Below are 288,358 nucleotides of genomic sequence, written 5' to 3'. Positions count from 1 at the left end.
AGGATAGGATAATCAAATGATTTATACAAATGATGAAAGAGGAAAGAAGAAAATGTGAAAAGAGGATATGAATAAACATCATAATAAAGACCAAATCAATATCCATTGTATTGTAGTTTAATATGGAGTTAGTTTCAAACTGATATAAATTTCTTATACCTCATAATGTCTTATTATTTATTGTCTTTTTTTCCGGAGTGCTTGGTATTATGAGAATTATAATTGAAAACTGTAAGCCAGTGATTATCTTTGAAAAATTATTACAACTAATCTCATTGATAGTCCAACTATGCCAATATCTTTACATTTTCTTATAATCTTCATAGAAGATGTAAGTGCTTAGTTAACCATATTGCATAGGCAGTTAAATTAATTTACAAATCTAACTCCTGATTTTTAGCAGTAAAACCAATGCACAATATATTCAGTCAAGTTGACTGTACAGCACTAGTTTAACAAAAAATGCTATTATTTATCCAGTAGCCAAAATGAGAGCTAACAAAAAGGTTGCTCGCTTTCTCTAGTAATATAAATTATCTGTAGTACAAATATAGCAATAAAAAGAAGAATCTTGAGGTCTGTTACAACAAACCACTATTTCTTTATTACTATAACAAGATGTTAAACAGTTACAACTCCAGGTTATACTTTGGCTGAAGGAAGATGAGAACCAACCAACACAAGTGACTTTCTGCCTTATGCTGAGTAAAGCTTTTAGAAGTTTCTTCAGAGTAGTTTCAAATGCTGAGTAGAAAAAAAGTTTCACTTATTGAATCTCTCTCCATGTCTATTTTCTTGACAAGGTAGCAAGGCCAAGGTGTGTTTTGAGGAACTGCACAATCTCCCCATAACCTCCATAAACTACCTATGACTAAGTTGCTTGAAATGAAGTATCTGGATAGACTTCACCTAAGCATCTTCAGAAAAGAAATTCTTGCCACCCTTTCTCTCGATTATTAGATATCTTCCACTAATTCACATCCTAATGTCCAAAATTACTTTGCATTTATTGAGTAACATATGTACAACTTGTTTCTTGCCTTTCATAATATACGACCTGAATGTGCAGTGTCATATCTTCCGGCACCACTGATGTATGTAACATTCATTGGATTCCAGTCTTCATCTAAGTTATGATTTCTTTTATTCTTTTACTATGCAAAATACCTTGAGATCAAATATATCCCATATCTCTGGACACATTCCTGTAACAATTGATGTTTTAAATGAAAAAAAATTAAAAATAAATTCCTTTACTTGGAAATAATATTGGGCAGATGATTATCAACTCATATGTCTTAACCACTTACCAAAATGGTTTTTACAGGGTTCGAGACCTTTAAGAAAATGAATGCTATTGAAAAGAAATTGGCATGTTAAAAGGCCTAATGTTAAAAGTTATTAATATAAACCATGATACTTTATTAATATCCTACAAGGAGGATAAATAATCATTAATTTCCGGCTGTTATTTCAATATAATAGTGTACAGATTCAAATTTTTATTTATAAACGCAGTTATCTAAAACTCACCAGTTAGATGATAGAAAATAAAAATATTTTATACTAATCAACATTACTACTACAAAAATTATTTTTGAAAAACTTATTCATCACTGACATATTCTAATTGAATCCAACTTTTTATTTAAATTTAATTATGAAAATTTCTCTCTAAATTTATTTTCTATACAATTAAGAAAAAAATAGAAAAAAAGATCCATAATTTGGAAAAATAAGAATGATTAACTATTTAAGATGTCATTTTCAGTAATAATTGTGGATAAAAACATAATAAAATGTCCCTCCCTCTGGAAAATAAATTAAAATATACATGATAAAATTTTAAAAGAAAAAGAATGAATTTAAAAAGAAAAAGAATCTGGAGAGTGACAGAGTTGCCAGAAAGAGAGAGGCATTCCACTGAAAGATGATAACATGTAGTCCAGGAGAGAACTCTGCAACAGCCCTGGTCAATTACCATAGTGTTTTGATTACAATATCTTCGTAATAGAGTTTGAAATCAGGCAATGTGATGCCTCCTGCTTTGTTTTTTCTCAAGATTGCTTTGGCTATTTGAGGTCTTTTGTTGTTCCATATAGATTTTAGAATTGTTTTTTTCTATTTCTATGAAGAATGTCATTGGAATTTTGGTAGGAAATGCATTACATCCGTAGATGGCTTGGGTAGTTTGGACATTTTGACAATATTATATTAATTATTTTGTTGCTCAAGAAGTCTGGCCCTCAGGCTTTTAAAGGTAAAGCCTTTTCAGGGAAAGACTTGGAGATGATGTTTTTGCCTGTTCCTTCTGCGTTGAGTCCTAGTTGGACAGCTGCTTAAATACTGCTTTTTTGTTTGGTATAGTCCTGTGGAATTCAACTCACAAACTGAAGCCCTGTTGGCTGTCAGAGCCAGATGATCTGGGGATCAGCCCCTCATGTAGCAACCATAAAATCTGGGTTACAGAGCATGTAAAGTTCCTTCAAGGGCGATACTCACAATTTAGAGTGGGTTGGAGGGAGAAGTCAGTGGAGTTTTCTGCAGGCTTCCATAATCTCTCGGGAGCCTAAGAGCCAGCCCCGGACTGTGCATTAAGCTAGAAACTCTGCCCTTACGCAGTGGCTTTGAAAGTATGTGCTCAGCCATTTCAAGAAAACGCTGGGGGATGGGTATTTTTGTCTGTTACCTCTGCGCTGAGTTCTCAGGGAAATAGCTGCATCCAGTGTGTGCCTACTAGGAACCACCTTTCTTTCTTCTACAGTTTTCTGGGTCTCCTGGATATAAGCAGCGTTGGCCTTCAGAGGCTAGTGTTTTGAGGGTCCATCCCTCAGATGAGAATCTTAAAAGCTTAGTCATAAGATTTAAAACAGAGAGCCCAAAAGTAAACACATATAAACGGTCAATTTTGTGGAAAAGTAGCTAAGAATATATACTAGAAAGAAAGAATAATCTTTAAAAAATAACGTTGGGAGGAATAAGTTAAGAGTTTGGGATTAACAGATACACACTGCTATATATAAAAATAGGTAAACAACAGGGATCTACTGAATAGTACAGGGAACTATATTCAACATCTTGTAATAGCCTACAATGGAGAAGAATCTGAAAAAGAATAAATATATATATATATAACTGAATCACTTTGCTGTACACTTGAAACTAACACAACCCTAGAAATCAACTATACTCAATAAAAAATAAATAAGTAAAAATAATGTTGGGAAGACTGGATAGTCACATACACAAGAATGAAACTGAGCCTTTATCTTACACCATACACAAAAATCAATTCAGACTGGATTAAGACTTGAACATAATATCTGAAACTGTAGAACTTCTAGAAAAAAACATAGGAGGTTAAGTTCCTTGACATCAGTCTCTGCAATAATAATTTTTAGATTTGACACCAAAAGTAAAGGCCACAAAAGCAGAAATTAAACAGTGGGAATACATCAAACTAAGAAGTTTCTGCACTGCAAAGGAAACTTCAAAAAATGAAAAAGCAGTTTATAAAATAGGAGAAAATATTTGCAAACCACATATTCAATAAGGGGTTAATAGCCAAAATATACAAGAACATGTACAAGTCAATACCAAAAAAGCAAACAGTCCAATTAAAAAATAGGCAAAGAACCTGAATAGACATCTCTCAAAAGACATACAAATTAACATCACTTATCATCAGGGAAATACAAATGAAAACCACAATGAGATATCACCTTACACCTGCTAGGATGGTTATTATCAAAAACACAGGAGATAATGTATGCTGATGTTGATATGGAAAAAAAAAACTCTTGTATACTGTTGGTAGGAATGTAAATTGATGCATCCACTATGGAAAACAGTTCGGATTTTCCTCAGAAAATTAAAGATTAGTCTACCATAATGATCCCGCAATCCCAGTTCTGGTTACATAACCAAGGGCAATGATATTATATCCTCAAGGAAATACCTTTACCTTCATGTTCATAGCAGCATTATTCACAATAGCCAAAGTTGGAAAAACAAAACCTGTGTCCATCAGTGATGAATGGATAAAGAAACTGTTATATTAGTAGACTAGAAATGTTATCAAGAATTTGGAAAGGAGAAAGCAGATGGTAGTAATGGAGTAAAGGAAATAAAAATCTAAGATAGCAGCCACAGTCCATGGCTTCCCAAGGAGTCACCAGAGAAACTCTAAATATGGCAATAAGTATACAAAGATCAAGGATGAACATATGTAAATTGTTGCAGACACAATCCTCTCCCTTTTCTCCACAGAAGCAGCAGCTGCCAGTTGTGACCTCTGTACTTAGGTGAAGTCTGAGTAACTCCTTAGATGATATTGCACTCGACTTGAAAAGTTTAAAGTAGAATACTAATTCCTGTGAAAGGAAACAGAGAAAAACCTAAGAGACCAAGGGACTTAAGGAGGTGTTGAAAGGGAGAAAGGAGGGAGAATAAATCTCTGCCTTAAAGTGAGATAAGTTAAAGTGTTCCTCCAAGACTTTCTATCAGAGGAGATTGGGGGATTTTACCTGCCTGCTTATGTCACATCCACATTGGATATGCTGGACCAAAGGGATAAATCAGGTCTCAGGAAGGATGGAGCCAGTGGCCATGAGATTTCATCATGCTACTCAGAGGGGCATGCAATTTAAAACTTTAAATTATTTCTTTCTAGAATTTTCCATTTAACATTTTCTAACTGGGAGTAACCTTGGGTAACTGAAGACATGGAAAGTAGTACTGCAAATACAGGGGGACTACTGTACTCTTTAATAGAAAGTAAGAAACCATGTGACAAATAGAGCAACCTAGAGACTCAGCTTTATAAAATTACAGAACCAAAATATAAAAATAAAATACTAAAAATTTTTGGTAGATTTTTTTCTGATGTTTATATTTCAAGTTATAGATGTATAAACACAACAAATACAAAGTTTAAATTGTTGTTACCATTTGACAAATATAATGAAAATCATATCTGGGCATAAAATTTCTGTTGTTTTAAAATCCTAATATTCAAATCAAATGCATGTGATAGTCCGGTTTTCATCACTGTGATTTTTTTTTGTGTTTTTGTGAATTTGAATCACCTGTAAAAGCTGTGTATAGGTGAAATTTACATTTTTAAACTGAAATCATATGGGGAAATATTTATAGCAGACCCTGTGCACAGCCCCTGTTCTGACCGTTTTGATCTGCTCCTGAGGGCATCTAGCGCCAGTCTCTCTGGACCAGGGGGGCTTTTTCCAGAACTGTGGTGCACTAGTAAATGTCAGTCTGTTATCACGGTGAATTGACACCCCCTGGTAGCAGCCCTGAGTGAATGATTCCTAAGAATTGGTGCTTTCCTTTGATATGATAATTCTGTGATGTGTGTTTAATAACATTTTTCAAAGTTTTCAAACGGAATAAACTTCAGTTGCCTGTGGTGATGGTGAGCTTGGTATTCATCCTTACTGGCTGCTTTTTCTTGCAGGTACCACTTCCCTCCCCTGTACAGGCGCCTCCTATATAAACTAGGACTATTCAGATCTCTACCTCGGGGTCTTTTGTAAGAATTCAAATTTAAACAGTCTATTTTCAGAAGACTTGAAAAAGATACAGTAATGCACACATTGTGTGTTTTAATGAACATCTATTGTAAACGATCACTTATAATAGTGAAATAACTTTATAAATAGCATTAAATTCCCTTACTAGGATTTTAATGCAAGACCAAATAGATGTATATATAATTTCAAAGCTTTAGAGATGACACTTAGAAGCAGATGATAATGTTTTAAGAATTAGACAGTATGTTGTGAATGTATTTCTATAAATCCATCCAGAAAAAGGCCTTTGAATTTTAATTTGGACTCTTTCAAAATTTTTAAAATTTATTTTTGATGGCAATGAGTTAGTAATTGATTTTTAAATAGTTCATTCAAATAGATTCCAAATTTTTGCTTAAGAAATATCTTGTTAGTTTGAATCTTTTTGTTTTTACTAGCAAGCTATTAATTATAATCAACTTTTCCTTACAGATAGAACATAAATAATACATTTTTAAAAATGGGTTGTATCTTAGTCACTTTTATCTAAACTGTAATATGCAATTGAGTTCAAAACCTTAAGTTTTCATAACAGAACTAATAAAATGCCCTGGTGAATAATTTTCTGTCTGAATAATGATATATTTAGTTATGATTCTGATCAGATAAATGTATACTAAGTCATGAATGACTTGGTTTGTGTTTGTTTTGGTTATAAACAGAACACAACACAATTAAATATAAGTTTCCTAAAGTATTTAACAGTAAATTTTTGACATGTATAACATGTTCCTAATATTATAACTCTTAAAAGTCATCAATATTTAAAGTATTACAATTTCTGTCATTAAGACTGATTGCACACCTGTAAACTGCCTTTCCTTATAATTAAAGGATTCAGTTTATTCATTAGCATGTTAAACCATATAGCATGTTTAAATTTGAAGGGAAAAAAAGACTCATTTATCAGAAAAAATAAAACAAAACATGAACATCTTAAACCCAAACATCTAAAGTTGCTAGTATAGGACTGTCTTTTCTTCAAGATTGTCATATGGCTGTGTTTAGATATTTGTCTCTTTATTATTTTTTTCTGATACTTAGGGAGCTATTTTAATGACAAAATTCAGGTTTTTTTTAATTTAAGAAAGAATCTGTATTTTTACTTTTGTATGTTGTTACCTATTTAATTTTTTCTAGTTTTCATGGAAATATATATAAAACTTTAAAGACAAATTTAAAAGATTATTTTACATGGGAAAAAGGTAGTCTTGAAATGTGAATTTCCTGTTTGTGTAGGTCTATCAGCCTATAAACCAGTGAACTATCAGCCATGTTTATATGGTTCTAAAATATTTATCTTTTTATTTTTGCAAAAGAAAGAGCACAACCACAAAATTAATTCAAGAAGAAAAATGTTTTAGTTATCCAAAAATTCACTTAAGAATTGAATATCAAATTTGTATACTATTTAGCAGTGTTTGTGTAGTTTCTTATTTATATCACTTTGCTTACTGAGAAGATAAGGGGTTGAAATAATAATATACTTTTTCTAATCATATTTATCTTAACAATAGTTATACATCATCATAGAAATATACATTCAAATTCAACGGAAGGGTATTTTAGAATTAAAAATAGTCCTACTTGGCTTAATTTCCAAAATATACAAACAGCTCATATAGCTAAATATTAAAAAAAATCAAAAAATGAAAAGAAGACCCATATAGACATTCCCCACAGAAATACAGATGGCCAGTAGGCACATGAAAAGATGATCAGCATTGCTAATTATTACAAAAATGCAAATCAAAACTACAATGACATATCACCTCATACCAGTCAGAATGGCCATCATCAAAATGTCTGCAAATGATAAAAGCTGGAGAGAATGCGGAGAAAAGGGAACCCTCCTACACTGTTGGAAGGAATGTAAATTGGTGCAACCACTATGGAGGACAGTATGGAGTTTCCTTAAAATACTTTAAAATAAAGTTACCATATAATCCAGCAGTTCCACTTCAGGGCATATATCCATAAAAGACAAAAACTCTAATATGGAAAGGTGCATGCACCCCAATATTCATAGCAGCACTATTTACAGTAGCCAAGACATGGACGCAACATAAATATCCATGAATAAATGAACTGATAAAGAAGATGTGGTGTATATATACAATGGAATACTACTCTGCCATAAAAATAAACTAATGCCAATTGCAGCAAAAACATGGATAGACTTAGAGATTATCATACTAAGTGAAATAAGTCAGACAGAGAAAGACATATAATATGACTTATATGTGGAATTTAAAAAAAAAATCAATACAAATGAACTTATTTACAACTCCAAAGCAGACTCACAGACAGAAAACAAACTTACTGTTACTGAAGGGGATAGGGTTGGGGAGAAGTGAATCTGGAATTTGGGGTTAACAGATACAAACTACTGTATATAGAATAAACAACAAGGTCCTACTATATAGCACAGGGAACTATATTCAATATCTTGTAGTAACTTTTAATGGAAAAAAAATCTGGAAAAGAATATACATATATGTATAACTGAATCACTTTGCTGTACACCAGAAACTAACACAACATTGTAAATCAACTATACTTCAATTATAAAAAAAGCTTTACTTACTCCTTCTCCTACACCACACTAAAAGTTCAATTTTTAGTTTCTTTTTATTTTTGTCTATTAAAACATAAATATGTATTTTCAAATGTTTTTTAATATATATACACACATATATATACATATATATATATAATATACATACACATACATATATATGTGTGTGTATATATATATGCTCAACTTTAGGTAATGCTTTAAATGTATATTTCCCCATCTCATTTGATAAATAATTTGACCTGAATTAAAAATTCTAAATTCAAAATAATCCTCCCTCAGAATTTCAAAGGCTGTGCTTGGTTATCTTTTAGCTTTTAATGTCGCTACTGAGATGTCTGATTCAAATTTTGTTATTCATTGATCTTAGATAATCAAGAAAGCGGGACAGTGTTTACTTCTAGGGAGATGTAACATTTTACTGAATGCAGACATCCCATTGTCTTCAGTACCTGATTTCCTTTAGAATAGAATTGTAGATGTGTTTGGGAAAGAGTATACAGATCTTTCATTGTATCTGCAGTGACTTATTTCACAAAGAAAAATATTTGGAACAAAAGTAGGAACCAGTTAAGATCTGTTAAGTATAGTTTGTGTTATTCTCTGGACTCATGTGTGTGCAACAAACACATACATATATGTTTGTGCATGTATATGTCACATCCTTGATGACACGAAAATGCATTTGTAGATTTATTTTTTGAAACACAATGATATCACTTTGCAGATTTTTCTTTTAGTCTACATACAATTAGGGACAGACATAAAATAAATATTTTCAGAAGATGATGCGAATCAATGCACGAATGTGTCGATGAGATAAGGGAAGTTAAATAAAGTGGAGGAAACGATAGGAATGGCACAAGTCTAACATGCAGAAGAGTTTTTATACCATCAATTTTACTAGAATTAATTTAATGAGTAATGAATTTTATACTTAAATTCAAAGTCTTAACACTAACATTCACTTGTTATATGTTAAAAAAAAAAAACCAGTCCATACTGTGAATACATTAGGTAGAATAAAGTTTCACAAATTTTGTGTCTCCTGGAATTTTTTCTTTTAACACCATAGATAAGTGGCAGAGAAATTGTTTTTAAAAGCGTAATTATGAATAGACTGAAAAAGCTTCTTGATGCACTTAAGACATTCTAATTTATTCTTCTTGAACACATTATGCAAAGATTCATCTATTCTTCACATAAAACACCACAACAAGGAGATGTGCCACCGTACTCATTTGATGTTTGGGGAAAATGTTCAGTTTAGCAAATGGTCAAGTTTCTTAGTGATTATTTTTCCATTGAAAAAATACATTTTTGTGTGCTGTTTTGCAATTATAATGATCTACTTGGGTTCTGCGTATGCTCTACTTCTTGATGAACCCACACAGTCTTCTTGCTGCTTTTTTGTCATTCAGAGTTTATTGTTTTAGATTTCTGAGGTTTTCTATTTTGGGAGTGTAAGAGTTCTGAAGCTGAAATGGTGTCTCTGTCATCTGTTTTCACTTTTTAACATGCTTTTACATAAGATATTGAAAAAATGCAGAAAATAAAAAAATAGATAAGTCTTAAATATTACTAGCACTTACAAGTTATCAGCCTTAATATTTTGAAATGTATGTTTCCAGTTTTATCAGTGTATTTCATTTATCAGTGTAATTAATTTTTAAGATAAACAAGACCTATATGATCCCATATGTCTTTTGAAAATAAATTGCAAAAGTAGAGATGAAGCCAAAGTTCCCTAGATATCACAACTCATATGGATTTCTCCAAGTACAGGGAGGACTATCAGAAGATAAGCAGCAAAAGAAGATTAAGTGCCCCCGTAGATCATTTCCAGACATGGAGGCTCTCTATTTTCTGTTGGATTTGTTTATTTGTGATGCTATACACCAGTGAATCATTATTTAAATTACAGCTTTCTTATACATTTGATGATTTTAAAAACTATCTGCCTTTGTTCTTTTATTCAGACTTTTATTTTGTCTCTTATTACATGTAAACTTTAGAATTAGTTCTTCAGCATCAGAAAGTTACCTTTTAGGATTTTGATTGCAATCATGCTGAAGATATAAAGGAACTTGGGAAGAACTGACATTTTTTTCTAATACAAAGTCTTATATCCATTGACAACACGGGATATACTGTCATTTATGTAAGATTCCTTTCATCAATCAACAGATGTATGGCTGTTTTTCTTTTTTCTGTTTAAAAAAGATTTCTGTTCCCCTGATACTTATTCTGTATCACCACTTGCCAGTATTGATGTAGTAGCAGCTGTCACTTCAAGAAGCCTAAGTCTGGTGTTTCCTGTGTGTGAGATTAATAAGTGTTAAGCTTATATGCAAAATGTTGGTCCTGAATGAACATGGTGACATTTTAAAAATAATTAAGTGTGTAGCTATTACATCATCACTTATCTCCTTCAATATTTAGTTTTGACAGATGTCATAAGTTGTGTATTTCAACTCTCCAGAATTGTTACAGAGGTAAACATATTATCATAGATTTGTACAGCCCTAAAGGAGTATTCTAATAGTAATTTAATAATAATATTGGTGGAAAATACTGTGTTTGCCATTATGATGTTTGTTTTTTGTGGGAATTGTTGCATTTAATACTAACAAAGATCCTATAATTTATAGAGTTTGGAACATGGATATAGAGTGAAATTTAGTAATTTGCAATAGATTCTATTACTAAAGTTGTACCCAAAGCCTACGACATAAGCTCCTTAGAAATGCAGGATCCCAGGCCCCATCCCAAGCTTGAATTTACATTGTAGCAAGATTTAACAATGTAATTCATTTACATATTGAATTTTGAGAGGTGTCCAACGTGTCACAGAGTTAGTATGTTCTGTGGTTGGAGTTTGTGTCTGGACATTCTGAGTCTTGTTCCTACCCTCTTCACCACTTTCCTATCCTACTTAACCAATTTCTGTTGTAGACAATCCCAACAAATTATCATGTATTTTTTGTATAACCTTCTAAAATTAGAGAAGTGCATGAGAAAATACATCTCATTTTGACCAGCTACAATTATTGTTATTTTATAGAAAGGAAATCAACCTTTCTCTGACTTCCAACTCAATATTTTGTATTGCTTTATGCTACGGAGAAAATAAATCTAACCTCTTCTCTTAGGAAGGGAAAAATTTTCCCTCTTTCCTTTCTCAGCTTAACTGATTGAGTAATTAAAATGATACAAGACTGATTAACAGGAGAAAAAAATTAATTATATACATGGTAAACATACCATGTTTAAACATGAGAGATTTCGAAGATAGTCAGGCAAAATTGAGGTGTATATGTCCTTCTGGATTAAGGAGAAGGGGGAGAGGGTTTGAGACTTCAAGAGGAAGGAAGGCAATTCACAGGACAATAAAAAAAAAGAGCAAATATTTTGTAAACAAGTATTTACTGAGCTATGCAGAAACAACAGAGCACAGAGAGGAATTTTAACAAATAGACTTTGCTAGATTCCTCTGTGTCTACCACACCACTTTCATATCTATACTATAGGTATCTCTGGTGATGATTCTCTTCCCTGGAATAAGCCTTCTCTCTGAATTCTTTTGGGCAGTTAAGGGAGAGGAGAAAGGAACAGCTTCCTGAGTCTTCTGTTTCTTCCTCATGCCAAAGAGACACATTTTGGGGTGGCAAATTTTCCTTCCTGACCTCTTGATGTGCCTGCCCTGTAAATAGTTCAAGACAAGTTTCACGTTACCGGTTTTTTTCCTAAAATGCATAGCCAATTGATTTAATCTATTCCTAATGTTTTTTTATGTATTTTTTTGTCATCACATCCTCCCTTATGGTGTATTCTACTTTTCATTGAGTAACCTTGAAATGCCTATCATTCATTAATTCATTCATGAAAATTTATTGAGAATCTATTATGTGTCTCTGCTACATGCCAGAGAAAGAATTAGGAGCAGCAAGATATGCTTGTCCCTGTCTTTATGGATTTTGGGGATTGAACTAATAAATGATATTGAAACCTTAGCAACACACAAACTATTATTTCCCTTGTTCTGGCCGTTATAGTTCTATTATTGAAGACAGACTATATAATTTTTTTTGGTTGTTATATGACAGCAGGCCAGATATTATCACTTAGTTTTGAAAGTGCTTTTTGAAAGTATTTTCAGGATTTATTAGTCTAGAAAAATGAATACACATAATCTGCATATGCAATAATAATAGTGTATTTTAAATAAAATTTTACTTTTTTCAAAACAATACTATATATACATAATTTCATTTAAGCTCGCAGAACACCCTGAAGAATGACATAAAGAGGACATGGACTCCATTTGAAGATCAAGAAATTCAAGTTCAGAAAATATAAATGATCTGAACAAGCTCAGAGTGGGTTATTACTGGTACATCTTCAGAGTTCCAGTTTGAGGCTGTTTCTCACTCATGTATGCTGCCATGACTTTGAGAGAATATGACCAATTGTCATAATTTATTTTCTTTTTAGTCCCCTTTTTTCTAAAATTCTTTTTTTTGCTTTTAATCATTTTTATAATAACATTTATATTAGTAAACATCACTCTATCATTGCATTAGTAGACACACATATGTGAATACAGCTAAATGACATTATTATTGTGTGAAAATAAAATCACAACTCATTTATCCTACTGAGAAAGATATGACAATGATGTGCTTTGTCAGTCTTATTAACAGGAACTTAGATTCCTTGATATGACATTAGAAATTCTATAAATCTCCACAGGTCCAATTTTGGCTATTTTCATTAAAATGCTATTGTGACTTTTACAAGACTTTACTAGGTACATTTTCATGAGTAGGCTTTCATATAATCTTTTCACAATTCTTAACACTTAGCTATCATTTTAGCAAACAACCAAATGATTTATTCAATGACAAGGTGAAAAGTGGTTTAATGCCATTGAATCCAACATAGAACTGATGAATAGACAACTGTACTTAAGAAAATGATGTGGAGTTTTTTACTATAAGGTGTTTACTATTCGTTAGTTTTCTTGTTTTTAATCATTAAGGCTGATTCATTTGCAACACATACATTTTGTCATAGTATTATTGGTAGCATCATTAAGGACACAATAAATGCATGCTTTTGATGAAACCGAAAAACAAATTTTGTGAAATGTATTTGATTCGAAGAAATTAAAACAGCAACTACAAGCACATTAATCAACTACACAAGAACTTAAAATGAAAGTATAAAGAGAATGAATAACAGCTAGAGTATTTACTATTTTCTGCTTCTAACATGTAATTAATAAGCAGTGACATAAAGGTATAATTTGCTTAAAGAATTTTACAAAGAAACCTATCATGATTTTTTTTTACACAAGAACCAAAGCATATATGTTAAAATATCTCTCTAATTTGGTTTCTTTTTCATGGTTGTAAGTTTATTTTAGAATTAATATATGCCATTATTTATAATAGCCAAAAGATGGAAAGAAACCAAATGTCCATCAGCAGATGGATAAAAAAATAGTCTATACATACAGTCAATATTATTGAGCCTTAAAAAGGATTGAAATTCTGATACATACCACAACATATTTATATAAACCATAAAAATATTCTATTATGTGAAACAATCCAGACACAAAAGGACAAACATTGCATGATTCCACTTATACAGGGAACATAGAAAAGGCAAATTCAAGAGACAGAAAATACCATAGAGATTACCAGGGGCTGGGAGGATGGGACAATTGGGAGTTACGATTTAATGAGTGCAGAGTTTCTATTAGGGATGATGAAAAAGGTCTGGAAATGGATAGTGGTGATGGTTACACAACATTGTGAATGTATTTTATACCACTGAAGTTTACACTTAAAAATAGTTAAAATGATAAATTTTGTTATATATATTTTACCAAAATAAAAAGTATACTGATAAGAAACAGTATACTGCTAAGTGTAAATCTAATAGAGATGTTCAAGACCTTTATGAAGAAAATTATAAGACCACCTGAAGATCATGAAAGAATAGCTAAATACATGGGAAAATGTACCATATTCATGTGATTAGGGATCTCAGTGGTAGAGATGTCATTTTTTTCCTTATATTAATCTATACATTTTATGTGAATCCAATAAAAATTCAAGCAACATTAAAAAAAGAATTAATACATACTAGATGATTAAAAATTCATGTTTTGAGCATAGGTAATCTTTGGAAAATGTTGACAAATATTTTTATCAGTGATTGAATTAGCATTTTTTTGCATTCTCTTTCTATTGTATTTTATATATATATACTTTAGTACACATGTATGGATTATTGAAAGCGTTCAACTCAATGGAATTACAATATGAAAATGGCTTTATTTTATCAATAATCACTGCCTTTTAACCAGAATAGTGCTAAGTAATGTAGAATGTTTATCTCAAGTGGATAATCTAGAAGAAAATAAATTGAAGGAGAGGGGAAAGCTCAGAACATCAATAAAAGAAAAAAATTCTGTCTGCAAAGTTGCCAATACATAGTAAGTACTAAGTAAATTTGAGTTTCTCTTCTCATAAATTTGATTAAAACAGTTATCAGGCTGATAAACTGTTTCTTAGTATTGATAAACGTTATACAAAATAGTGATTATTATAATTACAGGCTTTGGAATCCCAATTAAACTACTTCCTAGGTATGTGACATTATTTTGTGTAAGGCTATCTTTGTTACACCTCAGTTTTCTTATCTTAAATGGTTATAATTAGAATACCTGTCAAAACGTGTTGTGAAGATTAAACACAATCATTAATATTTTCCACTATGACATCATCATTACGGCAGGGGAGGAAGGTGCCTAGGTATGATGACCTCCTGTCAGGAAAGCTCCAGGAGAGTCCCCATTTCAAACACATTCCCCTAGCCTGTCCTATCTTCCCTCCCAACTCTATACATTCAGCAATACACGTCCATCTTCTTGGCCAAGTGCTGGGCTAGAGACCTGTAATATGCTCAAGTCCAAGGTGTAGACTCTGCTCCCAGGTGGCTGAGCGTTCCTTATAATACAACCCAGGGAAAGCCATTGTAGGTAGAGGAGTAGGTAATTAAAATCAAAACCTGTCCCTCTCCCACAGTTCTTATCATCACTGTTCTTCCTTCTGACACTTTAGGATACACGGGATTGTAGCAAAGCTCCCCAGGGGAAAGCAGATTCAGTGCTCTGGGGATAGAAGTTGATGAGGACCCACCTTGGCTGTGCTGAGCAGAACTTCCCTGGTGAGTGAGGTCTCCCACTGAGACCTACTGCCCCGCTTCAACTGTCTCCTAGGGATTCAGGGACAACCCCACTGTCCTGTGAGCAGACCGCTTTCTACCCAAGTCTACATCACACGCACACAAGGCAACATGAATTACAATATCTCTTGTACATTGCACTGATTGTCAAAGTCTTTTATTTAAATAGATATTTACAAACGCAGACGGTTGGAGGGAGAGAGGAAGGGACAGAGGTGGACACAGATGGGGGCTGGACACAGAAGAACACACGTCTGTGTATCCCAAGTGACGACTTCCACTCAGTGGCTCAATTTCTGTTTGTGAATTAAAGTGTATTGAGATTAGGGCTGAAACGAGATTGAAGAAAGAAAACAAACCTCTATAGCTTAAAGAAATCCTCACTTTCTAAAACATGTTCTGAGGAGGGCTAAATTGGGAAGGAGCACTTTGGAATGGAACAGTGTTTCTCAGAAGCAGTGACATCCCTCCCTCTGGTGGCCGTACGGGGAATGGCATGTGAGCCGCTGGCTCCATGGATGTCGGACAAACAGGCAACATTCACACAAACACAAAATCAGTCTCACTGCTGGAAGAAAACAAATCCTCTAAGGTCAAAATTTGGGGTTGCCTTCTAAGTCCTTGTCTTGATCATGCCATGAGCGGCCACTTACCAAGGGTGGGGTCTCAGGGAGTGTTGATGGAGGCCCTGAGCTGGGCCCTGGGTCCACAGCAGACAAGAGGGAGGAGGCCGCTGCCTCACAGGACCTGCAGGGAGAGGGTGGGAACGTGCTGGGGCCACTTGTCCACATCCCCGCCCTGTGTGTCTGGTGCAGAGAAGTCAGTCTATCCAAACAGAGACATGTAGGGCACGTTGATGTTTCTATTAACCATAAAACACAGACACGACAGGCCGCAAGGAATATGTTATCACCTCTAAGAATAATCCGGAATTGTAAATCACAGACACCTCAGGAACAGTGGGCGTCCCGGCCCTGAAGGCGACGGGAGGCAGCAGAGCCGGACTGATACTTACAGTGCGTCCCTCTGCTCTGGCTCTGGCTCTGGCTCTGGCTCTGGCTCTGGCTCTGGCTCTGGCGCTGTCGCAGGCAGGAGAGCTGGAGCTGGCTCTCCACCCAGAGGGGTTTCCCCAGCGGGTTCTGGGGCTGGTGCTGTAGCTCCAAGAAGGGAAACTCTCATCAATAGGACTGCTTTCCCACGTGTCTCCCAAAGCCAGGGGAGCCCTCACTGCTACTCAATCAAATCTCACTCCAGGATTCCACCCCCAGGGAGTCTTCCCAGGCTCTGCTCTGTGGGGTCCAGTGCCGTCCCCTCCCCACCCACCAGATCCCCCACCCTGCATCCTCCTCACCATCACTGTCTGCCTCTGGGAGTTCCAGTTGCTCCAGCTGTGCCAGGAGGAGGTGGGCCTGCTGCTCCAGGTCTGAGCCAGGCATGCTGAGCTCTACATAAGCGACAACCATCTTCAGGCATGGGAATTCTGGAGGCTGGTGGAAATCGCCTGGGTACTGGAACATCCAGGTGCCCAGGATGGAGGCCATGGCCCTGGGGGTAGTCAGGGGGACACCAGAGTCAGAGGCTTGGCCTTTCCTACCACGTTGGGCTCCCAGGGCAGCCCTGCAGGGACCTGGGCCTTTTTGCCTTTGGCTCCTGCCCATCCAGAGGCCGGCTCTGCTCCATGTGCCATCTCAGCTGGCAGTGTGGGCAGAGGCGGGCTTGGACACAGAGGAGGGGCTGCTACAAGCCTTCTGAAGGGACAGCCCTGGCTCAGTGGCGTGACCACCTGTCCACCGCTTCAGGGACACCTGTCACCCTGCTATGTCCCTCTGCCTGCCCCTCCCCACTGGATGGCACGTCTGTGAGGACAGGCAGGCTGTGTGCTCTGGCCACTGCCCTCTAAGGGACACGGGAGCTGCTCTATGAGTGCCTGAGCCCGGAGGGAACAGACAGGCTGTGTCGGCCATCCAGGCTGCCCACGGGCCTCCTCACTCCTCAGACTTTAGCTCCTGCACCTGCTGGCTGCAGAATCCTCCAGGGACCCTGCCTGGGTCTCCTTCTGCCCCTGCCACTCAGCATCATCAGGATGGGCTCAGCTGTCCCCTGAGGCCCCCTGGGTCCCCTGAGCACCAGCTGAGTCCCCACCATTGAGGCTCCACTAGATGGTGGGCAGGATGCTCTCCACCCCTCGTGTTCTGTGTCTCCCAAAGGGCGTGTGGGCAGGGATGGGATGGATAGGGGATGCTTGTGGGTTTTCTTCACTTTTGACTCTGTCCTCTGACCTCCCAGATGCCCCTCACAGCGCCACAGTCCCATCCACAGCTCTCTGGGTCTCGTCTCTTCTTTGCCAGGGGAAGTCCTAGGACTTCTGCTCTCAAGCCAGACTCGCAGGATATGCAGGATCCAGGATTCCGCCCACCTCTGCCCAACCAGAGAGCCCAGAGCTTCACACACTATTTGGGGAAGGAGTCCTTCCCGCTTCAATCCAAGAGACTCACTGTTTCAGCTGGTGCAGGGGTCCCCCGTCCTCTTCCATAACAGGGAGGACGCATCCGTATCTAGAGGAGAGCAGGAAGGCGTCACATGGACTGTCCCGAGCACACTAGCTGGATGTGCTGTCTAGTGTGACAGTGTGACACCCGAGAGAATGGAAGCCCTGGAGGGCAGGGCTGATGTGTGCTCGATGCATTAAATGATGGTTGTTCCTAGAAAAGCCTCTGTCCCTGGGGGCCCTTCCTATACATTTGAGGAATGAGTGAGTGAGCCCACCTGGCCCCAAGGCGCACATCTGAGTGGGCCTGGGACCCCACTTGTCCCTCCCGGGGATCCCTGTTCTCACTCTCCCAGGACAGGGACAGCTAATGGCGTCACCGGTCCCCTTTGAAATGGGAAAACAGTTCCACCCGAGGCCAAAGTCCCAGTGACACAGGAGGCAGACGCTAGCTCTTGGGCAGGAGGACAATGACAAATTCGCACAACCACAGCCCCGCCAGCTGCCCTTTCCATGAGCCAGGTCCCCGGAGAGCACCTTCCATGAAGGTCTCCCTCTGTTCCTACCCTCCTAGGGCCTGATCCTCTCTTGACCCCAGCGTGCAGGGGGGACCCTGAGGCTCAGAGAGGTAGAGGAACAATACCTCATGGCTCTGATGGTAGGTGGCCAGGTCCCCAATGTCCCATGAAGACACAGTGCTCACCTTCGGAACAGATGGTCCAGCACCTGCTGGGCGGTGGCAAAAGTTCGATAATTGCCCAGAAATGTATTCAAATAGGAGGGGTGCCCACCCAGAACGGCAGGCACCAGCTTTGCCACCAGCTTCTCCAGCCTGTGTCGCTGGAGGCTCCAAGCCCTGTAGGCCTCATCCCCGCTCCCTGATGGTCCAGCTCCCCCCTGGGGTGGAAAGAGGAGAGACATGAATCAGAGGCAGCACCGGGGACCCCCAGGCCCTTGGGGCTGGAGATTAGACCGAATCCTCAAGCCTCAAGCACTTGTGCCTGAGGTGGAACGGGGGAGCCCTGAGCAGATCCAAGGTTCTCGGCATCACCAGTACCGGGGGCGAAGGGCAGTGATGAAATGCATCAGTGTCTCAGATCCCTGTGTTGGCACCGCAGTGCCGGCCCCTCCCTGCACGTACCACATTATCCCCGTGACTGCTGTCACGGCATCCCATTCTAGGGATGAGAACACAGCGGCTGAGCCTGGGGTGGGAGGGCTCAGGATCTTCAGGTTAATGTGGACACGTGGGGGTGGAGAAGAAACAGGACAACGTGTAGAAAAATGCAGAAGTACCCTTGACTTCACATAGACTGAAGTTCTGTCTGAGTCTCTTTCTGAGAGTCGGACTCATATGTGGGCACTGACTTTGCGTCTGGCCAAGGCAGGGCCTGGGTTGTGACGGCAGATGGGGTAGACGGGGGATCAGATCCCTTTGCCAGCAGCTCTCTTAAGAGGCAGCCCAGGGGAGAAGCGGGGCAGCAGCGGGGCCCGGGGCTTCCTGGGTGTGGAGTCTCCTAGCTCACACTCACCCTGAGCGCGTCCTGGGTTCTGCTGCTCTCGTGGGGCACCTGCGCCTCCTGCAGGGAGGTGGAGCGGGGATCTCCGTGGACCAGGCCCTGTCCCGTCCCGTGTGTGGAGTCCTGTAAATACAGTGCCCAGAGGCCAGGCAGGAGCCTCAGAGCCCTGTCTGGTTCTCCGACCCACTAGACATCTCCAGTCCTGACACACATCCACCACTGTCTGCACAGACCTCCTTCAGGGGCAGAAAAGCTGACAAAGTGGCAGCCTTTTATTCCCATTGACACAGAGATGATGCCCCTCAGGAGTCCTCTTTCCCCCTTATCAGCCCTGTCCTTGGGTGCGGCCATGACAGGACCCCCAGGTCACCAAGTGTTCAACAAGCCATTCCTGCCCAGAGGGGACACCTCCTCTCAAGTCCCCCTTCAGCGACATGGAGATGAGGGGAAGCGGGCCTGCCCAGGGGGGGCCCCCCATGGAGGCCGGTCCCAGACTGGCCTTCTCCAGGCCACCCAGCGTTACCTTAGGTGACCTCCTCAAAATAGGCCACAGGCGCCTGGGTGGAGGGTTCCACAGACGCCTACAGCCACCGAAGAACCTCGCAGTCCAGGGTTTCCTGGCGGAGAAGCCCCGGGAGACCGGGAAACAAGAGGAGAACATCCTGCGTCTTCAACTGTCTCCAGCCAAGTGCACTGGCTCTGGAGCTGTTGTCTGAATGTGGGTGCCTGGTAACCAGGTTCCATTTCGGTTGGGGTCTGTTAAGGATGTGATGTCACTTCCTGGGGTCCACTTCCTGGAACCCCCTCCTCAGAAGACACCTCCACATGCGCCCTCTGGGCTGCTTGCCTGCTCACGCCCTTCTCCATGCAAACCCGCACCTTGCACACTTAGAGCAGCCCCGCCGTCTCTATAGCTGCCGGGGGTGGTTCTGCAGGCAGCTTTGAGGAGACGCCCTGGCTTCCAGAATCCACTCCTCATCCTTACCTGTTTTCCATCCTGGGGAAGTCCTGGTGTGTGTCCAGGCCGGTGTGTCTCCCCAGCTGCCCAGTGGGAATGATTCTAGAAAGTACTTCTAGGGATGTCCTCAGGTGCAAGTGGAATAAGGCCTAAAAAATTGGAGAGTCATGTCACCTGTAGGTGTTGCCTGCGACCCAAGTTATCTTCCTCTGACTTCCTCCTCCATGTCTGTTCCTCTTATGATGGGACACGATAATTCTTATTCAATGTCATTGTACACGGGTGTCTATGTGTGTGTCTTTGTATATGTGTGTGTGTGTGTGTGTGTGTGTGTGTGTGTGTGTGTTTGTAAACCAGTGCTCACACTCTGTGTCGCCAGCAGGAAACTGTCCCCACACAGGAGAAATGGGCAATAGCATCCTGAGGTCTGAGGGTTTCGGTTTTCTAAAGCAAACCGAGTGAGAAAGTCTGAGGCCCTTGCTGGAAGGTTAGAGCTCATGAGTCAAGGCCACGCAGGTAGCAGGGCTGGAACTGGGATTAGAGGCAGCCTGTGTCCACTGGGCACACTCAGTAGCTCAGTCCTGGGAGCAGGAAAACTGTCCACTTCTCTGATTACTCAGTGTGGCAGGCTGAACTTCTCCAGCTGGATATGCAGTGACCCAGGGACAGATGGGCAGATGGTGGCTGACATCGGTAGAGTGACGTGACCATCTCATTGGCTGCTTCCATGCCTTCAGGGAGCTTCCGACCAGGTAGGAGGAAGGCCAGCGAGTAAACGGAATGACAAGGAAGGATGGAATCAGGAAGTAATCATTGTTCTGACGGACTACAATGGGGACGTGAGAGAGAGCAAGGCCACGGGCAGCATGGCATGGAGGAAATGACAGTAGGGGCCTCATGACCGGGGGGCCCAAGATTCTCAACTCGGCACCAGAGATAGCAAGGTGAGGGCGAGAGAGGGTGCCCACCCACAGGGAGCTGGCCTCTACCTCTAGCTCCGTGTGGCGGTCTGGCCTAGCTGCTTACCAAGGTCACGTCCTCCTGTTCGTGGGCACAGATGCGGCTGGACTCCATTTCCCGGCCTCCCTCGCAGTCGGGCACGCTCAGCTGTTGAGGTCTGATGGTGGCATGCGAACTTCAGCACAGCCCATAAAAACCTCCCACACGTTCTCCTTCACGTCCTTGAGACCTGAGAAGCCATACGTCGAAATGATAGATTCAGCGGATAAAAAGAACCTGGATCCCTGAACTCTGGCTAGGAGAAGAGCTAGCTGCCCACCAAGGAAGATAAACCCCTTTTGGATGTTACGCAAGTGAAGAAACGCCCGGGATTGTATCAAGCCACTGAGATATTGGGGGTTGCATGTTCAGGCAGCTCACACGAGACCGATTCACTGAAGTCACTGTGTCATTGCCACGGCTGCTCATTTGGCCCTTTCTCAGCCTTATCATATTACCACTTACCTTTTGACTTGCAGGTCACTTTTCCTTCCTATAGGTCCCACTCCCTCAAGTGGGATGGCAACAGGGCAGTCAGAGGTCTGCCCTTGTAAGGTGAGTGCTTTCTCTGTTCTCTGCTCCTTAAAGTGGATTCTGCCTTCAGTGCTGTAGCATGTCAATGGCTGCTCTTAGGGCCCTTGAAGCCATTTGTACTCTTAGGTGCTTTCTCTTTCAGTTCGCTTAGACGACATGCTTTCTGGACTAGCACGAATACAGTCCTTATCTCAGGCCTTCCCCAAATTGTGATCATGTCTGAACTAGCGGGGCCCGGCTGAGTAGGACAGAACTGCTCAGACGCTGCTGTAGCTGCTTATTTCCATGTGCGACTGTACGCTTTTTCAGGACAAGGAGTATTTCTTGGGCACCAGGCACAGTATCAGGCACATAGGAGGCGTTCAACGAATGATGCCCGCTGAAGGAACGAATCGGGTCACTCCATGTCGTCAAACACACCGGGATGCTATGGAAAGAATCGGCAGCTTTTGTTATCCCCCTCCACTTTTTGGTATTTTAGTTACAAAGGTTGATTTATATAGACAGGTATTTGGGCAATTAATTAATCTTCCTTTATCATTTTGTCAATTTCCCGTGGAGAGCACAATTTTTCAGTGATGCGTGAACATACATATATTCTTTGGAACAATGTCTTTGGCTGTGAGCTACCACAAGATCTCGTATGTATTTCCCTGTGCTATGCAGTATAATGTTGTTCATCTATTCTGCATCTGCCTGTCAGTATCTGCACATTTCCAACTCCCAGTCTGTCCAGTCCCACGCCCCTGTCCCTTGGCAACCACAAGTTTGTTTTCTATTTCTATGAGTGTGTCTGTTTTGTATTTATGTTCTTTTCTGTTTTTCCTTTTTTTCTTTCTTCCAAACCATCTTTAAAGCAACAGCCTAGGGAAGGCTGCTTCCAAGATGTGGAAGGCGTGGCCTGGGCCTTGCTCGGAATTGGGGCAGAGGGGGGTGCGGGGTGGTGTGGGGAGGGGCGTGGAGGGGCGGTATGGGCTGTGCGGGGAGGGCCAGAACAGGAGGGGAGAAGACTGCGGAGCAGGGGCAGGGGAAGGGCTGGGCCAGGAGCAGAGAGCCCGGTTGGGGCTGTCTAGGCTGGGCAGAGTGAGCTGGGGCGTGGGGCGGCGTCTGCTGCGCGGGGAGAGCTGGGGCTGGGGTCTTTCTCGGCCGCACCGGGCGAACCGGGGCATGGGGCGGGGGGCGATCTCGGCTGCGGCAGACAGCTGGAGTGTGGGGCGGCCTCGGCCTGGCGGGGAGAGCCGTGGCGGGGGTCGTTCTCGGCCGCGCCGGGAAAGCCGGGGTTGGGGCAGGGCGCGATCTCGGCTGCGGCTGGACAGTCTCCTCCCGAGGCGGGGTCTGCCGCGCCGGGCGAGCAGGGGCATGGGGCGAGGGGCGATCTCGGCTGCGGTCCGACAGTCTGGTCCGGAGGTGGCCTCTGCCGCGCGGGGAGAGCCGGGGCGGGGGTCGGTCTCCGCTGCGCAGATCATGGCGGGTGGGGCCTGCGGGCGGGATCCTGTGGGCAGAGCTGAGCTGCCTGCCGAGACTGTTGAGAGGCGCGGGACTCCCGGATGCTTGGCCTGAGGTGGCGGCTGGGGGCTCGGTGCCTGCCTGGAGGCCGCAGGGTGAAGGCGGGCCTGGGGCTGGGGCTGGGGCTGGCGTCCCTCCAGCTCTGAGAAGGGACCCGCGCCCGCGCACTACCAGCTAGTCATCACCTGCAATGTCTCTGGGACTAGGTCCTCCAAGCATATCTCCAAGCTTGCCTATCACCAGGGTGTGGTCATTGTGACCTGTCCTGGCTGCCAGACACACCACACCATCCCCGACAACCTAGGGTGGTTCTCGGACCTGGATGGGAAGAGGAATATTAAAGAAATGCTGGCAGCCAGAAGGGAGAAGGTATGCCAAGTGGCTGGCAAGGGGGTCCAGGAGCTTGTTTTAGAGGCTGCGGGGTCCCCCAAACCCACCAGTGCTGTGGCAGGGGCTGAGGACCAGGATCCCACCCTACCTGGCAGGAAGGAAGCCAGCTGACCCACCTTCTGCCTTCAAGGATACTCTGGCCCTGGGCCGCTCTGGACGTGACTGTTGTTGTTGTTGTTGTTGTTGTTGTTGTTGTTATCAATAGCTATCAGTTGCAGACGTGGGGCCTGGGAGTCTCCTGCTCTCCCTGGCTCTGGAGTCAAAATGACTCCCGAGAACCCTCTGTGGGCTGCAGCTGGGGCCTTCTGCAGCTGCAGGCCATGTCCCAGTGGGAAGGGGCTGGACATGGAGTCTGAGCCCCTCCTGGCTGCGGCTGTGTGGCCTTGGGCAGGTCACTTTGCCCCTGTGAGCCTCTGTCTTCCTGTCTCCAGATGAAAATGCTCAGAGCGCCACCTTGTCAGGAGGACAGGCAGAAAGACAAGACTCAGAAGAGACATGGGGTGGCTCAGTCCTGTCCCAAATGTCAAGGCGCCCTCTTGCTGGCTCTCAGGGATTCCAGGAAAGGACGGCCAGTTAGCCAGTGAACTTCCTGGGTGCAGGACCAGCACCCCCACACCCCTCTGCAGATCTTGTCCTTCTGGCCAGACACAAGGAGGCCCCACAGATCCTTCTGTGGCACCTGCTGTCCCCTGGACAGCACTGGTGAACAAGTGCCAACCTCAGCCCTGACTTTTGGCCACTGGCCAAGCGGTCAGGAAACCAGGCCACTCGCTGTCTCCACTGACAGGCCAGGCAGCCGTGGTGACAAAGGGAGTGGGTGCGAGGGGTGCTGTCTGATGGGCGGTGGGCCGCGTGCCCTGCATTTGCCTCCCAGCCTTGTTTGGCTGTCTTCTCAGGATGTTCCTGTGTTTATGAGGGCATGTTTATTTGCAGAAGCCTTCTGGGCAGTGTGAGCTTCAGCATTAAACAGCAGCCACCATCTTACAGGGTCCCGGCAGGATGCGCGCTCCCAGTTGCCGACCCCGTCGGCCCTGGGCCTCAGCATGGTTCTCCAGGCACTGGCAGTCTGTGCTCTGACTCGGTTACCCCCGTCCTTCCCGTGGCGAACAAGCCTGCATTATTCCAGCCCAGAGCCCCCCGTTCCATTTGTGAAGTCCAACCTGGAGGCTGAGCCAGCAGCCCCACCATGGCCTGCTCTTCCTCAGAGGCCCCAGGCGACCGACTGGCCTTGAAATGCCTGAGCTGCAGGGCTGGGTAGTGGCGTGGCTGCCTAGTTGACCCCAGACGCTAAGGACCAGGATTTGGGGAGGTCCTGGGAGCTGGCTGGACTCTGAGAGTGCAGGGCTGGGCCTTGGGGGGCCACTGAGACCAATCCCGCCCTCCACGGATGCGAAAACGGAGGCCTGTGGTTTGGACATGTATGCTAGCCGATTTTTATTGTCTGTTTTCTGACACTTTGACATCTGGGTCCCACTGAGCCTGGAGGGGCTGCCCCTCCCAGGGCTAGTCAGTTCCTAGAGACAGTAGAAGATGCCAGTGAGCACACCCAGGGTGGGGACAGACAAGTAGGGGCAGCCCCTCCACCCAGAGATGCTTGAGTCCTCCCACCTGCTAGTCCTGCCTCCCTGTTGCTCCCCATGGAAACCACAGGAGAGGCTCACGCCCACTTTTCCCCTCCCCTGCCACCTGACCCGCGAGGGCCCTGCTGATGCCCCTCCAAGGGCAGTGCCCCATCTGCACGGATGCTTCTCAGCCCAGCCAGGGCCCAGTGGTCCAAGTGAGCCTACTTTGTGCGAGGCCAGGCTGCCACTGATTTCAAGACTTCAGAAGGACATCTCGGATGCGAAGGGACACATCACAGGCATGTCCATATATTTTTCCTTCTAAGCCATGACTCAGGAGTAAAAGCAAAATAACATTGTGTTCAGATCCAAGAGACTCAGAGAGTTTGCCGCTGTCAGGCTGTCACTGAGAGTGAGGACGGGTGGGTTGAAGGAAGAAGTGAATGAATCCCAGAAGGAACGAGTGGAGAGTGAGACACGAGGGTGGGAAATGGGTGAGTGCAGGTCTGTCTGACAGTCATGACTGTGTAAATGAAGCATCAGGGGTTAGTAAGAACAATTATCATGACTAATGAGAAGGCAAAAACCTCTGTGGTTCAGTGTTGTGTCCTGGCCATCACCGGCCACCCTGCCAGGGCTCAGGAAGCCTGAGCTGAGGTAGAAAGGGCAGAAAAAGTCTATACACTAGTCATTCCTATCCATCTGTGTAAGAAGAATTGCACACCATGAGCAAGTGGGAATGATTCCTGGAATGCAGGATGGCTTCACCCTAGCAAAATGCATGACAGTGTGAGGAGAAAAAACAGGATCATCTCAATGAATGCTGAGAAAGGAATGGATGAATTCACCAGCATCTTCTGAATTTCATGGAAACATGAGAAATTTAAAGGGTCATATTCACACAATGTTTTTTTTTGTTCAGTAACTCTAGCCCAACTGGATGATAACAATTTTTAGAAGTATCACAGCATTCTATACCGCGTTACAGCACCATATCACTTCGCTCTGTTCCTCATGCTATGGGTCAGGTCTTTTAGAGCCTCATCAGAGAAATGGCTCAATTTAGTAGGGATGCTCATTGCAAGAAAAACATGCTTCTTTTATGCCATCGATTTAACATGGATTGTTCAAGAGAACCCCCCCCCCCCATTATGACAGTCATGCAGAGCGGTATTTCTCCATGTGGTGACTGATTCATAAATTCAGTCCCATCGTGAACCTTCAGGTCCGTAGGATCTAATATTCTGACTTTGGATCCCTGAGGGAGTCCGAAGTGTCCCCTGAGACCTAGGGAGCAGAGCCACACAGTAGGAGAGTCAATGGGACCAAAATGAGAACAGAAGTGAGAGCAGATGCTGAGATGTGACGTGGGAGAGCCCTGGGATCATGTGGGTCCTGGCTGAGGGGCTCTGTGGGAAGGTCTTCAGGAGTAAAGGGCCTGGCAGGGGAGGAAGGTGCCTAGGTATGATGACCTCCTGTCAGGAAAGCTCCAGGAGAGTCCCCATTTCAAACACATTCCCCTAGCCTGTCCTATCTTCCCTCCCAACTCTATACATTCAGCAATACACGTCCATCTTCTTGGCCAAGTGCTGGGCAAGAGACCTGTAATATGCTCAAGTCCAAGGTGTAGACTCTGCTCCCAGGTGGCTGAGCGTTCCTTATAATACAATCTAGGGAAAGCCATTGTAGGTAGAGGAGTAGGTAATTAAAATCAAAACCTGTCCCTCTCCCACAGTTCTTATCATCACTGTTCTTCCTTCTGACACTTTAGGATACACGGGATTGTAGCAAAGCTCCCCAGGGGAAAGCAGATTCAGTGCTCTGGGGATAGAAGTCGATGAGGACCCACCTTGGCTGTGCTGAGCAGGAGAACTTCCCTGGTGAGTGACTCCCACTGAGTCCTACTGCCCCGCTTCAACTGTCTCCTAGGGATTCAGGGACAACCCCACTGTCCTGTGAGCAGACCGCTTTCTACCCAAGTCTACATCACACGCACACAAGGCAACATGAATTACAATATCTCTTGTACATTGCACTGATTGTCAAAGTCTTTTATTTAAATAGATATTTACAAACGCAGACGGTTGGAGGGAGAGAGGAAGGGACAGAGGTGGACACAGATGGGGGCTGGACACAGAAGAACACACGTCTGTGTATCCCAAGTGACGACTTCCACTCAGTGGCTCAATTTCTGTTTGTGAATTAAAGTGTATTGAGATTAGGGCTGAAACGAGATTGAAGAAAGAAAACAAACCTCTATAGCTTAAAGAAATCCTCACTTTCTAAAACATGTTCTGAGGAGGGCTAAATTGGGAAGGAGCACTTTGGAATGGAACAGTGTTTCTCAGAAGCAGTGACATCCCTCCCTCTGGTGGCCGTACGGGGAATGGCATGTGAGCCGCTGGCTCCATGGATGTCGGACAAACAGGCAACATTCACACAAACACAAAATCAGTCTCACTGCTGGAAGAAAACAAATCCTCTAAGGTCAAAATTTGGGGTTGCCTTCTAAGTCCTTGTCTTGATCATGCCATGAGCGGCCACTTACCAAGGGTGGGGTCTCAGGGAGTGCTGATGGAGGCCCTGAGCTGGGCCCTGGGTCCACAGCAGACAAGAGGGAGGAGGCCGCTGCCTCACAGGACCTGCAGGGAGAGGGTGGGAACGTGCTGGGGCCACTTGTCCACATCCCCGCCCTGTGTGTCTGGTGCAGAGAAGTCAGTCTATCCAAACAGAGACATGTAGGGCACGTTGATGTTTCTATTAACCATAAAACACAGACACGACAGGCCGCAAGGAATATGTTATCACCTCTAAGAATAATCCGGAATTGTAAATCACAGACACCTCAGGAACAGTGGGCGTCCCGGCCCTGAAGGCGACGGGAGGCAGCAGAGCCGGACTGATACTTACAGTGCGTCCCTCTGCTCTGGCTCTGGCTCTGGCTCTGGCTCTGGCTCTGGCTCTGGCTCTGGCGCTGTCGCAGGCAGGAGAGCTGGAGCTGGCTCTCCACCCAGAGGGGTTTCCCCAGCGGGTTCTGGGGCTGGTGCTGTAGCTCCAAGAAGGGAAACTCTCATCAATAGGACTGCTTTCCCACGTGTCTCCCAAAGCCAGGGGAGCCCTCACTGCTACTCAATCAAATCTCACTCCAGGATTCCACCCCCAGGGAGTCTTCCCAGGCTCTGCTCTGTGGGGTCCAGTGCCGTCCCCTCCCCACCCACCAGATCCCCCACCCTGCATCCTCCTCACCATCACTGTCTGCCTCTGGGAGTTCCAGTTGCTCCAGCTGTGCCAGGAGGAGGTGGGCCTGCTGCTCCAGGTCTGAGCCAGGCATGCTGAGCTCTACATAAGCGACAACCATCTTCAGGCATGGGAATTCTGGAGGCTGGTGGAAATCGCCTGGGTACTGGAACATCCAGGTGCCCAGGATGGAGGCCATGGCCCTGGGGGTAGTCAGGGGGACACCAGAGTCAGAGGCTTGGCCTTTCCTACCACGTTGGGCTCCCAGGGCAGCCCTGCAGGGACCTGGGCCTTTTTGCCTTTGGCTCCTGCCCATCCAGAGGCCGGCTCTGCTCCATGTGCCATCTCAGCTGGCAGTGTGGGCAGAGGCGGGCTTGGACACAGAGGAGGGGCTGCTACAAGCCTTCTGAAGGGACAGCCCTGGCTCAGTGGCGTGACCACCTGTCCACCGCTTCAGGGACACCTGTCACCCTGCTATGTCCCTCTGCCTGCCCCTCCCCACTGGATGGCACGTCTGTGAGGACAGGCAGGCTGTGTGCTCTGGCCACTGCCCTCTAAGGGACACGGGAGCTGCTCTATGAGTGCCTGAGCCCGGAGGGAACAGACAGGCTGTGTCGGCCATCCAGGCTGCCCACGGGCCTCCTCACTCCTCAGACTTTAGCTCCTGCACCTGCTGGCTGCAGAATCCTCCAGGGACCCTGCCTGGGTCTCCTTCTGCCCCTGCCACTCAGCATCATCAGGATGGGCTCAGCTGTCCCCTGAGGCCCCCTGGGTCCCCTGAGCACCAGCTGAGTCCCCACCATTGAGGCTCCACTAGATGGTGGGCAGGATGCTCTCCACCCCTCGTGTTCTGTGTCTCCCAAAGGGCGTGTGGGCAGGGATGGGATGGATAGGGGATGCTTGTGGGTTTTCTTCACTTTTGACTCTGTCCTCTGACCTCCCAGATGCCCCTCACAGCGCCACAGTCCCATCCACAGCTCTCTGGGTCTCGTCTCTTCTTTGCCAGGGGAAGTCCTAGGACTTCTGCTCTCAAGCCAGACTCGCAGGATATGCAGGATCCAGGATTCCGCCCACCTCTGCCCAACCAGAGAGCCCAGAGCTTCACACACTATTTGGGGAAGGAGTCCTTCCCGCTTCAATCCAAGAGACTCACTGTTTCAGCTGGTGCAGGGGTCCCCCGTCCTCTTCCATAACAGGGAGGACGCATCCGTATCTAGAGGAGAGCAGGAAGGCGTCACATGGACTGTCCCGAGCACACTAGCTGGATGTGCTGTCTAGTGTGACAGTGTGACACCCGAGAGAATGGAAGCCCTGGAGGGCAGGGCTGATGTGTGCTCGATGCATTAAATGATGGTTGTTCCTAGAAAAGCCTCTGTCCCTGGGGGCCCTTCCTATACATTTGAGGAATGAGTGAGTGAGCCCACCTGGCCCCAAGGCGCACATCTGAGTGGGCCTGGGACCCCACTTGTCCCTCCCGGGGATCCCTGTTCTCACTCTCCCAGGACAGGGACAGCTAATGGCGTCACCGGTCCCCTTTGAAATGGGAAAACAGTTCCACCCGAGGCCAAAGTCCCAGTGACACAGGAGGCAGACGCTAGCTCTTGGGCAGGAGGACAATGACAAATTCGCACAACCACAGCCCCGCCAGCTGCCCTTTCCATGAGCCAGGTCCCCGGAGAGCACCTTCCATGAAGGTCTCCCTCTGTTCCTACCCTCCTAGGGCCCGATCCTCTCTTGACCCCAGCGTGCAGGGGGGACCCTGAGGCTCAGAGAGGTAGAGGAACAATGCCTCATGGCTCTGATGGTAGGTGGCCAGGTCCCCAATGTCCCATGAAGACACAGTGCTCACCTTCGGAACAGATGGTCCAGCACCTGCTGGGCGGTGGCAAAAGTTCGATAATTGCCCAGAAATGTATTCAAATAGGAGGGGTGCCCGCCCAGAACGGCAGGCACCAGCTTTGCCACCAGCTTCTCCAGCCTGTGTCGCTGGAGGCTCCAAGCCCTGTAGGCCTCATCCCCGCTCCCTGATGGTCCAGCTCCCCCCTGGGGTGGAAAGAGGAGAGACATGAATCAGAGGCAGCACCGGGGACCCCCAGGCCCTTGGGGCTGGAGATTAGACCGAATCCTCAAGCCTCAAGCACTTGTGCCTGAGGTGGAACGGGGGAGCCCTGAGCAGATCCAAGGTTCTCGGCATCACCAGTACCGGGGGCGAAGGGCAGTGATGAAATGCATCAGTGTCTCAGATCCCTGTGTTGGCACCGCAGTGCCGGCCCCTCCCTGCACGTACCACATTATCCCCGTGACTGCTGTCACGGCATCCCATTCTAGGGATGAGAACACAGCGGCTGAGCCTGGGGTGGGAGGGCTCAGGATCTTCAGGTTAATGTGGACACGTGGGGGTGGAGAAGAAACAGGACAACATGTAGAAAAATGCAGAAGTACCCTTGACTTCACATAGACTGAAGTTCTGTCTGAGTCTCTTTCTGAGAGTCGGACTCATATGTGGGCACTGACTTTGCGTCTGGCCAAGGCAGGGCCTGGGTTGTGACGGCAGATGGGGTAGACGGGGGATCAGATCCCTTTGCCAGCAGCTCTCTTAAGAGGCAGCCCAGGGGAGAAGCGGGGCAGCAGCGGGGCCCGGGGCTTCCTGGGTGTGGAGTCTCCTAGCTCACACTCACCCTGAGCGCGTCCTGGGTTCTGCTGCTCTCGTGGGGCACCTGCGCCTCCTGCAGGGAGGTGGAGCGGGGATCTCCGTGGACCAGGCCCTGTCCCGTCCCGTGTGTGGAGTCCTGTAAATACAGTGCCCAGAGGCCAGGCAGGAGCCTCAGAGCCCTGTCTGGTTCTCCGACCCACTAGACATCTCCAGTCCTGACACACATCCACCACTGTCTGCACAGACCTCCTTCAGGGGCAGAAAAGCTGACAAAGTGGCAGCCTTTTATTCCCATTGACACAGAGATGATGCCCCTCAGGAGTCCTCTTTCCCCCTTATCAGCCCTGTCCTTGGGTGCGGCCATGACAGGACCCCCAGGTCACCAAGTGTTCAACAAGCCATTCCTGCCCAGAGGGGACACCTCCTCTCAAGTCCCCCTTCAGCGACATGGAGATGAGGGGAAGCGGGCCTGCCCAGGGGGGGCCCCCCATGGAGGCCGGTCCCAGACTGGCCTTCTCCAGGCCACCCAGCGTTACCTTAGGTGACCTCCTCAAAATAGGCCACAGGCGCCTGGGTGGAGGGTTCCACAGACGCCTACAGCCACCGAAGAACCTCGCAGTCCAGGGTTTCCTGGCGGAGAAGCCCCGGGAGACCGGGAAACAAGAGGAGAACATCCTGCGTCTTCAACTGTCTCCAGCCAAGTGCGCTGGCTCTGGAGCTGTTGTCTGAATGTGGGTGCCTGGTAACCAGGTTCCATTTCGGTTGGGGTCTGTTAAGGATGTGATGTCACTTCCTGGGGTCCACTTCCTGGAACCCCCTCCTCAGAAGACACCTCCACATGCGCCCTCTGGGCTGCTTGCCTGCTCACGCCCTTCTCCATGCAAACCCGCACCTTGCACACTTAGAGCAGCCCCGCCGTCTCTATAGCTGCCGGGGGAGGTTCTGCAGGCAGCTTTGAGGAGACGCCCTGGCTTCCAGAATCCACTCCTCATCCTTACCTGTTTTCCATCCTGGGGAAGTCCTGGTGTGTGTCCAGGCCGGTGTGTCTCCCCAGCTGCCCAGTGGGAATGATTCTAGAAAGTACTTCTAGGGATGTCCTCAGGTGCAAGTGGAATAAGGCCTAAAAAATTGGAGAGTCATGTCACCTGTAGGTGTTGCCTGCGACCCAAGTTATCTTCCTCTGACTTCCTCCTCCATGTCTGTTCCTCTTATGATGGGACACGATAATTCTTATTCAATGTCATTGTACACGGGTGTCTATGTGTGTGTCTTTGTATATGTGTGTGTGTGTGTGTGTGTGTGTGTGTGTGTGTGTTTGTAAACCAGTGCTCACACTCTGTGTCGCCAGCAGGAAACTGTCCCCACACAGGAGAAATGGGCAATAGCATCCTGAGGTCTGAGGGTTTCGGTTTTCTAAAGCAAACCGAGTGAGAAAGTCTGAGGCCCTTGCTGGAAGGTTAGAGCTCATGAGTCAAGGCCACGCAGGTAGCAGGGCTGGAACTGGGATTAGAGGCAGCCTGTGTCCACTGGGCACACTCAGTAGCTCAGTCCTGGGAGCAGGAAAACTGTCCACTTCTCTGATTACTCAGTGTGGCAGGCTGAACTTCTCCAGCTGGATATGCAGTGACCCAGGGACAGATGGGCAGATGGTGGCTGACATCGGTAGAGTGACGTGACCATCTCATTGGCTGCTTCCATGCCTTCAGGGAGCTTCCGACCAGGTAGGAGGAAGGCCAGCGAGTAAACGGAATGACAAGGAAGGATGGAATCAGGAAGTAATCATTGTTCTGACGGACTACAATGGGGACGTGAGAGAGAGCAAGGCCACGGGCAGCATGGCATGGAGGAAATGACAGTAGGGGCCTCATGACCGGGGGGCCCAAGATTCTCAACTCGGCACCAGAGATAGCAAGGTGAGGGCGAGAGAGGGTGCCCACCCACAGGGAGCTGGCCTCTACCTCTAGCTCCGTGTGGCGGTCTGGCCTAGCTGCTTACCAAGGTCACGTCCTCCTGTTCGTGGGCACAGATGCGGCTGGACTCCATTTCCCGGCCTCCCTCGCAGTCGGGCACGCTCAGCTGTTGAGGTCTGATGGTGGCATGCGAACTTCAGCACAGCCCATAAAAACCTCCCACACGTTCTCCTTCACGTCCTTGAGACCTGAGAAGCCATACGTCGAAATGATAGATTCAGCGGATAAAAAGAACCTGGATCCCTGAACTCTGGCTAGGAGAAGAGCTAGCTGCCCACCAAGGAAGATAAACCCCTTTTGGATGTTACGCAAGTGAAGAAACGCCCGGGATTGTATCAAGCCACTGAGATATTGGGGGTTGCATGTTCAGGCAGCTCACACGAGACCGATTCACTGAAGTCACTGTGTCATTGCCACGGCTGCTCATTTGGCCCTTTCTCAGCCTTATCATATTACCACTTACCTTTTGACTTGCAGGTCACTTTTCCTTCCTATAGGTCCCACTCCCTCAAGTGGGATGGCAACAGGGCAGTCAGAGGTCTGCCCTTGTAAGGTGAGTGCTTTCTCTGTTCTCTGCTCCTTAAAGTGGATTCTGCCTTCAGTGCTGTAGCATGTCAATGGCTGCTCTTAGGGCCCTTGAAGCCATTTGTACTCTTAGGTGCTTTCTCTTTCAGTTCGCTTAGACGACATGCTTTCTGGACTAGCACGAATACAGTCCTTATCTCAGGCCTTCCCCAAATTGTGATCATGTCTGAACTAGCGGGGCCCGGCTGAGTAGGACAGAACTGCTCAGACGCTGCTGTAGCTGCTTATTTCCATGTGCGACTGTACGCTTTTTCAGGACAAGGAGTATTTCTTGGGCACCAGGCACAGTATCAGGCACATAGGAGGCGTTCAACGAATGATGCCCGCTGAAGGAACGAATCGGGTCACTCCATGTCGTCAAACACACCGGGATGCTATGGAAAGAATCGGCAGCTTTTGTTATCCCCCTCCACTTTTTGGTATTTTAGTTACAAAGGTTGATTTATATAGACAGGTATTTGGGCAATTAATTAATCTTCCTTTATCATTTTGTCAATTTCCCGTGGAGAGCACAATTTTTCAGTGATGCGTGAACATACATATATTCTTTGGAACAATGTCTTTGGCTGTGAGCTACCACAAGATCTCGTATGTATTTCCCTGTGCTATGCAGTATAATGTTGTTCATCTATTCTGCATCTGCCTGTCAGTATCTGCACATTTCCAACTCCCAGTCTGTCCAGTCCCACGCCCCTGTCCCTTGGCAACCACAAGTTTGTTTTCTATTTCTATGAGTGTGTCTGTTTTGTATTTATGTTCTTTTCTGTTTTTCCTTTTTTTCTTTCTTCCAAACCATCTTTAAAGCAACAGCCTAGGGAAGGCTGCTTCCAAGATGTGGAAGGCGTGGCCTGGGCCTTGCTCGGAATTGGGGCAGAGGGGGGTGCGGGGTGGTGTGGGGAGGGGCGTGGAGGGGCGGTATGGGCTGTGCGGGGAGGGCCAGAACAGGAGGGGAGAAGACTGCGGAGCAGGGGCAGGGGAAGGGCTGGGCCAGGAGCAGAGAGCCCGGTTGGGGCTGTCTAGGCTGGGCAGAGTGAGCTGGGGCGTGGGGCGGCGTCTGCTGCGCGGGGAGAGCTGGGGCTGGGGTCTTTCTCGGCCGCACCGGGCGAACCGGGGCATGGGGCGGGGGGCGATCTCGGCTGCGGCAGACAGCTGGAGTGTGGGGCGGCCTCGGCCTGGCGGGGAGAGATGGGGCGGGGAGAGCCGTGGCGGGGAGAGCCGTGGCGGGGGTCGTTCTCGGCCGCGCCGGGAAAGCCGGGGTTGGGGCAGGGCGCGATCTCGGCTGCGGCTGGACAGTCTCCTCCCGAGGCGGGGTCTGCCGCGCCGGGCGAGCAGGGGCATGGGGCGAGGGGCGATCTCGGCTGCGGTCCGACAGTCTGGTCCGGAGGTGGCCTCTGCCGCGCGGGGAGAGCCGGGGCGGGGGTCGGTCTCCGCTGCGCAGATCATGGCGGGTGGGGCCTGCGGGCGGGATCCTGTGGGCAGAGCTGAGCTGCCTGCCGAGACTGTTGAGAGGCGCGGGACTCCCGGATGCTTGGCCTGAGGTGGCGGCTGGGGGCTCGGTGCCTGCCTGGAGGCCGCAGGGTGAAGGCGGGCCTGGGGCTGGGGCTGGGGCTGGCGTCCCTCCAGCTCTGAGAAGGGACCCGCGCCCGCGCACTACCAGCTAGTCATCACCTGCAATGTCTCTGGGACTAGGTCCTCCAAGCATATCTCCAAGCTTGCCTATCACCAGGGTGTGGTCATTGTGACCTGTCCTGGCTGCCAGACACACCACACCATCCCCGACAACCTAGGGTGGTTCTCGGACCTGGATGGGAAGAGGAATATTAAAGAAATGCTGGCAGCCAGAAGGGAGAAGGTATGCCAAGTGGCTGGCAAGGGGGTCCAGGAGCTTGTTTTAGAGGCTGCGGGGTCCCCCAAACCCACCAGTGCTGTGGCAGGGGCTGAGGACCAGGATCCCACCCTACCTGGCAGGAAGGAAGCCAGCTGACCCACCTTCTGCCTTCAAGGATACTCTGGCCCTGGGCCGCTCTGGACGTGACTGTTGTTGTTGTTGTTGTTGTTGTTGTTGTTGTTATCAATAGCTATCAGTTGCAGACGTGGGGCCTGGGAGTCTCCTGCTCTCCCTGGCTCTGGAGTCAAAATGACTCCCGAGAACCCTCTGTGGGCTGCAGCTGGGGCCTTCTGCAGCTGCAGGCCATGTCCCAGTGGGAAGGGGCTGGACATGGAGTCTGAGCCCCTCCTGGCTGCGGCTGTGTGGCCTTGGGCAGGTCACTTTGCCCCTGTGAGCCTCTGTCTTCCTGTCTCCAGATGAAAATGCTCAGAGCGCCACCTTGTCAGGAGGACAGGCAGAAAGACAAGACTCAGAAGAGACATGGGGTGGCTCAGTCCTGTCCCAAATGTCAAGGCGCCCTCTTGCTGGCTCTCAGGGATTCCAGGAAAGGACGGCCAGTTAGCCAGTGAACTTCCTGGGTGCAGGACCAGCACCCCCACACCCCTCTGCAGATCTTGTCCTTCTGGCCAGACACAAGGAGGCCCCACAGATCCTTCTGTGGCACCTGCTGTCCCCTGGACAGCACTGGTGAACAAGTGCCAACCTCAGCCCTGACTTTTGGCCACTGGCCAAGCGGTCAGGAAACCAGGCCACTCGCTGTCTCCACTGACAGGCCAGGCAGCCGTGGTGACAAAGGGAGTGGGTGCGAGGGGTGCTGTCTGATGGGCGGTGGGCCGCGTGCCCTGCATTTGCCTCCCAGCCTTGTTTGGCTGTCTTCTCAGGATGTTCCTGTGTTTATGAGGGCATGTTTATTTGCAGAAGCCTTCTGGGCAGTGTGAGCTTCAGCATTAAACAGCAGCCACCATCTTACAGGGTCCCGGCAGGATGCGCGCTCCCAGTTGCCGACCCCGTCGGCCCTGGGCCTCAGCATGGTTCTCCAGGCACTGGCAGTCTGTGCTCTGACTCGGTTACCCCCGTCCTTCCCGTGGCGAACAAGCCTGCATTATTCCAGCCCAGAGCCCCCCGTTCCATTTGTGAAGTCCAACCTGGAGGCTGAGCCAGCAGCCCCACCATGGCCTGCTCTTCCTCAGAGGCCCCAGGCGACCGACTGGCCTTGAAATGCCTGAGCTGCAGGGCTGGGTAGTGGCGTGGCTGCCTAGTTGACCCCAGACGCTAAGGACCAGGATTTGGGGAGGTCCTGGGAGCTGGCTGGACTCTGAGAGTGCAGGGCTGGGCCTTGGGGGGCCACTGAGACCAATCCCGCCCTCCACGGATGCGAAAACGGAGGCCTGTGGTTTGGACATGTATGCTAGCCGATTTTTATTGTCTGTTTTCTGACACTTTGACATCTGGGTCCCACTGAGCCTGGAGGGGCTGCCCCTCCCAGGGCTAGTCAGTTCCTAGAGACAGTAGAAGATGCCAGTGAGCACACCCAGGGTGGGGACAGACAAGTAGGGGCAGCCCCTCCACCCAGAGATGCTTGAGTCCTCCCACCTGCTAGTCCTGCCTCCCTGTTGCTCCCCATGGAAACCACAGGAGAGGCTCACGCCCACTTTTCCCCTCCCCTGCCACCTGACCCGCGAGGGCCCTGCTGATGCCCCTCCAAGGGCAGTGCCCCATCTGCACGGATGCTTCTCAGCCCAGCCAGGGCCCAGTGGTCCAAGTGAGCCTACTTTGTGCGAGGCCAGGCTGCCACTGATTTCAAGACTTCAGAAGGACATCTCGGATGCGAAGGGACACATCACAGGCATGTCCATATATTTTTCCTTCTAAGCCATGACTCAGGAGTAAAAGCAAAATAACATTGTGTTCAGATCCAAGAGACTCAGAGAGTTTGCCGCTGTCAGGCTGTCACTGAGAGTGAGGACGGGTGGGTTGAAGGAAGAAGTGAATGAATCCCAGAAGGAACGAGTGGAGAGTGAGACACGAGGGTGGGAAATGGGTGAGTGCAGGTCTGTCTGACAGTCATGACTGTGTAAATGAAGCATCAGGGGTTAGTAAGAACAATTATCATGACTAATGAGAAGGCAAAAACCTCTGTGGTTCAGTGTTGTGTCCTGGCCATCACCGGCCACCCTGCCAGGGCTCAGGAAGCCTGAGCTGAGGTAGAAAGGGCAGAAAAAGTCTATACACTAGTCATTCCTATCCATCTGTGTAAGAAGAATTGCACACCATGAGCAAGTGGGAATGATTCCTGGAATGCAGGATGGCTTCACCCTAGCAAAATGCATGACAGTGTGAGGAGAAAAAACAGGATCATCTCAATGAATGCTGAGAAAGGAATGGATGAATTCACCAGCATCTTCTGAATTTCATGGAAACATGAGAAATTTAAAGGGTCATATTCACACAATGTTTTTTTTTGTTCAGTAACTCTAGCCCAACTGGATGATAACAATTTTTAGAAGTATCACAGCATTCTATACCGCGTTACAGCACCATATCACTTCGCTCTGTTCCTCATGCTATGGGTCAGGTCTTTTAGAGCCTCATCAGAGAAATGGCTCAATTTAGTAGGGATGCTCATTGCAAGAAAAACATGCTTCTTTTATGCCATCGATTTAACATGGATTGTTCAAGAGAACCCCCCCCCCCATTATGACAGTCATGCAGAGCGGTATTTCTCCATGTGGTGACTGATTCATAAATTCAGTCCCATCGTGAACCTTCAGGTCCGTAGGATCTAATATTCTGACTTTGGATCCCTGAGGGGTCAGAGACCTAGGGAGCAGAGCCACACAGTAGGAGAGTCAAGGGGACCAAAATGAGAACAGAAGTGAGAGCAGATGCTGAGATGTGACGTGGGAGAGCCCTGGGATCATGTGGGTCCTGGCTGAGGGGCTCTGTGGGAAGGTCTTCAGGAGTAAAGGGCCTGGCAGGGGAGGAAGGTGCCTAGGTATGATGACCTCCTGTCAGGAAAGCTCCAGGAGAGTCCCCATTTCAAACACATTCCCCTAGCCTGTCCTATCTTCCCTCCCAACTCTATACATTCAGCAATACACGTCCATCTTCTTGGCCAAGTGCTGGGCAAGAGACCTGTAATATGCTCAAGTCCAAGGTGTAGACTCTGCTCCCAGGTGGCTGAGCGTTCCTTATAATACAATCTAGGGAAAGCCATTGTAGGTAGAGGAGTAGGTAATTAAAATCAAAACCTGTCCCTCTCCCACAGTTCTTATCATCACTGTTCTTCCTTCTGACACTTTAGGATACACGGGATTGTAGCAAAGCTCCCCAGGGGAAAGCAGATTCAGTGCTCTGGGGATAGAAGTCGATGAGGACCCACCTTGGCTGTGCTGAGCAGGAGAACTTCCCTGGTGAGTGACTCCCACTGAGTCCTACTGCCCCGCTTCAACTGTCTCCTAGGGATTCAGGGACAACCCCACTGTCCTGTGAGCAGACCGCTTTCTACCCAAGTCTACATCACACGCACACAAGGCAACATGAATTACAATATCTCTTGTACATTGCACTGATTGTCAAAGTCTTTTATTTAAATAGATATTTACAAACGCAGACGGTTGGAGGGAGAGAGGAAGGGACAGAGGTGGACACAGATGGGGGCTGGACACAGAAGAACACACGTCTGTGTATCCCAAGTGACGACTTCCACTCAGTGGCTCAATTTCTGTTTGTGAATTAAAGTGTATTGAGATTAGGGCTGAAACGAGATTGAAGAAAGAAAACAAACCTCTATAGCTTAAAGAAATCCTCACTTTCTAAAACATGTTCTGAGGAGGGCTAAATTGGGAAGGAGCACTTTGGAATGGAACAGTGTTTCTCAGAAGCAGTGACATCCCTCCCTCTGGTGGCCGTACGGGGAATGGCATGTGAGCCGCTGGCTCCATGGATGTCGGACAAACAGGCAACATTCACACAAACACAAAATCAGTCTCACTGCTGGAAGAAAACAAATCCTCTAAGGTCAAAATTTGGGGTTGCCTTCTAAGTCCTTGTCTTGATCATGCCATGAGCGGCCACTTACCAAGGGTGGGGTCTCAGGGAGTGCTGATGGAGGCCCTGAGCTGGGCCCTGGGTCCACAGCAGACAAGAGGGAGGAGGCCGCTGCCTCACAGGACCTGCAGGGAGAGGGTGGGAACGTGCTGGGGCCACTTGTCCACATCCCCGCCCTGTGTGTCTGGTGCAGAGAAGTCAGTCTATCCAAACAGAGACATGTAGGGCACGTTGATGTTTCTATTAACCATAAAACACAGACACGACAGGCCGCAAGGAATATGTTATCACCTCTAAGAATAATCCGGAATTGTAAATCACAGACACCTCAGGAACAGTGGGCGTCCCGGCCCTGAAGGCGACGGGAGGCAGCAGAGCCGGACTGATACTTACAGTGCGTCCCTCTGCTCTGGCTCTGGCTCTGGCTCTGGCTCTGGCTCTGGCTCTGGCTCTGGCGCTGTCGCAGGCAGGAGAGCTGGAGCTGGCTCTCCACCCAGAGGGGTTTCCCCAGCGGGTTCTGGGGCTGGTGCTGTAGCTCCAAGAAGGGAAACTCTCATCAATAGGACTGCTTTCCCACGTGTCTCCCAAAGCCAGGGGAGCCCTCACTGCTACTCAATCAAATCTCACTCCAGGATTCCACCCCCAGGGAGTCTTCCCAGGCTCTGCTCTGTGGGGTCCAGTGCCGTCCCCTCCCCACCCACCAGATCCCCCACCCTGCATCCTCCTCACCATCACTGTCTGCCTCTGGGAGTTCCAGTTGCTCCAGCTGTGCCAGGAGGAGGTGGGCCTGCTGCTCCAGGTCTGAGCCAGGCATGCTGAGCTCTACATAAGCGACAACCATCTTCAGGCATGGGAATTCTGGAGGCTGGTGGAAATCGCCTGGGTACTGGAACATCCAGGTGCCCAGGATGGAGGCCATGGCCCTGGGGGTAGTCAGGGGGACACCAGAGTCAGAGGCTTGGCCTTTCCTACCACGTTGGGCTCCCAGGGCAGCCCTGCAGGGACCTGGGCCTTTTTGCCTTTGGCTCCTGCCCATCCAGAGGCCGGCTCTGCTCCATGTGCCATCTCAGCTGGCAGTGTGGGCAGAGGCGGGCTTGGACACAGAGGAGGGGCTGCTACAAGCCTTCTGAAGGGACAGCCCTGGCTCAGTGGCGTGACCACCTGTCCACCGCTTCAGGGACACCTGTCACCCTGCTATGTCCCTCTGCCTGCCCCTCCCCACTGGATGGCACGTCTGTGAGGACAGGCAGGCTGTGTGCTCTGGCCACTGCCCTCTAAGGGACACGGGAGCTGCTCTATGAGTGCCTGAGCCCGGAGGGAACAGACAGGCTGTGTCGGCCATCCAGGCTGCCCACGGGCCTCCTCACTCCTCAGACTTTAGCTCCTGCACCTGCTGGCTGCAGAATCCTCCAGGGACCCTGCCTGGGTCTCCTTCTGCCCCTGCCACTCAGCATCATCAGGATGGGCTCAGCTGTCCCCTGAGGCCCCCTGGGTCCCCTGAGCACCAGCTGAGTCCCCACCATTGAGGCTCCACTAGATGGTGGGCAGGATGCTCTCCACCCCTCGTGTTCTGTGTCTCCCAAAGGGCGTGTGGGCAGGGATGGGATGGATAGGGGATGCTTGTGGGTTTTCTTCACTTTTGACTCTGTCCTCTGACCTCCCAGATGCCCCTCACAGCGCCACAGTCCCATCCACAGCTCTCTGGGTCTCGTCTCTTCTTTGCCAGGGGAAGTCCTAGGACTTCTGCTCTCAAGCCAGACTCGCAGGATATGCAGGATCCAGGATTCCACCCACCTCTGCCCAACCAGAGAGCCCAGAGCTTCACACACTATTTGGGGAAGGAGTCCTTCCCGCTTCAATCCAAGAGACTCACTGTTTCAGCTGGTGCAGGGGTCCCCCGTCCTCTTCCATAACAGGGAGGACGCATCCGTATCTAGAGGAGAGCAGGAAGGCGTCACATGGACTGTCCCGAGCACACTAGCTGGATGTGCTGTCTAGTGTGACAGTGTGACACCCGAGAGAATGGAAGCCCTGGAGGGCAGGGCTGATGTGTGCTCGATGCATTAAATGATGGTTGTTCCTAGAAAAGCCTCTGTCCCTGGGGGCCCTTCCTATACATTTGAGGAATGAGTGAGTGAGCCCACCTGGCCCCAAGGCGCACATCTGAGTGGGCCTGGGACCCCACTTGTCCCTCCCGGGGATCCCTGTTCTCACTCTCCCAGGACAGGGACAGCTAATGGCGTCACCGGTCCCCTTTGAAATGGGAAAACAGTTCCACCCGAGGCCAAAGTCCCAGTGACACAGGAGGCAGACGCTAGCTCTTGGGCAGGAGGACAATGACAAATTCGCACAACCACAGCCCCGCCAGCTGCCCTTTCCATGAGCCAGGTCCCCGGAGAGCACCTTCCATGAAGGTCTCCCTCTGTTCCTACCCTCCTAGGGCCCGATCCTCTCTTGACCCCAGCGTGCAGGGGGGACCCTGAGGCTCAGAGAGGTAGAGGAACAATGCCTCATGGCTCTGATGGTAGGTGGCCAGGTCCCCAATGTCCCATGAAGACACAGTGCTCACCTTCGGAACAGATGGTCCAGCACCTGCTGGGCGGTGGCAAAAGTTCGATAATTGCCCAGAAATGTATTCAAATAGGAGGGGTGCCCGCCCAGAACGGCAGGCACCAGCTTTGCCACCAGCTTCTCCAGCCTGTGTCGCTGGAGGCTCCAAGCCCTGTAGGCCTCATCCCCGCTCCCTGATGGTCCAGCTCCCCCCTGGGGTGGAAAGAGGAGAGACATGAATCAGAGGCAGCACCGGGGACCCCCAGGCCCTTGGGGCTGGAGATTAGACCGAATCCTCAAGCCTCAAGCACTTGTGCCTGAGGTGGAACGGGGGAGCCCTGAGCAGATCCAAGGTTCTCGGCATCACCAGTACCGGGGGCGAAGGGCAGTGATGAAATGCATCAGTGTCTCAGATCCCTGTGTTGGCACCGCAGTGCCGGCCCCTCCCTGCACGTACCACATTATCCCCGTGACTGCTGTCACGGCATCCCATTCTAGGGATGAGAACACAGCGGCTGAGCCTGGGGTGGGAGGGCTCAGGATCTTCAGGTTAATGTGGACACGTGGGGGTGGAGAAGAAACAGGACAACGTGTAGAAAAATGCAGAAGTACCCTTGACTTCACATAGACTGAAGTTCTGTCTGAGTCTCTTTCTGAGAGTCGGACTCATATGTGGGCACTGACTTTGCGTCTGGCCAAGGCAGGGCCTGGGTTGTGACGGCAGATGGGGTAGACGGGGGATCAGATCCCTTTGCCAGCAGCTCTCTTAAGAGGCAGCCCAGGGGAGAAGCGGGGCAGCAGCGGGGCCCGGGGCTTCCTGGGTGTGGAGTCTCCTAGCTCACACTCACCCTGAGCGCGTCCTGGGTTCTGCTGCTCTCGTGGGGCACCTGCGCCTCCTGCAGGGAGGTGGAGCGGGGATCTCCGTGGACCAGGCCCTGTCCCGTCCCGTGTGTGGAGTCCTGTAAATACAGTGCCCAGAGGCCAGGCAGGAGCCTCAGAGCCCTGTCTGGTTCTCCGACCCACTAGACATCTCCAGTCCTGACACACATCCACCACTGTCTGCACAGACCTCCTTCAGGGGCAGAAAAGCTGACAAAGTGGCAGCCTTTTATTCCCATTGACACAGAGATGATGCCCCTCAGGAGTCCTCTTTCCCCCTTATCAGCCCTGTCCTTGGGTGCGGCCATGACAGGACCCCCAGGTCACCAAGTGTTCAACAAGCCATTCCTGCCCAGAGGGGACACCTCCTCTCAAGTCCCCCTTCAGCGACATGGAGATGAGGGGAAGCGGGCCTGCCCAGGGGGGGCCCCCCATGGAGGCCGGTCCCAGACTGGCCTTCTCCAGGCCACCCAGCGTTACCTTAGGTGACCTCCTCAAAATAGGCCACAGGCGCCTGGGTGGAGGGTTCCACAGACGCCTACAGCCACCGAAGAACCTCGCAGTCCAGGGTTTCCTGGCGGAGAAGCCCCGGGAGACCGGGAAACAAGAGGAGAACATCCTGCGTCTTCAACTGTCTCCAGCCAAGTGCGCTGGCTCTGGAGCTGTTGTCTGAATGTGGGTGCCTGGTAACCAGGTTCCATTTCGGTTGGGGTCTGTTAAGGATGTGATGTCACTTCCTGGGGTCCACTTCCTGGAACCCCCTCCTCAGAAGACACCTCCACATGCGCCCTCTGGGCTGCTTGCCTGCTCACGCCCTTCTCCATGCAAACCCGCACCTTGCACACTTAGAGCAGCCCCGCCGTCTCTATAGCTGCCGGGGGAGGTTCTGCAGGCAGCTTTGAGGAGACGCCCTGGCTTCCAGAATCCACTCCTCATCCTTACCTGTTTTCCATCCTGGGGAAGTCCTGGTGTGTGTCCAGGCCGGTGTGTCTCCCCAGCTGCCCAGTGGGAATGATTCTAGAAAGTACTTCTAGGGATGTCCTCAGGTGCAAGTGGAATAAGGCCTAAAAAATTGGAGAGTCATGTCACCTGTAGGTGTTGCCTGCGACCCAAGTTATCTTCCTCTGACTTCCTCCTCCATGTCTGTTCCTCTTATGATGGGACACGATAATTCTTATTCAATGTCATTGTACACGGGTGTCTATGTGTGTGTCTTTGTATATGTGTGTGTGTGTGTGTGTGTGTGTGTGTGTGTGTGTTTGTAAACCAGTGCTCACACTCTGTGTCGCCAGCAGGAAACTGTCCCCACACAGGAGAAATGGGCAATAGCATCCTGAGGTCTGAGGGTTTCGGTTTTCTAAAGCAAACCGAGTGAGAAAGTCTGAGGCCCTTGCTGGAAGGTTAGAGCTCATGAGTCAAGGCCACGCAGGTAGCAGGGCTGGAACTGGGATTAGAGGCAGCCTGTGTCCACTGGGCACACTCAGTAGCTCAGTCCTGGGAGCAGGAAAACTGTCCACTTCTCTGATTACTCAGTGTGGCAGGCTGAACTTCTCCAGCTGGATATGCAGTGACCCAGGGACAGATGGGCAGATGGTGGCTGACATCGGTAGAGTGACGTGACCATCTCATTGGCTGCTTCCATGCCTTCAGGGAGCTTCCGACCAGGTAGGAGGAAGGCCAGCGAGTAAACGGAATGACAAGGAAGGATGGAATCAGGAAGTAATCATTGTTCTGACGGACTACAATGGGGATGTGAGAGAGAGCAAGGCCACGGGCAGCATGGCATGGAGGAAATGACAGTAGGGGCCTCATGACCGGGGGGCCCAAGATTCTCAACTCGGCACCAGAGATAGCAAGGTGAGGGCGAGAGAGGGTGCCCACCCACAGGGAGCTGGCCTCTACCTCTAGCTCCGTGTGGCGGTCTGGCCTAGCTGCTTACCAAGGTCACGTCCTCCTGTTCGTGGGCACAGATGCGGCTGGACTCCATTTCCCGGCCTCCCTCGCAGTCGGGCACGCTCAGCTGTTGAGGTCTGATGGTGGCATGCGAACTTCAGCACAGCCCATAAAAACCTCCCACACGTTCTCCTTCACGTCCTTGAGACCTGAGAAGCCATACGTCGAAATGATAGATTCAGCGGATAAAAAGAACCTGGATCCCTGAACTCTGGCTAGGAGAAGAGCTAGCTACCCACCAAGGAAGAGAAACCCCTTTTGGACGTTACGCAAGTGAAGAAACGCCCGGGATTGTATCAAGCCACTGAGATATTGGGGGTTCCATGTTCAGGCAGCTCACACGAGACCGATTCACTGAAGTCACTGTGTCATTGCCACGGCTGCTCATTTGGCCCTTTCTCAGCCTTATCATATTACCACTTACCTTTTGACTTGCAGGTCACTTTTCCTTCCTATAGGTCCCACTCCCTCAAGTGGGATGGCAACAGGGCAGTCAGAGGTCTGCCCTTGTAAGGTGAGTGCTTTCTCTGTTCTCTGCTCCTTAAAGTGGATTCTGCCTTCAGTGCTGTAGCATGTCAATGGCTGCTCTTAGGGCCCTTGAAGCCATTTGTACTCTTAGGTGCTTTCTCTTTCAGTTCGCTTAGACGACATGCTTTCTGGACTAGCACGAATACAGTCCTTATCTCAGGCCTTCCCCAAATTGTGATCATGTCTGAACTAGCGGGGCCCGGCTGAGTAGGACAGAACTGCTCAGACGCTGCTGTAGCTGCTTATTTCCATGTGCGACTGTACGCTTTTTCAGGACAAGGAGTATTTCTTGGGCACCAGGCACAGTATCAGGCACATAGGAGGCGTTCAACGAATGATGCCCGCTGAAGGAACGAATCGGGTCACTCCATGTCGTCAAACACACCGGGATGCTATGGAAAGAATCGGCAGCTTTTGTTATCCCCCTCCACTTTTTGGTATTTTAGTTACAAAGGTTGATTTATATAGACAGGTATTTGGGCAATTAATTAATCTTCCTTTATCATTTTGTCAATTTCCCGTGGAGAGCACAATTTTTCAGTGATGCGTGAACATACATATATTCTTTGGAACAATGTCTTTGGCTGTGAGCTACCACAAGATCTCGTATGTATTTCCCTGTGCTATGCAGTATAATGTTGTTCATCTATTCTGCATCTGCCTGTCAGTATCTGCACATTTCCAACTCCCAGTCTGTCCAGTCCCACGCCCCTGTCCCTTGGCAACCACAAGTTTGTTTTCTATTTCTATGAGTGTGTCTGTTTTGTATTTATGTTCTTTTCTGTTTTTCCTTTTTTTCTTTCTTCCAAACCATCTTTAAAGCAACAGCCTAGGGAAGGCTGCTTCCAAGATGTGGAAGGCGTGGCCTGGGCCTTGCTTGGAATTGGGGCAGAGGGGGGTGCGGGGTGGTGTGGGGAGGGGCGTGGAGGGGCGGTATGGGCTGTGCGGGGAGGGCCAGAACAGGAGGGGAGAAGACTGCGGAGCAGGGGCAGGGGAAGGGCTGGGCCAGGAGCAGAGAGCCCGGTTGAGGCTGTCTAGGCTGGGCAGAGTGAGCTGGGGCGTGGGGCGGCGTCTGCTGCGCGGGGAGAGCTGGGGCTGGGGTCTTTCTCGGCCGCACCGGGCGAACCGGGGCATGGGGCGGGGGGCGATCTCGGCTGCGGCCTTACAGCTGGAGTGTGGGGCGGCCTCGGCCTGGCGGGGAGAGATGGGGCGGGGAGAGCCGTGGCGGGGAGAGCCGTGGCGGGGGTCGTTCTCGGCCGCGCCGGGAAAGCCGGGGTTGGGGCAGGGCGCGATCTCGGCTGCGGCTGGACAGTCTCCTCCCGAGGCGGGGTCTGCCGCGCCGGGCGAGCAGGGGCATGGGGCGAGGGGCGATCTCGGCTGCGGTCCGACAGTCTGGTCCGGAGGTGGCCTCTGCCGCGCGGGGAGAGCCGGGGCGGGGGTCGGTCTCCGCTGCGCAGATCATGGCGGGTGGGGCCTGCGGGCGGGATCCTGTGGGCAGAGCTGAGCTGCCTGCCGAGACTGTTGAGAGGCGCGGGACTCCCGGATGCTTGGCCTGAGGTGGCGGCTGGGGGCTCGGTGCCTGCCTGGAGGCCGCAGGGTGAAGGCGGGCCTGGGGCTGGGGCTGGGGCTGGCGTCCCTCCAGCTCTGAGAAGGGACCCGCGCCCGCGCACTACCAGCTAGTCATCACCTGCAATGTCTCTGGGACTAGGTCCTCCAAGCATATCTCCAAGCTTGCCTATCACCAGGGTGTGGTCATTGTGACCTGTCCTGGCTGCCAGACACACCACACCATCCCCGACAACCTAGGGTGGTTCTCGGACCTGGATGGGAAGAGGAATATTAAAGAAATGCTGGCAGCCAGAAGGGAGAAGGTATGCCAAGTGGCTGGCAAGGGGGTCCAGGAGCTTGTTTTAGAGGCTGCGGGGTCCCCCAAACCCACCAGTGCTGTGGCAGGGGCTGAGGACCAGGATCCCACCCTACCTGGCAGGAAGGAAGCCAGCTGACCCACCTTCTGCCTTCAAGGATACTCTGGCCCTGGGCCGCTCTGGACGTGACTGTTGTTGTTGTTGTTGTTGTTGTTGTTGTTGTTATCAATAGCTATCAGTTGCAGACGTGGGGCCTGGGAGTCTCCTGCTCTCCCTGGCTCTGGAGTCAAAATGACTCCCGAGAACCCTCTGTGGGCTGCAGCTGGGGCCTTCTGCAGCTGCAGGCCATGTCCCAGTGGGAAGGGGCTGGACATGGAGTCTGAGCCCCTCCTGGCTGCGGCTGTGTGGCCTTGGGCAGGTCACTTTGCCCCTGTGAGCCTCTGTCTTCCTGTCTCCAGATGAAAATGCTCAGAGCGCCACCTTGTCAGGAGGACAGGCAGAAAGACAAGACTCAGAAGAGACATGGGGTGGCTCAGTCCTGTCCCAAATGTCAAGGCGCCCTCTTGCTGGCTCTCAGGGATTCCAGGAAAGGACGGCCAGTTAGCCAGTGAACTTCCTGGGTGCAGGACCAGCACCCCCACACCCCTCTGCAGATCTTGTCCTTCTGGCCAGACACAAGGAGGCCCCACAGATCCTTCTGTGGCACCTGCTGTCCCCTGGACAGCACTGGTGAACAAGTGCCAACCTCAGCCCTGACTTTTGGCCACTGGCCAAGCGGTCAGGAAACCAGGCCACTCGCTGTCTCCACTGACAGGCCAGGCAGCCGTGGTGACAAAGGGAGTGGGTGCGAGGGGTGCTGTCTGATGGGCGGTGGGCCGCGTGCCCTGCATTTGCCTCCCAGCCTTGTTTGGCTGTCTTCTCAGGATGTTCCTGTGTTTATGAGGGCATGTTTATTTGCAGAAGCCTTCTGGGCAGTGTGAGCTTCAGCATTAAACAGCAGCCACCATCTTACAGGGTCCCGGCAGGATGCGCGCTCCCAGTTGCCGACCCCGTCGGCCCTGGGCCTCAGCATGGTTCTCCAGGCACTGGCAGTCTGTGCTCTGACTCGGTTACCCCCGTCCTTCCCGTGGCGAACAAGCCTGCATTATTCCAGCCCAGAGCCCCCCGTTCCATTTGTGAAGTCCAACCTGGAGGCTGAGCCAGCAGCCCCACCATGGCCTGCTCTTCCTCAGAGGCCCCAGGCGACCGACTGGCCTTGAAATGCCTGAGCTGCAGGGCTGGGTAGTGGCGTGGCTGCCTAGTTGACCCCAGACGCTAAGGACCAGGATTTGGGGAGGTCCTGGGAGCTGGCTGGACTCTGAGAGTGCAGGGCTGGGCCTTGGGGGGCCACTGAGACCAATCCCGCCCTCCACGGATGCGAAAACGGAGGCCTGTGGTTTGGACATGTATGCTAGCCGATTTTTATTGTCTGTTTTCTGACACTTTGACATCTGGGTCCCACTGAGCCTGGAGGGGCTGCCCCTCCCAGGGCTAGTCAGTTCCTAGAGACAGTAGAAGATGCCAGTGAGCACACCCAGGGTGGGGACAGACAAGTAGGGGCAGCCCCTCCACCCAGAGATGCTTGAGTCCTCCCACCTGCTAGTCCTGCCTCCCTGTTGCTCCCCATGGAAACCACAGGAGAGGCTCACGCCCACTTTTCCCCTCCCCTGCCACCTGACCCGCGAGGGCCCTGCTGATGCCCCTCCAAGGGCAGTGCCCCATCTGCACGGATGCTTCTCAGCCCAGCCAGGGCCCAGTGGTCCAAGTGAGCCTACTTTGTGCGAGGCCAGGCTGCCACTGATTTCAAGACTTCAGAAGGACATCTCGGATGCGAAGGGACACATCACAGGCATGTCCATATATTTTTCCTTCTAAGCCATGACTCAGGAGTAAAAGCAAAATAACATTGTGTTCAGATCCAAGAGACTCAGAGAGTTTGCCGCTGTCAGGCTGTCACTGAGAGTGAGGACGGGTGGGTTGAAGGAAGAAGTGAATGAATCCCAGAAGGAACGAGTGGAGAGTGAGACACGAGGGTGGGAAATGGGTGAGTGCAGGTCTGTCTGACAGTCATGACTGTGTAAATGAAGCATCAGGGGTTAGTAAGAACAATTATCATGACTAATGAGAAGGCAAAAACCTCTGTGGTTCAGTGTTGTGTCCTGGCCATCACCGGCCACCCTGCCAGGGCTCAGGAAGCCTGAGCTGAGGTAGAAAGGGCAGAAAAAGTCTATACACTAGTCATTCCTATCCATCTGTGTAAGAAGAATTGCACACCATGAGCAAGTGGGAATGATTCCTGGAATGCAGGATGGCTTCACCCTAGCAAAATGCATGACAGTGTGAGGAGAAAAAACAGGATCATCTCAATGAATGCTGAGAAAGGAATGGATGAATTCACCAGCATCTTCTGAATTTCATGGAAACATGAGAAATTTAAAGGGTCATATTCACACAATGTTTTTTTTTGTTCAGTAACTCTAGCCCAACTGGATGATAACAATTTTTAGAAGTATCACAGCATTCTATACCGCGTTACAGCACCATATCACTTCGCTCTGTTCCTCATGCTATGGGTCAGGTCTTTTAGAGCCTCATCAGAGAAATGGCTCAATTTAGTAGGGATGCTCATTGCAAGAAAAACATGCTTCTTTTATGCCATCGATTTAACATGGATTGTTCAAGAGAACCCCCCCCCCCATTATGACAGTCATGCAGAGCGGTATTTCTCCATGTGGTGACTGATTCATAAATTCAGTCCCATCGTGAACCTTCAGGTCCGTAGGATCTAATATTCTGACTTTGGATCCCTGAGGGAGTCCGAAGTGTCCCCTGAGACCTAGGGAGCAGAGCCACACAGTAGGAGAGTCAATGGGACCAAAATGAGAACAGAAGTGAGAGCAGATGCTGAGATGTGACGTGGGAGAGCCCTGGGATCATGTGGGTCCTGGCTGAGGGGCTCTGTGGGAAGGTCTTCAGGAGTAAAGGGCCTGGCAGGGGAGGAAGGTGCCTAGGTATGATGACCTCCTGTCAGGAAAGCTCCAGGAGAGTCCCCATTTCAAACACATTCCCCTAGCCTGTCCTATCTTCCCTCCCAACTCTATACATTCAGCAATACACGTCCATCTTCTTGGCCAAGTGCTGGGCAAGAGACCTGTAATATGCTCAAGTCCAAGGTGTAGACTCTGCTCCCAGGTGGCTGAGCGTTCCTTATAATACAATCTAGGGAAAGCCATTGTAGGTAGAGGAGTAGGTAATTAAAATCAAAACCTGTCCCTCTCCCACAGTTCTTATCATCACTGTTCTTCCTTCTGACACTTTAGGATACACGGGATTGTAGCAAAGCTCCCCAGGGGAAAGCAGATTCAGTGCTCTGGGGATAGAAGTCGATGAGGACCCACCTTGGCTGTGCTGAGCAGGAGAACTTCCCTGGTGAGTGACTCCCACTGAGTCCTACTGCCCCGCTTCAACTGTCTCCTAGGGATTCAGGGACAACCCCACTGTCCTGTGAGCAGACCGCTTTCTACCCAAGTCTACATCACACGCACACAAGGCAACATGAATTACAATATCTCTTGTACATTGCACTGATTGTCAAAGTCTTTTATTTAAATAGATATTTACAAACGCAGACGGTTGGAGGGAGAGAGGAAGGGACAGAGGTGGACACAGATGGGGGCTGGACACAGAAGAACACACGTCTGTGTATCCCAAGTGACGACTTCCACTCAGTGGCTCAATTTCTGTTTGTGAATTAAAGTGTATTGAGATTAGGGCTGAAACGAGATTGAAGAAAGAAAACAAACCTCTATAGCTTAAAGAAATCCTCACTTTCTAAAACATGTTCTGAGGAGGGCTAAATTGGGAAGGAGCACTTTGGAATGGAACAGTGTTTCTCAGAAGCAGTGACATCCCTCCCTCTGGTGGCCGTACGGGGAATGGCATGTGAGCCGCTGGCTCCATGGATGTCGGACAAACAGGCAACATTCACACAAACACAAAATCAGTCTCACTGCTGGAAGAAAACAAATCCTCTAAGGTCAAAATTTGGGGTTGCCTTCTAAGTCCTTGTCTTGATCATGCCATGAGCGGCCACTTACCAAGGGTGGGGTCTCAGGGAGTGCTGATGGAGGCCCTGAGCTGGGCCCTGGGTCCACAGCAGACAAGAGGGAGGAGGCCGCTGCCTCACAGGACCTGCAGGGAGAGGGTGGGAACGTGCTGGGGCCACTTGTCCACATCCCCGCCCTGTGTGTCTGGTGCAGAGAAGTCAGTCTATCCAAACAGAGACATGTAGGGCACGTTGATGTTTCTATTAACCATAAAACACAGACACGACAGGCCGCAAGGAATATGTTATCACCTCTAAGAATAATCCGGAATTGTAAATCACAGACACCTCAGGAACAGTGGGCGTCCCGGCCCTGAAGGCGACGGGAGGCAGCAGAGCCGGACTGATACTTACAGTGCGTCCCTCTGCTCTGGCTCTGGCTCTGGCTCTGGCTCTGGCTCTGGCTCTGGCTCTGGCGCTGTCGCAGGCAGGAGAGCTGGAGCTGGCTCTCCACCCAGAGGGGTTTCCCCAGCGGGTTCTGGGGCTGGTGCTGTAGCTCCAAGAAGGGAAACTCTCATCAATAGGACTGCTTTCCCACGTGTCTCCCAAAGCCAGGGGAGCCCTCACTGCTACTCAATCAAATCTCACTCCAGGATTCCACCCCCAGGGAGTCTTCCCAGGCTCTGCTCTGTGGGGTCCAGTGCCGTCCCCTCCCCACCCACCAGATCCCCCACCCTGCATCCTCCTCACCATCACTGTCTGCCTCTGGGAGTTCCAGTTGCTCCAGCTGTGCCAGGAGGAGGTGGGCCTGCTGCTCCAGGTCTGAGCCAGGCATGCTGAGCTCTACATAAGCGACAACCATCTTCAGGCATGGGAATTCTGGAGGCTGGTGGAAATCGCCTGGGTACTGGAACATCCAGGTGCCCAGGATGGAGGCCATGGCCCTGGGGGTAGTCAGGGGGACACCAGAGTCAGAGGCTTGGCCTTTCCTACCACGTTGGGCTCCCAGGGCAGCCCTGCAGGGACCTGGGCCTTTTTGCCTTTGGCTCCTGCCCATCCAGAGGCCGGCTCTGCTCCATGTGCCATCTCAGCTGGCAGTGTGGGCAGAGGCGGGCTTGGACACAGAGGAGGGGCTGCTACAAGCCTTCTGAAGGGACAGCCCTGGCTCAGTGGCGTGACCACCTGTCCACCGCTTCAGGGACACCTGTCACCCTGCTATGTCCCTCTGCCTGCCCCTCCCCACTGGATGGCACGTCTGTGAGGACAGGCAGGCTGTGTGCTCTGGCCACTGCCCTCTAAGGGACACGGGAGCTGCTCTATGAGTGCCTGAGCCCGGAGGGAACAGACAGGCTGTGTCGGCCATCCAGGCTGCCCACGGGCCTCCTCACTCCTCAGACTTTAGCTCCTGCACCTGCTGGCTGCAGAATCCTCCAGGGACCCTGCCTGGGTCTCCTTCTGCCCCTGCCACTCAGCATCATCAGGATGGGCTCAGCTGTCCCCTGAGGCCCCCTGGGTCCCCTGAGCACCAGCTGAGTCCCCACCATTGAGGCTCCACTAGATGGTGGGCAGGATGCTCTCCACCCCTCGTGTTCTGTGTCTCCCAAAGGGCGTGTGGGCAGGGATGGGATGGATAGGGGATGCTTGTGGGTTTTCTTCACTTTTGACTCTGTCCTCTGACCTCCCAGATGCCCCTCACAGCGCCACAGTCCCATCCACAGCTCTCTGGGTCTCGTCTCTTCTTTGCCAGGGGAAGTCCTAGGACTTCTGCTCTCAAGCCAGACTCGCAGGATATGCGGGATCCAGGATTCCGCCCACCTCTGCCCAACCAGAGAGCCCAGAGCTTCACACACTATTTGGGGAAGGAGTCCTTCCCGCTTCAATCCAAGAGACTCACTGTTTCAGCTGGTGCAGGGGTCCCCCGTCCTCTTCCATAACAGGGAGGACGCATCCGTATCTAGAGGAGAGCAGGAAGGCGTCACATGGACTGTCCCGAGCACACTAGCTGGATGTGCTGTCTAGTGTGACAGTGTGACACCCGAGAGAATGGAAGCCCTGGAGGGCAGGGCTGATGTGTGCTCGATGCATTAAATGATGGTTGTTCCTAGAAAAGCCTCTGTCCCTGGGGGCCCTTCCTATACATTTGAGGAATGAGTGAGTGAGCCCACCTGGCCCCAAGGCGCACATCTGAGTGGGCCTGGGACCCCACTTGTCCCTCCCGGGGATCCCTGTTCTCACTCTCCCAGGACAGGGACAGCTAATGGCGTCACCGGTCCCCTTTGAAATGGGAAAACAGTTCCACCCGAGGCCAAAGTCCCAGTGACACAGGAGGCAGACGCTAGCTCTTGGGCAGGAGGACAATGACAAATTCGCACAACCACAGCCCCGCCAGCTGCCCTTTCCATGAGCCAGGTCCCCGGAGAGCACCTTCCATGAAGGTCTCCCTCTGTTCCTACCCTCCTAGGGCCCGATCCTCTCTTGACCCCAGCGTGCAGGGGGGACCCTGAGGCTCAGAGAGGTAGAGGAACAATGCCTCATGGCTCTGATGGTAGGTGGCCAGGTCCCCAATGTCCCATGAAGACACAGTGCTCACCTTCGGAACAGATGGTCCAGCACCTGCTGGGCGGTGGCAAAAGTTCGATAATTGCCCAGAAATGTATTCAAATAGGAGGGGTGCCCGCCCAGAACGGCAGGCACCAGCTTTGCCACCAGCTTCTCCAGCCTGTGTCGCTGGAGGCTCCAAGCCCTGTAGGCCTCATCCCCGCTCCCTGATGGTCCAGCTCCCCCCTGGGGTGGAAAGAGGAGAGACATGAATCAGAGGCAGCACCGGGGACCCCCAGGCCCTTGGGGCTGGAGATTAGACCGAATCCTCAAGCCTCAAGCACTTGTGCCTGAGGTGGAACGGGGGAGCCCTGAGCAGATCCAAGGTTCTCGGCATCACCAGTACCGGGGGCGAAGGGCAGTGATGAAATGCATCAGTGTCTCAGATCCCTGTGTTGGCACCGCAGTGCCGGCCCCTCCCTGCACGTACCACATTATCCCCGTGACTGCTGTCACGGCATCCCATTCTAGGGATGAGAACACAGCGGCTGAGCCTGGGGTGGGAGGGCTCAGGATCTTCAGGTTAATGTGGACACGTGGGGGTGGAGAAGAAACAGGACAACGTGTAGAAAAATGCAGAAGTACCCTTGACTTCACATAGACTGAAGTTCTGTCTGAGTCTCTTTCTGAGAGTCGGACTCATATGTGGGCACTGACTTTGCGTCTGGCCAAGGCAGGGCCTGGGTTGTGACGGCAGATGGGGTAGACGGGGGATCAGATCCCTTTGCCAGCAGCTCTCTTAAGAGGCAGCCCAGGGGAGAAGCGGGGCAGCAGCGGGGCCCGGGGCTTCCTGGGTGTGGAGTCTCCTAGCTCACACTCACCCTGAGCGCGTCCTGGGTTCTGCTGCTCTCGTGGGGCACCTGCGCCTCCTGCAGGGAGGTGGAGCGGGGATCTCCGTGGACCAGGCCCTGTCCCGTCCCGTGTGTGGAGTCCTGTAAATACAGTGCCCAGAGGCCAGGCAGGAGCCTCAGAGCCCTGTCTGGTTCTCCGACCCACTAGACATCTCCAGTCCTGACACACATCCACCACTGTCTGCACAGACCTCCTTCAGGGGCAGAAAAGCTGACAAAGTGGCAGCCTTTTATTCCCATTGACACAGAGATGATGCCCCTCAGGAGTCCTCTTTCCCCCTTATCAGCCCTGTCCTTGGGTGCGGCCATGACAGGACCCCCAGGTCACCAAGTGTTCAACAAGCCATTCCTGCCCAGAGGGGACACCTCCTCTCAAGTCCCCCTTCAGCGACATGGAGATGAGGGGAAGCGGGCCTGCCCAGGGGGGGCCCCCCATGGAGGCCGGTCCCAGACTGGCCTTCTCCAGGCCACCCAGCGTTACCTTAGGTGACCTCCTCAAAATAGGCCACAGGCGCCTGGGTGGAGGGTTCCACAGACGCCTACAGCCACCGAAGAACCTCGCAGTCCAGGGTTTCCTGGCGGAGAAGCCCCGGGAGACCGGGAAACAAGAGGAGAACATCCTGCGTCTTCAACTGTCTCCAGCCAAGTGCGCTGGCTCTGGAGCTGTTGTCTGAATGTGGGTGCCTGGTAACCAGGTTCCATTTCGGTTGGGGTCTGTTAAGGATGTGATGTCACTTCCTGGGGTCCACTTCCTGGAACCCCCTCCTCAGAAGACACCTCCACATGCGCCCTCTGGGCTGCTTGCCTGCTCACGCCCTTCTCCATGCAAACCCGCACCTTGCACACTTAGAGCAGCCCCGCCGTCTCTATAGCTGCCGGGGGAGGTTCTGCAGGCAGCTTTGAGGAGACGCCCTGGCTTCCAGAATCCACTCCTCATCCTTACCTGTTTTCCATCCTGGGGAAGTCCTGGTGTGTGTCCAGGCCGGTGTGTCTCCCCAGCTGCCCAGTGGGAATGATTCTAGAAAGTACTTCTAGGGATGTCCTCAGGTGCAAGTGGAATAAGGCCTAAAAAATTGGAGAGTCATGTCACCTGTAGGTGTTGCCTGCGACCCAAGTTATCTTCCTCTGACTTCCTCCTCCATGTCTGTTCCTCTTATGATGGGACACGATAATTCTTATTCAATGTCATTGTACACAGGTGTCTATGTGTGTGTCTTTGTATATGTGTGTGTGTGTGTGTGTGTGTGTGTGTGTGTGTTTGTAAACCAGTGCTCACACTCTGTGTCGCCAGCAGGAAACTGTCCCCACACAGGAGAAATGGGCAATAGCATCCTGAGGTCTGAGGGTTTCGGTTTTCTAAAGCAAACCGAGTGAGAAAGTCTGAGGCCCTTGCTGGAAGGTTAGAGCTCATGAGTCAAGGCCACGCAGGTAGCAGGGCTGGAACTGGGATTAGAGGCAGCCTGTGTCCACTGGGCACACTCAGTAGCTCAGTCCTGGGAGCAGGAAAACTGTCCACTTCTCTGATTACTCAGTGTGGCAGGCTGAACTTCTCCAGCTGGATATGCAGTGACCCAGGGACAGATGGGCAGATGGTGGCTGACATCGGTAGAGTGACGTGACCATCTCATTGGCTGCTTCCATGCCTTCAGGGAGCTTCCGACCAGGTAGGAGGAAGGCCAGCGAGTAAACGGAATGACAAGGAAGGATGGAATCAGGAAGTAATCATTGTTCTGACGGACTACAATGGGGACGTGAGAGAGAGCAAGGCCACGGGCAGCATGGCATGGAGGAAATGACAGTAGGGGCCTCATGACCGGGGGGCCCAAGATTCTCAACTCGGCACCAGAGATAGCAAGGTGAGGGCGAGAGAGGGTGCCCACCCACAGGGAGCTGGCCTCTACCTCTAGCTCCGTGTGGCGGTCTGGCCTAGCTGCTTACCAAGGTCACGTCCTCCTGTTCGTGGGCACAGATGCGGCTGGACTCCATTTCCCGGCCTCCCTCGCAGTCGGGCACGCTCAGCTGTTGAGGTCTGATGGTGGCATGCGAACTTCAGCACAGCCCATAAAAACCTCCCACACGTTCTCCTTCACGTCCTTGAGACCTGAGAAGCCATACGTCGAAATGATAGATTCAGCGGATAAAAAGAACCTGGATCCCTGAACTCTGGCTAGGAGAAGAGCTAGCTGCCCACCAAGGAAGATAAACCCCTTTTGGATGTTACGCAAGTGAAGAAACGCCCGGGATTGTATCAAGCCACTGAGATATTGGGGGTTGCATGTTCAGGCAGCTCACACGAGACCGATTCACTGAAGTCACTGTGTCATTGCCACGGCTGCTCATTTGGCCCTTTCTCAGCCTTATCATATTACCACTTACCTTTTGACTTGCAGGTCACTTTTCCTTCCTATAGGTCCCACTCCCTCAAGTGGGATGGCAACAGGGCAGTCAGAGGTCTGCCCTTGTAAGGTGAGTGCTTTCTCTGTTCTCTGCTCCTTAAAGTGGATTCTGCCTTCAGTGCTGTAGCATGTCAATGGCTGCTCTTAGGGCCCTTGAAGCCATTTGTACTCTTAGGTGCTTTCTCTTTCAGTTCGCTTAGACGACATGCTTTCTGGACTAGCACGAATACAGTCCTTATCGCAGGCCTTCCCCAAATTGTGATCATGTCTGAACTAGCGGGGCCCGGCTGAGTAGGACAGAACTGCTCAGACGCTGCTGTAGCTGCTTATTTCCATGTGCGACTGTACGCTTTTTCAGGACAAGGAGTATTTCTTGGGCACCAGGCACAGTATCAGGCACATAGGAGGCGTTCAACGAATGATGCCCGCTGAAGGAACGAATCGGGTCACTCCATGTCGTCAAACACACCGGGATGCTATGGAAAGAATCGGCAGCTTTTGTTATCCCCCTCCACTTTTTGGTATTTTAGTTACAAAGGTTGATTTATATAGACAGGTATTTGGGCAATTAATTAATCTTCCTTTATCATTTTGTCAATTTCCCGTGGAGAGCACAATTTTTCAGTGATGCGTGAACATACATATATTCTTTGGAACAATGTCTTTGGCTGTGAGCTACCACAAGATCTCGTATGTATTTCCCTGTGCTATGCAGTATAATGTTGTTCATCTATTCTGCATCTGCCTGTCAGTATCTGCACATTTCCAACTCCCAGTCTGTCCAGTCCCACGCCCCTGTCCCTTGGCAACCACAAGTTTGTTTTCTATTTCTATGAGTGTGTCTGTTTTGTATTTATGTTCTTTTCTGTTTTTCCTTTTTTTCTTTCTTCCAAACCATCTTTAAAGCAACAGCCTAGGGAAGGCTGCTTCCAAGATGTGGAAGGCGTGGCCTGGGCCTTGCTCGGAATTGGGGCAGAGGGGGGTGCGGGGTGGTGTGGGGAGGGGCGTGGAGGGGCGGTATGGGCTGTGCGGGGAGGGCCAGAACAGGAGGGGAGAAGACTGCGGAGCAGGGGCAGGGGAAGGGCTGGGCCAGGAGCAGAGAGCCCGGTTGGGGCTGTCTAGGCTGGGCAGAGTGAGCTGGGGCGTGGGGCGGCGTCTGCTGCGCGGGGAGAGCTGGGGCTGGGGTCTTTCTCGGCCGCACCGGGCGAACCGGGGCATGGGGCGGGGGGCGATCTCGGCTGCGGCAGACAGCTGGAGTGTGGGGCGGCCTCGGCCTGGCGGGGAGAGATGGGGCGGGGAGAGCCGTGGCGGGGAGAGCCGTGGCGGGGGTCGTTCTCGGCCGCGCCGGGAAAGCCGGGGTTGGGGCAGGGCGCGATCTCGGCTGCGGCTGGACAGTCTCCTCCCGAGGCGGGGTCTGCCGCGCCGGGCGAGCAGGGGCATGGGGCGAGGGGCGATCTCGGCTGCGGTCCGACAGTCTGGTCCGGAGGTGGCCTCTGCCGCGCGGGGAGAGCCGGGGCGGGGGTCGGTCTCCGCTGCGCAGATCATGGCGGGTGGGGCCTGCGGGCGGGATCCTGTGGGCAGAGCTGAGCTGCCTGCCGAGACTGTTGAGAGGCGCGGGACTCCCGGATGCTTGGCCTGAGGTGGCGGCTGGGGGCTCGGTGCCTGCCTGGAGGCCGCAGGGTGAAGGCGGGCCTGGGGCTGGGGCTGGGGCTGGCGTCCCTCCAGCTCTGAGAAGGGACCCGCGCCCGCGCACTACCAGCTAGTCATCACCTGCAATGTCTCTGGGACTAGGTCCTCCAAGCATATCTCCAAGCTTGCCTATCACCAGGGTGTGGTCATTGTGACCTGTCCTGGCTGCCAGACACACCACACCATCCCCGACAACCTAGGGTGGTTCTCGGACCTGGATGGGAAGAGGAATATTAAAGAAATGCTGGCAGCCAGAAGGGAGAAGGTATGCCAAGTGGCTGGCAAGGGGGTCCAGGAGCTTGTTTTAGAGGCTGCGGGGTCCCCCAAACCCACCAGTGCTGTGGCAGGGGCTGAGGACCAGGATCCCACCCTACCTGGCAGGAAGGAAGCCAGCTGACCCACCTTCTGCCTTCAAGGATACTCTGGCCCTGGGCCGCTCTGGACGTGACTGTTGTTGTTGTTGTTGTTGTTGTTGTTGTTGTTATCAATAGCTATCAGTTGCAGACGTGGGGCCTGGGAGTCTCCTGCTCTCCCTGGCTCTGGAGTCAAAATGACTCCCGAGAACCCTCTGTGGGCTGCAGCTGGGGCCTTCTGCAGCTGCAGGCCATGTCCCAGTGGGAAGGGGCTGGACATGGAGTCTGAGCCCCTCCTGGCTGCGGCTGTGTGGCCTTGGGCAGGTCACTTTGCCCCTGTGAGCCTCTGTCTTCCTGTCTCCAGATGAAAATGCTCAGAGCGCCACCTTGTCAGGAGGACAGGCAGAAAGACAAGACTCAGAAGAGACATGGGGTGGCTCAGTCCTGTCCCAAATGTCAAGGCGCCCTCTTGCTGGCTCTCAGGGATTCCAGGAAAGGACGGCCAGTTAGCCAGTGAACTTCCTGGGTGCAGGACCAGCACCCCCACACCCCTCTGCAGATCTTGTCCTTCTGGCCAGACACAAGGAGGCCCCACAGATCCTTCTGTGGCACCTGCTGTCCCCTGGACAGCACTGGTGAACAAGTGCCAACCTCAGCCCTGACTTTTGGCCACTGGCCAAGCGGTCAGGAAACCAGGCCACTCGCTGTCTCCACTGACAGGCCAGGCAGCCGTGGTGACAAAGGGAGTGGGTGCGAGGGGTGCTGTCTGATGGGCGGTGGGCCGCGTGCCCTGCATTTGCCTCCCAGCCTTGTTTGGCTGTCTTCTCAGGATGTTCCTGTGTTTATGAGGGCATGTTTATTTGCAGAAGCCTTCTGGGCAGTGTGAGCTTCAGCATTAAACAGCAGCCACCATCTTACAGGGTCCCGGCAGGATGCGCGCTCCCAGTTGCCGACCCCGTCGGCCCTGGGCCTCAGCATGGTTCTCCAGGCACTGGCAGTCTGTGCTCTGACTCGGTTACCCCCGTCCTTCCCGTGGCGAACAAGCCTGCATTATTCCAGCCCAGAGCCCCCCGTTCCATTTGTGAAGTCCAACCTGGAGGCTGAGCCAGCAGCCCCACCATGGCCTGCTCTTCCTCAGAGGCCCCAGGCGACCGACTGGCCTTGAAATGCCTGAGCTGCAGGGCTGGGTAGTGGCGTGGCTGCCTAGTTGACCCCAGACGCTAAGGACCAGGATTTGGGGAGGTCCTGGGAGCTGGCTGGACTCTGAGAGTGCAGGGCTGGGCCTTGGGGGGCCACTGAGACCAATCCCGCCCTCCACGGATGCGAAAACGGAGGCCTGTGGTTTGGACATGTATGCTAGCCGATTTTTATTGTCTGTTTTCTGACACTTTGACATCTGGGTCCCACTGAGCCTGGAGGGGCTGCCCCTCCCAGGGCTAGTCAGTTCCTAGAGACAGTAGAAGATGCCAGTGAGCACACCCAGGGTGGGGACAGACAAGTAGGGGCAGCCCCTCCACCCAGAGATGCTTGAGTCCTCCCACCTGCTAGTCCTGCCTCCCTGTTGCTCCCCATGGAAACCACAGGAGAGGCTCACGCCCACTTTTCCCCTCCCCTGCCACCTGACCCGCGAGGGCCCTGCTGATGCCCCTCCAAGGGCAGTGCCCCATCTGCACGGATGCTTCTCAGCCCAGCCAGGGCCCAGTGGTCCAAGTGAGCCTACTTTGTGCGAGGCCAGGCTGCCACTGATTTCAAGACTTCAGAAGGACATCTCGGATGCGAAGGGACACATCACAGGCATGTCCATATATTTTTCCTTCTAAGCCATGACTCAGGAGTAAAAGCAAAATAACATTGTGTTCAGATCCAAGAGACTCAGAGAGTTTGCCGCTGTCAGGCTGTCACTGAGAGTGAGGACGGGTGGGTTGAAGGAAGAAGTGAATGAATCCCAGAAGGAACGAGTGGAGAGTGAGACACGAGGGTGGGAAATGGGTGAGTGCAGGTCTGTCTGACAGTCATGACTGTGTAAATGAAGCATCAGGGGTTAGTAAGAACAATTATCATGACTAATGAGAAGGCAAAAACCTCTGTGGTTCAGTGTTGTGTCCTGGCCATCACCGGCCACCCTGCCAGGGCTCAGGAAGCCTGAGCTGAGGTAGAAAGGGCAGAAAAAGTCTATACACTAGTCATTCCTATCCATCTGTGTAAGAAGAATTGCACACCATGAGCAAGTGGGAATGATTCCTGGAATGCAGGATGGCTTCACCCTAGCAAAATGCATGACAGTGTGAGGAGAAAAAACAGGATCATCTCAATGAATGCTGAGAAAGGAATGGATGAATTCACCAGCATCTTCTGAATTTCATGGAAACATGAGAAATTTAAAGGGTCATATTCACACAATGTTTTTTTTTGTTCAGTAACTCTAGCCCAACTGGATGATAACAATTTTTAGAAGTATCACAGCATTCTATACCGCGTTACAGCACCATATCACTTCGCTCTGTTCCTCATGCTATGGGTCAGGTCTTTTAGAGCCTCATCAGAGAAATGGCTCAATTTAGTAGGGATGCTCATTGCAAGAAAAACATGCTTCTTTTATGCCATCGATTTAACATGGATTGTTCAAGAGAACCCCCCCCCCCATTATGACAGTCATGCAGAGCGGTATTTCTCCATGTGGTGACTGATTCATAAATTCAGTCCCATCGTGAACCTTCAGGTCCGTAGGATCTAATATTCTGACTTTGGATCCCTGAGGGAGTCCGAAGTGTCCCCTGAGACCTAGGGAGCAGAGCCACACAGTAGGAGAGTCAATGGGACCAAAATGAGAACAGAAGTGAGAGCAGATGCTGAGATGTGACGTGGGAGAGCCCTGGGATCATGTGGGTCCTGGCTGAGGGGCTCTGTGGGAAGGTCTTCAGGAGTAAAGGGCCTGGCAGGGGAGGAAGGTGCCTAGGTATGATGACCTCCTGTCAGGAAAGCTCCAGGAGAGTCCCCATTTCAAACACATTCCCCTAGCCTGTCCTATCTTCCCTCCCAACTCTATACATTCAGCAATACACGTCCATCTTCTTGGCCAAGTGCTGGGCAAGAGACCTGTAATATGCTCAAGTCCAAGGTGTAGACTCTGCTCCCAGGTGGCTGAGCGTTCCTTATAATACAATCTAGGGAAAGCCATTGTAGGTAGAGGAGTAGGTAATTAAAATCAAAACCTGTCCCTCTCCCACAGTTCTTATCATCACTGTTCTTCCTTCTGACACTTTAGGATACACGGGATTGTAGCAAAGCTCCCCAGGGGAAAGCAGATTCAGTGCTCTGGGGATAGAAGTCGATGAGGACCCACCTTGGCTGTGCTGAGCAGGAGAACTTCCCTGGTGAGTGACTCCCACTGAGTCCTACTGCCCCGCTTCAACTGTCTCCTAGGGATTCAGGGACAACCCCACTGTCCTGTGAGCAGACCGCTTTCTACCCAAGTCTACATCACACGCACACAAGGCAACATGAATTACAATATCTCTTGTACATTGCACTGATTGTCAAAGTCTTTTATTTAAATAGATATTTACAAACGCAGACGGTTGGAGGGAGAGAGGAAGGGACAGAGGTGGACACAGATGGGGGCTGGACACAGAAGAACACACGTCTGTGTATCCCAAGTGACGACTTCCACTCAGTGGCTCAATTTCTGTTTGTGAATTAAAGTGTATTGAGATTAGGGCTGAAACGAGATTGAAGAAAGAAAACAAACCTCTATAGCTTAAAGAAATCCTCACTTTCTAAAACATGTTCTGAGGAGGGCTAAATTGGGAAGGAGCACTTTGGAATGGAACAGTGTTTCTCAGAAGCAGTGACATCCCTCCCTCTGGTGGCCGTACGGGGAATGGCATGTGAGCCGCTGGCTCCATGGATGTCGGACAAACAGGCAACATTCACACAAACACAAAATCAGTCTCACTGCTGGAAGAAAACAAATCCTCTAAGGTCAAAATTTGGGGTTGCCTTCTAAGTCCTTGTCTTGATCATGCCATGAGCGGCCACTTACCAAGGGTGGGGTCTCAGGGAGTGCTGATGGAGGCCCTGAGCTGGGCCCTGGGTCCACAGCAGACAAGAGGGAGGAGGCCGCTGCCTCACAGGACCTGCAGGGAGAGGGTGGGAACGTGCTGGGGCCACTTGTCCACATCCCCGCCCTGTGTGTCTGGTGCAGAGAAGTCAGTCTATCCAAACAGAGACATGTAGGGCACGTTGATGTTTCTATTAACCATAAAACACAGACACGACAGGCCGCAAGGAATATGTTATCACCTCTAAGAATAATCCGGAATTGTAAATCACAGACACCTCAGGAACAGTGGGCGTCCCGGCCCTGAAGGCGACGGGAGGCAGCAGAGCCGGACTGATACTTACAGTGCGTCCCTCTGCTCTGGCTCTGGCTCTGGCTCTGGCTCTGGCTCTGGCTCTGGCTCTGGCTCTGGCGCTGTCGCAGGCAGGAGAGCTGGAGCTGGCTCTCCACCCAGAGGGGTTTCCCCAGCGGGTTCTGGGGCTGGTGCTGTAGCTCCAAGAAGGGAAACTCTCATCAATAGGACTGCTTTCCCACGTGTCTCCCAAAGCCAGGGGAGCCCTCACTGCTACTCAATCAAATCTCACTCCAGGATTCCACCCCCAGGGAGTCTTCCCAGGCTCTGCTCTGTGGGGTCCAGTGCCGTCCCCTCCCCACCCACCAGATCCCCCACCCTGCATCCTCCTCACCATCACTGTCTGCCTCTGGGAGTTCCAGTTGCTCCAGCTGTGCCAGGAGGAGGTGGGCCTGCTGCTCCAGGTCTGAGCCAGGCATGCTGAGCTCTACATAAGCGACAACCATCTTCAGGCATGGGAATTCTGGAGGCTGGTGGAAATCGCCTGGGTACTGGAACATCCAGGTGCCCAGGATGGAGGCCATGGCCCTGGGGGTAGTCAGGGGGACACCAGAGTCAGAGGCTTGGCCTTTCCTACCACGTTGGGCTCCCAGGGCAGCCCTGCAGGGACCTGGGCCTTTTTGCCTTTGGCTCCTGCCCATCCAGAGGCCGGCTCTGCTCCATGTGCCATCTCAGCTGGCAGTGTGGGCAGAGGCGGGCTTGGACACAGAGGAGGGGCTGCTACAAGCCTTCTGAAGGGACAGCCCTGGCTCAGTGGCGTGACCACCTGTCCACCGCTTCAGGGACACCTGTCACCCTGCTATGTCCCTCTGCCTGCCCCTCCCCACTGGATGGCACGTCTGTGAGGACAGGCAGGCTGTGTGCTCTGGCCACTGCCCTCTAAGGGACACGGGAGCTGCTCTATGAGTGCCTGAGCCCGGAGGGAACAGACAGGCTGTGTCGGCCATCCAGGCTGCCCACGGGCCTCCTCACTCCTCAGACTTTAGCTCCTGCACCTGCTGGCTGCAGAATCCTCCAGGGACCCTGCCTGGGTCTCCTTCTGCCCCTGCCACTCAGCATCATCAGGATGGGCTCAGCTGTCCCCTGAGGCCCCCTGGGTCCCCTGAGCACCAGCTGAGTCCCCACCATTGAGGCTCCACTAGATGGTGGGCAGGATGCTCTCCACCCCTCGTGTTCTGTGTCTCCCAAAGGGCGTGTGGGCAGGGATGGGATGGATAGGGGATGCTTGTGGGTTTTCTTCACTTTTGACTCTGTCCTCTGACCTCCCAGATGCCCCTCACAGCGCCACAGTCCCATCCACAGCTCTCTGGGTCTCGTCTCTTCTTTGCCAGGGGAAGTCCTAGGACTTCTGCTCTCAAGCCAGACTCGCAGGATATGCGGGATCCAGGATTCCGCCCACCTCTGCCCAACCAGAGAGCCCAGAGCTTCACACACTATTTGGGGAAGGAGTCCTTCCCGCTTCAATCCAAGAGACTCACTGTTTCAGCTGGTGCAGGGGTCCCCCGTCCTCTTCCATAACAGGGAGGACGCATCCGTATCTAGAGGAGAGCAGGAAGGCGTCACATGGACTGTCCCGAGCACACTAGCTGGATGTGCTGTCTAGTGTGACAGTGTGACACCCGAGAGAATGGAAGCCCTGGAGGGCAGGGCTGATGTGTGCTCGATGCATTAAATGATGGTTGTTCCTAGAAAAGCCTCTGTCCCTGGGGGCCCTTCCTATACATTTGAGGAATGAGTGAGTGAGCCCACCTGGCCCCAAGGCGCACATCTGAGTGGGCCTGGGACCCCACTTGTCCCTCCCGGGGATCCCTGTTCTCACTCTCCCAGGACAGGGACAGCTAATGGCGTCACCGGTCCCCTTTGAAATGGGAAAACAGTTCCACCCGAGGCCAAAGTCCCAGTGACACAGGAGGCAGACGCTAGCTCTTGGGCAGGAGGACAATGACAAATTCGCACAACCACAGCCCCGCCAGCTGCCCTTTCCATGAGCCAGGTCCCCGGAGAGCACCTTCCATGAAGGTCTCCCTCTGTTCCTACCCTCCTAGGGCCCGATCCTCTCTTGACCCCAGCGTGCAGGGGGGACCCTGAGGCTCAGAGAGGTAGAGGAACAATGCCTCATGGCTCTGATGGTAGGTGGCCAGGTCCCCAATGTCCCATGAAGACACAGTGCTCACCTTCGGAACAGATGGTCCAGCACCTGCTGGGCGGTGGCAAAAGTTCGATAATTGCCCAGAAATGTATTCAAATAGGAGGGGTGCCCGCCCAGAACGGCAGGCACCAGCTTTGCCACCAGCTTCTCCAGCCTGTGTCGCTGGAGGCTCCAAGCCCTGTAGGCCTCATCCCCGCTCCCTGATGGTCCAGCTCCCCCCTGGGGTGGAAAGAGGAGAGACATGAATCAGAGGCAGCAACGGGGACCCCCAGGCCCTTGGGGCTGGAGATTAGACCGAATCCTCAAGCCTCAAGCACTTGTGCCTGAGGTGGAACGGGGGAGCCCTGAGCAGATCCAAGGTTCTCGGCATCACCAGTACCGGGGGCGAAGGGCAGTGATGAAATGCATCAGTGTCTCAGATCCCTGTGTTGGCACCGCAGTGCCGGCCCCTCCCTGCACGTACCACATTATCCCCGTGACTGCTGTCACGGCATCCCATTCTAGGGATGAGAACACAGCGGCTGAGCCTGGGGTGGGAGGGCTCAGGATCTTCAGGTTAATGTGGACACGTGGGGGTGGAGAAGAAACAGGACAACGTGTAGAAAAATGCAGAAGTACCCTTGACTTCACATAGACTGAAGTTCTGTCTGAGTCTCTTTCTGAGAGTCGGACTCATATGTGGGCACTGACTTTGCGTCTGGCCAAGGCAGGGCCTGGGTTGTGACGGCAGATGGGGTAGACGGGGGATCAGATCCCTTTGCCAGCAGCTCTCTTAAGAGGCAGCCCAGGGGAGAAGCGGGGCAGCAGCGGGGCCCGGGGCTTCCTGGGTGTGGAGTCTCCTAGCTCACACTCACCCTGAGCGCGTCCTGGGTTCTGCTGCTCTCGTGGGGCACCTGCGCCTCCTGCAGGGAGGTGGAGCGGGGATCTCCGTGGACCAGGCCCTGTCCCGTCCCGTGTGTGGAGTCCTGTAAATACAGTGCCCAGAGGCCAGGCAGGAGCCTCAGAGCCCTGTCTGGTTCTCCGACCCACTAGACATCTCCAGTCCTGACACACATCCACCACTGTCTGCACAGACCTCCTTCAGGGGCAGAAAAGCTGACAAAGTGGCAGCCTTTTATTCCCATTGACACAGAGATGATGCCCCTCAGGAGTCCTCTTTCCCCCTTATCAGCCCTGTCCTTGGGTGCGGCCATGACAGGACCCCCAGGTCACCAAGTGTTCAACAAGCCATTCCTGCCCAGAGGGGACACCTCCTCTCAAGTCCCCCTTCAGCGACATGGAGATGAGGGGAAGCGGGCCTGCCCAGGGGGGCCCCCCATGGAGGCCGGTCCCAGACTGGCCTTCTCCAGGCCACCCAGCGTTACCTTAGGTGACCTCCTCAAAATAGGCCACAGGCGCCTGGGTGGAGGGTTCCACAGACGCCTACAGCCACCGAAGAACCTCGCAGTCCAGGGTTTCCTGGCGGAGAAGCCCCGGGAGACCGGGAAACAAGAGGAGAACATCCTGCGTCTTCAACTGTCTCCAGCCAAGTGCGCTGGCTCTGGAGCTGTTGTCTGAATGTGGGTGCCTGGTAACCAGGTTCCATTTCGGTTGGGGTCTGTTAAGGATGTGATGTCACTTCCTGGGGTCCACTTCCTGGAACCCCCTCCTCAGAAGACACCTCCACATGCGCCCTCTGGGCTGCTTGCCTGCTCACGCCCTTCTCCATGCAAACCCGCACCTTGCACACTTAGAGCAGCCCCGCCGTCTCTATAGCTGCCGGGGGAGGTTCTGCAGGCAGCTTTGAGGAGACGCCCTGGCTTCCAGAATCCACTCCTCATCCTTACCTGTTTTCCATCCTGGGGAAGTCCTGGTGTGTGTCCAGGCCGGTGTGTCTCCCCAGCTGCCCAGTGGGAATGATTCTAGAAAGTACTTCTAGGGATGTCCTCAGGTGCAAGTGGAATAAGGCCTAAAAAATTGGAGAGTCATGTCACCTGTAGGTGTTGCCTGCGACCCAAGTTATCTTCCTCTGACTTCCTCCTCCATGTCTGTTCCTCTTATGATGGGACACGATAATTCTTATTCAATGTCATTGTACACGGGTGTCTATGTGTGTGTCTTTGTATATGTGTGTGTGTGTGTGTGTGTGTGTGTGTGTGTGTGTTTGTAAACCAGTGCTCACACTCTGTGTCGCCAGCAGGAAACTGTCCCCACACAGGAGAAATGGGCAATAGCATCCTGAGGTCTGAGGGTTTCGGTTTTCTAAAGCAAACCGAGTGAGAAAGTCTGAGGCCCTTGCTGGAAGGTTAGAGCTCATGAGTCAAGGCCACGCAGGTAGCAGGGCTGGAACTGGGATTAGAGGCAGCCTGTGTCCACTGGGCACACTCAGTAGCTCAGTCCTGGGAGCAGGAAAACTGTCCACTTCTCTGATTACTCAGTGTGGCAGGCTGAACTTCTCCAGCTGGATATGCAGTGACCCAGGGACAGATGGGCAGATGGTGGCTGACATCGGTAGAGTGACGTGACCATCTCATTGGCTGCTTCCATGCCTTCAGGGAGCTTCCGACCAGGTAGGAGGAAGGCCAGCGAGTAAACGGAATGACAAGGAAGGATGGAATCAGGAAGTAATCATTGTTCTGACGGACTACAATGGGGATGTGAGAGAGAGCAAGGCCACGGGCAGCATGGCATGGAGGAAATGACAGTAGGGGCCTCATGACCGGGGGGCCCAAGATTCTCAACTCGGCACCAGAGATAGCAAGGTGAGGGCGAGAGAGGGTGCCCACCCACAGGGAGCTGGCCTCTACCTCTAGCTCCGTGTGGCGGTCTGGCCTAGCTGCTTACCAAGGTCACGTCCTCCTGTTCGTGGGCACAGATGCGGCTGGACTCCATTTCCCGGCCTCCCTCGCAGTCGGGCACGCTCAGCTGTTGAGGTCTGATGGTGGCATGCGAACTTCAGCACAGCCCATAAAAACCTCCCACACGTTCTCCTTCACGTCCTTGAGACCTGAGAAGCCATACGTCGAAATGATAGATTCAGCGGATAAAAAGAACCTGGATCCCTGAACTCTGGCTAGGAGAAGAGCTAGCTACCCACCAAGGAAGAGAAACCCCTTTTGGACGTTACGCAAGTGAAGAAACGCCCGGGATTGTATCAAGCCACTGAGATATTGGGGGTTCCATGTTCAGGCAGCTCACACGAGACCGATTCACTGAAGTCACTGTGTCATTGCCACGGCTGCTCATTTGGCCCTTTCTCAGCCTTATCATATTACCACTTACCTTTTGACTTGCAGGTCACTTTTCCTTCCTATAGGTCCCACTCCCTCAAGTGGGATGGCAACAGGGCAGTCAGAGGTCTGCCCTTGTAAGGTGAGTGCTTTCTCTGTTCTCTGCTCCTTAAAGTGGATTCTGCCTTCAGTGCTGTAGCATGTCAATGGCTGCTCTTAGGGCCCTTGAAGCCATTTGTACTCTTAGGTGCTTTCTCTTTCAGTTCGCTTAGACGACATGCTTTCTGGACTAGCACGAATACAGTCCTTATCTCAGGCCTTCCCCAAATTGTGATCATGTCTGAACTAGCGGGGCCCGGCTGAGTAGGACAGAACTGCTCAGACGCTGCTGTAGCTGCTTATTTCCATGTGCGACTGTACGCTTTTTCAGGACAAGGAGTATTTCTTGGGCACCAGGCACAGTATCAGGCACATAGGAGGCGTTCAACGAATGATGCCCGCTGAAGGAACGAATCGGGTCACTCCATGTCGTCAAACACACCGGGATGCTATGGAAAGAATCGGCAGCTTTTGTTATCCCCCTCCACTTTTTGGTATTTTAGTTACAAAGGTTGATTTATATAGACAGGTATTTGGGCAATTAATTAATCTTCCTTTATCATTTTGTCAATTTCCCGTGGAGAGCACAATTTTTCAGTGATGCGTGAACATACATATATTCTTTGGAACAATGTCTTTGGCTGTGAGCTACCACAAGATCTCGTATGTATTTCCCTGTGCTATGCAGTATAATGTTGTTCATCTATTCTGCATCTGCCTGTCAGTATCTGCACATTTCCAACTCCCAGTCTGTCCAGTCCCACGCCCCTGTCCCTTGGCAACCACAAGTTTGTTTTCTATTTCTATGAGTGTGTCTGTTTTGTATTTATGTTCTTTTCTGTTTTTCCTTTTTTTCTTTCTTCCAAACCATCTTTAAAGCAACAGCCTAGGGAAGGCTGCTTCCAAGATGTGGAAGGCGTGGCCTGGGCCTTGCTTGGAATTGGGGCAGAGGGGGGTGCGGGGTGGTGTGGGGAGGGGCGTGGAGGGGCGGTATGGGCTGTGCGGGGAGGGCCAGAACAGGAGGGGAGAAGACTGCGGAGCAGGGGCAGGGGAAGGGCTGGGCCAGGAGCAGAGAGCCCGGTTGAGGCTGTCTAGGCTGGGCAGAGTGAGCTGGGGCGTGGGGCGGCGTCTGCTGCGCGGGGAGAGCTGGGGCTGGGGTCTTTCTCGGCCGCACCGGGCGAACCGGGGCATGGGGCGGGGGGCGATCTCGGCTGCGGCCTTACAGCTGGAGTGTGGGGCGGCCTCGGCCTGGCGGGGAGAGATGGGGCGGGGAGAGCCGTGGCGGGGAGAGCCGTGGCGGGGGTCGTTCTCGGCCGCGCCGGGAAAGCCGGGGTTGGGGCAGGGCGCGATCTCGGCTGCGGCTGGACAGTCTCCTCCCGAGGCGGGGTCTGCCGCGCCGGGCGAGCAGGGGCATGGGGCGAGGGGCGATCTCGGCTGCGGTCCGACAGTCTGGTCCGGAGGTGGCCTCTGCCGCGCGGGGAGAGCCGGGGCGGGGGTCGGTCTCCGCTGCGCAGATCATGGCGGGTGGGGCCTGCGGGCGGGATCCTGTGGGCAGAGCTGAGCTGCCTGCCGAGACTGTTGAGAGGCGCGGGACTCCCGGATGCTTGGCCTGAGGTGGCGGCTGGGGGCTCGGTGCCTGCCTGGAGGCCGCAGGGTGAAGGCGGGCCTGGGGCTGGGGCTGGGGCTGGCGTCCCTCCAGCTCTGAGAAGGGACCCGCGCCCGCGCACTACCAGCTAGTCATCACCTGCAATGTCTCTGGGACTAGGTCCTCCAAGCATATCTCCAAGCTTGCCTATCACCAGGGTGTGGTCATTGTGACCTGTCCTGGCTGCCAGACACACCACACCATCCCCGACAACCTAGGGTGGTTCTCGGACCTGGATGGGAAGAGGAATATTAAAGAAATGCTGGCAGCCAGAAGGGAGAAGGTATGCCAAGTGGCTGGCAAGGGGGTCCAGGAGCTTGTTTTAGAGGCTGCGGGGTCCCCCAAACCCACCAGTGCTGTGGCAGGGGCTGAGGACCAGGATCCCACCCTACCTGGCAGGAAGGAAGCCAGCTGACCCACCTTCTGCCTTCAAGGATACTCTGGCCCTGGGCCGCTCTGGACGTGACTGTTGTTGTTGTTGTTGTTGTTGTTGTTGTTGTTATCAATAGCTATCAGTTGCAGATGTGGGGCCTGGGAGTCTCCTGCTTTCCCTGGCTCTGGAGTCAAAATGACTCCCGAGAACACTCTGAGGGCTGCAGCTGGGGCCTTCTGCAGCTGCAGGCCATGTCCCAGTGGGAAGGGGCTGGACATGGAGTCTGAGCCCCTCCTGGCTGCGGCTGTGTGGCCTTGGGCAGGTCACTTTGCCCCTGTGAGCCTCTGTCTTCCTGTCTCCAGATGAAAATGCTCAGAGCGCCACCTTGTCAGGAGGACAGGCAGAAAGACAAGACTCAGAAGAGACATGGGGTGGCTCAGTCCTGTCCCAAATGTCAAGGCGCCCTCTTGCTGGCTCTCAGGGATTCCAGGAAAGGACGGCCAGTTAGCCAGTGAACTTCCTGGGTGCAGGACCAGCACCCCCACACCCCTCTGCAGATCTTGTCCTTCTGGCCAGACACAAGGAGGCCCCACAGATCCTTCTGTGGCACCTGCTGTCCCCTGGACAGCACTGGTGAACAAGTGCCAACCTCAGCCCTGACTTTTGGCCACTGGCCAAGCGGTCAGGAAACCAGGCCACTCGCTGTCTCCACTGACAGGCCAGGCAGCCGTGGTGACAAAGGGAGTGGGTGCGAGGGGTGCTGTCTGATGGGCGGTGGGCCGCGTGCCCTGCATTTGCCTCCCAGCCTTGTTTGGCTGTCTTCTCAGGATGTTCCTGTGTTTATGAGGGCATGTTTATTTGCAGAAGCCTTCTGGGCAGTGTGAGCTTCAGCATTAAACAGCAGCCACCATCTTACAGGGTCCCGGCAGGATGCGCGCTCCCAGTTGCCGACCCCGTCGGCCCTGGGCCTCAGCATGGTTCTCCAGGCACTGGCAGTCTGTGCTCTGACTCGGTTACCCCCGTCCTTCCCGTGGCGAACAAGCCTGCATTATTCCAGCCCAGAGCCCCCCGTTCCATTTGTGAAGTCCAACCTGGAGGCTGAGCCAGCAGCCCCACCATGGCCTGCTCTTCCTCAGAGGCCCCAGGCGACCGACTGGCCTTGAAATGCCTGAGCTGCAGGGCTGGGTAGTGGCGTGGCTGCCTAGTTGACCCCAGACGCTAAGGACCAGGATTTGGGGAGGTCCTGGGAGCTGGCTGGACTCTGAGAGTGCAGGGCTGGGCCTTGGGGGGCCACTGAGACCAATCCCGCCCTCCACGGATGCGAAAACGGAGGCCTGTGGTTTGGACATGTATGCTAGCCGATTTTTATTGTCTGTTTTCTGACACTTTGACATCTGGGTCCCACTGAGCCTGGAGGGGCTGCCCCTCCCAGGGCTAGTCAGTTCCTAGAGACAGTAGAAGATGCCAGTGAGCACACCCAGGGTGGGGACAGACAAGTAGGGGCAGCCCCTCCACCCAGAGATGCTTGAGTCCTCCCACCTGCTAGTCCTGCCTCCCTGTTGCTCCCCATGGAAACCACAGGAGAGGCTCACGCCCACTTTTCCCCTCCCCTGCCACCTGACCCGCGAGGGCCCTGCTGATGCCCCTCCAAGGGCAGTGCCCCATCTGCACGGATGCTTCTCAGCCCAGCCAGGGCCCAGTGGTCCAAGTGAGCCTACTTTGTGCGAGGCCAGGCTGCCACTGATTTCAAGACTTCAGAAGGACATCTCGGATGCGAAGGGACACATCACAGGCATGTCCATATATTTTTCCTTCTAAGCCATGACTCAGGAGTAAAAGCAAAATAACATTGTGTTCAGATCCAAGAGACTCAGAGAGTTTGCCGCTGTCAGGCTGTCACTGAGAGTGAGGACGGGTGGGTTGAAGGAAGAAGTGAATGAATCCCAGAAGGAACGAGTGGAGAGTGAGACACGAGGGTGGGAAATGGGTGAGTGCAGGTCTGTCTGACAGTCATGACTGTGTAAATGAAGCATCAGGGGTTAGTAAGAACAATTATCATGACTAATGAGAAGGCAAAAACCTCTGTGGTTCAGTGTTGTGTCCTGGCCATCACCGGCCACCCTGCCAGGGCTCAGGAAGCCTGAGCTGAGGTAGAAAGGGCAGAAAAAGTCTATACACTAGTCATTCCTATCCATCTGTGTAAGAAGAATTGCACACCATGAGCAAGTGGGAATGATTCCTGGAATGCAGGATGGCTTCACCCTAGCAAAATGCATGACAGTGTGAGGAGAAAAAACAGGATCATCTCAATGAATGCTGAGAAAGGAATGGATGAATTCACCAGCATCTTCTGAATTTCATGGAAACATGAGAAATTTAAAGGGTCATATTCACACAATGTTTTTTTTTGTTCAGTAACTCTAGCCCAACTGGATGATAACAATTTTTAGAAGTATCACAGCATTCTATACCGCGTTACAGCACCATATCACTTCGCTCTGTTCCTCATGCTATGGGTCAGGTCTTTTAGAGCCTCATCAGAGAAATGGCTCAATTTAGTAGGGATGCTCATTGCAAGAAAAACATGCTTCTTTTATGCCATCGATTTAACATGGATTGTTCAAGAGAACCCCCCCCCCCATTATGACAGTCATGCAGAGCGGTATTTCTCCATGTGGTGACTGATTCATAAATTCAGTCCCATCGTGAACCTTCAGGTCCGTAGGATCTAATATTCTGACTTTGGATCCCTGAGGGAGTCCGAAGTGTCCCCTGAGACCTAGGGAGCAGAGCCACACAGTAGGAGAGTCAATGGGACCAAAATGAGAACAGAAGTGAGAGCAGATGCTGAGATGTGACGTGGGAGAGCCCTGGGATCATGTGGGTCCTGGCTGAGGGGCTCTGTGGGAAGGTCTTCAGGAGTAAAGGGCCTGGCAGGGGAGGAAGGTGCCTAGGTATGATGACCTCCTGTCAGGAAAGCTCCAGGAGAGTCCCCATTTCAAACACATTCCCCTAGCCTGTCCTATCTTCCCTCCCAACTCTATACATTCAGCAATACACGTCCATCTTCTTGGCCAAGTGCTGGGCAAGAGACCTGTAATATGCTCAAGTCCAAGGTGTAGACTCTGCTCCCAGGTGGCTGAGCGTTCCTTATAATACAATCTAGGGAAAGCCATTGTAGGTAGAGGAGTAGGTAATTAAAATCAAAACCTGTCCCTCTCCCACAGTTCTTATCATCACTGTTCTTCCTTCTGACACTTTAGGATACACGGGATTGTAGCAAAGCTCCCCAGGGGAAAGCAGATTCAGTGCTCTGGGGATAGAAGTCGATGAGGACCCACCTTGGCTGTGCTGAGCAGGAGAACTTCCCTGGTGAGTGACTCCCACTGAGTCCTACTGCCCCGCTTCAACTGTCTCCTAGGGATTCAGGGACAACCCCACTGTCCTGTGAGCAGACCGCTTTCTACCCAAGTCTACATCACACGCACACAAGGCAACATGAATTACAATATCTCTTGTACATTGCACTGATTGTCAAAGTCTTTTATTTAAATAGATATTTACAAACGCAGACGGTTGGAGGGAGAGAGGAAGGGACAGAGGTGGACACAGATGGGGGCTGGACACAGAAGAACACACGTCTGTGTATCCCAAGTGACGACTTCCACTCAGTGGCTCAATTTCTGTTTGTGAATTAAAGTGTATTGAGATTAGGGCTGAAACGAGATTGAAGAAAGAAAACAAACCTCTATAGCTTAAAGAAATCCTCACTTTCTAAAACATGTTCTGAGGAGGGCTAAATTGGGAAGGAGCACTTTGGAATGGAACAGTGTTTCTCAGAAGCAGTGACATCCCTCCCTCTGGTGGCCGTACGGGGAATGGCATGTGAGCCGCTGGCTCCATGGATGTCGGACAAACAGGCAACATTCACACAAACACAAAATCAGTCTCACTGCTGGAAGAAAACAAATCCTCTAAGGTCAAAATTTGGGGTTGCCTTCTAAGTCCTTGTCTTGATCATGCCATGAGCGGCCACTTACCAAGGGTGGGGTCTCAGGGAGTGCTGATGGAGGCCCTGAGCTGGGCCCTGGGTCCACAGCAGACAAGAGGGAGGAGGCCGCTGCCTCACAGGACCTGCAGGGAGAGGGTGGGAACGTGCTGGGGCCACTTGTCCACATCCCCGCCCTGTGTGTCTGGTGCAGAGAAGTCAGTCTATCCAAACAGAGACATGTAGGGCACGTTGATGTTTCTATTAACCATAAAACACAGACACGACAGGCCGCAAGGAATATGTTATCACCTCTAAGAATAATCCGGAATTGTAAATCACAGACACCTCAGGAACAGTGGGCGTCCCGGCCCTGAAGGCGACGGGAGGCAGCAGAGCCGGACTGATACTTACAGTGCGTCCCTCTGCTCTGGCTCTGGCTCTGGCTCTGGCTCTGGCTCTGGCTCTGGCTCTGGCTCTGGCGCTGTCGCAGGCAGGAGAGCTGGAGCTGGCTCTCCACCCAGAGGGGTTTCCCCAGCGGGTTCTGGGGCTGGTGCTGTAGCTCCAAGAAGGGAAACTCTCATCAATAGGACTGCTTTCCCACGTGTCTCCCAAAGCCAGGGGAGCCCTCACTGCTACTCAATCAAATCTCACTCCAGGATTCCACCCCCAGGGAGTCTTCCCAGGCTCTGCTCTGTGGGGTCCAGTGCCGTCCCCTCCCCACCCACCAGATCCCCCACCCTGCATCCTCCTCACCATCACTGTCTGCCTCTGGGAGTTCCAGTTGCTCCAGCTGTGCCAGGAGGAGGTGGGCCTGCTGCTCCAGGTCTGAGCCAGGCATGCTGAGCTCTACATAAGCGACAACCATCTTCAGGCATGGGAATTCTGGAGGCTGGTGGAAATCGCCTGGGTACTGGAACATCCAGGTGCCCAGGATGGAGGCCATGGCCCTGGGGGTAGTCAGGGGGACACCAGAGTCAGAGGCTTGGCCTTTCCTACCACGTTGGGCTCCCAGGGCAGCCCTGCAGGGACCTGGGCCTTTTTGCCTTTGGCTCCTGCCCATCCAGAGGCCGGCTCTGCTCCATGTGCCATCTCAGCTGGCAGTGTGGGCAGAGGCGGGCTTGGACACAGAGGAGGGGCTGCTACAAGCCTTCTGAAGGGACAGCCCTGGCTCAGTGGCGTGACCACCTGTCCACCGCTTCAGGGACACCTGTCACCCTGCTATGTCCCTCTGCCTGCCCCTCCCCACTGGATGGCACGTCTGTGAGGACAGGCAGGCTGTGTGCTCTGGCCACTGCCCTCTAAGGGACACGGGAGCTGCTCTATGAGTGCCTGAGCCCGGAGGGAACAGACAGGCTGTGTCGGCCATCCAGGCTGCCCACGGGCCTCCTCACTCCTCAGACTTTAGCTCCTGCACCTGCTGGCTGCAGAATCCTCCAGGGACCCTGCCTGGGTCTCCTTCTGCCCCTGCCACTCAGCATCATCAGGATGGGCTCAGCTGTCCCCTGAGGCCCCCTGGGTCCCCTGAGCACCAGCTGAGTCCCCACCATTGAGGCTCCACTAGATGGTGGGCAGGATGCTCTCCACCCCTCGTGTTCTGTGTCTCCCAAAGGGCGTGTGGGCAGGGATGGGATGGATAGGGGATGCTTGTGGGTTTTCTTCACTTTTGACTCTGTCCTCTGACCTCCCAGATGCCCCTCACAGCGCCACAGTCCCATCCACAGCTCTCTGGGTCTCGTCTCTTCTTTGCCAGGGGAAGTCCTAGGACTTCTGCTCTCAAGCCAGACTCGCAGGATATGCGGGATCCAGGATTCCGCCCACCTCTGCCCAACCAGAGAGCCCAGAGCTTCACACACTATTTGGGGAAGGAGTCCTTCCCGCTTCAATCCAAGAGACTCACTGTTTCAGCTGGTGCAGGGGTCCCCCGTCCTCTTCCATAACAGGGAGGACGCATCCGTATCTAGAGGAGAGCAGGAAGGCGTCACATGGACTGTCCCGAGCACACTAGCTGGATGTGCTGTCTAGTGTGACAGTGTGACACCCGAGAGAATGGAAGCCCTGGAGGGCAGGGCTGATGTGTGCTCGATGCATTAAATGATGGTTGTTCCTAGAAAAGCCTCTGTCCCTGGGGGCCCTTCCTATACATTTGAGGAATGAGTGAGTGAGCCCACCTGGCCCCAAGGCGCACATCTGAGTGGGCCTGGGACCCCACTTGTCCCTCCCGGGGATCCCTGTTCTCACTCTCCCAGGACAGGGACAGCTAATGGCGTCACCGGTCCCCTTTGAAATGGGAAAACAGTTCCACCCGAGGCCAAAGTCCCAGTGACACAGGAGGCAGACGCTAGCTCTTGGGCAGGAGGACAATGACAAATTCGCACAACCACAGCCCCGCCAGCTGCCCTTTCCATGAGCCAGGTCCCCGGAGAGCACCTTCCATGAAGGTCTCCCTCTGTTCCTACCCTCCTAGGGCCCGATCCTCTCTTGACCCCAGCGTGCAGGGGGGACCCTGAGGCTCAGAGAGGTAGAGGAACAATGCCTCATGGCTCTGATGGTAGGTGGCCAGGTCCCCAATGTCCCATGAAGACACAGTGCTCACCTTCGGAACAGATGGTCCAGCACCTGCTGGGCGGTGGCAAAAGTTCGATAATTGCCCAGAAATGTATTCAAATAGGAGGGGTGCCCGCCCAGAACGGCAGGCACCAGCTTTGCCACCAGCTTCTCCAGCCTGTGTCGCTGGAGGCTCCAAGCCCTGTAGGCCTCATCCCCGCTCCCTGATGGTCCAGCTCCCCCCTGGGGTGGAAAGAGGAGAGACATGAATCAGAGGCAGCAACGGGGACCCCCAGGCCCTTGGGGCTGGAGATTAGACCGAATCCTCAAGCCTCAAGCACTTGTGCCTGAGGTGGAACGGGGGAGCCCTGAGCAGATCCAAGGTTCTCGGCATCACCAGTACCGGGGGCGAAGGGCAGTGATGAAATGCATCAGTGTCTCAGATCCCTGTGTTGGCACCGCAGTGCCGGCCCCTCCCTGCACGTACCACATTATCCCCGTGACTGCTGTCACGGCATCCCATTCTAGGGATGAGAACACAGCGGCTGAGCCTGGGGTGGGAGGGCTCAGGATCTTCAGGTTAATGTGGACACGTGGGGGTGGAGAAGAAACAGGACAACGTGTAGAAAAATGCAGAAGTACCCTTGACTTCACATAGACTGAAGTTCTGTCTGAGTCTCTTTCTGAGAGTCGGACTCATATGTGGGCACTGACTTTGCGTCTGGCCAAGGCAGGGCCTGGGTTGTGACGGCAGATGGGGTAGACGGGGGATCAGATCCCTTTGCCAGCAGCTCTCTTAAGAGGCAGCCCAGGGGAGAAGCGGGGCAGCAGCGGGGCCCGGGGCTTCCTGGGTGTGGAGTCTCCTAGCTCACACTCACCCTGAGCGCGTCCTGGGTTCTGCTGCTCTCGTGGGGCACCTGCGCCTCCTGCAGGGAGGTGGAGCGGGGATCTCCGTGGACCAGGCCCTGTCCCGTCCCGTGTGTGGAGTCCTGTAAATACAGTGCCCAGAGGCCAGGCAGGAGCCTCAGAGCCCTGTCTGGTTCTCCGACCCACTAGACATCTCCAGTCCTGACACACATCCACCACTGTCTGCACAGACCTCCTTCAGGGGCAGAAAAGCTGACAAAGTGGCAGCCTTTTATTCCCATTGACACAGAGATGATGCCCCTCAGGAGTCCTCTTTCCCCCTTATCAGCCCTGTCCTTGGGTGCGGCCATGACAGGACCCCCAGGTCACCAAGTGTTCAACAAGCCATTCCTGCCCAGAGGGGACACCTCCTCTCAAGTCCCCCTTCAGCGACATGGAGATGAGGGGAAGCGGGCCTGCCCAGGGGGGGCCCCCCATGGAGGCCGGTCCCAGACTGGCCTTCTCCAGGCCACCCAGCGTTACCTTAGGTGACCTCCTCAAAATAGGCCACAGGCGCCTGGGTGGAGGGTTCCACAGACGCCTACAGCCACCGAAGAACCTCGCAGTCCAGGGTTTCCTGGCGGAGAAGCCCCGGGAGACCGGGAAACAAGAGGAGAACATCCTGCGTCTTCAACTGTCTCCAGCCAAGTGCGCTGGCTCTGGAGCTGTTGTCTGAATGTGGGTGCCTGGTAACCAGGTTCCATTTCGGTTGGGGTCTGTTAAGGATGTGATGTCACTTCCTGGGGTCCACTTCCTGGAACCCCCTCCTCAGAAGACACCTCCACATGCGCCCTCTGGGCTGCTTGCCTGCTCACGCCCTTCTCCATGCAAACCCGCACCTTGCACACTTAGAGCAGCCCCGCCGTCTCTATAGCTGCCGGGGGAGGTTCTGCAGGCAGCTTTGAGGAGACGCCCTGGCTTCCAGAATCCACTCCTCATCCTTACCTGTTTTCCATCCTGGGGAAGTCCTGGTGTGTGTCCAGGCCGGTGTGTCTCCCCAGCTGCCCAGTGGGAATGATTCTAGAAAGTACTTCTAGGGATGTCCTCAGGTGCAAGTGGAATAAGGCCTAAAAAATTGGAGAGTCATGTCACCTGTAGGTGTTGCCTGCGACCCAAGTTATCTTCCTCTGACTTCCTCCTCCATGTCTGTTCCTCTTATGATGGGACACGATAATTCTTATTCAATGTCATTGTACACGGGTGTCTATGTGTGTGTCTTTGTATATGTGTGTGTGTGTGTGTGTGTGTGTGTGTGTGTGTGTTTGTAAACCAGTGCTCACACTCTGTGTCGCCAGCAGGAAACTGTCCCCACACAGGAGAAATGGGCAATAGCATCCTGAGGTCTGAGGGTTTCGGTTTTCTAAAGCAAACCGAGTGAGAAAGTCTGAGGCCCTTGCTGGAAGGTTAGAGCTCATGAGTCAAGGCCACGCAGGTAGCAGGGCTGGAACTGGGATTAGAGGCAGCCTGTGTCCACTGGGCACACTCAGTAGCTCAGTCCTGGGAGCAGGAAAACTGTCCACTTCTCTGATTACTCAGTGTGGCAGGCTGAACTTCTCCAGCTGGATATGCAGTGACCCAGGGACAGATGGGCAGATGGTGGCTGACATCGGTAGAGTGACGTGACCATCTCATTGGCTGCTTCCATGCCTTCAGGGAGCTTCCGACCAGGTAGGAGGAAGGCCAGCGAGTAAACGGAATGACAAGGAAGGATGGAATCAGGAAGTAATCATTGTTCTGACGGACTACAATGGGGATGTGAGAGAGAGCAAGGCCACGGGCAGCATGGCATGGAGGAAATGACAGTAGGGGCCTCATGACCGGGGGGCCCAAGATTCTCAACTCGGCACCAGAGATAGCAAGGTGAGGGCGAGAGAGGGTGCCCACCCACAGGGAGCTGGCCTCTACCTCTAGCTCCGTGTGGCGGTCTGGCCTAGCTGCTTACCAAGGTCACGTCCTCCTGTTCGTGGGCACAGATGCGGCTGGACTCCATTTCCCGGCCTCCCTCGCAGTCGGGCACGCTCAGCTGTTGAGGTCTGATGGTGGCATGCGAACTTCAGCACAGCCCATAAAAACCTCCCACACGTTCTCCTTCACGTCCTTGAGACCTGAGAAGCCATACGTCGAAATGATAGATTCAGCGGATAAAAAGAACCTGGATCCCTGAACTCTGGCTAGGAGAAGAGCTAGCTACCCACCAAGGAAGAGAAACCCCTTTTGGACGTTACGCAAGTGAAGAAACGCCCGGGATTGTATCAAGCCACTGAGATATTGGGGGTTCCATGTTCAGGCAGCTCACACGAGACCGATTCACTGAAGTCACTGTGTCATTGCCACGGCTGCTCATTTGGCCCTTTCTCAGCCTTATCATATTACCACTTACCTTTTGACTTGCAGGTCACTTTTCCTTCCTATAGGTCCCACTCCCTCAAGTGGGATGGCAACAGGGCAGTCAGAGGTCTGCCCTTGTAAGGTGAGTGCTTTCTCTGTTCTCTGCTCCTTAAAGTGGATTCTGCCTTCAGTGCTGTAGCATGTCAATGGCTGCTCTTAGGGCCCTTGAAGCCATTTGTACTCTTAGGTGCTTTCTCTTTCAGTTCGCTTAGACGACATGCTTTCTGGACTAGCACGAATACAGTCCTTATCTCAGGCCTTCCCCAAATTGTGATCATGTCTGAACTAGCGGGGCCCGGCTGAGTAGGACAGAACTGCTCAGACGCTGCTGTAGCTGCTTATTTCCATGTGCGACTATACGCTTTTTCAGGACAAGGAGTATTTCTTGGGCACCAGGCACAGTATCAGGCACATAGGAGGCGTTCAACGAATGATGCCCGCTGAAGGAACGAATCGGGTCACTCCATGTCGTCAAACACACCGGGATGCTATGGAAAGAATCGGCAGCTTTTGTTATCCCCCTCCACTTTTTGGTATTTTAGTTACAAAGGTTGATTTATATAGACAGGTATTTGGGCAATTAATTAATCTTCCTTTATCATTTTGTCAATTTCCCGTGGAGAGCACAATTTTTCAGTGATGCGTGAACATACATATATTCTTTGGAACAATGTCTTTGGCTGTGAGCTACCACAAGATCTCGTATGTATTTCCCTGTGCTATGCAGTATAATGTTGTTCATCTATTCTGCATCTGCCTGTCAGTATCTGCACATTTCCAACTCCCAGTCTGTCCAGTCCCACGCCCCTGTCCCTTGGCAACCACAAGTTTGTTTTCTATTTCTATGAGTGTGTCTGTTTTGTATTTATGTTCTTTTCTGTTTTTCCTTTTTTTCTTTCTTCCAAACCATCTTTAAAGCAACAGCCTAGGGAAGGCTGCTTCCAAGATGTGGAAGGCGTGGCCTGGGCCTTGCTCGGAATTGGGGCAGAGGGGGGTGCGGGGTGGTGTGGGGAGGGGCGTGGAGGGGCGGTATGGGCTGTGCGGGGAGGGCCAGAACAGGAGGGGAGAAGACTGCGGAGCAGGGGCAGGGGAAGGGCTGGGCCAGGAGCAGAGAGCCCGGTTGAGGCTGTCTAGGCTGGGCAGAGTGAGCTGGGGCGTGGGGCGGCGTCTGCTGCGCGGGGAGAGCTGGGGCTGGGGTCTTTCTCGGCCGCACCGGGCGAACCGGGGCATGGGGCGGGGGGCGATCTCGGCTGCGGCCTTACAGCTGGAGTGTGGGGCGGCCTCGGCCTGGCGGGGAGAGATGGGGCGGGGAGAGCCGTGGCGGGGAGAGCCGTGGCGGGGGTCGTTCTCGGCCGCGCCGGGAAAGCCGGGGTTGGGGCAGGGCGCGATCTCGGCTGCGGCTGGACAGTCTCCTCCCGAGGCGGGGTCTGCCGCGCCGGGCGAGCAGGGGCATGGGGCGAGGGGCGATCTCGGCTGCGGTCCGACAGTCTGGTCCGGAGGTGGCCTCTGCCGCGCGGGGAGAGCCGGGGCGGGGGTCGGTCTCCGCTGCGCAGATCATGGCGGGTGGGGCCTGCGGGCGGGATCCTGTGGGCAGAGCTGAGCTGCCTGCCGAGACTGTTGAGAGGCGCGGGACTCCCGGATGCTTGGCCTGAGGTGGCGGCTGGGGGCTCGGTGCCTGCCTGGAGGCCGCAGGGTGAAGGCGGGCCTGGGGCTGGGGCTGGGGCTGGCGTCCCTCCAGCTCTGAGAAGGGACCCGCGCCCGCGCACTACCAGCTAGTCATCACCTGCAATGTCTCTGGGACTAGGTCCTCCAAGCATATCTCCAAGCTTGCCTATCACCAGGGTGTGGTCATTGTGACCTGTCCTGGCTGCCAGACACACCACACCATCCCCGACAACCTAGGGTGGTTCTCGGACCTGGATGGGAAGAGGAATATTAAAGAAATGCTGGCAGCCAGAAGGGAGAAGGTATGCCAAGTGGCTGGCAAGGGGGTCCAGGAGCTTGTTTTAGAGGCTGCGGGGTCCCCCAAACCCACCAGTGCTGTGGCAGGGGCTGAGGACCAGGATCCCACCCTACCTGGCAGGAAGGAGGCCAGCTGACCCACCTTCTGCCTTCAAGGAGGATACTCTGGCCCTGGGACGCTCTGGACATGACTTGTTGTTGTTGTTGTTGTTGTTGTTGTTGTTGTTGTTGTTGTTGTTGTTGTTGTTATCAATAGCTATCAGTTGCAGACGTGGGGCCTGGGAGTCTCCTGCTCTCCCTGGCTCTGGAGTCAAAATGACTCCCGAGAACCCTCTGTGGGCTGCAGCTGGGGCCTTCTGCAGCTGCAGGCCATGTCCCAGTGGGAAGGGGCTGGACATGGAGTCTGAGCCCCTCCTGGCTGCGGCTGTGTGGCCTTGGGCAGGTCACTTTGCCCCTGTGAGCCTCTGTCTTCCTGTCTCCAGATGAAAATGCTCAGAGCGCCACCTTGTCAGGAGGACAGGCAGAAAGACAAGACTCAGAAGAGACATGGGGTGGCTCAGTCCTGTCCCAAATGTCAAGGCGCCCTCTTGCTGGCTCTCAGGGATTCCAGGAAAGGACGGCCAGTTAGCCAGTGAACTTCCTGGGTGCAGGACCAGCACCCCCACACCCCTCTGCAGATCTTGTCCTTCTGGCCAGACACAAGGAGGCCCCACAGATCCTTCTGTGGCACCTGCTGTCCCCTGGACAGCACTGGTGAACAAGTGCCAACCTCAGCCCTGACTTTTGGCCACTGGCCAAGCGGTCAGGAAACCAGGCCACTCGCTGTCTCCACTGACAGGCCAGGCAGCCGTGGTGACAAAGGGAGTGGGTGCGAGGGGTGCTGTCTGATGGGCGGTGGGCCGCGTGCCCTGCATTTGCCTCCCAGCCTTGTTTGGCTGTCTTCTCAGGATGTTCCTGTGTTTATGAGGGCATGTTTATTTGCAGAAGCCTTCTGGGCAGTGTGAGCTTCAGCATTAAACAGCAGCCACCATCTTACAGGGTCCCGGCAGGATGCGCGCTCCCAGTTGCCGACCCCGTCGGCCCTGGGCCTCAGCATGGTTCTCCAGGCACTGGCAGTCTGTGCTCTGACTCGGTTACCCCCGTCCTTCCCGTGGCGAACAAGCCTGCATTATTCCAGCCCAGAGCCCCCCGTTCCATTTGTGAAGTCCAACCTGGAGGCTGAGCCAGCAGCCCCACCATGGCCTGCTCTTCCTCAGAGGCCCCAGGCGACCGACTGGCCTTGAAATGCCTGAGCTGCAGGGCTGGGTAGTGGCGTGGCTGCCTAGTTGACCCCAGACGCTAAGGACCAGGATTTGGGGAGGTCCTGGGAGCTGGCTGGACTCTGAGAGTGCAGGGCTGGGCCTTGGGGGGCCACTGAGACCAATCCCGCCCTCCACGGATGCGAAAACGGAGGCCTGTGGTTTGGACATGTATGCTAGCCGATTTTTATTGTCTGTTTTCTGACACTTTGACATCTGGGTCCCACTGAGCCTGGAGGGGCTGCCCCTCCCAGGGCTAGTCAGTTCCTAGAGACAGTAGAAGATGCCAGTGAGCACACCCAGGGTGGGGACAGACAAGTAGGGGCAGCCCCTCCACCCAGAGATGCTTGAGTCCTCCCACCTGCTAGTCCTGCCTCCCTGTTGCTCCCCATGGAAACCACAGGAGAGGCTCACGCCCACTTTTCCCCTCCCCTGCCACCTGACCCGCGAGGGCCCTGCTGATGCCCCTCCAAGGGCAGTGCCCCATCTGCACGGATGCTTCTCAGCCCAGCCAGGGCCCAGTGGTCCAAGTGAGCCTACTTTGTGCGAGGCCAGGCTGCCACTGATTTCAAGACTTCAGAAGGACATCTCGGATGCGAAGGGACACATCACAGGCATGTCCATATATTTTTCCTTCTAAGCCATGACTCAGGAGTAAAAGCAAAATAACATTGTGTTCAGATCCAAGAGACTCAGAGAGTTTGCCGCTGTCAGGCTGTCACTGAGAGTGAGGACGGGTGGGTTGAAGGAAGAAGTGAATGAATCCCAGAAGGAACGAGTGGAGAGTGAGACACGAGGGTGGGAAATGGGTGAGTGCAGGTCTGTCTGACAGTCATGACTGTGTAAATGAAGCATCAGGGGTTAGTAAGAACAATTATCATGACTAATGAGAAGGCAAAAACCTCTGTGGTTCAGTGTTGTGTCCTGGCCATCACCGGCCACCCTGCCAGGGCTCAGGAAGCCTGAGCTGAGGTAGAAAGGGCAGAAAAAGTCTATACACTAGTCATTCCTATCCATCTGTGTAAGAAGAATTGCACACCATGAGCAAGTGGGAATGATTCCTGGAATGCAGGATGGCTTCACCCTAGCAAAATGCATGACAGTGTGAGGAGAAAAAACAGGATCATCTCAATGAATGCTGAGAAAGGAATGGATGAATTCACCAGCATCTTCTGAATTTCATGGAAACATGAGAAATTTAAAGGGTCATATTCACACAATGTTTTTTTTTGTTCAGTAACTCTAGCCCAACTGGATGATAACAATTTTTAGAAGTATCACAGCATTCTATACCGCGTTACAGCACCATATCACTTCGCTCTGTTCCTCATGCTATGGGTCAGGTCTTTTAGAGCCTCATCAGAGAAATGGCTCAATTTAGTAGGGATGCTCATTGCAAGAAAAACATGCTTCTTTTATGCCATCGATTTAACATGGATTGTTCAAGAGAACCCCCCCCCCCATTATGACAGTCATGCAGAGCGGTATTTCTCCATGTGGTGACTGATTCATAAATTCAGTCCCATCGTGAACCTTCAGGTCCGTAGGATCTAATATTCTGACTTTGGATCCCTGAGGGGTCAGAGACCTAGGGAGCAGAGCCACACAGTAGGAGAGTCAAGGGGACCAAAATGAGAACAGAAGTGAGAGCAGATGCTGAGATGTGACGTGGGAGAGCCCTGGGATCATGTGGGTCCTGGCTGAGGGGCTCTGTGGGAAGGTCTTCAGGAGTAAAGGGCCTGGCAGGGGAGGAAGGTGCCTAGGTATGATGACCTCCTGTCAGGAAAGCTCCAGGAGAGTCCCCATTTCAAACACATTCCCCTAGCCTGTCCTATCTTCCCTCCCAACTCTATACATTCAGCAATACACGTCCATCTTCTTGGCCAAGTGCTGGGCAAGAGACCTGTAATATGCTCAAGTCCAAGGTGTAGACTCTGCTCCCAGGTGGCTGAGCGTTCCTTATAATACAATCTAGGGAAAGCCATTGTAGGTAGAGGAGTAGGTAATTAAAATCAAAACCTGTCCCTCTCCCACAGTTCTTATCATCACTGTTCTTCCTTCTGACACTTTAGGATACACGGGATTGTAGCAAAGCTCCCCAGGGGAAAGCAGATTCAGTGCTCTGGGGATAGAAGTCGATGAGGACCCACCTTGGCTGTGCTGAGCAGGAGAACTTCCCTGGTGAGTGACTCCCACTGAGTCCTACTGCCCCGCTTCAACTGTCTCCTAGGGATTCAGGGACAACCCCACTGTCCTGTGAGCAGACCGCTTTCTACCCAAGTCTACATCACACGCACACAAGGCAACATGAATTACAATATCTCTTGTACATTGCACTGATTGTCAAAGTCTTTTATTTAAATAGATATTTACAAACGCAGACGGTTGGAGGGAGAGAGGAAGGGACAGAGGTGGACACAGATGGGGGCTGGACACAGAAGAACACACGTCTGTGTATCCCAAGTGACGACTTCCACTCAGTGGCTCAATTTCTGTTTGTGAATTAAAGTGTATTGAGATTAGGGCTGAAACGAGATTGAAGAAAGAAAACAAACCTCTATAGCTTAAAGAAATCCTCACTTTCTAAAACATGTTCTGAGGAGGGCTAAATTGGGAAGGAGCACTTTGGAATGGAACAGTGTTTCTCAGAAGCAGTGACATCCCTCCCTCTGGTGGCCGTACGGGGAATGGCATGTGAGCCGCTGGCTCCATGGATGTCGGACAAACAGGCAACATTCACACAAACACAAAATCAGTCTCACTGCTGGAAGAAAACAAATCCTCTAAGGTCAAAATTTGGGGTTGCCTTCTAAGTCCTTGTCTTGATCATGCCATGAGCGGCCACTTACCAAGGGTGGGGTCTCAGGGAGTGCTGATGGAGGCCCTGAGCTGGGCCCTGGGTCCACAGCAGACAAGAGGGAGGAGGCCGCTGCCTCACAGGACCTGCAGGGAGAGGGTGGGAACGTGCTGGGGCCACTTGTCCACATCCCCGCCCTGTGTGTCTGGTGCAGAGAAGTCAGTCTATCCAAACAGAGACATGTAGGGCACGTTGATGTTTCTATTAACCATAAAACACAGACACGACAGGCCGCAAGGAATATGTTATCACCTCTAAGAATAATCCGGAATTGTAAATCACAGACACCTCAGGAACAGTGGGCGTCCCGGCCCTGAAGGCGACGGGAGGCAGCAGAGCCGGACTGATACTTACAGTGCGTCCCTCTGCTCTGGCTCTGGCTCTGGCTCTGGCTCTGGCTCTGGCTCTGGCTCTGGCGCTGTCGCAGGCAGGAGAGCTGGAGCTGGCTCTCCACCCAGAGGGGTTTCCCCAGCGGGTTCTGGGGCTGGTGCTGTAGCTCCAAGAAGGGAAACTCTCATCAATAGGACTGCTTTCCCACGTGTCTCCCAAAGCCAGGGGAGCCCTCACTGCTACTCAATCAAATCTCACTCCAGGATTCCACCCCCAGGGAGTCTTCCCAGGCTCTGCTCTGTGGGGTCCAGTGCCGTCCCCTCCCCACCCACCAGATCCCCCACCCTGCATCCTCCTCACCATCACTGTCTGCCTCTGGGAGTTCCAGTTGCTCCAGCTGTGCCAGGAGGAGGTGGGCCTGCTGCTCCAGGTCTGAGCCAGGCATGCTGAGCTCTACATAAGCGACAACCATCTTCAGGCATGGGAATTCTGGAGGCTGGTGGAAATCGCCTGGGTACTGGAACATCCAGGTGCCCAGGATGGAGGCCATGGCCCTGGGGGTAGTCAGGGGGACACCAGAGTCAGAGGCTTGGCCTTTCCTACCACGTTGGGCTCCCAGGGCAGCCCTGCAGGGACCTGGGCCTTTTTGCCTTTGGCTCCTGCCCATCCAGAGGCCGGCTCTGCTCCATGTGCCATCTCAGCTGGCAGTGTGGGCAGAGGCGGGCTTGGACACAGAGGAGGGGCTGCTACAAGCCTTCTGAAGGGACAGCCCTGGCTCAGTGGCGTGACCACCTGTCCACCGCTTCAGGGACACCTGTCACCCTGCTATGTCCCTCTGCCTGCCCCTCCCCACTGGATGGCACGTCTGTGAGGACAGGCAGGCTGTGTGCTCTGGCCACTGCCCTCTAAGGGACACGGGAGCTGCTCTATGAGTGCCTGAGCCCGGAGGGAACAGACAGGCTGTGTCGGCCATCCAGGCTGCCCACGGGCCTCCTCACTCCTCAGACTTTAGCTCCTGCACCTGCTGGCTGCAGAATCCTCCAGGGACCCTGCCTGGGTCTCCTTCTGCCCCTGCCACTCAGCATCATCAGGATGGGCTCAGCTGTCCCCTGAGGCCCCCTGGGTCCCCTGAGCACCAGCTGAGTCCCCACCATTGAGGCTCCACTAGATGGTGGGCAGGATGCTCTCCACCCCTCGTGTTCTGTGTCTCCCAAAGGGCGTGTGGGCAGGGATGGGATGGATAGGGGATGCTTGTGGGTTTTCTTCACTTTTGACTCTGTCCTCTGACCTCCCAGATGCCCCTCACAGCGCCACAGTCCCATCCACAGCTCTCTGGGTCTCGTCTCTTCTTTGCCAGGGGAAGTCCTAGGACTTCTGCTCTCAAGCCAGACTCGCAGGATATGCGGGATCCAGGATTCCGCCCACCTCTGCCCAACCAGAGAGCCCAGAGCTTCACACACTATTTGGGGAAGGAGTCCTTCCCGCTTCAATCCAAGAGACTCACTGTTTCAGCTGGTGCAGGGGTCCCCCGTCCTCTTCCATAACAGGGAGGACGCATCCGTATCTAGAGGAGAGCAGGAAGGCGTCACATGGACTGTCCCGAGCACACTAGCTGGATGTGCTGTCTAGTGTGACAGTGTGACACCCGAGAGAATGGAAGCCCTGGAGGGCAGGGCTGATGTGTGCTCGATGCATTAAATGATGGTTGTTCCTAGAAAAGCCTCTGTCCCTGGGGGCCCTTCCTATACATTTGAGGAATGAGTGAGTGAGCCCACCTGGCCCCAAGGCGCACATCTGAGTGGGCCTGGGACCCCACTTGTCCCTCCCGGGGATCCCTGTTCTCACTCTCCCAGGACAGGGACAGCTAATGGCGTCACCGGTCCCCTTTGAAATGGGAAAACAGTTCCACCCGAGGCCAAAGTCCCAGTGACACAGGAGGCAGACGCTAGCTCTTGGGCAGGAGGACAATGACAAATTCGCACAACCACAGCCCCGCCAGCTGCCCTTTCCATGAGCCAGGTCCCCGGAGAGCACCTTCCATGAAGGTCTCCCTCTGTTCCTACCCTCCTAGGGCCCGATCCTCTCTTGACCCCAGCGTGCAGGGGGGACCCTGAGGCTCAGAGAGGTAGAGGAACAATGCCTCATGGCTCTGATGGTAGGTGGCCAGGTCCCCAATGTCCCATGAAGACACAGTGCTCACCTTCGGAACAGATGGTCCAGCACCTGCTGGGCGGTGGCAAAAGTTCGATAATTGCCCAGAAATGTATTCAAATAGGAGGGGTGCCCGCCCAGAACGGCAGGCACCAGCTTTGCCACCAGCTTCTCCAGCCTGTGTCGCTGGAGGCTCCAAGCCCTGTAGGCCTCATCCCCGCTCCCTGATGGTCCAGCTCCCCCCTGGGGTGGAAAGAGGAGAGACATGAATCAGAGGCAGCAACGGGGACCCCCAGGCCCTTGGGGCTGGAGATTAGACCGAATCCTCAAGCCTCAAGCACTTGTGCCTGAGGTGGAACGGGGGAGCCCTGAGCAGATCCAAGGTTCTCGGCATCACCAGTACCGGGGGCGAAGGGCAGTGATGAAATGCATCAGTGTCTCAGATCCCTGTGTTGGCACCGCAGTGCCGGCCCCTCCCTGCACGTACCACATTATCCCCGTGACTGCTGTCACGGCATCCCATTCTAGGGATGAGAACACAGCGGCTGAGCCTGGGGTGGGAGGGCTCAGGATCTTCAGGTTAATGTGGACACGTGGGGGTGGAGAAGAAACAGGACAACGTGTAGAAAAATGCAGAAGTACCCTTGACTTCACATAGACTGAAGTTCTGTCTGAGTCTCTTTCTGAGAGTCGGACTCATATGTGGGCACTGACTTTGCGTCTGGCCAAGGCAGGGCCTGGGTTGTGACGGCAGATGGGGTAGACGGGGGATCAGATCCCTTTGCCAGCAGCTCTCTTAAGAGGCAGCCCAGGGGAGAAGCGGGGCAGCAGCGGGGCCCGGGGCTTCCTGGGTGTGGAGTCTCCTAGCTCACACTCACCCTGAGCGCGTCCTGGGTTCTGCTGCTCTCGTGGGGCACCTGCGCCTCCTGCAGGGAGGTGGAGCGGGGATCTCCGTGGACCAGGCCCTGTCCCGTCCCGTGTGTGGAGTCCTGTAAATACAGTGCCCAGAGGCCAGGCAGGAGCCTCAGAGCCCTGTCTGGTTCTCCGACCCACTAGACATCTCCAGTCCTGACACACATCCACCACTGTCTGCACAGACCTCCTTCAGGGGCAGAAAAGCTGACAAAGTGGCAGCCTTTTATTCCCATTGACACAGAGATGATGCCCCTCAGGAGTCCTCTTTCCCCCTTATCAGCCCTGTCCTTGGGTGCGGCCATGACAGGACCCCCAGGTCACCAAGTGTTCAACAAGCCATTCCTGCCCAGAGGGGACACCTCCTCTCAAGTCCCCCTTCAGCGACATGGAGATGAGGGGAAGCGGGCCTGCCCAGGGGGGGCCCCCCATGGAGGCCGGTCCCAGACTGGCCTTCTCCAGGCCACCCAGCGTTACCTTAGGTGACCTCCTCAAAATAGGCCACAGGCGCCTGGGTGGAGGGTTCCACAGACGCCTACAGCCACCGAAGAACCTCGCAGTCCAGGGTTTCCTGGCGGAGAAGCCCCGGGAGACCGGGAAACAAGAGGAGAACATCCTGCGTCTTCAACTGTCTCCAGCCAAGTGCGCTGGCTCTGGAGCTGTTGTCTGAATGTGGGTGCCTGGTAACCAGGTTCCATTTCGGTTGGGGTCTGTTAAGGATGTGATGTCACTTCCTGGGGTCCACTTCCTGGAACCCCCTCCTCAGAAGACACCTCCACATGCGCCCTCTGGGCTGCTTGCCTGCTCACGCCCTTCTCCATGCAAACCCGCACCTTGCACACTTAGAGCAGCCCCGCCGTCTCTATAGCTGCCGGGGGAGGTTCTGCAGGCAGCTTTGAGGAGACGCCCTGGCTTCCAGAATCCACTCCTCATCCTTACCTGTTTTCCATCCTGGGGAAGTCCTGGTGTGTGTCCAGGCCGGTGTGTCTCCCCAGCTGCCCAGTGGGAATGATTCTAGAAAGTACTTCTAGGGATGTCCTCAGGTGCAAGTGGAATAAGGCCTAAAAAATTGGAGAGTCATGTCACCTGTAGGTGTTGCCTGCGACCCAAGTTATCTTCCTCTGACTTCCTCCTCCATGTCTGTTCCTCTTATGATGGGACACGATAATTCTTATTCAATGTCATTGTACACGGGTGTCTATGTGTGTGTCTTTGTATATGTGTGTGTGTGTGTGTGTGTGTGTGTGTGTGTGTGTTTGTAAACCAGTGCTCACACTCTGTGTCGCCAGCAGGAAACTGTCCCCACACAGGAGAAATGGGCAATAGCATCCTGAGGTCTGAGGGTTTCGGTTTTCTAAAGCAAACCGAGTGAGAAAGTCTGAGGCCCTTGCTGGAAGGTTAGAGCTCATGAGTCAAGGCCACGCAGGTAGCAGGGCTGGAACTGGGATTAGAGGCAGCCTGTGTCCACTGGGCACACTCAGTAGCTCAGTCCTGGGAGCAGGAAAACTGTCCACTTCTCTGATTACTCAGTGTGGCAGGCTGAACTTCTCCAGCTGGATATGCAGTGACCCAGGGACAGATGGGCAGATGGTGGCTGACATCGGTAGAGTGACGTGACCATCTCATTGGCTGCTTCCATGCCTTCAGGGAGCTTCCGACCAGGTAGGAGGAAGGCCAGCGAGTAAACGGAATGACAAGGAAGGATGGAATCAGGAAGTAATCATTGTTCTGACGGACTACAATGGGGATGTGAGAGAGAGCAAGGCCACGGGCAGCATGGCATGGAGGAAATGACAGTAGGGGCCTCATGACCGGGGGGCCCAAGATTCTCAACTCGGCACCAGAGATAGCAAGGTGAGGGCGAGAGAGGGTGCCCACCCACAGGGAGCTGGCCTCTACCTCTAGCTCCGTGTGGCGGTCTGGCCTAGCTGCTTACCAAGGTCACGTCCTCCTGTTCGTGGGCACAGATGCGGCTGGACTCCATTTCCCGGCCTCCCTCGCAGTCGGGCACGCTCAGCTGTTGAGGTCTGATGGTGGCATGCGAACTTCAGCACAGCCCATAAAAACCTCCCACACGTTCTCCTTCACGTCCTTGAGACCTGAGAAGCCATACGTCGAAATGATAGATTCAGCGGATAAAAAGAACCTGGATCCCTGAACTCTGGCTAGGAGAAGAGCTAGCTACCCACCAAGGAAGAGAAACCCCTTTTGGACGTTACGCAAGTGAAGAAACGCCCGGGATTGTATCAAGCCACTGAGATATTGGGGGTTCCATGTTCAGGCAGCTCACACGAGACCGATTCACTGAAGTCACTGTGTCATTGCCACGGCTGCTCATTTGGCCCTTTCTCAGCCTTATCATATTACCACTTACCTTTTGACTTGCAGGTCACTTTTCCTTCCTATAGGTCCCACTCCCTCAAGTGGGATGGCAACAGGGCAGTCAGAGGTCTGCCCTTGTAAGGTGAGTGCTTTCTCTGTTCTCTGCTCCTTAAAGTGGATTCTGCCTTCAGTGCTGTAGCATGTCAATGGCTGCTCTTAGGGCCCTTGAAGCCATTTGTACTCTTAGGTGCTTTCTCTTTCAGTTCGCTTAGACGACATGCTTTCTGGACTAGCACGAATACAGTCCTTATCTCAGGCCTTCCCCAAATTGTGATCATGTCTGAACTAGCGGGGCCCGGCTGAGTAGGACAGAACTGCTCAGACGCTGCTGTAGCTGCTTATTTCCATGTGCGACTGTACGCTTTTTCAGGACAAGGAGTATTTCTTGGGCACCAGGCACAGTATCAGGCACATAGGAGGCGTTCAACGAATGATGCCCGCTGAAGGAACGAATCGGGTCACTCCATGTCGTCAAACACACCGGGATGCTATGGAAAGAATCGGCAGCTTTTGTTATCCCCCTCCACTTTTTGGTATTTTAGTTACAAAGGTTGATTTATATAGACAGGTATTTGGGCAATTAATTAATCTTCCTTTATCATTTTGTCAATTTCCCGTGGAGAGCACAATTTTTCAGTGATGCGTGAACATACATATATTCTTTGGAACAATGTCTTTGGCTGTGAGCTACCACAAGATCTCGTATGTATTTCCCTGTGCTATGCAGTATAATGTTGTTCATCTATTCTGCATCTGCCTGTCAGTATCTGCACATTTCCAACTCCCAGTCTGTCCAGTCCCACGCCCCTGTCCCTTGGCAACCACAAGTTTGTTTTCTATTTCTATGAGTGTGTCTGTTTTGTATTTATGTTCTTTTCTGTTTTTCCTTTTTTTCTTTCTTCCAAACCATCTTTAAAGCAACAGCCTAGGGAAGGCTGCTTCCAAGATGTGGAAGGCGTGGCCTGGGCCTTGCTCGGAATTGGGGCAGAGGGGGGTGCGGGGTGGTGTGGGGAGGGGCGTGGAGGGGCGGTATGGGCTGTGCGGGGAGGGCCAGAACAGGAGGGGAGAAGACTGCGGAGCAGGGGCAGGGGAAGGGCTGGGCCAGGAGCAGAGAGCCCGGTTGAGGCTGTCTAGGCTGGGCAGAGTGAGCTGGGGCGTGGGGCGGCGTCTGCTGCGCGGGGAGAGCTGGGGCTGGGGTCTTTCTCGGCCGCACCGGGCGAACCGGGGCATGGGGCGGGGGGCGATCTCGGCTGCGGCCTTACAGCTGGAGTGTGGGGCGGCCTCGGCCTGGCGGGGAGAGATGGGGCGGGGAGAGCCGTGGCGGGGAGAGCCGTGGCGGGGGTCGTTCTCGGCCGCGCCGGGAAAGCCGGGGTTGGGGCAGGGCGCGATCTCGGCTGCGGCTGGACAGTCTCCTCCCGAGGCGGGGTCTGCCGCGCCGGGCGAGCAGGGGCATGGGGCGAGGGGCGATCTCGGCTGCGGTCCGACAGTCTGGTCCGGAGGTGGCCTCTGCCGCGCGGGGAGAGCCGGGGCGGGGGTCGGTCTCCGCTGCGCAGATCATGGCGGGTGGGGCCTGCGGGCGGGATCCTGTGGGCAGAGCTGAGCTGCCTGCCGAGACTGTTGAGAGGCGCGGGACTCCCGGATGCTTGGCCTGAGGTGGCGGCTGGGGGCTCGGTGCCTGCCTGGAGGCCGCAGGGTGAAGGCGGGCCTGGGGCTGGGGCTGGGGCTGGCGTCCCTCCAGCTCTGAGAAGGGACCCGCGCCCGCGCACTACCAGCTAGTCATCACCTGCAATGTCTCTGGGACTAGGTCCTCCAAGCATATCTCCAAGCTTGCCTATCACCAGGGTGTGGTCATTGTGACCTGTCCTGGCTGCCAGACACACCACACCATCCCCGACAACCTAGGGTGGTTCTCGGACCTGGATGGGAAGAGGAATATTAAAGAAATGCTGGCAGCCAGAAGGGAGAAGGTATGCCAAGTGGCTGGCAAGGGGGTCCAGGAGCTTGTTTTAGAGGCTGCGGGGTCCCCCAAACCCACCAGTGCTGTGGCAGGGGCTGAGGACCAGGATCCCACCCTACCTGGCAGGAAGGAAGCCAGCTGACCCACCTTCTGCCTTCAAGGATACTCTGGCCCTGGGCCGCTCTGGACGTGACTGTTGTTGTTGTTGTTGTTGTTGTTGTTGTTGTTATCAATAGCTATCAGTTGCAGACGTGGGGCCTGGGAGTCTCCTGCTCTCCCTGGCTCTGGAGTCAAAATGACTCCCGAGAACCCTCTGTGGGCTGCAGCTGGGGCCTTCTGCAGCTGCAGGCCATGTCCCAGTGGGAAGGGGCTGGACATGGAGTCTGAGCCCCTCCTGGCTGCGGCTGTGTGGCCTTGGGCAGGTCACTTTGCCCCTGTGAGCCTCTGTCTTCCTGTCTCCAGATGAAAATGCTCAGAGCGCCACCTTGTCAGGAGGACAGGCAGAAAGACAAGACTCAGAAGAGACATGGGGTGGCTCAGTCCTGTCCCAAATGTCAAGGCGCCCTCTTGCTGGCTCTCAGGGATTCCAGGAAAGGACGGCCAGTTAGCCAGTGAACTTCCTGGGTGCAGGACCAGCACCCCCACACCCCTCTGCAGATCTTGTCCTTCTGGCCAGACACAAGGAGGCCCCACAGATCCTTCTGTGGCACCTGCTGTCCCCTGGACAGCACTGGTGAACAAGTGCCAACCTCAGCCCTGACTTTTGGCCACTGGCCAAGCGGTCAGGAAACCAGGCCACTCGCTGTCTCCACTGACAGGCCAGGCAGCCGTGGTGACAAAGGGAGTGGGTGCGAGGGGTGCTGTCTGATGGGCGGTGGGCCGCGTGCCCTGCATTTGCCTCCCAGCCTTGTTTGGCTGTCTTCTCAGGATGTTCCTGTGTTTATGAGGGCATGTTTATTTGCAGAAGCCTTCTGGGCAGTGTGAGCTTCAGCATTAAACAGCAGCCACCATCTTACAGGGTCCCGGCAGGATGCGCGCTCCCAGTTGCCGACCCCGTCGGCCCTGGGCCTCAGCATGGTTCTCCAGGCACTGGCAGTCTGTGCTCTGACTCGGTTACCCCCGTCCTTCCCGTGGCGAACAAGCCTGCATTATTCCAGCCCAGAGCCCCCCGTTCCATTTGTGAAGTCCAACCTGGAGGCTGAGCCAGCAGCCCCACCATGGCCTGCTCTTCCTCAGAGGCCCCAGGCGACCGACTGGCCTTGAAATGCCTGAGCTGCAGGGCTGGGTAGTGGCGTGGCTGCCTAGTTGACCCCAGACGCTAAGGACCAGGATTTGGGGAGGTCCTGGGAGCTGGCTGGACTCTGAGAGTGCAGGGCTGGGCCTTGGGGGGCCACTGAGACCAATCCCGCCCTCCACGGATGCGAAAACGGAGGCCTGTGGTTTGGACATGTATGCTAGCCGATTTTTATTGTCTGTTTTCTGACACTTTGACATCTGGGTCCCACTGAGCCTGGAGGGGCTGCCCCTCCCAGGGCTAGTCAGTTCCTAGAGACAGTAGAAGATGCCAGTGAGCACACCCAGGGTGGGGACAGACAAGTAGGGGCAGCCCCTCCACCCAGAGATGCTTGAGTCCTCCCACCTGCTAGTCCTGCCTCCCTGTTGCTCCCCATGGAAACCACAGGAGAGGCTCACGCCCACTTTTCCCCTCCCCTGCCACCTGACCCGCGAGGGCCCTGCTGATGCCCCTCCAAGGGCAGTGCCCCATCTGCACGGATGCTTCTCAGCCCAGCCAGGGCCCAGTGGTCCAAGTGAGCCTACTTTGTGCGAGGCCAGGCTGCCACTGATTTCAAGACTTCAGAAGGACATCTCGGATGCGAAGGGACACATCACAGGCATGTCCATATATTTTTCCTTCTAAGCCATGACTCAGGAGTAAAAGCAAAATAACATTGTGTTCAGATCCAAGAGACTCAGAGAGTTTGCCGCTGTCAGGCTGTCACTGAGAGTGAGGACGGGTGGGTTGAAGGAAGAAGTGAATGAATCCCAGAAGGAACGAGTGGAGAGTGAGACACGAGGGTGGGAAATGGGTGAGTGCAGGTCTGTCTGACAGTCATGACTGTGTAAATGAAGCATCAGGGGTTAGTAAGAACAATTATCATGACTAATGAGAAGGCAAAAACCTCTGTGGTTCAGTGTTGTGTCCTGGCCATCACCGGCCACCCTGCCAGGGCTCAGGAAGCCTGAGCTGAGGTAGAAAGGGCAGAAAAAGTCTATACACTAGTCATTCCTATCCATCTGTGTAAGAAGAATTGCACACCATGAGCAAGTGGGAATGATTCCTGGAATGCAGGATGGCTTCACCCTAGCAAAATGCATGACAGTGTGAGGAGAAAAAACAGGATCATCTCAATGAATGCTGAGAAAGGAATGGATGAATTCACCAGCATCTTCTGAATTTCATGGAAACATGAGAAATTTAAAGGGTCATATTCACACAATGTTTTTTTTTGTTCAGTAACTCTAGCCCAACTGGATGATAACAATTTTTAGAAGTATCACAGCATTCTATACCGCGTTACAGCACCATATCACTTCGCTCTGTTCCTCATGCTATGGGTCAGGTCTTTTAGAGCCTCATCAGAGAAATGGCTCAATTTAGTAGGGATGCTCATTGCAAGAAAAACATGCTTCTTTTATGCCATCGATTTAACATGGATTGTTCAAGAGAACCCCCCCCCCCATTATGACAGTCATGCAGAGCGGTATTTCTCCATGTGGTGACTGATTCATAAATTCAGTCCCATCGTGAACCTTCAGGTCCGTAGGATCTAATATTCTGACTTTGGATCCCTGAGGGAGTCCGAAGTGTCCCCTGAGACCTAGGGAGCAGAGCCACACAGTAGGAGAGTCAATGGGACCAAAATGAGAACAGAAGTGAGAGCAGATGCTGAGATGTGACGTGGGAGAGCCCTGGGATCATGTGGGTCCTGGCTGAGGGGCTCTGTGGGAAGGTCTTCAGGAGTAAAGGGCCTGGCAGGGGAGGAAGGTGCCTAGGTATGATGACCTCCTGTCAGGAAAGCTCCAGGAGAGTCCCCATTTCAAACACATTCCCCTAGCCTGTCCTATCTTCCCTCCCAACTCTATACATTCAGCAATACACGTCCATCTTCTTGGCCAAGTGCTGGGCAAGAGACCTGTAATATGCTCAAGTCCAAGGTGTAGACTCTGCTCCCAGGTGGCTGAGCGTTCCTTATAATACAATCTAGGGAAAGCCATTGTAGGTAGAGGAGTAGGTAATTAAAATCAAAACCTGTCCCTCTCCCACAGTTCTTATCATCACTGTTCTTCCTTCTGACACTTTAGGATACACGGGATTGTAGCAAAGCTCCCCAGGGGAAAGCAGATTCAGTGCTCTGGGGATAGAAGTCGATGAGGACCCACCTTGGCTGTGCTGAGCAGGAGAACTTCCCTGGTGAGTGACTCCCACTGAGTCCTACTGCCCCGCTTCAACTGTCTCCTAGGGATTCAGGGACAACCCCACTGTCCTGTGAGCAGACCGCTTTCTACCCAAGTCTACATCACACGCACACAAGGCAACATGAATTACAATATCTCTTGTACATTGCACTGATTGTCAAAGTCTTTTATTTAAATAGATATTTACAAACGCAGACGGTTGGAGGGAGAGAGGAAGGGACAGAGGTGGACACAGATGGGGGCTGGACACAGAAGAACACACGTCTGTGTATCCCAAGTGACGACTTCCACTCAGTGGCTCAATTTCTGTTTGTGAATTAAAGTGTATTGAGATTAGGGCTGAAACGAGATTGAAGAAAGAAAACAAACCTCTATAGCTTAAAGAAATCCTCACTTTCTAAAACATGTTCTGAGGAGGGCTAAATTGGGAAGGAGCACTTTGGAATGGAACAGTGTTTCTCAGAAGCAGTGACATCCCTCCCTCTGGTGGCCGTACGGGGAATGGCATGTGAGCCGCTGGCTCCATGGATGTCGGACAAACAGGCAACATTCACACAAACACAAAATCAGTCTCACTGCTGGAAGAAAACAAATCCTCTAAGGTCAAAATTTGGGGTTGCCTTCTAAGTCCTTGTCTTGATCATGCCATGAGCGGCCACTTACCAAGGGTGGGGTCTCAGGGAGTGCTGATGGAGGCCCTGAGCTGGGCCCTGGGTCCACAGCAGACAAGAGGGAGGAGGCCGCTGCCTCACAGGACCTGCAGGGAGAGGGTGGGAACGTGCTGGGGCCACTTGTCCACATCCCCGCCCTGTGTGTCTGGTGCAGAGAAGTCAGTCTATCCAAACAGAGACATGTAGGGCACGTTGATGTTTCTATTAACCATAAAACACAGACACGACAGGCCGCAAGGAATATGTTATCACCTCTAAGAATAATCCGGAATTGTAAATCACAGACACCTCAGGAACAGTGGGCGTCCCGGCCCTGAAGGCGACGGGAGGCAGCAGAGCCGGACTGATACTTACAGTGCGTCCCTCTGCTCTGGCTCTGGCTCTGGCTCTGGCTCTGGCTCTGGCTCTGGCGCTGTCGCAGGCAGGAGAGCTGGAGCTGGCTCTCCACCCAGAGGGGTTTCCCCAGCGGGTTCTGGGGCTGGTGCTGTAGCTCCAAGAAGGGAAACTCTCATCAATAGGACTGCTTTCCCACGTGTCTCCCAAAGCCAGGGGAGCCCTCACTGCTACTCAATCAAATCTCACTCCAGGATTCCACCCCCAGGGAGTCTTCCCAGGCTCTGCTCTGTGGGGTCCAGTGCCGTCCCCTCCCCACCCACCAGATCCCCCACCCTGCATCCTCCTCACCATCACTGTCTGCCTCTGGGAGTTCCAGTTGCTCCAGCTGTGCCAGGAGGAGGTGGGCCTGCTGCTCCAGGTCTGAGCCAGGCATGCTGAGCTCTACATAAGCGACAACCATCTTCAGGCATGGGAATTCTGGAGGCTGGTGGAAATCGCCTGGGTACTGGAACATCCAGGTGCCCAGGATGGAGGCCATGGCCCTGGGGGTAGTCAGGGGGACACCAGAGTCAGAGGCTTGGCCTTTCCTACCACGTTGGGCTCCCAGGGCAGCCCTGCAGGGACCTGGGCCTTTTTGCCTTTGGCTCCTGCCCATCCAGAGGCCGGCTCTGCTCCATGTGCCATCTCAGCTGGCAGTGTGGGCAGAGGCGGGCTTGGACACAGAGGAGGGGCTGCTACAAGCCTTCTGAAGGGACAGCCCTGGCTCAGTGGCGTGACCACCTGTCCACCGCTTCAGGGACACCTGTCACCCTGCTATGTCCCTCTGCCTGCCCCTCCCCACTGGATGGCACGTCTGTGAGGACAGGCAGGCTGTGTGCTCTGGCCACTGCCCTCTAAGGGACACGGGAGCTGCTCTATGAGTGCCTGAGCCCGGAGGGAACAGACAGGCTGTGTCGGCCATCCAGGCTGCCCACGGGCCTCCTCACTCCTCAGACTTTAGCTCCTGCACCTGCTGGCTGCAGAATCCTCCAGGGACCCTGCCTGGGTCTCCTTCTGCCCCTGCCACTCAGCATCATCAGGATGGGCTCAGCTGTCCCCTGAGGCCCCCTGGGTCCCCTGAGCACCAGCTGAGTCCCCACCATTGAGGCTCCACTAGATGGTGGGCAGGATGCTCTCCACCCCTCGTGTTCTGTGTCTCCCAAAGGGCGTGTGGGCAGGGATGGGATGGATAGGGGATGCTTGTGGGTTTTCTTCACTTTTGACTCTGTCCTCTGACCTCCCAGATGCCCCTCACAGCGCCACAGTCCCATCCACAGCTCTCTGGGTCTCGTCTCTTCTTTGCCAGGGGAAGTCCTAGGACTTCTGCTCTCAAGCCAGACTCGCAGGATATGCGGGATCCAGGATTCCGCCCACCTCTGCCCAACCAGAGAGCCCAGAGCTTCACACACTATTTGGGGAAGGAGTCCTTCCCGCTTCAATCCAAGAGACTCACTGTTTCAGCTGGTGCAGGGGTCCCCCGTCCTCTTCCATAACAGGGAGGACGCATCCGTATCTAGAGGAGAGCAGGAAGGCGTCACATGGACTGTCCCGAGCACACTAGCTGGATGTGCTGTCTAGTGTGACAGTGTGACACCCGAGAGAATGGAAGCCCTGGAGGGCAGGGCTGATGTGTGCTTGATGCATTAAATGATGGTTGTTCCTAGAAAAGCCTCTGTCCCTGGGGGCCCTTCCTATACATTTGAGGAATGAGTGAGTGAGCCCACCTGGCCCCAAGGCGCACATCTGAGTGGGCCTGGGACCCCACTTGTCCCTCCCGGGGATCCCTGTTCTCACTCTCCCAGGACAGGGACAGCTAATGGCGTCACCGGTCCCCTTTGAAATGGGAAAACAGTTCCACCCGAGGCCAAAGTCCCAGTGACACAGGAGGCAGACGCTAGCTCTTGGGCAGGAGGACAATGACAAATTCGCACAACCACAGCCCCGCCAGCTGCCCTTTCCATGAGCCAGGTCCCCGGAGAGCACCTTCCATGAAGGTCTCCCTCTGTTCCTACCCTCCTAGGGCCCGATCCTCTCTTGACCCCAGCGTGCAGGGGGGACCCTGAGGCTCAGAGAGGTAGAGGAACAATGCCTCATGGCTCTGATGGTAGGTGGCCAGGTCCCCAATGTCCCATGAAGACACAGTGCTCACCTTCGGAACAGATGGTCCAGCACCTGCTGGGCGGTGGCAAAAGTTCGATAATTGCCCAGAAATGTATTCAAATAGGAGGGGTGCCCGCCCAGAACGGCAGGCACCAGCTTTGCCACCAGCTTCTCCAGCCTGTGTCGCTGGAGGCTCCAAGCCCTGTAGGCCTCATCCCCGCTCCCTGATGGTCCAGCTCCCCCCTGGGGTGGAAAGAGGAGAGACATGAATCAGAGGCAGCACCGGGGACCCCCAGGCCCTTGGGGCTGGAGATTAGACCGAATCCTCAAGCCTCAAGCACTTGTGCCTGAGGTGGAACGGGGGAGCCCTGAGCAGATCCAAGGTTCTCGGCATCACCAGTACCGGGGGCGAAGGGCAGTGATGAAATGCATCAGTGTCTCAGATCCCTGTGTTGGCACCGCAGTGCCGGCCCCTCCCTGCACGTACCACATTATCCCCGTGACTGCTGTCACGGCATCCCATTCTAGGGATGAGAACACAGCGGCTGAGCCTGGGGTGGGAGGGCTCAGGATCTTCAGGTTAATGTGGACACGTGGGGGTGGAGAAGAAACAGGACAACGTGTAGAAAAATGCAGAAGTACCCTTGACTTCACATAGACTGAAGTTCTGTCTGAGTCTCTTTCTGAGAGTCGGACTCATATGTGGGCACTGACTTTGCGTCTGGCCAAGGCAGGGCCTGGGTTGTGACGGCAGATGGGGTAGACGGGGGATCAGATCCCTTTGCCAGCAGCTCTCTTAAGAGGCAGCCCAGGGGAGAAGCGGGGCAGCAGTGGGGCCCGGGGCTTCCTGGGTGTGGAGTCTCCTAGCTCACACTCACCCTGAGCGCGTCCTGGGTTCTGCTGCTCTCGTGGGGCACCTGCGCCTCCTGCAGGGAGGTGGAGCGGGGATCTCCGTGGACCAGGCCCTGTCCCGTCCCGTGTGTGGAGTCCTGTAAATACAGTGCCCAGAGGCCAGGCAGGAGCCTCAGAGCCCTGTCTGGTTCTCCGACCCACTAGACATCTCCAGTCCTGACACACATCCACCACTGTCTGCACAGACCTCCTTCAGGGGCAGAAAAGCTGACAAAGTGGCAGCCTTTTATTCCCATTGACACAGAGATGATGCCCCTCAGGAGTCCTCTTTCCCCCTTATCAGCCCTGTCCTTGGGTGCGGCCATGACAGGACCCCCAGGTCACCAAGTGTTCAACAAGCCATTCCTGCCCAGAGGGGACACCTCCTCTCAAGTCCCCCTTCAGCGACATGGAGATGAGGGGAAGCGGGCCTGCCCAGGGGGGGCCCCCCATGGAGGCCGGTCCCAGACTGGCCTTCTCCAGGCCACCCAGCGTTACCTTAGGTGACCTCCTCAAAATAGGCCACAGGCGCCTGGGTGGAGGGTTCCACAGACGCCTACAGCCACCGAAGAACCTCGCAGTCCAGGGTTTCCTGGCGGAGAAGCCCCGGGAGACCGGGAAACAAGAGGAGAACATCCTGCGTCTTCAACTGTCTCCAGCCAAGTGCGCTGGCTCTGGAGCTGTTGTCTGAATGTGGGTGCCTGGTAACCAGGTTCCATTTCGGTTGGGGTCTGTTAAGGATGTGATGTCACTTCCTGGGGTCCACTTCCTGGAACCCCCTCCTCAGAAGACACCTCCACATGCGCCCTCTGGGCTGCTTGCCTGCTCACGCCCTTCTCCATGCAAACCCGCACCTTGCACACTTAGAGCAGCCCCGCCGTCTCTATAGCTGCCGGGGGAGGTTCTGCAGGCAGCTTTGAGGAGACGCCCTGGCTTCCAGAATCCACTCCTCATCCTTACCTGTTTTCCATCCTGGGGAAGTCCTGGTGTGTGTCCAGGCCGGTGTGTCTCCCCAGCTGCCCAGTGGGAATGATTCTAGAAAGTACTTCTAGGGATGTCCTCAGGTGCAAGTGGAATAAGGCCTAAAAAATTGGAGAGTCATGTCACCTGTAGGTGTTGCCTGCGACCCAAGTTATCTTCCTCTGACTTCCTCCTCCATGTCTGTTCCTCTTATGATGGGACACGATAATTCTTATTCAATGTCATTGTACACGGGTGTCTATGTGTGTGTCTTTGTATATGTGTGTGTGTGTGTGTGTGTGTGTGTGTGTGTGTGTTTGTAAACCAGTGCTCACACTCTGTGTCGCCAGCAGGAAACTGTCCCCACACAGGAGAAATGGGCAATAGCATCCTGAGGTCTGAGGGTTTCGGTTTTCTAAAGCAAACCGAGTGAGAAAGTCTGAGGCCCTTGCTGGAAGGTTAGAGCTCATGAGCCAAGGCCACGCAGGTAGCAGGGCTGGAACTGGGATTAGAGGCAGCCTGTGTCCACTGGGCACACTCAGTAGCTCAGTCCTGGGAGCAGGAAAACTGTCCACTTCTCTGATTACTCAGTGTGGCAGGCTGAACTTCTCCAGCTGGATATGCAGTGACCCAGGGACAGATGGGCAGATGGTGGCTGACATCGGTAGAGTGACGTGACCATCTCATTGGCTGCTTCCATGCCTTCAGGGAGCTTCCGACCAGGTAGGAGGAAGGCCAGCGAGTAAACGGAATGACAAGGAAGGATGGAATCAGGAAGTAATCATTGTTCTGACGGACTACAATGGGGATGTGAGAGAGAGCAAGGCCACGGGCAGCATGGCATGGAGGAAATGACAGTAGGGGCCTCATGACCGGGGGGCCCAAGATTCTCAACTCGGCACCAGAGATAGCAAGGTGAGGGCGAGAGAGGGTGCCCACCCACAGGGAGCTGGCCTCTACCTCTAGCTCCGTGTGGCGGTCTGGCCTAGCTGCTTACCAAGGTCACGTCCTCCTGTTCGTGGGCACAGATGCGGCTGGACTCCATTTCCCGGCCTCCCTCGCAGTCGGGCACGCTCAGCTGTTGAGGTCTGATGGTGGCATGCGAACTTCAGCACAGCCCATAAAAACCTCCCACACGTTCTCCTTCACGTCCTTGAGACCTGAGAAGCCATACGTCGAAATGATAGATTCAGCGGATAAAAAGAACCTGGATCCCTGAACTCTGGCTAGGAGAAGAGCTAGCTACCCACCAAGGAAGAGAAACCCCTTTTGGACGTTACGCAAGTGAAGAAACGCCCGGGATTGTATCAAGCCACTGAGATATTGGGGGTTCCATGTTCAGGCAGCTCACACGAGACCGATTCACTGAAGTCACTGTGTCATTGCCACGGCTGCTCATTTGGCCCTTTCTCAGCCTTATCATATTACCACTTACCTTTTGACTTGCAGGTCACTTTTCCTTCCTATAGGTCCCACTCCCTCAAGTGGGATGGCAACAGGGCAGTCAGAGGTCTGCCCTTGTAAGGTGAGTGCTTTCTCTGTTCTCTGCTCCTTAAAGTGGATTCTGCCTTCAGTGCTGTAGCATGTCAATGGCTGCTCTTAGGGCCCTTGAAGCCATTTGTACTCTTAGGTGCTTTCTCTTTCAGTTCGCTTAGACGACATGCTTTCTGGACTAGCACGAATACAGTCCTTATCTCAGGCCTTCCCCAAATTGTGATCATGTCTGAACTAGCGGGGCCCGGCTGAGTAGGACAGAACTGCTCAGACGCTGCTGTAGCTGCTTATTTCCATGTGCGACTGTACGCTTTTTCAGGACAAGGAGTATTTCTTGGGCACCAGGCACAGTATCAGGCACATAGGAGGCGTTCAACGAATGATGCCCGCTGAAGGAACGAATCGGGTCACTCCATGTCGTCAAACACACCGGGATGCTATGGAAAGAATCGGCAGCTTTTGTTATCCCCCTCCACTTTTTGGTATTTTAGTTACAAAGGTTGATTTATATAGACAGGTATTTGGGCAATTAATTAATCTTCCTTTATCATTTTGTCAATTTCCCGTGGAGAGCACAATTTTTCAGTGATGCGTGAACATACATATATTCTTTGGAACAATGTCTTTGGCTGTGAGCTACCACAAGATCTCGTATGTATTTCCCTGTGCTATGCAGTATAATGTTGTTCATCTATTCTGCATCTGCCTGTCAGTATCTGCACATTTCCAACTCCCAGTCTGTCCAGTCCCACGCCCCTGTCCCTTGGCAACCACAAGTTTGTTTTCTATTTCTATGAGTGTGTCTGTTTTGTATTTATGTTCTTTTCTGTTTTTCCTTTTTTTCTTTCTTCCAAACCATCTTTAAAGCAACAGCCTAGGGAAGGCTGCTTCCAAGATGTGGAAGGCGTGGCCTGGGCCTTGCTCGGAATTGGGGCAGAGGGGGGTGCGGGGTGGTGTGGGGAGGGGCGTGGAGGGGCGGTATGGGCTGTGCGGGGAGGGCCAGAACAGGAGGGGAGAAGACTGCGGAGCAGGGGCAGGGGAAGGGCTGGGCCAGGAGCAGAGAGCCCGGTTGAGGCTGTCTAGGCTGGGCAGAGTGAGCTGGGGCGTGGGGCGGCGTCTGCTGCGCGGGGAGAGCTGGGGCTGGGGTCTTTCTCGGCCGCACCGGGCGAACCGGGGCATGGGGCGGGGGGCGATCTCGGCTGCGGCCTTACAGCTGGAGTGTGGGGCGGCCTCGGCCTGGCGGGGAGAGATGGGGCGGGGAGAGCCGTGGCGGGGAGAGCCGTGGCGGGGGTCGTTCTCGGCCGCGCCGGGAAAGCCGGGGTTGGGGCAGGGCGCGATCTCGGCTGCGGCTGGACAGTCTCCTCCCGAGGCGGGGTCTGCCGCGCCGGGCGAGCAGGGGCATGGGGCGAGGGGCGATCTCGGCTGCGGTCCGACAGTCTGGTCCGGAGGTGGCCTCTGCCGCGCGGGGAGAGCCGGGGCGGGGGTCGGTCTCCGCTGCGCAGATCATGGCGGGTGGGGCCTGCGGGCGGGATCCTGTGGGCAGAGCTGAGCTGCCTGCCGAGACTGTTGAGAGGCGCGGGACTCCCGGATGCTTGGCCTGAGGTGGCGGCTGGGGGCTCGGTGCCTGCCTGGAGGCCGCAGGGTGAAGGCGGGCCTGGGGCTGGGGCTGGGGCTGGCGTCCCTCCAGCTCTGAGAAGGGACCCGCGCCCGCGCACTACCAGCTAGTCATCACCTGCAATGTCTCTGGGACTAGGTCCTCCAAGCATATCTCCAAGCTTGCCTATCACCAGGGTGTGGTCATTGTGACCTGTCCTGGCTGCCAGACACACCACACCATCCCCGACAACCTAGGGTGGTTCTCGGACCTGGATGGGAAGAGGAATATTAAAGAAATGCTGGCAGCCAGAAGGGAGAAGGTATGCCAAGTGGCTGGCAAGGGGGTCCAGGAGCTTGTTTTAGAGGCTGCGGGGTCCCCCAAACCCACCAGTGCTGTGGCAGGGGCTGAGGACCAGGATCCCACCCTACCTGGCAGGAAGGAAGCCAGCTGACCCACCTTCTGCCTTCAAGGATACTCTGGCCCTGGGCCGCTCTGGACGTGACTGTTGTTGTTGTTGTTGTTGTTGTTGTTGTTGTTATCAATAGCTATCAGTTGCAGACGTGGGGCCTGGGAGTCTCCTGCTCTCCCTGGCTCTGGAGTCAAAATGACTCCCGAGAACCCTCTGTGGGCTGCAGCTGGGGCCTTCTGCAGCTGCAGGCCATGTCCCAGTGGGAAGGGGCTGGACATGGAGTCTGAGCCCCTCCTGGCTGCGGCTGTGTGGCCTTGGGCAGGTCACTTTGCCCCTGTGAGCCTCTGTCTTCCTGTCTCCAGATGAAAATGCTCAGAGCGCCACCTTGTCAGGAGGACAGGCAGAAAGACAAGACTCAGAAGAGACATGGGGTGGCTCAGTCCTGTCCCAAATGTCAAGGCGCCCTCTTGCTGGCTCTCAGGGATTCCAGGAAAGGACGGCCAGTTAGCCAGTGAACTTCCTGGGTGCAGGACCAGCACCCCCACACCCCTCTGCAGATCTTGTCCTTCTGGCCAGACACAAGGAGGCCCCACAGATCCTTCTGTGGCACCTGCTGTCCCCTGGACAGCACTGGTGAACAAGTGCCAACCTCAGCCCTGACTTTTGGCCACTGGCCAAGCGGTCAGGAAACCAGGCCACTCGCTGTCTCCACTGACAGGCCAGGCAGCCGTGGTGACAAAGGGAGTGGGTGCGAGGGGTGCTGTCTGATGGGCGGTGGGCCGCGTGCCCTGCATTTGCCTCCCAGCCTTGTTTGGCTGTCTTCTCAGGATGTTCCTGTGTTTATGAGGGCATGTTTATTTGCAGAAGCCTTCTGGGCAGTGTGAGCTTCAGCATTAAACAGCAGCCACCATCTTACAGGGTCCCGGCAGGATGCGCGCTCCCAGTTGCCGACCCCGTCGGCCCTGGGCCTCAGCATGGTTCTCCAGGCACTGGCAGTCTGTGCTCTGACTCGGTTACCCCCGTCCTTCCCGTGGCGAACAAGCCTGCATTATTCCAGCCCAGAGCCCCCCGTTCCATTTGTGAAGTCCAACCTGGAGGCTGAGCCAGCAGCCCCACCATGGCCTGCTCTTCCTCAGAGGCCCCAGGCGACCGACTGGCCTTGAAATGCCTGAGCTGCAGGGCTGGGTAGTGGCGTGGCTGCCTAGTTGACCCCAGACGCTAAGGACCAGGATTTGGGGAGGTCCTGGGAGCTGGCTGGACTCTGAGAGTGCAGGGCTGGGCCTTGGGGGGCCACTGAGACCAATCCCGCCCTCCACGGATGCGAAAACGGAGGCCTGTGGTTTGGACATGTATGCTAGCCGATTTTTATTGTCTGTTTTCTGACACTTTGACATCTGGGTCCCACTGAGCCTGGAGGGGCTGCCCCTCCCAGGGCTAGTCAGTTCCTAGAGACAGTAGAAGATGCCAGTGAGCACACCCAGGGTGGGGACAGACAAGTAGGGGCAGCCCCTCCACCCAGAGATGCTTGAGTCCTCCCACCTGCTAGTCCTGCCTCCCTGTTGCTCCCCATGGAAACCACAGGAGAGGCTCACGCCCACTTTTCCCCTCCCCTGCCACCTGACCCGCGAGGGCCCTGCTGATGCCCCTCCAAGGGCAGTGCCCCATCTGCACGGATGCTTCTCAGCCCAGCCAGGGCCCAGTGGTCCAAGTGAGCCTACTTTGTGCGAGGCCAGGCTGCCACTGATTTCAAGACTTCAGAAGGACATCTCGGATGCGAAGGGACACATCACAGGCATGTCCATATATTTTTCCTTCTAAGCCATGACTCAGGAGTAAAAGCAAAATAACATTGTGTTCAGATCCAAGAGACTCAGAGAGTTTGCCGCTGTCAGGCTGTCACTGAGAGTGAGGACGGGTGGGTTGAAGGAAGAAGTGAATGAATCCCAGAAGGAACGAGTGGAGAGTGAGACACGAGGGTGGGAAATGGGTGAGTGCAGGTCTGTCTGACAGTCATGACTGTGTAAATGAAGCATCAGGGGTTAGTAAGAACAATTATCATGACTAATGAGAAGGCAAAAACCTCTGTGGTTCAGTGTTGTGTCCTGGCCATCACCGGCCACCCTGCCAGGGCTCAGGAAGCCTGAGCTGAGGTAGAAAGGGCAGAAAAAGTCTATACACTAGTCATTCCTATCCATCTGTGTAAGAAGAATTGCACACCATGAGCAAGTGGGAATGATTCCTGGAATGCAGGATGGCTTCACCCTAGCAAAATGCATGACAGTGTGAGGAGAAAAAACAGGATCATCTCAATGAATGCTGAGAAAGGAATGGATGAATTCACCAGCATCTTCTGAATTTCATGGAAACATGAGAAATTTAAAGGGTCATATTCACACAATGTTTTTTTTTGTTCAGTAACTCTAGCCCAACTGGATGATAACAATTTTTAGAAGTATCACAGCATTCTATACCGCGTTACAGCACCATATCACTTCGCTCTGTTCCTCATGCTATGGGTCAGGTCTTTTAGAGCCTCATCAGAGAAATGGCTCAATTTAGTAGGGATGCTCATTGCAAGAAAAACATGCTTCTTTTATGCCATCGATTTAACATGGATTGTTCAAGAGAACCCCCCCCCCCATTATGACAGTCATGCAGAGCGGTATTTCTCCATGTGGTGACTGATTCATAAATTCAGTCCCATCGTGAACCTTCAGGTCCGTAGGATCTAATATTCTGACTTTGGATCCCTGAGGGAGTCCGAAGTGTCCCCTGAGACCTAGGGAGCAGAGCCACACAGTAGGAGAGTCAAGGGGACCAAAATGAGAACAGAAGTGAGAGCAGATGCTGAGATGTGACGTGGGAGAGCCCTGGGATCATGTGGGTCCTGGCTGAGGGGCTCTGTGGGAAGGTCTTCAGGAGTAAAGGGCCTGGCAGGGGAGGAAGGTGCCTAGGTATGATGACCTCCTGTCAGGAAAGCTCCAGGAGAGTCCCCATTTCAAACACATTCCCCTAGCCTGTCCTATCTTCCCTCCCAACTCTATACATTCAGCAATACACGTCCATCTTCTTGGCCAAGTGCTGGGCAAGAGACCTGTAATATGCTCAAGTCCAAGGTGTAGACTCTGCTCCCAGGTGGCTGAGCGTTCCTTATAATACAATCTAGGGAAAGCCATTGTAGGTAGAGGAGTAGGTAATTAAAATCAAAACCTGTCCCTCTCCCACAGTTCTTATCATCACTGTTCTTCCTTCTGACACTTTAGGATACACGGGATTGTAGCAAAGCTCCCCAGGGGAAAGCAGATTCAGTGCTCTGGGGATAGAAGTCGATGAGGACCCACCTTGGCTGTGCTGAGCAGGAGAACTTCCCTGGTGAGTGACTCCCACTGAGTCCTACTGCCCCGCTTCAACTGTCTCCTAGGGATTCAGGGACAACCCCACTGTCCTGTGAGCAGACCGCTTTCTACCCAAGTCTACATCACACGCACACAAGGCAACATGAATTACAATATCTCTTGTACATTGCACTGATTGTCAAAGTCTTTTATTTAAATAGATATTTACAAACGCAGACGGTTGGAGGGAGAGAGGAAGGGACAGAGGTGGACACAGATGGGGGCTGGACACAGAAGAACACACGTCTGTGTATCCCAAGTGACGACTTCCACTCAGTGGCTCAATTTCTGTTTGTGAATTAAAGTGTATTGAGATTAGGGCTGAAACGAGATTGAAGAAAGAAAACAAACCTCTATAGCTTAAAGAAATCCTCACTTTCTAAAACATGTTCTGAGGAGGGCTAAATTGGGAAGGAGCACTTTGGAATGGAACAGTGTTTCTCAGAAGCAGTGACATCCCTCCCTCTGGTGGCCGTACGGGGAATGGCATGTGAGCCGCTGGCTCCATGGATGTCGGACAAACAGGCAACATTCACACAAACACAAAATCAGTCTCACTGCTGGAAGAAAACAAATCCTCTAAGGTCAAAATTTGGGGTTGCCTTCTAAGTCCTTGTCTTGATCATGCCATGAGCGGCCACTTACCAAGGGTGGGGTCTCAGGGAGTGCTGATGGAGGCCCTGAGCTGGGCCCTGGGTCCACAGCAGACAAGAGGGAGGAGGCCGCTGCCTCACAGGACCTGCAGGGAGAGGGTGGGAACGTGCTGGGGCCACTTGTCCACATCCCCGCCCTGTGTGTCTGGTGCAGAGAAGTCAGTCTATCCAAACAGAGACATGTAGGGCACGTTGATGTTTCTATTAACCATAAAACACAGACACGACAGGCCGCAAGGAATATGTTATCACCTCTAAGAATAATCCGGAATTGTAAATCACAGACACCTCAGGAACAGTGGGCGTCCCGGCCCTGAAGGCGACGGGAGGCAGCAGAGCCGGACTGATACTTACAGTGCGTCCCTCTGCTCTGGCTCTGGCTCTGGCTCTGGCTCTGGCTCTGGCTCTGGCTCTGGCGCTGTCGCAGGCAGGAGAGCTGGAGCTGGCTCTCCACCCAGAGGGGTTTCCCCAGCGGGTTCTGGGGCTGGTGCTGTAGCTCCAAGAAGGGAAACTCTCATCAATAGGACTGCTTTCCCACGTGTCTCCCAAAGCCAGGGGAGCCCTCACTGCTACTCAATCAAATCTCACTCCAGGATTCCACCCCCAGGGAGTCTTCCCAGGCTCTGCTCTGTGGGGTCCAGTGCCGTCCCCTCCCCACCCACCAGATCCCCCACCCTGCATCCTCCTCACCATCACTGTCTGCCTCTGGGAGTTCCAGTTGCTCCAGCTGTGCCAGGAGGAGGTGGGCCTGCTGCTCCAGGTCTGAGCCAGGCATGCTGAGCTCTACATAAGCGACAACCATCTTCAGGCATGGGAATTCTGGAGGCTGGTGGAAATCGCCTGGGTACTGGAACATCCAGGTGCCCAGGATGGAGGCCATGGCCCTGGGGGTAGTCAGGGGGACACCAGAGTCAGAGGCTTGGCCTTTCCTACCACGTTGGGCTCCCAGGGCAGCCCTGGAGGGACCTGGGCCTTTTTGCCTTTGGCTCCTGCCCATCCAGAGGCCGGCTCTGCTCCATGTGCCATCTCAGCTGGCAGTGTGGGCAGAGGCGGGCTTGGACACAGAGGAGGGGCTGCTACAAGCCTTCTGAAGGGACAGCCCTGGCTCAGTGGCGTGACCACCTGTCCACCGCTTCAGGGACACCTGTCACCCTGCTATGTCCCTCTGCCTGCCCCTCCCCACTGGATGGCACGTCTGTGAGGACAGGCAGGCTGTGTGCTCTGGCCACTGCCCTCTAAGGGACACGGGAGCTGCTCTATGAGTGCCTGAGCCCGGAGGGAACAGACAGGCTGTGTCGGCCATCCAGGCTGCCCACGGGCCTCCTCACTCCTCAGACTTTAGCTCCTGCACCTGCTGGCTGCAGAATCCTCCAGGGACCCTGCCTGGGTCTCCTTCTGCCCCTGCCACTCAGCATCATCAGGATGGGCTCAGCTGTCCCCTGAGGCCCCCTGGGTCCCCTGAGCACCAGCTGAGTCCCCACCATTGAGGCTCCACTAGATGGTGGGCAGGATGCTCTCCACCCCTCGTGTTCTGTGTCTCCCAAAGGGCGTGTGGGCAGGGATGGGATGGATAGGGGATGCTTGTGGGTTTTCTTCACTTTTGACTCTGTCCTCTGACCTCCCAGATGCCCCTCACAGCGCCACAGTCCCATCCACAGCTCTCTGGGTCTCGTCTCTTCTTTGCCAGGGGAAGTCCTAGGACTTCTGCTCTCAAGCCAGACTCGCAGGATATGCAGGATCCAGGATTCCGCCCACCTCTGCCCAACCAGAGAGCCCAGAGCTTCACACACTATTTGGGGAAGGAGTCCTTCCCGCTTCAATCCAAGAGACTCACTGTTTCAGCTGGTGCAGGGGTCCCCCGTCCTCTTCCATAACAGGGAGGACGCATCCGTATCTAGAGGAGAGCAGGAAGGCGTCACATGGACTGTCCCGAGCACACTAGCTGGATGTGCTGTCTAGTGTGACAGTGTGACACCCGAGAGAATGGAAGCCCTGGAGGGCAGGGCTGATGTGTGCTTGATGCATTAAATGATGGTTGTTCCTAGAAAAGCCTCTGTCCCTGGGGGCCCTTCCTATACATTTGAGGAATGAGTGAGTGAGCCCACCTGGCCCCAAGGCGCACATCTGAGTGGGCCTGGGACCCCACTTGTCCCTCCCGGGGATCCCTGTTCTCACTCTCCCAGGACAGGGACAGCTAATGGCGTCACCGGTCCCCTTTGAAATGGGAAAACAGTTCCACCCGAGGCCAAAGTCCCAGTGACACAGGAGGCAGACGCTAGCTCTTGGGCAGGAGGACAATGACAAATTCGCACAACCACAGCCCCGCCAGCTGCCCTTTCCATGAGCCAGGTCCCCGGAGAGCACCTTCCATGAAGGTCTCCCTCTGTTCCTACCCTCCTAGGGCCCGATCCTCTCTTGACCCCAGCGTGCAGGGGGGACCCTGAGGCTCAGAGAGGTAGAGGAACAATGCCTCATGGCTCTGATGGTAGGTGGCCAGGTCCCCAATGTCCCATGAAGACACAGTGCTCACCTTCGGAACAGATGGTCCAGCACCTGCTGGGCGGTGGCAAAAGTTCGATAATTGCCCAGAAATGTATTCAAATAGGAGGGGTGCCCGCCCAGAACGGCAGGCACCAGCTTTGCCACCAGCTTCTCCAGCCTGTGTCGCTGGAGGCTCCAAGCCCTGTAGGCCTCATCCCCGCTCCCTGATGGTCCAGCTCCCCCCTGGGGTGGAAAGAGGAGAGACATGAATCAGAGGCAGCACCGGGGACCCCCAGGCCCTTGGGGCTGGAGATTAGACCGAATCCTCAAGCCTCAAGCACTTGTGCCTGAGGTGGAACGGGGGAGCCCTGAGCAGATCCAAGGTTCTCGGCATCACCAGTACCGGGGGCGAAGGGCAGTGATGAAATGCATCAGTGTCTCAGATCCCTGTGTTGGCACCGCAGTGCCGGCCCCTCCCTGCACGTACCACATTATCCCCGTGACTGCTGTCACGGCATCCCATTCTAGGGATGAGAACACAGCGGCTGAGCCTGGGGTGGGAGGGCTCAGGATCTTCAGGTTAATGTGGACACGTGGGGGTGGAGAAGAAACAGGACAACGTGTAGAAAAATGCAGAAGTACCCTTGACTTCACATAGACTGAAGTTCTGTCTGAGTCTCTTTCTGAGAGTCGGACTCATATGTGGGCACTGACTTTGCGTCTGGCCAAGGCAGGGCCTGGGTTGTGACGGCAGATGGGGTAGACGGGGGATCAGATCCCTTTGCCAGCAGCTCTCTTAAGAGGCAGCCCAGGGGAGAAGCGGGGCAGCAGCGGGGCCCGGGGCTTCCTGGGTGTGGAGTCTCCTAGCTCACACTCACCCTGAGCGCGTCCTGGGTTCTGCTGCTCTCGTGGGGCACCTGCGCCTCCTGCAGGGAGGTGGAGCGGGGATCTCCGTGGACCAGGCCCTGTCCCGTCCCGTGTGTGGAGTCCTGTAAATACAGTGCCCAGAGGCCAGGCAGGAGCCTCAGAGCCCTGTCTGGTTCTCCGACCCACTAGACATCTCCAGTCCTGACACACATCCACCACTGTCTGCACAGACCTCCTTCAGGGGCAGAAAAGCTGACAAAGTGGCAGCCTTTTATTCCCATTGACACAGAGATGATGCCCCTCAGGAGTCCTCTTTCCCCCTTATCAGCCCTGTCCTTGGGTGCGGCCATGACAGGACCCCCAGGTCACCAAGTGTTCAACAAGCCATTCCTGCCCAGAGGGGACACCTCCTCTCAAGTCCCCCTTCAGCGACATGGAGATGAGGGGAAGCGGGCCTGCCCAGGGGGGGCCCCCCATGGAGGCCGGTCCCAGACTGGCCTTCTCCAGGCCACCCAGCGTTACCTTAGGTGACCTCCTCAAAATAGGCCACAGGCGCCTGGGTGGAGGGTTCCACAGACGCCTACAGCCAACGAAGAACCTCGCAGTCCAGGGTTTCCTGGCGGAGAAGCCCCGGGAGACCGGGAAACAAGAGGAGAACATCCTGCGTCTTCAACTGTCTCCAGCCAAGTGCGCTGGCTCTGGAGCTGTTGTCTGAATGTGGGTGCCTGGTAACCAGGTTCCATTTCGGTTGGGGTCTGTTAAGGATGTGATGTCACTTCCTGGGGTCCACTTCCTGGAACCCCCTCCTCAGAAGACACCTCCACATGCGCCCTCTGGGCTGCTTGCCTGCTCACGCCCTTCTCCATGCAAACCCGCACCTTGCACACTTAGAGCAGCCCCGCCGTCTCTATAGCTGCCGGGGGAGGTTCTGCAGGCAGCTTTGAGGAGACGCCCTGGCTTCCAGAATCCACTCCTCATCCTTACCTGTTTTCCATCCTGGGGAAGTCCTGGTGTGTGTCCAGGCCGGTGTGTCTCCCCAGCTGCCCAGTGGGAATGATTCTAGAAAGTACTTCTAGGGATGTCCTCAGGTGCAAGTGGAATAAGGCCTAAAAAATTGGAGAGTCATGTCACCTGTAGGTGTTGCCTGCGACCCAAGTTATCTTCCTCTGACTTCCTCCTCCATGTCTGTTCCTCTTATGATGGGACACGATAATTCTTATTCAATGTCATTGTACACGGGTGTCTATGTGTGTGTCTTTGTATATGTGTGTGTGTGTGTGTGTGTGTGTGTGTGTGTGTTTGTAAACCAGTGCTCACACTCTGTGTCGCCAGCAGGAAACTGTCCCCACACAGGAGAAATGGGCAATAGCATCCTGAGGTCTGAGGGTTTCGGTTTTCTAAAGCAAACCGAGTGAGAAAGTCTGAGGCCCTTGCTGGAAGGTTAGAGCTCATGAGTCAAGGCCACGCAGGTAGCAGGGCTGGAACTGGGATTAGAGGCAGCCTGTGTCCACTGGGCACACTCAGTAGCTCAGTCCTGGGAGCAGGAAAACTGTCCACTTCTCTGATTACTCAGTGTGGCAGGCTGAACTTCTCCAGCTGGATATGCAGTGACCCAGGGACAGATGGGCAGATGGTGGCTGACATCGGTAGAGTGACGTGACCATCTCATTGGCTGCTTCCATGCCTTCAGGGAGCTTCCGACCAGGTAGGAGGAAGGCCAGCGAGTAAACGGAATGACAAGGAAGGATGGAATCAGGAAGTAATCATTGTTCTGACGGACTACAATGGGGATGTGAGAGAGAGCAAGGCCACGGGCAGCATGGCATGGAGGAAATGACAGTAGGGGCCTCATGACCGGGGGGCCCAAGATTCTCAACTCGGCACCAGAGATAGCAAGGTGAGGGCGAGAGAGGGTGCCCACCCACAGGGAGCTGGCCTCTACCTCTAGCTCCGTGTGGCGGTCTGGCCTAGCTGCTTACCAAGGTCACGTCCTCCTGTTCGTGGGCACAGATGCGGCTGGACTCCATTTCCCGGCCTCCCTCGCAGTCGGGCACGCTCAGCTGTTGAGGTCTGATGGTGGCATGCGAACTTCAGCACAGCCCATAAAAACCTCCCACACGTTCTCCTTCACGTCCTTGAGACCTGAGAAGCCATACGTCGAAATGATAGATTCAGCGGATAAAAAGAACCTGGATCCCTGAACTCTGGCTAGGAGAAGAGCTAGCTACCCACCAAGGAAGAGAAACCCCTTTTGGACGTTACGCAAGTGAAGAAACGCCCGGGATTGTATCAAGCCACTGAGATATTGGGGGTTCCATGTTCAGGCAGCTCACACGAGACCGATTCACTGAAGTCACTGTGTCATTGCCACGGCTGCTCATTTGGCCCTTTCTCAGCCTTATCATATTACCACTTACCTTTTGACTTGCAGGTCACTTTTCCTTCCTATAGGTCCCACTCCCTCAAGTGGGATGGCAACAGGGCAGTCAGAGGTCTGCCCTTGTAAGGTGAGTGCTTTCTCTGTTCTCTGCTCCTTAAAGTGGATTCTGCCTTCAGTGCTGTAGCATGTCAATGGCTGCTCTTAGGGCCCTTGAAGCCATTTGTACTCTTAGGTGCTTTCTCTTTCAGTTCGCTTAGACGACATGCTTTCTGGACTAGCACGAATACAGTCCTTATCGCAGGCCTTCCCCAAATTGTGATCATGTCTGAACTAGCGGGGCCCGGCTGAGTAGGACAGAACTGCTCAGACGCTGCTGTAGCTGCTTATTTCCATGTGCGACTGTACGCTTTTTCAGGACAAGGAGTATTTCTTGGGCACCAGGCACAGTATCAGGCACATAGGAGGCGTTCAACGAATGATGCCCGCTGAAGGAACGAATCGGGTCACTCCATGTCGTCAAACACACCGGGATGCTATGGAAAGAATCGGCAGCTTTTGTTATCCCCCTCCACTTTTTGGTATTTTAGTTACAAAGGTTGATTTATATAGACAGGTATTTGGGCAATTAATTAATCTTCCTTTATCATTTTGTCAATTTCCCGTGGAGAGCACAATTTTTCAGTGATGCGTGAACATACATATATTCTTTGGAACAATGTCTTTGGCTGTGAGCTACCACAAGATCTCGTATGTATTTCCCTGTGCTATGCAGTATAATGTTGTTCATCTATTCTGCATCTGCCTGTCAGTATCTGCACATTTCCAACTCCCAGTCTGTCCAGTCCCACGCCCCTGTCCCTTGGCAACCACAAGTTTGTTTTCTATTTCTATGAGTGTGTCTGTTTTGTATTTATGTTCTTTTCTGTTTTTCCTTTTTTTCTTTCTTCCAAACCATCTTTAAAGCAACAGCCTAGGGAAGGCTGCTTCCAAGATGTGGAAGGCGTGGCCTGGGCCTTGCTCGGAATTGGGGCAGAGGGGGGTGCGGGGTGGTGTGGGGAGGGGCGTGGAGGGGCGGTATGGGCTGTGCGGGGAGGGCCAGAACAGGAGGGGAGAAGACTGCGGAGCAGGGGCAGGGGAAGGGCTGGGCCAGGAGCAGAGAGCCCGGTTGGGGCTGTCTAGGCTGGGCAGAGTGAGCTGGGGCGTGGGGCGGCGTCTGCTGCGCGGGGAGAGCTGGGGCTGGGGTCTTTCTCGGCCGCACCGGGCGAACCGGGGCATGGGGCGGGGGGCGATCTCGGCTGCGGCAGACAGCTGGAGTGTGGGGCGGCCTCGGCCTGGCGGGGAGAGATGGGGCGGGGAGAGCCGTGGCGGGGAGAGCCGTGGCGGGGGTCGTTCTCGGCCGCGCCGGGAAAGCCGGGGTTGGGGCAGGGCGCGATCTCGGCTGCGGCTGGACAGTCTCCTCCCGAGGCGGGGTCTGCCGCGCCGGGCGAGCAGGGGCATGGGGCGAGGGGCGATCTCGGCTGCGGTCCGACAGTCTGGTCCGGAGGTGGCCTCTGCCGCGCGGGGAGAGCCGGGGCGGGGGTCGGTCTCCGCTGCGCAGATCATGGCGGGTGGGGCCTGCGGGCGGGATCCTGTGGGCAGAGCTGAGCTGCCTGCCGAGACTGTTGAGAGGCGCGGGACTCCCGGATGCTTGGCCTGAGGTGGCGGCTGGGGGCTCGGTGCCTGCCTGGAGGCCGCAGGGTGAAGGCGGGCCTGGGGCTGGGGCTGGGGCTGGCGTCCCTCCAGCTCTGAGAAGGGACCCGCGCCCGCGCACTACCAGCTAGTCATCACCTGCAATGTCTCTGGGACTAGGTCCTCCAAGCATATCTCCAAGCTTGCCTATCACCAGGGTGTGGTCATTGTGACCTGTCCTGGCTGCCAGACACACCACACCATCCCCGACAACCTAGGGTGGTTCTCGGACCTGGATGGGAAGAGGAATATTAAAGAAATGCTGGCAGCCAGAAGGGAGAAGGTATGCCAAGTGGCTGGCAAGGGGGTCCAGGAGCTTGTTTTAGAGGCTGCGGGGTCCCCCAAACCCACCAGTGCTGTGGCAGGGGCTGAGGACCAGGATCCCACCCTACCTGGCAGGAAGGAAGCCAGCTGACCCACCTTCTGCCTTCAAGGATACTCTGGCCCTGGGCCGCTCTGGACGTGACTGTTGTTGTTGTTGTTGTTGTTGTTGTTGTTGTTATCAATAGCTATCAGTTGCAGACGTGGGGCCTGGGAGTCTCCTGCTCTCCCTGGCTCTGGAGTCAAAATGACTCCCGAGAACCCTCTGTGGGCTGCAGCTGGGGCCTTCTGCAGCTGCAGGCCATGTCCCAGTGGGAAGGGGCTGGACATGGAGTCTGAGCCCCTCCTGGCTGCGGCTGTGTGGCCTTGGGCAGGTCACTTTGCCCCTGTGAGCCTCTGTCTTCCTGTCTCCAGATGAAAATGCTCAGAGCGCCACCTTGTCAGGAGGACAGGCAGAAAGACAAGACTCAGAAGAGACATGGGGTGGCTCAGTCCTGTCCCAAATGTCAAGGCGCCCTCTTGCTGGCTCTCAGGGATTCCAGGAAAGGACGGCCAGTTAGCCAGTGAACTTCCTGGGTGCAGGACCAGCACCCCCACACCCCTCTGCAGATCTTGTCCTTCTGGCCAGACACAAGGAGGCCCCACAGATCCTTCTGTGGCACCTGCTGTCCCCTGGACAGCACTGGTGAACAAGTGCCAACCTCAGCCCTGACTTTTGGCCACTGGCCAAGCGGTCAGGAAACCAGGCCACTCGCTGTCTCCACTGACAGGCCAGGCAGCCGTGGTGACAAAGGGAGTGGGTGCGAGGGGTGCTGTCTGATGGGCGGTGGGCCGCGTGCCCTGCATTTGCCTCCCAGCCTTGTTTGGCTGTCTTCTCAGGATGTTCCTGTGTTTATGAGGGCATGTTTATTTGCAGAAGCCTTCTGGGCAGTGTGAGCTTCAGCATTAAACAGCAGCCACCATCTTACAGGGTCCCGGCAGGATGCGCGCTCCCAGTTGCCGACCCCGTCGGCCCTGGGCCTCAGCATGGTTCTCCAGGCACTGGCAGTCTGTGCTCTGACTCGGTTACCCCCGTCCTTCCCGTGGCGAACAAGCCTGCATTATTCCAGCCCAGAGCCCCCCGTTCCATTTGTGAAGTCCAACCTGGAGGCTGAGCCAGCAGCCCCACCATGGCCTGCTCTTCCTCAGAGGCCCCAGGCGACCGACTGGCCTTGAAATGCCTGAGCTGCAGGGCTGGGTAGTGGCGTGGCTGCCTAGTTGACCCCAGACGCTAAGGACCAGGATTTGGGGAGGTCCTGGGAGCTGGCTGGACTCTGAGAGTGCAGGGCTGGGCCTTGGGGGGCCACTGAGACCAATCCCGCCCTCCACGGATGCGAAAACGGAGGCCTGTGGTTTGGACATGTATGCTAGCCGATTTTTATTGTCTGTTTTCTGACACTTTGACATCTGGGTCCCACTGAGCCTGGAGGGGCTGCCCCTCCCAGGGCTAGTCAGTTCCTAGAGACAGTAGAAGATGCCAGTGAGCACACCCAGGGTGGGGACAGACAAGTAGGGGCAGCCCCTCCACCCAGAGATGCTTGAGTCCTCCCACCTGCTAGTCCTGCCTCCCTGTTGCTCCCCATGGAAACCACAGGAGAGGCTCACGCCCACTTTTCCCCTCCCCTGCCACCTGACCCGCGAGGGCCCTGCTGATGCCCCTCCAAGGGCAGTGCCCCATCTGCACGGATGCTTCTCAGCCCAGCCAGGGCCCAGTGGTCCAAGTGAGCCTACTTTGTGCGAGGCCAGGCTGCCACTGATTTCAAGACTTCAGAAGGACATCTCGGATGCGAAGGGACACATCACAGGCATGTCCATATATTTTTCCTTCTAAGCCATGACTCAGGAGTAAAAGCAAAATAACATTGTGTTCAGATCCAAGAGACTCAGAGAGTTTGCCGCTGTCAGGCTGTCACTGAGAGTGAGGACGGGTGGGTTGAAGGAAGAAGTGAATGAATCCCAGAAGGAACGAGTGGAGAGTGAGACACGAGGGTGGGAAATGGGTGAGTGCAGGTCTGTCTGACAGTCATGACTGTGTAAATGAAGCATCAGGGGTTAGTAAGAACAATTATCATGACTAATGAGAAGGCAAAAACCTCTGTGGTTCAGTGTTGTGTCCTGGCCATCACCGGCCACCCTGCCAGGGCTCAGGAAGCCTGAGCTGAGGTAGAAAGGGCAGAAAAAGTCTATACACTAGTCATTCCTATCCATCTGTGTAAGAAGAATTGCACACCATGAGCAAGTGGGAATGATTCCTGGAATGCAGGATGGCTTCACCCTAGCAAAATGCATGACAGTGTGAGGAGAAAAAACAGGATCATCTCAATGAATGCTGAGAAAGGAATGGATGAATTCACCAGCATCTTCTGAATTTCATGGAAACATGAGAAATTTAAAGGGTCATATTCACACAATGTTTTTTTTTGTTCAGTAACTCTAGCCCAACTGGATGATAACAATTTTTAGAAGTATCACAGCATTCTATACCGCGTTACAGCACCATATCACTTCGCTCTGTTCCTCATGCTATGGGTCAGGTCTTTTAGAGCCTCATCAGAGAAATGGCTCAATTTAGTAGGGATGCTCATTGCAAGAAAAACATGCTTCTTTTATGCCATCGATTTAACATGGATTGTTCAAGAGAACCCCCCCCCCCCATTATGACAGTCATGCAGAGCGGTATTTCTCCATGTGGTGACTGATTCATAAATTCAGTCCCATCGTGAACCTTCAGGTCCGTAGGATCTAATATTCTGACTTTGGATCCCTGAGGGAGTCCGAAGTGTCCCCTGAGACCTAGGGAGCAGAGCCACACAGTAGGAGAGTCAATGGGACCAAAATGAGAACAGAAGTGAGAGCAGATGCTGAGATGTGACGTGGGAGAGCCCTGGGATCATGTGGGTCCTGGCTGAGGGGCTCTGTGGGAAGGTCTTCAGGAGTAAAGGGCCTGGCAGGGGAGGAAGGTGCCTAGGTATGATGACCTCCTGTCAGGAAAGCTCCAGGAGAGTCCCCATTTCAAACACATTCCCCTAGCCTGTCCTATCTTCCCTCCCAACTCTATACATTCAGCAATACACGTCCATCTTCTTGGCCAAGTGCTGGGCAAGAGACCTGTAATATGCTCAAGTCCAAGGTGTAGACTCTGCTCCCAGGTGGCTGAGCGTTCCTTATAATACAATCTAGGGAAAGCCATTGTAGGTAGAGGAGTAGGTAATTAAAATCAAAACCTGTCCCTCTCCCACAGTTCTTATCATCACTGTTCTTCCTTCTGACACTTTAGGATACACGGGATTGTAGCAAAGCTCCCCAGGGGAAAGCAGATTCAGTGCTCTGGGGATAGAAGTCGATGAGGACCCACCTTGGCTGTGCTGAGCAGGAGAACTTCCCTGGTGAGTGACTCCCACTGAGTCCTACTGCCCCGCTTCAACTGTCTCCTAGGGATTCAGGGACAACCCCACTGTCCTGTGAGCAGACCGCTTTCTACCCAAGTCTACATCACACGCACACAAGGCAACATGAATTACAATATCTCTTGTACATTGCACTGATTGTCAAAGTCTTTTATTTAAATAGATATTTACAAACGCAGACGGTTGGAGGGAGAGAGGAAGGGACAGAGGTGGACACAGATGGGGGCTGGACACAGAAGAACACACGTCTGTGTATCCCAAGTGACGACTTCCACTCAGTGGCTCAATTTCTGTTTGTGAATTAAAGTGTATTGAGATTAGGGCTGAAACGAGATTGAAGAAAGAAAACAAACCTCTATAGCTTAAAGAAATCCTCACTTTCTAAAACATGTTCTGAGGAGGGCTAAATTGGGAAGGAGCACTTTGGAATGGAACAGTGTTTCTCAGAAGCAGTGACATCCCTCCCTCTGGTGGCCGTACGGGGAATGGCATGTGAGCCGCTGGCTCCATGGATGTCGGACAAACAGGCAACATTCACACAAACACAAAATCAGTCTCACTGCTGGAAGAAAACAAATCCTCTAAGGTCAAAATTTGGGGTTGCCTTCTAAGTCCTTGTCTTGATCATGCCATGAGCGGCCACTTACCAAGGGTGGGGTCTCAGGGAGTGCTGATGGAGGCCCTGAGCTGGGCCCTGGGTCCACAGCAGACAAGAGGGAGGAGGCCGCTGCCTCACAGGACCTGCAGGGAGAGGGTGGGAACGTGCTGGGGCCACTTGTCCACATCCCCGCCCTGTGTGTCTGGTGCAGAGAAGTCAGTCTATCCAAACAGAGACATGTAGGGCACGTTGATGTTTCTATTAACCATAAAACACAGACACGACAGGCCGCAAGGAATATGTTATCACCTCTAAGAATAATCCGGAATTGTAAATCACAGACACCTCAGGAACAGTGGGCGTCCCGGCCCTGAAGGCGACGGGAGGCAGCAGAGCCGGACTGATACTTACAGTGCGTCCCTCTGCTCTGGCTCTGGCTCTGGCTCTGGCTCTGGCTCTGGCTCTGGCTCTGGCGCTGTCGCAGGCAGGAGAGCTGGAGCTGGCTCTCCACCCAGAGGGGTTTCCCCAGCGGGTTCTGGGGCTGGTGCTGTAGCTCCAAGAAGGGAAACTCTCATCAATAGGACTGCTTTCCCACGTGTCTCCCAAAGCCAGGGGAGCCCTCACTGCTACTCAATCAAATCTCACTCCAGGATTCCACCCCCAGGGAGTCTTCCCAGGCTCTGCTCTGTGGGGTCCAGTGCCGTCCCCTCCCCACCCACCAGATCCCCCACCCTGCATCCTCCTCACCATCACTGTCTGCCTCTGGGAGTTCCAGTTGCTCCAGCTGTGCCAGGAGGAGGTGGGCCTGCTGCTCCAGGTCTGAGCCAGGCATGCTGAGCTCTACATAAGCGACAACCATCTTCAGGCATGGGAATTCTGGAGGCTGGTGGAAATCGCCTGGGTACTGGAACATCCAGGTGCCCAGGATGGAGGCCATGGCCCTGGGGGTAGTCAGGGGGACACCAGAGTCAGAGGCTTGGCCTTTCCTACCACGTTGGGCTCCCAGGGCAGCCCTGCAGGGACCTGGGCCTTTTTGCCTTTGGCTCCTGCCCATCCAGAGGCCGGCTCTGCTCCATGTGCCATCTCAGCTGGCAGTGTGGGCAGAGGCGGGCTTGGACACAGAGGAGGGGCTGCTACAAGCCTTCTGAAGGGACAGCCCTGGCTCAGTGGCGTGACCACCTGTCCACCGCTTCAGGGACACCTGTCACCCTGCTATGTCCCTCTGCCTGCCCCTCCCCACTGGATGGCACGTCTGTGAGGACAGGCAGGCTGTGTGCTCTGGCCACTGCCCTCTAAGGGACACGGGAGCTGCTCTATGAGTGCCTGAGCCCGGAGGGAACAGACAGGCTGTGTCGGCCATCCAGGCTGCCCACGGGCCTCCTCACTCCTCAGACTTTAGCTCCTGCACCTGCTGGCTGCAGAATCCTCCAGGGACCCTGCCTGGGTCTCCTTCTGCCCCTGCCACTCAGCATCATCAGGATGGGCTCAGCTGTCCCCTGAGGCCCCCTGGGTCCCCTGAGCACCAGCTGAGTCCCCACCATTGAGGCTCCACTAGATGGTGGGCAGGATGCTCTCCACCCCTCGTGTTCTGTGTCTCCCAAAGGGCGTGTGGGCAGGGATGGGATGGATAGGGGATGCTTGTGGGTTTTCTTCACTTTTGACTCTGTCCTCTGACCTCCCAGATGCCCCTCACAGCGCCACAGTCCCATCCACAGCTCTCTGGGTCTCGTCTCTTCTTTGCCAGGGGAAGTCCTAGGACTTCTGCTCTCAAGCCAGACTCGCAGGATATGCGGGATCCAGGATTCCGCCCACCTCTGCCCAACCAGAGAGCCCAGAGCTTCACACACTATTTGGGGAAGGAGTCCTTCCCGCTTCAATCCAAGAGACTCACTGTTTCAGCTGGTGCAGGGGTCCCCCGTCCTCTTCCATAACAGGGAGGACGCATCCGTATCTAGAGGAGAGCAGGAAGGCGTCACATGGACTGTCCCGAGCACACTAGCTGGATGTGCTGTCTAGTGTGACAGTGTGACACCCGAGAGAATGGAAGCCCTGGAGGGCAGGGCTGATGTGTGCTCGATGCATTAAATGATGGTTGTTCCTAGAAAAGCCTCTGTCCCTGGGGGCCCTTCCTATACATTTGAGGAATGAGTGAGTGAGCCCACCTGGCCCCAAGGCGCACATCTGAGTGGGCCTGGGACCCCACTTGTCCCTCCCGGGGATCCCTGTTCTCACTCTCCCAGGACAGGGACAGCTAATGGCGTCACCGGTCCCCTTTGAAATGGGAAAACAGTTCCACCCGAGGCCAAAGTCCCAGTGACACAGGAGGCAGACGCTAGCTCTTGGGCAGGAGGACAATGACAAATTCGCACAACCACAGCCCCGCCAGCTGCCCTTTCCATGAGCCAGGTCCCCAGAGAGCACCTTCCATGAAGGTCTCCCTCTGTTCCTACCCTCCTAGGGCCCGATCCTCTCTTGACCCCAGCGTGCAGGGGGGACCCTGAGGCTCAGAGAGGTAGAGGAACAATGCCTCATGGCTCTGATGGTAGGTGGCCAGGTCCCCAATGTCCCATGAAGACACAGTGCTCACCTTCGGAACAGATGGTCCAGCACCTGCTGGGCGGTGGCAAAAGTTCGATAATTGCCCAGAAATGTATTCAAATAGGAGGGGTGCCCGCCCAGAACGGCAGGCACCAGCTTTGCCACCAGCTTCTCCAGCCTGTGTCGCTGGAGGCTCCAAGCCCTGTAGGCCTCATCCCCGCTCCCTGATGGTCCAGCTCCCCCCTGGGGTGGAAAGAGGAGAGACATGAATCAGAGGCAGCACCGGGGACCCCCAGGCCCTTGGGGCTGGAGATTAGACCGAATCCTCAAGCCTCAAGCACTTGTGCCTGAGGTGGAACGGGGGAGCCCTGAGCAGATCCAAGGTTCTCGGCATCACCAGTACCGGGGGCGAAGGGCAGTGATGAAATGCATCAGTGTCTCAGATCCCTGTGTTGGCACCGCAGTGCCGGCCCCTCCCTGCACGTACCACATTATCCCCGTGACTGCTGTCACGGCATCCCATTCTAGGGATGAGAACACAGCGGCTGAGCCTGGGGTGGGAGGGCTCAGGATCTTCAGGTTAATGTGGACACGTGGGGGTGGAGAAGAAACAGGACAACGTGTAGAAAAATGCAGAAGTACCCTTGACTTCACATAGACTGAAGTTCTGTCTGAGTCTCTTTCTGAGAGTCGGACTCATATGTGGGCACTGACTTTGCGTCTGGCCAAGGCAGGGCCTGGGTTGTGACGGCAGATGGGGTAGACGGGGGATCAGATCCCTTTGCCAGCAGCTCTCTTAAGAGGCAGCCCAGGGGAGAAGCGGGGCAGCAGCGGGGCCCGGGGCTTCCTGGGTGTGGAGTCTCCTAGCTCACACTCACCCTGAGCGCGTCCTGGGTTCTGCTGCTCTCGTGGGGCACCTGCGCCTCCTGCAGGGAGGTGGAGCGGGGATCTCCGTGGACCAGGCCCTGTCCCGTCCCGTGTGTGGAGTCCTGTAAATACAGTGCCCAGAGGCCAGGCAGGGGCCTCAGAGCCCTGGCTGGTTCTCCGACCCACTAGACATCTCCAGTCCTGACACACATCCACCACTGTCTGCACAGACCTCCTTCAGGGGCAGAAAAGCTGACAAAGTGGGAGCCTTTTATTCCCATTGGCACAGAGATGATGCCCCTCAGGAGTCCTCTTTCCCCCTTATCAGCCCTGTCCTTGGGTGCGGCCATGACAGGACCCCCAGGTCACCAAGTGTTCAACAAGCCATTCCTGCCCAGAGGGGACACCTCCTCTCAAGTCCCCCTTCAGCGACATGGAGATGAGGGGAAGCGGGCCTGCCCAGGGAGGGCCCCCAATGGAGGCCGGTCCCAGACTGGCCTTCTCCAGGCCACCCAGCGTTACCTTAGGGGTCCTCCTCAAAATAGGCCACAGGCGCCTGGGTGGAGGGTTCCACAGACGCCTACAGCCACCGAAGAACCTCGCAGTCCAGGGTTTCCTGGCGGAGAAGCCCCGGGAGACCGGGAAACAAGAGGAGAACATCCTGCGTCTTCAACTGTCTCCAGCCAAGTGCGCTGGCTCTGGAGCTGTTGTCCGAATGTGGGTGCCTGGTAACCAGGTTCCATTTCGGTTGGGGTCTGTTAAGGAGGTGATGTCACTTCCTGGGGTCCACTTCCTGGAACCCCCTCCTCAGAAGACACCTCCACATGAGCCCTCTGGGCTGCTTGCCTGCTCACGCCCTTCTCCACGCAAACCCGCACCTTGCACAGTTAGAGCAGCCCCGCCGTCTCTATAGCTGCCGGGGGAGGTTCTGCAGGCAGCTTTGAGGAGACGCCCTGGCTTCCAGAATCCACTCCTCATCCTTACCTGTTCTCCATCCTGGGGAAGTCCTGGTGTGTGTCCAGGCCGGTGTGTCTCCCCAGCTGCCCAGTGGGAATGATTCTAGAAAGTACTTCTAGGGATGTCCTCAGGTGCAAGTGGAATAAGGCCTAAAAAATTGGAGAGTCATGTCACCTGTAGGTGTTGCCTACGACCCAAGTTATCTTCCTCTGACTTCGTCCTCCATGTCTGTTCCTCTTATGATGGGACACGATAATTCTTATTCAATGTCATTGTACACGGGTGTCTATGTGTGTGTCTTTGTATATGTGTGTGTGTGTGTGTGTGTGTTTGTAAACCAGTGCTCACACTCTGTGTCGCCAGCAGGAAACTGTCCCCACACAGGAGAAATGGGCAATAGCATCCTGAGGTCTGAGGGTTTCGGTTTTCTAAAGCAAACCGAGTGAGAAAGTCTGAGGCCCTTGCTGGAAGGTTAGAGCTCATGAGCCAAGGCCACGCAGGTAGCAGGGCTGGAACTGGGATTCTAGACAGCCTGTGTCCACTGGGCACACTCAGTAGCTCAGTCCTGGGAGCAGGAAAACTGTCCACTTCTCTGATTACACAGTGTGGCAGGCTGAACTTCTCCAGCTGGATATGCAGTGACCCAGGGACAGATGGGCAGATGGTGGCTGACATCGGTAGAGTGACGTGACCATCTCATTGGCTGCTTCCATGCCTTCAGGGAGCTTCCGACCAGGTAGGAGGAAGGCCAGCGAGTAAACTGAATGACAAGGAAGGATGTGATCAGGAAGTAATCTTTGTTCTGATGGACTACAATGGGGACGTGAGAGAGAGCAAGGCCACGGGCAGCATGGCGTGGAGGAAATGACAGTAGGGGCCTCATGACCGGGGGGCCCAAGATTCTCAACTCGGCATCAGAGATAGCAAGGTCAGGGCGAGAGGGTGCCCACCCACAGGGAGCGGGACTCTACCTCTAGCTCCGTGTGGCGGTCTGGCCTAGCTGCTTACCAAGGTCACGTCCTCCTGTTCGTGGGCACAGATGCGGCTGGACTCCATTTCCCGGCCTCCCTCGCAGTCGGGCACGCTCAGCTGTTGAGGTCTGATGGTGGCATGCGAACTTCAGCACAGCCCATAAAAACCTCCCACACGTTCTCCTTCACGTCCTTGAGACCTGAGAAGCCATACGTCGAAATGATAGATTCAGCGGATAAAAAGAACCTGGATCCCTGAACTCTGGCTAGGAGAAGAGCTAGCTACCCACCAAGGAAGAGAAACCCCTTTTGGACGTTACGCAAGTGAAGAAACGCCCGGGATTGTATCAAGCCACTGAGATATTGGGGGTTCCATGTTCAGGCAGCTCACACGAGACCGATTCACTGAAGTCACTGTGTCATTGCCACGGCTGCTCATTTGGCCCTTTCTCAGCCTTATCATATTACCACTTACCTTTTGACTTGCAGGTCACTTTTCCTTCCTATAGGTCCCACTCCCTCAAGTGGGATGGCAACAGGGCAGTCAGAGGTTTGCCCTTGTAAGGTGAATGCTTTCTCTGTTCTCTGCTCCTTAAAGTGGATTCTGCCTTCAGTGCTGTAGCATGTCAATGGGTGCTCTTAGGGCCCTTGAAGCCATTTGTACTTTTAGGTGCTTTCTCTTTCAGTTCACTTAGACGACATGCTTTCTAGACTAGCACGAATACAGTCCTTATCGCAGGCCTTCCCCAAATTGTGATCATGTCTGAACTAGCGGGGCCCGGCTGAGTAGGACAGAACTGCTCAGACGCTGCTGTAGCTGCTTATTTCCATGTGCGACTGTACGCTTTTTCAGGACAAGGAGTATTTCTTGGGCACCAGGCACAGTATCAGGCACATAGGAGGCGTTCAACGAATGACGCCCGCTGAAGGAACGAATCGGGTCACTCCATGTCGTCAAACACACCGGGATGCTATGGAAAGAATCCGCAGCTTTTGTTATCCCCCTCCACTTTTTGGTATTTTAGTTAAAAAGGTTGATTTATATAGACAGGTATTTGGGCAATTAATTAATCTTCCTTTATCATTTTGTCAATTTCCCGTGGAGAGCACCATTTTTCAGTGATGCGTGAACATACATATATTCTTTGGAACAATGTCTTTGGCTGTGAGCTACCACAAGATCTCGTATGTATTTCCCTGTGCTATGCAGTATAATGTTGTTCATCTATTCTGCATCTGCCTGTCAGTATCTGCACATTTCCAACTCCCAGTCTGTCCAGTCCCACGCCCCTGTCCCTTGGCAACCACAAGTTTGTTTTCTATTTCTGTGAGTGTGTCTGTTTTGTATTTATGTTCTTTTCTGTTTTTCCTTTTTTTCTTTCTTCCAAACCATCTTTAAAGCAACAGCCTAGGGAAGGCTGCTTCCAAGATGTGGAAGGCGTGGCCTGGGCCTTGCTCGGAATTGGGGCAGAGGGGGGTGCGGGGTGGTGTGGGGAGGGGCGTGGAGGGGCGGTATGGGCTGTGCGGGGAGGGCCAGAACAGGAGGGGAGAAGACTGCGGAGCAGGGGCAGGGGAAGGGCTGGGCCAGGAGCAGAGAGCCCGGTTGGGGCTGTCTAGGCTGGGCAGAGTGAGCTGGGGCGTGGGGCGGCGTCTGCTGCGCGGGGAGAGCTGGGGCTGGGGTCTTTCTCGGCCGCACTGGGCGAACCGGGGCATGGGGCGGGGGGCGATCTCGGCTGCGGTCCGACAGTCTGGTCCGGACGTGGCCTCTGCCGCGCGGGGAGAGCCGGGGCGGGGGGCGATCTCCGCTGCGGCCTTACAGCTGGAGTGTGGGGCGGCCTCGGCCTGGCGGGGAGAGCCGTGGCGGGGGTCGTTCTCGGCCGCGCCGGGAAAGCCGGGGTTGGGGCAGGGCGCGATCTCGGCTGCGGCTGGACAGTCTCCTCCCGAGGCGGGGTCTGCCGCGCCGGGCGAGCAGGGGCATGGGGCGAGGGGCGATCTCGGCTGCGGTCCGACAGTCTGGTCCGGAGGCGGCCTCTGCCGCGCGGGGAGAGCCGGGGCGGGGGTCGGTCTCCGCTGCGCAGATCATGGCGGGTGGGGCCTGCGGGCGGGATCCTGTGGGCAGAGCTGAGCTGCCTGCCGAGACTGTTGAGAGGCGCGGGACTCCCGGATGCTTGGCCTGAGGTGGCGGCTGGGGGCTCGGTGCCTGCCTGGAGGCCGCAGGGTGAAGGCGGGCCTGGGGCTGGGGCTGGGGCTGGCGTCCCTCCAGCTCTGAGAAGGGACCCGCGCCCGCGCACTACCAGCTAGTCATCACCTGCAATGTCTCTGGGACTAGGTCCTCCAAGCATATCTCCAAGCTTGCCTATCACCAGGGTGTGGTCATTGTGACCTGTCCTGGCTGCCAGACACACCACACCATCCCCGACAACCTAGGGTGGTTCTCGGACCTGGATGGGAAGAGGAATATTAAAGAAATCCTGGCAGCCAGAAGGGAGAAGCTATGCCAAGTGGCTGGCAAGGGGGTCCAGGAGCTTGTTTTAGAGGCTGCGGGGTCCCCCAAACCCACCAGTGCTGTGGCAGGGGCTGAGGACCAGGATCCCACCCTACCTGGCAAGAAGGAAGCCAGCTGACCCACCTTCTGCCTTCAAGGATACTCTGGCCCTGGGCCGCTCTGGACGTGACTGTTTTTGTTGTTGTTGTTGTTGTTGTTGTTGTTGTTGTTGTTGTTGTTGTTGTTGTTATCAATAGCTATCAGTTGCAGATGTGGGGCCTGGGAGTCTCCTGCTTTCCCTGGCTCTGGAGTCAAAATGACTCCCGAGAACCCTCTGTGGGCTGCAGCTGGGGCCTTCTGCAGCTGCAGGCCATGTCCCAGTGGGAAGGGGCTGGACATGGAGTCTGAGCCCCTCCTGGCTGCGGCTGTGTGGCCTTGGGCAGGTCACTTTGCCCCTGTGAGCCCCTGTCTTCCTGTCTCCAGATGAAAATGCTCAGAGCGCCACCTTGTCAGGAGGACAGGCAGAAAGACAAGACTCAGAAGAGACATGGGGTGGCTCAGTCCTGTCCCAAATGTCAAGGCGCCCATCTTGCTGGCTCTCAGGGATTCCAGGAAAGGACGGCCAGTTAGCCAGTGAACTTCCTGGGTGCAGGATCAGCACCCCCACACCCCTCTGCAGATCTTGTCCTTCTGGCCAGACACAAGGAGGCCCCACAGATCCTTCTGTGGCACCTGCTGTCCCCTGGACAGCACTGGTGAACAAGTGCCAACCTCAGCCCTGACTTTTGGCCACTGGCCAAGTGGTCAGGAAACCAGGCCACTCGCTGTCTCCACTGACAGGCCAGGCAGCCGTGGTGACAAAGGGAGTGGGTGCGAGGGGTGCTGTCTGATGGGCGGTGGGCCGCGTGCCCTGCATTTGCCTCCCAGCCTTGTTTGGCTGTCTTCTCAGGATGTTCCTGTGTTTATGAGGGCATGTTTATTTGCAGAAGCCTTCTGGGCAGTGTGAGCTTCAGCATTAAACAGCAGCCACCATCTTACAGGGTCCCGGCAGGATGCGCGCTCCCAGTTGCCGACCCCGTCGGCCCTGGGCCTCAGCATGGTTCTCCAGGCACTGGCAGTCTGTGCTCTGACTCGGTTACCCCCGTCCTTCCCGTGGCGAACAAGCCTGCATTATTCCAGCCCAGAGCCCCCCGTTCCATTTGTGAAGTCCAACCTGGAGGCTGAGCCAGCAGCCCCGCAATTGGCCTGCTGTTCCTCAAAGGCCCCAGGCGACCGACTGGCCTTGAAATGCCTGAGCTGCAGGGCTGGGTAGTGGCGTGGCTGCCTAGTTGACCCCAGACGCTAAGGACCAGGATTTGGGGAGGTCCTGGGAGCTGGCTGGACTCTGAGAGTGCAGGGCTGGGCCTTGGGGGGCCACTGAGACCAATCCCGCCCTCCACGGATGCGAAAACGGAGGCCTGTTGTTTGGACATGTATGCTAGCCGTTTTTTATTGTCTGTTTTCTGACACTTTGACATCTGGGTCCCACTGAGCCTGGAGGGGCTGCCCCTCCCAGGGCTAGTCCTAGAGTTCCTAGAGACAGTAGAAGATGCCAGTGAGCACACCCAGGGTGGGGACAGACAAGTAGGGGCAGCCCCTCCACCCAGAGATGCTTGAGTCCTCCCACCTGCTAGTCCTGCCTCCCTGTTGCTCCCCATGGAAACCACAGGAGAGGCTCACGCCCACTTTTCCCCTCCCCTGCCACCTGACCCGCGAGGGCCCTGCTGATGCCCCTCCAAGGGCAGTGCCCCATCTGCACGGATGCTTCTCAGCCCAGCCAGGGCCCAGTGGTCCAAGTGAGCCTACTTTGTGCGAGGCCAGGCTGCCACTGATTTCAAGACTTCAGAAGGACATCTCGGATGCGAAGGGACACATCACAGGCATATCCATATATTTTTCCTTCTAAGCCATGACTCAGGAGTAAAAGCAAAATAACATTGTGTTCAGATCCAAGAGACTCAGAGAGTTTGCCGCTGTCAGGCTGTCACTGAGAGTGAGGACGGGTGGGTTGAAGGAAGAAGTGAATGAATCCCAGAAGGAACGAGTGGAGAGTGAGACACGAGGGTGGGAAATGGGTGAGTGCAGGTCTGTCTGACAGTCATGACTGTGTAAATGAAGCATCAGGGGTTAGTAAGAACAATTATCATGACTAATGAGAAGGCAAAAACCTCTGTGGTTCAGTGTTGTGTCCTGGCCATCACCGGCCACCCTGCCAGGGCTCAGGAAGCCTGAGCTGAGGTAGAAAGGGCAGAAAAAGGCTATACACTAGTCATTCCTATCCATCTGTGTAAGAAGAATTGCACACCATGAGCAAGTGGGAATGATTCCTGGAATGCAGGATGGCTTCACCCTAGCAAAATGCATGACAGTGTGAGGAGAAAAAACAGGATCATCTCAATGAATGCTGAGAAAGGAATGGATGAATTCACCAGCATCTTCTGAATTTCATGGAAACATGAGAAATTTAAAGGGTCATATTCACATAATGTTTTTTTTTTCAGTAACTCTAGCCCAACTGGATGATAACAATTTTTAGAAGTATCACAGCATTCTATACCACGTTACAGCACAATATCACTTCACTCTGTTCCTCATGCTATGGGTCAGGTCTTTTAGAGCCTCATCAGAGAAATGGCTCAATTTAGTAGGGATGCTCATTGCAAGAAAAACATGCTTCTTTTATGCCATCGATTTAACATGGATTGTTCAAGAGAAACCCCCGCCCCCATTATGACAGTCATGCAGAGCGGTATTTCTCCATGTGGTGACTGATTCATAAATTCAGTCCCATCGTGAACCTTCAGGTCCGTAGGATCTAATATTCTGACTTTGGATCCCTGAGGGGTCAGAGACCTAGGGAGCAGAGCCACACAGTAGGAGAGTCAAGGGGACCAAAATGAGAACAGAAGTGAGAGCAGATGCTGAGATGTGACGTGGGAGAGCCCTGGGATCATGTGGGTCCTGGCTGAGGGGCTCTGTGGGAAGGTCTTCAGGAGTAAAGGGCCTGGCAGGGGAGGAAGGTGCCTAGGTATGATGACCTCCTGTCAGGAAAGCTCCAGGAGAGTCCCCATTTCAAACACATTCCCCTAGCCTGTCCTATCTTCCCTCCCAACTCTATACATTCAGCAATACACGTCCATCTTCTTGGCCAAGTGCTGGGCAAGAGACCTGTAATATGCTCAAGTCCAAGGTGTAGACTCTGCTCCCAGGTGGCTGAGCGTTCCTTATAATACAACCCAGGGAAAGCCATTGTAGGTAGAGGAGTAGGTAATTAAAATCAAAACCTGTCCCTCTCCCACAGTTCTTATCATCACTGTTCTTCCTTCTGACACTTTAGGATACACGGGATTGTAGCAAAGCTCCCCAGGGGAAAGCAGATTCAGTGCTCTGGGGATAGAAGTCGATGAGGACCCACCTTGGCTGTGCTGAGCAGGAGAACTTCCCTGGTGAGTGACTCCCACTGAGACCTACTGCCCCGCTTCAACTGTCTCCTAGGGATTCAGGGACAACCCCACTGTCCTGTGAGCAGACCGCTTTCTACCCAAGTCTACATCACACGCACACAAGGCAACATGAATTACAATATCTCTTGTACATTGCACTGATTGTCAAAGTCTTTTATTTAAATAGATATTTACAAACGCAGACGGTTGGAGGGAGAGAGGAAGGGACAGAGGTGGACACAGATGGGGGCTGGACACAGAAGAACACACGTCTGTGTATCCCAAGTGACGACTTCCACTCAGTGGCTCAATTTCTGTTTGTGAATTAAAGTGTATTGAGATTAGGGCTGAAACGAGATTGAAGAAAGAAAACAAACCTCTATAGCTTAAAGAAATCCTCACTTTCTAAAACATGTTCTGAGGAGGGCTAAATTGGGAAGGAGCACTTTGGAATGGAACAGTGTTTCTCAGAAGCAGTGACATCCCTCCCTCTGGTGGCCGTACGGGGAATGGCATGTGAGCCGCTGGCTCCATGGATGTCGGACAAACAGGCAACATTCACACAAACACAAAATCAGTCTCACTGCTGGAAGAAAACAAATCCTCTAAGGTCAAAATTTGGGGTTGCCTTCTAAGTCCTTGTCTTGATCATGCCATGAGCGGCCACTTACCAAGGGTGGGGTCTCAGGGAGTGTTGATGGAGGCCCTGAGCTGGGCCCTGGGTCCACAGCAGACAAGAGGGAGGAGGCCGCTGCCTCACAGGACCTGCAGGGAGAGGGTGGGAACGTGCTGGGGCCACTTGTCCACATCCCCGCCCTGTGTGTCTGGTGCAGAGAAGTCAGTCTATCCAAACAGAGACATGTAGGGCACGTTGATGTTTCTATTAACCATAAAACACAGACACGACAGGCCGCAAGGAATATGTTATCACCTCTAAGAATAATCCGGAATTGTAAATCACAGACACCTCAGGAACAGTGGGCGTCCCGGCCCTGAAGGCGACGGGAGGCAGCAGAGCCGGACTGATACTTACAGTGCGTCCCTCTGCTCTGGCTCTGGCTCTGGCTCTGGCTCTGGCTCTGGCTCTGGCGCTGTCGCAGGCAGGAGAGCTGGAGCTGGCTCTCCACCCAGAGGGGTTTCCCCAGCGGGTTCTGGAGCTGGTGCTGTAGCTCCAAGAAGGGAAACTCTCATCAATAGGACTGCTTTCCCACGTGTCTCCCAAAGCCAGGGGAGCCCTCACTGCTACTCAATCAAATCTCACTCCAGGATTCCACCCCCAGGGAGTCTTCCCAGGCTCTGCTCTGTGGGGTCCAGTGCCGTCCCCTCCCCACCCACCAGATCCCCCACCCTGCATCCTCCTCACCATCACTGTCTGCCTCTGGGAGTTCCAGTTGCTCCAGCTGTGCCAGGAGGAGGTGGGCCTGCTGCTCCAGGTCTGAGCCAGGCATGCTGAGCTCTACATAAGCGACAACCATCTTCAGGCATGGGAATTCTGGAGGCTGGTGGAAATCGCCTGGGTACTGGAACATCCAGGTGCCCAGGATGGAGGCCATGGCCCTGGGGGTAGTCAGGGGGACACCAGAGTCAGAGGCTTGGCCTTTCCTACCACGTTGGGCTCCCAGGGCAGCCCTGCAGGGACCTGGGCCTTTTTGCCTTTGGCTCCTGCCCATCCAGAGGCCGGCTCTGCTCCATGTGCCATCTCAGCTGGCAGTGTGGGCAGAGGCGGGCTTGGACACAGAGGAGGGGCTGCTACAAGCCTTCTGAAGGGACAGCCCTGGCTCAATGGCGTGACCACCTGTCCACCGCTTCAGGGACACCTGTCACCCTGCTATGTCCCTCTGCCTGCCCCTCCCCACTGGATGGCACGTCTGTGAGGACAGGCAGGCTGTGTGCTCTGGCCACTGCCCTCTAAGGGACACGGGAGCTGCTCTATGAGTGCCTGAGCCCGGAGGGAACAGACAGGCTGTGTCGGCCATCCAGGCTGCCCACGGGCCTCCTCACTCCTCAGACTTTAGCTCCTGCACCTGCTGGCTGCAGAATCCTCCAGGGACCCTGCCTGGGTCTCCTTCTGCCCCTGCCACTCAGCATCATCAGGATGGGCTCAGCTGTCCCCTGAGGCCCCCTGGGTCCCCTGAGCACCAGCTGAGTCCCCACCATTGAGGCTCCACTAGATGGTGGGCAGGATGCTCTCCACCCCTCGTGTTCTGTGTCTCCCAAAGGGCGTGTGGGCAGGGATGGGATGGATAGGGGATGCTTGTGGGTTTTCTTCACTTTTGACTCTGTCCTCTGACCTCCCAGATGCCCCTCACAGCGCCACAGTCCCATCCACAGCTCTCTGGGTCTCGTCTCTTCTTTGCCAGGGGAAGTCCTAGGACTTCTGCTCTCAAGCCAGACTCGCAGGATATGCAGGATCCAGGATTCCGCCCACCTCTGCCCAACCAGAGAGCCCAGAGCTTCACACACTATTTGGGGAAGGAGTCCTTCCCGCTTCAATCCAAGAGACTCACTGTTTCAGCTGGTGCAGGGGTCCCCCGTCCTCTTCCATAACAGGGAGGACGCATCCGTATCTAGAGGAGAGCAGGAAGGCGTCACATGGACTGTCCCGAGCACACTAGCTGGATGTGCTGTCTAGTGTGACAGTGTGACACCCGAGAGAATGGAAGCCCTGGAGGGCAGGGCTGATGTGTGCTCGATGCATTAAATGATGGTTGTTCCTAGAAAAGCCTCTGTCCCTGGGGGCCCTTCCTATACATTTGAGGAATGAGTGAGTGAGCCCACCTGGCCCCAAGGCGCACATCTGAGTGGGCCTGGGACCCCACTTGTCCCTCCCGGGGATCCCTGTTCTCACTCTCCCAGGACAGGGACAGCTAATGGCGTCACCGGTCCCCTTTGAAATGGGAAAACAGTTCCACCCGAGGCCAAAGTCCCAGTGACACAGGAGGCAGACGCTAGCTCTTGGGCAGGAGGACAATGACAAATTCGCACAACCACAGCCCCGCCAGCTGCCCTTTCCATGAGCCAGGTCCCCGGAGAGCACCTTCCATGAAGGTCTCCCTCTGTTCCTACCCTCCTAGGGCCCGATCCTCTCTTGACCCCAGCGTGCAGGGGGGACCCTGAGGCTCAGAGAGGTAGAGGAACAATGCCTCATGGCTCTGATGGTAGGTGGCCAGGTCCCCAATGTCCCATGAAGACACAGTGCTCACCTTCGGAACAGATGGTCCAGCACCTGCTGGGCGGTGGCAAAAGTTCGATAATTGCCCAGAAATGTATTCAAATAGGAGGGGTGCCCGCCCAGAACGGCAGGCACCAGCTTTGCCACCAGCTTCTCCAGCCTGTGTCGCTGGAGGCTCCAAGCCCTGTAGGCCTCATCCCCGCTCCCTGATGGTCCAGCTCCCCCCTGGGGTGGAAAGAGGAGAGACATGAATCAGAGGCAGCACCGGGGACCCCCAGGCCCTTGGGGCTGGAGATTAGACCGAATCCTCAAGCCTCAAGCACTTGTGCCTGAGGTGGAACGGGGGAGCCCTGAGCAGATCCAAGGTTCTCGGCATCACCAGTACCGGGGGCGAAGGGCAGTGATGAAATGCATCAGTGTCTCAGATCCCTGTGTTGGCACCGCAGTGCCGGCCCCTCCCTGCACGTACCACATTATCCCCGTGACTGCTGTCACGGCATCCCATTCTAGGGATGAGAACACAGCGGCTGAGCCTGGGGTGGGAGGGCTCAGGATCTTCAGGTTAATGTGGACACGTGGGGGTGGAGAAGAAACAGGACAACGTGTAGAAAAATGCAGAAGTACCCTTGACTTCACATAGACTGAAGTTCTGTCTGAGTCTCTTTCTGAGAGTCGGACTCATATGTGGGCACTGACTTTGCGTCTGGCCAAGGCAGGGCCTGGGTTGTGACGGCAGATGGGGTAGACGGGGGATCAGATCCCTTTGCCAGCAGCTCTCTTAAGAGGCAGCCCAGGGGAGAAGCGGGGCAGCAGCGGGGCCCGGGGCTTCCTGGGTGTGGAGTCTCCTAGCTCACACTCACCCTGAGCGCGTCCTGGGTTCTGCTGCTCTCGTGGGGCACCTGCGCCTCCTGCAGGGAGGTGGAGCGGGGATCTCCGTGGACCAGGCCCTGTCCCATCCCGTGTGTGGAGTCCTGTAAATACAGTGCCCAGAGGCCAGGCAGGAGCCTCAGAGCCCTGGCTGGTTCTCCGACCCACTAGACATCTCCAGTCCTGACACACATCCACCACTGTCTGCACAGACCTCCTTCAGGGGCAGAAAAGCTGACAAAGTGGCAGCCTTTTATTCCCATTGACACAGAGATGATGCCCCTCAGGAGTCCTCTTTCCCCCTTATCAGCCCTGTCCTTGGGTGCGGCCATGACAGGACCCCCAGGTCACCAAGTGTTCAACAAGCCATTCCTGCCCAGAGGGGACACCTCCTCTCAAGTCCCCCTTCAGCGACATGGAGATGAGGGGAAGCGGGCCTGCCCAGGGAGGGCCCCCAATGGAGGCTGGTCCCAGACTGGCCTTCTCCAGGCCACCCAGCGTTACCTTAGGTGACCTCCTCAAAATAGGCCACAGGCGCCTGGGTGGAGGGTTCCACAGACGCCTACAGCCACCGAAGAACCTCGCAGTCCAGGGTTTCCTGGCGGAGAAGCCCCGGGAGACTGGGAAACAAGAGGAGAACATCCTGTGTCTTCAACTGTCTCCAGCCAAGTGCGCTGGCTCTGGAGCTGTTGTCCGAATGTGGGTGCCTGGTAACCAGGTTCCATTTCGGTTGGGGTCTGTTAAGGATGTGATGTCACTTCCTGGGGTCCACTTCCTGGAACCCCCTCCTCAGAAGACACCTCCACATGAGCCCTCTGGGCTGCTTGCCTGCTCACGCCCTTCTCCACGCAAACCCGCACCTTGCACACTTAGAGCAGCCCCGCCGTCTCTATAGCTGCCGGGGGAGGTTCTGCAGGCAGCTTTGAGGAGACGCCCTGGCTTCCAGAATCCACTCCTCATCCTTACCTGTTTTCCATCCTGGGGAATTCCTGGTGTGTGTCCAGGTCGGTCTGTCTCCCCACCTGCACAGTGGGAATGATTCTAGCAGGTTCTTCTAGCGATGTCCTCATGCATATGCAGAATAAGACCTGAAAAGTAGGGGAGTGTTGACATGTGTGGGTGATGTCTCCTTCCCCTTTTTTTGTTTTCTTTCTTCCTCGTCTATGTTCCTCTTCTGATTCCACCCCATCATCCTTTTTCAATGTCATTGAGCACAGGTCTCTTTGTGTCTGTCTTTGTGTGTATATGTTTGTGTGTGTGTCTAATCCAGCACTCACACTGTGTGACCATCAGAAAACTGCCCCCACAAAAGAGTGATGGGCAAGAGCATCCTGAGGTCAAAGGTTTCTAATTTCCAAAGCAAACCCAATGAGTGTGGCTGAAGCCCTGAGTATTGTGTCACAGCTCACATCTCAAGGCCATACAGGTAGCAGGGCTTGTACTAGGATCAAAGACAGTGTGTCTCCACAGTCCACACTCAGTACCACAGTGCTGGGGTCAGGGAGACTGTCCACTTCTCTGGTCACACAGTCTGGCAGGCTTAACTTCTATAGCTGGATATGCAGTGACCCTGGGATAGATGGGCCGATGGTGGCTGACATCACTAGAGTGACGTGACTATCTCGTTGGCTGCTTCCTTTATGTTCCTGTCTTTAAGTGCTTCTCCTCACAACTGAGGCTGACTGTCAGGTTTTATCCAGGCCCAATCCCAGTAGAAACAGAGGTGAGGTCACCAGGAACAAGAGGATTGTTAGTCAGCTGGAGTAACTCAGCTTGCTTGTAACCCCCTGAGAAGCACTTTTTCCCACTGACTTCATTATAAAGTGGTATCTGTTTTGCAGTTTGTTTAGATGCCTTGTATTATTTATATCACATTGTATTTATCCTTGTCTATCTGACTGACTTCCATTAGTATGACTGTCTATAGGTTTCCCAGACATACACCCCAATGTTCACAGCAGAACTATGTACAACAGCCAGGACACAGAAGCAACCTAAATGTCCACTGACAGATGAGTGGATAAGGAAGATGTCGTATATGCACACAATGAAATACTATTCAGCCATAAAAAAGAATGAAGTAATGTCATTTCCAGTAATACAGTTGGAAATGTCATTTATCATACTAAGTGAAGTAAGTCAGAGAAAGACAAATACATGACTTGCATGTGGAATCTAAAAAAAATGATACATATGAAATTATTTGTAAAACAGAAACAGACTCACAGACATAGAAAACAAGCTATGGTTACCAGGATGAAAGTGTTGGTGAGGAGGGTTAAAGTAGGAGTGTGGGATTAGCAGGTACACATGACTATACACAAAATAGATAAACAACAAGGGCCACTTTATAATGCAGGGAACTATATCCAGTAAGTATTAATAACCTATAATGACAAGCATATGAAGAATATAATGTATAACTGAATCCCTATGTTATACAGCAGGAACTAACACAACACTGTAAACCTGATACACTTCAATAAGCCATGGGGATGGAGAGGGCACAGGGATCCCAGAAGACACACAGCTGCCCAGCCCTGATGGTGGTGGGGGCTGAAGGATGATGATGGGAGACCTCCAGGCAGAAGGACTCCTGAAGGAAATGAATGGGGAATCCTATGGTGGGATTGATGGATCAGCTTGTAAGGACCACGCTGCCAGGTGACACAGAGAATGGACCAGAACAGGTGAGGTGGGTAGCTTTGTGCCTACCTGGGAGGCTGGCGCAGGAACAGACAGGAGAGAGCAAGTGTGAATGAGGCTGGGCCCAGGCTCTGTGTTTGGGGAGATGGGGAAAGGGTCAGAGGGGGCTGATGGAGAAGAGGTGACAGGATCTGGTGATAAGCAGCCCAGAAGCAGAGGGAGACGATCCCTGGGTTCCTGGCTGAGGAGCCTGGGCGGATGGTGCTGCCGTTCCCCGCACACAACACAGAGAGAGAGCAGGTTGAGGGAAGGGTGATGGCTTTCCGTAAGGACATGTTGCTAAAAGTGTCTGTAGGCCTCTGACTCTGAGTCCACCTGCCTCGCATCACTGGGAACTTAGAGAAATGCAATTTTTCAGGCCCTACCCCAGACCTCCTAGATCAGGAACCCTGTGGGTGGGTGGGGCCAGCAATCTGGGTCTTAATAAACCCTCCATCCCTCCCAGGAAGAGTGTGCTGGTCAGTGTTAACAACTCATTCCTGGGGAGGGGAGGAGTCCTGGCTTTAGTATCTGCCCATTCAGTGGTGGGAACCATCCCACCATGGCTGAGTTCTAGCCACTCATCTGACTTCACACAGAGTTGAGAAGAGACAAATCAATTGTCACCCTCTGGCAGCATGGTAGTTCCAGGTGGTTGTGATGTGAACCTGGGGCCCCAGAACCACTGCTGGAGGCCAACTGCATGAACTTGTCTACTAGGCAGGCAGATGTGTGGGCGTAAAGCTCGAGAGGGAGGACCTGGGGTGCAGAAAGTGTTTGGGAGACATCAGTGGAGATACGAACTCTGACCAGGTCAACACAGGGATGCAAACATCAGTAATGAGCCTTGCTTCCTGCCCCAAAGGAGTGTGCAGTCACTTAGAACCAACCATTGCGGAGAGAATGGCAGAGGTGCAGAGGGGGTGAGCCCCTCAACCTGGGAAGTTTTCTGGAGGAGGTGGCAGGAGCTGAGCTTTCAAACACAGGGAGGACATTAGGTAGGTAGAGAAGATGGAGGCCAGTGTCCCAGGCAGAAGGGAAGGCAGAGGGGAGAAAAGAACTAACAACGTCCAGGGGCTGCATGTGGCGGAGCACACTGATGGGAGGGGTTAGCAATGTCATGACAGTAGGGGAGGCCAGGGAAATCAGGTTCAGGTGGGAGCTGGGCTCAGAGCGAAGGAATTAAACTTTATTTTCAAACCTGTGAGGAATTGGTAAAGAATTGGAAGGAGTGGTGCCTATGATCAAAACTGAAAGGTCATGCTACCTCCTGAATCATCATGCTCTATTTGCTATGAAATTTCTTCTGCTTCTCAAACACATCAAGCTATTTGTCACTTCCAGCCTCTTTGTGTGCACTTTCTGCCTAGGACCCTCATGCTTGCTCACCTCTGGGTTGACTTCGACAAGGTACTGCCCAAGTGTCACCTCCTCTGAAGGGCCCTCTGGGGCCATGATGTGAGTTAGAACAGGCCCCCTCAGTTCTCTCCATCATAGGGCCTCCTCCAGTTCCTTGTGAGAGATGGTACAACCACTAACTACAAGGATCTTAGTGGTTTCTGTGGCTGAGTTTAAAATGTGTGCATTTCAACTACAATGTCAAAAGGAGAACTCAACTTGATTTCCCGCAAATGAAAAAAAATTTTTTAATGTATTTAATGGCATTGAACTTTGCGCTCAAGGCCCTATTCTAATGTTCTCCCAGCTCAGGATACTTGGTCCAATTTAGTAGGCATTTTTCAGAAACGTTTAAACATTCTCTGTCCAGTTTAGAGTTTGACTTCAGTTTTAACAAAAACCCTCAGTTACTCAGGGTGTCTTCATATTCCTCTTCCCTCGTCTTCCTTTCCAGTGGGCCCCTGGGCAGAGGGAAAGCTTGCACACCACAACCCTTGGAAGGGGGACTGCAGAGGGGAGAGGCCTGATGCAATGTTTCCAGATGCCAGCCTGTAACCTCTGACAGCCTCAGCTGCAGTGAGGAGGGGCAGGGCTTCCAAAATTAAACACAGAATGACCAATTGATCCAGCAATTCCACTTGTAGAACTAAATTTCCAAAAGAATCGTAACCAGGGTCCATGTTCACAAAAGCATTATTCTCAACAGCCTATAGGGGGCAAACAGCACGTGCCCATCTGCAAATGAATGGGGGATCAAGTGTGGTGAATTCATAGAGGAATATTATCCCACCTTGAAAAGGAATTCAGTTCTAAACTTAGGGTTAGCTGGGGTTAATGTGGGTGCGAAGGTATAACCTGGGTATTTGAAATTTGCTCCTCTTGGGGAGTGATGGAAATGTTAGCTACCTTGATTGTGGTGGTGGTGTCATTGCTGTATACAACTATCAAAATTCATCAAATTATACATCTGAAATAAGTGTCATTTACTGTTCAGGAGTCTACCACAATAAAGTTGTTTTAAAAAGATCAATGTAATGAAAATGCAAAAAGGAAAAATAGGAATTAAGTTCTGATACCTCCTACAACATGGATGAATCTTGAAGACGTTATGCTAAGCAAAGTATGCCAGGCTTTGGAAAGGAAAAATATTGCAAGATTCTGTTGCTGGTGGATGTAACTGGTGTTCCAGGTGCTTGTCCTGTCCCAGAAAGAATTCAGAGACAAGACACAGGGGTTAAAAAAGTCAAGTGAGAATTTATTAAAGAATGGATAGTACACTCCCGGGGGAGAGTGGGCAGCCTCAGGTGAGGGGCTGCCCTGAGTTTCTTTGGCAAGTTGTTTATATAGGGTGTAAAAATAAATGGGTTGTATATTAGGGAGGGAAGGATCTGGGGTATATTCCCTGATTTTTATCCCAACTCCACCTTCCCAAAGGGATGAGGGATTTTTGTCCTTATTTAGCCTGGGTGGGAAGTGTCATGGTGTTGGCTCATGATGGGTACTTCTAATCTGGAAGGCTAATTTTATTGAAATAAGGGCATAATGAGCAAAAGGTTACATTCAGATACTGGAAATTCCTGCCTTTCCTCACCTTTCTTTGTTGCTTATCACCCCCAAAGTTGTGACCACTTATCAGCCCAGAGGTTCCTGCTTTTCTTTGTCTGCCCAGGGACCACTGGTGCTTATATGATGTATGGTTTCCTGCATTTGGCCTGTGGCCCTCCTTTCTGCCCAAATCTGCCATTAGTTCTGTGTCTTTCTCTGCTCTTATCTAGCTATGTGCTTGCTCTAACATCACTGCAGGACTTCTCACCAGCCTGAGCATTGGTAGGGAAGGAGCAGGTGATGAGAGCCCCCAGTCTCCCAGCCAGGGCTGTGAGCCCTGTGCTAGAGAAGGTGGCACAGTCCTTGCCATATGCCCAGGGTAGGGGTTGGGAGGGGCTTCTGGTGCTTTTTACACCCAAGTATTCTCCAGAGTAGTGTTTTTCCGCACAGCCCTGTTCAGGGCATGAGTTTGGGGCCACACACGGGTTGGGATGGGAGGTGAGGGGCTGACAGCTGGTACTGGTGCTCAAGATGGGCCGGTCAACCCACCATCTACATTCTACAATGGGGCCAGGGCAGGCTCTGGGTGCATCTTAATAAACTGTAACAGGCAGCAGCTCCTAACCTGTGTCCATCATTGCCATGACCCACAGGCGAGCCACACCCAGGCAGGCCCTGTGTAGCTGGGAATCCCCCACCCCACTGATAAGGGCCTGGTGCCCAGAGCGGGGTTCCTGGATGCGGGCGGGCCTGGGTGAGCTGCCCTTGTCCGTCCAGATGGGGGATCTTGTGCCTGTAGATTTTAGCTGGAAAACCTCAATGAGATGAGCTCCAAGCAGTGGCAGAGAGAAGCCTTGAGCCTCCCTGACCCACCCCCACTTCTATGGCCTCCTCACCCAGCCTCAAGGCCTTGCCCTCCCCCAGGGTTGTCCTCACTGAAAGGAGTTCAGCTCCATCTTTCCTGTTACCTTTTTTGTTCCTGGAAACTTTGCCTATTAAGTGTGAATCTCATGGATTTTGCAAATAAAGTAGGCTGTCAGGAACGAAGCTGTTGTCACAGGGCCCAGAATTAGAGAAATGGTTAAACTGCACCAAACCACCTCAAAGAAAGGGGTGGGACTTCCTGAGGACAAGACTGATGGGGAGTGGGAGGGCTGTGGGTCTAGGGGTTCAGGTTGGGGGATGGGGTCTGGGAGAAAACGGCATGCTCCCTTCATGTCTCTGTGTCACACTCTGCTAATTCTCACAATATTTCATACTTTGCATTACTGTTTCACTTGTTATGATAATTCGTGATCAGTGATCCTTGATGTTACCATTACAAAAAGACTGCAAGTTGCTGAAGGCTCATATATGATAGTTAGCATTTTTTAGAAATAGAGTATTTTTTTTTATTAAGGCAAGTACACTTTTTTTTTTTCTGATGTAACACTATGGCACACTTTATAGACTATGGTGTAAATATAACTGTTACACGACTGGAAAACCAAAAAACTTGTGACTCACTTTACTGTGATATTTACTTTATTGCAGTGGTCCAAAACCAGGCCCACAGTGACTCTGAGGTGCTCCTGTAACAGTCTTGTTATTTAGCCCTCTAAGTCCTGTAGACTGACTTTGTCATTTTCAGATTGACATAGCTGTTGGTGGTCACTTAATCTGCATATACATTTTACATTCAGACTTGCTGATTTCAAAAAACAAAACCAGCTGTTGGATGGTGATTAGGGCAGCACTAACTCAACCAATCTTGGGAGAAATCAGTCATCAAAAGTCCTTTTTGTCTTTTCTCAATTTTGTGATGCAGTGTTTAGATTTCTAGAACTGCTTTAGGCCTGTTATAAATGTAACAGCAATGTGACACAGTATTTGAAATGCACATATTTGAATTGTACAACGTGATACAATTTAACAGATATAAATGTGTAACCATCACAATATAGTGAACCTACCCATCACCTCAAAGGATCACTGCGCTTTATTGCCCGACATCCAGTGACTTGAAAATAATTATTTTTGTTTCATTTTACCCAATTTTGTCAGGCAGGAGGGTAAGTCTGGCCCATGCTACCCGATCCAAAAAGGATACAATTGTCCTGGTATCAGTTTTTCTATTTGTTGGTTATACACAAAAATATGATTTTTATATGGTCCATTTGCTAAATTCACTTATTTCTAGTAACTCCACAGATTTTTTTTTAACTTTTTGATGAATACAATGGTATCACCAGGAAATGAGTTTTACTTCCACCTTAACAGTTTTTACACCTTTTTTCTTGATCTTTTTGGCCTTAACTGACCTGACCAAGATAGAGCTTTCAGTCCAATGTTGAATACAAATGGTGGTAACAAGCCTTCTTTTCTCATTATTAGTATCAGGAAGAAACAGTTCAGTATTTATCTGCTTAGTATGGTTTTTATTTGCTAGTTTTGTTTTTAATGAAATTTCCTTTCATTCCTAGTTTAGTTTTTTTTTTTCAATCATGAAGGTGTGTAAAGTGTTTCCAAATGTTTTCTGTGTCTATTGAGATTCTAACGTGGCTTCACTTGTCTTTTTCTACTAATGTGTTAGGCTACATCAATTAACTTAAATGTTCACACATTTACTTTGAAATGACTTCAGACTTTAAGTCACAGGCAGTGTACAAAAAACTCAGATTTCCCCAACTGTGCACTGCATTTCCTCCAGGTCCCTCACACACTTGCTTGCACTCCTACCTCTACACTCACTCACACACATTCCTCTTTCTCTAAAGTATTTGAAAACAACCTGCAGACATGAGACTCTATTTCCCCTAAATACTGGTGTATTTCCCCCAAACAAAAACACTCACCTACTAAACCAAGTCAGGAAATAGATGCTATCATTCAACCCACACACTCTGAATTATGCCAAATGTTCTATTTTTCCTTTTTGTTTTCTTGTCAAGTATCTTCAGCCTCCTTCAATCTGGAAGTCTTTTCCTTTTATGTCCTTGCCACTTTAAACTCAGGCTTTCCATTCTGTGAAAGAACCTTTCAAGTGGCTTCATCTAATGTTTCCTCATGAGCACACTGGCCACGCGTCCTCAGCAGGAACACAGCACGAGTGACGCTGGGTCTTCTCAGTGCATCTCATCAGGGGGTACAACACACTGACGTGCTCTGTTGCTGAAGTGAATTTTGATCATCTGATTATGCTGGTGTCTGCCAGGTTTATGATAAAATCACAATTTTCACCTTTGTAGTTGTTTAGTATTTTGTGGGGAAATATTTGGAGATTATGCCAACATCCTGTCCATCAAACCTCTACCCACAAACTCTAGCCTGCATTGTCAACAACGTACTGAATCAACCACCAGTATGACAGTTACATTGTGTTTTTCTATTGCCATTGTTCCTCCTACATTTATTAGCTGGCATTGTATAAAGCTTTCCTTTGTTTATGGACTCAAATATTTGTATCAGTACAAATTAATGGATTCCTATTTTGTCTCTTGCATTATGATGCTGTTCATTTGTTTTGTTCAAATTGTCTCAAACTTGGCCAGTGGAAGCTGTAAAAGATGGTTCTTTTGTTCTTTTAACATGTCTCCATAATTCTTTGACATTTTATTGTCTAATAGCTAAGATGATTCAGGATCATCTTGTATTTCTCCCCATCTCTGACTTTCAATAAGCCATCACTTCAGAGACCTGGTCTTTTATTGGTGGGAGGATAGTATTTAAAATTAACCCCCTGGCACCTGGTGTGCTCAACACTACTGGGGTGTCACTGTGTTTAGGCCCTCTCAGCACCCAGATCCAAAACACACCCACAAGCACTACTCGATTTGTGTGCTTAAAATCTGAATTACATTCCAACACTTTAGGTGGTTTTCTAGCTTTCCTCTTCTGTGTTTACAGATACCGTCTCCAACAGTGAGAAACCTGGCTCTCACCACCCTCAGTGCATTTACTTATCTTCCCAGTGTTACCAGCATCTCAGCCCTGCTGATCATGTCTTCCATCTGCCCTCAGCACTTTTGATGCAAGGAGGCAAATCACCTCAACACCTTTCTCATCCCCTATGTCAAGGCACTTCTGACTCCCACTCTAGGACAGGCAAGCAGGAGAGAAATGTACAGATTGCAAGGGAGAAGGCAGAATCTGAGAGGAAGGGGAATAGAAGGCCAAATCAAGTGATTTTAAATATTAAATTCATCTTTTGATTCCTCTAATAAATATCATTTAGTCAAGATATGTTATCCACTGATATGGCTGGAATTTTTTTTTCATTTCAGGATTTTGCATCTAAATTCATAAGATAGTGGAATGTACATTTACTTTCCTGAAATATCTTATAGGTATCAATGTTGTACTAGCCTCATAAAATGAACAGGAAAACCTCCCTCATTCTTTCTCTGGAAGAGCTTATAAAAGCTTGGTACTATTTCTTTAAATATTTGGAATAACTGGAGTGAAGTCATCTGTTCCTATGAGTTTTCTTTCTGGGAGATATTTTAAATATGAGTCAGGAATTGTTTGCAGTTTTGGTAAGGTATGGTCTACCTCTGGTATGACCCTGCACTGTCACTGAGCACATGCTGTGCTCACCAAGGGCCCATCCTGCTGGCAGTTCCTGAATTCTATTCATTTTTCCCTCAGTAATGGAAGGAAAAATAATTGTGCTTTTCAGCTTAGGTTTTCAGATTCCTGCCCTGTGTCAGTCTTCTGAAAATCCTGAGAAACTGGCCATGGGTTTGAACTCTCCCATGTTTCAAAAATTTTCACTCCAGCCTTGACTGCCAGAGTTCTGCTGGGCTCTGGTTTCTGGTCCCTGCACCCTACATCTCCCCTGCCCTGCCACCGAGTCATAACCCTCTGCCTGAGCCAAGCTCAATATTCAGGCTCCTCCCTGTAGCCAGAACTGGCAAGTGCTCCCAGGTAAAACAGCTACATTTTCCCATTTACTTTCTGTCCTTCACTCCCCTCCTGAATTTTAGCATACCAGCCCTCTCTGCTTTTGCAACAACAGGTTGCATTTAAATATACTTTTTGTGAACTGCCTTTCTAGTTGTCCTTAGTGAGAGCACTGCTCTGCTGAAAGCTACTATAGCCTATTGAGTAGTAGAATCTATTTGTGCTTTTTAAAGCTCCGTACTTGACAATGTATATGTTTGTACGTGAAAGTTTTGCTTTTAAAAATTCATTGTATCTCATGTGAGAAGTGTTAAGTATGTGGAGAAATAACGTTGGGTGCAATAAGTCACTCACAGCAGGATGACAGCTGGCCAAACTGGTAAGACACTGGCAGGGCAGAAACCACCTACGTTCTATACTCACCCACTTCCGCTACAGCTAGTAAGCTGCATTCAAGGCAACGTACCTTGCCCCTTCGATCCACCACTTCCAGACAAGCCACTCAAAATTAGTCTGCCCCAGAATTATTTTAAAAATCCTGCTGGTAGTCTCCTGTCCTATATAGGTCACCAGACCAGGATCACTCTCTCTCTGCCTGGAGATTGGAATGTCTTCTTGTTGGTGGGTCCCCTGCAAAAACCTTTCCTTATTTCGCATATGCCTGAGCAACAAATCTTTGAATTGTTTACAACCGCCAGCTCCAGGTCACATCTAATACCTTAAGTTGAATGGAACAGTACACCAGGCAATGGTCCAGATTGTATTATAACAAAGCAAAGTGCTAAAATGGAAACATTCTCCACATTTCCTAAATTGCCAGACATTGCAATTGAACATCTCTGATGTATGATAAACTTAGGTTTAACTTAAAGCTTCCACTCACTTAAAAGTATTTTTCTAGTAACTACTATCTGATATCCACTGAGATGCTACTTAAAATATTTCACACAAGTCCAATAAAATATCGCGTCTTAGTAAATGTTTTCCTATAATTTCCTATAGCTTGTGCATTTCCTCTAGCCTGTGTGTAGTCTTCTCAGCAAATCCTTATAGATGTTTCTACCCTATGTGATTTCTCTGATGTTTAGTAAGGTATGGCTTTGGGCAAAAGGTGCCCTGTATCCCTTCAACAATAGGTTTTCTCCTCTCAGTTGTCTCATATACAGTATGGTCCAAATTTCAGTAGAAAATGTTCCTATGTCCAGATGTGGTTTTCTCCCCTATATAAGCTCTCTGTTCTGTATTGTAAGAACTGATTTTAGATCCAAGGTGTTCTCAAAATTATTATATAAATAGATTTTCCTCTCCATTTTGGGTTCTATAAACACGGGACTTCACACGGAGTGATTTCCTTCATTTATTATGTCTATAGAGTTTCTCTTTAAATGTGTTCTCTGATGTGCAATGAGTTTGGACTTCACACAGAATGATTTTCCACATTCATTACATTCATAGGATTTCTATCTTATGTGAGTTCTCTCATGAACCATTAGGGCTGACTTCTGATGAAAGTTTTTCCCACATTCATTGCATCCAAAAGGTTTCTCTTCTGTGTGTCTCCTATGATGTTCTGTGAAACCTGAGATGTAGCAGAAACATTTTCCACATTATACATTTATAGGGCTTATCAGCTGTATGAGTTCTCAAATATTTAGTGACAGTTGACTTTTCAGAGAAGGATTTCCCACATTCGTTATATTCATAAGGCCTTTCCCTTGTGTGAGTTCCCTGATGTTTAATGAGGTCTGATTTTCTGAGAAAGGCTTTCCCACATTCACAGCATTCATAGGGCTTCTCCCTTGTATGTGTTTTCTGATGTACAGTAAGGACTGATTTAAATGAGAACGATTTCCCACATTCACAGCATTCATATGGGTTCTCTCCAGTGTGTGTTCTATGATTTTGAGTGAGAGTTCTTAGTCTTTCTGAGATTGCTTCCTGAACCAGGAACAACAGCCACCTTAGGGAATGTGGCAAAGAAATGAATGCTTACACAAATTCCATTGGCTCCCCTAAATTTCCGAAACCCTTTGCAGCTAGGCAGGGTCATGTGACCAGTGCTAGCCAATAAAAGAGTGAGCAGAAATGACATATAAAGCAGTGAAAAAAACATGTGTCATGATCCCACCTCTCTCTTCTCTGATCCATGGGATTGAGAAGACCACATATTTTTTTCAAATGATGGAGTTTAAAAGATGGTGAAACCTCTTTCAGCCTGAGTCTCTGAGTGACTTTGTGGGGCACAGCATTCACTTCTTCAGGTCCCCACCTCAATCCCATCATGGACCCTTAATGAATAGATAGTTTGCATGAGAAGTAATTTGGGCAATATGGTAGCATGGAGATTTTTGAGTCCTTAAGGGATTTCTTTTGAGAGATTTCCAGGTTATTTCCTTCATCCTCAGTATATCATACCCACCCTCCCTAACAGCCAAGGTCATGGTGAGGCAGTCACAGATCTCCCTGCAGGTGGCCATCTGAATCCTGCCCTGGCCTGGCCTGGCCTGGAGGGCAGACCTGCCTCAATTTCCCCGGGATCATCAGAGGCTGTCCAGGACCTGGCACATCATAGGGTTCAGTGAAGGCTACTGAATAAATGACCCATCCATCTAGCTACACTGACCAAGGGAGGGAGACCAAGCAGCTGGCACACCTGGCAGCAAGGAGACTCCGATGCAGGGAAGGATTTTGTACACCCCAAGGCATTGGATTAAACACTAACTTCTGTCATCCTGCACCGGTTTACACAGGAGCAGCCCTCTGGGCTCTGGCCATCCATCCACACATGTCCCAGCAGGGGGAGGAGCCCCAGTGGCCCCAGGATGATAATTCCTCCCTCTTACAGTCTACCATGTGTCCACACTCTCTCTCCTGGTTATCTCCAGATCTTTCTGCATCTAGATTTGTTCTTCATCCAGACCTCTCCTCTGAGCTCCAGACACCTACGTCTGCCCAGCCAACAACACACTGGGTGCCTAGCAGATCTCAAAATTAACAAGGCCCAAACTCTGGACCTGCCCCCAAAACCTGCCCCCATAGCCTCTCTGTCTCAGTGATGACAGCAGCACTCTCCTGACACTCAAGCTAGAACCTCCAGTCATTCCCAACTCCTTCTTCTCAGCCCACATCCAGGAAATCCTGCCAGCAACACCTTTGAAACTCATCCAGATTATGGACCCTTCCCAACACCTCATGGCTACCCACCTAGAGGCATCAGTATCTCTTGCCTGGAGTCCCTGCAAGAGCCTCCTCCCTGGACACCCTGCTCCCACTCTGGCTCCCAATGGTCTATACTCATCATGCTGGCAGGAACCTGCTTGAGTACAAATCAGATTGTGTCCTTCCCTTTTCCAGAGCCCCACAGTAGCCGCATCTCACTCAAGGTAAAAGCTGAGATCCTCACAACAGCCTTTGATCCAGCCCACATCACTCAAGTGACCATGTCCTGCTGCTGCCCCTTGGTCAATCTGCTGCAGCCCCACTGTCCTCTCTGCTGTTCTTCAAACATGCATGCCTCGTTCCTGCCCCAGGGCCTTTGCACCTGCCATCACTTCTGCCTGGAATGCTTTTCCCTACAATAGGCCCATGTTCATCCTTCAAATTCTTCAAGTCTGCTTGTTCAAATGTCCCTGGCCACTCAACTTAAAATAGCAAATCCTACTCCCTCCCCAGCCCCCAGCACATCTTCTTCCCTTTCCTGGCTTTATTTTTCTCCAGAGCACTTATCATGTCAGGTATTAAGTTATTTACAGGCATACCTCAGAGATACTGCAGGTTCTATTCCAGGCCACCACAATAAAGCAAATATTGAAATAAAGCAAGTCACATGAATTTTTTGATTTCCCAGTGCATATAAAAATTATGTTTACACTATACTGGAGTCTATTAGGTGTTCAATAGAATTATGTTTAAAAAACAATGGGGGGCAGTATATAGCTCAGTGGTCGTGCATGTGCTTAGCATACACAAGGCCCTGGGTTCAATCCCCAGTACCTCCACTAAAAAATAAATCAATAAATAAGCCTAATTACCTACCCCCACCAAAACACCCCAAATTCACCAAGCCACATTCTGAAGATTTATTCACCATATGTGCAACACCTCAATTTAATAGTCATTGAATGAATGAAATTTAAAAAAATGTACATACCTAAATTAAAAAATGCTGTACTGCTAAAAAAATGTTAACCATCATCTGAGCCTTCAGCAAGTCATAATCTTTTTTCAATAGTCACAGATTACCATAAAACATAATAATATCAAAAATGTTATAAATATTGTGAGAATTATCAAAATGTGACAGAAACCCAAAGTGGGCAATTGCTGCTGGAAAAATGGTGCCAACAGACTGGCTGGAGGCAGGGTTGCCACAAACCTTCTGTTTGGAAAAACATAACACCTGTGAGGCTCAATAAAGCAAAGCACAGTAAAAGTGAGGCTATGCCTGTACTAACTTTTTGTTAATTATCTGACTGCCTCAATCTACTGTATTTCCATAACCTAGAATTGGGCCGCGCATAGACAGGTTCTCAAAATACTGGTTAGATGAAAGAATTCCAAATATTTATTGAGCACCCATTTTGCATCAGGCACTGTCTTGGCCATTGCTGAATTCCCAGACAGTGCCTTATGGTGCTCATAGACTCATGGAGGAGCAAACATTGAAAGACTGGAGTGGGGACATGGACAAGTTAACACACAGGGGTGGCATCAAGGAGGCCCTGCCCTAGACTGAGGTGGAGGTCAGGGAGGGCTTCCTGGAAGAAGAGGCATGAGGATGAATTTAGCTCTCACTGGCTGAGAAGGGCATGGGGGGGCCTGCAGACTCAGGGACTGAGCAAAGAGGGGCTTCAGGAAGCTTCATTTCTGTTACCAGCACCTGCACCCCCTAAGGCTGTAAGCCCACCCACCTCTATCTCAGCTAGGGCCTGGGGCAGCACCCAGAGAGGTCAGGGGGTGCTTCCTCCTTGTGTGGGGCAGCGAGGGTAGAGCAGGGCAGCCATCCTACCATTCTTCCTCCAGGAGATCTTGGGGAAGGGGATGCCCTGGCATTATCAGGACAGCCTGGCAGGGTGCCCCTCAGTCACAGTCAGGGTGCAGGGCTCCCATGAGGGGAACACTGGAGGGACTGAGTAAAAGCAGAGAGGAGATGAGGGGGCAGGAAGCTTTCGGCTGGAATGAGAACAGGACCCCACAGGATAAGGTGAGGTGGAGGAGGGATGTATTCCGGGACCCATCCAAGACAGCATTCCACCCCCACCCAGGGCTTGAGAGCCAGCCTGACAGGGGCAGGGGAGGGACCCCTGCCCAGCCCAGGAGACCCTCACCCCTGACATTAAGGTTGTAGTGTTTCTCCGAGTGGCCTGCCTATTTCAGTGCCTTACAGGTGTAGCAGCCTGCATCCCACACCTCTGCTCTGTCCACCTGGCTAAGAGCAGAACAAGCCATCAGTGGGGGCTGCACAGAGATGGGGTTACCCCTGGACATATCACTTGACCTCACTAAGTCCCATCCTCCCACTTGGGACCTGGGGGCAATGACAGCACCTGCTGTGGCACTTATACTGGGAAGGTTCTGGAAGCCAGTGCCTTGGAGGCCTGACACAGCTTGGGCACAAATGGTGGCCCTGCCAGCCTCACCCCACTTCACATCCACAGCCAAGCCCTGTTCCAAGGAGGAGGCAGAGGGAGCCCTGTCATCAGGAGTCAAATCCTGACCTGGGGGAGATGGAGCTAGGCTGTGGCTTTGAAGAATGAAGGGAAGAAGAAACCACACAGTGGTGCTCAGAGTTGGCAATGGTCATATCACATGGTGTAGAGGGGTGGGAGAAGGAGGAACAGGGTAGAGTGGAGGGTTCTTCCCAACAGCTTGGAGAGGTACCTCCTCTTCCCCAGGTGACATGGATGAGCTGTTCTCTGGGGCAGGTGAGGACCTCACAGGCCACACACCTCCAACAAGGCCTTGCCTGTGGACAGGCGGACACCCAGCCGAGGCTCCAAGGGTGGCCGTCCTTCCGTTAGCTCAGCACAGGAGAAGGCAGTGTGCCTCTGGAATTCCATGGCCACTGACTGGTGGCCATGACGGACACGTTCAGCTATTCTCCAAGGATGCTTGGGGGCACTGCAGGAGGGGGCAGGAGAGGGGCTGTGTCAGGCACGTGAGTGGGGCTGGCAGTACATGGCCATGACCTGGGTCAGGTCCACCCCTTCCAGCAGCCAGGAGCCAATGCCAGGGGATGGGACGTCATCACTAGGATGGGGGCCACCCCCTGAGCTGCAGCCCTCTTGTCATCCCCTCAACGACCTTCAGAGGAGGCCCCCAAACCTGAATAGGATGGTGGATTATAACATCAGTGTCCCGAATATGACTGTGTACTTTAGTTGTATCTGATGTTACCACTGATGAAAGGGGACCTAGGATCTCTCTATTTCATTTCTTATAACTGTATGTGAATTTAAAATATCTTAAATTTTTTTTAATTAATATATTTTTTTAAAGTTTTTAAAAATCACATGCCAGAACCACCTTCTTCCCTGTGGCATAATCAACCAGTACAGTGTCGGAGTTAAGAAGGCAGGGTCCGGAGTCAGTGCTCCTGGGTTGAAGCCCTGCAGGCTATCCTTGGTCACACTGTGAGGCCCTGGAGACCTTACTCAACCTCTCTGGGCCTCAGTTTTCTCTTCTGTCAAATGGGGCCTAGCTTGTGGGGCCACATGAGATTAAACATAATGATGCAGCTGAGTTCCCAGCACAGAATATCTATTATCTTGACTCCAGCAAAGGGAAAGAACTAGATCCAGATACTACCTCACCCCTCCTGCCCAAGGCTCTGCATTTGCCAGAATTCTCACGTTTTCCTCCACAGATCCCCACAAAATCCCTGACAAGGAAATTTTTCAATAATAGCGACTTTAACTGGGTGTTTCATGAGCTTAGTGAATCCCATGACACCCTCTGAGGTGGGTGCTATCTTATCCCCATTTTATGGATGAGGAAATGGAGGCTCAGAGAAACAAAGCAACCTGCCCAAGGTCACGGAGCTAGAAAGTGGCAAGGCAGGATTTGAATTCAGGTCTGCGGCACTAGAGAGCCAGTGTTCCTAACCACCACCCCATACTGCCTTTCCCCAAACAGATGGTTACCCCCATTTGACCCAGGACAGTGAGATCATCCGGCCCCATGACTCTCAGCCTGGTGCTCCTCCTGCTATGTCCTGCTCCCTGATACAGAGCTTCTGGCAGAGCTGGGTGACGCACCTGCCTACCTGCCTACCTGCCCACCTGTCCATGATGAGGGGGTTCACACTCTAAGACAGGCCTCTGGGGGTCCAACTGACCCCCACATGAAGGCAGCCACAGTCTCAGGCCAGACATACCACATCCAGCTGCACCTTCCCGCTTTGGATATGGCTGGGGATGCCCTAGATCCATGTTCTTAAGCTGCCGGCCTGGACCTGGCATCCTCCAGGGCCTGACACTCACTGTGGACATTTAGGATGATGTCCCGGTGATCCTCGCCCACTGCACTCATGGCCATGCAGGAGTAGCTGCCTGAGTCTGAGGCCTGGGCACTGGCCAGCATGAGGAACCAGCCCCCAGGGAAGACCTGTGCCCCACAAGGAAGCCCACATGAGGTCATGCACCTTCACAAGCTGGCCCTGCTGGACAGCACAGCTGGGCAGCCTGCCTCAGACCCCCAGAGTCCCCCACAATGCAGGGGAGCTGGGAGCTGTACCCAGACCTCAGGACCTTTGCCACTGATGGTCAATTGCATTGGATCTCAGAATGAGTTCCCAGGAGCAGGGCTGTGGCTGGGAACCTTTTGAAACCAGGCTTGTCTCCGAGTGTAAGAGGCACAACAGATTTCAAAGACTTTGTACAAAAGAAGAATGTGTCATGTCTAGTTGATAATTTTCTTTAATGATCATGTGATGAAATCATGCTTTTTGGGTATATTGTGTTAACTAAAATGTGTGATTAAAATTGGTTTTGCCTGTTTCTTTTTATGCATCTTAGCACAACTACCAGGAAATTTACAATTCTACGTTTGGCTCATGTTTGTGGCATGCGTTGTGTTTCTGGAGACCATCTGACTCTAGGCTTTGTTTAGCAGCTCCAGCCAGCCAACCCTTCTGGGCCATCACTGCTTCCCTCACATCTCGGCGCTCCCAGACCCTGACCTCTGCTCCCAGCACCTGCTTGGGCACCAGGGAGGTGAGCCAGGACCACCCAGCCCTACTGACCTGGAGGCTGGAGATTCCTGCAGTGGACACAGGGTTTCCATCCTTCAGCCACATCAGCATGGGGCTGGGGACTCTGGTGGCATTGCAGGTCAGCTGAACCGGGGTGTGGAGCAGCATGGCATATGGTAGGCTGGGCAGCAGCGTGATGCACAGAGCCACTGCAAAGCCAGGGTGACACAGGGCACAGGCTGAGCCCCCCAGGGGTGAAGCAGGGAGGGCCCCTGGCTGGGCACCACCACAGGAGCACACAGCCACACCCAAGAGCATAGGGCACACCACTCCACAGTTCTCATTTCATCCTTCTAACTCCATAATGCTTCCACAAATGGAAAACTAAGGCTCAGAGAGTGCAATTCACCTGCCCAAGGTTGCCCAGCTAGGAAATGACAGAAGCAGCACTTGATCTTGGGCCTCTGGTCAGCATGAGATCATTACCATGGGCATGGTGCAGGGTAACAAGGGTTAGGGATCCTCGGGCAGGTTTTGCTTCCCACCTCAGAGGTATCAGCCAACAGGTGCCCAGTCTTGGGCAGAAAATGGCCAGAAGATTCAGTTGCACCTGGGAGGCCTGAGCCATGATGCTCAGGGCCCAGCCTCATGTCCAGCTACCCTCTTCTCTTAGGATACAGACCCGATCTCTCCAGCTCCATCTGGACACAAGCACACCTGGCCCCTCCTCTCAAGGTTCTGTAAGCTCCAGGCGCCTGGCTTCCTTTCAGTTTCTCAAATTCTCTACAGCCTCAGGGCTTGGCAGATGGTCTCCATTTAGCTATCCAGCTCTCACAGATGCCTCCCGGGACTCCCCAGGCCAGGTCAGTGCCCCAGTTCCAGGCACTCACCTTTCCTAGGTCTTCTCACCGCAGTCATGAAACAGCACTTGGGTAAGTGTCCAGTTACTATTTCCTTGACTAGACTGACAGCTCCCAGGTCTGTCTGGTTCAGGGCTGCAGCTCCAGGGTCTGCCCAGGACACATACGGGCACACCTCGTCTTACTGGGCTGCACTCTACTGCACTTTGCAGATGTTGAGTTTTTTTTACAAACTGAAGGTTTGTGGCAACCCCGCGCTGAGCAAGATTGTTGGTGCCATTTTTCTAACAGCATTTGCTTACTTCTGATCTCCGTGTCACATTGTGGTAATTCTCACAATATTTCAAACTTTTCCTTTATTTTTGTATTTGTTGTGGTGATCTGTGATCAGTGGTCTCTGCTCTTACTACTACAACTCACCAAAGGCTCAGATGATGGTTAGCATTTTTTAGCAATAAAATATTTTAAATTAACATATGTACATTGTTTCTTTAGACATAATGCTACAGCACACTTACTAGACAACAGTACAATGTAAGTATAACTTTTGTATGCACTGGGAAACCAAAAAATTCATGTGACTTGCTTAATTGTGCTATTTGCTTCATTGTGGTGATCTGGAACTGAACAAGCAATGTCTCCAGGGTCCACTTGTGCTCAATAAATGTGGTTGGATAGAAGATGGATAGATGGAGGAATGAATGTTTAAATAGATGAATAGTTGGGTAGATGGACAACTGGATGGTTAGACAGGTGGCTGGATGGATAGGCAGGGGATTGGATGGATGGTTGGATCAATGGATGGGCAGGTAGGTGTTTCCATGCATAGATGGAAGAATGGATGGGAGAATGGATGGATGGATATATGATGGATGGAAGGAAGGAAAGATGAATGAAAGAAGGATGGATGAATGGATGATAGATGATGGGTGGAAGAAAGAAAGGATGGATGACAGATGGATGAATAGACTAATGGAAAAATGAATGAAAGACAACTTTTCAGACAAGGCTTCTTTTAGTTATAGGGAAGGTCACCATTGACCCATAGGCCATACTGCAGTTCTGGGCTGCCTGCCACATTGGATACCACACAGCGGTAGCTCCCAGTATCAGAAAATCAGGCTTGCTCAATACAGAGAGCTCTTCCATCAGCTGACAGAGTCACTCCCTTCCAGGCAGAGACAGGCTGGTGGCCCTTGAACCAAGAGATATCTGGAGAAGAGAGGAGAGATGCTAGGGGCCCTGCCAGCCCTTTAGACCTTGCCAGTGTCATGGGCATCTGAGAGAGGCTTCCAGGGTGGCCACATGGTGTGCCACTATTTCAGGCACTGGAGGAAGTGGGGCGGAGGCAGAACAGGGCAGTGCTGTCTGAGATGGAACCCAAGGCAGAGAGGGATGCAGCCTGAGGCAGCCAGGAGCAAGGAGAGTCAAAGCCAGCCTCACCCCCTCACTTCCTCCCCCTGCCAGGAGCCCACTCTTGAGAGCCAGCTTTAGAGGAGGACACGGTGCACCCAAGACAGCAGCCTCTGAAGTATGGACCAATAGTATCTTCACCTCCTTACATCCTGCCAGGACTCGTCCCAGAATAGGGTTCCCCCACGGGAGAGGGCAAATACCTCCAGGGCTCAATGCCCCAGACAAGGCAGGGTAGACTTGGTTCACTTGGGGGACAGGAAAATGGATACTTTTCCTGGGCTCATTCTGTCTGCCGAACACTCACCCCAGCTCCCAGCCCTTTTCTCAACTGCTGGTCCAGAGCAGAGGCCCAGACAGAGGGCAACTCAGACAGAGTATTTGACTTTCAGTATTTCAGACCCTGCTTGTTCGTTTGTATGTGGTGCAGCCCCGGGATGTTGAACTAAATGAGGAGGGGGTTTGGTAAGATTTTTGGAGAGAATCTGGTGACCGGAGGGGAGAAGATCCATTTGGGGATGGATTCACTACACTTGCATCTGAGTAGTTTGATGGACACAAGGGCCATGTTTGGGGAGAGAATAAAGAACAAATTACAGAAATTAGAGCAAGGAAGTGACAGAACCCAGAGTCCAGACTAAGCAGTTTGACCCCAGAGCCTGCACTCTTAACCACCACCCCCTCGGACCTCTGAAGTGCCTGGGTTTTTGGGGAAAGGGAGATCTTAGAGGTCATTTGGTTCTACACCATCAACTTTCAGATAAGGAAGTGGAGGGGCCCACAGGGGTTGAGTGTCAGCTCCCAGCCATGAACTGATCTTCTGGTATAGCCAACGCTAAACGTTAAAACAAAAATCCAAGTACTGCTTTAAAATTTCCTGGGATTATAATTCTAATTTTATAGGAGGAGGGCCCTCAGAATAGCATTGATTCTCTCTTATGATTTCTAAAGAAGAGGCATCCTAATAGTTGAAAGGAACTGAATATTTGAAGACTTCCTTCAGGCTGCTTCTGCTTGGAGTCTTAGGATAGAAAGTAATTCTGTGAAAGCTATATTTTAATAGCAACAGCAGCAGTTCTCTGGAAGGAAGGGATACATATAAAGCAATTCTTTCCTCAGCCTTTTTCCCTTCTTCATTTCTTTACCTCTTCAGGACAAATCCAATGTGAGGCTTTCAAAAGCAACATGGGATAAGACCCAGGGAGAAGCTTAAATAAATCTAATTAAGCATTATTGTCTCCTAACTTCAAAGGGAAGCCAAGGTTGAGGGACATTTGTGAAGATTCAGCAGGCTTTCAGTTATCTCGTGACAGTTTGCTTGAATGTGTAGCAATTCTAAGTGTTAGGAGCATCTAACAAAGCCAGAAGAAGCCTTTAGGGAAAACTCGGTACTACCAGACTCTCAGAGATGTTAGTAGTCATCAAATCAGGTTGATAGATTATCTGGTAACTCTGTGTGAAGGGTTTGATATTCAAAACAGTGATCTGATTATGTCTTCATTTGTTTGAACCAATCCATTACTGTCTCATAACTGTTCATTTCCATTAGATTGACAGGTTGAGAGGTTTGGGGGCAAAGACCAGATACAGAACAGAAGACGAAAGGCTTCTGCAGAGAACATGCATTTGAATTTTAGTGCAGCTGTTTGCTATTTAATCTTCCTTTCAGTCAGAATCAGCTCCTATCTACCTCCCTATGGAGGCTCTAACCATTAACCTCAGTGGCCTCAAGTCCTTTGTGTGTGCACAAACTAAGACCTAGGAAGGTAAAACGGTTCACCTTGGCCACATGTCCAGGTGGCTGCAAAGCCAGAGCATGGGCTCCGGTATGTAATACTTGTCCATGGTGTCAAGGTTCTTAGTTCCCAATCCAGTTCATATATAATGACTTCACAAAGGGAAAAAAAGAAAAGATAAAATGAGATGATCAAATGTGCCTGAGAAGAGGAATGAAATTTACTGATATTTTATTTCCATCCAGGCACTGATCTTTAGCCTGAAAATTCTGCAACTTCTTTAAAATTTAGGAGGCTGACTGGATGCTATCAGACTTAATTACTGACTGAAATATATTTTGAAATCCTTAGATGAAAGGTGTTGCATAAATTTAAAGTATTCTTATTTCAGAGTAGCTGCATGGAGCCGGGTACATGTTTGGATGGGATGCATCTCACTTGGGTAGCCAGCAGTCAGGTTATTTGGGGAGATTATGTCTTCCTGTTGCAATAACAGGAGCAGAGAGGGGGTGGCACTGGCACTAAGTCTTCTTAGAGCAAGCCCTAGGGTGAGCCCCACCCAAACCTCTCCTCCTACTAATTGTAAGTCAGTTTTGCTTTTTTTGCCTTTTGTTAAAAGTCATTGTGTTTTAAGGTTATAACAACTGGCCACAGCACTTTATAGTTAACCAAATGTCCTTACAGGTTATCCCTTTTGAGAGTCTTAAAGTCTAGGTAGGCAGGTAGGTATAACCAGCCTCTGTGTGTGTATAAGTATAGGCCATTCTTAGAAACACTGCCAGAAAATGAAATTCCTTACCAGAACAAGGCTGCTTCCCTAACCAAGCCTCAGCCTTGAGCAGAGGTAATGATGTCGTCCCTGCTGGGGCATGCCGGGGCATCATTGCTGAGCGGGAGGTTGGCAGCTCTGGGAGGATTACTGAGAGGGATTCAGGTTATCTCGGTTCAAAGTGCCAGGAAGTTAGGTCTCTCCCTTTGGTTTTTATCATCATACGTTATGAGGTTTTATGGAAAAATTGTCTCATTCTTCTGGGCCTCAGGTCCATGTCTTACCTCATCTAGGTGACTCTGCCCTGGAGCAGTGGGAGATAGGCACCAGGGACAGCTTCCCAGGGCTGCTGTGTATGGTTGTACAAGCTATGTACTACAGAATTTTAGGGATACCATTCAACTCAAAGACTTTATAAATGTTCACATTTATTATGATATTGTTCCAACAGATTGAAGGGAAGTGTTCAGGAAGAGGGTTTTTTTTTTACTTTTAATTGACATATAGTCAATTTACAATGTTGTATCAACTTGTGGTGTACAGCATAATGTTTGGTCATACATACACATACATATAATCATTTTCATATTGTTTTTCATTATATGTTACTTCAAAATATTGAATATAGTTCCCTGTGCTATACAGTATAAACTTGTTCATTTTATATGTAAGCTCAAACTCCCAATTTATCTCTTTCCACCCCCTTTCCCCTCTGGTAACCTTAAGTTTGTTTTCTATGTCTGTGATCTGTTCCTGTTTTGTAAATAAGTTCATTTCTATCTTTTTTTATTTTTAGATTCCACATGTAAATGATATCATATGGTATTTTTCTTTCTCTTTCTGACTTACTTCACTTAGAATGACATTCTCCAGGTCCATCCATGCTGCTGCAAATGGCATTATTTTATTATTTTTTATGGCTGAGTAGTATTCTATTGTATAAATAGGCTACATTTTCTTTAGTCATCTGTCAGTGGACATTTAGTTTGTAGGAAAGTTGTTTTTCTGATTTATACAAAAGTTCGAGGCAAGTAGGGCCCTGAATCAGAACAAATTTATAGAAAAAGATGAGAATTAAGCCAAAAAGAAGGGTTATTAGAATTCTTTACTTCACAATCAATTCATTTAGGAGGCAATGAATCAGAATACAATTCAATTTATATTCAAGGACAAAAAGACAATCAGTAAATTCTGCATATAATAGGTGTCCCATCAGATAACATGACGAACACAGAAATTTCAGGTGCTATGCCTAATTTTCAAGAAAATTTAGAATTAATTAGAAAACAAGTCTATACAGCTTCAAGTATCAAGAACTTTAAGAAAAGAGGAATTTTCCCCCCACCTGTATTTCACAGGTGACTGAGAGACCTAGTTCAAAAGTTTCTAGATCATTAGAAGAAATTGCCCAAGGATATTTCCATTTTTTTCCCAGTTCTATAATCTCTTTAAGAGTGACTACTCTCTAATCAATATTTCCTCAAATTATATCAACAGTGAAAAATGAATCTAGTCATAGAAGAGTAATGATTTAAAATATTTTAGCTTGGGTGGGGTTTGATTGAACTGAAGCTTGACTAATAGAAATCTGAAGTCAAAATTGAGTGCAAAATTATAAATCAGTACACCAAGGAGGGCCCAACATTACCAAGAATGAGAGTATCAAAACAGATAAAATAAGGTAATTTGCATTTGAACACAGCAATAAATAACTGCAACAGAAGAGCAGCCATCATGCATTTTCTCCAAAATTCTATAAAATCCCTATTTTTCAGTTATATTTCCAATTGATTCCTTATATCACATGGATGAGATTGCAGGTATTTCTCAAAGAACTGCAATAGCTCTCATTTTTTAAAATCACATTAACCAAAAATTAATCTCTGGCTGCAACTGTTCAATGAAACCTCTCCATAATGTCCCTCAAGCCAAATCTACTCTTTTTTCCTTTTCAGTCTTGACATTGTTCTGACCACCTTTTCATCTTGGATGCTCTTGATTTCAAAGTTTCTGTGCTTGCTCCACCACCCTCATACTTCTTTTATTTCTCCTTTTGTTCACACTTTCCTGGACTCTTCTCATTCTCTGCCTTATATTCTATCTACATGCTTGTATTTTTTGCATGTACTTCTCAAGCATCTTTATCTGTGTTGACATTTCTCCAGGTTTCTTTTTTGAACTTTTCCCCCATCCCCACGTTGCTGGTCATGTCACTGTATTGGTTTGCTTGGCTGGCCAACAATCAACTTACTGTCCATCCTGTATTTTTTCCCTCAGGTATTTCCAAATCCACCATTGGCATCTTTTCATTCTATGGTCGCAGAGCTTCCAGCTTGCTGCCTTTAGCCACCTCCTTGCCAGTTTCCTTGTCTTTAGTCCATCTTCACCTGAAATCAGCATTCACACACAAAAAAGATCATTTTCTTCATTTTACATGACCTCTTTTGTAGTAATTTCCAGTAACACGTCACATCAAATTTAAGTATCTTCTCAAGGGATTCTGGTCTTTCCATTGCCCTCTTCCTCCTAATCTCATTGCCCTCTGCTCTCTGCAAGGAATTATATACCCTGATTCTCCCAGGAGAGTCCTGACTTATGCCTGTTGTTCCTGAGCACTTACTAATTGTGCCCTCTTACTCTCAAAAGTGTCCTGTTTGGATATTAAATTATAGGGTTATCCTGTCTATATGGGACCTTGGCCATGACTGCGCCTGCTGCACAAATCTCCTTTGCAATACTCTGTATTTGAGTTGTTCTCATGCTTGTAAGTAATGACACACCACACCTTGTGAATTTTTTTCTCATGTTCTCCTTATCATGACTCTCATGTCTAGCAAGCTATGTTCACGTTCCATGTGGTAAAACCTTCCATTCTCTCTCCTAATCACCAGATTCTCTCCAGAAACTCTAATATATTTCATCTCCATTCATCAAGGCTGCACCCCACACATCAGTGAGAGCCTGGAAGTTCTACTTTCTCTTCTTAATAATGTGGCCACGTAGAACCAGAGTCCTTTTTTTTTTTGTCACCACCTAATGGTATAAATATTCAGGAGCCATCTTTGATCCATGTCTTAATTTGTAATGTTACCTGGTATATTTCTGTGTAACATAATGTAGATCTGAGCTCTTTTATTTCATTTCCTCAGAAAAAGAGTCCTGCACCATCTCCAGTTAAAGAGTATCCCAGCTATAAAGAATTTTTTTAAAAATTGCACTTTTGCCATTTAGAATAAATAAAGGATGTTAAAGTTCTTCCTTATACAGGTGGTCCCTGACTTACTGTAGTTAAACTTTACAGTGGTGTGAATATGATTTGCATTCAGTAGAAGCCATACTTTGAATTTTGATTTTTTTCTGGACTAGTGATATGCAGTAGATACTCTCTTGTGGCACTGGATGGGGCAGTGAGCCGTGGCTCCCAGTCAGCTGCATGATCACAACAGTAAACAACCTATACACTTACAACCGCTCTGTACCCATAGAACCATTCCGTTTTTTACTTTCAGTTCAGCATTCAATAAATTACATGAGATATCTAACACTTTATTATAAAATAGACTTTGTATTAGATGATTTTGCCCAACTAGAGGCTAATTATTGTAAGTGTTCTGAGCACATTTAAGGTAGGCTAGGCTAAGCTGTGATGTTCAGTTAATTAGATGTATTAAATGCATTTTTGACTTAACAATATTTTCAGTTTAGATGATTTTATCAGAATGTAACTGCTTCATAAGTCGAGAAAGATACATACAAAACTTAGAGATTCTAACACCTTTAATTTTTGTACTTCGGTTGAAAGTCAAACATGATCTGGAATTGTTTTTGCCTCCCTCTTGGGTTCTTAACTTTAAAAAATAGTGAGGTTGCCAAGTATTCAGTTAGGATCATGCAGATTTATCATTATCTATGAAGTGTTCCAATGGAATTTGGGACAAATGTTAGTCAGCATTAGGGAGGGACAAATGACTGAAAGCTACAATTTCTGTCTCTTGTTCCTAAAGGAATTCTGTTGGGCCTTATCAGAGTAGCTGGAAGAAAACAGCTGGGGATTGAGCACAGTGAACTCTTTCCCCCACATCCTTCAATAAGCAGTAGTTGGGGAAAAGGAATGTAAACATTCTTGTGGTAAAAAGAGTTCAAAAAGAAGCCCTAAATCCTTAAAATTTATAAACCAGTAAACCAAAACATAAAACTGCACAACTATTTGCATGGCTGATAAGAAGGAAAAGAATTTCAGATATCTTTTTGAAGAAAGGAATAATAAAACAGTAGATAAAAAACTAAAACCATATTAAGTACTATACAATAGAAAAGATATAGAAGGCACCGAATGAAAGTAAACATAAGCTCCTGCTGACAGAGAGTGACTTTAAGAGCGATAATTCAAGTTGTTGACTTCCTTTACTTCCAGATCCCTTGTCTAAAACTTCTGCATTTTCCCCTGTTTTTCTTTAAATCTTATCTTGGACCGTTCACCTTTCCCTGTTCATCAGGGCATTTCAGAAAGCTTCATTTTTCTGAGTTCCTTACTCCTTACATGCTGCAGCTACAGCTACATGTTTTTCAGTTGTTAGCACTGGCACTGAACTCTCAGCATCCCACCTCTGGGTTTGTTTGATTGTTTTCTAATAAAGTTATCCTTCACTTTACTAAGGTGATACTACTGATTAACCATCAATGTTAGGTACTTCTTGCTGTTTTCTGGGAGTGATGATGGATTTATGTTGCCCGCTCATATTTTTCCAGTGTGGTTCCCTGGGCATTAGTTTAAGTGATTTTCCAGGGCTGGGGGTGCAGTCTAGGGTCATGGAATAGAATGGTTGTTCTTAAATTTTGCTGCATATAAAATCACATAAGGAACTTTTAAAAAATCTTGTTATCCTGGTCATATCACTTCCCAATTAAATTCAAATTTCTGGGTGAGGGAACCTGGGATCAGGTTTATGGTTCTTGTTTCAACTATGTTCATGAGGGGTATGAGACTATAGTTTTGTTTTCCTGTAATGTCTTTCTTTTTAAAAACCTCTTTATTAGATATGATTAATATATAATAAGTTTTGACGTATGTATATACTGGTGAAACCATCACCACAATTAAGATAAAGAAAACATCCATATGTTTTCCTCGTGCCCCTTTGTAAACTCTCCCTTCTGCCGTTCTCTGACATTCCCAGGCAACCACCAATCTGCCTTTTGTTACTGCAGATTAGTCTGCATTTTCTATAATTCTGTGGAAATGGAATCATTCAATATATACTTTGGTATATATTGGCCTGGCTTCTTTTACCAGAGAGAGGTTGAATGTATCAGTGGTTCCTTTTTTATTGCTAAGTAGTATTCCACTGTGTGGAAAAACCAAAATTTGCTTATCAGCTCATTTGTTGATGGACATCTGAGTAGGAGCTATTACAAATAAAGCTACTATGAACATTCATGTACCAGTTTTTGTATAGGTGTAGGCTTTCATTTTTCTTGTATAAATATCTATGGTTGGATCATATGATAAGTAGAAGTTTAAGTTAAGAACCTGACAAATTGTTTTCTAAAGTGGCTGTATCATTTTACAACATCAACATCACCAGAAATGAGATATATTTAACATAACGTACCTACTAATATTAGGCACTGAGAAGGACAGACCACTTCTGTAATATTCTGGCAAAAATGAAAAATCTTAATCTAATAATCATTTTAAAAATGCTCCCAATTGAGGAACATTCTACAAATCAACTGACCAGTACTCTTAAAAAATGTTAAGGTCATGAAAGACAAGGGAAGGATGGGAACCATCACAAAATGGGGAGACTGAGGAGATAGGACAGCTAAATGAAATGTGGGATCCCGGATTGTGATGCTAGAACAAAAAAAAAAAAAGGACATTCCTGCAAAACCGGTAAAATCTGAATCACCTTGTAGTCTGGTTAAGGGTTTCGTACCAACGTTCATTTCTTAGTTTTGATAAGTATACTACAGTTTTGTAAGATGCTAACATTAGGGGAGGCAGTTCTACTTTTGCAACTTCTATGTAAGTTTAAATTTATTTTAAAATAAAAAGGTGTTTTAAAAGCTATGGATGCCTGAGTCCCATTACAGACCAATTATTTTGGGATTTCTGGGGTTAGGACTTAGACTTTTTAGAGATCTTCAATGTGCCTCAGTCTTTAGATTGAGAACCACTGATTTGGGTTACCAAAACTGTACTGGAAGGTTTGAAAACTCCTGGTAATCAACATTCTTTTAACTAAGCAGTATGTACTTATACATTTTTTAAGACTTCAGAAACAGTTCCTTTACAAGATAAAGAAAGAATAAAATCATCAAATGTTTGTTAAGCATCTTCTGTGTTCTAACTGTGGGGGATGGAAGGATGACTAAAGTTCCATTTCTGTCACTGAGAAAGTTTATAGTTTAATAGGAGAGAGAGACAAGTGAACAAAGACATTTACAACCTATTAGATGTGAACCATATACAGGCAAGTGGGACAGGACGGATGGAGTATGCGATTCCTTCTGGGTGGAAAGTGAGTTTTAGAAAACCCTTAAATTAGAAGTTCCATTGGAAAGATGGTGAACTCCTCTTACTAAGAGCTTCTGGTCTGCCTGGGGAAAAGATAATGCAAAGCAAGATAACTTCACAGCATTGGAAAAACAATCACAGCCAAGTACCTTGTGCATTGCATAAGGGGTAGAGAAGCTTTTAATTGACCTTTATATTGTCAGGAGCCCAGCAGTTCATTTTTTATAGTTAATAGAATGGAGCTTTTTTTGGAAAATTTGTTTGAATGGGTGGTGTCAAATGCTAATTAAGCCATGTCTTAGAACCAAATTCATTAGTTGAGTTATTCATAGAAATGGCTCAGTCTCAGTGAAAGTGTCAAACCCATTTAAAAAAGTTTAAATTCCATTTAGATCATCCAGGTGAAAATAACCAAAATATCTGTGGACTCCCCTCACTCCCTGCCTCTCCCAAATCTAACCAAAACTGAAACTATTTGTCTTACACTAAATAATTCAATCTTGTATTTTCAAATGCCTTACATTTCAGCCAGGATTTTTCAAGGGTAATGTAATTGCAGAAGTTTTCTTTTGCAGGGTGGGCAGTTACCATACAGGGAGAGAGAGGGATTATTTCATTATAACAGATGGATTGAAATGCGGCAGTTTTAGACATGTCCTCAAATTCTTTGACATTTTTCCCATGGGGAGGTGGGATCTATGTCCTCTCCTATGGAATCTGGGCTATCTGTAGTAACTACCTTGGAAGCAACAGATTGCAACAGAAGCAATGCTGGGTTACTTTTGAAGCTTGTTTTAAAAAGAGCCATGCAGTTCCTCCAGTTTCTCTTGGGATGCTCACTCCCGGGAGGTAGCTGTCCGGAAGTCTAGCCCTGATACTGCCTTGTGGGAGGGGCTGTGTGCTGGCACTCTGGTCAGCCCCGGCTCAGTGCCCAGCAGCAGTCAGCTTCAACTGCTGGCCTGGTAAGGAAGATATCTCAGATGGCCATCCGATAGAGCCTTCAGTTGACTCGGGCCCCAGCCCACGTCTCACTGCCATCTCCTAAGAGACCTCAATTGAGAACTGCCCAGCCAAGCCCTTTCTACACCCCTGATCCACAAAATACTGCCCCAAGTAAAACAGTTATTTTAGGCACTAAGTTTTGTAATAATTTGTGATGTGGAAAGTGTAACTAAGAGTATCAGAAAATTTATATGAACTCATCTCTGATTTCTTCATTCATTTATATGTTTCTGGAATAATTTGTAGTTAGGATCACACACAGTTCACAAAAATTGATTTACTGTGTTGTCCAATTTTTGTCTAATTTTAATTGTGTACTCTAGATTTTGCATGCATTTATCAAAAGGTAGTCACTGATGAATTGTATTCTTAGTGGAGAGAATTCCTGGTTTACTCTTAGCAGGACAGCTGCTTCCAGGGAGGAGACTGGTTTCAAGGAGCAGGAGACCTAGGCCCCAATTTTTCCTGCTCCAGCCACCTGTTTCAGCTGAACTAAAATAGCCTGCATGCAGAGATTTTGGAAGTAGTCATTAGGAAAGAAAATAAACTATACTCATTTTTGAAAACTCAGTTTTATGGAAAGGAAAAAAAATTGAAGACCCAATTTAGGGTCTAGTTATGAAAGCAATTTGCAAATGATTTAGGATTTCTTAGTGGAGAATTTTATATCCGAATGGTAAAGCATTTGCTGATTGCAGCAGAAATATGAAGCTGTGTTGAGAAAGGAGCTTGGTGAGGGCTGATTTCATGAAGCTGTATTGTTGAAAGTGATATAGTCTAAGTCCCTATGTGTATGGCGTATAAACCTGTTCTCAGGGCATATGTCCTCCCAGCAAGGCACGGGATATAGTGCTGCATAGAAAATCAGCTGAATTCACTGTTGTATGAGAATGTCTCTATAACCAAGTTATTATAACTACTATCCCCTGTGAATTTAGAAATTGTACTAATTTTCTAAACTTACAAACTCCTATCTTTATTATTTGTCCTTTTTTTCTTTACCCTAATTAAACTAATTAGAAGAAGTATGTTAAAAATGGGAGAATCTGGGAAAAGAGAAGAGGGAAGCTCAACTGTTTACCTGAGAAAGAGAAAAAATAATGTGTGAGATGTAATTATCAATTAAACTTTTAGTGTATATATCTTAAATGTTTTGAGGAGAATATAGTTTCTTTTTTTGAGTATTGTGTACTTTTATTTTAATATGAATTAAGTTTATATTATTTATATAAGTAAGTTTATATAATTTAATTTTTTAATTTTCTTGAAGTATAGTTGATTTACAGTGTTTCAGGTGTGCTGCAAGGTGATTCAGTTTATATATGTATGTATGTGTATATATATATATATACATATATATATATAAAATATATATTAATTTATTCTCTTTCAGATTCTTTTCCATTATAGGTTATTAAAAGATATTGAATATAGTTCCCTGTGCTATGCAATAGGCCCTTGTTGGTCATCTATTTTATATATGTTAATCCCAAACTTCTAATATATCCCTCCCTACCTTTCCCCTTTGGTAATTATAAGTTTGTTTTCTCTGTCTTTGAGTCTGTTTCTGTTTTGTAAATAAATTCATTTGTACCATTTAAAAAATTTTTAATTATTTATTTATTGTGGAAAAGACATTTATTATAGAGCTATAAATTAGCGGTGGCAAGTGGGGTGGGCTGGGAGGAGCCAAGTGGTCACGTTTTGGGAGTCTGCTCTTTCTCTCTGTCCTCCTGGGCCTGGATCAAGGTGCTCTTCACTCAGACCACTTTTGACTGCAGGTAGAAGGAGCCACCCACAGATTTATCGTTCACCTTGAACAGGTGTTCCTAGTTCTTCTGAATCTCCTCAGGGCTCAGCTTGGAGATGCTGAGAATCTGCTGTGCCTCTTGGATAGGTTGGAGGCGGTGGAAGGCTGGTGTCCTGTGTGACCCCACGTGTCAGCTGCTGCCCAGGTAGCTGCAAAATCCTGCTGCAGGGTCCAGGGGAAGGCCCTACCTACCACTTGCATGCCCATCACAATGATCTGGGCCAGGTACTTGACCATGGAGGCCACTCTGCCTCAGGGGCCAGGCTCTGGCTTCCTGGCCTCACAGCTCTGGCTGGAGGGCTGCCGGCAGGTCAGAGGTCAAGGGAGGCTGCCCATTTGGCTTTTAGATTTTACATGTAAGTGATATAATGATATTTGTCTTTCTCTGTCTGACTTACTTTAGTATGATAATCTCTAGGTCCAACCGTGTTGCTGCAAATAGCATTATTTCATTCCTTTTTATGGCTGAGTAATATTCCATTATATAAATCTCTATATATCTCTATATATCTATATATATATACACACACACACACAACATCTTCTTTATCCAGTTATTTGTGATGGGCATTTAGGTTCTTTCCATGTTTTAGCTATTATAAATAGTGCTGCTGTGAACATTGGAGTGCATGTATCTTTTGGAATTGGAGCTTTCTCCAGGTATATGCCCAAGAGTGGAATTGCTGGATCATATAGTAACTCTATTTTAAGTTTTTCAAGGAACCTCCATACTGTCCTCCATAGTGGCTGCACCAATGTACATTCACACCAACAGTGTAGGAGGGTTCCCTTTTCTCCCACACTCTCTCTAGCATTTATTATCTGTAGACTTTTTGATTGTCATTTGGATAGATATGAGGTGATATTTCATTGTAGTTTTGATTTGCATTTCTCTAGTAATTAATGATGTTGAGCACTTTTTATGTGTTTGTTAGCCATCTGTATGTCTTCTTTGGAAAAATGTCTATTTAGATCTTCTACCCATTTTTGGATTAGGTTATTTTTTTTATATCAAGTTGCATGGACTATTTGTATATTTTGGAAATTAATCTCTTGAATAGTCAAAACAATCTTGAGAAAGAAGAATGGAGATGAAGGAATCATGCTCCCTGGCTTCAGACTATAATATAAAGCTACAGTAATCAAAACAGCATGGTACTGACATGAAAACAGACACATAGATCAATGGAATGGGATAGATAGACCAGAAATAAACCCACAAACTTATGGTCAATTATTCTATGACAAAGGAGGCAAGAACATACAATGGAGAAAAGACAATCTTCAATAAGAGGTGCTGGGAAAATCGGACAGCTACAAAAAATAAGAAAAAAATGAAATTAGAACATTCTCTGACACCATATACAAAAACTCAAAACACATTAAAGACCTAAATGTAAGACTGGGTACTATAAAACTCCTAGAGAACAGTCCAGGCAGAACATTCTTTGATATAAATCACAGCAATATTTTTCTGGATCCATCTCCTAGACTAATAGAAATAAAAACAAAAATAAACAAATGGGACCTAATTAAACTTAAAAGGTTTTGCCCAGCAAAGAAAACCATAAACTAAACAAAAAGACAATCTATGGAATGGGAGAAAATATTTGCAAACAATGTAGCTTCTTTATATTACCAGGTATAATAATCTTTTTTGGGGGGTAATGTTTCAATTGTTTTGTCTTTTGAATCAGAATTATTAAATGTATGTAAATGTATGTAAATTTATTGAAAGAACTGGACCTGAGAGGGTATAAATCAAGAAAACTTTTTTTTCCTACTATCTTATAGAGCTCCCTTCCCAAGAACTAGAGAGCTTTTGTAGTTGCTTTTAGGTGTTAGAACAGTCTTTTTTTTTTCCCGGCTATCAAAAAATTAAATTAAAAAAAATAAGCTGGCACCCAATTTAGAGGGGTATTCCTTTTCCCTAACTGAGGCCTCACCCAGGCATGGCTACTGCTTTCCCAGGTGTCAGAGGAAAGGGAGCAAAAACCTGGATGAAGCCCCACCCTGTCCCGACTGTTGTGCACTCATCCAGCTGTCAACCCTCTTTAGGGCAGACGCCCAACACTTGCTTTTTGCCAGATGCAGTGATGGGTTCTTTGGGGGGGGGCACTCTGGAATGCCCACACTGCAGTTCCCTCACAGGTGAGGCTTCCCCTGGTTCAGTTTCTGGAACCTTCCTTCTCTCCTGCTCTAGAGGTGTACCCCAGTGGTCTCCTCCAGCCTATGGGCTGCCGTCTCCACTGGGATTCTTTCAAGGCAGCTAGAGCCTGGCTGCCTTCTGCAACTTTCTTGTAACCTGAAGGAAAACTCTGAAAGTCCAGGTTACCCCTACTGCTACCTTCTCTCCTCCCTCTCTGTTCTAGTTTCCTCCAGCCAGCCTCCCATCCTCAGACTTCTTTAAGGAGAGGCAGCCACCAGTGTCTCTCTTCTTGTATAGCCCCAAATGCCTGGAGACACTTGTCTACACGTCAGGGTTCCCCAGTCTTCTCGAAAGGGCAAGAAGCCAAGATTCTGCAGCTCAGCAAATATTGAGCTGAGGGTGAGGTACAAGGCACATCTGAGAGAAGACAATTACAGTCTCTAAAAGAGTTTCCCTCAGGGCCCTTTTCTCCTGGTTTGAAGTGTGTGTATGTGCTTGTCTCTGTGTGTGTATGTGTGTATAGGAGAGGGAACATCCCAGGAGGAGGTGAGAGAGAACACTAAGCACTCTCCATTCCAACCAATGCCTTTTGAGAAAAATCTCCTCTATTGCTTCTTCAGCTCCACCGGGCTGGTGTTGGCTGATGGACTTGGTAGTTGAAGAAACCAATTTGACCATCTCTCCGTGAGTCCTTTGGGAATATGTCTAGATCTTTTTAAAATGGGGAAGGGGATAATAGTTAACTTTGGTCCTTAGATTCAAAGCTTTTAGATTTGAAGGCAAGCTTCTGAAACAGTAGGAAAAGCTTCATTTCATATCTTGCTGTATTTGAACTTAGATATAATTAAATAGCAGTAGGTAGCAAGTGAATAGCACAGTTGGAGGGCAGTTCTTACATTTTTATTTTGGAGTTATTTTTACAGAATTCATACTATAATAATCCATACTCTACCTCCTTTCATATGACCCTCTCCCTGTTTAATTCTGCGAGACTCTCATTTCAGTTTATCACCACAAGTATAATATACAGACCCTCCCCTTCATTGACTTATACTTTCTGTTTTTCTTAAATTCTTTCCTTCCTCCCTCCCTTTTCCCTTTTCTTCTTCCCTCTTCTCCCTTCTACCCTGATGTGTCCCAACTCTTTTTTTCTCCATTCTCTCTTTTCTTGATATTTTCTTCCAATAGCAACTGAGCTAGTTTTTTCTATGAAACATAAATCATAAGTAGTTGTAAAAAGAAAAAGCAAATGAGATAATATGGAGCTAAGAACAAACTGGTTATAAAAACATATTCCATAAAGGCCCACAGAGTACATACAAAAGGACCATGAATCTGAGACTAATTGGCGTCCCAGCAGCCACGAAGGAAAAGAACACTGCTTGATCACTTATACAACCTCCAGAGTCCACGACATAAAAAGAGACTAATCGGACAGAAAAAAATCTTAACTATTGCTTAGGACAGACAGGAATTTCTCATGAGGGTGTAAATTTATAAACAAAAAACTCAACAAACTACCTCTCAGCAGACACAAGAGTGAATTTTGTGGGGCTCTTTCATCAAGCAACCCTCTGTTTGCAGAAAGCATCTTGCCAAAGCTCTGTTTGGTAACAATGTGATGAGTCCTGGTCACTGCTCTACCTCTTTTTATCTGCTACAGAGATGAGAGTGACTTACAAAGCTCAGGAGAGGAAGTGAAGGCAAACAGCATAGGCAGCCTCGTTTGACCAGAGGCCAACACCTAGATTCCCATCTTCATAGAATGTCAGCTGAAAGTCAGGCTCCACCCAGAGAGGAAGTGAATACTGTCTAGAAAATTGAGTTTCAGAGAAGATAAATTGCATTTGCATGTTTTCCTGTGCAATCTTTAATCAGCACCAGCACACCAGGGCAGTAAACAATTCCCTGAGTCTAGCTGGCCTTCCTGGGGCATGGAAAGGCCAGGTCCGGCCTAGACCATACCACTTGCTAACTCCTAATTCTGGACCTGGAAATAGTAGGAATACAAAACTGCTGACACCCGACATTTGAATCCAAAGAATTTAACTTTAATAACACCGAGAAGACCAAGAAAAAAAGTGTGTTTTCTATGGTAACTGTTAGGCAACAAAATGTTCTAGGTGTTTTGTTTGTTTGGTGAATCTCTTTAGGGTGTGCCAGAGCCCCAGATTTCTAAGAGCAGCATCTTAATCTGACATTTCATTGGTGGTCTCTCTTCTTGGTGTTCTTGAACTGTTTCTTAGTTTTGGTTGGAATGAAGATTTTGACTTTGGGCCGAGCTTTGCAAAACATGTGTGGCAAGGACCAGGGTGTTTCCTCCCTCCTCCTATCCATCGTGGATTCATATTTTTATCAAAACCAATGTATGACCAGAAAAATGATCATGTGTTTGGAGATTGTGGCAATGTCAAATTGTTAAAAACATTTCTAAATACTTACTCTCAGCTTTTGTGTTTGCCCCTTTGAGGACTGGTGACAGATTGCAGATGGACTTAGCATCTGGGCTCTTCTTGCAGGGAGCCCAGTTCCAAGGTATCTGATGCCCTTCAAAGTCGAATTCTAGTTGGTGTGTGATCAAGCAGAGATGCTCTTTGCCTTAATATCTTCCAACAGTTTTAACTCACTTTCCTGTCCATTTAGAAGGTATTATGCTGACCTAGCAGATAAGAAGGTGCAGGGCAGCCACCAGGGCCAGTGCTGGCTGAAGAATGAGCAGGGCTCAGTGCAAAATGAAAATATGGGGCTTGTTATTCAGAAATTATTAAGAGTTCCAAGACAGCAATGGCAGAGAATTAAGTCAAGTTTGCAGGGCCCTTCTGATGGTAGGGCTCTGTTCAACTGCAAAGGTCACACGTCTGTGATGCTGTCTGACTGGATCCTCAAATTGCTCCTACTAAACTTAATACCTTAGCAAGACTCCATGTGCCTGCACTGACAGATGCTCTAGGAGGCATCCCTGTGAAGCTCATTCTGGTGTCCACTCAGGTCCATGTGGCCTCTGTTCAAAGATGCTGTTGCTGCTGACAGAGGTGTCCCTTGACATGTGTGCTTGACCTAAAAAAAAAAAAAAAACCATGAACAACAGTCCTTTTCACATTGCATTCGGTGAAGCCAGGTGCGTGTTAGAGACTATTGTTAATGTAATTCCAGCTTCTTAGCCCTTTAGAGGACATTTACTTAAAACTGGCTCCCAGCTTTCTCTGATTTCTGAATGCCAGGGCAACAAGGGGAAATAAAAATAATCACGTTGGCGAGTGCCAGAATTATTCTTAGGGAACAAACTGTGTTTTTTCCCTTTCTCTATAAACAGGGTTATGTGGACCAATCGAGTGTGATCAAAAGATGCCCTTGGTTCTTTTGGAAGGTTTGTTCTGGAAGGTGAGGACAAGAAGAAAAGGAAGGCCCTTTAGATAGACTGATGTGTACAATTCAGTATTAAATTGTTTTAATAACTGTAAGGCAGACATCCTCTTTCTGTCTTCTTAAACCTTTAATAAAGTCTGCAACACACATAAATGCTTTGTGTGATCATTTTTTCTTTTCTCTCACTCTCTCTGTTTTTTTCTTTTTTTTCTTTTTGGTAAATCAAATAAAGAGGTTATTCCATTTAGGGTCTGCGAGGTGCAAAATAGAAACAGCACCTGCAGGACAGGATGATATCAGCAAAATTTAGGGGATAAGAACTTAGGCTCTGGGACCAAAGTGCCCAGGCTTGGATCTTAACACCAACAGTTACCAGCTCTGTTAATCTTGGGAAGTTATTACCTTCTCTGGGCTTCAGTTTCCTCTGATAATTGTAATAGTCCCCACTAAGGTTGTTGTGAATATGACACAGGTTATCGTCTTTACAGCTCAGAGAACAGTGCCTGGTTCAGTCAGTGTGTTAGCTATTATTATCAATGCATAAGCTACATTAATTTAATGAGCACTCATTGAACATCACCCCCCTTTTAAAAAAAAACTCCTGAGATAATGTGTCCATGTTTGATCCCTGCCATTCATCCAGTCATCCCTCACCCTCCCTCCTTCATTTTATCATGACTCCTTCAGCTCTAGAAAAATCTCCTGTTTGGGTCTCCACAGCAAGGGTCCATTGCTTAACTTTACTTTCCTACACAGTTTTTCTTTAATATATCTTTACATTTTTCTTAGCTGTTTGGCATCCACCTCCCCCTTTCCCAGTAACTGCATGCTTGTTTAAGAGCTCTGACGGTATTCACCTGCTCTTGACGTCTTGTCCAGGGAGGCTGGCTCACCACCACACTCACGCTCACCCCTGCTGGAGAGAGGACATTATCAGTGGCCTGTTGTGCTAAACAGTAAAAAACCCATGTGGAGCCTGCCTCAGGGTCCAGAGGTTATTATCGATGCAGCAAGGAACACGCTTCCTCTCAATAAAGAATTTAAGAGCGGTTAACAGAATTGATGTTCAATTGTCCCAACATAGTTTTTGAATTCTGCTCCTGAACTATTCAAAAAGCTAAATAACTATAATGGTACCAGTGCTAATGACAAGAAGCTATTTATTGGGCACATACATGCCAGGCTTTGTTCTAAGTATTTGTATGTACTCACTCATTAATTATTACAGAAATCTTGTGAAATAGGCTTTTTTTTTCCTGTTTTTACAGATGACTGAACTGATCCTTGAAAATGGGTTCCATGTTTGTGAAATAAAAGCATTGATCTCTGTGGTCCCTTTCAACTTTGAGGGTAAGAATGATCTGTCCAGGGAAGGCAGTAATGTTCTACTATAAACCAGTGGTCCTCAAACTTTGGTTAGTATTACAATTGCCTGGATGGCTTGTTAAAAACCAGACTGCCTGGCCCTACCGCCAGAGTTTCTATTTCAGTGGGTCTGAGTCGTGTCTGAAAATCTGTAGTTCTTTTAAGTTCCCAGGTGATGCTGATGGTGCACTGGACTGTGCCCAATAACATGAGGTCATGATGTCATTCAGGACTGGGGGGGAATGATGGCAGAATTCTAGGGCTGTGGGGTCACCTCCCATAGGATCACCTCCCATATAAATAAGTAAGCTGCAATGCCAGTTATAAATACATATATATTTGTACATATATATATTTCTCTTTACCCCACTGGAATAAGAAAAACATCTTTTACTTCTTTTAAAATCTGGGGGAGTACATTGATTTGTGTCATGTCAATCTGCTTTTTTTAAATAATAGACTATTTTTCAGAGCAATTTTACGTTCACAGCAAAATTGAGTGGGAAGTACAGAGTTCCCATAAAACTGCTGCCCCAACGTGCACACTCTCCCCCATCATCAACGTCCCCCACCAGAATGGTGTGTTTGTAACTGTCGGCCTTGACGCGTCATTATCACCCACACTGCCCATAGTTTACATTAGGGTTCACTCCTGGTATTGTGCATTCTATAGGTTTTGACAAATGTGTAATGACATGTATCTAAAATCCTGCTTTTTTAAAAAAATTATTCTTAGCTATTACTAAGTAAAAAATTTTCACATTTTCCTTTGCTTTTATAGAATATGTTGTAATTTTGTTCAGAGGTAAAATAATATTCATTTTACTGAAAGAATCCATCTGTTCCTTGCCTCCCACCTCTACCCCCGCCCTCCCAACCACACACACATTCACATACTTTTTTTTTATTTTTGAAAGTTAAGGAAGGCATGATAAAAAGATCCTATTGGCTACTTTAAATTTTTTTCAAAGTTAGGAAATTCCCAGTAAAAGAAACTCTGCTTCAGATTTCAATGGCAAACCAGCCATGGGATTACGTGGATTAATATAAAAAGCTTTCTCAAAAAGAAAAAGAAAACCCACTCGTTTTCTTCTGAGTGACTGTGTCTGTGATTTCAATGACCCCAACAGGGCCAGTATGACACAGCCACCACACAAATGGATGGTAACAGCGGTACTGTAACACAGGGAAGACAGAGATTGCACGTCAGAGCGTGGTTCCGAAATGCTCATCTTTATGTTGAGTCCCTTTATTGTAGGTTGTAGGGCTGTCCTTTCAACAAAGTTTCCCTTCAGTATATTAGCAATATTTAAAGGGCCCTGTGTTATGGTGGAAGAACTATATAGGTTTTCGATTAAGTCAGGTTTGAGTTTGAATCTGAAACTCATATATTTTCTTACATATTTTTAATATGATTACAGAACCTGAATATTATGTCATGAATCAGTTGTATTATTATTTTTGTTACTTGTCACATCTAATTTGATCAATGATACTCTGCTATCTTTTCAATTTTCAAAAAGACAAAGGATAAAACAAAGTTTAGAAATAAGGAACTAGCAAAATAATGAGAAAGAATAACACATATGTTGCCCAAATAAAAAAGAAATTCTCTTTAAAAAAAATCATAGAAACCTTCCTCATGATCCAAAGATAAATATTACATGTTTGTTCTCTTTGGATAAAGAGTTTTACAAATTTAGTTTTATTTTAATTCTTTTTGATTCTGGCCTCACTTTACCTCACACTGGCTCTAAGTATCCAGGTCAATATGAGCACTGATGGGCATATCCTTTCTAAGAATATTTACCATGTCACTGATAAGGTGTGAGTGAAGAGGGGGAGAAATCCAAAATAGACAGAAGATGAAATGGTGTTCAAGATCTCCACTCTTAACCAAATCTGTGACAAATGGGAGGTTGTCCTTTGTACAAAATATCTTTGCTGTTGCCTATGAGATGTCAAACATCAATTCTTCTGAGATCACGAACATAAAATCAACCTGAATTAAAAAAAATTTTCTTAGGTGTAAACCAATTCAGCAGCCTGACTCACAGGATATGTCAGAATGTTGGGGTATATCCAGGGCTCAGGAAGCCTTGGGAGAGTTGTGGATTCTGGAGACAAAATGTTATAGTTGTGGTATTTAGCCATAGTTGGGATAGTCCTACCTATTCATGACATTAGAGGCCTGAATCACCTGCTTTGTCAGTGCCACAAAGGCCTTGGAATTTATATTTGTGGTTTGAGGCTTGAGAAGACCTGAAAACGGCTCCTACTTTTTTTCCCCAGCATGAAACCCAATTATACTTCAAGGGCTTTATACCAGGAAATATAATCAAAGTTGATTCAAATCATTACCACAGCTGTCGGCCCTGAAGTGAAAAAAAAAAAATCACACAAGGTATTATTACTTTTTTTAAAAAAGGAAAATAAAATGTAATGAATACTATTTACTCCCTAATTTCATGTCTTTGAAGAAAAATTTTATGGAAAGGTATGATTCTCATCAAATTAAAGTGGTTTTATCATGGATTTGATTAGTCAATTAAAAAAAAGAGGAAACAATATTCCACTTAACGCATATATGCTTATCATTTGTAAAACACAGTTCCATGTAGATGGCCAACAGGTAGTCAGTTAAGTCATTCATGGTGGTCAAATGTGGGTGATAACAGGGGACATCTATTGGACTCAAGGATGTGATTGACAAGGGAGCAGTGATGGTTCTAACACTGGGTGCTGGAAAAGCTCAAGGCCCACCAGTCCCCATGCAATTTACTCCACAAACATTTTTTGACACTCTCTGGGCCAGGCTTCCCACTTTACTGGGCATATAACACCATTGAGGTCAACCTCGACTCCCAAGGGGCTCACAGCCCAGTGGGTACAGTCAGAAATCAGCACTCTGAGCGAGGCTACCGTGGGAGCCTTGAGTAGGAGATTCTTAGGTCCTTCGGGTGGTGGCGAGAGGTTTTGCTTTTGTTTTTGCTTTTTAATAGAGAGGATACTGAGGCTTTAAGAACTCATATAATCAAGAAGTGACAAAGCTGCGATTTGGAGCCCTTGTCCTTTGCGCATGCTGTGTTAACTCCTCTGAGGGTGGGAAGGGCTTGCTGAGGCATTAGATGGAAGCAGTGGGACAGAGATAGCTTGGAAGATTTTTAAGAGATAAGATGGGGGAACTAATTGAATGCTGAGTGACTTAAGAATAAGTCTGGATGACTCTTGGGGTGGAAGTCTGGTTTGGGCAAGGAGGAGGATAGTGACAGCAGTTCCCAAGAAAGGGAAACAGTGGGTAAGAGAAAGAGCAGGGATGGTAGTGGTCTCAGTTTTAAATCTGCTGTGTTCCTACTGCTTATGAGTCTATATGATATTTAACGCTTACAGGAGAGGAGTTGTGAAGTGGCAAATGGGTTATGGAAGTCTTCGGCATATGGTTGGTGGTTAAAACTGTGTGAAGATGGCATTCCCAGGGAGAATGTGTAGGGTAAAGAAAAGTAGTTTGAGGCGAGGAACCTGAGAAACACAGGAAGAGGAATGGCAGACAAAAATGAGTTGGAGCAGAAATGATCCCCAAAGGAGACTGAGAACTAACAGTAAAGTGGTTGAGAAATCAGGGACATTGGTTTCAAGAATGGTGATGGTTGGTAAATACAGGCTCATAGTTGCCTGTTGTATGCCCAGCGCTGTTCTAGTCACCACACAATTAGCTTCTTTGATCCTCACAACGACTCCATGAGGTCAGTGCCATCATTATTCCCATTTGATGGCTCTAACTTGGCCAGGTCATGCATTAGAAGATAGGGAAGCTGGCAGTCTGCCTCCACAGCCCATGCATTATATTGCCTTATACCGAGGGTTTGGCCTGTTCACTTTCCAGAGAAGCTACAAAATGTGATGATTTCCTTATCTTACTTTTGGCTTTTTATACTTATTTTTCCTTTTCCAGGTTAACCTTGAAATTCTTTTAAACCCAGTTTCTCCTGTGTAAACTCCTGGGGGAATGATTTGCTAATGTGCCTTGGGGACTGCTCTGCTCTCATTATGCTCCTGGTATAAACTCAAAGAAAAGTGTTTCACATGGTATTTGGTTCTTAACAAATGCTTGTTGACTGAAAACATGAAGGGGCCTCACCTGGACACCTACCTGTGCTATGTTCAACACATTTCTTCAGTATCCATACCATACCATACGATACCATACCATCCTAGACCATACTGCGGTGGCCAGTCCCCAAGATGTGCTAAAGATCCTTGTCTCCTGGTATTCATGTTCTTCTATAATCCCCTACCCTAAGTGTGAGCTGGACTTAGTGTCTTGCTTTTAATGAATAAACTAAGGCAGAAGTGAGGTTGTATGACTCGGAGATTAGGCCATGAAAGGTAGTGTAGCATCATATATTTTTCTCTGAGGGAAGCCATGTTATGAGCTTGTCCTGTAGAGAGGTATACACAGCAAGGAAATGAAGCCTCCTGCTAACAGCCACATGATGAACTTGGATGTGGATCCTCCAGCCACAGTCAAGTTTTTAGAGATTGCAGCCCCAAATGGCACTTGATATAGGGGGCCGATGGTCTAGGTTTTCCAGGGATGTTCCTGGGTTTAGCACTGGTATTCTGTATCCAGGGAAACTCCTCTGTTATAGGCAAACTGGAATGGTTGGCCACCCTAGCTTCATTGCGACCTCCTGAGACCTCCCAAGCCAAAGCCATTGAACTAAGCTGCTCTCAGATTTCTGAATTTCCAGAAACTGTGTGAGACATTAAATATTTCTTAGAGTGATTTGGGGGTCATCTGTAACCAGTAATGGATAAGTAATACCCATACCATGTCATACTGCACCAAGAAACCACATTCTGTCCTGACCAGAAGGCTGCTGGAAAATGCAAAGGAAGAGGCTCTAATTTTCTATACCTCTGCTTAGGAGATTTCTCTAGATCCTACTCCCCTATATGAGAGAGAATATTTTGTTTTTCCTGGCACCTTGATTTTTATTTCAATTGCTATGGAGAAATGCTAACAGAATGCCTTCTCGCTGGAGTAGTAGGAATGCCCTACGTGAAAATTAATGGAATTACTGCCTGTGAACAACCCCAAACAACAAAGAAATGCTTAAATCAGGTAAAATATAAAATGCTGATGCTTCTTCTTCTACCTTTGACTCCTGCTTCACTGAGTCCAAGAGAGAACAGTCTGGAGTAAAGGTTTCAAGTTTGAGTTAGCTTTAGGTGTCAATAAGATGTTATATTTATGACATTTACAAGTATGTTTATAGCTGAGAAACAAAAAAAATTTCTCAGTTTTTGCTTAATAAGTAAATTTAGGATTCCACACTGTAGTAATAACTTTTACTTCTCAATACATGCTGGTGGGTTTTTTGTTTGTTTGTTTGTTTTTTGTGGGCTTTTTTTGTTTGTTTAGTTTTGTTTTCTGCTAGGTCTAAAATGTTATGGATTATACATTGTTTTATGTGGGTCTTGGGCTTCTGGTCTATAAAATGATTTGGTGATCCTAAACTTTAAAGTTTTGTCTAAATATTCTGAAGCCATAGCTTTAGCATTAGTGATACCTATGTATTGCGTTACTGTAAAGTACTAATAAATACCAAATATGATCAAACTCAGATCAAACACATTTTTATTTAATATAAAACAATATGGGCATCTACTTTTCTAATGCTTCAAAAGTAAACTCTCTTGTATGAAGTTTTATTCCACTGTGACACCTTGAGTCCTTAAAAATGGCTATGGTGCTCTCAGTGGCTGAGCTGTTGGAGAAAGAGCCTGGGGAGTAAAGAGCAAGCTGAGTCCTTCTGGTAGCTGAGGGAACTCAGGTGCTTGGAGAGTCTGGGGGTTGGGTTTCATGAAGGTACTTTGCACTGGATCTTGGGCAAAAGAGAGAAGGATCATGAGGGTACTTTGAATGGAAGATACCAAGTGGATAAGAGTAGAATATAGGCCTCCAAATGCTAACATTACAAATTAGAAAATAAACCAAGATAGGTAGAACAAGGCAATGAGTTTTATCTTATCTAGAATCAAATATTTAAGGTGATTAAATTCTTTATTTTTAAAGCTGTTAAATGAAAATGAGTGATATTTAACATAAGATGTAACAAAACAAGCATTATGCAGATAAAGAGTTAAATACTTTCTTGTCTATAAAGCTGGAAAACTTTCTGATAAAAAAAGTTCTTTCTCCTTCTGGTATTCTTTGTTCCCCACCCCTTCTCAAGCAAAGGAAGTTAGTTCTGGTCATCTACAAATGCTGCTGCATTTCTTCTGTCACTTATTTTAGTGAAAAACTCATTTTCTTAATTTTTCCCTATCGTTTTTATGCAGTGATTAGTAATTATCTGACTTATTTTGTTTTTATCTCTCAGAGCCTCTTGTTTTGGTTTTGGTTTTTTTCAGATCTCTCCAGATGGTTCTTCTGTTGTCTATGATTCTTTGCTCTTGTCTTAAAAAGTATTCACATCCTATTCCCTGAAACTTCCAGTTTCCGTGCACTTAATCACTCTCTGTGAAACCTGCCCATTTTAACCTCCCTCACCTCTGACCTGCAGCACCCAGATGATTCCTGTGAGACAAAGCACAGGCACTGACTTAGGAGTTACAGGAAGCACTGTTCTTTCTTTTTCCCCCTAGTTGAAAATGCTAAAATAGTGTAAAAACGCACTATGTTATCTCTTGATTATTGAGAGGGTGGTTCCCATGCTTTTAGATTTTCCTCCTCTTTGGTGACTTTCTAACCATTTACATCAATTGTCACCCCTGTGCCAAGTCTGGATAGAGACTAGACACACAGGTGAACTTGGTCCTACTCGTTGGTGTCTCCAATGAAAAATTTGGAATGGAGGGACATGAAAATTCTAGGCAACCTTTGACTGTGTCCTATGTTGGAGGAAATGTTATCCATTTTCCACAATGGGTGCTATTTTAAAATCACTATTTTGAAATGTAGTTTGATGGCCACATTTAGATCTGGATGTGTTTGATATTCTACAAGTCTTTAACACTTCAAAGAAAATCATGAGGCTGAACTGTTAAAAGGAAATGGTGATAAAATCATTTGTCACACTCCCCTGCTCAGTCTCCTCTACTCTGGGGAGAAATGACATCACATCTTAGACTGATACACGTAAAAGCACAGTCAGCAGGAAACTAACCCGCTCTTCCACACTTACTCATTCAATAACTATTCATGAGAGTCAGCTCTTGTCAAGTACTGTGTTAAAGGCTGAGGATGAGTGTGCTGGAGAGGTATGCAAGACATTACAAGGTCTTGGAGGGGAGATGTCCAACTCAGCATGGGGCATGGAGGGGAGTGTTGCTGTCAGAAAAGCCTTAGGGAATTATATTTTGCTCATTCTCGAAGGGTGAGTAGAAGCTAAGCAGGTAGGTGGTGTTGGCAGAGGTGAGGGGAAGGTAAAAAGAGATAGGAATGGAGACAGCCCGAGCAAAGTGTGATGGCACAAAGTTGAACACGGTATGAGAAACTACAGATATTTCAAGCTTTCTGAACTATGAAGCATGAGATTGAACGAGAGATGCGAACCAAGGATTTGAACTTGAAAGCCATTAGTAAGCACATGGTTGTTAAACTACATGAAACCTCAGAGGGAGGGGGGGGAGAGATGAAGAGATGAAACCACAGATGGAGAACAATGCAGTAAAAGCTCTGGCCCAGACAACACTGAATGTTTGTGCAGACAAACCAGGCAAAAGGAAGACTCATAAAGATATAAGGAAAATCAGAAAGCTGTGATGGCATACAGTCCAAGGGAGCAGAGCTTTGAAAAGCAGGTATAAAGACCAAGTTGTGTTCCACAGGTAAAGACTGGAAAATCGCCCTCGGATGTGGGAACTTAGAAACTGTGATCTTAGGAGGAACAATGAGAACAGTTTCAGTCCAGTAATGGAACAGATGTTAGCAAATGGGAGTGTGGGCTGTGCTTCTGAGAAATTTGGAGAAGGGGTAAAAAGTTTGAACGGTTTGCCAGGAGATAGAATGGGACCAAAAGAGATTTTTTAAAAAAGGTCTATGGAAGAGTCTTGTACGTGTTTAAAGAATATTGAAAGAGGAAGAAGCCAGGAACTAACCCAAGCCTTCAGTGCCTCTGCAATACTGCCTGACCCTCCAGTGCTTCACTCAGAGCAGATATACAGAAACCAGGGCCTTGATCAAGCAGAATCTAGTTGATCCAGTTTTGCCAACCACAGATAGTCACTAACAAAATATGTTGTCTCTCTGGTTAGCACGTTGCTTGGGGGTGAGTTGGGTAATTAAATGAATTAGTTGAAGAGGTGTGATCTAACTCCTTCATGTCTATAGAATGCTTCTGGGGTCTTAGGAAACAAAAAATTTGATGGAGATTTAGGAAGGAGGATGGGGAAAGGCATTAATTGAAAAACCACAAGCAATGTTTATCATGAATAAATGGATTAAAAAGACTGAATATCTTGTTTAAATAAAAGTTTTGGGATTTGGTAAATTAATCTTGTCCCTTATTAACATGGATAATTGAGGGCGACTTGCTTCTACTCTGTTCTCCCTTTTTTTAAAATAAAAGTTCAACCCTATGACTCCCTCTAGGAGTTTACTTTCTTTCCTTTCCTTTACATAAAAGAAAGGGAGTTTATCCTTTAAAAAAAAGTGATTCTAGACACATCTAGATGTCAAGCCCAAGCCTCTAAATGCAAAGGACATTGGGTAATGCATGGCCCACATTTAGACAGAGCCTCAACAGGACTCAGAGGAAAAGATGAGGCCATTTTCTTCTTTGTGAACAAGTCTAGTAATATTCATCACTTTTTGTTATGCTGTCTAGGCAGGCCTGTAGGCTTTTAAGGATATTCTTCCTGTGATATTCTTATGCAGAAATATCACACTTTACTGGTGATCAATGTATTCCTGAAACTTGGTAAATAAAATCTTCTTCAAAGGAAGGAAAAGAGCTATTTGAAGAAATCCTATGGCAAATCTTTTCTTAAACATAAAGGGTATTTTTAAACGGATCTATTGAGGAGGCAGGCATTTTTGTGAATCAGGCTTTGTCTATGGGGGGTGGAAAGACATCTACAGTAGACAAAGTCCTACCATATACAAAAATCAGAGAACTTTAATCAGAAATCACCTCTGAGTTTACTTCGATGAGTCAAGCTCTGATTAGCTGCAATAGGTCCTGAAGATCAGGGCGGGGACCTTCCTCATTCAAGTGTAATTCCACTGAGCCACTGGAGGATGAAGAATGCAGGATGTCCCTTGGGATGTCTGTAAGGTGAACTGAACTGGGGCAAATGTAGCCTGGAGCACAGATGAGCCTCAGCCTGGATGTAGACGGTAAATAGCGGTAACACACGGAACCATCTGAAGCACAATCTTGGAACAACTCTTGTGTCAAGGTTCAAGGTGATCCTGTAACACTAAGGAGAGACAGGTTCTGCAAACATCAGGTATACCTGAAAGGAGAACTGATATAGTTCTTTGATTTTATTACCTCTAAATGTCCCTTTGATGTGTGCATTAGTGAAGTGGGTTATCATATACTTTAACAGCTTTATTGCTAAATTTTATGAGCACAATTATATTTCATTTGTCTGTGTTATCACCTCTGTACCAGCTCTTTTTCTTTCTTTCTTTCTTTCTTTCTTTCTTTCTTTCTTTCTTTCTTTCTTTCTTTCTTTCTTTCTTTCTTTCTTTCTTTCTTTCTTTTTTTTCTTTTCAGCTTTTTTAGCTGCCCTTCCTTTGCTAATCCTTCTCATTAGTGTTAATACCACCTTCTGTCAGCACCCTCTCCTTTGGACATGATTTATCTTACCTTTCCCTCTTGCAATGAAATATAAGACACTTTGAGAGCAATACCACACATCTTACTCATATGTTCAGAAGCAGACATTTAGTGATAACCTGTTCTAGGCACTCACCTTGATTTTCCTGTTTTTAAAGAATAACACTATTTTGCCATGTCTTACCATGAATGAAGACGTTCACATTTACTCATCTGTTTACTTTTCACAACTACCCCAAGAGGAAGTACTGTGCATTTTGTTTTACAGAGTAGAAAACTCATGCTCTAGGAGGCCATACGAGTCTGTTGAGGGGGAACCAAGAACCAGTATGTTAAATGAATATTCCCTTAGGGAGCCATATAGGCTATTCCCTCAAGTAGACTTAATGAATTTCCATAGTTAGTTTGCAGTAAGTAGGAGGAGGTGGGTTGGAAAGCGAGTGACTTAAGGAAGAAGAAAAAAATCAGTGGCAACAGCAGTTGTGGCCACATCAACCAGCTCCCCAGGCAAGTACCTGGTAACTGCAAGACACTGCAGAACCCAGCCCCCAGCGGCTTCCCAGCTTTTATCCAAAGCTCTTTTTAAAGAGTCTAAGATTGTGCAGTATGAATATAGCTTTTGGCAGATTTAGGGCTCTTGACTGACTGAATTATGAGGCTTGCACATGTGCACAAACCTGCACATATTCCAGCACATGTTCATTATGTGTAACTCAAGTTAGTGAGAATAAAAATTAAAGATGATTTTGGTTAATTTGGGTCCATTTTAAAATTGACTAATGATTATCTTACATGTACCTAATCCTCTTCTTCCGAACAACTTACTTAAAAATATATCACTGTTCCAGTGGAATATATCTAGGGAAATAATCCAGGGAAAATATTGGTCAAATCATGCATATCATGCATGAATTAATGTTGAATGCAACCAGGATACGAAGAGCAGAGTAAAAGGAAATCTAAGATGTATTTCCCTGCCTGTGGAGAATTCCATTGGAGAAGGGTGGGAGGTGTCTGTGCAATTAATGAAACAAAGTCTCCAGAAATTATTATCTCCTTAAATTCCTTCACCTTTTAACTGTTGATTTGGGCCTCAGTCAAGTTGGTTATGAAATACCTCACCTAGGAGTAAATAGCACATGGCAGCTGAGTGTGCAATAGTCAACACTGTTGCATATTTGAGATGTGCTGAGGGGCATGGGAGCTCCAGTGACTACATCTCCAGGTGTGACATCTCTTCCACTATAATTCTAGTGCCGATCTGGAACATAGTTTCAGTTCAGGCAAAACAGCGAGTTTCATGTCTGGGCACCTCCTTTGGGAAACACCATTCTCGCGGCTGCTGTTTTTGTTCAGGACCCATTGTCAACCACGGTGTTCCAGGCAGGATGCTGATGCTTTTATCTCCCTACCTTATCAAAGCTGCAATGAGAGTGCCAATGAATTTGTGAAATCACAAAGTACCCTGCAAGGGTGAGGGATTCTGAAAACAAGCAATCAGGGAATAAATACATCAAGACAAAATTAATAGCTTCGCCTTAAAGCATCACAACAGTAGCAGCCAATATAGAGAAATTTCATTGAAATGAAAGATTTCAGGCTTTTATTGTCATTCTTTTTCTTGACTTCAGAAGAGGAAAATCTGTATTGAGCTTCTAGTGTTTAGAAGTCTGTAAGTGTATAGGAGTCATCATTGTTTAACCTGAACACAAGAACTCTGTTACGTTTGCCATAGGACTAGATCAGATGTGCTCAAAGACTTTCAGGAACTCACAGGAAAGAATGAAATACCACTACACATCCTTCTGTATACGGAGCAACTGGGATTCTCAGCATTACCAGTGGGAAAATAAAATGGTGTACCACTTTGTAAAACTGAAAGTTTCTAATAAAGAGACATGTACCCTATGACTAGTCCATTCCACTTTCTGCTCATTGGCCAAGCCCAAGTCAATGGGGTAAGACTGTATAATAGGCTCCTTGGGAGGAGCAGAAAGTAGTCTGAATATAATCTACTTTGGTGATCTTAGTGAGGTTACTTCTCTAAATTTCAACCTCCTCAAACTGTGAAACAAGCCCAATGATCCCTGCCACTAACAGTAGTTCTCAGAAAACAGATGTAAATTAAATGCTCTGAACAAATCTAGCTCTTTTTTCCCTTCCTCTGTGATGTCTACAGATGTGCACCAATTTACATTACTGTGAATTTCAGAGAGTTTAGAAATTATAGGATTAAATTAATCTTCATAAGTCATAATTTCTTAACAACTACTTGTTGGCCACGTCTTACTATGTGTCCTGAGGGTCATTAATCTGAAAGGAATATAGACACTGTCATTTTTCTTTAAAATTTTACTAACCTATGGAGGAAACTAATATTAACACTTTGAATGCAAAGTATAATAATGTTTCTATTATGCTTCATATATGGGAATATGGGAGCAAAAATAGTATTATCAGTCCCATTCTATAGTTAAATAAATTAGTACAATCATTTTTTAAACTTCATTTAATTCATTAGCAAATTTTAAGGCTTTTTCTGATTATTAAGTAAGCAGTAGTATACAGAAATTATAGAAAACTGAAAAGATAGAAGAGGATTTAGACAGAAAATAATCATTCATAATCTCATTCCAAGAATATCCATAGTTAACATTTTGTTATACTTCCAAAGTCTTTTTTTCTTTGTGTGTGTGTTGTGTGTGTTTCTAACATTGCACAACTGGAATCATAATGCATAGTTTTTTTTTATACTTGATTTCTTAATAGCATGTTTTAGTTTCCTGACCATTAAAACATCATTTTCAAGAATATTTAATATCTTTCTATCATATATTGTATCATACATATGAAGCTTTTATCATTGGATATTTCATAAATTACTCAGCCTTCCTCTCTTGATGATTATTAATGTTGTTCTGTTGTTTCTTGTTCTGTTTTGTTTTGCAGTCAGTGCAACCCTGGATTAAACATCTTTACATATATATTCTTGTTTGAGTTTGGAATTACATATTAAGTCCAGGATTCTACAAGAATAATTAGGTCAAAGAATGTTTTTTCTTAAAGTACTTGATGCATATTACTATTTTTGTTTTCCAGAAATTTTTGATAAACACTTTAACAACCATTTTTAATTTTTTACCATATGCATAATACTTGTGGGGTTAGGTTTGGAGTAGGTAAGGATGACAAGTTGGGTTGGAAGATGAGATGTAAATATTAAAAAGACTTAAAAGAAAGTAAGACTATAAACAAATCACAAGGAGCATTGTGGAAAGAACTGACTGGGGGTTAAATCTAAGAGCAGCCAAGGTCAAGTCACTAAATGGGAACTGTAGCATTTTAAAATCCTAACTCAAAGGAGTGATGCAAGGTTTTGTGTCCTAACTGGCTTGGAGGGCAGGGAACTGAGGTCAGCGGGATTGGGCATGGGTGGGTCTCCTCCAAGGTCACAGAGCTAGTTAGTGGCCGAATGAATCTGGTCTTCTGATCCCAGGGTCAGTGCACTTTGCATCACAACACACCACCTCTCAAGACAAGGTATACACACGCACGTTAAAGCATCAGATTACCACACCAGGCATGGTGAAATTAAGTGATGAAATGCATAACATAGACACGTGCCTCCTGAGTTAGTGGTTCTCTACCCAGGGACTCTGAGTTGGGTCAGGTACATTTCAAAACAGGTACTGAAAATGTGCTCTGTCTTTGTCCCTGTGACCTCCCGTGTATTGACTCATGGTTTTCTGCTAAACTTACCTGTGATTCAAATCTTCCATCTGGGGATTCTAGCAGACTTTTATATTGTCACAGCTGCGGTTTTCTTCCCCTGTCCGTCAACAAGTGTTTTGCATGGGCTCCTCACGTTTAGTGGAAGGCTTGGCATTTATTAATTTTAAAGACTGATTGAGCCTTACTTACACCAGCACTATTCTAGCTCTTGGAGGTCAAGCTATGCACAAGGAAGGCACCACTGCTTCACACTTGGGCGAAGGAAGACAGGCAAAAACTGAGACAGTCCATGGACACAGTAACTTCCGAGAGTAATGCGTATTTTAAGGAAAGTGAAATAGGGCGATGTGATGGTGGTGAGGCATGGGCTTTCTTTAGGTTCACGGACAGGAAAGGCTGTTTGAGACGATGTTTTTTAGTTAAGACTAGACAGCAAGGGGGAACCAACCTTGTGGAGACTCAGGGAGAGTATTCTGTACAGAAGGGACGCCAATGCAAAGGTTCCAAATAGGTGATAAGCTTGACACGTTGAAGAAGCAAGAAGGCATGTGTGGCTATAAGGTAGTGAGTGAGGGCGAGAAAGAGAAAAGGTGATCTTAGAAACACAGACGGGCCGGGTCCTGTGGGGTCTGGAAACCTGCCTGTCACTCATGGTTCCGAGCGCCTCTACATCCCCACCTCTGATTAGTCACCTTATGTCCCAGCCCCATCCCCTCCCTTTTCTGATTGGAACTCCCCTTTTTAGGCCTTTATCTTATCTCTCTAAGATACAAGTGGTCTTCTCACACTTTGCCTTAACTTCAGATTTTTCTTACCTTCATTCACTCCCACACAAACGTAGGAGGGATCTTTCTAAATGCAGTCTGACTGGGCCACTCTAGCTTTCAAGTAACAGGCGGAAAAGCCCTCTCCAAGCAAATAACCCCCTCCCTATCTGGCCCCGCCTCCTTTCTTACCACGCCCCTCACCTCTCTTCATGTCCCTTCCATTTCATCCCCTCTTCTCGGGTCCAGTGGTTCTCGACCCATCCGCAGTTATCCCCCGCAAACCAGCCGTGCTTGTTCTCGCCCTTGTAGCAGCGTCTGCCTGTGCCAAGCACACGCGATCTGGCTTTCCTCCTTTCTCCTCCCTTTCAGAGCCCCTGCTGCCGCGAGGGATGGAGCTAGCCATCCTCCCTGGTGCCTTGGCAGTTTGCACTTGAAATCACTGTACCTGCTACTGCACATGTGTCTACGTGTCTGTCTCTCTCACTAGCACAGGAGTTCCCTGGCAATAGGGTCTAAGTTTGATTTGCATCTCTGTTCCTGGAATTAGGATGAGGGCAGTGCTAGAAACAGAGGAGGCTCTCTGTGAATGTGGGAGGATGGTGCACTGCCTGTGGGGGTCCTGACTGGTGATGCATTTGGGCAGGAGGGGCCTTGAGGTACTTTCTGGGTCCTCCTCTGGTGTTGCTGGGGCAACTTCATGGTCTCAGAAAATCTATTCAAAAAACATCCTTGTATTGGTCTCCGTATATACGGAAGTTACTAAAAATCTCCTTAGTGCTCTGTCTAGACATAGTAGAGGCTAAATAAATATTTAGTAAATTAATGAGTGAATAATTTCCATTTCAAAACAGCCCTGGCAAGGAGAAAACCCTGTTGAAGAATGAAACATCACTTTTGTTCTCCAGTGAAAAGGAGGAATATATTTCTTCAAGTTTTTTCTTCTTCTTTTTCTTTTTTTGGATCTTTTGGTTTGTTTGTTTGTTTCGGTAGGGGGAGGTAACTAGTATTTTTTAGTTTGTTTTTTTAATGAAGGTACTGGGGATTGAACCCAGGACCTTGTGCATGCTAAGCATACACTCTGCCACTGAGCTATACCCTCCCCCACTTCAAGTTTTTTCTTATAGCAAAGTCAGAATTTATTTGATATTTGGATTATTCACATTGTACCTGAGTCCTTTGCTTAAACTCTTCTCAGGGCACTTCACATACGGATCCTAAATGTATTTTGTGTGTGTGTGTGTGTGTGTGTGCGCTCATGTGTGTGTGCGTGCCTGTTTATTTTCTTATGTTTGTAGAAAGGAAATATTGTATTTACATCTCATTTCAGCTTTCTCAGAACTCCCTACTGTCCCAGGAACAGGCATCATGTTGATGTTAACTATTTCCTGACAAATCTAGAGCACATTTCGTCATTCTGACTTCCTTCTTGTCCTTGTGAACAAACTACTTAGGCTAAACATGTCTGCCTTGAGCTGTCATTTCTTCAGGACTCAGGATTTTTGTGTGGTTAATTTGATCACATCTGAATGGAGAGACATTTAAAAATTAAAATATTGGCTAAATGAATTAAAGAAAAACATTTTGAGACAAATTAAGATGAAAGCTGATTGATTCATAAACTTAAGAACTTGATCAACCATAATGTAGTGATCTATTTAAAAATTCATCACCAAGGGGAGCAGATGTACTAGATATGACTGATCTTGGGTTACTTACCATTATCACACTGTTTAAAATTCTGAAGATGAATTGAAAAAAAATCAATGAGTGCAGATATGTGAAGGATACTTTCATTCTTATTGTGATTTGGATGTTATGTGAAAATTGCAAAGATACGACTAGTTCTCTGAAACTGGCAGAATAAAGAGGATACGTCTTGTATATATTATGAAAACCACAATTCTTGTCAAATGGAAGACACTTCTGCATAAAACACTCAGATATGTTAGTGAATGTGGTGTGTAGATAACGTAAGATTGTTTTTAGTATTAAATAATACTGACCAAAAGAAAACTGCCCCACCCAAGACTGAATGAAGAGTAGGAGGGAGTCAAAACAAGGCAAATATTAAATACAAATTAAAAACTATTTTTTTCTGCACTCTACAGGTAGTGCTAAAACATGGCCAGGTTTCAGAAGCACTGGCAAGAACCCTGTTCTCTCTGCCTGGGATTAACTGTAACATCTGTCAGAATGCCTCTGTACTAGGTATGCACGCTGAACAGGGTCCCTAGCCGGTGGGAAGGGAGAAGGGAGCAGGCATTTCTCTCTGCCTTCCTTCATGTGATGATAGGTTGGTCTATGGTATTTGGACATGAGCTGGCTGCAATATCTAGTTTGCCCTACTGGAATTGTCATCTGACAGAGTTGGCGGGTAACATGGAGATTATTTTAGTGTCATTTTTCATTTCACAGTTGAGGGCACATTTATATAGATATTCAGTTACTTGGCAAGGTCATACAGACAGTTCTGGAAAGATTTGGGATTAGCACTTAGGTCTCCTGAGACCTCGTTCAGTGCTTTTCTCATTAGAAGGAAAAAGAAAGGCCCTTTATACTCAGAATTCAACCTAATTTTCCAGCCTCATTTCCTATCACTTTACTCTAGACATGCTTTTACCTTCCTCAGAACCTGGGGTATTTCATAGTACAGTAGGTATCAGTGTAATGCCAGTCCAGTGCCCCTTCCTTCTTTCTTCTTTTGGTAAATGCCCTTGACTAGTCATTGTGAAAACACTTCACTGTCTGCTGGTTTGAATACTTTCACCTCAGTCCCTGGCTAGAGAAACGGGATATCATCCAAACCATTACCAATTCCAAATTCATTCTGCTTGCTGCACAATAGGCTGATAAATCAGGAGATGAGGTGCTGGGGCAAGGAACAGTGACTTTATTTGGAAAGCCAGCAGATTGAGAAGATGGCAGACTAATGTCCTGGAGAACCGTCTTCCCCAAGTCAGAATTCAGGCTCCTTTTATACTGAAAAATGGGGAGAGGGTATGGTTGGTTGTTGCAAACTTCTTGGTGTAGGGATTCTTTGTTCTTGGAGTCCTTTGTTCTTGCAGCTGTCCACATTGGTCAGATCATAGTGCCCCTGTAAAATCTCCAACAAGATACAAGTTATTTTCTATTCTTTGACTTGTTATCTTTATATGAGTGCAAAAGTGTTAATATCCTTAAAGGTCAGAGCCTTGAGCACAGGCTCTCCTGTAGATTTCAGGCTATAGATAACATTCTTTTACAAAAGGTGTACAGCTAGCAAGACTAAGCCTAGAAAACAGGGCACAGGGTTAAAGTCAAAGGAACAGATCTAATATGAAGTCAGATTTGTTCTTTTCTATTACAAAATCAGGACAATTAAAGACAGTGTTTGGTCCAAGGAAGACAGGGACTCATCCAGGCCAGTGAAGGTCAGTAGGGGACTTTGTTGGAACCACTGGGAAAGAGCCACTCTCTCCATCATGGTCCTCATGGGCAGGAGGTAAGCTGCTGCTGCTGCTGCTGCTGGCCAGATTTAGGAGCTATTGGGGATACCATGCCTGAGAATGAAGCCAACACAGAAGAAAAAGTCATATAGGGAACTGAGATTGATCCCTGGTGGCTCAGCTAGAGTGTCTGGATCCAGTGATATCACTTCACATCTACTCCTGGATTTTTCACTTATAGTTAATAAATTGACTTCGGGCTTAAGGTGAAATGATTGGGCTTTTGTTTACTTGCAGATAAGAGAGATACTATTGAAATCCTTGGTTCTGTTACCCTGCTGCTACTGTACCCCTCCACCATTATACCCATTCTCTGTTTTCCTTCTGAAAAGCTGTTTAATACACAAAAGGCATAAATTGTTACCTGTGGTTATGTTTATCCTTCACACAGACCAATTGCCTGGTTATCATCAGCCCTGCCCTGATGATCATTACTTTCAGCATGTTGGAAAGTATTTTTCATAACTGTTAAAACACTAGTCTAGGCCCTAGAAATGTCATCGAACAAACAAAGATTCTTGCTTTTGTGGTGTTTAACTTTTTGTGCAGGGAGAAATAATTTTTAAAAATATGAAAAACAACATAAATTAATCTGTGGACTAGAAGGTGATAAGTGTTATGTTAAAAACACTAAATATCAACAACAACAACAACAACAACAAAATTGGAGAGTGGGGGTACTAGAAATGCTGGGGGTGGGAGGATCGCAATTTAAAATAAAACTCATTAGGACAGTAACAACGGAGCAAAGATGAGTGGTGAGAGAGTTGGGCTGGTGACCACCTAGGGAAAGAGTGTTCTACTCTTTCAGAATAACCAGTGCCAAAGGCAAAAATGGAGCGTATCTGTGTCCCGGGAACAGCGTGGAGGCCAGCGTAGCTATGGCAGAGCCTCCAGTGGAAAGAGAAGGTCAGAAGGATCACAGGAGTTAGATCACTTTCCGTTTGTGAGCATTCACATCTGTGAGCATTTTGTCTTTTACTCCGTGACACAGAGACCAAGTCAAGTTTATTTTATTTACTTTATTTTTCTATTCTATTTGATGTGATTCTAGCAGAGGGGTGATGCAATCTGATTGGCATTTTTAAAAAATGCCTGCAGGTGGTGTGTTGAGAATCGGGGAAGTATGGAAGCAGGGAGACTAGTGAGGAGGCCGTGGCTGGGAACGTCCACAGATGCTCTGCTCCACATTCAGTCTTCCAAACACTTCCCTGGATCATGAGTCTGGGTGCTCGCAAACTCTTCTCCTGGTCTCCCTTGCCAGCTGGTTTCCACATAGTGTCTGGTAATGGAAAGTATGGTGGGTGAGTGAACACAGGAGGAAGGGAGAAGCCATTTTTTCTGCTTCTGGTGGTGCCTCCAGTCATGGTGGCAGTAAGAGCAGTGGATAACTGTCTAGAGGACGGAAAGGCCATCAACTGATATGGACATGAATGCAAATGGAGCGTGTGTGGGGCAAACGTGGTGGGTGAAGAGGATTTCAAGTGTGGATATGTGAAGACTGAGATGCTATCCCCATGGAGTTGTCAATAAGTGACTGGAGGGTCTGGAATTCAAGAATGAGGTCTAAGCCATAGATATAAACTTAGAAGTTAATGATGCTAATTAAAGTCATGAGATTGGGTAAATTCACTGAAGAACAGAGAAAAAGAACACCACTGCTAGGATCCGGGCTCTCTGACATTCAGAGCTAAGGGAGAAGAAGAGAAACCAGCAAAAGAGATGGAAAAAGACCGACTAATGATGAAGGATGAAGACTTCAGAGAAGAGGCAGTGACTAATCGTGTCAAATCAGCAGATGAATCAAAAAGATGACTGAGAATGGACAGCTGAATTTAGCAATATGGGGTAATTGGAGACTCTGACAAAAGTAGTTTTTATAGAGTGTGGGGGTGAAAATCTTGGCAGCAATTTATTCATTTACTCATTCATTCAAAAGTATTTATGGAGCATCTGCTTTGAACCAATCATTGGGGGATTTGAGGTGAGCAAGAAAGACTTTGCCTGACCTCTCCAGGTGTAGGGTGTTCTACTGTAATGATGGGCTATGATTCCATGCATGGATTAGCTTTAGAACACACCCTTACAGTACATGTGTGTGTGCACATGCACCCACACACGTGAAGACTGAAGAAAGCAAGAAAGGCCCAGGCCAAGGGAGGCTGACTGGAGCCCACAGGACACACTGGAACAGGCTCTGCCTCTGTGGGCTAGAACTTGTTAAACACTATTTATCTTAAGAATTGAAGCATCTGGCATCTTTAAAAAGAGATTACTGACTCTGTTTTTGTTTTCATTTGGGGAAATATTTGACCAGGTGCCATGATTTGATTTTAATCTGATTTTATCTCTGCAGTGCTTAGATAGTTTAATTGCTGGTTTGATCAGGCACCTAAAATGTGAATTGTTGGAAAAATAACATGTTGATTTCTTGTAGGCAGGATTGTTTCCATGGCTTCTCTCTCTTGAATATGAGTATGTATTCATGACGCTCCAGGGACTAGAATTTGCAAAACAGTATTTTGTTCGTCTAAGTATTGTTTGATAGAAATCACATAAAGCAGTGTTTGAAATCCAAATATTTTCTTGGGTAAGTTTTGGCATGAGGTCCTGTGCAAATTAAAACAATTGAAACTGAAATAAAACTTAAATGGTAGATACTCTATTATGTGTTTTGTTGTAATGTGGCTCTTAAACATTAGTGTCCTGTAATTCTCAATAACAAATAGGAGAATAAAAATGTTAGTATAGCTTGAAAGTTATTTCTTCATAAATAAGAGTCTTCTTGTAAATTAAAGAGAAACTTTTCTCTTGTAAATATATAAGGAATCAATAGTTTGAGTTTTCTATTTGAATTCTATGAACACAACTAATAACCTATAAACAAAAGCTGTTGGATCGTGACAAAGTCACACTGTGATAAAGTGTCTATATTTTGTTAATTTAGGGAGTGAGATTGTTCTGCAAAGAACTTCCCTTAACAAGCATTGGTATGACCCAGTTTGAATTCATCCTAGGAGTATTATTAACAAGTAGCTGAAAACAACGTATTCCCACATCCAGAAATCTGAAACTTAAACAATTTATACCTTAAACATGGACATTTCAAGAAAGAGAGTCTCTCACTGGGAACTTTTATCAGGAAATGGACAAACAGATGAGAAACTATGGCATGGATGTAAAAAATAAAAAGCAGAGTATTTTGAAAACTGTCTATAATAAAACTTACTCTATTTCCTAATGTATCTAACATAGACTATAAGCTCCAAATGATGATAGTACAAAAAATAGTTGATAAAATCAGAAAGCCTGATGAACTTCATGGCTGAGTTTCAGCTCCGAGGACTTGAAATAATCAGACATGGCCCTACATTGCATGATCAAGGTGTTTGCCATGTTTTCTTAGGTTTCAGTCATGAAACCCTTGGAATTACTGGCTGTAATGAAAACTTCTTTGGTGGTTTTTTGTTTGTTTGTTTGTTGTTGTTGTTTTAGTCCTGTAGACTTTTCTACTGGGACTTGTTTTATTTTTTCTCTCTTATACTCCTAAAATGAAGATGGAACATTATTTCCAGGAGTATTAGGCATAATTTGAGCTCATTTCTACCCTTACATGCTATTCCAATCTAGACAGTTTATTAGCTAATGAAACAAGATTATTCTATTTGTCAAGGTTATGTTTGTGGGGAAGAGTCATAGAAATATCCTTTCCCTTATACTTTTTGCATCAACAAGATTGTTAATTCATGCTTGGCAGTGTGTCCTGCAAGGTCAGAAGTGCTCTCAGGACAGCCAGGGAAACAGCTTCTGTGTTCACGTTGATGGGTGTTCACTCAGCTGACAGGATGGATGTAATCGAGACTTGAAGAGGACTTTTCATTATTTAAATGGGAGAGAGTGATTTTCACTGGTTGTGCCTAACTGCTTAGGAAGCACAATGTATTCTTTTGTGCTAATAAACAGTGCGAGAGGAGTTTCCAAATTGCATGCTTAGAATGGAGGGTCTCCCACGAAGTGAGTGGGGTGGGGACCTGAGCTGACGCAGCTGCTCCTTCCAGCCTCTCACTTCCTAATTACGACCAAAGCAACTCTCCCTTCAGCTCTTTTAAATAGCAATATGTTACATTTGCAAACCATGCTACAAAATGAATTTGCTGCTTTAAAAATCAGTTTGACACCTGGTGAAGAAGGTCTTATTAAATGAAAAGAACAGCTGGGTGAGGAGTGGGGATCTGAACCCAGACATGGTGGAGTCTGCTAATTGTTCCCACAAATCCATTCTCCTTTTTTTAGTAATGGGACCCTGATCTCCGTAGTCACCCTCCCATTTTAAAAAGCTGATGCAAGACCACCCAACTAAAAGCCTTATTTTCCAGCCTCCCTTGAACCAGCCCTGAGTCGTACGACTAAGTCCAGAGCAATAAGGTGTGAGCAGAAGTGATGTGCATACATTCTGTGTCAATTCCTTAAAAAAAAAAAAAAAAAGGAAGGCCGTCGCCCTCCTTCCTGTCTTTTCCCCTTTCTGGTATGTCACAGCCGCCTGAGTCTCCAAGATGGGAGCCATGAGTTGAGGATGTCAGAGCCACCCCACCAGATCGTAACTGCTCCTTTTGAACTATGACACAAGTGCAAAATAAAATTCCATGCTCTATTTTGAAGTTGCTTTTTTTTTTTTTAAATAGTAGCTCAGCCTTTACCCAAAGTAAGGTAACAAAGGTGATGCAAAGAGAGTTGTGAGGTCAGTTTCATTAGAAAGGCTGACTTTCAAGGGTTTAATCTTCAGTGTAATTGAGTTTAATCTTACGTTTCTTGTGAAATAACATGGTGTCCAGGGCTATCACACCCATCAGTGCTCTACAGGCCAAAATACAGTCTAGTCATTAGTGTCCTTATTATCGACACAGAACAAAAGGAGGACAGGATTAAAGGCACAGACATATCTAGGCAAACAAACACGGGCAGGAATTAAGAAGTGGAGGTGGTGCGACAACATGCATGCCTAGCAGTTGGTGCAGACTGAGAAGAAAGCATGAGATGACAAGAAATTTAGGCAAAGTGGCCACAGGAGAAAACTTCTTCATTGTTTATCATCTTGTACTTAGGCTGTATGTTTCCTATAAGAAGTTCTGAGTCTCTACAAAATAATAACAGTTATTTTACTGACCCCCCTGGTGCTTCGTACATTCTGCTGCTGCACAGGACTCTTGCTGTGGTCTCTTATCCAAGAGTTTCTCAACACGTATGATGAGCCTGCCCTTGGGTGTCCTGCTATCACCCAACACTGAACACATTCAAACCCGAATTCCCTTTCTTCTCATAGAGGTTGCTTTCCTGTCTATTGTCTGTTTGTCAATGTTACTTTTTTTTTTTCTATTTCTCTCTGAGATTTCTTTTTTTTGGCTTTTCTTTCTCCTTCATCTGTCAAGCCAATATCAACATATCCTCCTTTTCTTCTTTTAAATTGGTTTCTGGATTCACCTATAGCTGTCTGTTCTCACAACCACCCACTTTGGTCGAAGACCAGAACACATCAAACCTTGGAGACAGCCCACAATCTTCTATTTGGTCATAACCAAATTCTGTTTGTTCTTTCATGTCAAGATTGGAGGCATTTCTCTAAAAAATTACTCTTAGCATTTGACTTCCTTCCTCAAGAACCCATAGCAGTTGGCTCCCCTTTGCCTATTGCCTATAATACACATTTGCCTTCTCACCAGGCCTTCCAGAAAATGAGCAAATGAAATGTGTTCTGGGTTGACTGTTAAGAGCACAGGTTTTGGTGTCCTCCTGACCTTGCTTCAAATCCTAGCATCACCACTTAATTACAGGCTCTGTGGTGTGGCCATTTAAGCCTCAATTTATCATCTGACCAATGATGGCTTTTAGTGGCATCTAAAATCTGTAAGGCATGTGGAATAGTGCACAACACACAGCAGACATTCAACTCATGTACTCGCTGTTATCTTCCAGCTGGTGCTCCCTCTCCTCCTGTCCTCTGCGTTAGATCCCTCACCCCTTGGGCAACATCATCTCTGTTCCTTCTTTGGCATTTCCAGTGCCCTTCCCCCTTCACTCCCAGTTGAAGTCCTACTTTCCTCACACCATCATCTCTGCGTCCTCACTGTTTCTCTAATCCCTCAATGTGTTTTCATTTCTTTCTTCAGCTACAGCTCAAGTGCACCCCTCAAGGGGCAGGCATCATTCTTATACGTCTTTTCTACTCTCTCCAGCATCTGGCTACTGTTGGTCACACATCATCTGCTCAACATCCAGGAATGGAGGTATTAAAGTAGATTCACAAATATAAAATAGTGAACTCTTCCAACTTGCTATTTTAGGAAAACTTTGGTACACATGTCCTAAAATAACTTTGATGTTCTTAGACAGCTAATACATAAGACTATCTCAGCATTATGCTGAATCCTTGATATCAACAGTCTCATCAAATTCCAATCATAAGCCTGAAAGACAGGTGTTACTGTGTTAAGAAACCTTTTATATGTGTACTATTAACACACGTATGAAAGGTGCATTCAACATAAAAGTTTGCATTATGAATGACTGCTTATTGAGCCGTCATTAACAAAGACAGGAAGTGCTCCCACGAGCCTTAGGGAATCTCTCAATCCCAGTCTAAGGTCTGAGGTTCTCTGGGATAACCAGAGCACTGCAGGTCTGTGGGAGGACTGGGTGACTTCCAGGTCCCTGCACCCCAAGGGTATGAGGTTCCAGGTTGGACAGGGAGGGGTTTATCAGAGTCCCCAGCTTCCTTATAATCTGGGCTTTACCTTTTTTGCTCTTTAGTCTCTAAGGCTGCTGAAAGCTCATCTCAGTGTTGCTGCTATTTTATTTTTTCTAGATCAGCAGATGACTTCAGGGCAAAAAGTAACTTCGAGTTTTGGCCTTACCTCTCTGGAATCTTGTGTTTTAGATTTTGGTCCAGTCATTCTTCAGTCTTGTCATCTCTTTGATTATTATTATAAATATTTTGTTCAGCTGTTCTGCTTGTTCTTAATAGGAGTGCGGATCTGAATTACTTACATTGTAATTACTGGAAGAAAGCTTGCCATTGCATTTTTTAGATGCAGAAATTGAAGTTTAAAGAGAGACATCTATCCAGTAGAATCAGAACTTGAATCCAGTTTGGTCTTATCTTAAATTTCATGCTCATTCTGTTCTATCATATAGACTAAGATGAATTTGGTGAAATTTGGCTATAAGGTTAATATATTGGGTAAAAATGACAGGAATCAATTCTTATTTACCTTCTTTGTTATTTGCCTTTATTTCACTCTTAGCCTTGGTTTAAAACACCATCTCCTCTACTAACATTAGTTACTAAAGAGATGTAAGAAAGATTAATAAAGGCTGCTGGCTGATTCTATACTTTGTGCAACAAAGAAAACTGGACTTTTTTTTTTTTAAATCATACACCTAGGTGGTAAAATGACGAACTTACTCTCCAGAGGGTTCAGAGCACTTAACCAATGTGATCTCATTAATCCTCAAAACATGGTCTTGATGTCTCAGTTTCATAATGAGTGCAATTTACCAGTAGGAAGTAAATAACTTTTGGATCCTCCAACTACTATGTACGTGTCTGGGCTGCCTGTCTGTATTTTCAACTTTGTGGTTTATCTAGTATGGCTTTCTACATTAAAACTATGTGAACACTTTTTAAGACTCAAGGTAAAAAATGTTCACAGTATGAAGTTAAAGAGATGTATTAAAGGATCGTGTTAGGGTGGTGGTTATAAGATTGGCATGGAAATTTCTCCAGGTCTGATACAAAGTGAACATAGAACCAGTGGTGGCTCACCCATAAAATCAGGCCAACACCAGCTTATCTTTTGATAAATGTATAAAACGGTGATTAAGGGTCTTCTGCTTCTATCATATGGATAATTGCCCCAATTCTACACTATCACTTTCCAGTAATAAACAGACTGGAAACTGTACTATGTTCTTGTGTGTACCATGCTTTGAATTAGACACTGTAATATTTTTTCATAACGATACAAGGAGAATAGACACTCAATCAAAGATAGACTGAGCTCACCCAATGCCAGAGAGCTTTTCACACTCTTAAAAGGGTCAATAGGAATATTTTTCTAAAAGCTTAAAAATCACACACCCTCTTGTTCAAAGCTTGCCTCTGTGCCTGGTATCTGCACACCAGAAATGATGCAGACTGGAGTCAGAACTTTACCCCGGATTTGCCCTGAACTTTTGACAGGAAAGGTCAATATCCACACCATGAAGGAGCAGGAAGCTCAGACTGCCTTTTTGCTGCATCCTGGTAGTTGCAGAGTGAATCTGCTGTAGGAAAGCTGCAAGATCACAATGGGGCAACACGTTAACTTCATCCTGCTTACGCAGCAAGGAAAAATGGTGGCTGGACTGGTTGAGGGCACCTCTAACAAGGGCAACCTGAGTTAAATACAAAGAAAACAATTAGGATAGCATGAAACACCTGAGCCAGACATTTTCCACCAGCGGAGACCCACAGAGTCGCGCTCTTCTGTGTTTGAGGGTGCGATGGACTGTGCCACAGCTGGGCCCCGTGTGAGGGGAGGGCTTGTCCTGTCATTTTACTTGGGAGTTACTGCTCTGGTTTCTGTTGTCAGGGCTATGAAGTATTTCTGTTTCTCAGAGAGACCTATGTTGCTACAGGACATTTCCAAGTTCAGATAATGAACACTCAAAGAAGCCCCCGGAGAGAAAAGATGGCTTCATGCCAAGACAAGGCTTTGGGAATAAGCTGAAATCACTGCATGTTTGCATGTGAATGACAGGGAGCAGGTGAACATTCACAGAGGGTGGCTGGTGCGATCGCTTAGGAGCTGTGCAGCCCAGACGATTTGCTATTAAGTACAACCAGTGGAGTGATTGATGCTTTATATTCTACCAGGCACAAGCCAGGCAGAGGATGCAAAGAGATAGAAATACCCGTCTCCTTTCCTCTTTATAGTGTAATATTTCAGCCGGCATTCTGGTAATCAGTGATGGGTGATTAAATAGAAGTACTGTCAATTTCAGCATCAAGCAGTCTAAGAATAAGAAGTTACTAAGAAATAATTTGATTTGAATACAGTTCTGTGTCAAAATCACATCATCAAGAGGAGAGGGATGAAGCCAGCCATGGAGTCAAGTGGCCTGGGTTCAAGTTGGCATCTTCCAGCCCTGGGACTGTAGGCAAGTTACTCACTTGCTCTCTCTGAGACTCAGTTTTCTCTGCTGTAAATTAGGGGCAGTATAGTTTTCCCCTCATTATTACAGTAGAATCTTATGTAGGTAATTTAGTAAAAGTGGATAGATGAAAATCTAGGTTAAAATAATTTTTGCTCCCCAAATTCTAGTTTGTGTTTTAAGCAGCTGTTTTTTGGTACATTTGAGATATTCTCTGACTTACACAAATCTTACATTGGCACATCCTAGAAACCTATGTGTAATCGTATAAAGTATTTGCCCTGTTCCCATGGTCTGGGTTGTTCTCATCCCTTTTGGTCTACCAAGAAGCCTCCTCTCAGAGCTGGGAGTCCCTCCATCCTCACAGGAGCCTGGATCACTGGCAGAGAGGGGAGCTTGTGGCTGGGGATTCTTCAGGCCCTTTCTACTGGATTCCTGCCAGGCAACACGGGAAAGGTATGACTCTGGGGATGTGCATGGCATCAGGAGGAGCAGATGAAACTATAGGGTAGATGGTGCCCATTTTAGTAGCACCATAGAGATTTAACCGATTGCCCATCCTCTGGTGTGGAAATGATGCAGACATGTTATAGGGAAGAATTCAAAATTCACATAAAGATTTTAAAGGAATTTGGTGTTTGAGGCTGGAGTAATGTAAAAGTCATAATGTGAAATGTAGACTTTCCTCTTCCCTGACATTAAGGTAATGCGAGGAAATTGAGCTCTGTATTCCTTGATTCTGCTGCCATCCCACTCCCCTATGCAGGACTACACTTAGCTTATTGGACTTAACATGAGACTCATCTTAAGGAAGTAAACAGTCTTTGTTTGATTATTTTTTCTAAGGAAAAAGAGAAGAGGTTTTTTTGCCTTCAGTTGTGCTTTTTAGCTGATTTTTTATTAGTTACTAGTCTTTATGCTTGTTAATTTAGTGGTTATAACATTGTATATTTTTTTCTCTTTCTCCTCCTCCTCATCCCTTTTTATAACCAAACTCAGAATTAACATTCTTCTGGCACTTGTGGAAAATGTGTAATTAGCCATCTAATGTTATATTAGGCAACTATTGTTTTTTTAATTATACATTCAAGGATTGTAGACAAATAGATAAGCTAAATAAAAATTTCCTACATTTGAAGCTATGCAATTTTAATTTAACCCTCCAATCATTTTCTTAAAATTAAATCTTTTTGAGGTGGAGGAAGAAAATAAAAACTGACAAGTAAGGCCCTTTGACTTGACACCTTGGATTATATTTTAACCACAGAAAGGTTTTAGCACATTTGAACCAAATTTCATTGAGTTATTTTTAAACAACTAGGAGTCTTGGTTTCTGAACCTGTATTAAAAAAGAAAGGGTTGATTTTAATTGCTTGGTATAAATTGTCTAAAACAGGGGTTGGCAAACTGTACCCTATGGACCAAACCTGGTATGTGGTTTGTTTGTGTACAGTCCAAGAATTAAAAATGGCTTTAACATTTTAAAGTGTTGTAAGAAGAACCAACAAACAAAGGACAACATTCTAGAGACTAGATGTGGTCCACAAAACCTGAAGTATTTATTATTTGGCTTTTTGCAGGAAATGTTTGCTGACTGCTGATCTAAAGGATTACACAATATATTTTCTTTAAATCCTTTTTAATGTTCTCTCTTCCTATTAATGTCCTCATCCTTTCCAGGGTTCACTGCTGTTGGTTGTCCAGCCTGTTTGTGGAATATAGTTTGAGTTACCAAAGACGATATGTTGTGACTCATAGAAAAACCTGTGGCTTCTCCTGATTGTTTCATGGTTTCTTACAGTAATATTTCAAATCCAATCTCTAACCTTAATGCTAAGTGGAATTAATCTACCCTGATCTTAAGTAGACTCTTGTTCTTTAGCCATATTTAATCCATACTGTTATTCAAAAATCATTCTCATTTGTGAGTGGTAAACAAAACCAGGAACACTGAAGTGTGGAATACTGATTAGTCCTCAAAATAAAGAAGCAGATTTTACAAAAAAAAAAAATTCTTTTTTGTAGTAAGAAGTAAGATATGACAGAAGCTCAGGAATTAACCAGTTGGAAAAAAGAAAAAGCCTTTTGCCTTGAGAATGGAGGGGAACAGGGGCAGTCTGGTGTGTCAGGAAACTGTAAACTGCTCCTTTCTCCTGCTGCTTTTTTCTTAAGTGGAAACAGACATGTGAAAAACACAACCCTCTTCCTGCAGAAAAACAGAAAACCCACTCTCGATTTCTCTCTCTTTCTCTCTGTCTTTTTTTCCTGTGACCTGTGGGGAGTCACCCCTCATAGTCCAGCACTTGGGCTCCTGTGGATGGATAATCTGGCCCCAGACAGCTGACCTTCATTTGTATTCTTTCATGCAGAGTTCCTTCCGTTACTTGAAGAAAGGCTAACAGTCCAATGCAAAGGAAAAGCAGTAATTAAAGAAAATACGATTTAAAGCAAGGCAATTTTGAAACAAATAATAATACTTTAAAAAAGGTCAGGATATATTGAAACTGTTAGCAGACCTCCCTCAGGTCTATAAAATGTTTTCTCTGGAGGTCTTCTGAGAATTTCCCTGTTTGTTTACAAAAACTAAAAATAACTTTATATGTTTACTATCAGGTGATAAGTTTTATTCAAGATTTAGTTAAACCTCAGTTTGTTCTATCTGCAGTTCTCCTGACCACCCAGGGGTGTTCTCGTTTGGTCACTGGTCCTAGTGTAAAAATGAGGAAACAAAGGATTAGACTAGCAGTTTTCACATAGACAGGCAGAGTTTGGGCAGTTTTCTTAAAAATTCCCTTCGGACTGTGTGGGAACAGTCCAACCAACCACACAGCCATTCCTGGAATATTTACTCTTGTCCAGCCCTGGAGGATTCTTGGTTGTAGCTTGGCCTTGGAGAAACGCTTGGTCTTGTTTCCTTGTGAAGGCTTCCCTTTCCATGGCGCTGATCGCGTTCTCCACTGACCTTTGAGGGAAGGTGGCACCCACTTCCTGGCTGCCAGCTAACAACATCCTTGATCCTTCTTTTAAGAAAGCAAATCTTAGGGAGTGGATAATCAGCCAAAGGAAGTCAAGAAGAAAGGCAGGGATTGTAACAAAATGGAAAAAAATTCGACTTTGGTAACTTTAGGAAAAATACCAGAAATCTGCAGATTCTGATCTGTGCTGTTTACTACCAGATACATGTTCAGATATGGATATTGGTACAGAAGGCATGATTAGCAAGATCAGCCACTTATTTTCTTTAACGCATGATGCCCCATCACACCTGGCAAAGCACTGGACCCAGAATCAAGAGGTCTGGATCCGAGCCATTTAGCAGTTGTTTAGATAATAGTGTGTATGCCTGAAGCATGTAGGATAGTCTGTTCTCTCTAGGCTCACTCACCCTTTTTACCCTCTCTTACACTCACACTGTATCTCCTAAGCTCCTTTTCTGGAGGCATTGATGGGACAATGGAAGTTTGGAAGAGCAGGGGAAAGGGAGAAACTGAATCACCCAGATTTTGCTCCCTAACCACACATATGGGCACACGTGTGTGCACACACAGACACACACACACAATTTCTGTCAGCCCCTCCAGCATTACTGGCTCAGGGTGGGGTTTAGAATACCTGTAGCACAGAATGTGCTCAGTGATTGTAAGCAATTATTATTATTATTTTATGCACAAAAATGTTCCCACTATTGATTCACTTGGAAAGACTGTAACCTCTGTCTCTTTCCTGTGAGATTCACAATGAAAGTCCTAAGGAGTTCTTCATTTAAAAGACTTGTTCCAGTTCAGTTATTCCAGCATTCTCTAAACCTACTTGAACCCCAAACTTCCCCCTCTTCCTGTAAATAACATCAAATGTCATCTTGTAGAAGTGCGGTTCTACAGATGATATTTTAGAAAATGCCAGCCTAGTGAGCCAAGTATGGAGTCCTCAGGCAGAACTGGATTTAATCCTGGAACTGCCTCTCTACTTGCTGTATGATTTGAGTGGGCTTCTAAGTGTCAGTAAATCCCCTTTTGGTTTTTCCATGACACTGTCGGCCCCTGTGGTGGACACACTTTAGGGTGAAACCCTCGATGATCCATGCCCTTGTATGACCCCCTTCCCATGAGTATGACTTGCTTCTAACCCATAGAATGTGGCTGATGGAGAGTGACTAAGTTTCATTGTATGGGACTCCATCTTCACAGATCAGAGACAGATAAGGCAACTCTCCCGCTGACCTTGGGGAAGCAAGCCGCTGTGATGTGAAAGGTATTGAGAGGGTCACGTAGCAGGGCCTGTGGGCATCTCATAGGACCCGAGGGCCTCAAGGATACAGTAGCAAGGAAGTGAATTCTGCCAACAAGCATGGGAGCCTGGAAGAGGCTCCTGAGCTCCAGAAAGGAACACAGTCCATCTGACACCTTAACTGCAAGACCCTAAGCAGAGAATCCAGTTAAGCCATACCCAAACTCCTGACTCGTGGAAACTGAGATAGAATAAATGTACATCATTTCGAGCTGCTAAATTCAGTAATCTGTTAGAGTAACAATAGAAAACTAGTACAGTTGCCTGCCAAAATCCATCCCCCCTCTTTTTTCATTACTAACAAAACTTAAATTTCATTTGGAATGTCAAGTTGCCCAGAGAAATACTTTCTTTTCTTGAATCTTTTGCTGAAAAGGGGACAAGGTGGCACATTTCTAACCAATGAGTTCCAAGTAGAAGTCTGATAAAGATTCTTGGGGGGTTGGGGGTGATAATTAGGTTTATTTATTTATTACTCTACCCTCCCTCCCAGATGAGGATTCTTGAAGATCAAAGTGTCAATGAGTGGAGACCTTTCCAGATAAAAATATCAGGAATTGGGGGAAGGGAGGGCATAGCTCATGGCAGAGTGTCTGCTTAGCTTGCGTAAGGTCTTGGGTTCAATCCCCAGTACCTCCATCAAGAAATAAATAAATAAAACCTAATTACCCCCCTAAAATAATAAAAATAAATAAAAATAAAAAATAAAAAAATATATCAGGAACAGGGGATATGTTCCTACCTGGTTGGGTGTTTAGGAGCCTAATGAACCATATCCTACTGTAGTTGTGCTAAGATACTCATGTAGTCTGGGAAACTTTTCTTTCTTTAGTTAATATGTTGGGTCACTGTTATAAAAGGAAAAACAGAAAGCCAGGCAGGTGTCAGAGATACTAGAAGGTAATTACAGTACTCACTGAAGCTACCAAGTAAGGTTGGTTTTAACGGTCTTCAGAACCAAATTGTTCTTTGAAACAAACACTTGCTTTGCCTTGCTTTTTCCTTAATTGAGATTCAGAAAATATCTGGGCATTTATACAAACATTATGAAAAATGTAAACACAGATTTGGATTTGTGGAATGTCGTGCATGAATGTCTTCAACTAAGTCTTCAGGCTATGACCATCAGAGGTACAGCCTGTTCTTTGACAAGTGTGTGCCTGCCTTTGGAATTCACAGCACATTCCAGGAAAATCAGAGCCTCACTAGTTTGGTTGTTTATGCGGAAGAGGGGCATTTTTGAACCTCATTTTTCAGCTCTTTAGTTTGTTTGCATTGAAGCAAAATGTTCTCACACAGGAAGCGAGTAGATGCTCTTTCTCAACGGAGGGCGGCTTCTCCGTTCAGGGTCAGGAGCTGTATGTCTGCAAAGCTAATCATCATGAGACTGTAAACCAGTCTTCCAGGCTCCATGTCTCCATCCCTGACCTTTGCCAAGGGCACAGTGCTGCCAGACATACCACAAGATATACAAAGTCCAGACAGAGCTTAACGAATAGCCTTGTTAACTTGTTTTTGGATGCTGATATAAAGAGGCTTATCATTTTGGTGCATTTGAGAGAGCTCAGTTCAAAAGGTGAAATGGTGCAGTGTCAAAAATCTTATCTAATTCACTGTGACGTCTTACATTCTCCCAGCCAGACCTATAAAAGAAAGCCTTTCACATTTAGATAAGAGCTAAACAAGGCATTGGACCCACTTCATCAATTTTGTAATCTTGTGAGCTTTGACGGATCAGACATGATTTCTGATCTATAGCTTCCCTTTGAGCAAGATCTAATATCACCGTGATTAACCAGGTTCAGTCAATCACAAAAGCATTAACAATTTGAAAGAATGATTCTGAGTCTATAGCTTAGCTCTGGACAGCTTTCGCTAATTGACCACCCAGACCTGTCCTGGTCAGTGTGACAGCCACTAGCACCTGTGGCTGTGAGCACTTGAAATAATGGCTCCTCCGAACCGAGATATTAAGTGTGAAATTCACACAAGATTTAAAGACCTAATTGAAAGAACAATATTTTGGACATAAAGGGTTAAATAAAAATATATCAGCAACATTTATATCTCCCGTTTCTTTTTACTTTGTTAAATGGTGATGCTAGAAAATTAAAAATTACACACATGGCCCACACTCTATTCCTATCGGACAGTGCCAATTTTGATGATTTGGAAGTAAATGTGATGGAGAGAGACACTGTATACCTTGTGCATTTATACTTTCTTTGAAGTACTCCAGAAGCAGCATTAATGTACACAAAACCCTTGAGAGGAGGAGAGGAAATGCTTGCAACTAACATTTCAAGGAAAATAACTTTAAGGAATGTTGCTATCATGTCTATGATTCATAAATCAGAGAAAATTTCGGGTTCACGCTTCAGAGAGTAAAGCATTCAGGGTCAGCTGATTCCCATATCACTAACTCTTCCTTGGGTCCAGTTTGAAACCCCAAAAACTTGGGATCCAGTGAGGAGTGCTGTGGATCTGGGGAGTCAGGTGAGGGTAGTAATTTTTATAGAATACATAGCAGAGAGTTGGTCCTCAACAAATGTTTGTTAGATCACGAGAAAAGGACTTAGGAATTTAGATTAAAAGTTTCGTGTTGCCAAACTACAATTTGCTGTACTGAGATGCATTGTAACAGCTCAGCGACTCTACAATGACAGTGGTCCCCGTTCCACATGGCATGGCTGGGCTGGGGCCAGGGCAGCCACAGCATATGGGCCACTGGGCAAACATCAGACAGGAGGAGTCTAGGAATTAGTACAGGGATGTGGAGTTCTAAGAGGCTAGAGAGGTGAGAGGTCCAAATACATCAGGAAGGCATTCAAAATGCATGCTGTGAGAAGACTTCAAAAGTGTTGGGAGGTGAAGAGTTGAGCAGATGAGCTCCAGGTCAGTGGAAGAGCCACCGCAGAGGTCAGCGTAGGTGCAATGTCTAGAACCCGGACAGATAAGTAGATAATGGTGCCATGAGTTAAGCCCTGGGAAGCCAAGCTTGCTCAGCTGGGGGCCTCTGATCCCCTCCTTGCCTAAGCAATCGCTGCTTCCAGGTCATGCGGTAGGTTTGACTGTTCCAGTGCCAATAGGAGCTGACCTCACTTGATTGCAGATGGGATGAGGAAGTAGCAGAACTGAGGCTCCGACAGACTTTCTGTGGGTTCGGAGTTTTGCCATCTAAAATGGGAGCCAAGTTTTTTCAGTTGCTTAGTTGTGGTTCTGGATCAGAGTAAAAGGATCAGAAATGGGGGCCCTTAATATTCTCATCGCTCTTCTCCTCACTTATTAACAGAGCAAAATTCTCCTTCTCCAACATTACCACTGACACTAGGCACAAGCTACTTGGGGATCCAGAGTGTGGTTCAACACTCCTCTTGTCTTTATGCTCTTGTCTGCTTAGAGGAACAGAAAGAAAATAACATTTTTGGCTTGTAGGAAGTTATCACATGTAAGGACTATGTGCTTTTACTGTAACAATCTGTCAAACAAGATTGATTGAAATTATCTTAACTCAAAATAACTGTAGGATATCAAACTTGGAAGCTACTCTATTTAACTTTGATACTTGACTATATAAATAATGCTCAGTAGAGTAAATGCCTTTCTGGACTTGATCTTATGATCCTAATCTGGATTGAAATAATGGCTTTTATGCCTTACTGATTTTGACCAAATGGCAAAATTAATAGTTTAAGCAGTAATTGCTTAAGGGATGTGATCACTCTGTTGCTCTGGGGGAACACATGGGGTCTTTACGCTATTACTATATGCTTGAAATCAAATTGGCAATCCATATATAGTCTAACAGCTGCTCTGGGACCATCATTAATGATTTAGTGATAGAGTTCAAATCAGAAGTATAACTTTTTGTTGCCTTCAAAAATCTGAATTATACCTTCTTCCTAAATAACTTCCATGCAGACTTGGTCTTTCTTAAAAGATGAGCTTGTTTTTACTCCATTACTCGAAATGTGACAAATCATAGAAATAGATACAGCTCTCAGATTTGACAACACTTTTCTTCAGTACTGGATTTACACAGAAAATGGACATCTTCAAATTCATGGTTATGGAACATCTGAACAAGCATGAATACTTCTACAGCCCATAATTGCCAGTTCAGATCATAAAAAAAAAAAGCATGGCTTTTTGTGGATTAAAGACTTATATTTTAGGCATTGACTTCCCCAAGCCCCCACTACAAAATCCGGCAGTCTTATAAATACAACATAAATCCACATGCACTATAATTACTGTGGTCAACTATGCTAAACCAAGCACATAGTTCTTTCTCAAACATTTTCATAAGCAAAGAAAAAATTGCCTTCATGACTCATGTTTAGAGATAGGCTAACAAGTTTGGGTCATGTGAGAGCTGACTCACTTTTTTTTTTATTTTTTTGTCTAAGATGTGTTCATGTTTAGGAGAACCTAACTAAATTAACTTTCTATTATCTTGATTGGGACCAGATGAAAAGAGACTAAAAAGTAGGTCAGAGATTTTAAATCCTCAGAACATTTTTATAATAAGCCGACCTCTTGCTTACTAAGTAGTGTATGACCAGATACCTTCTAATGGAACACAATTAAAAAAAAACCCAGGTTTATGGGAGTATAATTTATGTACTGTAATATTCACCCATTGTAAGTATACAATTGCAATATTTTTAGTAAATTTATACAGCAGTGCAACCGTTGCTGTAGTTCAGTTTAGGACATTTTCATCATCCCTGAAAGTTTCCTTGTGCCTATTGACAGCTCACCCGGTACCACCTCCAGCTCTGGGTAACCACTGATTTGCATTTTCTCTTTATAAATTTGCTTTTTCTGGACATTTCACATAAGTGAATTATACCGTAATTATGCCTCTTGTGTCTGACTTCTGTTTTGGGGATTCATTGATGCTGTATCATGTATCGGCTGTGCTATCCTTTGAATGTTGAACAATATTCCATTTGATGACTATGCCATATTTGAAAAATCCATTTACTAGTTGATGGACATTTAATTTTTTTCCAGTTTTTGGACATTATGAATAATGCTGCTATGAGCATTCACCTACATGTCTTTGAACAGACATATGTTTTTATTTCTCTTACATAAATCCCTAAGAACTGACAGACTTCATTGTATAGTAAGCTTATGTTTAAATATTTAAGAAACTATCATCTTCCAAAGTAGTGTGACATATTACATTCCCACCAACAATATTTGAGGGTTCCCGTTTCTCCAACACTCGATATTGTCTGTCCTTTTGATTACAGATTCTAGTAGATGTAGAGAGGCATTGTGGTCTTAATTTGCATTTTCCAGAACACAAACAATGTTTACCATCTTTTCATGTACTTAACCAACCATTTGTATGTCTTCTTTAGTGACATGACTGAAAATATTTTGCCCATTTTTAAATTGGAATATTTGTCTTTTTACTGAGTTGTAAGTGTTCTTTATATATACTGGGTACAAGTCCTTTATCAGATGAATTCTTCAAACATATGATTCACAAATATTTTCTTCTGGCCTGTGGCCTGCCTTTTCTTTTTTTCAAAAATGAAGTACAAAGGTTTTAAATTTGATGAGGTGAAGATGTTTTAAATTTTAATGAAGCCAAATTTATCAGCTTATCAGCTTAAAATTATTCATGGGCTCTCCATAAACCACAAAGACATTGACCAAAATCCATAGCATGATAGACAAAAAAGTCCTCTCAGATTTGACTTCTGCTCAACACCACACAGCTTCAGCTCTTGACTGGATTTTGTGTCTCATTCTATATCCTAATCAAAACATATCACCTGCCCTCTCTTAATTGACTATGTCATTTCCACTCCTTGTTCTTTTGTTCAAGCTCTTCCTTCTGTTCAGTAGAAACTCCCACCTCCCTTCCCATCTCTGGCTAAGTTTTCCTCTAACTCTTTTGTAACTAATGTCTTCTGGAAAGCCTCCCCCACTCTCTTTCCCTCCTGGGCTGGGTTGGGTGCTCTTCCTAAATGTCCCCTCTTATTATCTTAGTCTTAGCACACCTCACATTGTTCTGTAATTTTTCACTATATTGTCTATTTTCATTATCTGAGAATAAAATTTGTTAGGTAAAGGAATGTATTTTAGTTTTTCTTTGTACTTCTAGTGCCTAGTATAATAACAGGTTTACTCTAAGCACTTAATCAATATTGATTCAGTATATAATGTGTTTCAAAAAGTTATCAAGAGCCTGACTTTTAAGAAAGTTAGTCTACTTGGTGTATTATGGACAATCAGAAGTAAGCATTTTTCAAATCTACATGTTCAGAGAAATAAGATTATCAGGTAGATTCTGAATTCAGTATCAAATCATTTATTCAGTTTATATTCTGGAAAGAGACTGAACTATATGCTTTACGTGTATTTTCTCTAATACTCAAACATCCATGTTCAAGAGAGGTAGCTAGTAATGTTCCTGTTTTATAGGAAAGAAACCTTAGCCTAAGTGACTTGACTGAGGCCACATAGCTCTTTGCAATGAGAAAGAGAACATGTCATTTCTAAACTTAGCATAATTACAGCTTCAAGGAACACACTTAACAAGTGTTCAATGATCACATACTATGTGCCAGACAGTAGTCAAGGAGCTCTGGATATAGGAGGGAAAGAAGAAACAAAATATTCTGCTGTGGAGTTTATACTTTATGTACTTATATCACCTGCACTAACACAACAGGTGCTACTCTAACCACATTCTAAAAGAAAAAAAATATTTGAACATTCATCCCATTTGAGACAGTGAAGACAAGCAAAGAGAAAATTTTTGAGCCATACAGACATGGGAATGCTTCTTTTCCTTTCATTTTTTTCTAAGTGGTAGTTGGGAAATGGGAACAGATTTTCATGTACATGTGACTTTGCAGGCAACATAGAGATCATAACCTGGACTTGGACCTGGAGTGACCAATAATATTTGTCACAGACTAAGCAATGCCTATGTGTGCAATGGCATACTTAGGGAATAGTTGGGACGGGCAGGAAAATTGGGAAGAGGCAAGAAAGGGATAGGGAAATAGAAAGTGGGGTGGGGAAGAAAGAGAACAAGAACAGTCACAACAAAAGCACCATCTGAGAAACCTCCCTCTGTGTCCTCAGGGTAGGGGCTTACCCATTCTGATCACTGTTGTATGACTCGGGACCGCCCATGAATGCTTATCACTTAGTTGGTGTTCACTAAGTGTGTTAGAAATATGACTTACTGAAAGAAATCTATCAATTAATTGAAAAAATGTCTGTTGATTGATCTAGCCATAGTGTGAGGTCTTGGCTTCTGCCATTAAGAAATACACAGAACATTTGGGGAGCAAAGTATAATCAAATTACTAAAAGGAATGCATGATAAATACTGTAACAAATAGAGAAACAAAGTGCTATGAAACAGTAGAAGGAGCTACTTGCTCTGTCTCAGGACTTGAGGAAGGCTTCGTGGAGAAGATGGCATTTGATCTGGGAAGACCATTGAAGGCATGGAGTGGAGAGAGTTGTTTGGGAAAAGATGCAAATGTCACAGTAGCCAGAGATACAGCACACAGACAGCAGAGACTGGGCACACATGGAGGGCTCGCCAATCAATCTAGAGGTTTGTATTATAGCCTGGGGGCCCTGGGAGGCAAAGCAGCCCACATTAGTTCACCCTTGGCTTTATTGTCAGAGCTATCTTCTTAGAAATGTAAGTTTTATAATGTTAATACCCCTTTTAAGCCACAAAGCCACTCAACCATCACACAGTATTATGAAATATAGATTTCCACATGCTGGTGGGACCCCTAGAAAGGCACCAACATGAAAGTGAGAATCCTATTGCAGAAGCACTGGTCTACCAGGTCACTGACCTTCTAAGGTGGCCTCATGCCCACCTCCTGGTACCCATGTTGTGGTGTAGTGCTCTCCTGTACCATATTAGGACAGGTCTGTGTGACCAATGGAACACAGAGGCAGTGATTGTTTGTTACTTCCAAGGCTAGATCATAAAATACTTTGTGGACCCACAGACATGTTGAGATAATAAATACTTGTTATTTTAAGCCATTAAATTTTACAATAGCTTTTATGAATCAATTCATAAGACAGTCAATGATCATCTAAAGTCAGAATTAAAATGAAGGCTAGAGACTAAGTAGGGCAGTCACTGGTAATTGAGTTCAACATTTCTCATAAAGCTTGAAGAGATCTGTGGAGTCCTTCTCCACTTCTGTTGGTCAGAGTTGGCACACACATTGAAATCTCCTTACTATCCTTGATTCCAAGAGATGCAGCTTGTTCCAAGCTTGCGTGTCTAGTTAATGATAAGCGTTCAACTTCCTGATTGCAACTACTCATCTAGGAAGAAGGCTGCTTAAAGTGGGAGATAGTTTGAAAGCTAATTATGGTGGATGAATATGGCTCCCAAAGAGATCTGGGTCCTAATCTTTGGAATCCATGAGTGCTGTCTTATATAGCAAAAGAGATTTTGCAGATGGAATTAAGTTAGGGAATTTGAGATGGGGAGATTTGCCTGGATTATCCAGGTAAGATCAAAAGGTAATCACAGATGTTCTTATAAGAGGGAATCTGAAGAAAATTTGATAAAGAGGAGAAGGCAATGTGCTGTGAAACAGGGAGAGAAGAGATGATGGGATTCAGGGCCATGAGCCAAGGATTGAGGACAGCCACAATTTGGAAGTAGATAAAGAAAGAGTTTCCCCTTGAACCTCTGGAAGGAACCAGCCTTGCTAACCTTTTGATTTTAGCCCACTGAGGCTGATTTTACCTTTCTGACCCCCAAAATTGTACAAGAATACATTTGTGTTATTTTAAGCTACCAAGTTTGTTATAATTTGTTACAACTACCATTGGAAATGAATACAATCTTAGCTTCATCATGTCCTAGTTCTGTTAGTTTGTGCAAGACAATCTTTCTAAGATTCTGCCTTTTCATCTGTAAAATGAGAATAATAAAATGTCTATGTCAAAGCGTTGTTGTTAGACTGAATAAGATCATTCATGTAAAATGCTCAGCATAGGACTTGGTACCTGGAAATTTCTTTATAAACTTGGCTCTTGATTTCATCTAGACAGGAACACTGCAACTTTTTTTTTGTCTCCTTTTGAAAAGTCAAGTAGAGTACCAAGTTGTCTTGGAATATAGAAAGGGGCAAATATTTATTAATTATTCTACTGTCACCATCCTATCAGGAACCCTGAAGTCTATTTACTTCATCCTTTCTGATTGCCCTTCCTCAAGGGTGTTGAGTGCAAAATGGAGAAAAGGCAAAAAGATGGAATGACTGGAAAATAAGCCATGAATAAGAGAACTAACAAGGATTTTGAAATGATTTCTTTGCCTATTATCTGCTCTCAGAGAAAGCCACACAAAACAGGTGAAAAGTTATCCTCTTTATAAAGATCTCCAGAGAGGGAGTGTTTGCAAGCTTTCTTAGTGATTTCCCTTGGTACATATGAAGACTGTTCCTGCTTTTCAAAGAGTACACTGATGGCTGTACATACTTCTTTCCAAAAAAAAAAAAAAAAGGAATGGTTTTGTTTTTGAAAGCTGCTTGATATGCAATGATGCCTAAAAAGTCTACTCCAAAAGCAGCCATGTGTTGGTTACCTGGCCATGTTTCTAGTGCAGCTTCATGACCACTAAAGGTGTAGAGCAGAAGAGCTATATAAACCTCTTCTCCTTATTCTGAAATAAATTTCAAAAATTCACTTGAAAAAAATTTTATGGTCATCATATTTACTTATAGTATTGATCCCTACAACTTAGTTTTCCATAGATGCTTATATTTCAAATTTCTACTGATTTATTATTTGTTTTCTTTCATTATATGTACTGATCACATTTGCATAGATGAAGTGCTCTCTGATTTCCATATGAGCCCTAGTGGGCAAGAACAGAATCTACATCATTCTCTTGTATAGTACTTTTGCCTTGTTACTGTTCTCTGGTGATAGTGATGACACTATAAAATGAAGCCAAAGAAACATTTTTAAAATAAGGTCTGATGTTATTAGATCTTCACTGGATGTCTCTCCATCTACAGAGTAGAGAACTGAGGAATAACTGTTGTGTCTTCATGACAGACAACTGACATAGTTGAAGCCAATGATTTTCTAAAGACCTGCAAAATCCTGGTCCTGTTAGTTGGAGATGACAGTGGAAATAAATGAATTGTGCTCACTGACTTGGCTTCTAATGCCAGACTAAGGTTCAACAAAAGGGCTAAAGATCAAGTTCTCTTCTATCTCTGGACATGCCGCCACCCTGGACACTGGTCCTCAGTGAATCCCAGATTTGTCCACCCCTATAGTTAACAATACATTAAAGAAGAGAGTGTATTTTTCCTCCTTTGTTCAGGGTTGGGTGATACCTGTTGAATGAGAAAGGTATGGGACCTGGCACCAGAGCAAAGGCAGTCTGAAGTCAGCTGACCAAGTTGTCATCGTCTCTAATGCAAAGATCCAACTATCTAAGTTGGTAATGGAGGCAGACAAGCTCCTAATGGAAGTGGCCTTGTTTGGCCAGTAGAGATTGATAGTAGAGGCAGGGCTCACCTCTACTGGTGAGGGGCGTGCTGCCTCACAGGTGCCACCTAATGGTAGTAGCTTAACAGTAGCCTTAGTAGGTCTTTTGTGACAGCTTTAAAGCCACAGAGGAAAGCCAGGCATGAACTAGTTGCCTTCATATAGATGCTCTCATTGTTGAAGGTAGGTGAGGAATGAAAACAGGTATCTCCAGAACGTGGTTTTGGACCTCTTTCCAGTTAAGAAGCTCATGCTGGCTTTTTGCTTTTGTGGGGAATCAAAATTTACTCATCTATAGCCTGAAATCCTCCTCCCAGCTTATTGAACTCAGTTCACAGGTTCTAGGAGAGAAGATGAAACTTTAGTTTATCTTCACACTACACATAGAGAGATACTGCGCATAATTGCCTCAGCTGAAGTCTTGTAGATTTTGATGCATTTTATCTGTTTACACAAGATCAGCAAGGCTTGGCTTCTCCAACGGTAAACACTGAATCGTGTTTATAGAGGCAGGGCAGGGTCTGCGGGTAGCATGCACAGAGTGCTCCAGGCTCCTTTTGTCCTTTTTCAGAGATGCCAGAGGAATGTGCCTTTGCACTGTTTTGCCAGCAACCCTAAATCATGATTAACTGAAAGCTCTTTCTCTCCTCAGTCCTGACACAAGCAACTGCTTTTCTGTCACATTGATTTTTCTGTCCTTGCGGATTCAGAGCCAGGGTTGAGCTCTCCTAACAGGGTGAGCTCTCTGACAAGGAAGTTTTGCAACCTAATTTACAGCAGGAGTCAAGGTTGTCCATGAGGGCCCGAGGGGAACTGTTGCAATCTGCCGGCTAAGTATGCATTTAATAGTGTTTAGCCGAGCAAGTTTGTGATTTCTTCACCCTCTCCAACAAATATGTTATTTGTACTATCTACCTTCTCTAATCTGGGTGTTTGAAAAATGTCACTAACGTGTGTGGGCTAGAATACATTTTGTTTTCTTGTGGGTCTATTCATTTAACAAGGGCAGTCTCTGAGGAATCTTCAGGAACTGCTTGCCATCCTTCCAAATCATCTCTCTCTGCAGTGACCATGATTTCATCCCGAAGGAAAATAAGGTAATCTTTTCAAATAAACATTCTCAAGGATGTTTAGAGGGAATCCAATTGCTAGTCTCCAGAACCCTCCCAGTGGTTGAAAATAGTTGTACTGCGGGAGTACAATTATAGTAAGTTGGAGTGTTTGTAAGCATTCTGTATTTTCAGATGATTAACAATAATAAGTTACATTGCAAGCAAAGATGCGTGTGTATGTGTTTTCAAAGAGTCATTCAGGGTCTTTTTTCCTCAATGTTGTTGGTGGAAAATGAGGCACAGAGAGATTAAAAGTTTTCCCTAGGTAACGGAGTTGACAAGCAGCACTGGCAACATTTGAACCTAAGCCCACTAGGTTTCACTGGGCTAACCTGCTTCCTGTGAGAGTCAGTTAGAGGAGGGACATTTGATCAGTAAGTGAGAAGAGACCACTGAAACAAATGCATTTGATCGCATCAGTTTATTAGTGCAAATTCCTAGTCACAAGGAGCTTGGCATGCCATGGAGAAAATATAGAGTATGGGTTGAAGAAACTAAAAATTACTTGGATGATAAAATCAATTAAATCAATACAGACCATGAATGCTGGGGTCTATCATATTACATACAACATGATTTTGTATTTAAAAATTTTTTTTAATTTTAATTTTTCAAATACTTTCCTCTTTCCCTCTCTGGTCTGTAGGCTTCTGAAGGACAAGCCTCTTTTCTTATTTGGGCCTGAAGCCTCAGGACTTGATGTGAGCCTGGCACAAGTGAAGGCAGGGATGACTGAGTGAATGAATTCAGTCTTGATTTGACTTCTTTATCTCCCATTGTTTGTGGGCCTGATCTCTAATTTATCTATCATTTGTTGTTTAAGGTGCCTGTACATTCAAAGCATCTTTTTACTATGTCCCCACCTATGCATGACATAAACACATCATTACGTTGTTAAAAATCTTATAGCAGTCCATTTCTTATTTCTATCCAATAGAAATGCAATGTGAGCCTCATATAATGTAAAATTTTCTAAAAGCCACATTAAAAAAGTAAAAAGAACAATATATTTTAACAACATATCTAAAACATTACTATTTCAACATAGAAATATAAAATTATTAAGACACTTAACATTCGTTTTTCATACTAGTTTTTTGAAGTCAGGTGTATATTTCACACTTAATGGGCATCTCAATTCAGACCTACCTTTGGACTACAATGCAGATGACCACACTCCGAGCCATCAATGGGCACACAGGCCACTGTACTGGTCAGAACAGCTCTGTAGGCCATATGTAGATGCAGGGGACAGTTCCCGCTGCTTAGCACTTAACCCCTGTTAGTGGCCCACCCTCAGCCCCTGTTGTTTGGAAACAACCCCTTCCTCAATGGTCTGTGTGACCAACCATCCCAAACTGATCGAGGTTCCCTGGGGCACAGGACTTGCAAAGCTAAAACTAGGACAGTCCTGAGCAAACCAAAAAGGCCGGTCATCGCATATGGAACCCATACCACTGTGAATGTCTCAGACGTAGCATACACAAACCCGATTGCCAATCACAGAATTTTGTGAGAACCACTAGGAAAAAGAGCCTCATTTTCTGTTGTGGTTATTCTCTAGAGTTCTAGCTAACCTTCTTTACACCATGAGGGGAGAGCCTAGTTGACAGTAATTCCTACTGTGGAGAAACCCAGAGGGAGAAATTGAATCTTGGTGCCTGCCTGCCTGCCTGCCTGCCTTCTTGCCTGCCTGCCTTCCTTCTTTCCTTCTTTCCTTCCTGCCTTCCTTCCTTCCAAGTTCCTGGATCTAGAGTTGCCTGAACCTGTCCTACCTTTGGACTTTTCAGTAAGCCAATTAATTCTTTACACCTACCTCCATTTTTTTTCTTGTTTGTTTAATTCGTTCAGATTGGATTTCCATCACTTGAAACCAAGACAGTCCTTACTAATAAAGTAGGTTAAGAGAGAGAGAGAGTGAGAGAGAATTCTAGCCAGAATTCTTCAAGCTCCTAAGAAACATAAGGTTGTTTTGTTGTCTATTTTTCTTTTATATAGCCTCCTTGAGCTACTGTGGGGTGTGAGTGTGTGTGTGTGTGTGTGTGTGTGTGTGTGTGTGTGTGTGTGTGTGTATGTGTGTGTGTCTTCTCTTATGCTGCTTAGAATAGTGGACACCTCTGTGGTGAAAGGGGCTGACAGCGGTCAAATAGCTGCCTGCTGGCAGCAGCCTATGAAGCAGTGGGCGTTTTTAAAAGTAGGAAGCAATGAAGACCTGCTGTTTCTCTTCTCTCATCTTTTCTTCTCTTGCTCTTAGACCTTTGTGTTTTACTTGTGTTGTGGCTATTTTGCTCCATTGTAATGACTCTCATGATAGATTATAAGACTCACTGCAGGTATTGAAACAATCTAAAGTTCACCATTTCTCCAACCTGTGGCCTTAGGGACCCTTAGGAGGTTGTAGACTTGCAAAGTCAGGCAGCTGAAAATCCACCCATCCATTTATCTCTTCTCAATCAATGGATACTAAAAGTGCGACCACTAGCATGTGGAAGGATTATAACACTTTCTGACAGTTCCAAGAGAAGAGGGAGTAAGCATTCAGTACATGTTATTGAGCTACTGATATGTAACTTGACAAGTTAAGTGCCCTATGGGAAACACCTCATGTATATAATTGCATAATATTTAGACTTCACAGTCATCTAACAAGGCTAGCATTATTATCCTTGTTGTTTGAAATAGAAAAATAAAATTATATAAACATATTTATCCTTGTTTGAAATAGAAAAATAAAATTATATAAACATATAATTTTGTATTCACTATTCATCTAACAAAACTTTAAAAAAATTATTGTATTCTCAATGAATTTAACATCTAGTGGGGAGAATAGACTTGTGAACAAATGGCTATTACACTATGTGTGAGGGTATAAAAAACTAAATACTCCTGGAGAGGGGAGGTAGGGGAAGATCACCTAAGACCAGAAGTAGGGGTGACTATGGGACAGAGAGGCGGTCAGAGAAGCTCCCTGGAAGCGTGATGCCTGGTATCTGACACTTTAAAGCTTTTCTTTTCTATTGTATTTTTCTTAACCTTTTTCAAGAGAGAGTTCGATTATTTTACAATGACAAATTTTAGTTTGGTTTTTTGCATCATAGTGACACGAGTGGCAGAATTCTAAATTATGAAGCAAAAGAGTTGGGTTCTTTGCTAGATTCTCTGGATTGACTACTTGTGAGGTCCTTGGGCAAAGTCTCAAGCATTTGAAACTTGAGTGACTTCACCTGTGAAGTAAGGCAGCTCAGCCAATGTATCCATGATAGCATCCCTTCCAAACTCAAAGACACTACAAAGCCTTCAGACAGTGCCTCCCATTTCCACCTTTACTGTCCTTCCACTTAGAACCATTATCTGGAAACCACAGCTCAGAAGCAAGGAATTGCAGCTGAGCGTAAAGGGAACTCAGCTGACAAGGGAAACGTTTCATCTCGTTTGATTATTACCAAAGACAGAAGATACAGGGCTGCAGGCTTTCTTCACTCAACTGCAGCCTAGGATGGGGTAGTGAAGATTCAGCACATTGGGTTAATGGTGGCAGAGAGACAGAATTCCCTCAGATGCCTCAATCTAGCATTATCAGATTCACAGCTGAAGAACAGTGAGTTTCATTCAGTATTTATTAATATCCTGAGAGTTCCCTATACAGAAGCAAAAACAAAGCAAATGAAAATCTCACATCTTCATGTGAATATACTTTGGAGGAAGTCCAAAATCTGAATCTTAGAATCTGGATTTTTCTAAGAAATTAGCTTTCCTCTTGTGTTTAACTTTTTGCACCTGGGGTGCATTTACGTATGTAGCTATGAAATGAAGGGGCAATGGGAGAGAGAGGAACTGTTGCATTGTGTTCCCAAGTTTACAGTGAGTCTCCAACTTGAAGATAGAAATAATTTTTAAGATTTGTGAAAAAAATAAGAGAATGGAAAGGCTAAACTATTTATTAACCATGACCATATCAATGCACTTAACCTCTCATATTGATTTTTTTTTGGTTTCAAAAACTTCTTAATGTTACTTTCATGTTTTGATTTAAGTGAAATTAAATGAAAATATTGTCTTATGTTTTATGAACAAATGTGGCAGTTAATATACATTGTGTATTAACATACAAAGTAATATACATTAGCCTTAGAAGACTATTTGGCTCTCCCCAAATGGATGTTTTCCCTTACTGCATGTTGAAACTGATATTTTACTTCTCTTCAGCTAAGCATGTGACAGTCTTGGCCACATGGTAACTCAGCAGAGGGGTCCATACACTGGCTGTATCATGATGCTCTTCCAGACTTCAGCCATTTCTTAAAAGGACGGCACTGCAGGATGAAGCCCTAAATACTCAATATGATGCACCTGGAAAGTCATCTAATTCACAATATCAGAGTCATAGACATGGTGCACACTTATCCAAAGTCAATGTATCCAGTATCTGTTTTCACTAATTGAAACACACTAGCATGAAAGTCTCTGGTATCTTCCACTTGATTTTTGTCACTGAAAATGTGGCGAGCATATCTTCATGCTGTCTTGTGATTGGTACATACAAGCCAATGGAAGATATTTTCAAGCCTTAACAACAGTCGTCACCAGCAGCTTCCTGTTTAGTGTGGCTGCAGCTCCTGCTACTGCTATTACCACTACCATTTATAAGTGACTCCAAGCCATCACCGTACTAGAAACAGGTGTATGTATCTCTAAGGCTTGACTTCCTCTCCACATCTTGTTTCCCCATTTCTGGCCCTTGTCATCCCTCCTCACCATGGATGTGGCTTCTCTTTAGTCAGGCTGTGACTCCTCCTGCAAGGGGGCTCATTTTTATCTGCTTGTAAAACCAGGCAAATTAATGTTGCAGAACTGTTCTTCCACTCATTTTAGCCTCTTCCTGTTTGAAATTTTTCCCAGAGTTGCACCTCCATCATAGGAGGTTTATAAGGTGTCACGGTATTATAAGTTGATCTGAGTCAGATTATTCTCTGTGGATGATAATAGTCTTCCAAGAAATTTAACTCCAAGGTTCAAAAGAGAGTAAATCTCAGACCAGCTTCTACCATATATATATATATATATACCACACACATATGCACACACACACACGCACAGAGAGAGAGGGAGAGATCTGTTAAACAAATCTTTATTAGTCAGTACAAACAGTTCATAAACCTGTTTTGCAATCTCTATGGAGTCCCAGTTCTCGTCTTTATTACTCAATGTGTCCCAACCACCACCTTACATAAAATGTGCCTTAAAGGCATATGTGATAATCTTCCAGGGGCAGGATTCCATGATCTTTTCCATTGACAACAGGTGCCAAGAACTGCAAAGGATCTGAGGTTTACCCTACTTTGGAGCTCACGTGTTTATCTACCATAGTTTTGTGAAATGGCAGAAGACATGAGACTCTTGGATCAGAGGCAACAGACAGCCAATACTTGCAATAGCCAGAGTATCAGCATTTACACTGGTTCTGAGTCCTGGTTCTCACAGGCAATGTGCACAGGGTCAGATAATACATGTTACTCAGTGAGGTACATTGCAAGAGGGTAAACCTGAGCTTAAATAACTCTGAATCTTTTATACTAAATGGTAAGCCTGAGTACTTTATGCTCTGGAAAGAGATCCTGTCTTCATCTTTCAAAGTTGTTAAGTCAAGGATTGGCAAACTTTTTATAGAGACACTATAGTAAGTAAAGGGCCAAAGAGTAAGTATTTTAGGTTTTCTTGGCCAAATATCATCTCTACTGCATATGCTTCTTAACTTTTTGTTTGTTTTGTAACAATTTAAAAAACAGTTTAATTCATAAGACATTCAAAAATAGGCTGCAGGCTGAATTAAGCCCATTGGCCATTGTTTTCCAACTCCTGCTATTAAAAAATAGAAGACAAAAGATTTGCTAACTGCCCAAGGAGGAAACCCATCTCTATTTCCTGGGATGTTCACAATACAATAAGCCTTGAAAAGGTAGTCCAAAACAAGGACAGTCCATGGGCATGCCTCTGCTCAAAGTCAGGCAGAAATCTGAAAGATGCATGGAAAATTATGTCCAAATAATATCTACCCCTCATTTCTACACTGTCTTGGTTTCTGGTGAATCTTCCCATGAGTTTGCCACTTTATAAGCAACTCTGATTAATCTAACCTACGGAAGCTGGGACCAAATTTGTTCAGATATCTTGCAGAGCATTTACTTCAAGCTGTTACCAAAACGAATCTAAGCAGGCAAGGCTAAGAATGTATCTAAAACATTTCATTCAGTCCATATTCTGTAATAGATTTACTGTCACCAAGGAAAGTATATTTCTAACAGTCTTCATGTTATTAATAAACCACTAATTTCACTAGTGAAAACCCATTTTTGACAGTCTGCTAATTAGCTAAATATCTGGTGTGATTAGAGATAACGATAGCTGAAGTGCTCATAATAATTACCTTTGGATAGTGATTTTTCTGATATGATGCCTTCTGATCACTTCTGGGGTAAGGATTCTTAATTAAAATACCGACTGCACATGAAATATCAAAATGTTCATGCTTCACTGTTCTAATGAAAATTACAGTTGTCCTAACACTAGATTCGAAGGTGGCACCTGGTTTTTGTCATCTGTCTTTGCAGGCATTTGTTGAATTATTTGATGCTGAACAATTGTCAGCCATTAATCTCTACAGTTGCATCTTTTTTCCCCAACCACAAACCTCTCAAGGTCTACCCTCTCTTAAGTAATTTGATCTTTTCTTGGAATGGTAGGAAACTCTTAATTATACCTGTTCTACCTTAAGGCCTAGAAGAAATAACATTTGGGTACTGCCTGGGCCATACCAACACACATGGCATATTCATGAGATTGTCCCAGGCCTATCTGCCAAGATAACACCCTGCATCATCATTCTGTTGCTTTTGTGCATGCTAAGGTATGGAAAGTTCTAGAATTTTGCTGATCTAAAGACTACCTGTGATTAAAGTATAGGACCCTTCAGTTCTCAGTTTGCTTGTCCACTCCCATGGGAGGTGGGCTCAAGCATTTTCTCAGGGACTCATCCTAAGTCCTCACTCTGTTATTAAATCTCTAATCTCTCTTTTTCACCCTCATCTCAGTCTCTAGAGAAGTGCTGTCCAGTAGAATTTTCTGTGATGATGGAAATGTTTAATATCTGTGCTCTTCAATATGGTAATCACTAGGCACATTTGTCTATTGAACTTTTGAAATATTACTAGTATGATTAAATAACAGGATTTAAATTTTATTAATTTTAATTCATTTAAATTTAAATAACCACAGTGACTAGTGGCTACCATTTTGGATAGTGCAGCTCTATAATCTTTATATAATCTAGGTTGGGTGATGATTAATAGGAAGAAAGGGAAATCTAAAACACATTTTCTATTCTTTAAAACCTTTTTCTGAAAAATTTAAGTCAAGAACTGGTTTTATTCCAAAACAAAAAGTAGCAGGTCCAGATAGGTACACTGATAAATCCTACCAAACATTTATGGAAGAAATTATACCAGTTTTCTACAATGGAAGATTCACTTCTGAGGTAAGAAAGCATAGAAGGAACTTCCTAGGTGCTTAAATTTTAATCTACTTTTCCTACTCATTCACAGTGTGACCTTAGGAAAATCACTTAATGTTTTAGACTCATAATTTATCAACTTATAAAATAGAGGCTAATAATATTTTTCCAAGATGATTGTGATATTTCAAAATGAATAAGATCATTCATACAAAACACTGTCACATGTCAAAAAAATACTATATGTAGTTTAGATATCATTTGCCATTCTTTCTCTGTTTTTAAAACAACATGTGTTTAAAAATTGGTTTGCACTGGACCCTATTTGTTGAAATTTAACTTCTAAGAAATATGTAATTATGTAATATTTTGTCAAATCATTGATGATTTTATTCTCCAAATGCTGTTTGAAATATAACATTATTGATGTACCACTTTATGACTGCTGCTTATTTTTAACAATTATATATTTCCATGAGTATATCAGCCCAAACTTTACCTATAGATTACATAAATAAATATTTATAAGAACCTATGATATATATATTCACACAGATGTACATATATTCACTGCTTAAGCACTTTTTGTTTTCAAAAATTTAATTTATACGGCAGTGCTAACAAAGAGTCAACTCTGTATCTGAATTTTCAAGTCTATTAGCGAACTGGTTGTTTTCAGAGGGTGAGATAGGCTATAATAAACTTTATTATAACCATAAGCCAACATGGTTGAAAGACTTTACATTCTTGAGAAAAAAAGACACTAAATGGGAGATACTTATAAAAAGATGTTATGAACTAACTCTACCTAGAATAACAGATAAAAAGGCTGTTGCACGTTTGCTTAATGCTATTGAAAGAATACACACCAAACTCATGGTTGTGTATAGAAGTAGGAGGTGGTGCTAATGAATGAATGAGCACTGGCCTCATGAAACACTGCCAGGGGATACCACAAGGGAAAACTACAGAGGTGAGGGTCATTCATTCATTCATGTGCGTAGTTAACCCATACTTATTGTTGTCTATGTTGTGCTAGATCAATGTTTGTCAACCTTTCTCATTATCAACACTCCCCACCAATTGTACTCCTCTCCCATGAAATTTTAGTACCTTGGATATACTGTGTATTTGTTTATGGATTTTGACCCTTGGGGGTGGGGGTGGTTAAGCCATTCATTGTCTAAGTTTTTTTTTCACCCCCTTAGGAGTGGTATCACCCCCACTGAGAATGCATGCACTATTTCCCAGAAACAGTGGTGAACAAGGCAGATGAAGTTTCTGTCCTGAGAGTGCTGGCAGTTTAGTAGGGTAGACGGACACACAAATAGACAATTGTACATCATGATAAGTGCTACAATAGGGGTGGCAAAGAACCAGCAAACTTACTCGAATAGTGAAACCATCTCCCAGCCCCAGCACTCAGGATGGGGGCCTTTTTGTTTGTTTGTTTGTTTGTTCCTTTATTTTACTTCATTTTATTTTTAATTGAAGTATAGTTGATTCACAATGTTGTGTTAATTTCAAGTGTACAGCAAAGTGATTCATATACATATATTCTTTTTCAGGTTATTTTTCATTATAGGTTATTATATGATACTGAATGTAGTTCCCTGTGCTATAAGTAGGTCCTTATTTTTATCTGTTTTATATGTACTAGTGTGTATTTTTTAATCTCAAACTCCTAATTTATCCCTCCCTCCCTCTTTCCCCTTTGGTAACCATAAATTTATTTTCTGTATCTATGAGTCTATTTCTGTTTCGTGAATAAGTTCATTTGTATCATTTTTTTAGATTCCACATATAAGTGATATCATTTGATATTTGTCTTTATCTGACTTACTTCACTTAATATGATAATCTCTAGGTCCATCCATGTTGCTGCAAATGGCATTATTTCATTCTTTTTTATATGGTAATATTCCATAGTGTATGTATATACTACCACTTCTTTATCCACTCATCTATTGCTGGACATTTAGGTTGTTTCCATGTCTTGGCTATTATACATAGTGCTGCTGTGAACGTTTGGGTGCATGTATGTTTTCAAATTAGAGTTCTGTATGGATATAAGCCCAGGAATGGGACTGCTGGATCCTATGGTAACTCTGTGTTTTGTTTTCTAAGAAACCTCCATAGTGTTCTCCACAGTGGCTGCACCAATTTACATTCTCACCAGTAGAGTAGGAGGGTTCCTTTTCTTCCAAATCCTCTCCAGTATTCATTATTTGTAGACTTTTTATGATGGCCATTCTGACTGATGTGAGGTGATATCTCATTGTAGTTCTAATTTACATTTCTTTTATAATTAGCGATGTTGAGTGTGTTTTCTTGTGCCTCTTGGCTGTCTTCTTATCTTCTTTGGAGAAATATCTGTTTAGTTCTTCTGCTCATTTTTTGATTGGGTTGTTTGATTTTTGATATTGAGCTGTAAGAGTTGTTTATCTATTTTGGCAGTGAATCCCTTGTTGGTTGCATCATTTACAAATATTTTCTAGGATGGGAGATTTTCAACTTAGTGTCCAGAGGGAAGCTATGAGGGACTGAACTTCAGTTTGAGACTTCAGTTTGAGCCAGTTTGGTTTTGAATAGTTTCAAAATTAAAATGCCAATATTATTATTAACAATAAAATAATGAAATTCAGTTTAAAACTTCCTCCCGATGAAGCTTGAGGGACACAGTAGACTTGTGTTTAATGCCTGAAAAATGCTAAGAGGCTGCCTGAAGAGGCCAGCAAGCAGAGAGGGTTGCTTGGAGGAACTGACTGTACTCCCACTGAGAGATGATAAAAGGCTTTGTATTCTTTAAAACCAGATGTGGAACTTACAGTAGAAATGATGGTGGTGATGTCAAGGCTATACCATGAGTCAAAAGAAGCAGTCACAGAGTAAGGCTGCCAAGCAGAGAAGAAATTGTGTTTAAGAGAAATAAGAGTGTTCCACTGGTTTTCAAAAAGAAAGAATAAATTACTATTACTTTGCCCATGGAAAGAAAAAGGTTTTGAAGAAGCTGGAGGGGTACTTACCATCAATTATAATCATCTTTACCCTTGCAAGCGTCACCAATGACTTTTGATTTTAATTCCATTACAGTGACTCAGACAGCATTCATGAGCCACAGTGAACAATGCAATATCAATAGACATGTTACTCTTGTCCAACAAAATAAACAACATACATGTTACATAGAAGATATTTATCAATTGACAAACCATTTGATTGCCAAAATGTATGCTCTATATTATAGAGATTAATATGTGGTGATTTAGTGTGGTCAGAGCTGATAAAGCCATGTTCTACTCTAAGGCAGACTTTAAAGCAAGTCCAGTTTTATTAAGTTGACTCGGCAATGCTGGCATACATCATAAAGTACTTGAAAGCAGCTTTTACAACATATTTTTAATCCCCTAGAAATCTCTTCCTGCTCAAAAGGCCATGTATCATATCAGACTTATTCTATTCCACTGAATGTATTCTAGAAGCATACGTACCTTATTTACACACCAAAAATTTGACAAATATATTTCATCAGGACAGGGCAAACAACCAGTTAAACGAAAACTAAAAATTTATACCAGCCAATACAGGAGAACTTAATATTTGAAACCAAAGGATACAGTAACAAAGGTCCCCTGCCCCTCTCCGTAGAGAGACTGAAGAGACTGACGAGGTCACAGGCTAGAGTACAGATAGACCAGCATAATGTTACCATAGGAATGACCTAAAATAGATTCCCTCTCATGGAATCTTGACAACAGCATAGTTAAAAGCAACAAATCTTCTAGATACAAGATAGCAACCATTTTGGTCGCATATGAGAGCCCTCAGAGTGACAAAAATGCAAGGAATAGACTTTTGCCTTTTCCCAGTGCAAATGCTGAAATAGGCTTACCTGATATTTCTATAGTCAACAGTATAATACCAGGATAACCTCAGTAAATGAAATTTCTGCTGGTTTTGGCTAAAGGATGGAGGGGTGTGGTCAGTGTAACCCAGTATTTGTGTTGGATTTTCTGAGTTCTGTTTAGTACTTTGTCCTCCTTTGTCTTCTTGAGGTTGTTTGCTGCTGCAGTGATTCAAGGTGGAATGTACCTCACATAGAGTTTGTATCTGACAAACAGCTTTTCTCTGGAGGCTTGTTCATCTCCAGTCAGTTTCTCATTATTATTCCAAGAAAACATCTATCCATAGGGGAAACCAATTTGATGAAGGGATACTATACAGTGTATTACTTTAAGGGGGTCTGGGGAATTGGGGTCTAGATTATGTTTAACCTAAGTCTGCATGAGAATTACATGTGAGCTTGTTGAAATACAGACTCTTGAGACCTCCTCAGGCTTATTCAGTCAGGCTTACTTCTGGGGTGTGTCCTGGCATGCATATATATATATATATATATATATATATGGTACATATATTTTAAAGAGCCACCATATAATTCTGAAATGTACCAGTGTCTGAGTATGTGTAGTCAGCTCTGATCCCCGTTTGCCCTTCTTTCCACACTATCAGTCTGTTCCTCACTTCCCACATTCATTTACTGAGAAAAGGTTTCTCTGCTCTCTGGGTCACAGGTATATAATGCCACAGGAGTCCTAAATAGTCTTCCTCATCCGTTCCAGAACCAAGCTCTTCCTCTTCCAAAAGGGAGTGAGGATCAAGCCCCAAAGAGCAGGACCTTTAAAAAGAAATTACCACTTGATTTACTTTTAGCATCAGCTTTCAGATGAAAGAGGTATCTCCAAGAGGAAAGAAAATTGTTAATGACAGTCAGCAAATTTCATACATTTTTGTCTTTAATTTTTTGTTGAAATATACTTGACATACAATATTATATTAGTTTCAGGTGTGCCTACATAGTGATGCAACATTTGCATACATTATAAAATGATTACCATGATAAATCTAGTAACCATCTGTCCCATATAAAATTATTACAATATTATTGACCATATTCCTTATGCTGTATATTATATCCACATGGCTTATTTATTTTATAATTGGAGGTTTGCACATTTTAATTCCCTTTACCTATTTCACGCACCCCTCTCCTCTGGCAACCACCATTTCTTCTCTGTATCTATGAGTCTGTTTTCATTTTGTTATATTTTGTTTGTTTTTTTTTAGGATCCATAAGTAAGTGAGATTGTATGGTATTTGTCTTTTCTCTCTCTGACTTCTTTTACTTAACATAATACCCTCTAGATCCTTCCATGTCATCCCAAATAGTGAGGTTCCTTTTTGGGGGAGGGGTGCTGTTCAATAGTATTTTATTATGTGTGTATATGTATATATGCCACATCTTTATTCATTTATCAATGGACACTTAGGTTGCTTTCATATCTTGGCTATTGTAAATAGTGCTGCAATGAGTATTGGGTGCATATATTTTTCTAAATTAGTATTTTTCTTTGGATAAATACACAAAGATGAACGTGCTGGATCATATGGCAGCTCTATTTTTAAGTTTTTGAAGGCTGTCTATACTGTTTTCCATAGTGGCTACGCCAATTTACATTACCACCAACAATGTGTGAGGGTTCCCTTTTCTCCACACCCTTCCCAACACTTGTTATTTGTCTCTTCTTTGGTAGCAGACATTCTGACAGGTGTGAACTGGTATCTCTCTGTGGTTTTGAGCTGCACTTCCCTGATGATTAGTGACGTTGAGAATCTTTTCATTTGCCTGTTGGCCATCTGTATGTCTTGTGTGTAAACATGTTTATTGAAGTCTTCTGACCATTTTTTAATTGGGTTATATTTCGATGTTGAATTGTATGAGTTCTTTGCATATTTTGGATATTAACCTCTTATCAGATAGATGATTTGCAAGCATCTTCACCCATTGTGTAGGCTGCCTTTTCGTTTTGTTGCTAGTTTCCTTTACTGTGCAAAAGCTTTTGTGTTTAATATAGTCTCGTTTGTTTATTTTGCTTTTCTTTCACCATCCCCCCAAATATTGCTAAAATCAATATCAAAAAGTGTCCACATTGTAAAATGACTGTAACTCAATTTTAAAAAAATGTAAAAAAAAAAAGTGTCCAGCATATGTTTCTGACTAGGAATGGTTCCGGGTCTTACATATAAGTCTTTAATTTGTTTTGAATTTATTTTTGTGTATACTATGGGAAAGTAGTCCAGTTTGAGTCTTTTGCATGTAGCTGTCGAGTTTCCCCACCATCATTTATTGAAGAAGTTATATTTATTTCATTATGTAGTCTTGCTTCTTTTGTCATAGATTAATTTACCATTTAAGTTTGGGTTTATTTCTTGGATCTCTGTTCTGTTCTGTTAATCTGTATGTTTGGTTTTGTGCCAGTCCAAATTGTTTTAATTACTGTAGTTTTGTAATGTAATTTGAAATCAGGGAGCATAATACCTCTGGCTTTGTTCTTTTTGTTCAAGATTATTTTGGCTATTCAGGATCTTTTGTGTTTCCTTACAAATTTTAGAATTTTTGTTCTAATTCTGTGGAAAATGCCATTGGTATTTTGATAGGGATTGCATTGAATCTGTAGACTGCCTTGAGTAATATAGTCATGAGCACCGTTTATATTTCCATTTGTTTGTCTCATCATCAATTTCTTTCATCAATGTCATAGTTTTCAGAGTACAAGACTTTACTTCCTGGGTTGGGTGTTTTATTCTTTTTATGCAATTGTAAATGTGATTGTTTTCTTAATTTCTCTTCCTGAGAGTTTGTTATTAGTGCATAGAAACTCAGTAGAGTTCTGTATTTTAATTTTATGTTCTGCATCTTTATTGAATACATTTATTAGCTTTCATAGTTTTTTGGTGGTATCTTGAGGATTTTCTATACATAGTAGCATATCTGCAAACAGTGACAGTTTTACTTCTCTCTAATTTGGATTTCTTTTATTTTTCTTGACTGATTACTGTGGTTAGGACTTCTGATACTACTTTGGATGAAAGTGGCAAGAGCAGGCATCCTCATCTTTTTCCTGATCTTAGAGGAAATGCTTTCAGCTTTTCACCATTGAGTATGACATTGGCTGTGTGTTTGTCATTTATGGCCTTTATTAGGTTGAGGTATATTTCCTCTGCACTCACTATTGAGACTTTTTGTCATAAATGGGTATCGAATTTTGTGAAAATCTTTCTCCAAATCTATTGAGATGATCACATGATTTTTATTCTTAATTTTGTTAAAGTGGTATATAATGTTCATTGACTTGAGGATACTTAGCCATCCATGCATCACTGGGAAAAAGCCCACTCAGTCATGGTGTATGATCCTTTCCAGAGTATTGTTGGATTTGGCTTGCTAATTCAATCTGTTGAGGATTTTTGAAGCTATGTTCATCAGTGATATTGGCTATAATTTTTTTGGTGGTGTTTTTGTCTGATTTTGGTATCAGGGTGATGCTGACCTGGTAGAATGAATTTGGAAGCATTCCTTCCTCTTCAATTTTTTGGAATATTTTGTCTTCTAAACTTTGACTAGTTTTATAAGTGGCCTTTCTGCTACTTTTTCTATATGTTCACCTTTATCAATAAGATTTTCCTTTCATAAATTTCATATTTCTATTTGTAGTTCTTTTTTGTTTCATTTAGAGAAGTTCCTTTAACACTCTGGTAAAGTCAGCTTAGTGGTGTTGAACTCAGCTCTTTATTTTTTGAGATATAGTTGATGTGCAGTATTATATGTTATAGGTGTACAGCATAGTGATTCAAAATTTTTAAAAGTTGTACTCCATATATAGTTATTATAAAATATTAGCTATATTCTCCATATTGTACAGTATATCATTGTAACTTATTTATTTTATACACAATAGTTTGTACCTCTTAATCATCTACCCCTATCTTGCTCCTCACCCTTCCCTCTAACCACAGGTAACCACTAGTTCGTTCTATCTGTGAGTCCATTTCCTTTTTCGTTATATTCACTAGTTTTATTTTTTAGATTCCATGTATAAGTCATATCATACAGTATTTGTATTTCTCTCTCAGACCCTATTTCACTTAGCATAATACCCTCCATGTCCATCCATGTTGTAGCAAATGGCAAGATTTTATTTATTTTCATGACTGAGTAGTATTCCATAGCGTGTGTGTGTGTGTGTGTGTGTGTGTGTGTGTGTGTGTGTATCACATCCCCTTTATCCATTCATCTGTTGATGGGTGCTTATGTTGCTTCCATATCTTGGCAATTGGAACTATGCTGCTGTACTCATTGGGATGCATGTATCTCTTCTAATTAACATTTTTGTGGTTTTTGGGGAATTGTTGGTCATATTGTAGGTCTATTTTTAGTGTTTTGAGAAATCTCTATACTCTTTCACACAGTGGCTGCACCAGTTTACATTCCCACCAAAAATGAAAGAGGATTCCCTTTTCTCCACATCCTGAGAACATATTTGAAGATATAATAGCTGAAAATTTTCCTAATCTGGGAAAGGAAACAGACATTCAAGACTAGGAGGCACAGAGAGTCCCATACAGGATTAACTCAAAAAGGAGCACAACAAACACATTGTAATTAAAATGACAAAAGTAAAAGCTAAGGAAAGAATATTATAGCAGCAAGGGAAAAGTATCAAATAACATACAAAGGAACTCCCTTAAGGCTATCAGCTGACTTCTCAGCAGAAGCTCCTCAGGCCAGAAGGGAGTGGCATGATATATTTGAAGTCATGAAAGGGAAAAATCTACAACCAAGAATACTCTACCCAGTGAGGCTCTCATTCAGATTTGATGGAGAGATCAAAAGCTTTACATACTAGCAAAACTAAAAGAATTCAGCACCACCAAATAAGCTTTACAACAAATGTTAAAGGAACTTCTCTTGACAAGAATGAAAAGGCCACAACTAGAAACATGAAAATTATAAAATGAAAAAGCTCATTGGTAAGGGCAAAAAATACAGTAAAGGCAGGAAATCATCCACACACAAAGCTGGTAGGAAGGTTAAAAGACAAAAGTACTAAAATCATCTGTATCCACAATAAGTAGTGAAGGGATACACAAAACAATTAGATGTAAAATGCATCAGTAATTGTGAGAGGAGGAGAGTACAAATACAGGATTGTGAAAATGCATTTGAAAGTAAGAGATCAGCAAATTAATATAATGACATATATATAAATTGCTATATAATAACCTCATGGTAACCACAAACCAAAAATCTATAAGGATATACATACAGAAAAGAAAAAGGAATTCAAACATAACACTAAAAGGAGCCATCAAATCACAAAAGACAAAGGAAGACAGGAACAAAAAATACCTACAAAAACAACCCCAAAACAATTAAGATGGCAATAAGAACAAACATATCAGTATTTACCATAAATGTAAACAGACTAAATGCTCCAATCAAAAGACATAGAGTGGCTGAATGGTGACAAAAACCAGACCTGTATGTATGTTGCCTACAAGGGACTCACTTCAGATATAAAGACACACAGCTGGAATTGAGGGGATGGAAAAAGGTTTTCCATGTAAAGGGAAATCAAAAGAAAGTCAGGTCAGTGATACTTACATCAGACAAAATAGGCTTTAAAGTTAAGAATGTTTTAAGAGACAAAGGAGGATGTTATATAATGATCAAGGGAACTCTTAGCTTTTGCTTGTCTGTAAAACTGTTTCTCTCTCCTTCAGATCTGAATGATGACTTTGCTGGTTGAGTATTCTTGGTCGTAGTATTTTTCTTCTTATCACTTTGACTGTATCATGCCACCTGCTCTGATTTTCAGTGTTTCTGCTGAGAGGTCAGCTGATAGCCTTTTGGGAGTTCTTTTGTGTGATTTTCTCTTGCTGCTTTTAAGATTATCTCTTTATCTGTAATTTTTGCCATCTTAACTATAGTGTGTGTTGGTGTGGACCTCTTTCAGATCATCTTCTTTGGGATTCTCTATTTTTCCTGGACTTGGATGTCTGTTTCCTTTTGCAGATTAAGGAGGTTTCCAGCTATTGTTTTTTCAACTAAGTTCTCTGCTTGTTTCTCTATCTCTTCTCCTTCTGGGACCCATCATTACTGTAAATGTTAGTATACTTGATGTCATCCCAAGGGTCTCTTAAAATATCCTCATTTTTAAACTTCTTTTTTCTGTTCTGCTTAGATGATTTGCACTACTCTGTCCTCCAGATCTTTTATCCATTCCTCTGTAACACCTAATCTGTTGATTTTTCTCCAGTGTATTTTTTATTTTAGTTATTTTATTCTTCAGCTCTGATTGGTTTTTCTTTATACTTTCCAACTCTTTGTTTAATTTCTTATGGTGTTCATTCATTCTTCTTGCAAATTCATTGAGCTCTTTATGTTCATTACCCTGAACTCTTCATCAGGAAGATTGCTTATCTTCACTTCGTTTAATTCTTTTTTTAACATTTTTTATTGATTTATAATCATTTTACAATGTTGTGTCAAATTCCAGTGTAGAGCACAATTTTTCAATTATACACGAACATATATATATTCATTGTCACATTCCTTTCTCTGTGAGCTACCATAAGATCTTATATATATTTCCCTGTGCTATACAGTATAATCTTGTTTATCTATTCCACAATTTTGAAATCCCAGTCTATCTCTTCCCACCCCCCAACCTCCTTGGCAACCACAAGTCTGTATTCTAAGTCTATGAGTTCTATTTCTGTTCTGTATTTATGCTTTGTTTGTTTGTTTGTTTGTTTTAGATTCCACATATGAGTGATCTCATACGGTATTTTTCTTTCTCTTCCTGGCTTACTTCACTTAGAATGATGTTCTCCAGGAGCATCCATGTTCTGCAAATGGTGTTATGTTGTCAGTTTTTATGGCTGAGTAGTATTCCATTGTATAAATATACCACCACTTCTTTATCCAGTCACCTGTTGATGGACATTTAGGCTGTTTCCATGTCTTGGCTATTGTAAATAATGCTGCTATGAACATTGGGGTGCAGGTGTCATCCTGAAGTAGGGTCCCTTCTGGATATAAGCCCAGGAGCAGGATTCCTGGGTCATATGGTAAGTCTATTCCTAGTCTTTTGAGGAATCTCCCTACTGTTTTCCACAGTGGCTGTACCAAACTGCATTCCCACCAGCAGTGTAGGAGGGTTCCCTTTTCTCCACAGCCTCTCCAGCATTTGTAATTCTTTTTCTGAGGGTTTTGTCTTGTTCCTTCATTTAGAACACATTCCTCTGTCTTTTCATTTTGCCTGATTCTCTATGTTTATTTCCACATTTCAGGTAGGTAAGTTACATTTTTTGATCCAGAAGAAGTGGCCTTATGGAGAAAATGTTCTATGAGACCCAGCAGCATCCTCCCCTCTTGTCACCAGAGCTAAATGATCCAGGGCTGCCCCCCATTGGGCTGCATGCCCCCTTTAGTTGTGAAGGTGCTGACTCCTGTGGGTGCACTGTAGATGGGGCTGGCTCCCACCCCTGTTGGCTGTGAGGTCTCACCTTATGTGGTGACTGTGGGCCTCCTGGGTGGAAGAGGGCAGGTACCCACATGGCTAGCTGCATGGGCCTAGAGGCCATGGGGCCACAGGGCTGGTACTGGCCTACTGGTAGGTAGGACTGGGACCCCGCACAGCTGGATGTGTGGGCCAGGGTGCTGGCCTGTTGGTGGGTGGTTAAGCTTGCAGTGCTGATATACTAGGAGGTTTCCAGATAGTGTTTTCCAGTGTCAGTGTCCACGCAACAGAATGAGCTCCCCAAAACAGCTGTTGCCCACATCTCTGTCCCCAGGGAGCATCTGAATTGCCTCATTCCTCTCTCTCAGGTTCTGCAAGATTAGCAAGTAATCTGACCTAGACTCCATTCAAACTACTGTCTCTGAGCTGGGACTCAGAACACATGAGATTTTGCACATGCCCTTTAAGATCAGAATTTCTGTTTCCTACAGCTCTCCAGCTCACCTGAACATAAGCCCTGTTGGTTTTCAAAGCCAGAGGCTCTTGGGACACATCTTCCTAGTGCACGACCCCTGGGCCCAGTATGGGTCTTTGACCCCTTACTCCTTGGGAAGGACCTCTGTGATTATGGTATTCCTTCCTGAGCCTGAGTTGTGTCTGACCCCACTATCTATCTCACTTTGGTCCCTTGTTTAAGTCTTTGGATGTGGAAAATCTTTACTGGTAGTCTTCAGATAATTCTTATAGATGATTGCTCTGTAAATAGTTGGAATTGGGGTGTGTCTGTGGGAGGAGGTGAGTTCAGGATCTTCCTACTCTGCCATCTTGGCTATAACAAATTTCATAAAATTTAAAGTTGCGCTGTCAGTAAGATTTACTGCCTTCCAAAATATAGTTAGAATTTTTTTCTATTTCTGGAAAATTTCTTTGAACAAATTCTATGGTAGAACAGGTGCTAATAGATGTTCTACAACATGAAAGGAACAGATCTGCTCATTTAGCCCTGCAGCTTTCTCATTCTTATAAATAGTCATTTTTGTGATTTCAATCAGATGAGCTACCATCTTTCACACTGTGGTTTGAAGGAAGCTTTAGATATACTATTCTGTAAGGCATGAGGAACCAAATTATTCTCTGTCTCTAAGTTACTTTCTAGTGGTTGATTAATAATGAAAATAGATAACTCCAATCCCATCTGGAAACACACAGGATTTGGATGAAGGAAACAACTGAAACCCACCCAGTAGTGCCTCCACTGTCTTCTGGCAGCATTGCCAAGGTAGCTTCAGGATGCTTCTGAAGACTTACAAGCCACAGGCAGGGGAGTCATTGTGGATCTGAGAGCTGACATTTGTTTAGCTCTCTGCAAAAGGAGTTGTTGTAACTGTGTTCCACTTTAGTGTTTCCATCACTGAATTCTATCAGAAGTATGACTCCAATCCAGCTGCTTCATTAATATCCTGGATTACAGATGAAATAGCAAAGCTTCTCTGGAAATGAGCATAGGATTGGGCCTTTGAGTACATAAATTTTTGTTTCTAAGCAAATAACACCACTAGAGATTCACCAGGTATGAAGACAGCATCAAGAAAATTATCCCTAGATATTTTTGCCAGGGCCCAGACATGCAGATTAGGTTTTGTTCTTTGTCTCAGGAGTTCTGCATGGGTTGCCTGTTGTCTGAAACAAATGAATGAGAGGGCATATTTGCATTTTCCAAATTAAAACTCATCAATCATTGCTTTTGCCTGATACTGGCACAACAGGGCTAGTCAGATATCACATTCAGGGGGTGGGCATGCCAGGTTAGTAATAGGAACATGAGGCCAAGAGATGAATTGTTTCCAAGACCTTGGAGGCTTCGGGGGAGGGAAGCATAGAGCACTACCAGGGCATGGTAGTGTATGGAAATACAAAGTTCAGACTGCCCTGCTGCGTCATATGCCAGAGAATGTAGCTGGATATCAAAGATTAGAGTAAAGGGTCAGATGGGGAAGATAAGATAGATTTTTACTCATTGATTTTCTTGCTACCTCTCCTAGATTTCCTTTGGCCAGTTGTGAACAATCAGGCTCCTGTTCTGGGTGACATCCTAAAGGCACTGTGTAATTCTCCAACACTGCTTTCACATGTCACCACAAGGCACAGAGTTTAAAACATGGAGTGTGAATTCAGAGCATTATCATTTTTAAATTTTATTCTTTAAACTAGCTGTTCACTTTGTTTTTGGCAGGTGGATAATTTTTGTTACGTGAAGCTCAGGGGAAGATAGACTCTAGATAAAATTCTACTTTTGCCTTAGCCATTATGGAAAGTTGTTCATATAAAAATCCCATCATATGGTTGAATAGTTTTGTTACAACTATTATATTCAAATGTTAAAAGTCAGAGTGATAAGTTGAGACCATCATTAGAGTAGGAGTTAGAAGACTGGGATTCTAACCCCAGCTAAACAGAGGTATAAACTTAGGCAAACATTTAACCTTTTTAGACCTTAGTTTCCTCACTTGTTAAAAGAGGCTGGATGGGTGATTAAGAATATATCCCTCCCCTCTAGTAGCTTACCTTCTAGGAGGGAAAATAATCTTGTGTAATGATATCTGAATGCCTCCTCAGTGTCCATTTCTCCATCTCCCTTCCTACCCTGGTTCTGAATTTCCCAGCTGGATGAGTTTGAGTAAGATTAATGCCTCCATTAGTTATTATAATTTGCTTAGGTCCATCAATGGCCTAAAGATTGGTTTGGAGGGGAAGGGATTTGGTAACCAAATTCATCTAATTAAAGTGAACCTCAGATATTTTGCTTGGTATGATGGAACATAGACTCTTCTCTGCTAGGCTTAGACTATCAGGATGAGAGGCTTGGTGCAGCCACAACCACAAAAACAAATCCAGGAGCTACTCTGCAACCATCCAGGCAGAAGCAGATCCCACTGACATAATTAGCTTCACTAGTATCATGGTAAGATACTCTCTGCCATTCTCTCTTATCTCCCTTAGAGATCCTGACACAATAAGTCTGTGATCTGGGACTCCAAGGCAGAAAGGCTCTCAGATGATTCTCATTTGCACCCAGATTTGATTACTAAGGGACAGAACCAAGGGCATTCATGTAGCGTTAACAACAGAATGGAAGGTTTCTTCCGAGCATGCAGTTCTATAAATCACATTTATTCATAAGTCTTGATTTATTTAGAATTAATTTATCTTTTTCATACACTATACTTGCACATTATTTACAAGCCATCTGTTCACATATTTCATTATTTATCCAGTACTGATTGTCTGTTTAGTGCCAAGTGTGGCCATGAGTAGTGGCCTGAGGCAGGAGAGAAGGTAGGAAGGGGTATGCTCCCTGCTGGTTCTGATAGGTAGAACTGCATAACTTATCATGTGGTACTGGAGGAATTCTGTCAGCACATGGTTGTGGGCTGGTTGTAAACCACATTTACACACAAAAAAATAATGGGTGTAAATGTACTTCTTTTTGTATCTTTAGGTGGTAAATGAGGCTTTGTAAACAGAAAGAGGAAGCCGTCACTTCCAGTTGGGGGAGGGGTCTGGGAAGACTTTAAAAAAGAAGAACTTGCATTGACCTTAGAAAACAGAATTGGATGGGGAAGGAAAGTCATAAAAAAATGACAAAGGGGTGAGGAAAAACATGTTTTGGGGACAGTCCGTAGACTGGCTAGACTGTTTCAGCTGAAGGTGTAAATTTAGGAATAGCCATGTTTATCTTCCCAATGTAGAATGCTGATACACAATTCTTCAGTTGTTCTTTCATGAAAATGAGGTCTGTAGAAAGATTTTTATATGCTGTTGACACCTCCTCTGTTCATGTGGGCAACAGGCTTATATCTGAAAGTAGTGTGGTTGGAATGTAGCAGTGTCGGTGCCCTATTAAGTTTGTTGAAAAGGGGTCCTACCTGTCACGTACAGTTTGCCTGCTTTGGCCAGCTCTTAAATCAGCATTTAAATAAGGAAACCAGGAGACCCTAGGGACAAATAGTCCTCGCCACACTGTGTATCTAAGGGTTTTCCTTAAAAGAAGTGGAAAAAAAATAAATAAATAAGTGCTGAAAACTTAGGAGAGTTTAAGGAGAGCAAAGTGTTTGCTCATTTGCATGCTGTTCTTGGACTCAGGCCATTTTCATAGTACCCAGTGGTGTTTTTATGTTTTCCCTAATTTATTGGTGATTTTATTTCATGGCCTTTAATCCAGGAAATGCCACATAAGAACCACACTGAGGAAACTTTCCTATCATAAATGTTAAATATAAAAAAAAAAGTTCATCTCTGGGTACTCCAGGTATCTTGAAAAACTTGTTTCCGAAAATCATGAAATCTTAAAAGGCACAGGAAAGAACTTTTTATCTTGAGATAAACAAAAATGGAAACACAACATTCCAGAACTTACGTGATGCAGCAAAAGCAGTTCTAAGAGAGAAGCAGCAATAAATGCTACATTAAGAAGCAAGAAAGATCCCAAATAAGCAACCTAACTCCATGCCTTAGAGAAAAAAAGGAAGAACTGAGCCCAAAGTTGGCAGCAGAAAGGAATTAACAGAGATTAGAGCAGAAATAAATGAAACAATAGACAAGAAAACAATAGAAAATATTAACCAAACCAAGAGTTGATTCTTTGAAAAGATAAACAAGGTTGACACTTTGCTAGATTAACCAAGGGAAAAAGAGAAAGAATCCAAATCAACAAAATTATGAATGAAATAGGATAAATTATAACCAATACCCTAGAAATTCAAAGGATTGTAGGAGGGTACTATGAAAAACCATCTGCCAACAAACTGGACAGCCTAGAAGAAGTAGAAATTTTTTTGGAAACATATACTTTACCAAGGCTGATCAGGAAGAAATAAAAAATTTAAACAGAAAAACTACCAGTTCTATCAGTAATCAAAAATCTCCCAACAGAGAAAAGCTCAGGACCAGATGGCTTCACTGGTGAATTTTATCAAACATTTAAAGAGGAATCAACACTAATTCTTCTCATTCTTCCAAACAATTAAACAGGTGAGAACACTCTAAACTCATTTTACAAAGCCAGCGTTACCCTAATACCAAAACCAGAAAAGGACGTTACTAGAAAAAAAAATTTATAAGCCAGTATCACTAATAAATATAGACTGAAAAATCCTCAACAGAATACTAGCAAACCAAAGTTCACAGCACATTAAGGAGATCCTTAACCATGATCAATTGGGATTTACCCTTGGGATGCAAAGATGGTTCCACATATACAAATCAATCCATGTGTACATCATATTAATAGAATGAAAGAACAGAATTAAACAATAATTTCAATAGATGCAGAAAAAGCATTTGACAAAATGCAACATTCATTCATGATAAAAACTCTTAACAAATTAGGCATAGAAGGAACATATCTCAATATAGTAAAGAACATATCTCAGTATAACAAGCACACAGTTAACATCATACTTACTGGTGAAAGGATGAAAGCTTTTCCTCTGAGATCAGGAACACAGCAAGGGTCCCCACTTTCAGCACTCCAGCTCAACAGAGTGCTGGAGGTCTTATCTACAGCAATCGGGTAAGAAAAAGTAAAAAGCATCAAAATTGTAAAGGAAGAAAGTAAAGTTGTCTCTATTTGTAGATGACATGATTTTATGTGTAGAAAATCCTAAAGACTCACTCAAAACACTGTTAGATCTAATCAATGAAGTCATTAAAGTTGCAGGATACAAAATTAACATACAAAAATCAATAGTACTTCTATATCCTACAAAAAAGATTCTGAAGAATAAATAAATCAACCTCATTTAAAATAGCATCAAAAATAATAAAATATTTAGGAATATATTTAACTAAGAGGGGTGAAAGATATTTCTGCTGAAAACTAAAAAACATTGTTAAAAGAAACTGAAGAAGTGAAGAGACAATCTATGGAATGGGAAAAAAATATTTGCAAACCATATGTCTGATAAGGGGTTAATATCCAAAGTGTAAAGAACTCATACAACTCAATAACAAAAAATTACATAACGCAGTTAGAAAATGGGCAAATAACCTGAGTAGACATTTCTTCAAAGAAGATATAAGAAAGGCAAACAGGTACATGAAAAGATGCTTAATATCATTAGTCACGAGGGAAATGCAAATTCAAACTGCAATATCACCTCAAGCCTGTTTAAAATGGTCATTAACAAAAAGACAAGAGATAACAAATGTGGGCATGAATGAGGAGAAAAGGGAACTTGTGAGCACTGTTGGCGAGATTGTAGATTGGTACAAATACTATGGAAAACAGTATGGAGGATCCTCAAAAAGTTAAAAATAGAACTATCATATGATCCAGCAGTTCCACTTCTAGGAATGTATTCAAAGGTAACAAAAACACTAACTTGAAAAGATAGCTGCACCCCACCCGCATGTTCATAGCAGTGTTATTTACAATAGCCGAGACATGGAAACAACTGAAGCATCCATTAGTAGATGAATGGATAAAGAAGTTGTGATATACATGTATGTGTGTGTGTGTGTGTGTGTGTATACACACATACATATATATATGTATTGGAATATTATTTAGCCATAAAATCCTACTGTTTGCAACAACATGGATGGACCTTGAAGGCATTATGCCAAGTGAAGTAAATTAGAGAAAGACAAATACTCTATGATCTCACTTATGCGTAGAATCTAAGAAAACAAACAAAATGAACAAAGAAAAAAATCAAACTCACAGAAAAAGAGATTAGACTTGTGGTTACCAAAGGTGGTGAGTGGGCCAAGGGAGAATGAGAGGAAGGTGGTCAAGGGAACAAACTTCCAGTTCCGACAACATGATGACTACAGCTAACACTGCTCTAAGATATACAGGAAAATGGTTAAGACAGTAAATTCTAAGACCTCTCATCACAAGGAGAACTTTTTTTTCCCTTTCTGCTTTTTATTGTACACATATGAGAAGATGGAAGTTAGCGGAACTTATTGTGGTAATTATTTCACAATATGTAAATCAAATGAACTTATACTATAAGAAATGTCAATTATTTCTCAGTAGTAGTTATATATAATATATGTATGCACACATATATATATAAATGATGCTCAGTTGGCTCCCCACTCATATTGTGGGCATCTGTATTCATATAAACAGAAGTGATTCTTATGTGCAGCCAGTGCTTCTCTTGAATGTGTTCATGAACCACCTGGGGACCTTGTTAAAATGTAGGCTCTGGTTCAAGAGGTCTCAGTTAGAGCCTCATTAGGGCCCAAGTCTATATTTTTAATGAGTTTCCAAGAGTTGCTAATGCTGCTGATAACTTTTGGTTAGCAAGTCTCTAGACAATGACGTCATCTATATTTTTAGAATCCTAAATAAACAACATCTAACACACAGTCTATACTTAATATATACTAATTGAAGGAAGGAGTGAAAGGAAAAAAAATCAAATGTTGACAATTTGGAGAGGTTAATGGTTTGTTGCATTAAAAGACACAGAAAATGAATAGAGACACAGGTCATTGTTGAAAACATATTCAGTGTTAATGACTTTTTAAAAGATGCTATGTCACAATTCTGACGTATATAGCTGTAGTCAGTACTCATGTGTTGAGACCAACTTCATATGAGAGACTGTGCTAGGTAACATAAGGATGACAGATGAATTAAACAGTCATGTCTGCAAAAAATATTTTGTACCACAGTTCATGAAAACTAACATTATTTGGGAAATGATACCTAAAGATAATTTGATTGTCATGTCTATTGCTAGGGTTGATCCAACTTTATAGCTGCTCAGTCATATCTACTTGCTTAATGTCTCGTACAGTTCTATCTTAAAGGTGGGGTCTTGTTGAAGAAAATAAGGAAAGGTTCTTACGTAGGCTAGGACCATTTAATGGCATAAAATAGGCCATATCTTACTTTCAAAAATGATGCTGCTGCTGCTGATAATAGTAAATCTAGTAAGGAGAATAAATATAACATTCAATGAGCACATAGAATATCTTAAGTACTTTATAAAAATTATTTTCTCTAGTTCTCCTAACATTCCTCTGAAGTAAATACTATAGTTTTCCCATTTTATGTATGAGTAGCTAAGACTCAGAAAGATAAATTAATTTGCTCAAGTTCACACGGCTTAGTAGGTGACAGTCACGATATGAACCCAAGCAGTCTGGATTCTCTGAAGTTCCATTCTCTGAACTCTGAACATATGCTGCTGTAAGAGAGACAGAAACAAACATGATGGAGATTCCAAGGGAAAAGAGGTTATATTTGACTGAAGGGATTAAGCCTGAAAGATGGTGAGATAAACTTACACATATAAAGATATTTGGAATAAGTTAGGATGAGAGTCTAGGAAGATGTAATAGCCTGAACCAAGGCTCTGAGACTAAAAAGACCATGACTTTGAAGTTTTACTCCTGGTTAAACAATAAAACGATGGTACAACATTAACACTACTGGGAAATCAGAAGGAAATAAGGTTTCTTCAGTTTATTTATCAATTGATCACACCAATCATTAGCAAATAAGAAGCAATGACCTTGAATTCCAGAAAAAAAGTCCAGGCTGAAAATACTGTTATGAGAATTAGCCACACATTTAATAAGAAACTTCTTGAATGTACACTTTGTTTTTAAAGTAGAAATTATTAGACAGGAGATGGCAAGATTGCAAATGCTTTCATGTGTCTCATAAGACAAAATGCTTACTTTTGAGGTAATTTTGACCATTCAATATTTTAAATTTTACTTTCAATGAAATGGAATTACATTGAGGAGGATAGATATAATTATTAAAATTTAGCAAAAATCACTTTTTTGGTGTACTTATTTAAGAAACTTAATGGGAATCATTTGTTATTAGGAGATCATGTAATACTTAGATGAATGAGTGTTTCCTTTTTATCTCTTAGTGACCTTTAAGTTGGTGATGTATTAATAAACTTAACTAGAATGGTGACCAAGAAGGAGGATGTGTCTTGTTATATATCATCAATATAAAACTGGAGCCATGATGACAGAGTGGTTAAGAGCCCAGGGCTGGATTCAAATCCTGGTTTGAGGTTATCAGTGTCCTCATCTAGAAAATGGGGGTAATAATAGTAATAGTACCTACCTTTTAGAAATTTGGAAGAGAATAGTTGACTTAATACATGTACATTTCTTGGAATAATATCTGATATATAATAATGACAGGATAAAAATGAGCATTTGTTATCTGTGAAGAACTATTCCAATAAGAAATTAAGAAATGTTAGATATTACCATTACTGTCAATAACTCTTACAGCAGTATTATTTTATACCAGGAATTTACCCTATTCAAACAATCATAAATTAGCTGAAAGAGATGGCCATGTCAGTTTCATATGCTTTTTTGTTTGTTTTGGTTCCTTACCTCTCTTTGGTTTTAAGCTGTTTAATCTTTTCAATACTGCAGTAGTATCAAAGTTGTTATTTAAAGATGAATTTAACTAGAAGTTATAGCAGAGTAGATATTTCCCTGAGAGGTACAGTGTATGTTCATAGCTGAAGTGATAAAATGCTTTCTTGGTGTTTTAATGACACAACATGACATGAGAACTTGTGAATCATAAATTCAGTTCTGTTGTAACAGTTGTGAATATTTTTATCTTTTTAAAAAATCTGAATAAATTGAGTTCTGCTCAAAATCTATCATATTCTAACTCTTGCAGAAAAATCTAGAGAAATTTTGACACTTTGAGCAAACCCTCTATTATTTTTGTCAGTAACTAGCCTGTGTCTCAAATTCCTGAAACACAGTGTGGAGAAAGCTTTAATCATCCAAATACTGTTCCATTGGTGACATTTTAAAATTTATATTCTTAGATTTTGCATAGAAATAACGTTTGTTTCCTAAAATTCAAGAACTTTTTTCCATTATCTATTTGCATTCCTATTCCTTTAGTTATTTGAGAACGCCTTTAATGCCACGATCTTAGGATTATTACTTCATGCAGGGAGAACAGATCAGAGAGGCCACTTTTTCTTCAAGAATCTATGGTACTTACAGAATTAGCGAGCCACTTAAATAAGAAAAAAATACTGTGTCCATGATGTTCAGTATAATCAGAACATGAAGTGTTTCCTGTAAATGTAACCTAATTAGTCATACTTTAATATCTGTATAGAGGCAAATGTGCTATACTTGTTACTAATACAAGTTTTCATGTTCTGTTCCATCTGTGTGGGCATTGCATTGTTTTAGGAATAAAACTTATGTTTTTGAAAGTTTAGTAGATTAACTGAAACTTAAAGAAATTTGATAAAATATTTGAGGGAAAGTAGATTATCCTGTTCATAGCTTCAAGACAATTCTAGCAGAGGGGCCTCAAATTCAAAGTCCCCAACGAGTCCCCAGCTGAGGTTAATATAAATGTTTTAAAAGGCCAGATGTGAATCAGTGGGGAGCACAGGGCGCTGACGGCAGCTTGCATGCCACACTAGGCATTATAGAAACATTTTGAGACAAGCAAACCACCTGTAGTTTGGCTGTATTTTTATTAACTGTCTTGTAATTTGCTGCCACTTATTTTAGGAGATTTGATTTATGCTAGTCTTTAATACCCTTTCTTAGCTTCACTGATCTACATCTTTTTGCCTATTTCTATTCCAGAACTAGAATAAAAATTGATCTCATTAAGTTATATTAGGTGTTTAGAAGACAATGATTTGAATTAATTTAAGAACATAAGTTGAATATAACCTATATGCTATATACAATCTGCTGAGCATGACATACAGAGAAACAATGTATGACAATTCAATATAATGTGCTATGTTAGCTACAGGAATAAGCGTCAGGTTGGCCAGAAGTGGAGAGAGCTAATCCATTCTTTCCTCTTCTTACTCACCTGAATGGTTTAACCTGGTTGCCTCTATGATTTTCATTTTAACAAATCGTGAGTGCAAGTCTAGCTGTGAGAGTTGTGGGGAGGGAAGTAATGAGAAGCAGCAGCAAGAAGGAAAAAATACACTTTCTTCCTTATGGAGGAATTCTGGGTATATGAAAAGTACCATGTGACAAGACCTCTGAGTGAGCCCCTGATACCAAGGGGAGGAAATGAGCCTTTATGGAGGGAGTGGTTCTGGTTGTGGGTTGAATAAGCTCTTTTCACAGGGAGAAGAGTAAGGGGAACTTCTAGATAGAGGTAATTGCAGGTAAAAAGGGCTGAAGATGGAGAAAGCAGAGTGTACTTAAAATAAGTGATGTGCCTACTTCCTGCTTCCAAAAATCATAGTCAACAGCAAGATAATGACGCTGCCAAAAAAAAAAAAATAAATAAAACTGGCATTAGCCTTAACAGTTCAAACAACATGATGATTATGTATTAACTCATTAAAAAGAATTAAGTAAATCAGTCCCTCAACAGTGTACAATGAAAGAGCAGGTTCACGGACACTTTTCTTTTTCAGTCATTTGCGCTAAATGCTTACACCAAAGGCTTCAGCCTTGTACCTCAACATTTTGGTTTTTTGGTTTGTTTGTTTTTTTTCTGAGAACCTCACCCAGCACCTCTGATACCTGTGACCAAAAGATACTTTATGATGCCGGTGGCCCAGAGATATTTTATGAATATTTTTGATGATACTGATAATTCACTATCAAGGATCTTGAGGAAAAAACAAATTATTAGATAAAAGTGTTGTTTGAAATTCAGTACTCATTGACAGCCAGTAAATACCAACTTGTGGATCATATAGGGATGCGCTGCAATGCAGAGTAGGGAGCATATCAAGTCGTATCAAGTAACCTCAGCCCGTTACTTTATCACCTGTAACGTCCTAATCACCTCACTTTTGTCCTTTCAAATGCCTCTCTCATTCCCATCACTCCACATCTTATCTGCAATATAAGGAGAGAAATAGTGTGTACTCTATACGGTCTTGAAAAGGCTAAAAGAGACAATGTATGTAAAGCATTTAGTACCACGAACGTATAGACATTAGTAGAATAAATAATAGTGGTACAGTGGGTACGTCACCTAACCTTGGATTCTATCAATGGCCTCCTAGCTGATCTTCCTATACCCAGAATCTGCAATCATGTTCTACTTCTCATTCCTTAAATGTCTAAATTAAAATGTGTTTCAGAATATCAGTTTGATGCATGATTTTCCCCCCCATAACCAGACTAGTAAGTAGAAGATTCTTTGAGCTAATAATGGGGTATTTGTACCTTTAAGTCACTCCATGCCACATTCAGTTAAATCAAATTGTTGTATATTTCTCCTCTCCCTATGACCTCTACTCATTTATCCTAGAGTCTATCCTCTAACCACACAGAATTACCTAATTGCATTTTTATGTTTGGATCAAATTTAATTAAAGCTACTTTTTAGAAATCATATCTGATCAAAATTTTCTAGCAATTTCCTTTTGCCCAAAGAGTAAGTTTCAAGTTTCCCTACCTACCACTGAGAAACCTTTGTGACTCAACCTCAACTTATCTATTTTGCCATGTCTCCTATTTTAATATTTGTAGTATAAACCCTGGGTTAGTCAGCTCAGTCTTCTTTCCATTCTTCTGTTGCACTTCATTTATTCACACACTTCTTCACTTCTGCTTCTCCTGCAGTTGGCCCAGCCCTTCTCTTCCTCTCTGTATCCTGAAGGTGTGAGGGTCCCTCAGATGTCATTTCTCCATGAAAAAGCTCCTTAGTTTCTATTGCTATTTTCCTTTCTAATCTTCTGTAGAAAACTTTCCCCACTGGCCAACTTTATCCAATTCCAATCTTTTGATGCTCTCTGCTAGCTTTAAGACTCATGCTTTTCTTCTCCTTCTAGTATATCTATATGTCTAATTGCATACTGTCTGATATGTTTCTAACTTCTGTAATGACTGAAGTTAGAAGATAGCTTATGTAGAGTATTTTTGGGGGGTGTTACACTTGGATTTGTTTTCATTTAACAATTTCATATTTGTGAGCCTAGTTGCCCACATAACACAATAAGCTTTATAAATGTAATACTTCTGTGTTATATTCCCTTTGTAGTTCAGTATTACCTGAAGTTCTTATAAAGTATGTGCTCAAGTGTGATTTGATTGAAATGACCAGATAGTCAGTAATGACCTACTGCATTGCACACTTGGTTCTATACTGGTTATCGTAAAGAATACAAAGACAAGGCACGGACCTTTTCCTCAAGGAACATGGTGTTGGAATAAATTGTTTTCCCAGAGATGTTATCCTCTTACCAGAAAACCTGATAAAATTGTACTCCAGTGTGTTTAAAGAGAGAAAAGTTTGTTTAGTTCATTTTTACCACATGTATGTCTCTATCTAGTTATGAAGTCAAATCAAAGATAATCATGAAAGAAAATTTTATTTGCAACTTCTAGAAGGTCACAGTGTCACTGTCCTAGTAGACCTTGGCCCCTGATAGAATCCTTTTTCTTTGTTAGAAATATTTTTTTTCTTAATTCTAACCTTCTGTACAATACTTAGAACTGATTTACCTTGCAGAAGCAGGCTTATCTTGAATATTTAGGCCAATATATTTGTTTCAAACTAGCAGGTAACAGTAATTTCTGCAAACCATCTGGAAAGACAGTTTATCAGATTACATACTCTCTCCTCCCAACTTGTCCCAGATAAGAAGAAATCTGCTGAACGAAGATTATCCCTGTACTTCCCAGAGGAGCCACATTGGACACAAACTCCTAAATGAGTTGATAAAGCAAAGTTTGGCTTGGCAATTTCACCAAAGATTAACAACATTACATGTGTAACTATTGAAACAGAGGGCTGTTTAGGCTATTGTTTCTGTTTATTTGTTAGTCTTTTAACTTGCTCATTTCACAGGAAGTCAAATGTATAAGTCATAGGTTTTACAGTCTGTTTTCCTTAAGTCAGTGTTTTGGTGCTGTGTTATTGGAGAGCACCAGTGGTTGCAATGTGAAATGCCTCTAAGAATGTATTGTTTAGACACGCTCACTGAGTCATGATGTCTGTCTATAGAGGTTATTTTTCTGAACGTGATCAGAAAGGAGCATGTTGCAGAGGTATTTTTAAGCTACAGATGGCATCCAAAAGTTAGAAAAACTAGAAAATGCACTTACATAGGATGGTTTTGTTTGGAGGAAGGTTTCCTTCAGTGAATACAGAATCAGCTATTTCTGGTACAGAATTTTTGAAAGAATTATACCAGAAATTAAACAACTGGAAAAATAATTCATCTTTCAGTAGACTGGACTAAATTACTTTGTCCAATTTAAGAGAATTAAGCCTCAAGGGCTGCACTTTAAAAACACATTTTGAAAAGTGGCTAGAGATGGTTTCAATGACTCTCCAAGCTGGACTTGCCTCCTGCTGGATAATTGCCTGATCCCTGCTTAACAGTTTCCCCTAAAACTTGAGATGGTTTGGCTCTGCTTTGCATCTTATGCACAAGAACAACTGTGATGCATTACCACTGTGGCTCGTGGTTAGATTCATGTCTGTCCCAGAATACTTTCTGGGCCACTGTAGATTACTCAAGAATAGAGATGCTGGACAGAATAAATACACTAATATCATCTTTTATTACTTTCCCTAGAAGGTTAAGTAGAACTGGTGTATGTGTACTTACTTCCTCTGGAGGCTTTTATTTACAATTTTATTTAGAAGAGTAAAGTTGTGGTCAGGTTTTGTACTCTGGTCATAGAAGTTCAGTTTACTCCAAATGTCAAGAGAGTAGTCTTCCTGAATCAGCAAGTTTGTTTTGTGTAGCAGGGATAATTTTTGTAATCAAAAATCGCAGTATCTATGAAGCAAAATAGAGCTCAGTGCAACAAAATGATATATGCCTGTGATAGAAACAAAGAAAAGCCTAACATTGCACTGATTAAGATCCTGCATAAAATTCATTAAGTCAAAGAAAGTAGCAGTTAACTTTTCAATATTTGAACAAATTCAAGTAGCATTTCTTTGATATTGATTTCAAGATGCTGATAGAATTATGTTTAGATAAATTTATAATTTATATCTATCCATGGAACAGCAATAAGTGCCTTGGGGATGAATTAACTATCATATATGTTATAGCTAAATAGTGACTATTTCCTGGAAGATACAATGAAGAAAAACTAACATTCACAAATTGTGTTTCTTTTCCATTAATAAACCTGGCATCATTTGCTTAATTAAAAATATCTTTGCCTTTGGTAAGTGAAAAGATGTTAGCATTTACATAGTAATATATGAATTTCATAAAGACATTATTTGTATAGGTTCTGTTTATGCCTAAAATGGATACTAGTCCTTTTATCAGAATCAGCAAAGAAGATGGTGTCCTCCTCTATTCTAAGAACACGACCTTATTATTTATATTCTAGGACTGTTCTTTAAATTTTTCTTAAAATGTTAGTCAATTGCTAAGGGTGGGTTAGGGGGAACTAAATACTTATTCAGACAAAAATGCATTTCTAATTTGGAGCAGACTTCAAGCAGTCAGATGGGTAGCACTAAATTCATTTTACAATTTAACTTATGTAGTTTTGGGGGACTACATTTTGTTTCTAACATATCACAGTGGAAACAAAGTTGAAGATAGGTATAAAAGATAATTTAACTATATTTTATAACACAAGTGAATATTTGCTTGATAATTATATCCATAAAAAATGATACTAGTTTAGGTATCACTTCCAGTTCTGTAGTATAGAATTTCAGGGACTCAACTGTCAGCTTTTTCAAACACTTGAACAGCTACGAATGTGATTATGCAAAATTCACCATGTACTTTGAGACCCCTACTACTCAAATTGTATTCTGCAGTTCATTACTGTTGGTGCCATGCAAAGCTTGTTAGAAATGCATGAGCGCAGGCTCCACTTTAGAACTGCTGGATCAGAATCTGAATTTTAACACGATCCCCAGGTGATTCGTGCGTGTGTGTGTGTGTGTGTGTGTGTGTGTGTTAAAGTTTGTATAGGGCTGCTCTAGACCACTTGAACTGCCTTCTAGTCAACAAAAAAGAACACTAAAGTCATCACCTACTTAATGACTGTATTTCTGTGAGCTCTGGAACCACAAATTCAAGCTCAGCTAGGCCAGTGGAGGTGTGTTGATCCTGTATGATTGTGGTTGACTCACAGACCTTGCTGTACTACAGACGCTCATCCTTTGGCAGTTTTTGACATTGCCAGTGTCTCTGATTTGCCTGTCTGTTCGTGGAAATCTTCATTGACCAGACATCCTTACTTTCTATGTAATCACATTTAAAATGTTTTCTTATGATGCAGGTTTTGAAGTTTTTAAAAGTCCTTTACTGCCCTTAGATCATAGAGATATTCTTTAATTTTTTCTGTTAGAAATATAGTTTTATCTTTTACCTTCAGTATTTAGTCCATCTGTAGTATGCGTTACTTGTTGTGTTAGGTAGAAATACAGTTTTATTTTTCTCACACAGTGAATTAGTTTCCAAACTTTATTTTCTAAAAACTGTTTTCTTTTTTCAATTAATTTGTGGTGCCAATTTTACTGTAAATTAGGAGTCTTCTCTGAGTTCTCTATTTTGTACCATTGATCCATTGTTGTGTTTCTCTGGCAACATCACAATAGTATATATTTTTTTTCACTCTGATCTATGTCTTTGTGGTATGTATGGCTAAATATTTGGGAGGGCAAGTCCCAACATTTAATCCTCTTTTAAAATCTGACAGCTATCCATCATCCCTTATTATGCCATAAACACACGCACACACACACTCTCTTTCACACACACACACACGCACTCCATAGAGAGTATGTTTACTGATTTTCTCAAATATTCACATGAAACCTGTATTAGGGTTTCATTGACTTTACAAATTAATCTAGGGAAAACCTGATATAATTATCTCTATTCAGATAATCCTTTTTGTCTTTATTTTCCAATTTAAAGTTTTATTCATGGAAGCCATTTAGACTCTTGGCTAAGAAAATTCCTCATAATTCTGTGCCTATTGTAAAAAAAAATTTAAAAAGTTACTTTTCTAATTTGTTATTGCTGATAGAGAGAAAAAAATATTATTGGTTTTCGTAAGTTTACTTAGTTTTCATTAACTCATTTATTCTGTCCGTTTTACAGCTGTCTTTTCCAAGCTGCGTTAATTAGTGCAGCTAACATTTATTGAGAGTCTACTTTGTACCAGGCATTCTTCTAGCCACTTGCAGTGGATCAGATAACAGAATGTTCCCTTGGAAATTGTATTCTGTCTGTAACCCTTGGAATTGTAACATCATGAGGACAGATAGACAAGCAATAAACAATAATAAGTAAATGATGCATTATAATAGAAGTGAAACATGCCAGTGAAAAGAAAATCAGGGCAAAGGGGACTAGAGATGTGGGAAAGTGCTTGAAGTCATATTCGGAAGCTCAGGATAGACCTGGCTGAATAGATGACAGTGAACAAAGATTTAAAGGAGAGGAGTGAATATGTGACGTGGCAAAGAGCCTTCCAGCAGGAGGATCAGACAGTGCAAAGGCCTGCTGGCTTTTGCTGTCACAGTTGCATTTTAGCAACTATGCTGGGAATAGGTTCAAAGGCAAGAGAGAAGGCGCAGGGCTACCAGTGAGGAGGCGATTTCAGTAATCCACATGAAAGATGCTGGCTTTGACCAGGCCGTACCAGTGGAGATGATGAGAAATAACTGGATTTGGTATATATTTTGAAAATTTGACAGTTTTTTTTTTTTAAAACAAGATGCTTCTACCAAGTCTTTCTGAAGCCTTGGTATCTCTTTTCACTTTCTCATTCCACAAGCACAAATACAGTTTAATTAACTAGATTATTAAAAGAACAAGCAGCACAGTATGAAACCAGCTTTGGAACAAACCCAACCGATGTAAGTTTGTGTATAACTCAAGCCAAATATATGTATCTGCATAATGCAAAGTTACCTTCCCGTGGGAGTATGTGTGTCCTAGGCAACAGCCAGATGTTTTACAGAAGAGGAGGAGAACATTGCTTAACCTAACTAGTAAGCTAAGTGGGGATCCATTTAGACAGTTCCCCATTCTCTGCTGGCCTATGTATGTGCACTATGTGTATATGTTTTATATAGGTATGCATGTATGTAGATTTTACATAGTTCCAGGAAGAATTTAAGACAGTTTCTAAACATAGAAAGCATGACAAGGTAAAATATAATTTGAAGTGAGTAGTTGAGGAAAGCGGACAAAAGGGGAAATGGAATCAGGAAAGATAACATAGAGATAGGCAAGACTTTATTTACTACAGATGACTTATAAATCTTGTTCTGGTTTTTAAGGAGGTTAAACTATCAGCCCTCAAAATTGTTTAGCCTTGTCCCATAGACAAATAATAAACTACGTTTTTGGGTTATTTGACTTTGATATTTTTTTCTCTTAGAAATATGTCTTAACTATATGCTATAGGATTTAGTTGAGGGTTAATATAAAATAGAGAGCTATTTAGAGATCTATATATAGACACACATATGTGGCATGAATAATGTATATTAAATTGTATAGTGGTATCTGTAAAAATGCATGGCTCCCTTCAAAGTACACACTTTGGTCTTTCGATGCTGAATGGCAGTGCTGACTTCAAAGCACAGCGTGTACTCTGTAGCTTGTTTTCCTCTTTGCTTTGACTTCTAGGAAGCTTAGGGGTGACTGCGGAGGATTTTCTTAATTTGTTTTTTCTGGCATGATATGAAAATCTTCACTTTCATGCCATTGTGTTGTTTGATTCATTTGTTTTTGTGTTTCAAATAATTTTATTTTATTTGTGATATAGCTACTTCGAATCCTTTTTGGAATTGCTGTGTGTATGTCTGTGTGTGTGTGTGTATAAGTTTACTGATTTGTAACTCCTTTCCTTGTAATTAGTAGAAATCTATCTTCAGCAAAATACATAGATATTTCTTTTAAGGTTGCAGGAGGCAAAGCTAACACAGACCTCGGGAATAGGGACCTGGTGAGGGATCAGACTATCTGTTTCCCATGTTCCTCTCAGCAGATCTATTTCCTTTTTCTTTCGTACTGTGACTGGCTTGCTCTGCTTCCTCAGTTCCCACGCTGGATGGAAGAGGGTCCTTGCAGTTCCTCAGGCCTGTGGTGTGTAGGTCAAGTCACCTGAGGGAGCTGACCTCAGCCTCTCTCTCCCTCTCTCCTGCCCTCCCTCTCTTTCCTTCCCCTTCTCTCTGAAAGAAGCCAGCTAGGCCCAGCTTTGGTCAGGAGACCTCTTTGGAACCCATCAGCTCTGCTTAGTGAATGAAATCATCTGACTGCGGTCCTTCCGCTGTTCCACAAGACAAGGGCTCACACCTTCAGGCTTTCTCACAGATGGAAAGAAATCCCCAAGGTTTAAAGGCTGAATACAAAAACCAAAACCCAAGCAAATTATGCTAATGTAACTAAAAACAAACAAAAACACGAATGCTGTTGCATGTGATAGAACTGCTTGAAACTGCAAAATGGAGCCTTGCTTGTTTAACCAAATATTTGCATATTTACATGATTTGAAGGTCTGTGTATATATACACACACATTTATAGACATATACACATGTGCATATATATAACTGTAAATATAAACCAAAGAATTTGCATTTTAAAAAATTACATAAAATAAGAATTTAGTAAGGAAGTAGTTATGAAGCATCTACTGTGTTCCAGACAGTGTCTAAGCTTCTAGATTCTGGGGCTATAGCAGTGAACAAAACAGACAGTTTTGTGCATGACTGTTGAGGAGTATTTTCCTATCTATCTGTATATTTAGCTATGTAGAAAGATAGACAGGGAACTTAGTATCTCTTTAAGAAGAGTTTAAGGTAGCATATATGTTTGTGTACATGACACCCTTACACATTATATATGTGCACACACATTCTTGTTTGCTTTGATGTCCTCTATAAAAGTAGGTCAAGCAAAAGTATTGAAGAACTAACGGCACCTCCTTTTACTTTCCAAATTCCCGAGGCTTGTGCGAGATCATTTCTCAATTTGCGTTATTACAAATATTCATTAATATACGATAATTAACACAACGGAAATGACGTGAAGGTTGGATTTATGTTTGCTAGTGGAAAAGTGGCATTGTCACAGTCCTTAGTCCTGCTGGGCCCCTGAGGTAGCCCAGATGCTCGGTCATCCTTCAAAGGCTGCAGCCCCCTGAGGTCAAGGCTTTGGCCTCCTCCTTAGGCGCCAGAGCCACAGAGGAGACAATTCGGATGCAGTCTGCTTTGGGGAGCAGAGCCTAGAAGTCCTCGCTAGGAGGAACCCAAGGGATTTACGAAAAAGGAGAGTAAGTAAGTACATAAATTTATGAAGTTCTGCTCAGGGACAAATCAAGAAATGACACCAACATCTTTGGTTTGGATACTGGCCTTAACCGTAATAGGCAAGATGGTCAGTTTGCTTGGTGATATTGTAATTTATTGTTCCTGGGGACAATAAGGTACCGCATTCATAAAAAATACATAATTATATGTATACATGCATATTTTATTTCTCATTTCAAGATAAAAATATCATGATTACACTGATTATACATTTGATTTTTAAAAATAACATTAAAATTTTAGCAAATTAATTTTAAATATTTAATATTTATTATCAACGAAGGGGAATTGGTATGGAGGATAATAGCCCTCAATAGGTGTTTTTATCTCCCTAACACTGGACTGCATGGTACAAATTCAATGATTGACTTACTGAGACACAATCTCAAGTTACTGTTTAAAAGTTATTTTTATCCTTTTTTAGAACTGTGATGTCTTACAAATATACTTTTTCCTTTGATACTTCTGCCCAAGCCTTCCAAGTATTCCACATATGAAATAAAAACTAAGGAACACACACACACAGGGAGGGAGACACATATCATGTTGACAAATTTGGTCACCAAACTAGATTCATGAGGTTCATTATTTACTTTCAGTCTGATATGTGCTGTGGGTTAACTGAATAAATGTTCCATTCAGGTGGGTTGATAGAACTAATTTAGACAGCCACTGTATTTAGGTTTCGTAAGTCACACTGCCTTGCTTGTGAGATGGTGAGGTCTTGACACGTGGGTGGCTTTGAATTCTATCCTTTTTGATACTTCTTGTCACCAGAAGACTCTCTCTTTCCTGTTTGTTGTTGAATTATCCTCGATTTCTGGTTAATATATTTTTTTGAAACTTAACAGAGCACTTCTGCAAAGAGGAAAGAATCTTACCAGATTTGCTTGGGAAGTAATATACCTTCTGACAGTAAAACTCCTATATTAAATAGAATTGGTTGTTTTATTTGTTGGGAATGACATTTATTTTAGATCATTTTCCATGTAGTAGTGAAGGTGAAACTGAGTAATGGAGATTTTCCCTAATAGGATGGGGTGTAATACCTTGGATAGTGGGCACACTGACAAAATCTAATAAAGTAAGAACTTCCAGGCAAGGAAAATTTAAAAGGTAAGGGGCCTTCTGAAAGCAAGGCTGAGGCTATAACTCAACACGACTGGCACTAATGGGTGGACTAAATATCTAAGCCAATCAGAATCTAGTCCCAAGGGTAGCATTGAAAGGGACAGGTAGGAATTCACCACAGATTTCTCTAAGCTAAAAATGGCATTGCCTGTCGAAGTCAACTTAATTCAAGCAGGAAAATAGTCCAGCTGGTATTTTTATTTCTTTTGAAATTACGGGATGATTGGCTTTTTTCTTGTTACTCCCCACCTAGTAAGCAGGCCCTTAATGCTCCTTTTTAAATCTTAGTAAACACACATTAAGAGCTTGAGGAAATTCAAAGTTTGTTTGTAGTATCCCTCTATTTTGTCCCTTGTGAATGAAACAATAGTATTCCTGGAAGATGGGGAGAAAATTTCGATGAACTTTATCGGTGTTGATTTTTGAATGAAACTTCCGACAGGAGAGCTTTTGTAATCTCAAACGCGAGGTAAGTTATGGTTTGCATCTCCCGGTCACATATTCCGTTGTTGTCTGTTCATGAGTAGCCTTGAACTCCTTCCTCCAGAAAGAAGCCTCTATGGATGGACATTTTACTGAACTCATCGTGTAGGCAGAATCTCAGGTGGGGTTGTAATATGCAGTACCACCCAAGTCTCGTGTCCGCAGTTTGCTGTCAGGTTTCTTAGCAATTAATTTTGAATGCAGCATGTGGGGCATTTTGATGTGATGAGCTGTAACGAAGCTGCTATGTTTGCTATGATGCAGTGAGTGATGGAAGATTCAGGCCCAATAAAACTGCTTGTGTATCATTTCAGATGAAGAAGTAAGGAATGGGGGTGGATGGTCAATTTGTCAGTCCTGCTGCAGTCTCCATAAGCAACAGTGAAATAAATTCCGTCTATGCAGGAAAGTCTTTAAGTCCATCAGGAGTACCAATTCTTAGGCTTCTTCATCAGTTTCCCTTTGTGCCCCACCCGCCTTTCCACTCAGCCCCACCCAAGTTACACATGGAGCTCCCTGTTTCTCCTTGACTTCCTTTTGACCCTTCATTAATTTCTGGGGAAGGTAATGATCCACGTAAAAGGTAAGAATTGTTCCTGACTCCTCTACAGGAATGCAACATCTTTGCTCTCCTAAGCTCCTCCTGTCAGTCTCCTGCCCTGCTCTCACTTAAAACCAAAATCAGGGATCCTTTAGACCTCCCTCTTTTCAGTCTTGAGCACCTGCAGTGTTCCAGATTCAGAATCGTATCACATCCACCCTTGCTTTAGGATCAGAAGCAAACAAGTGACTTAGGGACTAGAAAAAACCTTTGCTTCTAGGTTTGGGAGCAGGTTGAGAATCTGAACTGGCGGAGATCAAGGCATAGACAGGATTTCCCAAGAAGAGCAAATCTGAGTTGGGAAAGGATGACTAGACAGAGAAAGCAAGCAGGTTTTCCAAATCCAAGAGGTTAGAGGGAAGAACTAGAGCCAAGGACGGATCTGTCTGTCTATGTATCATCCTATCTATGGATGAAGAAATCTGTCTCTCAATGATATGACATGCAATGATAAAGACATGCAAGAAAATAATTATTAATGTTTCCCAAGATAAACAGCATGATGTCTTTCAAATGTACATCATCTGCACCCACTTAGAGCTAGCGCTTCTGACATCTGCTGGTGAGCTCCTCTGCCCTCATCAGGGCCCTGGTCTCCTCTTACTTCCTGAGCATCTTGAGATGCATCTCCAATTCTCTGCTAACCATGAGGCTATGTGTGTTGAAGGTCTTAGGTTGAACTCTGTTTAAGAAGAAAACAAAATAAAGATCATGTAATCTTGATGTCTTCAAGAACTTGGGTGTGGTGACTACCAGCCTCTGGCAGGAGAGCCCTCACACCCTGCCATCCTTCAGTGAAGTAATTGAAATGAGAGTCTTAGTTCCCATTCTGAGTCTGAGGTCTCTTAGTTTCCTTAGTATTACCTATCTTTACACCCATCCCACTGAAAAAAGTATTTGAGGAAAACTAACCATCAAAAATGCCCTAGTCCTAGCATATTTCCACTGAGGAAAAACGAAAAGAAGGATGAGAGGAAGAAAGAAAAGAAGGAGGGAGAGAGGGAGACAGAACAATCATGTAAGGACAGGTCCATTGTCCTGACCGCTGAGCCAGCGATCTTTCCGTACATTAACTTCTTTGAGTCTTTGCAGATTCCTAAGCTGGTTATGATTATCTCTGCTTAACAGATGAGGAAAGAAAGACTTAGAGAAATTAAGAAATTTTGTTAAGGTCACAGACAATGGGACCAAAGGGAAGAGGAGGAGGAATAGGGTCAGGAAGTAGCTGTTCGTCAGAGTACGCCGTCCAAAACTGGTCTTTGCCAACAATTTTCAAAGGTTATGTAATTCTTGGGAGACTTATGAAAAGATATTAGGGGAAGCTGAATGAACTCAAGCCTCGCACCCCCCTTCCCCTCAGTAGTCACAGGCACAGAGGGAAGGTGTGGGGAGGAGGCTCTAGCACTGCTGTCAGGGCACAAAGGGAAGACAAGTGACTTCAACTCCAGCATCTGGTGCATGTCAGCTGTGAGGCCTGTGAGAACAGAACTTTTATCCAGCTAATGAACGTGTGTGAGGAACTGTGACTGCCGTCAGGCCTAGTTTCCTAATTTGCTGGGCTCCATGTTCAAAAAGTATTAAGAATTTCAAGACAGTGATAGCAGTTTTAAACCAAGTGCAGCTCTTTGAACACAGGGCCCTGTGTAACTTTGCATGCACGACCATGGAGCTGGCCCGGGTGCAGGAGGTTCTGGTAAGACAGTCTCTGCTCGGGAGCTGAGAACAGCTCCCCAGTTCTTTTTACAGCCAGATGACAGAGCCCTGGACAATGTGTGAGTCCATCCTTTCACAACACCCCTCAGGTCCCTCTTCGCTACTCTGTGAGGAAGGGGTTGCCACCAGCAGCTGGCCTTTGGGCCTTGGCCTGAATTATTTCATCTGCCCTCCTTTTGGTAGCATATCTCAAATTTCATTTTCTTTATACATTTTTGACAAAACCAGGCAGTTTGATCATTTTCCCTCCTATCTCATGGTATTTGTCTCTATCATAGGCTAGTCCCTGATAGTGTTTCAGTTAGCAGTTTATTTGTTTCACTTATTGTGTGTCTGATTAATTAATGTATGGACGTGTATATCCCCCAGGTGGCTTTTATTTCCTCCAGGCTGGGAGTCCACCAAGTACCTAGTGCCAGGGGAATGCAGCTAAGGGAGGCAGGGACAGAGGGGCTGGGCTTCCTCCTTCACATCTCAACAGGCTTTGGGGAAGTCAGGAAACGCCAGTGTGTGCGAGTCCCAGTGGCAGTGCCCTGACCTGCGTCGCACTGAAGTAATTCTGAGTGGCCTCGCACAGGAGTGGGCTGGTTTCCCCAGAGCCATGCAGCTCAGCGCGGCCCACTGTAAAAACACAGAAGAGGCCTGTGAGGGATAATTGTTTTCTGACAGATTTATAGTTCCGCTTAATCAAATGTCACTGTTAAGAGCAGATGAAAAGCTGTGAACCAGACCAGCAAAGAGAAATGTGGGCCTCCACCCTCCTTTTCCCCTCTTGTAGCGGGTAGGCAAGCCGTGGAGGGAGCCCCAGGGAGGTGGGAACTTGGATAAACTGCTACAGCTCTTTCCTCATATGCAGGATGACGGCAGGGGGAGGGGAGTGATGCTACCATGCGGAGGGTATGAATATATGTTTAATACTTTAGGCAACAGTGCTGTGCTGCCCATTGCCCTGTATTCTTTTCCAGACGCCACGCACTGTGGGCGTTACAATAACTGTTCAGCTGGAGAGCTCCTTATAATTATACACAGTGGAAATCTCTCTGAGCCACTCTTCCGACTGCTGTGTAGTCTACAGGAGGCAAACCTATAATACATTTGGTTCTTCCCATGCATTGGGACAACTTTTGAAAAGGCATCAGGATGATGTTTGCATGCGTTATGGACCTGGAAGAATGAAAACTCCATTACGAGACCTGAAATGAGGAGGCTGTCTTAACCTGACATCAGTCAGGCCCATTTGACAACACCACTTCCAGTACTCAGGTTGCAAGCACCAGGCAGAATATGCCAATGTGAGTGTTGCTTCCTAGTGACGGAGGGGGTGACTCCTCAGACAGAGTTAGACTGCAGCCACATCTGGTGCTCAAAGAGATTAAAATATGCTTTCTTTCTTTGTGGACACAAGTGAGTGTTTTTGGGCTATTTTAACTGCCAATGACCATAATAGCTTCATGGTGTCTTATTGATCTGAGGTTTTAATATCCTTATCTAATGGAGTGCAGACCATATGAGATGTTTATAACCCCCATGCCTTCTCCCAGCAGATAGTAATGTGCACTTGGCTGTATGAAATAGGGCTATAATTCCCTCATGGGCTCACAGAACATCCTAACCTGCAAGTGAAGGTCCCATGATTTAGTAATGCCACCAGCAAGCTGCGGTGGGATTATCTCTATATATGCAGTTGTACACTTGACTGTTTATTGTCTGCTTTGTTAAAATTTTAATGGTAATGCAGCATCACTTTCCTGCTTCAGTGGTATTTTTAAATTTGCTTTAAAAGGTGAAAGTATCTGTTTAATTCTTTAGAACATCTTTTACTGGTGGCTTTACTGCCTTAAAAGTTCAGATCATAAAATAAAATATCCTCAAAGCTTATGATTTCTTAATAGAGTATAAAATCCAAAACCCAAAGAGTTTGAATAAAAACATTGATATGAAATCTTTAGTGTGATCTTTTAAAGATGATCTGGGTCTGAATTTTCTTTGCACTGCTGTTCTTTTACTAAAGATATATGACTGAACATTATCCTAATGAATGTGTATATGAGAGAGAGAGGAGTGAGATCTCAGTACCAAGTACTAAGATCATCTTTATCTTGAAATGCATTTTTATAATAAAAAGTGGGAAAATAAAGCAACAACAAACTCCTTTGGCTATTTAATTTCTTATTAAAATTAAATATACAAATGGCTTTCATTGTTTTAAATGACAAAGTCGAAGAGTCTAGCTTAGTTCTTACAAAGTCCTTTTAAATGAAATTCTTTTCTCAATATTTTATTTGTTTAGCCATAAACAAAACAAAAAACTGAGATGCACTCTGTGTGTGCACAATTGCTTGTGTGCATGAATATGTGTGTGAGCATGCCTGTGTGCATGTGTGCCTGTCTGTTTTTGCATGTGCACAAGCTATTGTGAGTGTTTTTGTGTGTGCAGGATTGTTTGTATTTGTGTGCTGGTGTAGGCATGTGTGTTTGTGTTCATGTGAGCATGTGTGTGTGCATGTGGGCTTGCACACCTGCATGTGTGTGAATATGTGTGTATATAAATAGAAGCAGCTTGTGCACACCACATATTAAGTGAATTTTCAAGTCAACATAAATTCACTGCACACATACTTACGTCTCTAGCATTTTGTTAAATGCGTGAGATACAAAAATGAGTGTGATCCTGTTCTGGACCTTGAGAATTTCAGAATGAAACAGGAAAGGTGACTTTGCATACAAAGACCAATCAAGCAATGGAAGGCATCTTTTACTAATTCAATGAACAGAGTGCTTAGTTAGCTGAAAGGATGGAATTTTACATTCAGAGGAAGGATAGACAATGGAGGAAGGTGATGATTATGTGCAAGACAGCCTGGAAACTTGACTAGAATTTTGCCCTTTGGAGAAAGGAGGGGGAAGGTGGTTTAGGTAAGGGAGTTAGCAGAGTGAACAGGAAAATGGAGCTGTGAAAGTAGGAATGGTTATTTAAATGATAGGAGAATAGCATACATGGAAATAAAGATACCTGTATGCTTGTTGCCAGATGCGGAGATACAGTGGTAAAAAGGTGTACTTAGGCATCAGGTTGCCCGGCTGTGAATCTCAGTTCTTCCATTTACTAGCTGTGTGGTTTTGTGCAAATGACTTAATCGTTCTGAACCTCACTTTCTTTTTCTGATAGTAACTGCAGTGAAGTCATTGGCATAATTTACTTCACAATGACTGGTATATAGTAAATATTTAATAAATGGTACTTATTATTACTTTGTACTTTGCCTAGAGATAGTGTTAATAGCTGAATGTTACTGAGCTTACTCTGTGATAGACACTGTGCTAAACGTACATAGTTCCATTTAATCTTCACAGTAGTCCTTTGACATGGTTACTGTTACTATCTCTTCCTATAGTTGAGGAAGCACCTTAAGAAGGTCACGGAGAAAAGCAGGACCACACTCAGATTTGCCTGACTCTGGAGGCTGGCCATTGTGTCTCCTCCAAAGAACAGTGATAGGAGGTAACTAGAACATGTCTGGGGCTCACATGGTAAAACACTTCAATGATCAGATAAAGAGTTTGGGTTTTCTGCCCTCAACAGTAGAAAATTATGAAATATTCTTCTTTGAGAATTGACAGTATCACTTATTCATTCATTCACTGAACAGCTAATTGAACTCAATTAGTAAAATGCATATGGTACTATTTTGCTTTTTGAAGACAAAGTTCTCTTACTTGCTATGGTCTGATATTTTTGTGTTTTGACTTGTGTTTTATAAACCTTTGCACTCCAGGCTACTATAAGCCAAACCCTGTGCTAAACATTGAGTAGAAAACAGCAAAAGCGAATGTGGCCTCTGCTATCATGAAACTGACAGCTTAGGGTTGGAGGGTGGGTGTGTGTATCTAATAAGGACAAATGGTAAAATTGCTACTGTAACAAGAAATGTTTTTCTTGAGGAAATGAGACTTGAACAGAGAGCTGAAAGATGAGTAGGGGTTAGTGGGGTGAAGGGTGGAAAGGGACAGGGACAGCACATGAGGAGAGGAAGCACTGTGAGCACAAGGGGCCAAGAGGGGACTGGAGTGTCTGGGGGAAACGTATCTGAAGCAGCACTGTCTAATAAAAATATAATCAGACCTAGACATGTAATGGAAATTTTCCAGTAGACACATTAAAAAAAGTAAAAAGAAGCAGGTAAAATTAATTTTATTAAAGTATTTTAACCCACTATATCCCAAATATTATCATTACAAAATATAGTCCACATAAAAATTATTAATCTAATATTTAACCTTCTTTTTCTTGTACTACATGTTTGAGAACCAGTGTGCATTTTAAATGTATAGCACATCTCAGTTTAGATGCTAAATTTTCATTGGGAAGACTTGTTCTGTATTTAAATTTCATAAAATTTATAGTTGAAAAAAATTACTGCACATATCAAGTTGTTCCAAACATATAAATGTTTTCCAATAGTTGAATCAAGTGTCTAGTTGTAAATGTAAATTAATTAAAATTCAATAAAATTAAGAACTCAGTTCCTTGGTCACCTTGGTTACATTTCAAATGCTCAATAATCACAAGTGAAACTGGGGCTACTCTGTTGGACAGTATGAAATGGGAGAGTATAAGACCACGGCCAGATCATACAGACCTTCTAAACTTCATGGAGACTTTTGTCAAGCTCGGTGGAACACTAAGGAGTGCTAAGCATGGGGTAACATTAATAGATTTGAGTTGAAGAGATCACTCGGCTAGCAGTGGAGAATGACCTGGGGCTGAGCTAGAGGCAAGGAGAAGAGGGTCGACCCATCAAAATGCAATTGATGTAATTTAGGCTGAGGATAATGGTAATTTGGACAAGGGTTTTGTTGATAGAAGATAGGAGTTCATGAATTCAAGAGAGATTTAAAAGACAAAATCCACAGGAGTTGATGATGGAGTTGATACAGAGGAAGACATTGAAAGAGGACCAGAGTTGCTATCTACTGCTGCATTACCTTTGGGTCAAGAATTTAGATAGGGCTCAGTGGGGATGGCTTGTCATTGTTCCATGGTGTCTGGAGTCTCAGCTGGGGAACCTCAAATGACCAGAAGTGATGAATGGAACCATTTGGAAGTTCTTCTTTCTCCCTCTGCAGCCTGGCCTGGGATGAATCAATGATTTAGTCTCAGCTAGAGCTGTCTACCAGAATGACTAACATGTCCTCTCTATATAGCTTGGGCTTCCTCATATCATGGCAGCCTTGAGGTTGCTGAAATTCTTAAATGGTAGCTTTCTATTAGCATTCCATCAACTAAGGTGGAGGCTGCATGACTTTTATATTTTAGTCTCAGAAATCATATTCCCTCCCTTCCACTATACTCTGTTAGTTGAAACAGTCACAGGCTTACACAGATTCAGAGATAAGGGACAAAAACCCCACCACTCAGTGGGAAGAATTTCAAAGAATTCACAGCCATGTTGTAAAACCACCTAAGTGCAATTTGGAACTTTCTTATTTTAAGTTGCCTTTGAGTCATCTAAGAGAGGTGGTTGGATATCCTGGTCTGGAGTTCAGAGAAGTCTAGGATGGGAATATAAGTGTATGAATCATTCGGATTGATATGATAATTAAAGTAAAGATGAGAACCTCTCAGTAGGGGATCTGGGTTGCATACCAGTGCCTTGAGGATGTTCAGCCAATTACTGTTCTGAAAACAAGGGCAAAGATGAAACAGCCAGAGCAGCAGGGAGGAAGGAGAGTGTTACTCCTTGGAAGCCAGGAGAAGCATGTGTTTCAAAAAGGAGAGTAGTAACAGCTTTAAATCTTCCAAAATGTCAAGAATGTTGAAGGCAGATTGATATGTTATGTTTGAACAGGGCAGCTGTTGTTTACCTTTTAAGAATTACTTTGGTGTTTTAGAAGAAAATAAATCTGGATGCAATACAAAAGATGAGTTACTGCAGAGAGCCTAAAAACTGGAAGAAACTGGTGACTGGTCGATTCTTGCTAAAGAGTAGTAGCTGTATTTCATCAAAATGGCAGTGTCAACTGAATTGTAGAGAGACACACATAGATGGGTAAGATGCATTTCCCCTAGTCTTGTATATTAAGTTAAATAATTTTTTACCCATAATATTAAATAAAAATTTATACTATTTCTTTCATATAACATTATAGATTTGAGAGATATAAATATTGTTGTCAGATTTGGAAAAATATCTAGGTGCTGTGGGTTTTGTGGAAAAATATTTAGGTGTTCTGGATGTGACCAACATAAGACTGCTAAAATAGACCACAATTTTTAAATATGAAGGAAATACGCTTTCCATGTCTAGATTCTGTTCTATCACAAAATTTTTAACATAATATTTAGTATTTCATGTAATATAAAAATACAAAAATGTTTGTTTAATGAAAGTTTTCCAGTTTTAAAAATGGATTCAAAGTTTAATTACTTAAAATACACACACACACAAGTCTAATATTGTGGGATAAGAATATTTTATCTCAATGTAAATATAAATATACTTCTAATGTACATTTTCATTTGACATTTTATATGCATGTAGTTATTTATCTGATGAATTTAAGATATCTGTCATGAATTCCTAGAAACATAAATTGATATGATCTCATATTGGACTAACAAGAATTTAAAGATTTTAGAAATTTAACTATTTCTAGTATAACTACTTCAAGCATCTTTTAAGAACTTGTTGTACCAATATCAAATGATGTTTAATGAACGGAAACTACAGTGTTTTCTGTTTGATTATTGAGATAAGTCCTTCAAATCCCTGTTGCTTTTATGACTGCTGAGCTAGGTGGCACTTTGTCTGATCCAGTCGCATTGTATGTGTTCATGATCTGTACTTAGAGCTGCTACTCAATACCAGTCCCAAAGAATGATCACAGTGGTCACAATGACTGGGTCATGTGTTCGGCAGTATGTTCACTTTACATTCACATTCCTGCCAAAACCTAGAAAGGAAATCATAGAAGTGGAAAGTGACAGTTCATTTTTCTGGATAGACTGGCTTCTGTCACAACAGTTCAGTTTAGTGAGAGAAATATGAATTATACACTGGACAAAGTAGCCGAATATGTTACTTTGTGAAGTAAAGATCAGTGAACCATTTGATTGCTTTTCAATCTGTTTTCTTCTTTGATATGCAGACTCAGTTTCCCTTTATTTTCCAGTCCCTGTGAAAAGACACTGTTTTTTCTCTGACTTGGTAAGAGGAGATATCCCAAGATGAAGAGACAGAAAAGCAGATTAATGAAGCTACATCGGGGCACTATTTCTGTCTCCATTTTCTCTTTCTCTTTCTCTCTTTCTCTCTCTCTTTCCCTCTCTCTCCCTCCTTCCCTCCCTCCCTTCCTCCTTTCCTCCCTCCCTTCCTTTCTTTTTCCTTCTGCTATTTCTTTTACAATTTAACCTCATTACTTTCACCTATTTTCTTTCTCCTGGCCTGTTTCTTTTTTCTCTTCAGTCTGCGTCCATATACTCCATATCCTTTGAACTTGGCAGTTCATTAAATCTCATTGTTGACAATAGATTTGATTGCAGCTGATGACTTTTCTCCTAGAGATGCTGACTCCGGGAATAATGCACAATGTAGAAGATTATTGCCTCTTAGTGTTAGTGATCAAAGTAAGGGAGAAACAGGGAAATCTGGTATTGGTTTGCTTTAAAATAATGATTTGACCTTCTCAATGTTGGCTTGCTGTTTGGGGAATTTTATGAGCCCTGTATGCAGTCTTCTGAAATATGTGTAATGTATTGATTTCTCTCAGAAAGAAACAATCTTCCAACACTATAGAGTGTTGTGTTTAGTTATTTTTATTGTATTATATTTAGTTATTTTTATTATATTGTGATCTACACATATACCACATAAATTTGACATAAATTTACCATGCTTATGATTGCTATACAACCAAAAAATAATCTACAAATTAAATACAAAATAATAAATAAATGCATGAACTTCAAAATTTTAATGTAGAAATTTATTTCTCTGGATCCATTTTTGTCTTTATTGCTATCCATTCAGTTAAACAAATTCATAATATGTATGGTAGCATTACAATAGTTTACAAAGAGGTAGTAATAAATTCAAGTTCAGGATAATCTGTTATTTATCAGAAAGCAATACTCTAATGTTTTAATGAAGGAGTGCTTGTTCAGTCTATAAAACTGTCTTCATTTGAAGAAAAAAATTAACATATCATCCTATTAAAATTTGTATTAAATGGGTGTGTAATCCAATTATTTCTGGAATCAGAAACTGGAAAATAGTATCTGAAGTTGGTTTCAGCTCTTCAGATGATAAGGAAAAATTCAATGAAGCACATCATTGGGCTGTTAAAGGTATCACTAAATTTTCTTAGAAATGGATCCTCCATTGTTTTGGACTAGGAACATTCAAACCCTTATGAAGCTATTATTTGGCATTTAGCCTTCACTTGGCTAAATTTGATTTTAGGATTAAACCACTGTTCTTTTCTTTTTAGTCTAAAAGAATAAAGGCAGTGTATTGGACTACCACAAAATGTCATTTTTGCCATGTAGAACCAAAGTCTTGGTTTATTAAAAAAATTAAGAAATTATTTTATTGTGGAACTGTCAAATATGAATTATTTATGTAGGAGAGACATTTTATATTTATTTCTCATGAAATGATTTCGTATGAGAACAGTAACTTAGATCAGGCCTGCTATTGGCTCCCAGATATGTTCACCAAAAATTAATTGTGCCCATGATCTCTTGTCACAAAGATGCTTTTGAATTAGTACAGAAATGTGTACACCAGAATCCTGTAGTAAACTTGATAATGGGATGGTGATTCTGATAAGTTACAATAAAGAATTTTTAAAATAAACTTTTAATTTGAGGATAGTTTAAAATTTATGGAAGAATTGGGACAATAGGACAGAGAGTTCCCACACACACCACACCCAGTTTCCCCTGTTATTAATAGTCTATATTGGTGTGGTGCACTTGTGCAATGAATGAACCAGTACTGATTGTTATTGATTGAAGTCCTTAGTTTACTCAGATTTTTCGTAGTTTTACCTGGCATGTTCTTTTTGCTCCAGCACCCAATCCAGGATCCTGCATGACATTTTGTCGTCATGTCTCATTAGGCTCCTCTTGGCTGTAGCAGCTTCAAACACTTTCCTTGTTTTGACGACCTTGAGAGTTTTAAGGAGTACTGATCACGTATTATGTAGAATGTCACTCCATTGGAATTTGATGTTTTTCTCACGATTAGACTGGGATTATGAGATTTTGTGAGGAAGATCACAAAGGTAAAGTGCCATTCCCATCACATTATATGAAGGGTACATACTATCAAGATGACATTACTGTTGATGTTGACCTTGGTCATGTGACTGAGGTGATGTCAGACTTTTCCACTGTGAAGTAACTCTGATCTTCCTTTTTATATGTCACTCCTTGGAAGGGAGTCACTAGGTGCAGCCCACACTTAAGGAGTGGGGAGTTATGCTCTACCTCCCTGAACATAAATTACTGGGAATCCTTCTGTACAAGAGATTTCTTTCTTCTCCTCCATGTATTTATTTATTCAGTCATTTATTTATCTTAGTATGGACTCATGGATATTTATTTTACACTTTGGGTTTTAATCTCATATGTATGCTACTTAGTTTGTTTTTTGAATTGTTCCAGCTTTGGCCAGTGTGAGCTTCTTCAGTCGTTTCTGGTATCCCTTTGACATTTTCCCACCATTGTGTTGGCTTATTTTAGCATTTTCTTACTTTCTGGCACTATAGGTGCTCCAGGCTAGTCTTGTATATTTGCTTCTCCAGTCTTAGAAGTAGTCATTTCTCCAAGGACCCTGGAGTTCCTTTTATTAGAGAATGGTATTAAAAACCACTCTCTGGGCCTTACATGTGCTCATGGTTACTCAGGTGCCATTAATTCTGGGCCTTCTTAGCTGAAAAAGCAAGGAAATGTGTGTGTCTATGTTAATTTGTGCACATATACATTTAAAAGCGTGGAATTGATTTTTCCCTAGAGCCTCCAGAAGGAACGCAGTTCTAATGACACCTTAATTTTCACTCCATAAGATCTGTTTTGGACTTCTGGCCTCCAAAAGTGTGAAAGAATACATTTGTGTTGGGTTGGGTCTCTAAGTTTGTGATAATTTATTACAGCAATAATAGGAAACAAACACAACTAAAGACAAATGATGTTGAACATTTTTTCATATGTTTATTTGCCTTTGTCTCTGGTGAGAGATCTGTTCTGATCATTTTCCCATTTATTAAATTAGGTTGTCTTCTTATTGTTGCGTTTTAAGAGTTTGTATTTTTAAAATTCAAGTCCTTTATGAGAGACCTTTTTTGCACATATTTCCCCCAAAGCTGTGGCTTGTATAATCATTCCACAATATCTTTTGTAGAATAATTTTAATAAACTTTTTCTTTCATGAATTGTGCTTTTGGTGTTGTAGCTATAACTCATAAACAAATTTAAAATCATGTAGATTGTCTCCTGTGTTTTCTTCTAGAAATCCTATAATTCTGATTTTTACATTTGGCATATGATCCATTTTGAGTTAATTATTTTGGAAGGTTTGTGCCTAGGTTCATTTTCCTGCATATTGGCCAAACTTTACCAAATTTTAGTCAGGACCCTCTGAGCCTCCTTCTTGACCAGACTTTGACTTTCCCCAGATTGTAGTTTTTAGTACCATTCTCAAAAAAAAAAGTGTGTGTGTGTATATATATACATATTATGTGTGTGTGTGTATATATATATATATATATGTAGTTTTTTTCCAAATTTGCATAGTTTTTATTTCTTTTTATTTTCTTATTACACTAACTAGGACTTTCAATACTATTTTGAGTAGGAGTGGTCCCACATTCCATATCCTAGCAGAAAAGTACCCAGTCTATCACCATTAATTACATTGTTACTTGTATATTTATTTTTTGTAGATATAATTGATCAAGATGAGTAAGAGCCCCCTTATTCCTAATTTGCTGAGAGTTTTTATCATGACTTGGTGTTAGATTTTGTCAGTTGTTTTTATACATCAGTTGATATAAGCATATCATTTTTATTCTTTAGTTGGTTAATATGTAGATTATATTGATTGAATTTCAAATGTTGAACCAGCCTTGCATACCTAGAATAAATCCTACTTGGTTATGGTGTATAAATCTTCTTATACATTGTTGTATTGAACTTGTAACATTCTCTGAAGGAGATTTGTGATTATATTCATGAGAGATATTGGTCTGTAGGTTTCCTTTCTTGTAATGTCTTTATCTGACTTTGGTATTGGTGTAATGCTGGTTCTCAGAAAATGAGTTGCAACTTAGGAAATAGTCTCTCTATTTTTACTTTTTGGAAAAGATTGTAGAGAATTCAAATTCTCCACAGTAGAGCAGTGGAGAACTGCTCTGACCTAGAGCAGTGAGAGTAAGCACCTTCCTCATATGAGAAAGACTAGATGTTCCGTGTTTTACTCTTTGCTGAATGTAATCACTTAGCATATTTTCAGTTACATTTGATTGTATGTGGTTAAAACTATGTGGAAGCTTATTAGTTATTGATTCCGTTTGTTTAGGCTATATTATCTGTTTCTCCTTGTGTGAGTTTTGGCAGTTTGTATTGTTCAAGGAATTGGTCCATTTCACCTAAGTTATGAAATTTGTGGGCCTACAGTACAGTTTCCTTTCTGATCCTTTTAATGCCTGTGCATGATGACACAGCTTTCATTTCTAATGTTGGTAATCTGTGTTTTCTCTCTTTTTGACTTGGTTAGTCAGACCAGAGCTTTTCAGGCTGTTTTCTTTGTAGGCATTGTAGTAGTTTGTTTTTAGGAATTGCTCCCTTTCCTCTAAATTATCATATTTATGTTCATAGAGCTGTTTGCAGTTTTTGTTTATTATTCTTTTGATGTTTACAGGGTCTAAGTGAATATCTTCCTGTTTTCTTTCCTATACTAGTAATCCATGACTTCTCCCCTTTTACTGTGTTCGTCTTGCTGGCATTTATCCCTCTTCTTGGCCATTTGAAAGAACTAGCTTTTATTTTTGTTTTTATCTACTATTTCTCAGTGTTCAATTTCATTAGTTTCTGCTATAATTTTAATTATTTCTTTCCTTCTACCTGTTTTAGGCTGAAATTACTCTTCTTTCTTTAGTTGTCTAAGGTAGAATGTAGGTTATGGATTTTATATCTTTCTTCTTTTTAATGTGTGCATTTAATGTTATAAATCTTCAAAACACTGCTTTCACTGCATTAACAAACTTTGATAAGTTATGTTTTCATTTTCATTGAATGTAAGATATTTTTTAAGTTAGAATATGGATTTTTAAACATATTAAAATTACAATTCAGCATATACTCCTGATTCTTTGGTCTCACTATGGACATCACCATGCTATGTTCTTCTAAACATAGTTGTCCAGATTCCAACTTGTTAGTTAAGCAGATTGCAGTAGGTATCATGAGAAAATGTCATCACTGATTAATCCAGGTTATCTCAAATGTGAGAGTGCAAACTCTTGGGTATTCTCAGAGTCCGAAAGTACTCTATCAGAAAATTTTGTTGCTGTATTGTAACTTTTATTTTTATTTAAAAAAATTTTTGGAGGGTAATTAGGTTTGTTTATGTATTTATGTACATATATGTGTATGTATGTATGTATGTATTTTAATGGAGGGACTGGGGATTGAACCCAGGCCCTCATGCATGCTAGGCATGCACTTCTACCACTGTGCTATACCTTCTCCCTATAATTTTTATTTTTAATTTTAATTTCTACCTCAGAAAAACATACCCTGCTAAAGGAAACCTTTGGACAAATTGTCTCTGAGATGAAATCAGTCATTTTGTGCCAAAGAACTTCCATATGAGTGCACACCGTGAGAAACGATGGTAGTCAGACAGACTTCGGACTCTTTCTGAGGTCCCACAATTACTAGGTAGGTGATTTGGATCCGTTCTAGTATAGTAGGAAAACAGAGGAAATGAGAGTGCTGCTGCTTTCTGATGATGAATTAGTGGTCTCCTACTTTGCTATCGCCATAAAACTCTACTCTGATAACCATGTAAAGTTTGACTTTGAATCTGATCTGTTTGCAGCTTCATTTGATTTGTTTCCTTACATATGTTTTATATTTAGGGGTCTTTATTGTGTATTCTTACTCAGTTTAAAATAGTTACTATATATATTTGTGGTAAGCCTCTTAAAATAATTTTAACAAAGTAAGTAGAAATGAAGAAAAACTTGGATGAAAGATAAAATATTTTTTTAAAATACCTTGTCAATCTCAGTTTCCTATTTATGAAATGGGGAAAAGTTTAACAATTGTCCCCCTACTTTGTTGTGAAGCTTCAGTGTGTTAACAGGTATAATAGTTTCTGGCACATAGTAACTGTTAAGGAATTGTTACTTTCTCTCTCAGTCTGTCTCTGTATGTCTCTCTCCTGCTAGGTGCAGCCTATGTGCAAGGATAATTTAGTTTTGTTGAATTCAAATTTTCGAAGTCCCTTAGACATCCTCACAATTTCCCCCATCCCTATCCTGTATTTCTCCAGACCCTAGTAAGAAATAGACTACATGTTGTATCATGAATGGACACATATTTATGTAGCACATACTATATTTCTAATCCTGGGCAAGGGGCTCTGATACATAGATGAAATAAATGACTTTCTCCTTCCAGAAGCTACAATGCTGTTGGATTGACAAGACTATTACTAATAAAATAATTACTGAGCAATGTAAGTCAATATGTTGAATAAGCCCTGAGTGGTTAAATAATGACCTCATGTGAAGTTGCCCACAATGTCCCTTTTACTTTAGGGAGTTTAGAAATAGAATCTGCTCAATAGATTAATCAAGAGCATTTCATTATTTGCTTTTATTGGAAGGGACAGAAAATGAGTAGAAACTAAAATGCCCATGTAATTAATAAACACACGATAGCTCAGGTCACTGACCCTGCAAATTATTTTTAAATGCACTGACACATAATTTCTCTAACTTTTGTCTCCTTGGATGATTTTTGGAATGTGATCTCCACTGGAGTGGAAAGGAATCATTTTTGACTGAATTCCAGAAATAGATGTCCCTACCTTGTTCTGTGTGTGTGTGTACATGCACGCATGTACACACACACACATATACACACATATACAAGGCACAAAGGGGAAGTAAGATCACTGATTTGTGCTCAACTCCAATGCTTAACTTGTTATTGAATTTAAATGAATTCCAATGTCATTCACCAAAACCCCTCAAATCTCTTCCTTCACTTCACATACCTGATGAGCTAACCCTTGGGGTTCCCCTGAGGCAAAATGAAGCCTAAGGAAAGTGCCACTTGGGTAGGAACTCAGAAAGGGGCTGACTGCGCACTTGGGTAGGAACTCAGAAAGGGGCTGAAAGCTGCGAGCATGCAGGGACCTGCTGGCGAGCGCATGCTGGTGGTTTTCTTCCCCGATGGCCCTTCCCGGCCCCCTCCTATCAGTTGCTTCAATGCTTCTCCATCTCAAGTTATTTGTGTTGCCACTGTTATGATTTGTGCCATGTCTGTGCATGACTTGTATCACTTGTCATTTAATCTGTCCTTTTATTTATGTCATCAAATATTTAATACCTTTATTAGCAATAGTAATATTACATTTTGTGTACATTTATTTCTGCAGATGTAAAACCAGTATCTCATGGCCTACACTGAAGAACCTCCGTTTAGGTACATTCTCAAAATACTTGGGTTAGTTCATGTTCCACTGAAGGTCCACATCTCACATTTCAGGAAGTGTGGATACACAGAAGAAGGTACACAAACAAAGGTGAACAAAGCACACAAAGGCTCAGTGATCTGGCCCTGATTTCTCTCTGGCTTCATCTCTTTCTGAATCATAGTTCACATCCCATTGCTTAGCTTTCTTGAATAATTCATGTTTCCCCAATTCAACCTGTTTTAGAGGCCTAGCTCACACCACTTCTTAGGTGCCAGAAAACCTTTCATTGCTTTGTTTACCTAGAAAATATCTGCACCCCTTTCAGACCCAGAGCATCATCTCTTCTCTGAACCCTAAGGGTAATTTACTCCTTTTTCTCTGTCTCCCCCTTTAACACTTAAATGACCTTCTTTATTTAGGGGTCTCTCTTTCTCCACCAGATTACAAATGCTTTCTGATAACTTGTAGGCATTCAGTGCTTATAGAAGGAAAAAATGAAGGCAGAGAGGTGATTGACTGCCTGAGATAATCTCTGTGGTACCACTTTAAAAGAGTGTTTCTGCATACTTGCTCAAGCCTGAAATTCTGCAAATGGAGATACAATTCCTTGCTTGAAGCATCTGTGTTTGCTGTTAAAGTTTAATTCCCCTAGGACTGGAATCACTCCATCATATTAAAGTGTTTGCATATCCGTGTGAAGGTTCTGCATACTCTCTCCAGAGAGTAGGTTTTGAGAGGAGGGTATTAGGAGAGAAGTAGGAATGTGAGGAGAAGATGGCACCAGAAAAACATGAACAATCGTAGAAAGAAATTGTCCATTCTGAGTTTTCCTATAGCCTATCATACTGATAATTTCAATCAGAGCAGTCTAGAGCAATACAGAGAATCTTAGGTCTTGGAGAAAGTGTTACCCCTGCTCCTGCAAGCTGAATGCTGGCTCCAGGGTACAAGTGGCTATGCATGTGGAAGAAATTGCCTGGGAAGAGCACACTGTCTGGGCTAGTAGTATCCCAAGGATACTCAGTTCCTGATATTTTGAGCAATAGCCAATACTGTATTCATCAAAATTGGCCTGGGAGGCAAAGATGTGGTCCTGTGGGATGGCTAAGATGTTCATTGGTTTTTAGATATGCATAGCTCTAAGCTCCTGTGTAGGAGGAAGGGAATAGGAAAGAAAGGAAAATATATTGGAAAATCTAAACCTAATTTCACACTATCACAGCTAAAGATTGTATTTATTTAGGGGTCTCTAAAGGGGTCTGCTTGGAACTGAAATAATATTATAACAAACAGGCAGTGCACCTTTTCAACGTGATTTTCTTTAGACCTCAGGCAGAAGGAAGTGATTCTAGTCTCCAACTGAGGGTTGGAAGGTGTAACGTTTCCAATTTCGAACAAACTCTTAGGTCTTTTTGCCATTTTTTTAATAGTCATTTAATTTTGGTGAAATAGTTTTGTGGAGCTATCTTTCTTTTGTGTTTTTCTTTTTTTGCTTCTTTTAAACCACTAATTTTCACAAATAAAATAAGATCTTGGTATGTCAGTAGGACATCTTTCAAACATCTAAATTGTTTCTATAGTGAAAAAGAAAGAAAGCAATGAAAGAGCCAAGGAAGGCTTCTTCCCAAATTTAAAAGGATTATTACTATTTTATTTCTATAGGTAAATCTGCTTCTTTTCTACAAAATATAAAGAATTTCTCTCTAGTCTTTAGGAGGCTGTGAAATATCTGATGGCGAGGCATGTGAAGGAGGACTGGCTCTCATAGACCATGTGAGTCTGGGGTGGATATTCCTAGCTGTTACATGGATTACATTTCTCTCCTTTTTCTCTTTCAAGAATTCTACACAGAGTGAAAAAAATTATAGAACATCACTTTCTCTATACACACATATTTTAATGGCCTGAAACTAGAAATGCAATAGATTGTGGAAACAAATGTCTAAATTAATGAAGGGCCTTGGAAATAGAAGTTTAGTTACCATCACTGCAGGGGCGCCAGCTGTCATAGTTCTAGCTCAGTAGGGTCTTTAATTTGGGGGGTCCTGTTCATTTTCTTTGGAATGCCACATAATACGTGGTTCTCCCAGGATACCACCTAGTAAGAATAGCATCCAGACAAGTTCTGTTATTTCTGCCTCTTCCTTCCTTACCAATTCAGGTCTCTAATTATTAACAGAAACTAAGTTCAAGAGTATACTTGAAGCTGGTAGCATCTACTTTTTCCTGTTTGCAATCACAAATTAAATGATGAAGATTATATTCGGAAATCTAAAAATAATTTCAAGGTATCACAGCTAAAGACTGGACAAGTCCACGGAATTGACATAATATTATAGCAAATAGCCGGTGCATCCTTTCAACGTGATTTTTAAGATATTTGTATAGCTTATATTTTAAAAGAAAGATGATACCACGTTTTTATATTCTTTGATGAAAACACAGGAGATACTCTCTAAAGTTCCCATTTATGATGTTGTAGCTTGAATCATGAATTTTGACACAGGAATCATGCAGTTACTCAGAAAATGCAATGCCTGTTTCAACTGTAAGTTTCAGCAAATCCTACTATGCTCCAGAATGTCTAGGCGTTATCTTAGGGTGAGACTTTGGACAATAGTTTTTGGTATCCAGCTTCTGTTTATTGGCAAATCCCTTGTCATTATTATTATTTCACACCAAGAGCCCATATCCTGCTACAAAACACGGTAAGTAGGAGTGTATGTGAAAACAATTTGTGTTGTGGAATTTATATCCTAAAATTTCTTCCCTTTGAGATACGTGAAATCTGAGCTCCTGTGGTTCCGAGGAGCTCAGTACTGTGACAGATTATTTGTGCCTGTGTGTGTGTGTGTGTGTGTGTGTGTGTGTGTGTGTGCACGTGTGTGCATGTACGCTAGGGAGGAGGGTGCCAGGAAGGCAGTGGAATAGTTTGGAATGGAAGGATTCTCATGACACATGGGCTAATGGAGGTGAAGCATTAAATTTCCGGGCACTCTGAGACACCTTCCCTCTGCCTGCAAACTCCTGCAGATTACCAGAATTTTTCAGAGGAAAAAAATTTTTTTTTCAATTTCCACCATAGCCAGAATGATGCAAAAGCCCAGTGGAACTTGAGCTGGTAGAGCAGGAAGAGGGCGTCTAGTCAGAAGCCCTTCATCATATCTTGTGTTTTATTATATGCTACGTGGCCTGAACATAATACTTGTTTTATTAAAATCTAAGCATGTTTCCCATTCAGAGAAATGTGCAGCCAAGCAGACATTTTTAAATTGCTGAAGTATAAAAATATAAGAAGATTAAGTGTATCTATCTTGGCCAGATACATGTGGAGCTACAGCTTTATATATAGTGTGTGTGCTTCAAGATGAACAAGGTGATGGTTCCCAGGGCTGCACCACAAAGTAAAACGCTTCCAGGAGGTTTTCATTTCAGCAGTACTGTAAGCAAACACCTACTACCCCAGCCTTTGCTAAATTCTAATTTCACGCTCCAAGCACCTGGAAACTCCCAGGAGTTCAGCTGGGACAGTTAGGACCCAGAATTCCTCCAGAATAATCCCAGGGAGCTTGCTCTCTGGCCTGAGAAAGCTCAGTCCTGGAAGAATCCAGCTCTGCCCTCCACTTTGGGAGCACGGATAGAAAACACACAAAACTGGCAAGATCTGTGCCATTTGACATCCGTGGTTACCCATCCTCACGGGGCCCTTAGCACTCCATGGAGATGCTTATGAGATTTTTTTGTTTGCTTGCTTCCCTACTCTCTGGAATGGCAATTTGAAACATTTTCCACTCAACTCACATCTGCAATTTGCTTTCTTCTTGTTCCTAGCAGACGTCTTACTTGACAGAAAATTAAAATAGGAAACACGAAGGAGAACCAGTTCAACTTCCTGCCGTCATATCTACCAATCCACCTCAGTTTGCCCCCTTTCCTTTTCCCCTCCCCTCCTGTCACAAAGTCAAAAGTATGCCTTCTCCAAGTTACCTCTCCTCTTGATGGACTCCTCAAGGCCACAGTCCTTCTCAGAACAGAAAGCTGGGCCACACCCAGCCGGCCTCTTTCCTGGGTTAGAGCCGGGCTTCATCCACCGCGCTCCTGTCTCCTCTAGCCCATCCCCTCCGTCCACATTGTAACCAGAGTGAACATGTAACTCACAGCCAGGGTCATGTCCTTGCCTTGTGCTAAGCCTTCTGCTATGGTCTGAATTATGTCCCACCCCCGCAAAATTCGTATGTTGAAGCTCTGAAGCCTAGTGCCTCAGAATGTGACTGTATTTGGAGATGGAGTTCTTGAAGAGATACTTAAGTTAAAGTGAGGTCATTAGGGTGGCCTCCAATCCAATATGATTGGTGTCCTCAAATGAAGAGCAGAGTAGGACACAGACTCACATAAAGACCTCATGATTACACAAGAAGAAGACAGCCAACTACAAGCCAAGGAGCGAGGCCTCAGTGGGAACCAAGCCTGCCAACACTCTGACCTTGGACTTCAAGCCTCCAGAACTGGAAGAAAATAAATCCCTTGGTTAAGCCCCCCAGTCTCCGTGGCCCTTCATGATGGCAGCCTTAGCAAACCCATCGCCTCCCAGCAACTCTCAGTCATCTCTAGGAGAAAGTCCACATGCTCTCAAGGGGTTTCTAAGACCCAGGACGGTCTGGCTAATGCTTACCTCTCCCACCTCCTCCTTGCCCACTCTCTGCCCCTCTCTGCACTCCAGCCACATCAGCTTTTGAGCAGTTCATTGAATCTGCTGTTATCTTCCTTTTTTTCTGAAACTTGTGGATGTACCATTTCGAGTACTTGGAACGTTCCTACTTGCTCACGCCACTCATTCACCTAGTCAGCACCCTCATCTTTAAGTCCCAACTTAAGTATCACTCCTTAGAGAAACCATCCTGGTTCCCTAAGACTAGGTTAGGTCCCTCTGTGGTAATCTTCCATAGAAGTAGTTACTTCTACTCTATAGCTCCTGTCTCTCGCAATCATTTTGTCAGAATATGTCTTCTCCAAAAGGCTGTCACCTCCAGGGACAGGAATCATTTCTTCCTTGCTCACTGCTCTGTCTGCAACCTGTGTGCCATGTGTCTGTACTCTATCTGTATTTGAATGAAATAGCAGAACAAACAGGCTAAAAACAGACAGGATCAGAACTTCTGGCAGAAATATAGGCAATGGAGTATTGCTTTGGACATGGCATTAATAAGATTTTGTTATTATCAAAATTCAGTTAGGTAGGTATTAGTTACCAAAGTTGAAATCGCGATGTAATTGCCTGTAGAAAAATGTGCGTTACTAATTCAATTCAGCATATCAGAGGCCAAAGTGATTTTTTATTTTCTCAAACTTATCGAATGTCCAGAATTTGTTGGACTGGACATACACAGGTCTCATTTATTTTGGGATATAATGGAAACAATTCTGTGAAGGACCAGATTCTTATTTTTCACCTGGAATTTCTTATTTTTACAGGAACAGTGAAAATGTGTTCAAAATGTGGCCACCATCATAGGGCACATAGTGACGCACATGTGACTGTCACTGGAAATTGGGTTTGCTGCTGCTCTTCATTTCTGGTTTGTACCAGAGGGTGGAAACCCTTTAAAAGAAGCACTTTGAGTTTCAGAGCTTTTTCTTGTAGTGTACTGTGGGAGCTGCTAATCAGGTGGGACTCACTAGCCTGCAAATGTGGAGGAAGCGCAGATGCTAGAAGAGGAAACCTGTGGTTCATGTGCCTAGCCCGTGTGGTCAAGAGGAGGGTGGATTTGACAGCAACACCATGCCAAGAGAAGCCTTCATGGCACCTATGTGATAAGTACAATGGTGCCATCTATTTGTGACTGATATTTTTGATGGCATTGACTGTTCTTGAGTGAGCTAGGGACGAAAAGAGTAATGTAGCTGACCATGATTTGCACATTTATTTACATATCAGGGCTTTTTTTCAGACTGTGGCTGAAGCCTATTTGTACAGTCAGGCATAATGAAGTAAACCTCATTGAGATTCACTTCAGGACATACCCAAACAAACAAGATCTTCATTCTGAGCCCATCCAAATGTCTGTAATTTGGTAAATTACTCATTCTATTTGAATGCATTAGTCATCATTTATGAATGTCAGTGAAATTGAATGGACTTCCCTCAAAGCACTATAGAACATTTCCATCATGCTACAAATGCTTTTTTTTCAAGGCTTTTTATTTTTTTGCTGCATTTTAAATTTCTGATCCATAAGCCAAATAGGCATTCCAGAAAATAAGGAATCATGTCCAAGTAGCTAATGGGTATTTATAAAATATGTTTTTTTAGATTTGAGCAGATTAAGGTCACATCGCATATGTTCAAATGTATAAACCGTCTTAATCTTCAGATTTAGTCAATACTTACGAAGCACTTTGAAAATCTTAGTAACATTCAATATAAACAGCTGTCAATAAGAAATAAAATAGAAGAATCGTAACACAATACCTCAATAGCTCATCTTCTCAAAAAATTTTTTTTAAAGTTAGATGAGAGCTTTTTGTTGAGCATATTGACTCAGAGCAAAAATAAATAAATAAATTTTAAAAGCCTTTAACAGAAATAAGATACAGAAAAACTTTTTGATGCCTTAACATTTCACGTTCTCTTTAAAGGCAAAGGGTTTTAGCAAAACAGTAAAGAAAGAAGTCTGACAATTTGCCATTCATCAAGTATTTGCAGTATTTTAAAGTTATATCAATTAAAATTCCCTATTCCAGCACATTTTCCTTGCTATGTGCCAGCTATAAGTTTTTACAGTATATTGCAAATGTATGATGAAGACAGGAGATAAGATAAAGGCGTACCATTGATTTCTGAGTGTATTTATGTAATTCCCTAAATTCTGATTTATCAGGGCCAAAGAAATGTCCTGAATTCTTTTATGTTTATTTAAGGAATGATGGGAAGTGGTGCCTATAAATCATTATTGCTAAATGACTAGAAATCTTATTAATTAGCAAGGAGAGGTTCTTCTCAGGAAAGAATCTTTTTTTTCTCTTCTCTTGGAAAGTTGAGAGCTGAATTTTTAAGTGAAGTGTTAACAAGTTATCCCACTTCTGCTAATCTAAAGACGGACTCTTGTCCTTATTCTGTATCTCAGAACTTTCTTTATGTTCTACATAAGAAACCCTAGTTTTTCTAAAGGGAAAGCTGGCTGTTCTTCTAGAATCTCTGTGCAAAATTTCTTCTTTAATTGACCCGTTATATTCCAGCTGCACATATGCCGTCCACAATCCCTCTGTATTCCTTGTGTTTTAAATCCTAGAGGGCTTTCTTTCATTACAGGAAACATGTCTCACTTTTAATAATTCAGACTCGAGGATGACTTGACTTATGCCTTTATGTGTCGTTTGCATTTTTATTTAAGCATGTATGTGTGTGTAGCAAGCATTTATTAGTGTACAATATTTCATCTTGAGGTTGAAAGGCTAGATAATTCTTAGAAGGGATATTAAACTTTCTCACGCAAGCATTCTTAGACTCAAATGCTTCGAGGTCCCAGAGAAGAAAGGAAATGAATGAAATGGTTGTGGGCACAGTGGCTGAAGAGCCCTTGCCTTTCCTTAAGGCACCAGCGTCTGCTCAGCTGTAGCTGATGGCTGCTGTGCAAGAACAGTCCCAGTGTTGTGGAATTAGCCAGGTTTCCAAGAGTAGTCAGAAACCTGGATTTTCATTTGAAATCTCCAAGTATGTAAATTCTAGTAACTGATTCTAATTCATACACTATGCGAACCATGCAAATAAATCTGGGAGTGCCTAATACGCAAATTCTTCTGTAAAACAGGGGTTGTATCATATCTAAAAAGAAAATACTATACCATAAGACTTACTGACTTCATTAACAGCAACAGAAAATGTCTGTAAAAGGAATGTAAATGTAAAATGCACACCTAGGTACCACGTTTGGGAGACATACCTTGTGTAAAAGAAGACCTTCTCCCTACCCCTGCCACGGAAGGGTCTGCTGGTTCCAGGGAACAGTTCCATTCAGTCCCACCCGTTTCCTCACCCTGACTCCAACCAATGTGGGTGCAGTGGCTTTCCATTTCCTCAATGCCCATCTTTTTGCTTGCTGTCCAGGGAAATATCCTTTTTGGTTTGTGGATGTCCTGGAGTGTTAGGAGAATCTAAAAGGTGACAAGAGAACATTTTCAGATTATGGACGTCATCATTCATGCTGGGCACATACTGAGGGAAGTGATGGCAGAGGGGAGAACTCTCCACTAGACAATAGCAGGAAATTGAAAAGAATGGTTCTCAGCCTGGCTGGCCTCAATACAGAGGGGACAAGCGAGGACTGGACAGTTTACAGAGGACCACTCAGCTCCTAGGCAGCCCCAGAGCACCTGTGACCATAAACACTGCCTATTCTGCTGATGCAGATTCAGCTCCCACATTGCCAAAAAGCTGAAAGTAAGGCCCTTCGTGGAAACAGTCCTCACCTCTGCATCCCTATCCCTGTCTTCCTTCAGACCTCTCCCTCCACACCACCTCTCAACATCTCTGCTCTCACCATAGTCCTTTCTGGTGAGAAGAGACATCGTTCTCTCACACCAGATGTTTCTATCCCAAATTTGTCCACAACCTAAGTCTTCTCCATATCCCTAAGGCCTTAGGATTTTGGAAATAAATTCCAGAAGATTCTCCTTTTCTCAACTTTTCATTCTGTCACATTCATTTCTGAAGCAGTGAACATACTGAATAGGCTGCTTAAATGGAGAAGAGGAAGAACTCTAAACCTCAAGATAAAAAATAAGTTAACGTTTCAAAAAATGTTATCCTTCCACATATGTGTGTTTAAAGCAGAATAGCTTTTTATTTGTATATTTATTTTTATTTGTATTAATTTACAAATCTGGCATAGCAATCTTTTTGGCCTATAAAAGAAAATCACATATTCAAAATAGAAATAGAAATTTACTTAAACAGATGCGTTTTCTCTATACGTTTCCCTTTGAGCTCCTTCATAGGATGTGGGGACTGTAGACAGTCTTCAGTTGTGTGCCCTTCTTTCTGCTCCTAAGGTAAAAGACAGGACAGATACATTTGAAAATGTATTGGAAGCATATTGCCTAACTTTAAGCATAATCTACTATTAAGAGTATTACAAGCTATCAAGTGCTTAAACCAATGATTAATGAAGTCTGGGTGATTTTACTACCATATCAGGGCTGATATCTCATAGAGAAGAAGCCACATTTTTTTTTCCAAAAGAGGGAACTTTTAAACCTATTATTTTTCAGACAGCTCACTAGAAATCTCCCTACATGGTAAAGAAGAAAAACATAGGTTTATTTGATTCTACTGTTTATAAATTCTTGTCAGTTTCAGAAAAGAATTCAATTAAATTCTCACCTCAGTTGCTGTATCAAAGTCATCGCACAGATTTCTTCTACCTGCAAGAAAAACCATCTTAGGTGTTTTTGCCTTAATGCACAAGGAGTTTTTAAAAAATGAATAAATGAAACTTGAGGAAAGTGCTGATGCCTTCAGGAAACTTTGCATGATGGCTAAGAAGATAAAATATCTTAGTTTTAAGTGATCCTGCCTTTGGTTATTCTCACCACTTATAGATTCCCTGCTAACATTCAACATTATCACCCCTTTAGCTTCCACACTACTCATCTTACAGTTACTTGTTTCATATGATAATAAATTATGCGTATACCTGATAGGTAT

General features: G+C 46.3%; 3 protein-coding genes, 2 long non-coding RNA genes and 1 pseudogene across 5 annotated transcripts; 1 reads left to right on the top strand and 5 right to left on the bottom strand.

The window, feature by feature from the left end:
• Positions 1-63,105: 63,105 nt before the first annotated feature.
• LOC140699911 (ral guanine nucleotide dissociation stimulator-like 1) lies at positions 63,106-70,900 on the bottom strand. The gene is made up of 9 exons (XM_072972397.1): positions 70,605-70,900; positions 68,897-68,987; positions 66,928-67,038; positions 66,099-66,292; positions 65,403-65,462; positions 64,259-64,452; positions 63,917-64,058; positions 63,555-63,648; positions 63,106-63,197 (listed from the first exon to the last, which is right to left on the bottom strand). Exons 1-9 carry the CDS (start codon positions 70,898-70,900, stop codon positions 63,183-63,185), a joined length of 1,197 nt encoding a protein of 398 aa, XP_072828498.1. The 3' UTR covers positions 63,106-63,182.
• Positions 70,901-74,990: 4,090 nt separating this feature from the next.
• On the bottom strand, positions 74,991-130,231 carry LOC140699910 (uncharacterized). Its single transcript, XM_072972396.1, has 40 exons — positions 130,071-130,231; positions 128,291-128,381; positions 126,337-126,447; positions 125,508-125,701; positions 124,812-124,871; positions 123,668-123,861; positions 123,332-123,467; positions 118,086-118,550; positions 116,427-116,517; positions 114,459-114,569; positions 113,630-113,823; positions 112,934-112,993; positions 111,790-111,983; positions 111,454-111,589; positions 109,793-109,830; positions 106,208-106,421; positions 104,549-104,639; positions 102,579-102,689; positions 101,750-101,943; positions 101,054-101,113; positions 99,910-100,103; positions 99,580-99,709; positions 99,218-99,311; positions 94,334-94,626; positions 92,675-92,765; positions 90,705-90,815; positions 89,876-90,069; positions 89,180-89,239; positions 88,036-88,229; positions 87,700-87,835; positions 86,639-86,714; positions 82,442-82,734; positions 80,783-80,873; positions 78,813-78,923; positions 77,984-78,177; positions 77,288-77,347; positions 76,144-76,337; positions 75,802-75,943; positions 75,440-75,533; positions 74,991-75,082 (listed from the first exon to the last, which is right to left on the bottom strand). The coding sequence occupies exons 1-40, from the start codon at positions 130,229-130,231 to the stop codon at positions 75,068-75,070; spliced, it is 5,673 nt and encodes a 1,890-aa protein (XP_072828497.1). The 3' UTR covers positions 74,991-75,067.
• A 3,882-nt stretch (positions 130,232-134,113) lies between these two features.
• On the top strand, positions 134,114-283,188 carry LOC140699281 (uncharacterized). Its single transcript, XR_012077330.1, has 3 exons — positions 134,114-134,223; positions 177,853-177,934; positions 282,490-283,188. It is a non-coding gene; the product is annotated as an uncharacterized lncRNA (long non-coding RNA).
• Positions 134,426-138,348, bottom strand: LOC140699521 (ral guanine nucleotide dissociation stimulator-like). The gene is made up of 7 exons (XM_072972202.1): positions 138,253-138,348; positions 137,424-137,617; positions 136,728-136,787; positions 135,584-135,777; positions 135,254-135,383; positions 134,892-134,985; positions 134,426-134,567 (listed from the first exon to the last, which is right to left on the bottom strand). The coding sequence occupies exons 1-7, from the start codon at positions 138,346-138,348 to the stop codon at positions 134,562-134,564; spliced, it is 774 nt and encodes a 257-aa protein (XP_072828303.1). The 3' UTR covers positions 134,426-134,561.
• Positions 170,948-171,306, bottom strand: LOC116279525 (mitochondrial import inner membrane translocase subunit TIM16 pseudogene; annotated as a pseudogene).
• LOC140699280 (uncharacterized) lies at positions 176,083-192,562 on the bottom strand. The gene is made up of 3 exons (XR_012077329.1): positions 192,444-192,562; positions 177,442-177,497; positions 176,083-176,275 (listed from the first exon to the last, which is right to left on the bottom strand). It is a non-coding gene; the product is annotated as an uncharacterized lncRNA (long non-coding RNA).
• Positions 283,189-288,358: the final 5,170 nt, after the last annotated feature.

Source organism: Vicugna pacos, chromosome 11 (assembly GCF_048564905.1).
Source record: "Vicugna pacos chromosome 11, VicPac4, whole genome shotgun sequence".
NCBI classification, from domain to species: Eukaryota; Metazoa; Chordata; class Mammalia; order Artiodactyla; family Camelidae; genus Vicugna; species Vicugna pacos.
This window is presented reverse-complemented; position numbering and strand designations above follow the sequence as displayed.

Bases quoted from the DNA above. Each gene is read 5' to 3' on its own strand.
- LOC140699910 (XM_072972396.1), bottom strand. From the start codon at position 130,231: ATGCCCCTGCTCGCCCGGCGCGGCAGACCCCGCCTCGGGAGGAGACTG. The intron at 123,862-124,811 runs GTGAGTCTCTTG...GACTACCCCCAG, and splicing joins CCCCTGCACCAGCTGAAACA to GGCCATGGCCTCCATCCTGG. The intron at 75,944-76,143 runs GTGAGGAGGATG...TTGGAGCTACAG, and splicing joins CCCAGAGGCAGACAGTGATG to CACCAGCCCCAGAACCCGCT.
- LOC140699911 (XM_072972397.1), bottom strand. From the start codon at position 70,900: ATGATCTGCGCAGCGGAGACCGACCCCCGCCCCGGCTCTCCCCGCGCG. The intron at 68,988-70,604 runs GTAAGGCCGCAG...TGCCACCATCAG, and splicing joins GGCCGCCCCACACTCCAGCT to ACCTCAACAGCTGAGCGTGC. The intron at 64,059-64,258 runs GTGAGGAGGATG...TTGGAGCTACAG, and splicing joins CCCAGAGGCAGACAGTGATG to CACCAGCCCCAGAACCCGCT.
- LOC140699521 (XM_072972202.1), bottom strand. From the start codon at position 138,348: ATGGGACAGGGCCTGGTCCACGGAGATCCCCGCTCCACCTCCCTGCAG. The intron at 136,788-137,423 runs GTGAGCACTGTG...GCTCTCCTCTAG, and splicing joins CTGGACCATCTGTTCCGAAG to ATACGGATGCGTCCTCCCTG. The intron at 135,384-135,583 runs GTGAGGAGGATG...TTGGAGCTACAG, and splicing joins CCCAGAGGCAGACAGTGATG to CACCAGCTCCAGAACCCGCT.